The sequence below is a fragment of the Felis catus genome, chromosome X, assembly GCF_018350175.1.
Source record: "Felis catus isolate Fca126 chromosome X, F.catus_Fca126_mat1.0, whole genome shotgun sequence".
Classification (NCBI taxonomy): domain Eukaryota; kingdom Metazoa; phylum Chordata; class Mammalia; order Carnivora; family Felidae; genus Felis; species Felis catus.
The window spans coordinates 50,913,265-51,201,622 of NC_058386.1; the positions used below are offsets into that span (position 1 = coordinate 50,913,265).

Below are 288,358 nucleotides of genomic sequence, written 5' to 3' on the forward strand. Positions count from 1 at the left end.
TAATTCTTTAATTCTTTTTTTTTGGTAGTGGTATGATTCCTTTCTCTTTATTTGTGTTACGACTATAGGTTTATGTTTTTTGGTTACTATGAGGCTTACCTGAAATGCACTGTTGGTATAAGAGTATATTTAAGTTAAAAACAATGTAACTTTAATAACATACAAAAACTCTACACTTTAATTCTCCACATTTTATGTTATTGATGTCACAATATACAGCTTTTTTTATACTATGTGCTCATTAACAAGTTGCTGTAGCTATAGTTATTTTTAATAATTTTAACTTTTATACTTGAGTTGAAAATGATTTATTTAGCAGTATTAGATAATGCTTACCTTTGCTAGTGAGCTTTCTCCTTTTGTATGTTTCATGTTGCTATTTCATTTCAACCTAGAGAACTGCTTTTACCATTTCTTGCAAGCCATGACTAGTGGTCATGAACTCCCTTAGCTTTTATTTGTCTACAAAAGTATTTTCTTCATTTCTGAAATGCAGCCTTGACAGAAATAGTATTTTTGGTCAGAAATCTTTTTCTTTCAGCATTTTTAATATGTCTTCCACTCTCCCCAGCCTGCAAGGTTTCTTGCTGAGAATTCCCCCTATAGCTTGATTAGTTTTATTATGTGACAGGTCACTTATCTCTTGCTGCTTTACAGGGTTTTTTTTTACTCAGTTTTGATTTTTAACAATTTTATTATAATGTTAATCAGTGAATGCTTCTTAATATTATACCTCAATATTTGGTCTGTCTGGGGTTCTTTGGAAATCATGGATCTATTTCTATGATTATTTGTTTAAATACACTTTTGAGCTCTTTCTTTTTTTAATTTTTTTAATGTTTACTTATTATTGAGAGAGAGACAGGGAGACAGAGCAGCAGAGGGAAGGGCAGAGAGAGAGGGAGACACAGAATCCAAAGCAGGCTCCAGGCTCTGAGCTGTCAGCACAGAGCCTGATGCAGGGCTTGGATCCATGAACTGCGAGACCGACCTGAGCTGAAGTCAGATGCCAACCAACTGTGCCACCCAAGCACCCCACTTTTGAACTCTATTTCTCTGTTCCTTCTGGGATCCTCATAATGCATACATAAATTAACTGTTAGTGTCCCATAAGTCAAATTTGTATTCAAATTTGTATTTCAAATTACTTATCTTAGAGTGACTCCAAATAATTTTTTTTTTTGCATGATTGTGTCCACTATTGACACTCTCTATTGTATTTTTCGGTTCAGTCGTTGTGTTCTTCAGCTCCAGGATTTCTGTTTGGTTCTTTTTTATGGTTTTACTTTCTTTATTAATCTTCTCATTTTCTTTATACATTGTTTCCCTGATTTCATTTAGTTGTCTGTCCATGTTCTCTTATAGCTCGGTGAGCTACTTTAAGACAATTATTTTGAATTAATTGTCAAGCAGTTTATTTATTTTTATTATTTAATGCTTATTTACTTTTGAGAGAGAGAGAGAGAGAGACAGTGCAAGCAAGGGAGGGGAAGAGAGAGAGGGAGAAAGAGAATCCAAAGGGGTTTCTACACTGACAGCAGAGATCCCAATGCAGGGCTGGAAATCATGAACTGTGGAATGCTTACACAACTGAGCCAACCATTTGCCCTCAAGCAGTTTATTTATATATCTCTCTTTTTTTTCTGATTTATTTATGGTTGGTTATTGGAGCTTTATTCATGTCCGTTAGTGGTGTCATATTTGCCTTATTCCATGTAGCTTTGTATTTGGTGTCTCTTCACTGGAGGGAGAAGGCATCATTTCCACCTGGTTTGGACAGGTAAAAACCTCCTAGTTAATGGCTTGCTTCCAGTTCCATGATCATATGGGGCTGTAGCCACATCCTGTGTATGCTGCTGGCTCCACAGTTGGGTCTGTGGTTGGTAGGCCTATTACGGGGGGGGGGGGTGTTATTGATGGTCAGTCCCTCTTCCACCTTCACATCTCTCCAGGGGACAAATTTTGTGGGGTGGGGCTATGGACCCCTGCTGGCAGGAAAGACAAGAGAGGGTTGATAAGGAAAAGGCTGGGAGCAAGGCAAAGTGAAAGGGATCAGTCATTTATTTGAGATAAGTTTTTCATATAGGCATGGGGGTGAGGGCACTGGCACAGGGATTTCTCCTTGAGGCAAATTTGCAGAGATAGGTTGGGGAATTCTCCAATAGCATAAAGCAAGGAAGTGTTAAGGTCCCCTTCTTTTTGTTTGTAACAATTTTATTGACATACTTTACATAACAAAATTCATCCTTTAAAAAGTATATATGTCAGTGCTTTTTAGTATATTCACATAATTGTGCAGCCATAAACACATTTAATCTAAATCATTTTCATCACCCACCCCAAGAAGAAATACTTTACCCATTAACAGTCACTTTCTGTCCACTTCCCAGCCCCTGGCAATTGATAATATATTTTATGTCTCTATGGATTTGCCTTTTCTGGACATTTCATAAAAGTGAAATCATACACAATTTTTTGAATTTGGCTTCTCTCATATAGTACAGTGTTTTCAAGTTTCATTCACATTGTAGCAGGTACCAGTATTTCATTTCTTTTTATGGTTGAATAATATTCCATTACAGGGATATACCGTTTTGCTTATCCATTCATCAGTTGATGGATGTTTGGATTGTTTCCACCTTTGTCAATTATAAATAAATCTGCTTTGAACACATGTGTACAAATTTTTGTATAGAAATGTTTTCATTTCTTTAGGGTATATACTTAAGAATGGAATTGCTGCTGAGTTATATGTAACTCTACATCAAGCTTTTTGAGGAACTCAGGCCCAACTTTTAACAATTTGAGTTTTTACTATGCCTTAGACATTGTGCTGTTTTCCATGTTATGATTTTCTCCTTACAAAATTATGTAATTACTAAGTATTCTTATTCCTATTTAACAGATGGGGAAACTGAGGCTTCTAGTAATGATATCATCTGCCTATTGTCCCACAGCTAGGAAGTGAGTGATGCAGCAAGGATTTGAACCCAGACAGTCTGGCTCCAGAGTTCGTGGAGGAGGATATGGCCAGAAGTAAAACAATTATTACTCCAAAAAATGATGACTTCAGATTAGCATATCCATTTTATGCTGGAAGTTTTATATTGGAAGTTTTATATTGGAAGTTTGGATTTTATATTGGAAGTTTGGATTCTGGTTTTCATTGACTAAAAGTGGTTAAAAGTGCAAACCCTATAGCTAAATGTCTTGGGCTTGTGTCCAATCTATGTTACTCAGTACTTATAGGACCTTGAACAATTTGCTTCACCAACATGTGCCTCAGTTACCTCATACGCAAAATTATTAAATGGCATTTTTCTCATAGGTCTGTTGTAAGGGTTAAATTGATTTAATATATGTAATGTGCTTAGAATAAGGTTGGTATATATGGTAAGTGCTCAATAAATCTTAAAGAAATATGGTCCAGGGCCCTCTCAACTTTTGGATCATGCACCCCATTAGTAAAACATTTCTGAGCACATCTTCCCAATATGTGTACTTATTATAATCATGTATTACTGACAATCCATACTGGGACAGCATAAGTTTCTTCTTATTTATCAGATAATAGAGAAGTTTTAATATTTTCTTCTGTATTTCCCATGAATAATCTTGTGTGCTTCACCCTGGCCTAGTCCTACATGGGGCACCCAAGCTTAGAGTGGGAGCAGAAGTGACTTACCCCAGATTCTCTACTACTGGTATGATACAGGGAGGTTAGGCCTATGTCTCCTATGTGGGTAGGAAAAGGGATAGGTGCAGGCAAGGTGAACAAGGGACTTCTAGGGGTTATAAACATAAGGTCTTTCTTTTAGAGGTTTCCTCAGAAGGAAGAGAAGCATCTGTTACCTATAATAAAGGTGGTTTCCATTTTACAGACATCTACACCTTACCAAGTAAAGGGAATGGCCTCAATCGTTCTCTGCGTGGATATAAAGTACAGGTGAGTACCAGATGTAAAGAACTCTTTTTATTTCTCAAAACGGAGAACAGCAGAAGAGTCCAGAAAATTCCCCTGTCTCAGCCATGTTGGGTTTCCAACCACAATGAGCACGGAGTAAATGCTGAGCCCAAAAATGATAAAGTAAAACTCTAAGATTCCTCTGGGTCACTGTGCTCTCTTTCCAGGGCACAGGGAGCTGGACAGGGCTCTAACAGCCTTTGAGTCACCACCTTCAATTTACAGAAGAGGGAACTATGACCCTGGAAAACCTACTTCCCTTCTTCCTTTCCTTGAATGTCACAGTTCATTAGTGTAATAACAGCCTTTATTTTTTTGAACTACCACTGTAGTAGATGCTTGACATGTATTAACTTATTTTATCATAATAACAAATACTTATGAGTCTCAGAAATTATTTTGACCTCAAGTAACATAAAAATCATCTGTGACTTAATTAAATTGGAGTTTCCTTCACACAGTAACAATCCAGAGATAGGTGGTTGCTGCTTATTTCTGTAATTTACTGATGTCATCAGGGACCTAGTCTCTTCCCATCTTTCCAGGCTACCAGCTTTAGGATACAGGCCTTTAGCTACTTCCTTTTATTTTGTGTTCACAGGTAGCTGTCCTAGCTTCAGGCATCATATCCACATTCAAAGTAGGGAGAAGAAAAGAGGTGTTGGTGCCAGCCATATTTCTCCCCTTTATCAGGAAAGCAAAAAAATAATCAGAAACCAGCCCCCTACCAACAGATTTTCTCTTACATTTCCTTGTCAAATGTTGCTTATATGGCTGCCTCTTGCTACAGGAGAAGCTGGAAAAATGGTACTTAATTGAGCATGTTGTTACTTCAAACAAAATTGGGGTTCAAGTTGCAAATAAGAAAGGATAAATGTACATTAGAAGGCAATCAACAATTTTTCAGCCACAGAGAAATACTATTATAATCCCTATTTTACAAATAGGGAAAGTGAGGCATGAAATAGTTAAGTAACTTACCCAAAGTCACATAGCCAACAAACAGTAGAGCTAGGATTTAAACTGCGGCTATCTGGCTCTACACCAGTGTTCCTGGAACATTATTTGTGACAATCTACTTTAAAAAAAAAAAACCCTTAATACTGCACCCAGTATACATAACTTCCAAATTCAAAACACCACATATTTTTTTACCTGCAATACTCTATTATTTTCTATTCTATTCCATACCATTCTATTTTATTTTTTAATGCTAGTCATACTCAACTGATATGATGACCTTGCAATTTGAAAACAATTTTAGTGCATTGCCTTGCTTCAATACCACACTTTCCTAATGGGATTTCTGGGGGTGCTAAGAAAGATGTCCTCGTGCTCTGCCTGAAATGTCACTCTTTCTTTCCTTTTGTCTAAATAGTTGTTTCTTATTGAGTCTCATCCAGGAAGGTAGATGGTTTATTTGAAGGTTCTTGTTTTATACAGCTAGATACAATTCCAAACTTACAAAAGTACCAATGATTCAGTGAGAATGTATAATACTTCATACAGTACATAGTGAGTCCTAATTCATGTGTCTTAGCTGAATCTCCCCAAGAAGCACATTTTCTAATATGAAGGGAATAAGTTATACGGGTAAGTGAAGGCAGCCAATAAGGGGTGTGTTATTAAACCAGTAGGCAGTTGAAGCTGGATCCCTAGAGAAGCTCCAGGGAAAAGTGTCAAATACACTTTTGAATTGTCACACCTGAGGAGCAAAGGAATTGGGACAATTATACCTTCCTTCATCAGTCATTCGTTAAGGGCTACTCCCAGGACAAGGAAAACAGTAATCCCCATGCCTGCAGTAATTCTGGTCTGCTATATTCTAGACATACATATTTAGGACTGAAAATGAGTGCGGGTTGCCTTAGCTAAGGCTGAACAGGAGACAGAGGGTATGGAATCTGGTGACCAGGAGGCTGGACATTTATGAGGGTTTTAGCCGAAGCTCAACTTGTGGTTGGTTTGCTATGAGAGCTTTGAATCTCCCATCTCTCATCCCCAAAATTCACACTTACACAGAAATTTGTACCTGAAAGCATTTTACCATTCATAAACACAATGCAAGTAGGAGCAATATCTAATTTATTTCTATATTCTACAAACTGGAAGTGTTTACCTGGCATGCAGGTAAATATTTTGTGGCTTAATAAATAAATGAATACAGAGGCTTTTACTCAATATGATCTGACCTTCCAGGATTTTAGTCATGTCATTCTCTTCACTCGGAATACTCTGTATCTATTCCTTTTTCCAAATTCTGCTCCATGAATTTTCCACATGTGTGTAAAGACTTTAATCTTGCCCAAAGAGAGATCCTGCTTTTACTTTCAGCTTCTGGGAGGTAATCTTTAAGCACTTGGAATGTTGTCTCTGATAAGAATGTTTTTGTTTGCCTGGGAGCCTCTGGTCACCTGACAGTCTAACAATGTGATTTAGGGTGGCATTTTTGGCCACACCAAAGATGTGATTTAGGGTGGTTCTCTGGTTTACCTGACATCAGCCCACTTTCTGAGGAGACTGGAGACTGGGATCAGCTACAGGGACAGTGATGGAGCCCCAATAAAATCTCTAGAAGCTTGAGTGAATTTCTCTTCCCAGCAATACTCAATGCAAATTGTCATATCTTGATGCTAAATAAGTAACACTGTTCCAAGTCCACAGGGAAAGGACAACTGAAGCTCTCCATTTGGTTCTTTCTTGGACTCTTCTCTGGTTTCTTTGATAACTGATTTTAATCTGCACTATATAGGTTTCATAAACCATAGCTATAACAGTTCTGTGAGTCTTTCTAGTGAATTATCTAACCTAAGAGTGGTCTTGGGAATCCCTGGACTTGTAATTGGTGTCAGAAGGAAGGATGATCTTATGTGTACTGTTCCCCCTAACTTCTCAGTTGCTCTAACCTTCGCAACATGGTAGAATTTTCCCTGTCTTCTGAGGCCGTTCAAACCCTTCTTTCTTTGGTAGAGGTTTCTAATGTTCATCCATATCTAGTTCTCCTTCCCTTCTGAACCCGTAGGACATTTACAGTTTCCTGTTCCCTTGAAGTGGGATGAGACCATGTGATCAATTCTGGCCCTTTGGACTGTGATTGAAAGCAGGGATAGAGAATTTAAGTGTAAGTGGGAAACACTCTAAGGCTCTTTCTCCCGCAGTGATGATTATGGAAGTATGTGTTAAGATGGAGGTATAGCAGTCTTTTGAGAACAAACTGAGGGTTTATGGGGGGTGGGAGGGAGGGATGGGTGGGTGATGGGTATTGAGGAGGGCACCTGTTGGGATGATCACTGGGTGTTGTATGGAAACCAATTTGACAATAAATTTCATAATAAAAAAAGAACATTTCCATCAAAAAAAAAGATGAAGGTATAGCAAGGCAGAAGCACCCCAGACCATGTACTATCACATGGAATATAGCTGATTTGGAGAGTTATTGGGACCTACAGAAAGATTCGCACGGGAAGAAATAAACTCTTGTATATTAAGCCATTGAGATTTGGGGAATATCTGTTCCTTCAGCACAAACTTATCCTTACTGTTTACAAAGATTTCCTCAATCAGAATTAACCTCTCCATTCTCTGAGTACCTCCAGGCCCCCATCCATCCCTGTTATGATCCATTCTTATATGTTCTGAGTGACCATAGATAGAAACTTTATTTTAGTCATCTTGGTATCCTTACAACGTCTGGCCCAGAGTACATACTCAGGATATGTGGGTTGAATCTCATTCATCTGGTTGACAGATCTGTGAAGAAGCATGGCTGTTGTGGAGATGGATATAGCATCATCTAGGAATCTGGCTTAAATAACCTATTGGTGAGCTAACTAGAAATAATAGAGGTTTCTGAAAAACACAGGTCTACTGTATGCCCATGTACCATCTTCCCCCTACCCCTTTCTCAACTATATGAGAAAAGTGTCCTTGTGACACTCCTGGAGAAGGAGGACACAGCCCAAGACAGAAATTGAGGAGATTAAACAAGAATAGTATGCTTCCAGGGGACATGAATCTTACTGCCAAATGTCTTTCTTCAACTGTGTTGCAAACCCAGCTGATTTAATCTACCTATGGCCAGGCTGAACTGTTGTCCTGCATGTAGTGGACTTAAGACTTATGCCAAGAAGTCTCACTTTGCTATCTTTGGCCTGGCAGGGAAAGACCTGGGCAAACAAGATCTACTTCATCAGCCCCATATCTTAGAAGCTTCTGGAAGCCAGTACTAAGCAGGTCAGCATGACTAAAGAAATCCCAAAGGGGCCAAAACTAAGTGGGCCAAGCAGCACAGTGGTGGCCTCAGTGGCTGAAACACTGAAGTAATCAGAGGCCTCAGTCCTTCACTCACTTGCTATCAGTACTAAGGGACAAAAGAACCTACGACTGCAATCACATGTTGGAGGCCTATATTAGAAAACTTAAGAGGGCTCTCAGGGAGAGTACAAGGAATTATACTCATTCACATGTTAATATCAGCTCATTTCATATTTTTGCTTCCAGCCATTCCCCAACCCATGCAGCCCCGTGAGAGCAAGCATCTCTGAACTTAGATCAGTTTGGGGGTGGGGTTTAAGTGATGAATACTCACAAGTTTGGTAACCTGTCAAGGTTGAAGGTCACTTCAAATGAACCTCTGGCTTCTGTGTGAAATGTGGCTAATAACCCCATTGCCAAATGGGTGTCAGAAGGATTACATGAGACCCTAGATATGGTAAGGTCATTGAAAATGGATAAATTGTCATATTTAAAGAAGTCATTGGCCTCCTACATCAGACCCTATATACACATAGGTCAGGAATGACTTGTTCTAGGAAGAGGACTTTCCTGGAAGCTGGGAAGAGTTTCCCCTCTCCATTCTAGTTCTGCCTATCTGGACACACCACAGATCTCTCTTTCTACCTCTGAGCCTCCCAGAAGATCCAGAGGAAAGTAGAATAAGCAGCCATCATCCTTGATACAATGATCTTGGGATGAGCTAAGGCCTTCCTCTTTTGAAAGCCTCCTAAAAATGATACTTTAAATCTACTGTCCCTTCTATACCTAGTCAAGGGGAGAAACTTAGAAATAGAAAGACAAATTGTGGGCGCCTGGGTGCCTCAGTCAGTAAAGTGTATGACTCTTGATTTTGGCTCAGGTCGTGATTTCATGGTTTGTGACATCAAGCCCTGCATCAGGTTCTGCACTGATAGTGTGGAGCCTTCTTGGGATTCTCTCCCTCCCTCTCTGTCCCTCCTCAACTCACATGTACATGCTCATGCTCTCTCTCCCTCTCAAAATAAACATTAAAAAAGGCAAATTGGAAAGTTAATTAGTCAAGTTGCACTTTAACCAATGGATATAGGGTGTTTTGTAACAAAACTGAGAGCAGCAAGTGGATAAATGCTATTAGCAAATAAACTTGTAATTAGTAGAGCTATTCTTTTGGTGATGAGACGTGTTTGATTTTAGGTACCTTAGGAGCGAATCAGCTGCACCTCAGAGTGTAAGACCTCAAGAATTTGTCTCCAAACTCTCCATTACAGAACCCCCAGAAGGTAGGGAGTACTGAGACTAGAGACAGTCCTCTTGCTCTGCAGGGGGTAATTGAGATCACCTTTGGAAGCTGAAGCTGAGAATTAGCAAGACAGAGAAGGGACTGCTGAGAACTGAGGTTTCTGAGTGTGATAAAACAGATGTCAGAACCCATGGGAAAGGGAAAGAGGTTAAATTAAGAGAAAGCCAAGAAATGGAGAAAGAGTAGTTTATTCAAGGATATATTTTAATAATTACTTTCTCCAAATCTGGGATTAAGGGCATCCCTTAGACCTAGATACACAGGGCTCACACCCTGACCTAGAGGTGCCACACCTGCTCCTCCTCCTAACTCTGTAGCTTGGAAAAATTATCTGGTCCCTTTTAGTAAATAAGCACTTTATTAGGGTGTTTAGTCACTCTGGAAGCAGGCAGGTGAGGCACTGCCAGAACAAACCCACTATTGCATCTCTGATGGGCAGGTTAAGACACCACATTGAGGCTTTGTAGGCAGCAAGGAGCATCTACTTGCAGGCAACACTATGATGAAATATCTGTAAGGTCACTCCACCCACTTTGGGTAATGGTTAAGGAATGTGTCCACTTCTGAGGAGAAAGAACCAGAATATGATATGGCCTCTGAGTGGGTCCAAAAAGCAGCTTTTAAGCTCATGTGAGTGCCCAGGGCAGGTACTGGACTTGTAGCTGCAAGAAAAAAGAATGGGGTCAGGAATGGGTCCTCAAGTCTTATTAAAGGGACAGGTGACATGAAGGACAGTCCCAGCTATAAAGATACTTCAAGTGTCCCTGGTTACAGGATCAAACTTCGTTCTTATGGTCCACTCTTCTAGAAAGGACATGGAAGTTCATAAACAGCCCATGAGATGCCTGACAATGGAATAGCATGGTTGGCAGGCCAAGACTAGGTTGGAATAAACTGCCCCCAATCAGGAAACTCCATTTATTTTGCAATTAGTCACACACACACACACACACACACACACACACACACAATGGCAAGAAAGCTGTGCCTGGAAGTGTCTTTTTACTTCTTTTATTGAACTCCATAAATATTTTCATAAGGCTTTGTGTCATTACAACATCATATTTTTGTTGTTAAACATTTTTTTAAACACACAACTTTGACACTTGTTTGACAGGGTCAAACAGTCAGAATAAACAAAATAATAAACTGGCAAATGCAGAGCAGCAGGGGTAATCAAAATCACTGTTACCCATCTATCCACCCCGGCCCACCCCAGCCCCAAAGCACTAAAAGATCACTATTTGGCTTCACACTAGAATTGTTAGAACTCTCTTGTTGCTGTCCTTGATAAATCCATTAGAGTTATACACATAGAGAGAAGAGGAGAGAGGGAGAGAGAAAGAGGAGTTGGATTTCTGTGTTAGGACCATCCCACAGCAGGGCCCATAAAACACACTAGCAAAGCCTTTTGAAGAGCAAATCCAGGCCTCATTGAATTGAGGAAAGGGGAGCTCGGGGGCCATGCACACATAGAGGAGATTTACAGAGTTCTTGGGGATAGCACTGCTGTGGGGACACAGAATAGACCTGGACCCTGATCTCAGGTAATAGGGCTCTACTTGGGGTTGTTGATCACTGGTCTGCTTTGCTACCATAGGCTGGGGGAACACTCCAACCAATGGTAAACTGATGTTTCATTGTTTTCACTAGTTATTGGCATTTGGTGAGGCCAGTGGTTTGGGTAGATGAAAGGTGGGTGGCAAGGGGTAATACCCCTGATCCTGGAGCTCTGAGACAGGCTCAGGGGAGAAGGGCATTGAGGGAGGGTAAGGGGGCTTGGCTAAGAGATGTTGTAGGCCCAGGGACTTGGCCAAGCATCTCCTCTTGGTTTGCTCCTAGCCCCTGGAGAAATGTCACAGTTAAGCCTAGTGGAGAAAAATGGAAAGTAGGAAAAGGATGTATACTCAAGGGAGGCCTACACAGCCATTGAAATACATGCTGTTTTCCAGGGAAGTCGTTTTAGCTTAGGTGCTCGATACCAGTTTCCTTGCCAAGGGGGCTTAAGTAGCTGAGTCATTTGCTGAGCAGTCATGGCCAGTCCCGAGCCCCAGCCCTCTGCCCAGCTCAGGTTTACCCTTGGCTTACCCCACAAGTCTTATTTGAATGTGGTGGAATGGAAGCATAAACAGCTTGTAATTTAATTCCCACAGAGGAAAAACTCCCAGGCTGAGCAGGGCCTGGTCTGGGTCAGGAGGCATAGAGCGGCAATCAAGTCAGCTATGCTGAGGACTTCATGCAGCCATAGCTGCTGCTTAGTAAGCTGAGGTCCTTTCATGATGAAGTTTTCTCCCATAGACTTCAGAACAGACTCACAATTTCCAGATTCCTCCCTTAAGTGGTTCTCCATAGCAGGGCCCATTCTCACTTCTTTGTACTTCATTCCCTTGCTGTTCAAGGTCTGTTCACCTGAAGGGCTATGTGGGGAGGAGGAACAGGCACTCCTGCACCCATAGGGAGCCTGCCCCTTAGTGGGAGAAGTTAGATTTGCCCAAGTATAAAGCCTGCCTAAAATAAGCCTGAGGGTACTGTCTCTACCTCAGATCTTTTCTCCACAGGGAAGAGTCCCCTGGGCTCTTCACTTACTTGCTTCCAATGTCCTGGGATGAGAGAATATTGGAAACAGGGCCTACTTAGAGTCACAGGAGTTCTTTAACTATGCTAATAGCAGCAATTCTCCTGTGCCAGAACAGGAGAAACAAGGACTATAGGGAGAGGGGAAGGAAGGAATCATGGAAGATTGTCCATGCATTCTGTTAACAATAGGGGAAGTCTCACAAAACCTGAGTGGTAGGAACTGCAGGTACATATCTGGGGCTGAGGCTGTCTCTTTCCATGCTCATCCCTGTTCTTTCCTTCAAGAGTTTAAGGTCAGTTTTGTATCCTGTCCAGGTCAATAATTTGAAGGCAGCTGATGATCTTGGTCAGATGGGCTCTGTCTTGACCCCTTCATAGACTCCTATAAATGCTGCCTAAACTATCTGAAAATGTAAGTAGGGATGACCAGTCCCCTGAAATGACTGCAGTGGGGAACCCCAACTTTAAGCCCATTTGGTGCTGGAGGCAATTGAATCCTTCTCCCCAGGAAGCAGAGTCTCAGCCTCTTTGCTTCAAATTCAAATCTTTTAGCTTAGGGGAGGGAGAGGCCTACAAGGAACAGCATAACCAAAGCAGCTTGAAAAAGAGAATAATTGGCTCAAACTAAACCCCAGATACAAAACTGTCATGACCCAGCAGTGCTACAACATGGAAATCCCAGTGCTAGAGAAGAGCCCAAATGCAGAATGTTCCCTGAACAGAAGTCCTCTCCAGCATTATTATTCTCTGACTCTCCCTTGATTCTGTTTGGTTTTGATCCCTCTACAACACCTAAAACACAGTGAAAGCAAGAGAAATATCAGGCAGTTATGTCACAGAGCACAACAGAGCATGTCTAGACTGGCACGACTGAGGACAGATGATGCAGGGAAAAGGCTGTCTGGGGCAACTGCCAGGCTGCAGAAACATTCACAGATGATCAGCTGAGGGAGAAGAGAAAGGTGTATCTTCCCTTTACCCATTTAATAGTAAAAGGAAAAAAAAAGAAATTTAAACTCCCAAACTCTATCACATCAAATTAAATTCAAAAGTCATCAGTATCAGTATCATCAGGAAAGAAAAAAGGCAATACAAACACATCTATGGTAATAATGACAAGTCAGTGAATCACTCACAGGGGAGCAAAGAGATTATCTCAACAAGAAAAGGAACACATAGAAATACTATTTTCTGAAAATAAAGGGGATGGGGACAAGGTAAGAACAGAAAGCTTTTAAGAAGGGATCACATATTTGGAAGTCATTGGTACCTCTTCCTACCAACTACAGATTTCACTTCCCCAAAACAACAGAAAATGTTTTTTGGTCCTTCTGTGTGTGTGTGTGTGTGTGTGTGTGTGTGTGTGTGTTTATGTGTATACTCAAGGGTCTATGTGTATATATATGTCTCTATATATATAAATATATATAAGCATATATATATTTATATATATATAAATTTCAACAGTGCTTCTCCAAAAAAATGTCCATCTATAAATATAATTTTATTTACTTTATTTTAAAATTATCTGCCTCCCTGTAGGTATTATTTTTTGAAGGGGGTTAACCTGCTGAAGTTTTGCCAGAATGGTGACTGGCTGCGCTTGGGTTCGGTGAACTCAAAGACCTGCGACTGAGCGATGCCGTCGGGGACCAGGTACTGGCCCTGGTTTAACGGGTCCTGCGGTGGTGGGTAGGAAGGAGGAACTGAGCGGGCAGAGTTGACACCTAGAGTAGAGGGGAGATCAAAGGGAAATGGTATAAGTTAAGTAGCAAGGGGTTTCTCAAATGACCCAGTGGCCACTTTGGAAGGAAAATTCAAGGTAGTCAATTTTAGAGAGCATGAATTAGAATTGAAAATCTCCAAGGCAAGAATACAGGGCGCCTGGGTGGCTCAGTCAGTTGAGCATCCGACATCAGCTCAGGTTATGATCTCACAGTTTGTGGGTTTGAGCCCCATGTTGGGCTCTGTGCTGACATCTCAGAGCCTGGAGCCTGCTTCAGATTCAGTCTCCATCACTCTTTGCACTTCCACTCATGCTCTGTCTCTCTGTCTCTCAAAAGCAAATAAAATGTTAAAAAAATTAAAAAGAAAATCTCCAAGGCAAGAATTACATTCCTTAACAGATTTTGGAATGGTGTGACTACTGCAACAACACATGCTTTCCCATCTACTGAGGTATCACTGAGAAGTTTGTGGTGTTGCCACTATCCATTTTACAGATGACAACACTGAGACCTGGGGTGAAATGTCACACTCAAGGTCATAAAGTGAGGGACAGAGTTCACATTCTTTGATTTCTCAGTTCAAGCTCTATTTATTTATTATTTTTTAAATATGAAATTTATTGTCAGGTTGGTTTCCATACAACACCCAGTGCTCATTCCAACAGGTGCCTTCCTCAATGCCCATCACCCACCCTTCCCTCTCTCCCACCCCCCATCAACCCTCAGTTTATTCTCAGTTTTTAAGGGTCTCTTATGGTTTGGCTCTTTCCCATTCAACCTCTTTTTAAGAGACTGTTACACAGGACTGTTCTTGCAAGTCACCCAACAATTTCCATTTAACTTCAAAGGTCTTTCGTTTCCTCCCTCCTCAACCCTCCCAAAGTGTCAAAAGAACCTGTTAAGAACTATTGACTTCAAAGCAGGTTTTTGGTGGATAAATGGTTTTCTAAAAGTCAAGGTACAAGTGATCCAGTATTCTACACCAGGTTGAGAATGCTGAAACCATATTTAATATGGAAGTGACATTGGTAGATGGGAGAAAGCAAAGAAGACATGATTCATGGAATACAAGGAAGATTGGAATATATTTGTAACCTTTCAAAGGGAACACTTCAGCGATTGCAACTTTCATAGAAGTGTTTGCAACCATCAAAACAAAATCCACATGAATAGACGATACAGGTGGGAGTGGAAGGCTAAACTGAAAGTTTAATCCTAACCTATATTCAGAACATAATAGGCCGAGGCATACAGCATATGATTTCAGAATTCAATGAAGACCTTTCTGCTGCTCCGAAAGAAGTTCCTCATCTGCTGGCCAATGTCTGTAATTTCAACATTACAGCTTATTTGTTTGCCTTTGTTTGATGACTTGATCCCATTACACTAGAAGTAGTGTCATATTGAGCCATCACCAGCCTTTGGCACTTAAGTGGGAAGGAATCAGTTCTTTCTAAAAGCTTTGTTTTGGTTCTTACTTTTGTTTTCCAGATTTATTGATATATAATTGAAATATAACATTCTGTAAGTTTAAGTTGTGCAATATGATAATTTGATATACATATATATTGCAAAATTATTACCACAATAAAGTTAGTATATCCATCACCTAACAAAATTACCTTTTTTGTGTGGTGTGAGCATTTAAGAACTCTCAGCAACTCCCAAGTACATAATAAGATATTGTTAACTGCAGTCACCATCCTGTACATTATATCCCCAGAACCTCTTCATCTTATAACTAAAGTTTGTGCCCTTTGACCAACATGTTGATATGCCCTACAATCCCAGCCCTGGCAACCACCAATCTACTTTCTGTTTCTATAAATTCCCTTTTTTAGATTCTAATATAAGTGAGATCATATAGTATTTGTATTTTTGTTTTGCTTATTTCACATAGTATAATGCCCTCAAAGTCCATCCATGTTTCCATAAATGACAGGATTTCCTTATTTCTATGGCTGAATAATATTCCATTGTATATACCACATTTATTTTATCTATTCATCTGCTGAAGGACATGCAGGTTACTTGCTGTCTTGGCTATTGTGAATAATGCTGCAATGAACATGGGGGTGTAGACATCTCTTTGAGATCCTGATTTCATTTTCTTCCCATACACACAGCTCTATTTGCAATTTTTAAGGACCCTCCATACTGTTTTTACAGTAGCTTACCAATTTGCATTCCTACCGTCAGTGCCCATTCCCTTTTTCTCCACATCCTCACCAGCACTTGCTATATCTTGTTTTTTTTTATAACAGCCACTCTAACAAATACAAAAACTCATGGTTTTGATTCACATTCTTCTGATAACTAATTATGTTGAACATCCTTTCTTATACCTGTGGAACATTTACATGGGCATTTAAATATCTTCTTTGGGAATGTCTATTTACATCCTTTGCCCATTTTTAATTGAACTATTTTTTTTAGTTGAGTTGTATGTGTTGCTCATATATCTTGCATAGTAATCCCTTATCAAATATGTACTTTGCAAATATTTTCTCTTATTCTGTAGGTTGCCCTTTCATTTTGTTGATTGTTTCTTCTGTTGTGCAGAAGGTTTTTGTTTGATGTAGCCTCACTATTTTTTATTCTGCTGTTTGTGCTTTTGGTGTCATGTTCAAAACCTTGTTGCCAAAACCATGTCAAAGAGTATTTTCTCTACATTTTCTTCTCGGACTTTTTTATGGTGTTGAGTCTTATATGTAAGTCTTTAATCCATTTTGAGTTAATTTTTGTGAATAGTTTAAGATAGGGGTCTAATACATTGTCTTGCATGTAAATATCCAATTTCCCCAATACTTTTTATAGAAGAGGCTATCCTTTTTCCATTGAGTATTCCTGGCCTCCTGATAAATATTAGTTGACTATGGGTTTATAATTGGGCTCTTGTTTCTTTTCCATTAGACTATATGTCAGATTTTATGCCAGTACCAGATTGTTTTGATTACTATAGCTTTGGGATAAAGTTTAAAGTCATAAAGCATGATGCCAGCAGCTTTGTTCTTCTTTCTCAGGATTGCTTTGGTTATTCAGGATCTTCTATGATTCCATATGAATTTTAGAATTGCTCTATTTACTTCTGTTAAAAAATGCCATGAAATTTGAGATAGGGATTACAATAAATCTATAGATGGCCTTGGGTAGTAGGGGCAATTTCAAAATATTAAGTATTACAATCCATGAACACAGAATATCATTCCATTTATTTATGTCTTCTTCAGTTTATTTTATAAATTTCCAAATTTCTTTTATATATGTCCAATTTTATAAATGTACAGATTTTTAACCTCTTAAGTTAAATATATTCCTAAGTACTTTATCCCATTTTGTGTGTTGAAAATGGGATTGTTTCATTAATTTCTCTTTTGAATATTCATTTTAACAGAAACAAAAATGATTTTTATACATGTATTTTTTATCCTGAAACATTACTGAATTCCATTATTATTCTAGTATTCTAAATTTCTTAGGAGACTTTAGATATTTCTATATATAAAATCATGTCATCTGAAAACAGAGAAAAATTTACTTCTTCCTTTTGTTTATTTCTTTTTCTTGCCTGATTGCTCTGTATAGGACTTCCAGCAGTATGTTGAATAGAAGTGGTGAGAGTTGGTATCCTTGTCTTGTTCCTGATATTAGAGGACAAGCTTTCAACCATTCACCATTGAGCATGCTTATTAATTGTGGTAAGCTTGTCATATAAGGCATTGATTATGTTGAAGTATGTTCCTTATAAGCCAAATTTATTGAGAATCTTTATCATGAAAGTATTTTGAATTTTGTCAGATGCTGTTACTGCATCTATACAGATGATATTTGATTTTATCTTACTCTCTGTTAGTGTGGTGAATCACATTTATTGATTTGCATTTGTTGAATGATCCCTGCTTCCTAGAGATAAATCCCACTAGAAGAGGTGTACAATCCTTTAATGTGCTGTTGAACTTGGTTTGCTAGCATTTTGTTGATAATTTTTACATATATGTTTATCAGAAATATTGGCCTGTATTGTCTTCTATTGTCTTTATCTGGAATTAGTGTTAGTGTAATCCTGGACTCATAAAATGAGTCTGGAAGTACTCCTTTCAAAATTTTGGAAAAGTTTAAGAAGGACTGGTGCATGTTCCACAGAATTCCCCAGTGAAACCATCTGGTTCTAGGCTTTTCTTTTTGGGAGGTTTTTGATTACTAATTCAATATACTTAGTCATTATTGGTCTGCTCATATTTTGTATTTCTTTTTTTCCATCAGTATTATTGAGATATAATAGACATATTACGTTGTATAAGATTAAGGTGTACAATATAATGATTTGATGTATGTATATACTGCAAAATGATAACCACATTAAGATTACTTAACATCTGTCACCTTGCCTAGTTACATATTTTTTTTCTTTTGATGAGAAGTTTTAAGATCTATTCTCTTAAACTTTCAAATTTACAATACAGCATTATTAACTTAGTGACCATGCTATACAGAACTTATTTTATAAGCTTGTACCCTTTAACTACATTTACCCATTTCCCCCATCCCACATCTCCTGCATCTGGCAACGACCAATCTGTTCTCTGTTTCTATGGTTTATTTTATTGCATTCCACATATAAGTAAGCTAATACAGTATTTGTCTATGAATTATTTCACTTATCATAATACCTTCCAGGTTCACCCATGATGTGGCAAAAGGCAGGATTTACTGTGTGTGTGTGTGTGTGTGTGTGCTTTATCTACATTTATTTTACTGATTTGTCTGCCAAAGGACATTTAAGTTGTTCCCATGTCTTGCCTATTGTTGAATAATGCTGCAAAAAACATAGGGAGCAGGTATTTCTTTGAGATAGTGATTTCATTTCCTTTAGATATGTACTCCAAACTGGAATTACTAGATTATATGGTAGTTCTATTTTTAACTTTGTGAAGAACCTCCATACTGTTTTCCATACGGGCTGTACCAACTTACGTTCCTACAGTATACAAGGGTTCCCTTCTCTCCATAGCCTTGTCAATACCAGTTATTGCTTATCTTTTTTAGCTATTCTAACAGGTGTGAAGTGATATCTCATTGTACTTATTTGCATTTCCTGATGATAAGTGATGTTGAGCACTTTTTAATGTACTTGTTGGCCATTTGAATATTTTCTTTGGTAAAAATATCTATTCAGGTATTTTGCCCCTTTTTAAATTGGATTATCTGTGGGATTTTGCTATTTCCAAACTGAATGCCTTTTGTCTCTGTCTCTTGCCTAATTGCCTTGGCCAGAAACTCCAGAACAATATTGAATAGAGGTAATGAGACTGGACATCCTTGCCTTGTTCCTGATTTTGGGGGAAGACATCAGTCTCTCATCAGTAAGCATGGTGTTAGTTGTGGATGTTTTATAGATGCTCTTAAATAGATAAAATATTGTCATAGTCAATCAATTTTACTTCCTCTCTGATTCAGATACTGTTTCCTTCTTTTTCTTACCTGAATGCTCTTTGCTTAAGACTTCTAGTACTATATTGCATACGGGTGATGAGATTGGGTGCTATCATGTTGTTTCTTATATTAGAAGAATAGCTTTCAAATTTTCACCATTAAGTATGATGTTAGCTGTGGATCTGCCATGTATTGCCTTTATTATATTGAGGTACATTTCTTCTATACATAATTTGTTGAGAGTTTTTGTCATGAAAGGATGTTGAATTTTGTCAAATGCTTTTTTAGAATCTATTGAGATGATTGTATGATTTTTTATCTTTCTATTAATGTGGTATATTACATTTTTTATTTGCATATGTTAAACCATCCTTGCATCTCAGTAATGAATCTCACTTGATGATGCTGTATGATATGATCCTTTTAATGTGCTGTTGAATTTTATTAGCTAGTATTTTGTTAAGAAATTTTGCATCAGGAATATTGTCCTGTGGTTTTCTTTTCATGAAGTGTTCTTATCTGGATTTAGTATTGGTGTTACTGCTGGTCTCATACAATGAGTTTGCAAGTATTCTCGTCTCTTCAACTTTTTGGAAGAGTTTGAGAAGGATTGGCATTGATTCTTTAAATACTTGGTACAATTCACCAGTAAAACCATCTATTCTTGGGCTTTTCTTGGTTGGGAGGTTTTTTTTTTATTACTAATTCAATCTTCTTATTCATTTTTGGTACATTCATATTTCTATTTCTTCATGATTCAATCTTAGTACATTGTATGTTTTTTTTTCAATATATGAAATTTATTGTCAAATTGGTTTCCATACAACACCCAGTGCTCATCCCAAAAGGTGCCCTCCTCAATACCCATCACCCACCCTCCTTAGAAATTATTCATTTTTGGCACAAAAACAGACACATAGACCAATGGAATAGAATAGAAACCCCAGAACTAGACCCACAAACGTATGGCCAACTCATCTTTGACAAAGCAGGAAAGAACATCCAATGGAAAAAAGACAGCCTCTTTAACAAATGGTGCTGGGAGAACTGGACAGCAACATGCAGAAGGTTGAAACTAGACCACTTTCTCACACCATTCACAAAAATAAACTCAAAATGGATAAAGGACCTGAATGTGAGACAGGAAACCATCAAAACCTTAGAGGAGAAAGCAGGAAAAGACCTCTCTGACCTCAGCCGTAGCAATCTCTTACTCGACACATCCCCAAAGGCAAGGGAATTAAAAGCAAAAGTGAATTACTGGGACCTTATGAAGATAAAAAGCTTCTGCACAGCAAAGGAAACAACCAACAAAACTAAAAGGCAACCAACGGAATGGGAAAAGACATTCGCAAATGACATATCGGACCAAGGGCTAGTATCCAAAATCTATGAAGAGCTCACCAAACTCCACACCCGAAAAACAAATAACCCAGTGAAGAAATGGGCAGAAAGCATGAATAGACACTTCTCTAAAGAAGACATCCGGATGGCCAACAGGCACATGAAAAGATGTTCAGCGTCGCTCCTTATCAGGGAAATACAAATCAAAACCACACTCAGGTATCACCTCACGCCAGTCAGAGTGGCCAAAATGAACAAATCAGGAGACTATAGATGCTGCAGAGGATGTGGAGAAACGGGAACCCTCTTGCACTGTTGGTGGGAATGCAAATTGGTGCAGCCGCTCTGGAAAGCAGTGTGGAGGTTCCTCAGAAAATTAAAAATAGACCTACCCTATGACCCAGCAATAGCACTGCTAGGAATTTATCCAAGGGATACAGGAGTACTGATGCATAGGGCCACTTGTACCCCAATGTTCATAGCAGCACTCTCAACAATAGCCAAATTATGGAAAGAGCCTAAATGTCCATCAACTGATGAATGGATAAAGAAATTGTGGTTTATATACACAATGGAGTACTACGTGGCAATGAGAAAAAATGAAATATGGCCTTTTGTAGCAACGTGGATGGAACTGGAGAGTGTGATGCTAAGTGAAATAAGCCATACAGAGAAAGACAGATACCATATGGTTTCACTCTTATGTGGATCCTGAGAAACTTAACAGGAACCCATGGGGGAGGGGAAAGAAAAAAAAAAGAGGTTAGAGTGGGAGAGAGCCAAAGCATAAGAGACTGTTAAAAACTGAGAACAAACTGAGGGTTGATGGGGGGTGGGAGGGAGGAGAGGGTGGGTGATGGGTATTGAGGAGGGCACCTTTTGGGATGAGCACTGGGTGTTGTATGGAAACCAATTTGTCAATAAATTTCATATATATATATATAAAAGAAATTATTCATTTCTTCTAGGTCATCCAAGTTTTTGGTGTATATTGTTCACATTATTCTCTTATGATTCTATTTCTGTGGTATTATTTGTAATCTGTTTAATTTCTGATTCTATTTACTTGAGTTTTCTCCCTCCTTTAGTCTAGCCAAAGGTTTGTCAATTTTGTTTACCTTTTCAAAAAATAGCTCTTAATTTCATTGAACTTTTCTATTGTTTTTCTGCTCTCTATTTCTCCTCTGATCTTTGGTATTTCCTTTTTTTCTGTTAACGTTGGGCTTATTTTTCTTCTTTTGCTTGTTCTTGAAGTGTAAAGTTAGGTTTTTTATTTGAATTTTTTTTCTTTGTGTAAGCATTATGGCTATAAACCTCCCTCCTAAAACAGATTTTGCTACACCCCGTAACTTTTGGTATGTTAGATTTTCATTTTCATTTACTCAAGATATTTTTTTATTTCCCTTTTGATTTCTTCTTTGACTCATTGGTTATTCAGAAGTGTGTTGTGTAAATTCCACATATTTGTGAACTTTCCAGTTTTCCTCCTGTTACGGATTTTTAGATTCATACCACTGTGGTTGGAAAAGACACTTGATATGATTTCAGTCTTCTTAAATTTTCTAAGACTCGTTTTGTAACCTAACACATACCACTCTAGAGCATGTTCCATTTATGCTTGAGAAAAATGAGAATTCTGCTGCTATTGGATGGCATGTTCTTTATATGTCTTTTAGGTCAACTTAGTCTAAATATATTTCCAGTCCAATGTTCTCTTAATCAATTTTTGTCTAGGTGACCTATTAATTGTTACTATTATTATATTGTCTGTTTCTTCCTTCAGATCTGTAAGTATTTGTTTCATAATGAGCACATATATATTTATAATTTACATATTTATGTTTTGGGTGCATATATATCTTGATGAATTACCCCTTATGACTATATAGCGACCTTCTTTGTCTCTTGTGACAGTTTTGATTTATATAAGTATAGCTATCCTTGCTTTAGTTTGGCTTCCACATTCATAAAATACCTGTTTACCATCCCTTAACTTTGAGGCTATATGTATCCTTAAAGATGAACTTAGTCTTCTGTAGGCAGTGCATAATTGTGTCTTATATTTTTATCCATTCAGCCACTGTATGCATGTTGATAAGGGAATCTAATCCATTCACATTGAAAGTAATTATTGAGATGGTAGGGATTTACTATTGTCATCTTATTAATTATTTCTGTTTTATAGTTATTTTGTTCTTTTCTTCTTCTCTTGCTATTTTCCTTTATGAATTGATGGTTTTCCAAACTTGTATGCTTTGATTCTCCTCTTTTTGTGTGTGTATCTACTGTAGGTATGTTCTTTGTGGTTACAATGAAGCTGACATAGATATCTTATAGTTACAATAATCTATTTTATACTGGTAACAAATTAACTTTGGACACATAAAAAACAAACTCTACCTGTTTACTCTCCAACTCCACATATTATGTTTTTGATGTCACAATTTACATTTTTTATTGTTATCCATTAATAAATTATTGTACCTTAGTTATTTTAACCCTTTTATACTTTATCCTTTATAGATATAATTAATACACCACCATATTAGAGTATTCTGAATTAGATATACACTTGCTTTACCTGTGTGTTTATATTTTCATATGTTTTCATGTTACTGATTATCATCTTTTACCTTCAGTTTGAAAAACTCATTTCAGGATTTCTTGTAAGACAAATCTAGAGGTGATGGACTCTCTCTCTCAATCTCTCTCTCTCTCTCTCTCTCTCTCTCTCTCTCTCTCTGGGAAAGTCTTTCTTTCTCCTACATTTCTAAAGGACAACTTTCCTGGGTATAGTATTCTTGGTTAAAAGTTTTCTTCTTTCAGAACTCTGAATATAGCATCCCACTCTCTCCTGGTCTGCTAGGTTCCTGCTGAGAAATCTTCTAATAGCCTTATGTGTGTTCCTTTGTATATGAAGATTTTATCTTGCTGCTTTTAATCTTTTCTCTTTGTTTTTGACTTTAGACAGTTTCATTATAATGTATCTTGAAGAATATAATTTGGGTTGACATTGTTTAGCAAACAATGAGTCTCATGAAGCTGAATATTTAAATATCCAGAATTGAAAGTTTCTCAGCCATTATTTCTTTAAATAAGTTTTCTTCCCCTTTCTTTCTCTTTTCTTCTTCTGGTTCTACAATATTGTATAGATTGCTTATCTTAATTTTATCCCATAATTCACATAGGCTTTCTTCGATAATTTCAAATGACCTGTTTTTGACTTCACAAATACTTTCTTCTGCTTGATCAAATCTGTTTTTGACGCTCTCTATTGCATTTGTTTCATTTCATTAATTGTATTCTTCAGCTCTATAATTTTTGTTTGGTTATTTTTTTATGATTTCTACTCTTTGTTAAGTTTCTTGTCTTGTGTATTGTTTTCCTGATTTTTTTGAACTTTCTGTGCTTTCTTGTGGCTCACTAAATTTCCTTGAAACAACTATTTTGAAATGTTTATTGGAAAAATTGCATATCTCCATGTCTTTGGGGGTCAGTTTCTATAAAACTGTATTCCTTTGGTTATGTCATGTTTCCCTGATTTTTCATGTCCCTTGTAGTATTGAGTTGCTGTTGTGGCATTTGAAAAGGCATTCACTTCCTCTAGTCTTTATTGACTGGCCCTATATTTCTATGCATCTAATCATGGATATTTTTCTCTATGGGTGATCTGGAACTTTTCTGCTGGATTTTTAACTTTCACAGAAGCACACTCATCTGTGGGTGACTGTCAAAATCAATATTCTTCAGGGGGAAGACAATTGAAAGCTATTCTGCTATTTTGGTGATGTCCTCTAAGAGGCAATTTTCAAAGGTGGTAAGTGTCAGAAATATGAAGGTACTGAGTGCCAACAAATGATATGAAAATATTAGGGGGAAAGTTTGGGAAGTGTTCATTTTAATTTCTCAATTAAACTTTTTTTTTTATTTTGAGAGTACTGCATATTTACATGCAGCTGCAAGAAACAATACAGAGATACACTTTGTACCCTTTACTCAGTTTCTCCAATGATAACATTTTATAAAACTCTAGTACAATATTACAACCAGCATTTTAACATTGTTATGGGACACAACCAAGAGATAGAACATTTCTGTCTTCACAAGAACACTATCATTACTCTTCCATAACCACTCTTCTCTCCTGTACTCAACCCCTCCTTAATCTTTGTCAACCACTAATCTGCTTCCCATTACTAAATTATATCATTTCAAGAATGTTATATAAATGGAGTCATACCATATATAACGTTTGAGGATTGGCTTTTCTCACTTAGCATAATTCCTTGGAGATTCACCCAAGTTGTTGCATGTACCAATAGTTGGCTCCTTTTTACTAAGAAGTAATATTCCATGGTATGGATATACCATAGTTTGCTTACTCACCTACTGCAAGATATATGCGTTGTTTCCATTTTGGGCTATTATGAACAAAGTTGCTATAAACATTTGTTTAGAGGTTTTTATGTGAAAGTAAATTTTCATTTCTCTGGGAAAATTGTCCAGGAATGTAACTGCTAGGTTATATGGTAATTGTACATTTTGTGTTTTAAGAAACCACCATACTATTTTCCAGAGTGGCTATGCCATTTAGCAATCTCTAAAGCAAGATATAAATGATTCAGTTCCTCTACACCCTTTCCAGCATTTGGTGTTGTCACTATTTATTTTTATTTTAGCCTTTTCAATAGGTATGTAGTGATATCTCATTGTGGTTTTCATTTGCATTTCTCCAATGATCAATAATGTTGAACATCTTTTCATGTGTATATTCTCTTCAGTAAAATATCTGTCTTTTGCCTATTTTCTAATTGAAGTGTGTGGTTTTATACTGTTGAGTTTTGAGAGTTCTTTGTATATTCTCCTAGTTATTAGTGTTTTTTTCAGATACATGGCTTGTATTTTTTCCTACTCTGTAGCTTGTCTTTTTATCCTCTTCATGTGATCTTTTAGAGAGCAAAAATTTCTATTTTGATGAGGCACATTATATCAATTTTTCATTTTGTGGTTCCAGCTTTTGGTGTCAAGTCTAAGAACTTCTTTGCCTAGCCCTATATACTGAAGAATTTCTCCTTTTTAAAAAGTTTTGTAGCTTTAAATATAAGTTCATTATCCATTTTGAGTTCATTTTTATAGTGTGTAAGTTTAGGTTGAGTTGTTTTTTTTTTAATTTTTGGTCTATGAGTAAAGTAGCATTTGTTGAAAACATTGTCCTTCCTCCACTAAACTTCTTTTGAATCTTTTTCAAAAATTACTTGGGCATATTTATGTAGGTCTATTTCTGGTTTCTCTATTCTGTTTCATTGATATAATATGCCTTTTCTTCTGCCAATACCACGCTGTCTTGATTATTGTAGCTATATAATTAGTGTTAAAATCAGGATAGATTGATTAAATTTACTCTTCTTTTTCAAGATTATTTTAGTTATTTTAGGATATTCATTTGATTTTGAGCTGGTCCTACAGCCTCGGAGATGGGAGCTATGCTAATGGCCCTAGGGAGTTCTATGATGACAGACTGAAATAGGTTGATAGACTAAGAATTAGTATTCAAATTCCAAGAAGTTATGTATCAATTCTTAAAACCAAGACGATATATAAAAGTAAAAAAGGCTTTCCTTGGAGCTAGGCTCTGTCCTCTTGGCTTATCTTACAGCCAGGCTTCCCCCACTACAGAGCAGTAGACTGAGTTGATAAGGTCCCATGGAATTATAGGTGGGGGTGGAAAGGGACACTAGAATAATTACCTTATTCAATATATCTGCATTAGAGAATTATTAATAACAGTGTTCCCATAACTTCCAGGAAAGGGTCATTGGAAGGGTTAAAGAAACTGGCTTTTATGGGTATCTTAAAGAATTCCCTTCTTACTCTTATCATGTACATAATATAACTATTAAATTCCTAAGTTTGACAATTGCTTCCACATATGCAGTTCCCTCGAGTCTCAAAATATATCGATCATCACAGTCCTGGACTAGGAGAGTCTTGAAAACTAGAAATAGAAATAATGGAGATTCGTAGGAATTCTGGAAAGTTTGAAACTAAATGAGTTTCTTTGAAAACTAGAATTGCTGAATCAGTGTTTAGATATTGGGGAATAAGAGAGAACCTGAAAGGAATAGCCTTGTGACTAGATAGGATGGAAAAGGAACCTGACACCAAGACTTGGTATGAGTGAGCAGGACTGTTTTCTGGCTTGTTGCTTTATGGGAGCTCCTTTACTTTAAGAGTTCGTAGTGAAAAGAGCAGCCAGTATTGGATAGACTTGAGGGAACCTGCCCTGAGGTAAAGGGGTATTATCCCATCATGAAGGTCAGTGTGGAGAACAGTGGAGGGAATCATAGTGAGAAAATCTCAGGGGTTAAGAGCCTCCAGGAAACAGGCAGGACACAAAGTAGCTTCTTTGTAGCCTGAGGACTCCCCAACTGGCTGGGGTTCTTTTCTGCTTATATCTCTAAGGAAGGGGTACATTCTCTCACAATGTTTCCCTACTCATACAGATCATATCTATACTGACCTAACTTCAGATAGCTTTCTAACACTTTCATGTTTTTACTCCCAAGTGGTTAAGAGTGATTGCCTTTAATTTCCTACCTAAAGATAATCATATTTCCATGATGAGGGAAGAAGCCAGTGAGTGCCTCCCAAGGGCAAGAAACAATAAGCAGTTAAAAGGAAGTCATGTCTAGTCACAGGGGCCCCAAATAGGTGCACTGTTTAATTGGAAATCAGATATTCATAGGCACTCAACCTCCTCAGTGAAAAGGAGCGTCATTTGGGAATAATTAAGGAAGCTCTACTTGGTTGCTGGAATTTCAGGCAACTTGAATCTAGTAATTTTGTAGGGTGATTCATTCTAAACCAAAGAGTCTACTGAGAAAGCAGAAGGGCCTGGGGAAAGTGAGGTCTCATTAAGATCACCTACCCCTGGGGAAAATGACAATGGCTGTCAGTAATAGAAGCAGCTGTCAGTAATTGAGCTGAGACAAAATGTGAGCTGTTCTTTCCCAGCATAGAGAATCAGCAGACCCCCGAGATGGAGAGGGAAGAACAGTGGACTTGGAATCAAGATGAGTTAAGTTCACAATCCCTTTATCCCAAAGATCTTGTTTCCTAATCTGGAAAATGAGGCTAATAATGCCTACCTTTTCAGAAGTACCATAAAGATGAAATTAAAGAACTTGTATAAAATAACTGGTAATGAATAGGGTCATGAATAAAATAAAGGATAGTTACTTCCTTTTGTTCAACTAAGCATTTTAATTTTGTCTAGTTCATGAAAAGGAGAAAGGTTTATTCCATATTCAAATTGATTCTCAAGGTATTTTCCTTTTTTAAGTACTTTATGGTTCAGAGAAAGAAAACTAGTATCTGAATCTTCTGTCTTGGTCTAGTTTGAAGTTCTCCATTCTGATTTAAGACTCCTGATTTAGCAAATGCCCCCAAACAAATTAAGGAAAATTGTGTATATATTCCAAATATATTTGTACTTATTAATAAAATTTACACAGTTACTATTGTTCACAGTTCACAGTTCACAGTTTAGTTTCTTTCTTTTACTTACATAAAAATAAAAGGAAACAAATTTTATTTTTTCCTGTACCCAATGAACTATCTTTGGACATAACTACCTTACACTATTCCTAAGCCTTATGCCTTTAAGACCATTTGCTACGTTATCAGGAACACCTGGAAACCCAGACACTCCCCCACCATCCCAAATTAGCTTTCACATGGAAACAAGCCTGGGGATTTGCAATCACATAGTTTATGGCTTCACACTCTCACAAAGAAAGTAGAGCTGGTGGGGTAAAAGCAGCTTTACCTTTTTGTTTAGGGACTTTTCTCACAGTCATTGCAGCTTGCCTCTTCTGGTTTTCAGAAATTTCAAAGCCTATAATATAAAAATACATGACTTTGTTACAAGAAACACAGACCTTTCTCAAATGTATAAAATAGTACAACTTTTCTGACATAGTAATTTTGGCAAGATATATCAAAATTCCTGATAAATAAATGGTGAGAAGCTTGAACAAATATTCAGCTACAAAAATGTTTTTCACAGTATAGAGAGGCAAAAGAAATGTGAGAATATGAGTTAAGATGATGGTAAATGAAGAAGGGGTGAATAAACTATGGCATAAAGTAGAAAAATATTTCACAACCAAAAGCAGAAACAAAGACAAGGAAATAATGAGTCAAAATATAAAATATTAAAACCGAAAATTTGTGTAAAGTTTCAAATGGAAGAAAAAAATCAAATGGCAAAAAAGTAATGAAATAATAGAAATGTCTATTCAAGTCCTTTATCCATTTAAAAAATTATTAATGTTTATTTATTTTTGGGAGACAGAGAGACAGAGTGCAAGGAGGGGAGGGGCAGAGAGAGAGGGAGACACAGAATCCAAAGCAGGCTCCAGGCTCTGAACTGTCAGCACAGAGCCTGACGCAGGGCTCGAATTCACAAACTGTGAGATTATGATCTAAGCAGAAGTTATACGCTTAACCGACTGAGCCACCCAGGCACTCCTTCTTTGCCTATTTTTAAAATTAAGTTATTTGATATTTTCCTATTGAGTTGTAGGATATCCCTATATGTTTTGGAAATTAACCTCTTATATATAATTTATATATATGTATATATATTTATAATATGCAAATATTTTTTGATGCTTTAGGTTGCCTTTTCATTGTTTTCTTTGCAGTGTAAAAGCACTTTATTATGACACAATTTTGCTTTGTTGCCTGTGCTTCATATCCAAACAATCATTGCTAAGATCAATGCCAAGAAGCTTTTTCCCTATGTTTTCTTCTAGAAGTTTTAAGGTTTGGGGTCATACAATTAAGTCTTTTATACATTTTGAGTTAGTTTTCATGTGTGGTGTAAGGTAGGAGTTCAATTTCTTCGGTTTGCATGTGGATATCCAGTTTTCCCAGCACCATTTATTGAAGAAACCATCTTTTTCCAATTGTATATTCTTGGTACCCTTGTCAAAGATATGTTGACTGTATATGTATGGGTTTTTTTCTAGTCTTTCTATCCTATTCCACTGGTCTATATGTCAGTCTTTATACCAGTACCATACTGTTTTAAATAATGTAGCTTTTAATATATTTTGAATCAGGAAGTATTATGCCTCCAGCTTTGTTCTTTCTCTCAAATATTTTTAGCTATTATGGTTCTTTTGTGGTTCCACATGAATTTTAGGATTGTGTTTTCTATTTCTGTAAAAAAATAACATTGGAGTTTGGTTAAGATCATATTGAATCTGTAGATGGCATTGGGTAAAATAGATATTTTAACAATATTAAGTCTATTATGTGTTCTTTAATTTCTTTCAGCAAGGGTTTATAATTTTTGGTGTAGAAATCTTTCACCTTCTTGGTTAAGTTTATTCCTATTATATCCATTTTGATGTGATTATAATTGGGACTACTGTATTTGCTTAATTTTTTTTTCAGATAGTTCATTGTTAGTATTTAGAAACACAACTGATTTTTGTATGTTGATTTTATATCCTGCAATTGTACTGAATTCATTTATTAGACATAAAAGTATTTCTGTGGTGTTTTTAAGGTTTTCTACTTATAAGATAATGTCACCTACAAACAGTAATAATTTTACTTTTTCCTTTCCCATTTGAATGCCTTTTATTTTCTTCTAGCCTAATTTTCTCTGGCTATGACTTCCACTACTATGTTGAATAGAAATGGTGAAAATGGGCATCTTTGTCTTAGAACTGATCTAAGAAAAAAAGCTTTCAGTTTTTCCCCCTTGAGTATGATGCTAGCTGTGGGGCCTTTCATATATAGCCTTTATTATGTTCAGGTAAATTCATTCTATACATAGTTTGCTGTGAGTTTTTTATCATGAAATAATGATAAGTTACATCAAATCATTTTTCTGCATCCATAGTTGTGATCATGTGATTTCTATCTTTCATTAGAGTGATGTATCACACTAATTGATTTGCATATGTCAAACTATCATTGCATCCCAGGGATAAATCCTACTTGTTCATGATTTATGATCCTTTTGTTGTGCTGCTGTTTTTCCTGTTTTATTAAGAATTTTTTTCATGTACGTTCATCAGGGATATTGGCCTTTCATTTTGAACTGGAAGACTTAATATTGTTAAAATATCCATTCTGCCAAAGGCCATCTACAAATTCAAAGGAATCCTATCAAAACTACAGATTCATTTATATAAGATATGAATAAGTTCTAGAAATCTGCTGTACAACATTGAGCCTATGGTTAACATTACTATATTATGCACTTAAAATTTTGTTAAGAGCATAGAACTCATGGTGTTTTTACTGCTTAAAAAAAACAGGGTTGAGGTATCTCCAGAAGGGAGAAATTCTGTCTCAGCTTCAGTCTATGTATGCAGAGTCCCATCCTTGTCATGATCTTCCTGCCTACAGATGACAGCTTTGAACTATGCCTTTGAGTTTGAGCCTGCCCATGATCTTGCATTCTGACTTCCTGCTCCATAGATTTTGGAGTTGCTTAGCCAAGTTTTGCAATCATATCAGTCAGTTCTTTATAATACATTTCTTAAATAATAATGCTTCTCCTATGTGTTGTGTTTCTTGGTTTGAACACTGATAGAAGAAGTTATAGTTATAGTCTATATTCTTCACCTGAAGAGTTCCTTATGATAAATTAGGCTTTAAAAAACAAGTTACAGAATAATATGTTTGGTAAATTTTTTGAAAAGTCTTATGTGTATATATGTTTATATGAACATAAGCATGGAACTAGGCATACCAAATTTATACTGATTATCTCACACAGCATAGGAGTGACAGAGAAGGGAAAATAATGCTAAATTTTATTACATTTTAGTATGTGTTAAATGGTTATTATGGCCATGTATTTGTTTTATAATTAGAAAGTAAAAATAAAATTATGATAAATTTATGTGGCAGCCATAAAAATAATGATTAAAAATATTAACTGACATAGGGAAATGCTAATGATATGATTTTAAGTGCAAAATAAAGATATAAAATTAGAACTATTCATCATGGAGAGGTAGTTTGGGGGAGACAGAAAGAAAGAATCAGCAACCCTAGTCCTATTTTTTTTATTTAGACATATTTAAAACACATAGGAAGGAAATATATGAAAATTTTTATAAAAGTTATCTCTCTCTGGGTAGAATGCTCTTGTGTTATTTTTATTTTTTCTTGTATTTTTCTGTTTTTCTCCAAAATTGCCTAAATAAAAGTGTTATTATAATTAGAAAAAAGTAATGTTTTCAAAAAGATAACCATAGGTCTGTCAGAAAGTAATTTCTGTAGCTCCATCCACTTTGCTGCAAATGGCAAGATTTCATTCTTTTATTTCATTATTTTTTATGGCTGAGTAATATTCCATTGGTGGGTGTAGCTATAGAGTCTGATGCTAAGCAAAATAAGTCAGAGAAAGACAAATACCATGTGATTTCACTCATGTGGAATTTAATAAACAAGACAAATGATCATAGGGGAAAATAAGAGAGTGGCAAACCAAAAAACAGACTCTTTATAGAGAATAAACCAATTGTCACCAGAGGGGAGGTCATCGGGCAGATGGGTTAAATAGGTGATGTGGATTAAGGGGTGCACTTATGATGAGTATGAGGTATGGTATGAAAGTGCTGAATCACTAAATTTTACACCTGAAATTAATATTATGCTGTATATTAACTAACTGGAATTTAAAGAAGAACCTAAAAAATTAAAAAATAAACTAACTTCTGGAAGCTTTTCTATTAGAAGCAGATTCTTAAAGTTACAGGTTATTAGGGCATTGTGTGGGAGATATCATGGTGGAATCAGAGGGAATGGTGGGGATCTTCCAGTTCATCTAGGGTCTACATAAAGCATACTAAGACAATTCCTTTAATAGCTCTAACAACCTAAGTGGTATCAGAGGCTGCTGCTGCCTACCATTGAGAGAAGCAGTCAAGTAGCATTCCTGTACAACTCCACATCATGTCCCATTGCAGTGCTTTTATGTTAAAAGCAATTTGACTTCAGTGGGATTCAAAGTGAATTATTAATATGCACTCTACCCCAAACCTAAGGAAAAGACTAGGATTAGACTAAGCAGTGTCTTTCTGATCATCCTTCTTTATCTTTCAACCATTTAAATCACCGACACTGAAGGACAGAAGAATCCATTTGCATCAGGATTCAATGGGTAGGCCCATTTTTCTAGAGGCATTTTATACCAGCTTGAACATACAAGTGTTTTAATATAAAATTCCACTCTCATTAAGGATGGGCAAAAACAGAAATTGTGTCTTCTCAGGGAATTACAAAGTCTGGCTGTTTGGTATTTTTATGCCAAAATGGCAGGACCATGAGCAAGAGACCAGATAGTACTTTGTAAACCACAAAGCTATAGTCAAGGGGACCTAAATCCCACATTTGGAAAGCACCATTAAAACTCTCTCCACTAATTATATACTCTTTCAAAAAGGGGAACAATCTGTTTAAAGCCAAAAACGTATGGTTTAATGGGACTCTAAATCATGCAAGTGATCATGGTTTTAGACCCAGTTATATTTTCTACCATTTACTTAAAACACTTTCATACAGACAGTGTGATATATACATGCACATTAATTTTAATCTATGCTCTCAGGGCATTTACTTAACATCTGACGTGCCCTAATCTGGTATACACACTGAAGAGGTGATTTGTTAACATATTAAACACTCAGAATTATTTGCTCCAGAGGCCATTATTACCAGCAGTTCAGTCACCTTAATGCAGGAGGCCTAGTTAGCCTAATACATGCTAAAAATGAATTTTTAGTGGTAAAATTAATGTTATTCAAGATGTGTACTAGCCACAAATGTCTTACAGGCTCTTTAGCCTTCATAAGAACTGGGCATAAAAATCCAGTGAGCCCCATATCCTGTACCCTGCAGAAGGAAGCCTCAGGTCAAGATTGAAAACAGGTGCTATGCTTTGTCCCCCATCAGAGGACTTTGTCACCAGATTCTTACTAGAAAGTTAGTTGAATGCTGTTGTTATATCACCAACTCTTCCTTGACTAACCTTTACACAAAAGATGCTGCCATGTATCTAAGAACAGAACTGGGACTTCATTGAGATGACAGGACAGGTTGTATGACTGTTTTTGTGTTTGCTAATAAATGTTTGTATGTTTGGGAGAATTGAGGTTGAGGTTTGCTTTCAGTGTAATAGCTTTATCTAGTCAAGAGACTGTAAGGCAGGCCAAATTATAACTCTCATTTAACCCTGACTAGTAGAAACTACTGGTATCTACCAAAAAGGACCTGATAATAGGAAACCACCAAAGTGGATTAGGTCAGTTTGCAACAGAAGTCTTCTATCTGTTTCTAGAAAAATGAAAACTAATTCAATTCCTCTATGTTCTTCATAGCCATATTCTTCTTTCTCCTCTCAGGTCACTTACCAATTTTTTCATCTTCCTGTACCATTTTTCTCTCTTCTCTGAAAGCCCTAAGCCAGCGTATCTTCTCCTCCAGCTTCTTGGCAAAGAATAGATGTATCTCCTCAGTCTCCTTGTTGTGAAGCTTGAAGGCATTTTTCATGCTGACATTAAAGTCATCATCTCTGCCATCTTCAATGTCAACTACCTCATATTTATCCATGTCAATGCGGCCTTTGTAGTACAGGATGTCTCTTCGGATAAGGTCCTAGGTGGGAAGGAAGAAAAAGCTTTATACTGGAGGTATGTGGACAGTAGGTACCAGGAGAGATGGCACATGGGCACAGTAGGACGCTAAGACTTCCACTGATTTGAAGTACTAATGGGGGTTATTTTGGTCAAATTTAGGCAAGTTATCTTAGCATTATGACATTGACAGGTTGGTTAGAAGATGCTCTTACAGAAAGCCTTTGTCCTACATCCAAAAACTCTCAGACTCCAGTATCAATCCTTATATGTGTTTGTAAGACTCTGATGGGAAGTAGGAAGCAGTAAGCCACACAAGCACTGCTAGCATAGGCCTTTTCTTTTCCAAAATATTTGCAAGCCTTCTAGAAGTATGAAATAAGCTGGATGGTTGCCTGAGGTATACTTAGGAATTCAAGCCAGCAAGTGAGACCTGCATATCAGAGTGTGTATGAGTGGTTAAGAATAGCAAGGTGGCCACAGCCTGTGCTGGCCAGGAAAGATTACATGGAGAGGGTTGAACACTTTGTACTCCGGGGAATTTTGGAGAAGGCCTAGTCTGGCAGGAGAAATGGGGGTAAGATTGAATAACAAGCTTCATATATTGACAAATAAATTTCACAAATCTTATTGCGTGAGAAAAATAAAAGTTATAGATGGATACAAACAGTATATTATCTTTTATTATTGTTGTTTTACTCTCTGGTATACAGAATTGGATTAATACTCTCAGTCCAGGAGACAGTCATCATTAGTACATACAAGGTACTCTTATTTCTCTAAGTATTTACTTTTAATAATATATTAAGTTTTGGTGAAACTGCCACCAAAAGCTATGATGCCACAGAAACCTTAAATCCCACGCTCAATCATTCCCCTGGTTACTTGTGTATACAGTTTTATCTCATCTACATATATTACACTTATATAAGGTTTAAACAGCTACAAAGAAATGCCACATAATGTTTAAAGAACAGAAATTATATAAAAAATATGACAATGACACAGGCCAAATTCAAAAGAGTACAGAGAGGAGAATGGGAAAATGGAAGGAAGGAAAAGGGAGGGAGCAGAGAGGGAGAGGGGAAAGAATGTATTTGTAATGAATTATTTCTTAAATTGTATAGTAAGTACATAGGTGCCCGTTATATTATTTTGTATCTCTTTGAATGTGATACTTCATAAATTAAAAAAAAGAAAACCAGAGAGATGGATGATATCACTTGTGGACCTGTGGCATGTAAAGTATAAGTGTCTTTCTGCCCTCACCCTCTTAGCACTGCCCTCAGCTTCCCCTGAGAACACATCTACTGCTGGGATGTGTGGTGTGGCTGAGTCTGGCCAAGGAGGTCTCATGAGCCCTGTCCTGATGGATGTCTTCACTGGCCAACTTGTTCTCACAAACTATCCCTCCTGTCTGCCTATATTTGGCCTTTAGACAATTTGACAGAATCAGAAATGCTCATTAACTTTTATTAACATTATACAGTTTGGTTAAACTGCTCCCATTCTGCTGAATTGCCTTGCATGCCTCACTTCTCAGCTGCAGGATACCTGCAAAGAATTTGATTTTGCAATCCTAACTCTTCACAATGTAGGGTAAACTGGGCTTTTTGGTATGTCTGGGGAAGGCTGTCTTTAAGAATTCCCAACATAGCTCTGTCAATCTTCGAAGACCCAGGCTGTGAAATATAGGTGTTGTTGAATTGCTTTGCAAAAAACAACCTCCACATTGTTCTTTTTCCTCCCATAATGATTGTGCATATAAATAAGCTGTGAGTATAGATGGGTTCTGATCTGTTGGGTTCCACTGGCATCAAGTTCACAAGAGAGAAAAAGGTCAGCTATACAGAGTGGGCCAGTTTTGCTCCAAGCTTGCTTCAGAGTCTGGGTTTCTTTTACCATGCTCAAAGTGGACAAGTTCAGTCCTGAACAAAAGGATGGGGTGGTTGCCACGTGCAGACTTTCACAATCCTCAAGAACACTTTGTGAGACTTATGGATAAACAGTGGGCCCTGTCAGCCTAATCTAACTATAAAAGCAGGACAAGCTAAGGAGAATGGCTTGATGTGACCTAGTTTGATCTCATAAAGGCCTGAAACATGCCTTACAATACTTAATACAGATACACATAGACCTGAGAAGCCAGGTCTGGACCACACAACTAATAGGTGGGTGCTTACCTGACTAGAATATAGGAAGCTTTAACCTCCCTTCTATTCCCAATTTCACCTGTGAGACAAGGGAACTGAAGAACTCAATAAAATCTGCTTTTAGCTCCCTTTCCTGCTTCTATTTTCACTAGGACCTGTATCCCCACCTCACTTTACACATGCCTTATAATGCAAACAGCATATGCCCTCCTTGTAAGGGACAAGGAGTTAATGATTTCTCTAGAATAAGTAACATCTAAGAAATGACAAGGACAGAATGACTGGACAGCTATTATATGCGTATTCCAGACAACTGTAGCTAGACATCTCAATGCCAAGGCCCCCTGTCTCCAAGGAATAATACCTGGGCCCTCATCTTTGTTCTAACTGGTACCTGAATGCCTTAGAGGACACATAAACCTCAATAACTGCCCCCAGACCCTGAACAAAGATGAGACTCCCCCTTTTCCTTTTGAGTCTCCCAGACACTCTGTATCTGCTGTATATATATATGTGTATATATATATATATATATATATATATATATATATATATATAAACTTTGCTTTCACCCTCCTGCTGGCTCACATTTGATTTCCATCATTTGCGAAGCCAAGAACCCTCTTGGCTGATCCTGCAGTAACCCTTCAGGTCTCTGGACCCAGCCTGCCAGCATCACCTGCAGCTTTCTTTGTCTCTCAGTTGGTGTGTCATAATCATTGTCAGCTTTAAAAACCTTTACTGGTTTCCTTGGGGCGCCTGGGTGGCGCAGTCGGTTAAGCATCCGACTTCAGCCAGGTCACGATCTCGCGGTCCGTGAGTTCGAGCCCCGCGTCGGGCTCTGGGCTGATGGCTCAGAGCCTGGAGCCTGTTTCCGATTCTGTGTCTCCCTCTCTCTCTGCCCCTCCCCCGTTCATGCTCTGTCTCTCTCTGTCCCAAAAATAAATAAACGTTGAAAAAAAATTAAAAAAAAAAAACCTTTACTGGTTTCCAAAAAAAAAAAAAATGGAAAGAATTTATGTGATCTTGGAGCTAAATTAAAAGCATCAACTGAAACTCCTATTGTTTCTTTAGGTATTTAAGGATAACAAGAAACTTGAGAGAATTCTGTTTCTGTGGTAGGGAAGCAAGACTAGAGATGTGTGTGGTTAAGGTTCTCCCTTTGCCTGCTCTTTCTAGCTCCCTAGAGGGTTGAACATGAGTTTTCAGGCATCAGTTTAGTCATAAACTCAGGTGTAGGAATGTTATAGGATTCATTAAGAATGACCCACTGTTCAAAAATTCCCATCAGAAATGGTAGCTAAGGCCAAAAAGCAGCATGTAACATGCACAAAAAGAGTGTGAGTTAGAGTGTAAAGCCCTGGGTTTGAGTTTTATCTGCTTAACCTGCTAGCTGTGGTTTTGGGCAAGCCATTTTATCTCTCTGAACTTCCAATTTTCTCAACTATGAAACTAGACAAGTCATCCTTACCTTGTAAAATTGTTGTAAATCTCAAATCTCAACATGCAGCTTCCAGGTCATGAGGCCAGCCTTGTCTGATAATTATGGTGCTGAGCTTTCTTGCTCCCCAACTGATATTTTGTAGGCCTTTAAAATTCCTTTTTGATAAACCTAAAAATCTCAATGCCTCTTTTAGTTCATTTAAATTTTCAAAATAAGTTAAATATTGTGACAAAGAAATAAAGCAAAGGCAACTGAATATTTTAAAACTTATATAGCTACACCATTGTCCTTGGAAATTCCATATATCCTTTCAGGGTGGGGGTTGTCACAGATCTATACGTAGGCTCATACTAATGTGTCCTCCCTGCCCCCAACAGTGCCTCCTATTCCAATCGTTGTAGCCTTCATGGTCAAATTTACACATTCTTCCTCCTCAAAGAAGGCTTCCCTGACTGCCTTCTCTAGCTCATCACTGTGGTTTCCCTTCTCTGAATGCTAGCAGTGATTATGAAGACCCTTACACAACTTACATTCAGCCACCACACTGCTGAGTTGCATTAGTTCTGTTTCACAGCTTTTAGTCTGTCCATTTAAGCTGTGCCCAATAGTTCTTCCTTGCTTTTGCCTTACTGAGGGGTTGTCTGGGGGAAGACAGATGACAAAGCCTCAGAAATATCTCTGCTCAGTTTCTGCACATGGCAAGAGGACAAAGCCCTCCTGAGCCCTGGTTGCCTGAGGTCCTATTGGGACCAGGCTGCCCAAAAGTCACTTGTTAATGATTGAGTGCTTTCATAGGGTCACAGTGAATAAGTGCTTGGTACAGATGTTATTTGGTCATCACAAGTTCCCTGCCTAAATGGGATAGTTGCTAATAGGATGCCAGTCTTCCTCCTTTTCCCTTACACTCATCCAAGTTGGAAGATACACTCATCCAAGCCAGTGCTTCTCCAGAAGGACCCTGGCAGTCTGCAGACAAGCACCAAGCCTAGCCATGGATCCAGCAAGGAGCCTATCCAAGTCTCTGATATTACATAATTCAAATAGCTGGGAGAAGTTTGAATTTGGTCTCACTGGGTATTCATGAGGTTTAGTAAGACACTGTAAAACATTTTGTATAAGTGACAGATGCTGCAATCTGGGGCCTGTAACTCTTAAGGATTGCTGCCTCTCTCACTTGCTTGTCAGTAAAATCTTCCCTTTTTAGAGAGGGACCCTATTTACTCCCCACCACTAGCCTGGACCACCCTGGGATTTCTCTCCAGATCTTGAGGAAGGCATGGACAGGACTTATATTTCTCATTATTATATTCCAATATCTAGAGTACATTCTTAATAACAAAATAATAACAGCAACAACAACGGCAGCAGTCAACACTTAGCATATATCATGTGCCAGACACTATTTCAAATGCTTTGCATTTTTCCCCAGCTTTATTGAGGCATATTTGACAAAGATTATATATACTTAAGGTATACAATGTGATATTTTGATATAGGTATATGTTGTGAAATGATCACGATTATCAAGCTAATTAGCTTATCTATCATCTCATATGGTTATTTCTGTGTGTGTGATGAGAACACAAGATCTGCTTTCTCAGAAAATTTCAAGTATACAATACAGTATTGTTAGCTATGGATACCATGTTGTACAATAACTCTCCAAAACTTATTCATCTTGCATAACAAAAAGTATTTTACTCTTTGACCAATATCTCTCCATTTCCCCCACCCCCACCAGCCCCTAGCAACCACTATTCTACTCTCTGCCTTTATGACTTGGACTGCTTTAGATTACACATGTAAGTAAGAGCATATAGTACTTACCTTTCTTTGTCTTATTGTTTTAGTATAATATCCTCTAGGTTGATCCATGTTGTCACAAATGACAAAATCTCCTTTTTTAAGCTAATATTACACAGTGTGTGTGTGTGTGTGTGTGTGTGTGTGTGTGTGTCACATTTTCTTTATGCATTCATCCCTTGGCAGCTAAATGCTTTGCATTTATTAACTTAAATAATCTTCACAAAAATCCTACAAGGTACATACTGTTGTAGCCCCATTTTATGAGGATATGTAGACATAGAACCATTAACTTACCCAGAAACAAAAGCTACTAAATGGTAGACTTGGGCTTTGAGTCCATACTACCTGGCTCTAAACTCTGTGCTTGTTTGGGGAGCCTGGGTGGCTCATTCAGTTTCCCTCTCTCTCTACACCTCCCCCACTCTCATTCTGTCTCTCTCTCAAAAATAAATAAACACTAAAAATTTTTAATAAAAATGTAATATGTGTCTGTTTAATCACTGTATATACTGCCTCCCAACAAAGATTTGCTGAATGAATGCGTACTAACACCAAATAAACAGTAATAGTATCAATAGCTAGCATTTACTAAGTACTTACTATGTGCCAGGCACTGCAAATGTAGTGTTTAATTTAACCTCACAGCCTCTCTTCTATATAGATACCATTATTATTTCCATTTTGCAGATGAGGGGATAATACTAGGCACAGAGAATTTGTCCAAGGTCATACGGCTCATGGGCAAAAGGTAATTGGTGCCCTTTTGTCTGGCCCTAGAACCCATGCTCTTAACACTATACTTCATTACTTCCCATTACCTCAGGTGATCCTCCTCAAAGCCTCCTGAGATGAATTCTATCATCAGCCTGATTTGGCACTGAGGAAAATAAGGGGATAAAGTTAAAAAACTGGCCCAAGTTTAGAGACAGTAGAGTCTAGAACCCATGTGTTCTTGTTTCAAATCCCTATCTCCTTTGTGCTCTATCCCCACTCTCTTTTGCTATTGTTGCATTTCTGAGTTACAAATGGCTCATCCTCCAAGTCCGGCCCTTCAGTGAAAGAAGAAATGGCCCAACTGCAGAAGTTCCTTGAACTTTCTCCAGCATTATCATACTCTATGTAATTCCTGATCCTTCCAGAATACAATTAAACCAACATAAATAACTAGTAATTATGACACAGAGGACAACAGAGTATGTCCAGGATGGTATAATTAAAAACAAAGAATACAGGGGGAAAAGCTGTTCAGGCCAACTTCAGGCTGTAGGAATATTAGAGGATGCCTGAGGAGAGAGGAAAGGAGATCTCCTCCCCTCCTCAGAATAAAAGTAAATTGAAAGGGAAAAAAAAGGAAACAAAAATCCCCAAAGCACCAAATTAACTTCCAGTATAATCATCTAAGGAAGAAAATAACAAAACATATGCATAACTAAACTAACAGGACAATGAGATGCAGAGGAGCAGAGACAGCCATCATGGAAGACAAGAAGATAGAAAACAAAGTCTTATTCTAGATTTTTAAAAAGGAAATTGACAAAGAGGGAAAACAGCAAAAATTAAAGAAGCGGTCACAAAATTAGAAACCACTGATGTCTTTCCCCACCTACTATAATGGCCACTTCATCAGGAGCTTGGGATAATGGAGAGGGAGGGGCTTATGCTCCTGAGGTGGCCATCTCCTTCAGGAAAGAAGGGGTTGGGGTTACCTTCTTGCAGAGGACCATCTGGTGGTCAAACAGAAAGAAGACCCGCTGCTGGTTGCGGCCATAGGGCTGGTAGATCCAGGCCATCTCCCCAGTGTAGATCAGCTCCGAGCTCCTGTCTAGGATGTCCTCACCCTGGGAAGAACATGTGATAGTGAGAGGCAGCCAGGAAGGAGGGATGGCCCTGTCACCTGCCTGGAAGCACCTAAGGCTGGGCATAGACAAGGGCAGTAGGAGTAAAGGCCTGATGGGAGAGAGGGATAGAGAGAAGGTCCCCTGGGAAGTCCTGGAGTTGGAAAGACCCATACTTTTGTTTATCCTGAGGCCAAATGAGCCCTACCACCCAGGACTGCTATATAGTCCCTCTATGGCAGCTGCTTTCTAGCACTACAGGCACCAAGGTTCATTCTGGTTCCATGAGGTTCATATTCTCTCTCTCTCTCTCTCTCTCTCTCTCTCTCTCTCTCTTTTCCTCCTCCTCCCTTTTCTCTGTGAATTTATCTTTCTATACCAGTCCTTCATGCCAGATCTAGTCTCTTAGTCTCTTTCTTGTACTTGAAGAATAAGCCCAAGAACATAACAGAAGTTTCTCTGCTTCCCCAGTGAGTAAAAGGGGATAGGGGAGGCCAAGAAGGAAACAGTGATAGATGGAGAAAAAGAGAATACAGTCACTGTCTTAAAATTGTTTTTTTTTCCTTCTCCCCTCAGTTCACTAAAATATATTGATTAAATAGGAAACTTTACAACCACATGATTCTTTGGTCTGTTATTCACAGCCTGAAATGACTTTTCCTCCTTGCTACATAGTAATACAAAAAAGTACCAAGACACTTAACTCCTAGCTAATTCAATTCTACAGAGTTTCCAAGGCCCCTTTTTAACAGCACCTCTGCTAGCTCAGAGGTATGTGGAGATATATGTCAGATGCCAAGCCAGATTTGTCCCCTATTCTCAAGGAGCTTACAGTCAGTGGAGGAAACTAATGCAGGTATGCACAGAACTCATGGAATACAAGGCAAACCACAGCAAAGCCCTGGGCATAGGGGTGAGTGTTCTAGGACTTATATGAAGATAAGGACAAAGACCAGTGGTCCAGTACTCAGGAGAATTAATATTAGCATCTATATGCATCAGAAATTGGGCTACATACCTTCACTCTAAACCTTCTAAGCCACAAGAGGACCCTGGGAGGGAGAGAATTTCTTAATCTCGTTTTATAGTCCAAGGTAGAGATGTCAGGTGATCAGCTAAGGTCACCCAGCTTGTTAGCTAGAGACACATAATTCAACCCCAATTCTGTGGCTCCAGAAAGTATGCTCACTCTTTCCACTACATTATGATGTATCTAAGCCAGTCAGTCCCTTCTTTTCTCTGGGTTTCAGTTTTTCCAGATATTAAATGAGCTACATGAGGATGATATCCAAGGCCTTAGCCCTGATACTCTAATTCTAATATGTCAGCTTTGCACCCAAAAGTTTCAAGTCAAGGTTACAGTAGACCCCATGCATCCCCCCATAAACAGTCAGAACAAATAGGCTAGGCATGGCAGTAGGCCAAAGAGAGGGGTAGCTGGAAATGGTGTTCTTGAGCATACCACTTTTCCAGTCTAAGGGATGAGAAGGAAAAGGGGAGCTCAGTGGAAATGTTTTCTAATAATATAACCTCAAAAAGAAAGTTAAGAGATAGTACTGTGATTCCAAGCTCTATTCCATGGGTATCTTGGAACTTAAGTAAACATTCACCCCTGAGAGGCCCACATACTAACAGAACTTCTGGGACAGGAAGCCCACAGGGTGAGGGATTTGTGCAGGAATTTCCTGTTGGGTGGATAAAGAGCTGAGAGTGGTACCAGTCTGCCAGGTCCCACCCTGAGGCAGGCCAGAAGATGTGCCACAGTCTACTTTGAGTATGTATAAAGTGAAAAAAGCTATAAAAATGGGTCAGTACCAAACAAAGTTGGCCAAGATAACATTTTTTTCAGGATGACTTCTTTTTCCTTTTTCAAATTTTTATTTAAATTCTAGTTAGTTAACATATAGTGCAATATTGGCTTCAGGGGTAGAATTCAGTGATTCATCACATACAACACCCAGTGCTTATCATAAGTGCCCTTGTTGATACCCATCACCCATATAGCCCATCTCTCACCCACATCCTTCCAACAATCCTCAGTTTGTTCTCTGTCTTTAAAAGTCCCTCATGGTTTGTTCCCCCCACCACCACCATGTGTTCATCTGTTTTGTTTCTTAAATTCCACATAGGAGAGAAACCATATGTTATTTGTCTTCTCTGACTTACTTATTTCACTTAGCATAATACATTATAGCTTCATCCACATCATTGCAAATGGAAGGATGAATTTTAAAATTACACTTGCTAAACTGAGGATGATCGGACCAGGATACCACTCTATATCATCTTGTCCACCTACCATAACAGACAGGAGCATTCTAGTTCTTTTTTTAAGTACTTGCCACACATAATTCCACTAAGAAAAAAAATAAGAAAGAGAAAGAAAGAAAGAAAGAAAGAGAAGAAAGAATAAACTTGCCACACATAATGTCACCAAGAAAAAAAAACAAGAAGGAAGGAAGGAAGGGAGGAAGGAAGGAAGGAAGGAAGGAAAGAAAGAAAGAAAAGACAAGAAAAGAAAGACAAGGAAGGGAGGAAGGAAGGAGAGAGAAAGATAGGGAGGGAGTGAGGGCAGGAGAGAGAGAGAGAGTGAGAGAGAGAGAAAGGTAAATATACTCCTGTGCTCACCAAGCTGATTGATACCAGGCAACTCACATATCCTCTCTGTGTGTTGGTTTCCTTATTTCTACAAAAAATGCAATCAAAATGATATAAAACACATGTAAATAATATTACTAATTGAGCTTCAAGTGGAGCTTGACTCTGCTAAGTCTGTAAGTCCAGAGGGAGAGAGAAGTCCATCTTGTTCCTGGTTTGGTCAGTCTCCAAAGAAAGAGGAAAGAAGAGCACCAGAAACTCCAGACTGGTGCTGACTGAAGCCAAGTCCTACCAATTCCAGCCAATTCCAATGCTATAAAGGGTCAAATTGTGCCAAGGTAGGGTCGCAATGTGGCTGTGCTACACTGAGTTTCCTAATCCTTAAAATGAGGGTAATAACAGGGGCATCTGGGTGGCTCAAGTCTGTTAAACATCTGACTTCAGCTCAGGTCATGATCTCATGGTCTGTGGGTTCAAGCCCTGTGTCACACTCTGTGCTGACAGCTCAGAGCCTGGAGCCTGCTTCAGATTCCGTGTCTCCCTCTCCCTCTGCCCTTCCCCACTCATGCTCTCTCTCAAGCTCTCAAAAATGAATAAACATTAATAAAATTAAAATGAAAGAACACAGAAGATGGCGGCGTAGGAAGACACTGGGCTCACCTTATCCTGCTGATCACTTAGATTCTACCCACATCTGTCTAAATAACCCAGAAAACCACCAGAAGACTAGCAGAAAGGACTATCCGGAGCCAAGCATAGACAAGAGGCCCACAGAAGAGGGTAGGAAGGGTGGAGAGGCAGTGCATGCTACACGGACTGGCAGGAGGGAGCTGGGGCGGTGGAGGGGTAGCCCGCCTGGCAAGGCAGAGCCACAGAGTCTGGCTTGCAAAAGCAGAGGGGCTGGACTCCTTGAGTTCTGACAGCCAGCAGGACTTAACCTCTGGAATGTTAAAAGTCAATGGCTCTGCTCTTGGAGAGCGGGGAGGGTGAGAGTGCACTGGGAGGGAGAGTTGTTGAGCCCCAGAAGACAGAACTCACCTCGGTGGGGAACAAAGTCACTGGCAAGCGCCATCTCCCTCTCCCATCCACCAGCTGAAACCCCAATCCCTGTCATGGAACTTGCTCCCACTGCACAAACACTCAAAGCTGTGCTTCTGTGGACCCATTCCTCCAACGGATCTGCCTCCCTCCCAGTGCTGCAGGGCCCCTCCGAAAGGGGACCACCTAAGGCAAAGCCAGCTAAGCCTGCCCTTCCCACCACTGTGCACCTTGCAGATCAACCCCGGCTAATACCCCAGATCCCATCAAAGCATCACCACAAGCCTGGCAGTGTGCAAGTAGCCCAGAGAGAGGCCACACCACTCCACAGTGAGTCCTGCCCCTGGGAGATGGCAAGATAAGGTACACACCATTCTGACTGTGGCCTCAGCAGTGGGCTGAGGAAAGACATCCAGTCTGACTGTGGCCCCACCCACCTACACAAGTTACTCTGGACAGTAGAGGGGAAGTGCCCTGCATTTTGGAGACACCCCAGGGACTACCCAAACTGACAAAATGGAAGAATTCTCCTCAAAAGAAACTCCAGGAAGTATGGACAGCTAGCAAATTGATCAAAAATGATTTAAGCAATATAACAGAGCAAGAATTTATAATAATAGTCATAAAATTAATCACTGGGCTTGCAAAAAGCAGAGAGAACAGCAGAGAATCTATTGCTACAGAGATCAAGGGACTAAGAAATAGTCATGAGAAGCTAAAAAATGCTATAAATGAAGTGCAAAATAATTCATAGGTGGCCATAGCACAGATTGAAGAGGCAGAGGAGAGAATAGGTGAAGTAGAAGATAAAATTATGGAAAAAGAAGAAGCTGAGAAAGAGAGATAAAAAAATCCAGGAGTCTGAGGGGAGAATTACAGAAATAAGTGATGCAATCAAACGCAACAATATCCTAATCATAGGAATTCCAGAAGAAGAAGCGAGAGAGAAAGGGGCTGAAGGAGTATTTGAACAAATCATAGCTGTGAACTTCCCTGATCTGGGGAAGGAAAAAGGCATTGAAATCCAAGAGACACAGAGAACTCCCTTCAGATGTAACTTGAATCGATCTTCTGCATGACATATCATAGTGAAACTGGCAAAATACAAGTATAAAGAGAAAATTCTGAAAGAAACTAGGGATAAACACGCTTAAACCTACAAAGGGAGACCCATAAGACTAGTGGCAGACCTATCTACTGAAACCTGGCAGGCCAGAAAAGAATGGCAGGAAATCTTCAATGTGATGAAAAGAAAAAAAAAATGCAGCCGAGAATCCTTTATCCAGCAAGTCTGTCATTCAGAATAGAATGAGAGATAAAAGTCTTCCCAACAAACAAAAACTGAAGGATTCATCATCATTAAACCAGCCCTACAAGAGATCCTAAGGGGGATTCTGTGAGTGAAATGTTGCAAGGACCGCAAAGTACCAGGGACATCACTACAAGCATGAAACCTACAGACATCACAATGACTCCAAACCCATATCTTTATATAATAACACTGAATGTAAATGGACTAAATGCTCCAACCAAAACAGATAGGGTATCATAATGGATAAAAAAAAAGAACCATCTATTTTCTCTCCACAAGAGACTCTTTTTAGAGCTGAGGACACCTTCAGATTGAAAGTGAGGGATGGAGAACTATTTATCATGCTACTGGAAGTCAAAAGAAAGCTGGAGTAGCCATACTTATATCAGAAAAACTAGATTTTAATTTAAAGGTTGTAACAAGAGATGAAGAAGGGCATTATATAATAATTACAGGGTCTATCCATCAGGAAGAGCTAACAATTATAAATGTCTATGTGCCAAATATGGGAGCCCCCAAATATATAAAACAATTAATCACAAACATAAGCAACCATATTGATAAGAATGTGGTAATTGCAGGGAACTTTAATACTCCACTTACAACAATGGATAGATCATCTAGACACAGGATAAATAAAGAAACAAGGGCCCTGAATGATACATTGCATCAGATGTACTTGACAGATGCATTCAGAACTCTGCATCCCAAAGCAACAGAATATACTTTCTTCTAGAGTGCACATGGAACATTCTCCAAGATAGATCACATACTGGGTCACAAAACAGCCCTTCATAAGTATACAAGAATTGAGATAATATCGTGCACACTTTCAGACAACAATGCTATGAAATTTGAAATAAACCACAGGAAAAAGTATGAAAAACCTCCAAAAGCATGGAGGTTAAAGAACACCCTACTAAAGAATGAATGGGTCAAACAGGCAATTAGGTAAGAAATTAAAAATATATGGAAACAAATGAAAATGAAAAGACAACAATCCAAAAGCTGTGGGATGCAGTGATGGCAGTCCTGAGAGGAAAATACATTGCAATCCAGGCCTATCTCAAGAAACAAGAAAAATCCCAAATACAAAATCTAACAGCACACATAAAGGAAATAGTAGCAGAAGAACAAAGCCACCCCAAACCGAGCAGAAGAAGAGAGATAATAAAGATCAGAGCAGAAATAAAAAATATAGAATCTAAAAAAAAAAAAAAACTGTAGAGCAGATCAATGAAAACTAAGGGATGGTTTTTTGAAAAAATAAACAAAGTTGATAAACGTCTAGCCAGGTTTCTCAAAAAGAAAAGGGAGATGACCCAAATAGATAAAATCATGAATGAAAAAGGACTTATTTCCAATTATTACTTATTACCAATTATTCCCTTATTATCAGGGAATACTATGAAAGATTATATGCCAGCAAACTGGACAACCTGGAAGAAATGGATGAATTCCTAAGCACCCACACTCTTCCAAAATTCAAACAGGAAGAAATAGAACACTTGAACAGACCCATAACCAGCAAAGAAATTGAATCAGTTATCAAAAATCTCCCAACAAATAAGAGTCCAAGAGCAGATGGCTTCCCTGGGGAATTCTACCAGACATTTAAAGCAGAGATAATACCTATCATTCTCAAGCTGTTACAAAAAATAGAAAGGGAAGTAAAACTTCCAGACTCATTCTATGAAGCCAGCATTACTTTTAATCCTAAACCAGAGACCCAGTAAAAGAGAACTACAGGCCAGTATCTCTGATGAATATGGATGCAAAAATTCTCAACAAGAGAAGAGCAATTCGAATTCAACAGCATATAAAAAGTATTATTCACCATGATCAAGGGGGAATTAGTCCTGGGCTGCAGGGCTGGTTCAACATTCACAAATCAATCAATGTGATACATCACATTAATAAAAGAAAAGAAAGGAACCATATGATCCTGTCAATCAATGAGAAAAAGCATTTGACAAAATCCATCATCCTACCTTAATAAAAACCCTCAAGAAAGTCAGGATTGAAGGAACACACTTCAACATCATAAAAGCCATTTATGAAAAGCCCAAGGCAAATATCATCCTCAATGGGGAAAAACTGAGAGCTTTCCCCTGACATCAGGAAAACGACAGGGATGTCCACTCTCACCGCTGTTGCTTAACACGGTGTTAGAAGTTCTAGCGTCAGCAATAAGACAAAAAAAAAGGAAATCAATGCATCAAAATTGGCAACGATGAAGTCAAGCTTTCACTTTTTGCGCATGACATGAGATTATACATGGAAAACCCGATAGACTCCAGCAAAAGTCTGCTAGAACTGATACATGAATTCAGCAAAGTCGCAGGATACAAAATCAATGTACAGAAATCAGTTGCATTCTTATACACTAATAATGAAGCAACAGAAGCACAAATAAACTGATCCTATTCACAATTGCACCAAGAATCATAAAACACCTAGGAATCAACCTAACCAAAGATGTAAAAAATCTGTATGATGAAAACTATAGAAATCTTATAAAGGAAATTGAAAAAGATATATAGAAATGGAAAAACATTATGTGCTCATGGATCAGAAGAATAAATATTGTCAAAATGTCAATACTACCCAAAGTTATCTACACATTCAATGCAATCCCAATCAAAATTGCACCAGCATTCTTCTCAACACTAGAACAAGCAATCCTAAAATTTGTATGGAACCACAAAAGACCACGAACAGCCAAAGTACTTTTGAAGAAGAAGACCAAAGCAGGAGGCAACACAATCCTAGACTTTAGCCTCCACTACAAAGCTGTAATGATCAAGACCGCATGGTATTGGCACAAAAACAGACACAGAGACCAATGGAATAGAATAGAAACCCCAGAACTAGACCCACAAAATTATAGCCAACTAATCATTGACAAAGCAGGAAAGAATATCCAGTGGAAAAAAGACAGTCTCTTTAACAAATGGTGCTGGGACAACTGGACAGCAACATGCAGAAGGATGAAACTCGACCACTTTCTGACACCATTCACAAAAACAAACTCAAATGGATAAAGGACCTGAATGTGAGACAGGAAACCATCAAAACCCTAGAGGAGAAAGTAGGAAAACACCTCTGTGACCTCAGCCATAGCAATTTCTTACTTGACACATCCCCAATGGTAAGGGAATTAAAAGCAAAAATGAACTATTGGTACCTCATGAAGATAAAATGCTTCTGCACGTCAAAGCATTGTTTCAAAGGAAACAATCAACAAAACTAAAAGGCAACCAATGGAATTGGAAAAGATATTTGCAAATGGCATATTGCAGAAAGGGCTATTATCCAAAATCTATAAAGATATCACCAAACTCCACACCTGAAAAGCAAATAATTGAGAGAAGAAATGGGCAGAAAACATGAATAGACACTTCTCTAGAGAAGACATCTAGAGGGGCGCCTGGGTAACTCAGTCGGTTGAGCGACTGTCTTTCGCTCAGGTCATGATCTCACGGTTTGTGAATTTGAGCCCCGCGTCGGGCTCTGTGCTGATAGCTCAGAGCCTGGAGCCTGCTTCTGATTCTGTGTCTCCCTCTCTCTCTGCCCCTCCCCCACTCATGCTTTGTCTCTCTCTGTCTCAGAAATAAACATAAAAAAAATTAAAAAAAAGAAGACATCCAGATGGCCAACAGGCACATGAAAAGATGCTCAACGTCGCTCCTCATCAGGGAATTACAAATCAAAACCACACTCAGATATCACCTCACACCAGTCAGAGCGGCTACAATGAACAATTCAGGGGAGTATAGATGCTGGCGAGGATGTGGAGAAACGGGAACCCTCTTGCACTGTTGGTGGGAATGCAAACTGGTGCAGCTGCTCTGGAAGACAGTGTGGAGGTTCCTCAAAAAATTAAAAATAGAACTACCCTATGACCCAGCAATAGCACTGCTAGGAATTTACCCAAGGGATATAGGAGTGCTGATGCATAGGGGTACTTGTACCCCAATATTTATAGCAGCACTTTCAACAATAGCCAAATTATGGAAAGAGCCTAAATATCCATCAACTGATGAATGGATAAATAAGTTGTGGTTTATATACACAATGGAATACTACGTGGTGATGAGAAAGAATGTAATATGGCCTTTTGTAGCAATGTGGATGGAACTGGTGAGTGTTCTGCTAAGTGAAATATGTCATACATAGAAAGACAGATACCATATGGTTTCACTCTTATGTGGATCCTGAGAAACTTAACATAAGACCATGGGGGAGGGGAAGGGAAAGAAAAAATACATTAGAGAGGGAGGGAGTCAAAACAAGAGATTCTTAAAAACTGAGAACAAACTGAGGGTTGATGGAGGCTAGGATGGAGGGTAGGTTGTGTGATGAGTATTGAGTGTTGGGCACCCATTGGGATGAGCACTGGGTGATGTATGGAAACCAAGTTGACAATAAATTTCATATTAAAAAATTAAAATTAGGGTAATAACAGGATCAATCTCATTTGCCTGTTGTGAGGATTATGTAAATTAATATATTAGTGCTTAGGAAAGTACACTTCACACTGTAAGTTCTACAGAAATGCTAGCTATTATCTTGACCATTATTGTGTGCTTTATATCCTGTGTCACACATATTCTTATTAAACAGCAACCCAATAAGGAATGCACTGTTATCACCCCAAAAAAAACAAAGTCAGAAAAATTGGGAGTAATTTCCCCAAAGTTGCAGAATCCAGACCAGAATCCCTCCAAAGTCCATGTTCTAATCCACCAAACCACAGTAGAATGGCAATCCTTAGTGGAAGAACCAGCTATGTTGGACGATTTCTGAAGTGAGACTCTCAAAAAACTTGGGTTCTGAGCCCAGTATTGCCATCAACTCATTCTGTGCCCTTGAGAAGTAACTTAAACACTCTGTATGTTTTCTCATACAGAAATTAACAATGGATAATACAACAGTTCCCACTTGGTTCACTTCACATGGCTGCTTGAAAGCACAAATCAGATCACATAAGGAAAATGGCCCTTTCAGAGTTCAAATCTCACCCTTTGCTTCCTCTACCGCACTTCACTATAAATTACTTTGCCTTGTCCCCCAAAATGCAATCCCCTCCCACTCCCACCTCCACCATGGAAATTCTGTTTTATTACATTCTACTAGGATTTTGCACATATTATTCCTTCTGTCTGGAACATATTTTCTCCACTGGAAAACCAAGGCCACATCTCATTCATCTCAATAGCCCAATGGCCAAGACCCCATATAGTTACAGGCTGATTGTTCTGATGGGAGGTTGTGGCATGAGCAGATCCAGGGGAAAAAGGACAGGGGAAGTTCCATACTTTTCATACAGTTTATCTTCAATGCTGCCTATTGACAGGAGGGTAGAGAAAAAACAAATCCAGCCAGCTCCACACTTAATCTCCTGGTCCTAGAGGTGTGTCTCATCAAGCCACCTTTGCTTTTAAATAGATGTTTTTGCTACTTCCATCACATTGGGTTTTTCTGTTTCCTCTGACTTTTTGGATTCAATCGTCTAATGGTAAACTGGAACAGGTCTTTGTGTATTACACAAGCAGTCTGTGAGGGTAGGGGTGTCATAACAATTATATACAATTAAGTTCCCAAACATAAGCTGCAAATTTGGGCTTTTGGTAAAAATCTCCAGGGGAAAAAAAGATTAAAAGGAAGCTGTCAGGGATATGTTTCTTCTCCCTTCAAGTAGATCTAATGAGTGGGAAGGGCAGCAATGTGACAGTTCAACAAACATCAGTATCAGAGAAATTAGAAATGTAAATTTCCTTGAAACTGTAGTCCTTGGAAACAGGTTCTTCTCCCTGCTTCTCCCCTAAGCTGCTCTAAGGCATTGATTATTACTTAGAGGTATGGGTGATACTTACTTTTTTATGTAGGTTTTTAAAAAATTTCTTTTAATTTTTATTTAAATTCAAGTTAGTTAACATATAGTGTAATAATGGTTTCAGGAGTACAATTTAGTGATTCATCTCTTACATATAACACTCAGTGCGCAACAAAAGTGTCCTCTTTAATGTCCATCACCCATTTACCCCATACCCCTACCCAACACCCCTCCAGCAACCCTCAGTTTGTTCTCTGTATATAAAAGTCTCTAATGGTTTGCATCCCTCTCTCTTTTTATCTTATTTTTCCTTCCCTTCCCTTATATTTATCTCTTTTGTTTCTTAAATTCCACATATGAGTGAAATCATATGATTTCACACTTTCTCTGACTGACTTATTTCACTCAGAATAATACATTCTAGCTCCATCCACATTGTTGCAAATGACAATATTTAATTCTTTTTTGATCGCCAAGTAATATTTCATTGTGTGTGTGTGTGCGCGCACGCATGCGTGTGTGTATGGACATAGACATACATACATATATACTACATCTCCTTTATCCATTCATCAGTCAATGGGCATTTGGGTTCTTTCCATAATTTGGCTATTGTTGAGAGTGCTACTATAAACATTGGGGTGCATGTGCCCATTCAAATCAGCATTTTTATATCTTTTGGATAAATACCTACTAGTGCAATTGCTAGGTTGTAAGGAAGACGTATGTTTGTTTGTTTGTTTGTTTGTTTATTTATTTATTTATTTATTTATTTATTTTTGAGGAGCCTTCTTCATACTGTTCTCCAGAGTGGCTGCACCAGTTTGCATTCCCACCAACAGTGCAAAAGTGTTCTCTTTTCTCTTCATCCTTGCCAACATCTGTGGTTTCCTGAGTTGTTAATTTTAGCCATTCTGACAGGTGCAAGGTGGTATCTCATTATTTTGATTTGTATTTCCCTTATGATGAGTGATATTGAATATGGGTAATCCTTTCACTCATCCATTTATTTTTTAGGAGCCCTGGGAGGTAGGGAAAATCAGGGGGTACTTCATGAACTCTAGTCCTCATAGGCTGGCAGGGAGCAAGGATGATAACTAGAGTTGATCAAAAAGACCCAGAATATTTATGAAATAAGCTGAGTCACGTTCAGGTCTGTATATAATAAAAAGCCTCCTATTGTCTAGCCAGATATTCTGATTTAGTGAGTAGGTACCAATTGCCTGTTTGCTGCCAGCCCTCCACTCTATCTCCCAATTCCTCTTCAAAGGACATTAAGCTTTGAAGATTTCCCTTATGACTCTTCTTTTTAATTTGACAAATTAAGCTGTTGTTATTATATGGATGGTTTTGGCAGCCACCCTGTTTGTTCAAACATCTGGGAGAGGCAAGGGAATGGTGGAGATAGCAAAATACTGCTTAATTTTCTTGATTTGCAAGGCTTATCCACAGCAGCCCTCAGCAATTTGGCAGGACCTCTCTTTGCTTGTGTAACTGTTTGGACAGATAGCACATACAAAGAACCTATATCAGAGAACCAGTGAGGTTGGGTCACTTATGTCAATAGCTAGCAAGCCATGGAGTGGACATGTCCTATTGCCTTTTCAGGGTGGTCCTCCAGCACTCATCCACTTTTAGTCATACTAAGATTTTGTATTTTCCCCATGAGGCAGTCTTACTGCCTTGCTTAGATATGGACACTTTACCGCAAAAATAAGTCCTTTCAGTGTCACAAGAGAAAGCAACTGGGCTGTGGGAAGCAGAAGGTTGAAAGAGTATATAGTGCAACAGTGAAAAGAATACTAGAGAGTGAATCTGGAGACCAGAATCAAATTTTAGCTTTGCCACTGACTTGCTGTGTGGTCTTGGTCAGGAATAGGTGTCTCAGACTTTCACCATCATTATAAGGCATGTGTGTATGTATGTACATGTGTATGCATGCACATATGCATGTCCATAGCCAGAATTGTTGATGGGGAGGGGAGTCCTCTAAAAGCCCTGATGACAGACATTCTAGAAGTCTTGAAGACTAAATATGATGAACATGACAGAAACCTTAGGCTTGCCCTCTGAAATGTACCCATCAGGATTCACTACAGAAAAAGCTTCCTATAAGACAACTCCTCTGGAGCTAGTGAGTTCCACAGTGACCCAAGAATCTGAAAAGGGAACGATGAGGAATTTTTCTTCTTACCAAATTAGGTGAAGAAGGGATTCACCAAGCAACAGGGTGTCAGTGTTGTACATATGGGCTTGGTTGAGGTTTATAGGACCAATCAATCATGCTAACAAAGGAGGCAGAGAGTAAATATTATCCCATCAATCCTATTCAAAATTGCCTTTTTGTTTCCCACTCCCCACTTCTAGACAAAAACACATGAAATTCCTTCCTAGATGTGGAGTCTTTAAATCATAGTTCAGGGATGCCTGGTTGGCTCAGTCAGTTTAACGACTGACTCTTGATTTTGGCTCAGATCGTGATGTCAGGGTTGTGAGACTGAGCCTTGTGTTAGGCTCCTTGCTGAGTGTGGAAACTGCTTAAAATTCTCTCTCTGCCTCCCTCTGTGTCCCTCCCCTACTCTGTCTCTCTCTAAAATAAATAGATAGGTAGATTTTTAAAAATCTTAAAAAAATAAATCATACTCCGTGCTTTCAAGTTTGGTATTAATGAGGCTTCCTAGATAGGTGGAGGAATTTCAACCTATTATTGGTCCCCCATGGCTCCAACTTCAAGACTGGAGCCCCAGAGCATATGGAAGAATTATATATTCCAGACATTGGGAAGAGGAAAATATTTCAGTGAGTATGGAGACAACTGCTGCTAAGAACCTCCTCTCATAGCACCACAGGGGTAGAGGGAAAGAGGGCTGCTAACCAGCCACAATTTCAGTGTGCCTTAGAGTTGATGTGTTTGCTAGAGGTCATTTGGTCTAGCCCTCTGCCTCTGATCAGGCAACTAGCCAAAGTAAGCCAGATACAAGGGAAGGAGGATCCATGATTCCCTAGTAAGTTTGGGCCAGTGCTGGTTTCCTCTTAGGAGCAATTGTTTCTTTATATAGGTTCATTTCTTTATCTTCATCTCAATCACTACTATTTTCTACTCTTTATGGGGACATAAAGATTCTTCAAATAGATTTATCTTTCAAATAAGACTAAAAAAATATGCCGAATGCTCAGAATTGTGGTGTTTTCCAGCCATCTACATTAAGAAGGATCAGAGGTGGGGCACCTGAGTGGCTCAGTCAGTTAAAGATTCGATTTGGTTTCAGCTCAGGTCATGATCTCACAGTTTCATGGGTTCAAGTCCCACATCGGGCTCTGCATGGGCAGTGGGAATCCTGCTTGGGATTTTCTGTCTCCCTCTCTCTCTGACCCTTCCCCACTCACACTGTCTTTGTCTCTCTCAAAATAAATAAATACACTTTTGAAAAAAGGATTAGAGGTAGAAGAATAAAGAAAAGATTTTTTTTCTAGACTGTGGTAAAATAGCTGTTTGCAGGGCTGATGCTTACTTAATCTCTTTAGAATATGCTAAACTGCTTGAAATTTTAGGGAGCTACTACCTCTCAATCACAGGAAAGTATACCTCAGTTGAGGCAAGTGGAACAGGGAACTGGCTCAACTTGTACACTGTGACTATGAAGCTTAATATTGCTGACCCCTCCTTGGTAGCATTTCCAGCCTCTCCCATCTTGGTTATGTTAGCCTGTGGACTGTCAGATTTCACAACTTGGGTCTGAGAGATAAATGTAAAATGTCATTACCCCAGTTCCCTTGGTGGGCAAAAGAGACAAACACTAAATGGTATACTCAAGACACATACCTGTGAGTCCTTATAATTCACAGCTCTGTTTCTATTGAACAGAAACCCAAGAACCTCAACAGAGCAGTGACATTACAGAAGAAAAAATCTCCATTTATTTGTTAGGTTGTATATATCCTCTGCAAGTGAATATCTAGAAATGAAGGCTTTAGTGACTTCAGCCACTGAAGACTTTCTGAGTTCAGAGAAGTGGCTGTTTCTAATGAAATGGAAGGCTTTCAGGAATTATTTTTATAAGCAGATGATAAGAAAGATAATTTGGTCTGTCAATAGTGCAGGAGTGAGAACCTTGACTTCAAGTGTGCAAGCTTGGGTAGACCTTGTAAAATGTGTCAGGATGAGGTAATCTCACCAATAGAAAAAGAAGTATGTTGATTGACCTGCACCAGAGAACCAACCTTATAGTCTGTGTCTGGGAGTGAATTAGAACATACTACTTATCCAAGTTTTTATCTGGTGGTGATAAAACTCCAGGGCTGGAAAGAGGCTTGAAAGTCTATTGAGTCAATCCAATTATTTCCTGGCAACATCCAAAGAGATGAACCTTTCATTTATTAATGAAGTGTTGTCTCAAAGATTTCTCCAACCTTCTTATAAAGCCATTGAAGTACACAACACTTCTCAGTAGTAGAAAGTTTTTCCTTGGCTCTAATCTAAATCCTTTCTGCTGCTCTTCATATTTAATTTCTTTTCATCCATCTGTGGCTACGATGTGATGTTCTAGATGAGCTATTCAGACTCTACAATGCCCCTGTTGATAAGGATCCTACCTCCCAGTCTAGGACAGATGCCTGCCACTGGGCAATCTTGTCGATATTCTCCAAACGCCTCTTGCGCTCATTGATCTGCTGAGTCACGTTTCTCATGACAGCCAGAGCAGCTGCCACATACCTGTAGTCACTGTGAAGACACAAAAGTACAAGTTCGGTAAATCAATGTGCTAGAGAACCAAATGTTGGGTACCAACCCTAAAGTCCATTCCTCTCTTCTTAGTAACAGAGTCCTGATTTTCAGATGGAACCCATGCCACATGGAGTAAAAGATTATATTTCCTATATTTCTTATAGTAAGGGGTGATTATGTAACTAGTCCAGTGATATGTAAATAGAAATTTTGGGCAGAAATTTTCAGAAACCTCCTTTAAGGAAGATAGCATACCCTTCTTTGGCCCTTTCTCAATCCTGATGCTTGGAATGCAGATGTGATGGTTGATGTTCTAGAAGCCATCTTGGACCATAGGGACAAGATTCCTTCTCCTATGGATATGATAACAGAAAGTTGGGAGGAACCCAAGTTTCTGATGACCATAGAGCACCATAGCAGTCATGGACTGCCTACCTGTAGACTTTTTTTATATGAAAGTGAAATAGACCCCTATCTTTTTTTAGAGCATCATTTTTGTGTCCAGTCTGATATAACCAGCCAAGAATCAAGAAAGCAGCCTTATTCATGGCATGGTCCAGAACTTTACCGTACTTTCTATCACTTATTTCTAGGGAACTCTGCCAAAAGTCACTGTGAAATAATATCCACTCTTTTCTTCTAGTATGATATAATGATAGGATGTAGCATAGTGGTTAAGAATAGACTCCAGAGCCAGACTCTTTGGGCTCAAATGCTAGTTTTGTCACTGACTACTTGTATGGCCTTTGTCAATTCTCACAACTCTATCAATGACTCAGTTTCCTCATATGTGAAATGGGGATAATTATAGTAGTGTTTGTTGAAGGTTTAGTCATCTATATAAATTGTTTTACTCTTGGTTTATAGTAAAAGTTGCAGTATTATTAATACAACTCAAAGTGCAACCTTTAGGCCCAGTTTCCTGGGACTGTGGATGGCCTACTTGTTGAAAGTTATACCACCCTGCCCAGTTTTCTCTGCTTGTCTGATCTGATTTCCAATCAAATGGCTCCTGTGAAAGGCAGATTGAAAATGATATCCCAGTCATTTGGTGGAGCTTTAATAGACTGAGAGGGCAAGAGGATGAGTTATGAATCAGTCTTAACTAACCTTTATTTAAAAAAAAAGCTGAACATATTTTGTGGTCATTAATCTGCTCACTGTCCCAGCACCAACTTGAAAGAAGAAAGGAGGGGAAAAAAAGATACTCAGTAAATTTTTCTTTCCTAAATCATTGAAGTGCAAGATGGTTGACCAATCATAGGCACAGGGAAGGTAATTCTAACTGCTAAGGCAGACATTATGCAGCACCTCCTCTTAGCTGGCCTCCATGTGTCCTCTGAACACCTACCAGACCATAGTCTTCAAATGCTACTTCATTTTATTACCTCCAGTGACCAGTCACTACACCTCCTAATCAGTTTATTCTGCCTCAAGACAACTTTGTTAAAACAACAACAACAACAACAACAAACCCTTATTCTGAGCCTTAATAAATGTTAGCTATTATTAGTTTTTCTTCTGGGTCCTATTGCTGACTTATATTGAACTCATGATTGACTAATGCTTCCTAAGTCTTTTAAAATATGCTGTCTTGGGGCACCTGGGTGGATTAGTTGGTTAAGCATCCAATCTTACTGACCAACCAAAGTCATGATCTTGCAATTCATGAGTTCAAGCCCCATGTCTGGCTCTGTACTGACAGCTCAGAGCCTGGAGCCTGCTTCAGATTCTGTGTCTCCCTCTCTCTCTGCCCCTCCACGTCCCCCCCTCTCTCAAGAATAAATAAACATTAAAAAAATTTAATATGCTATCTATAAGCTGAATCTCTCTAGGTCTGTCCTTGAACTTTACATCTCCCTCTTACTTTCTTAGACCCAATTATAAAACCTTACATTTGTTCCTGTTATATTTCATCCTTTTACAGTTACTTGCTCCAGCCTATGGGCAATCTATTGGACTCTGTATGACTATTAAAATTTCTCCCTGGAAAGACTACCTGAGCTTGCCATTTGGAAACAGAATAGGGTGATAACAGAAAGGGCAGCTGCAGTGTAGAAGATGCTGACATAAATAAGTACCCCTGTACTTTGGGCCCATTTAATGTCTCCCATGCTATTCCTCCTTCTGGTTTGAGGCATCAGGAAAATGACTTAAGCCACTTTTGGGGAGGTAAAACATAAAGCTTTATGTCCAATATGGTATCCTATAGCCACATTTATTTAAAATTAAATATAATCAAATATTAGTACTTCAGCTGAACCACCTACATTTCTCAGTACTCAATAGCCATGCATGGCCAGTGGCTACTACATTGGACAGAACAGGTATAAAACATTTAAATTATTGTAGAAAGTTCCATTGGACAGCAGTGGTATGAGAATGCCTATTACCTCTGACTCCATGTACTACCTAGCCATGGATTCATTACTGTCACTCTGCTACTGTCAGTCAACCTTTGCCATATTTAGGTGGCTGTCTTTCTTACAATGGTTAGAGGGGGATATGTCCCCATTTTTAACCTGCTCCACTAGCTTTAGGAGTGGGTGAGAAAAGAAGTGAATAGTTGTGGTCTTGCCTGAACCCTTCTCCAGAGCCCCCAGGCCTTCAGAAAAGGTCTGGGCCCAGTTCCTTGATAAGATCTACTGAACCAAGATTGTCTTGTTCCAGATATGTCAGCTAACCTCCCTGTTATATACAGTCTTTCTTCCTGTCAGCTTAGGGAAGGTTGGATGGCTGAGTGGGGACATATCACCCTTCTGAAAGCAAAGGCAGTATTATTATCTACTTATTACTATCCATCCATCAAATCTTATCCCTTAGAGGCCACTCTGCCTGAATTTCAGACCTCCTTATCTGAATACTTATCTGACTAAGCCTTCAAGCTGGAAGCAGCCTCTAATTCATTTCAAATCCAAGCTACTCTGACATGCATTGCAGGAGCTATCATCTCAATACAGCTTCCTGATATCTGCCAAAAGAGGTGGCCCCTGGCCTGGGGAGTAATGCTGGGCCCAACAGATCACTCTGAAGGAGGACATTGATTCATGTGCCCTGCCAATGCCTGAGCCACTCTATCAGCACTCTGGAACCCAGTACATAGAAAAAGAGGGGGCCAGGGACCCAGAGGGAAAGACGGCCTTGAGACAGGAGTTCTTGTCACAAGGTGAAGGAGCACAGGGATAGCAAGTCCCTTGCAGATATCCTATCTTACTAGACCCCACTAAACCAAATAAGGGCCTGTGGTTGCTTTGGCTTAATAAACTTACATGGCTTTTGGCTATGCTTTGAAAATGTCTTTCTGGGGCTCTTAAAAACAATTATGCAACATATAATTTATCTATTAATATCATCAGTCCACAAGTATGATTTTTAGAACCTCCTGCTATATTCCATGAAATAGATACTCAGGAGTAGGTGAGAGATGAGCTGTAATATAAAAACATTTGAGAAACACTCTTTGAATATCCTGGTTGCTCCTCTGAGATTTAAGTACAATAGTGATTGCTTCTGGTCACTTAGCACCATGAAGTATAACTGTGGAGGTCATTTAGGCTCATGACATCATGGGCTGGTACAACTGCAAGAGACCTTCCAGACTGGCTAGTTCAATGGTTTATAAACCTTCTTGGGCATGAAAATTATCTGGAGGGCTCTTTACAAAGCTAAGTTCTGAGACCACTGTCCACACTTTGTGTCCCTGCCTTGCCACACATATTTGTTCTCTGGGCCTCAGTCCTTCCAGCCATAAAATGAGAAAATCTGACTAGAAGACATTCCTTTAAGGGCCTTTACATTTCAGGTGCCATACATATTTTCCATTTTTATTTTTTAAATGTACTAATTTTAGTGGGAGTTCTTCAGTGTCCTATTAGCTCTCACAAGAAACTGTATCCTTACAAAACGTGGGACTCCATTCTGGCAATGCTCTGTAGTAAGCATTTTAAAATAACATTTAGCCCTTCCAAATTTCATGTCTAATGATGATGCCCACCAATCCCCAGGTAATAAACAGACTTAGGGAGGAGGGAACAGAGTCCTCTTTTGTGAGGTCCTTCACAACCTGCCTCCCTCATAGCCAACACAGCATGGCAGGCAGAGCTACACTGGTGGTATTTACACACAAAGGGAGAGTCTAGTGCTACCACATTTAGATTCGAATTTGAAATTTGTCCAAGGCTCCAGAGCTATTGATGCGCATGACCCATGATTTGCTAAACAAACAACAACAGCTTAAGAATGAACCAAGGGATTGGCTTTGAGATTAACATAAACAAAACCAACTAGCCAATATCCGTGGCTTTATGCAACTATGTCTGGAGTCAGCTCCAAGGAAACCAGGCAATGGAGCCAAATGAAAGTAGGAAGTAGAAAAGTAGAAAGTGGGTCTATTGAGAATTAGAAAGCTAAGGGAAATTGGACAAAGGTCATTTTTCTTCTTGGAGGGTTCAGTCAGGAAGAGAGCTGAATTAATAAGTCTAAGGTCAGGGATTTAATACTAATTAAAGGCAGGTTATAACAAGGCTGAGGGCTTTAGCTCATAAAGTAAAGCATGTGAGGGTGGGGGGTGGTTCATTCATTGTTGGAGATGACTCTCAGCATATACCTTACTGGTAGGTTCATTTGCTGGTGGGTCATTTCCAGTCAGAGAGAGAGAGGTAAGCTTTTTGGTAATTTTGGGGTTGGTTTTCTTGCAAATACTGAAAAATTGTAAACAAAAAACAAAACAAAAAAAGACAAAACAAAAACAAATACTTCAGGAGAAGACTCAAGTTTATTTTCCCCCAGTCATGCTCTGGGTCTAAGGGGAAGGTACAGTTTGGATGATGCAGAGGAGGGTGGAAAGGACTAAAGATTACCAGGGATATAGCCACGCAGAAGAAATCTAAGGTGAGAACAAGTTATGTAGGCTGTTATTAGGATATTGAATCTATCAAACAAAGTGGAATAAATAGTTGAGCAATCATTCCATCTGGATTGATTCACTTGGCTAAACTCAGGACTAAGGATCCAGTTGAGCTCCCTGAAGGCAGGGTCTAAGTTGTGTAGTAATGATGATGCATACTGTTTGTGTGTGTGTGTGTGTGTGTGTGTGTGTATACTGTTTTACAGCTTTATAAGAAACTCTCATAAGTGTTCCCTTGCTTTACACACACAATAACCCTTTGAGGTAAGCAAAAAAAAAAAAATCATCATTCCATTGTGCAGATAAGCTAACAGAAACTCAGAAATGGCTAAAAGACATATATTCTTAATAAAGACCAACATGTAGACAAGGATCTCCCTAACTCCTGCTTCCCTCTATCCTTTACCTATGGTCCTGGGCGGTATACTTGAGGAGCTCAGCCAGTTGTAAGGGATACTTGCAGATCTTCTGCACTGGAGTCAAAAGGAATCCATCAATAGCAATGTCGATCATCTGCTGCAAGAGGCGACAAGCCTCAAAGAAGTGCTGGTAGCGGCTGTCCTTCATCAGTTTGGAGAGTTCCATGCAGGCGTCCAGGTGGTTGTTACAGTACTCAGAGTATATCCAGAATCCATCTTGCTATGAGCACAGGAAAAATGGAGAGGAAGAAAAGGGTACTGAGAATTACAAAGAAGTTTTGGAGAAATGAAAAAAAAAAAAAAACAGATCCTGTCCTTATGTAGCATATTAAAATAACAATATCAATCTTTCCTAAATTGATTCAAAATTTAATAATAGAAATAAAGGAATTATTTGGGAAGTAGACAAACTGTAAACATTTGTATAGAGAAAATAAGTAGGAATAGTATGAAATTCTATAAAAGAAGGGTATTGATGGGGCACTGGCCATGACAAAAGTGAAAATACTATGGCAATAAAATTATGGAACTGGATTGTTTATTTTTTCAAGTTTCTATCTTAATTCCAGATAGTTCTCATAGAGTGTTATATTAGTTTCAGGTGTACAGTATAGTGATTCAACAATTCCATACATCACCCAGTGTTCATCACAACAAGCACACTTCTTAACCTCCATCGTCTATTTAACCTATCCACCTACCCACCTCCCCTCTAGTAACCATCAATTTGTTCTCTGCAGGTAAGAGTCTGATTCTTGGTTTGTTTCTCTTTTTTTCCTGTTGCTCATTTGTTTTTTTCTTAAATTTCACATATAAGTGAAATAATATTGTATTTTTCTTTCTCCTAGATTTTATATCCTTTAGCTTGATCCATGTCTCTGCAAATGGCAAGCTTTCATTTTTCATGGGAGAATAATATTCTGGTGTGTGTGTGTGTGTGTGTGTGTGTGTGCCTATGGTATATATATATACACCCCATATATTCCTTATCCATTCATCTGTTAATGGACACTTGAGCTACTTCCATATATTGGCTATTGTAAATAATGCTGTTGTAAATGTAGGGGTGCATATATCCCTTTGAATTAGTGTTTTTGGAATTTTGGGGTAAATATCCAGTACTGTGATACTGGATCATAGGGTAGTTAATTTTAACTTTTTCAAGACCCTCCATACTTTTCCACAGTGGCTGCACCAGTCTGCATTCCCACCAACAGTGCAAGAGGGTTTCTTTTTCTCTACATTCTCACCAACACCTGTTGTTTCTTGTGTTTTTTTTTTTTTTTATTTTAGTCATTCTGATAGGGGTGAGGTGGTAACTCATTGTAGTTTTGATTTGAATTTCCCTGATAAGTGATGTTGAGCATCTTCTCATGTGTCTGTTGGCCATCTGGATGTCTTCTTTGAAGAAATATCTGTTCATGTATTCTGCAGAGTTTTTAATTGGATTGTTTGTTTGTTTGGATGTTGAGTTGTATCAGTTCTTTATATATTTTGGATACTAACCCTCTATCAGATATGTCATTTGCAAGTATCTTCTCCCTTTTAGGAGATAGGCTTTTAATTTTGTTGCATGTTTCCTTTGCTGTGCAAAAGTTTTATTTTGATGTAGTCCCAATAGTTTATTTTTGCTTTTGATTCCCTTGCCTCAGGAGATATATATGTAGAAAAATGTTGCTCTGACTGATGTCAGAGACATTACTGCCTGTGCTCTCTTCTAGGATTTTTTTATGGTTTCATGTCTCACATTTAGGTCTTTAATCCATTTTTTAATATTATTTATTTTTAATTGAGAGAGAGAGAGAGAGTGAAAGTGGGGAAGGGGAAGAGGGAGAAAAGGAGAGAGAGAGAGAGAGAGCATGCGTGAGATAGAGAACCTTAAGCAGGCTCCACCCTCAGCATGGAGCCTGACACAGGGCTTGATCTCCCAACTGTGAGATTACCTGAAACCAAATCGAGAGTTGGACACTTAACCAACTCAGCCAACCAGGTGCCCCAGTCTTATTCTTTTGAATGTAGTTGACCAATTTTCCCAACACCATTTGTTGAAGAGACTGTGTTTTTCCCATTGGATATTCTTTCCTATTTTGTCCAAGGTTAATTGGCCGTATACTTATGGGTTTACTTCTGGGTTTTCTATTCTGTTCCATTGATCTATTTTTCTAGTTTTGTTCTAGTACCATACTGTTTTTATTATTATAGCTTTGTAATATAACTTGAAGTCTGGAATTGTAAAAACTCCAGCTTCACTTTTCTTTTTCAAAATTGCTCTGGCTATTTGAGGGTTTTTTTTGTGGTTCCATATAAATTTCAGGATTTTTTTTGTACTAGTTGTGTGAAAAATGCTCTTGGTATTTTGATAGGGATTGCATTAAATGTGTATATTGCTTTGGGTAGTACAGACATTTTAATAATATTCATTCTTCCAATCCATGAGCACAGAATGTCTTTCCATTTCTTTGTGTCATCTTCAACTTCTATCATCAATGTTTATAGTTTTCAGAGTATAGGTCTTTCACCTCTTTGATTAGGTTTATTCCTTGGTATTTTATTTTTGGTGCAATTATAAATGGGATTGCTTTCTTAATTTCTCTGCCTGTTCATTATTAGTGTACAGAAATGCAACAGATTTCTGCACATTGATTTTGCATAGTGCAACTTCAATGAATTTATTTATAAGTTCTACAAGGTTTTTGGTGGAGCCTTTCAAGTTTTTTTTATATATAGTGTCTTATGCAAATAGTGAACGTTTTATTTCTTTACCTATTCAGATGCATTTTCTTTCTTTGTGTTGTCTAACTGCTGTGGCTAGTACTTCCAGTACATGCTAAATTAAAAAGGTGAGCATGGACATCCTTGTTTTTCTTCAGTGACTATGTGGTAAGCTGTGGGTTTTCAAATATGGCTTTTATTATGTTGAAGTATGTTCCCTCTAAACGTACTTTTCTGAAGGATTTTATCATAAATGGATGTTGTGCTTTGTCAAATGTTTTCTCTGCATCTACTGAAACGATCATATAGTTTTTGTCCTTTGTCTTATTGACGTGATGCATCACCCTGATTGATTGGTGGATATAGAACCATCCTTGCATCCTAGGAATAAATTCCACTCGATTGTGGTAAATGATTTTTTAATATTTTTCTGGATTTGGTTTGGTAATATTTTGTTGAGTATTTTTGCGTGTATGTTCATCAGGGATATTGGCCTGTAGTTTGTGTTCTCTCTCTCTCTCTCTCTCTCTCTCTCTCTCCCCCTCCCTTTTGTCATCTTTATCTTGCTTTGGTGTAAGGGTGATACCGGCCTCATAGTATGAATTTAGAAGTTTTCCTTATTCTTCTATTTCTTGGAATGCTTTAAGAAGAATATGTATTAACTCTTCTTTAAATATTTGGTAGAATTCTCCTGTGAAGCCTGAACTTTTTGTTTGGGAGTTTTTTGATGCAATCTCCTTCCCAGTAATTAGTATGTTCAAATGTTTTATTTTTTCCTGTTTCGGATTTGGTATGATAGATGTTCTTAGGAACTTATCCATTTCTTCTACATTGTCTAATCTGCTGGCATGCCATTTTTCATAACATTTTCTTACAATCATTTGTATTTCTGTGGTGTTTTTTTTGTTATTTTTCCTCTTTTATTTATTATTATGTTTGATTCCTCTCTCTCTCTCTCTCTCTCGATGAGTCTAGCTAAAGGTTTATCAATTTTGTTGATATTTTCAGAACCAGTTTCTGGTTTCACTTATTTAGTTAATTTTTTAGTTTCTATATCATTTATTTCTGCTCCCATCTTTATTATTTCCTTACTAATGCTGTTTTGGGGGTGTGTTTATTGTTCCTTGTCTAACGATAAAGGAAATTTTCAACTTTTAATGCTTGTGAGCCCTGCTCCTGGGTTCCCATGGAAGCTCTACTTGTATCAAGGTAAGAAGAACTTGACAAAACTTCAAAGCATAGGTTCTGTTTCTGCCCAGAGCACACCTTATACATCTGCTTTGTAGTAAGTAACCAAAAGGAAACATTTAAAACTAAATATAAGAGTAAAATCTCCCTAAATTCCATTCCCATAGTTCTAAAGCCTGCAACCTTGCACATACTAAAACCATAAGATAAAGTTTATAATTTTCTGAAATATCCTCCATCATGATGATATGTAACTCTTGATGTAACAAAAACATATATAACCCTGTATGAAACATTACTTTTCTCTGGAACACTCTCTTCCTTGTGAAGATTGTGTATCCAGTGCAGCTGTACTCACTTGGTCTTGGATAAAACTCTCTTTCTTTTTTTTCTCCCTCTTTTTTTTAGAAATTCCAAAGGATTTTTTTCTTCCAAGTTTTTATATAAATTCCAGTTAGTTAACATACAGTGTAATATTAGTTTCACATATAGGATTCATTATTTACATACAACACCTAGTTCTCATCACAATTACCCTCCTTAAACACCCATCACCTGTTTAGCCCTCCCTTCCCCCCACCCTGCCCCCATCCCCTCCAGCACTCTCATTTTTTCTCTATCGCTAAGAGTCCATTGTATGGTCTGCCTCTCTCTCTTTTCTCATGTTCATCTGACTTGTTTCTTAACTTCCACATATGACTGAAATCATTTACTGTTTGTCTTTCTCTGACAGACCTTGTCATATAGCATAACACTTTCTAACTCCATCCACCTTATTGCAAATAGTAAGATTTTATTCTTTTAATTTATATTTTAGTTAATATATAGTGCAATATTAGTTTCAGAAGTAGAATTCAGTGATTCATCACTTATATAGAACACCAAGTGCTCATCACAGCAAGTGACCTTCTTAATATCCATCACCCATCTAGCCCATCTCCCACTCACCTCCCTCCATCAACCCTCAGTTTGTTCTCTATTGTTGAGTCTCTTATGGTTTCTTTCACTTTCTTCTCTTCCCCCCCTTCCCATATGTCCATCTGTTTTGTTTCTTAAATTGCACATATGGGTGAAAACATATAGTTGTCTTTCTCTGATTGACTTACTGTGCTTAGCATAATACATTCTACCTTCATCCACATTATTACAAATGGCAAGATTTCATTATTTTTGATGGCTGAGTAATATTCCATTGTGTACATATACTGCACCTTCTTTTTTTTATATATGAAATTTATTGACAAATTGGTTTCCATACAACACCCAGTGCTCATCCCAAAAGGTGCCGTCCTCAATACCCATCACCCACCCTCTCCTCCCTCCCACCCCCCATCAACCCTCAGTTTGTTCTCAGTTTTTAACAGTCTCTTATGCTTTGGCTCTCTCCCACTCTAACCTCTTTTTTTTTTCCTTCCCCTCCCCCATTGGTTCCTGTTAAGTTTCTCAGGATCCACATAAGAGTGAAACCATATGGTATCTGTCTTTCTCTGTATGGCTTATTTCACTTAGCATCACACTCTTTAGTTCGATCCACGTTGCTACAAAGGGCCATATTTCATTTTTTCTCATTGCCACGTAATATTCCATTGTGTATATAAACCACAATTTCTTTATCCATTCATCAGTTGATGGACATTTAGGCTCTTTCCATAATTTGGCTATTGTTGAGAGTGCTGCTATGAACATTGGGGTACAAGTGGCCCTATGCATCAGTACTCCTGTATCCCTTGGATAAATTCCTAGCAGTGCTATTGCTGGGTCATAGGGTAGGTCTATTTTTAATTTTCTGAGGAACCTCCACACTGCTTTCCAGAGCGGCTGCACCAATTTGCATTCCCACCAACAGTGCAAGAGGGTTCCCGTTTCTCCACATCCTCTGCAGCATCTATAGTCTCCTGATTTGTTCATTTTGGCCACTCTGACTGGCGTGAGGTGATACCTGAGTGTGGTTTTGATTTGTATTTCCCTGATAAGGAGCGACGCTGAACATCTTTTCATGTGCCTGTTGGCCATCCGGATGTCTTCCTTAGAGAAGTGTTGATTCATGTTTTCTGCCCATTTCTTCACTGGGTTATTTGTTTTTCGGGTGTGGAGTTTGGTGAGCTCTTTATAGATTTTGGATACTAGCCCTTTGTCCGATATGTCATTTGCGAATATCTTTTCCCATTCCGTTGGTTGCCTTTTAGTTTTGTTGGTTGTTTCCTTTGCTGTGCAGAAGCTTTTTATCTTCATAAGGTCCCAGTAATTCACTTTTGCTTTTAATTCCCTTGCCTTTGGGGATGTGTCGAGTAAGAGATTGCTACGGCTGAGGTCAGAGAGGTCTTTTCCTGCTTTCTCCTCTAAGGTTTTGATGGTTTCCTGTCTCACATTTAGGTCCTTTATCCATTTTGAGTTTATTTTTGTGAATGGTGTGAGAAAGTGGTCTAGTTTCAACCTTCTGCATGTTGCTGCCCAGTTCTCCCAGCACCATTTGTTAAAGAGGCTGTCTTTTTTCCATTGGATGTTCTTTCCTGCTTTGTCAAAGATGAGTTGGCCATACGTTTGTGGGTCTAGTTCTGGGGTTTCTATTCTATTCCATTGGTCTATGTGTCTGTTTTTGTGCCAATACCATGCTGTCTTGATGATGACAGCTTTGTAGTAGAGGCTAAAGTCTGGGATTGTGATACCTCCTGCTTTGGTCTTCTTCTTCAAAATTCCTTTGGCTATTCGGGGCCTTTTGTGGTTCCATATGAATTTTAGGATTGCTTGTTCTAGTTTCGAGTAGAATGCTGGTGCAATTTTGATTGGGATTGCATTGAATGTGTAGATAGCTTTGGGTAGTATTGACATTTTGACAATATTTATGTTTCCAATCCATGAGCAGGGAATGTCTTTCCATTTCTTTAAATCTTCTTCAATTTCCTTCATAAGCTTTCTATAGTTTTCAGCATACAGATCCTTTACATCTTTGGTTAGATTTATTCCTAGGTATTTTATGCTTCTTGGTGCAATTGTGAATGGGATCAGTTTCTTTATTTGTCTTTCTGTTGCTTCATTGTTAGTGTATAAGAATGCAACTGATTTCTGTACATTGATTTTGTATCCTGCAACTTTGCTGAATTCCTGTATCAGTTCTAGCAGACTTTTGGTGGAGTCTATCGGATTTTCCATGTATAATATCATGTCATCTGCAAAAAGCGAGAGCTTGACTTCCTCTTTGCCAATTTTGATGCCTTTGATTTCCTTTTGTTGTCTTATTGCTGATGCTAGAAATTCCAGCACTATGTTAAACAGCAGCGGTGAGAGTGGGCATCCTTGTCATGTTCCTGATCTCAGGGAAAAAGCTCTCAGTTTTTCCCTGTTGAGGATGATGTTAGCTGTGGGCTTTTCATAAATGGCTTTTATGATCTTTAAGTATGTTCCTTCTATCCCGACTTTCTCAAGGGTTTTTATTAAGAAAGGGTGCTGGATTTTGTCAAAGGCGTTTTCGGCATCGATTGACAGGATCATATGGTTCTTCTCTTTTTTTTTGTTAATGTGATGTATCACGTTGATTGATTTGCGAATATTGAACCAGCCCTGCATCCCAGGAATGAATCCCACTTGATCATGGTGAATAATTCTTTTTATATGCCATTGAATTCGATTTGCTAGTATCTTATTGAGAATTTTTGCATCCATATTCATCAGGGATATTGGCCTGTAGTTCTCTTTTTTGACTGGGTCTCTGTCTGGTTTAGGAATCAAAGTAATACTGGCTTCATAGAATGAGTCTGGAAGTTTTCCTACCCTTTCTATTTCTTGGAATAGCTTGAGAAGGATAGGTATTATCTCTGCTTTAAACGTCTGGTAGAACTCCCCTGGGAAGCCAACTGGTCCTGGACTCTTATTTGTTGGGAGATTTTTGATAACCGATTCAATTTCTTCGCTGGTTATGGGTCTGTTCAAGCTTTCTATTTCCTCCTGATTGAGTTTTGGAAGAGTGTGGGTGTTCAGGAATTTGTCCATTTCTTCCAGGTTGTCCAATTTGTTGGCATATAATTTTTCATAGTATTCCCTGATAATTGTTTGTATCTCTGAGGGATTGGTTGTAATAATTCCATTTTCATTCATGATTTATCTATTTGGGTCATCTCCCTTTTCTTTTTGAGAAGCCTGGGTAGAGGTTTGTCAATTTTATTTTTTTCAAAAAACCAACTCTTGGTTTCGTTGATGTGCTCTACAGTTTTTTAAGATTCTATATTGTTTATTTCTGCTCTGATCTTTATTATTTCTCTTCTTCTGCTGGGTTTAGGCTGCCTTTGCTGTTCTGTTTCTAGTTCCTTTAGGTGTGCTGTTAGATTTTGTATTTGGGATTTTTCTTGTTTCTTGAGATAGGCCTGGATTGCAATGTATTTTCCTCTCAGGACTGCCTTCGCTGCATCCCAAAGCGTTTGGATTGTTGTATTTTCATTTTCGTTTGTTTCCATATATTTTTTAATTTCTTCTCTAATTGCCTGGTTGACCCACTCATTCGTTAGTAGGGTGTTCTTTAACCTCCATGCTTTTGGAGGTTTTCCAGACTTTTTCCTGTGGTTGATTTCAAGCTTCACAGCATTGTGGTCTGAAAGTATGCATGGTATAATTTCAATTCTTGTAAACTTATGAAGGGCTGTTTTGTGACCCAGTATATGATCTATCTTGGAGAATGTTCCATGTGCACTCGAGAAGACAGTATATTCTGTTGCTTTGGGATGTAGAGTTCTAAATATATCTCTCAAGTCCATCTGATCCAATGTCTCATTCAGGGCCCTTGTTTCTTTTTGACCGTGTGTCTAGATGATCTATCCATTTCTGTAAGTGGGGTGTTAAAGTCCCCTGCAATGACCACATTCTTATCAATAAGGTTGCTTATGTTTATGAGTAATTGTTTTATATATTTGGGGGCTCCGGTATTCGGCACATAGACATTTATAATTGTTAGCTCTTCCTGATGGATAGACCCTGTAACTATTATATAATGTCCTTCTTCATCTCTTGTTACAGCCTTTAATTGAAAGTCTAGTTTGTCTGATATAAGTATGGCAACTCCAGCTTTCTTTTGGCTTCCAGTAGCATGATAAATAGTTTTCCATCCCCTCACTCTCAATCTAAAGGTGTCCTCACATTTAAAATGAGTCTCTTGTAGACAGAAAATAGATGGGTCTTGTTTTTTTATCCATTCTGATACCCTATGTCTTTTGGTTGGCGCATTTAATCCATTTACATTCAGCGTTATTATAGAAAGATACGGGTTTAGAGTCATTGTGATGTCTGTATGTTTTATGCTTGTAGTGATGTCTCTGGGACTTTGTCTCACAGGGTCCCCTTAGGATCTCTTGTAGGGCTGGTTTAGTGGTGACAAATTCCTTCAGTTTTTGTTTGTTTGGGATGACCTTTATCTCTCCTTCTATTCTAAATGACAGACTTTCTGGATAAAGGATTCTTGGCTGCATATTTTTTTCTGTCTAGCACCCTGACAATCTCGTGCCAATTCTTTCTGGCCTGCCAAGTTTCAAAAGAAAGATCAGTCACGAGTCTTATAGGTCTCCCTTTATATGTGAGGGCATGTTTACCCCTTGCTGCTTTCAGAATTTTCTCTTTATCCTTGTATTTTGCCAGTTTCACTATGATATGCAGAAGATCGATTCAAGTTACGTCTGAAGGGAGTTCTCTGTGCCTCTTGGATTTCAATGCCTTTTTCCTTCCCCAGTTCAGGGAAGTTCTCAGCTATTATTTCTTCAAGTACCCCTTCAGCACCTTTCCCTCTCTCTTCCTCCTCTGGGATACCAATTATACGTATATTATTTCTTTTTAGTGTATCACTTAGTTCTCTAATTTTCCCCTCAGACTCCTGGATTTTTTTATCTCTCTTTTTCTCAGCTTCCTCTTTTTCCATAACTTTATCTTCTAGTTCACCTATTGTCTCCTCTGCCTCTTTAAGCCGAGCTGTGGTGGTTTCCATTTGTTATGCATTTCGTTTAAAGCGTTTTTCAGCTCCTCGTGACTGTTCCTTAGTCCCTTGATCTCTGTAGCAAGAGATTCTCTGCTGTCCTGTATACTGTTTTCAAGCCCAGCGATTAATTTTATGACTATTATTCTAAATTCACTTTCTGTTGTATTATTTAAATCCTTTTTGATCAGCTCATTAGCTGTTGTTATTTCCTGGAGATTCTTCTGAGGGGAATTCTTCCGCTTGGTCATTTTGGATAGTCCCTGGCGTGGTGAGGACCTGCAGGGCACTTCCCCTGTGCTGTGGTGTATAACTGGAGTTGGTGTGCGGGGCCGCTGTCAGACCTGATGTCTGCCCCCAGCCCTCCACTGGGGCCACAGTCAGACTGGTGTGTGCCTTCTCTTCCCCTCTCCTAGGGGCGGGATTCACTGTGGGGTGGTGTGGCCCGTCTGGGCTACTTCCACACTGCCAGGCTTGTGATGCTGGGGATCTGGCGTATTAGCTGGGGTGGGTAGGCAAGGTGCACAGGGGCAGGAGGGGCAGGCTTAGATCGCTTCTCCTTAGGTGATCCACTTCAGGAGGGGCCCTGTGGCAGGGGCAGGGAGTCAGATCCGCTGCGAGAGGTTTGGCTCCACAGAAGCACAGAGTTGGGTGTTTGCATGGAGCGAGCAAGTTCCCTGGCAGGAACTGGTTCTCTTTGGGATTTTGGCTGGGGGATGGGCGGGGGAGATGGCGCTGGTGAGCGCCTTTGTTCCCCACCAAACTGAGCTCTGTTGTCAGGGGGCTCAGCAGCTCTCCCTCCCTTTGTCCTCCAGCCTTCCCGCTTTCCGAGCAGAGCTGTTAACTTATGACCTTCCAGATGCTAAGTCGCGCTTGTTGTGGGAACACAGTCCGTCAGGCCCCTCCGCTTTTGCAAGCCAGACTCGGGGGCTCTGGTTGGCCGGCGAGCTGCCCCTCCGCCCCGGCTCCCTCCCGCCAGTCCGTGGAGCACGCACCGCCTTGCTGCCCTTCCTACCCTCTTCCGTGGGCCTCTTGTCTGCGTTTGGCTCCGGCGACTCCGTTCTGCTAATCCTCTGGCGGTTTTCTGGGTTATTTAGACAGGTGTAGGTGGAATCTAAGTGATCAGCAGGACATGCGGTGAGCCCAGCGTCCTCCTAAGCCGCCATCTTGCCTCTAGTCTCTGCACCTTCTTTATCCATTCATCAGTCAATAGATTTTGGGCTCTCTCCAGACTTAGGTTACTATAGATAATGCTGCTATAAACATTGGGGTGCATGTACCCCTTTGAATCAGTATTTTTGTATCATTTGAGTAAATACCTAGTAGTGAAATTCCTAGATGATAGGGTATTTGTATTTTTAGTTTTTTGAGCAACCTCCATAGTGTTCTCCAGAGTGGCTGCACAGTTTGCATTCACACAAGCAGTGAAAGAGATTTCCCTTTTCTCTGAATCCTTCTCAACACTCTTTGTTTCTTTTGTTCTTAATTTTAGCTATTCAGAAAGGTGCAAGATGGTATCTCATTGTGGTTTTGATTTGTATTTCTCTGATGATGAGTGATGTTGAGCATCTTTTCATGTGTTTGTTAGACATCTGGATGTCTTCTTTGGAAAAGTTTTTATTCATGTCTTCTGCCTACTTCTTAACTAGGTTGCTTGGTTTTTGGGTGTGGAGTTTGATAAGTTCTTTATAGGTTTTGGATACTAACCCTTTAACATATATTTCGTTTGCAAATATATTTTCCCATTCCATAGGCTGCCCTTTAGTTTTGTTGATTGCTTCCTACACTTTGCAGAAGCTTATTATCTTGATGAAGTTCCAATAATTCATGTTTGCTTTCATTTTGCTTACCTTCAGCGACCTGTCTAGTAATAAGTTGCTATAGCTGAGGTCAAAGAGTGTGGCGCCTATGCTCTCCTCTAGGATTTTGATGAGTTCCTGTCTCACGTTTAGGTCCTTCATGCATTTTGAATTTATTTTTGTTTACGGTGTAAGAAAGCCATTGTTTCTTGTTGATATTCTGCTTAGAAAATCGTTTCTGATGGGGCGCCTGGGTGGCTCAGTCGGTTGAGCGTCTGACTTCGCCTCAGGTCATGATTTCGCAGTCGGTGAGTTCGAGCCCCACGTCAGGCTCTGTGTTGACAGCTCAGAGCCTGGAGCCTCATTTGGAGTCTGGGTCTCCCTCTCTCTCTGCCCCTCCCCTGCTCATGCTCTGTCTCTCTCTCTGTCAAAAATAAATAAACATTAAAACAAATTAAAAAAAAAGAAAATCGTTTCTGTTGATTTTCCATTGCTATAAGTGGGGTATGAAAGTTCCCCACTACTGTGGTATTGTTATCAATGGGTTTTCTTCTACCAGCCCATAAGTCGATTTGCTGGGTGTTCCAAGTGATCTGACCTCAATAACCGCTGTCTTTGAGGGACCAGAAAAGCTTAGGGTCCCCCTATGTCTCCATCATCTTTACTCCTCTCATGGTTTCACTCTTTTTTTAAGTGAAATTAATTGTCAAATTGGTTTCCATGCAACCCCCAGTGCTCATCCCAAAAGGTGCCCTCCTAAATACCCATCACCCACCCTCCCCTCTTTCCACCCCCCATCTACCCTCAGTTTGTCCTCAGTTTTTAAGAGTCTCTTATATTTTGGCTCTCTCCCCCTATAACCTCTTTTTATTTCTTCCCTTCCCCCATGGACTTCTGTTAAGTTTCTCAGGATCCACATAAGAGTGAAAATATATGATACCTGTCTTTCTCTGTATGACTTATTTCACTTAGCAGAACACTCTCCAGTTCCATCCACATTGCTACAAAGGGCCATATTTCACTCTTTCTCATTACCATGTAGTATTCCATTGTGTATATAAACCACAATTTCTTTATCCATTTGTCAGTTGATGGACAATTAGGCTTTATCCATAATTTGGCTATTGTTGAGAGTGCTGCTATAATCATTGGGGTACAAGTGCACCTATGCATCAGTACTCCTGTATCCCTTGGGTAAATTCCTAGAAGTGCTATTGCTGGGTCATAGGGTAGGTCTATTTTTAATTTTTTGAGGAACCTCCACACTGTTTTCCAGAGTGGATGCACCACTTTGCATTCCCACTAACAGTGCAAGAGGGTTCCCATTTCTCCACATCTTCTCCAGCAAGTATACTCTCCTGATTTGTTCATTTTAGCCACTCTGACTGGCGTGAGGTGATATCAGAGTGTGGTTTTGATTTGTGTTTCCCTGATAAGGAGTGACATTGAGCATCTTTTCATGTGCCTGTTGGCCATCCGGATGTCTTCTTTAGAGAAGTGTCTATTCATGTTTTCTGCCCATTTCTTCTCTGGATTATTTGCTTTTCGGGTGTGAAGTTTGATGAGCTCTTTATAGATTTTGGATACTAGCCCTTTGTCCGATATGTCATTTGCGAATATCTTTTCCCATTCCGTTGGTTGCCTTTTAGTTTTGTTGATTGTTTCCTTTGCTGTGCAGAAGCTTTTCATCTTCATGAGGTCCTGATAGTTCATTTTTGCTTTTAATTCCCTTGCCTTTCGGGATGTGTCAACTAAGAAATTGCTGTGGCTGAGGTCAGAGAGGTTTTTTTCCTGCTTTCTCCTCTAGGGTTTTGATGGTTTCCTGTCTCACATTCAGGTTCTTTATCCATTTTGAGTTTCATTTTGTGAATGGTGTCAGAAAGTGGTCGAGGTTAATCCTTCTGCATATTGCTGTGAGTTGTCCCAGAACCATTTGTGAAAGAGACTGTCTTTTTTCCACTGGATATTCTTTCCTGCTTTGTCAACGATTAGTTGGCCATACTTTTGTGGGTCTAGTTCTGGGGTTTCTATTCGATTCCATTGGTGTCTGTGTCTGTTTTTGTGCCAATACCATGCTGTCTTGATGATGACAGCTTTGTAGTAGAGGCTAAAGTCTGGGATTGTGATGCCTCCTGCTTTGGTCTTCTTCAAAATTACTTTGGCATGCGGGGCCTTTTGTGGATCCACACAAATTTTAGGATTGCTTGTTCTAGCTTCGAAAAGAATGCTGGTGCAATTTTGATTGGGATTGCATTGAATGTGTAGATAGCTTTGGGTAGTATTGACATTTTGACAATATTTATTCTTCCAACCCATGAGCATGGAATGTTTTCTCCATTTCTTTATATCTTCTTCAATTTCCTTCATAAGCTTTCTATAGTTTTCAGGATACAGATCTTGTACATCTTTGGTTAGGTTGATTCCTAGGTATTTTATGCTTCTTGGTGCAATTGTGAATGGGATCAGTTTCTTTATTTGTCTTTGTGCTGCTTCATTATTAGTGTATAAGAATGCAACTGATTTCTGTACATTGATTTTGTATCCTGCAACTTTGGTGAATTCATGTATCAGTTCTAGAAGACTTTTGGTGGAGTCTATCGGATTTTCCATGTATAATATCATGTCATCTGCAAAAAGTGAAAGCTTGACTTCATCTTTGCCAATTTTGATGCCTTTGATTTCCCTTTGTTGTCTGATTGCTCATGCTAGCACTTCAAACAGTATGTTAAACAACAACGGTGAGAGTGGACATCCCTGTCGTTTTCCTGATGTCAGGGGAAAACCCTTAATTTTTCCCCCTTGAGGATGCTGTTAGCTGTGGGCTTTTCATAAGTAGTTTTTATGATGTTTAAGTATGTTCCTTAAATCCTGACTTTCTTGAGGGTTTTTATTAAGAAAGTATGCTGAATTTTGTCAAAGGCTTTTTCTGCATCGATTGACAGGATCATATGGTTCTTATCTTTTCTTTTATTAATGTGATGTATCACATTGATTGATTTGCAAATGTTGATCCAGCCCTGCAGCCCAGGAATGAATCCTGCTTGGTAATGGTGAATAATTCTTTTTATATGCTGTTGAATTCGATTTCTTATTGAGAAGATATCTTATTGAGAATTTTTGCATCCTTATTCATTAGGGATATTGGCCTGTAGTTCCCTTTTTTTACTGGGTCTCTGTCTGGTTTAGGAATCAAAGTAATACTGGCTTCATAGAATGAGTCTGGAAGTTTTCTTTCCCTTTCTATTTTTTTGGAATAGCTTGAGAAGGATTGGTATTATCTCTGTTTTACATGTCTGGTAGAACTCCCTTGGGAAGCCATCTGGTCCTGGACTCTTATTTGTTGGGAGATTTTTGATAGCTGGTTCAATTTCTTTGCTGGTAATGGGTCTGTTCAAGCTTTCTATTTCCTCCTGTTTGAGTTTTGCAAGTGTGTGGGTGTTTAGGAATTTGTCCATTTCTTCCAGGTTGTCCAGTTTGTTGGCATATAGTTTTTCATAGTATTCCCTGATAATTGCTTGTATTTCTGAGGGAATGGTTGCAATAATTCCATTTTCATTCATGATTTTATCTATTTGGGTCATCTGCCTTTTCTTTTTGAGAAGCCTGGGTAGAGGTTTATCAATTTTATTTTTTCAAAAAACCAACTCTTGGTTTCATTGATCTGCTCTACAGTTTTTTAGATTCTATATTGTTTATTTCTGCTCTGATCTTTATTATTTCTCTTCTTCTACTGGGTTTGGCGTGTCTTTGCTCTTCTGCTTCTATTTCCATTAGGCGTGCTGTTAGATTTTATATTTGGGATTTTTCTTGTTTCTTGAGATAGGCCTGGATTGCAATGTATTTTCCTCTCAGGACTGCCTTTGCTGCATCCGAAAGCATTTGGATTGTTGTCTTTTCATTTTTGTTTGTTTCCATATATTTCTTAATTTCTTCTCTAGTTGCTTGGTTGACCCATTCATTCTTTAGTAGAGATTTCTTTAATCTCCATGCTTTTGGAGATTTTCCAGACTTTTTCCTATGGTTGATTTCAAGCTTCATAGCATTGTGGTCTGAAAGTATGCATGGTATAATCTCAATTCTTGTATACTTATGAAGGGCTGTTTTGTGACCCAGTATGTGATCTATCTTGGAGAATATTCCATGTGCACTCGAGCAGAAAGTATATTCTGTTGCTTTGGGATGCAGAGTTCTAAATATATCTGTCAAGTCCTTCTGATCCAATGTATCATTCAGGGCCCTTGTTTCTTTATTGACCATGTGTCTAGATGATCTATCAATTTCTGTAAGTGGGGTGTTAAAATCCCCTGCAATTACCACATTCTTATTAATAACGTTGCTTATGTTTCTGATTTTTTTATATATTTGGGGGCTCCCATATTTGGCACATAGACATTTATAATTGTTAGCTCTTCCTGATGGACAGACCCTGTAATTATTATATAATGCCCTTCTTCATCTCTTGTTACAGCCTTTAATTTAAAGTCTAGTTTGTCTGATACAAGTATGGCCACTCCAGCTTTCTTTTGACTTCCAGTAGCATGATAGTTCTCCATCCCCTCACTTTCAATTTGAAGGTGTCCTCAGGTCTAAAATGAGTGTCTTGTAGACAGCAAATAGATGGGTCTTGCGTTTTTTTTTAATCCATTCTGATACCCTATGTGTTTTGATTGGAGCATTTAGTCCATTTACATTCAGTGTTATTGTAGAAAGATATGGGTTTAGAGTCATTGTGATGTCTGTAGGTTTCACGCTTGTAGTGATGTCTCTGTTACTTTGTCTCACAGGATTCCCCTTAGGATCTCTTGTAGGGCTAATTTAGTGGTGACGAATTCCTTCAGTTTTTGTTTCTTTGGGAAGACCTTTATCTCCCCTTCTATTCTAAATGACAGACTTGCTGGATAAAGGATTCTTGGCTGCATATGTTTTTCTGTCCATCACATTGAAGATTTCCTGCCAGATTTTCTGGCCTGCCAAGTTTCAGTAGATAGATCCCTCACGAGCCTTATCGGTCTCCCTTTATATAGAGAGAATGTTTATCCCTAGCTGCTTTCAAATTTTCTCTTTATCCTTGTCTTTTGCCAGTTTCACTATGGTATGTTGTGCAGAAGATCAACTCACCTTACGTCTGAAGGGAGTTCTCTGTGTCTTTTGGATTTCAATGCCTTTTTCCTTCCCCAGATCAGGGAATTTCTCAGCTATGATTTCTTCAGTATACCTTTAGCACCTTTCCCTCTCTCTTCCTCCTCTGGAATCCCAATTATGCGTACATTATTGCGTTTACTTATATCACTTAGTTCTCTAATTCTTCCATCATACTCCTGGATTTTTTTATCTTTTTCTCAGCTTCCTCTTTTTCCATAATTTTATCTTGTAATTCACCTATTCTCTCCTCTGCCTTTCAATCCGAGCTGTGGTCGCCTCCATTTTATTTTGCAGCTCATTTATAGCAGTTTTTAGCTCCTCCTGACTGTTTCTTACTCCCTTGATCTCTGTAGCAATAGATTCTCTGCTGTCCTCTATAATTTTTTCAAGCCCAGCGATTAATTTTATGACTATTATTTTAAGCTCCTTTTCTGTTACATTGCTTAAATCGTTTTTGATCACTTCATTAGCTGTCGCTACTTCCTGGAGTTTCTTTTGAGGAGAATTCTTCCATTTCCTCATTTTGGATAGTCCCTGGAGTGGCGTGGAACTGTAGGGCTCCTCTCTTGTGCTGTCTGGAGTATCTTGCGTTGGTGGGTGGGGCCGCAGTCAGACCTGATGTCTACCCCCAGCCTACTGCTGGGGCCACAGTCAGACTGGTGTGTACCTTATCTCCTCCTCTCCCAGGGGCAGGACTCACTGTGGAGTGGTGTGGCCCCTGTCTGGGCTACCTGCACACTGCCAGGCTTGTGGTGCTGCTTCAATGGGATCTGGCATATTAGCTGCGGTGGATCCACAAGGTGCACAGGGGTGGGAGGGGCAGACTCAGCTTGCTTTGCCTTCATTAGTCTGCTTCTGGAGGGGCCCTATGGCACTGGGAGTGAGGCAAACCTGTGAGGCATGGATCCACAGAAGCACAGTGTTGGGTGTTTGTGTGGTGCAAGAAAGTTCCATGACGGGATCTGGTTCCTTTTGGGAATTTGGCTGGGAAATGGGTGAGGGAGATGGCGCTGGTGAGTGCCTTTGTTCCCCGCCAAGCTGAGCTCTGTCCTCCAGGGGTCAACAACTCTCCCTTCCAGTGTCCTCTAGCCCTCCTGTTCTCAGAGCAGAGCTGTTGACTTATTCCAGATGTTAAGTCCTGCTGGCTGTCAGAACTCATGAAGTTGGGCCCCTCAGCTTTTGCAAGCCAGACTTGGGAGCTCTGCCTTGCGGGGTGGGCTGGCTGCCCCTCCACCACCCTGGCTCCCTCTGCCAGTCCGTGTAGCGCGCACCACCTCTCCGCCCTTCCTACCCTAGTCTGTGGGCCTTGCGTTTACGATTGGCTCCAGAGAGTCCATTCTGCTAGTCTTCTGGCAGTTTTCTGGGTTATTTAGGCAGATGTGGGTGGAATCTAAGTGGTCAGCAGGATGTGGTGAGCCCAGCGTCCTCCTACACTGCCATCTTCCTTCAGTCTAGTCGGTTTCATTCTTCTATATGGCTGTGTAATACTCCATTGTGTGTGCGTGTGTGCGTGTGTGTGCATGTGTGTGTATCATTTTTATTTATCCATTCATCAGTTGATGGGCATTTGAATTGTTTCTATTATTTGGCTATTGTTGCTAATGCAGCTATAAACTTTGGGTTGCATGTATCCCTTTGAATTAGTAATATTTTATCCTTTGCATAAATACCTTGTAGTACAATTTCTGGATGAGGTAATTTATTTTTAACATTTTGAGGAATCTCCATACTGTTTCCCTGGAAAACTGCACCATCTGCATTCCTACCAACAGTGTAAGAGGGTTCTTTCTCTGCATCCTTGCCAACATCTGTTATTTCCTGTGATTATTATAGTCATTCTGATATGTGTGAGGTGATATCTCATTGTACCTTTGATTTGGATTTCCCTGATAATAAGTGATGTTGAACATTTTTTCATGTGTCTATTCACCATATGTATGACTTCTTTGGAAAAATGTCTATTCATGTCTTCTGCTCATTTTTTAACTGGATAATTTGTTTTTCAGGTGTTGAGTTTAATAAATCTTTTATATTTTGGATACTAACCCTTTATCAGATATGTCATATGCAAATATCTTCTCCCATTCCTTTTAGTTTTGTTTAGCTTGCCTTTTAGTTTTGTTGATTATTTCCTTTCCTGTGCAGAAGATGTTAATCTTGATTATGTAACAACAGTTTCCCTTGCTATTGTTTCCCTTGCCTCAGGAGACATATCTAGTATGAAGTTATGGCTCATGTCAAAGAGGTTACTTATTGCCTATGTTCTCCTCTAGGATTTTTTCTTTGACATTTCTAACAGTCTCAATTTATTAGCCCCCAACATTTGATTGCCAATATCTAAGTACCTCTGTCTACTCACTTTAGCTTTTATGAAGCTTTTGTTTAAGCAAGCAACCAATAATATTTGTTATACTCCTCCTGTGCTTTTATGCATGGTTTGATATATATATAAATATATATGTATAAATATGTATATATATTTATATTTATTTATATATTTGTGTGTGTGTGTGTGTATATTTATATATTTATATTTCAGGGGTGAAATTTAGTGATTCATCACTTGTATATAACACCCAGTGCTCATCCCAATGAGTGCCCTCTTTAATGCCCATCACCAATTTAGCCCAACTCTACCCCCCATGCAACACCCCTCCAGGAACCCTCAGGTTTTTCTCTGTATTTAGGAGTCTCTTAATGCATTGTTTGCCTCCCTCTCTGTATTTATCTTATTTGTCCTTTCCTTTCCCTATGCTCACCTGTTGTGTTTCTTAAATTCCTCATATGAGTGAAATCATACGATATTTGTCTTTAGTGTTGAATTTGATAAGTTCTTTATAGATTTTGGATACTAAAATATATATTAGTATCAAAATGTCATCTGATATGTCATTTGCAAGTATCTTCTATTCTTTCAGTTGCCTTTTAGTTTTGTTGACTGTTTCCTTTGCTGTGCAGATTTTTATATTGATGAGTTCTCAATACTTTCTTTTTGCTTTTGTTTGTCTTTCCTCCAGAGACATATCTAGTAAGAAGTTGCTGCAGCCACAGTGAAAGAGGTTGCTGCTTGTGTTGTCCTCTAGGATTTTGATGTTTTCCTGTCTCACATTTAGGTCTTTCATCCATTTTGAATTTATATTTGTGTATGGTGTAAGAAGGTGGCCCAGTTTCATTCTTTTTCAAACTGCTGTCTAGTTGTCCAAACACCATTTGCTGAAGAAACTTTTCTCCATTGGATATTTTTCCCTGCTTTGTTGAGGATTAATTGACGATACAGCTGTGGGTCCACTTCTGGCTTTTCTATTCTCCATTGATCTATGTGTCTGGTTGTTTTTTTTTTTTTTTGCCAGTACAATACTGTTTTGATGACTACAACTTTGTAACGTACCTTGAAGTTCAAAATTGTGATGCCTATGGCTTTGCTTTTGTTTTTTCAGAATTGCATTGCTGTTCGGGGTCTTTTGTGGTTCCATGCAAAATTTTGGATCGTTTGTTCCAGCTCCGTGAAGAATGCTGTTGGCACTTTGGTAGGGATTCCATAAAAATTATAGATTGCTTTGTGTACTATAGACATTTTTACAATATTTGTTCATTCATGAGCATGGAATGGTTTTCCATTTCTTTGTCTCACCACCACTTTTTTCCATCAGTGTTTCACAGTTTTTGGAGTAAATATCTCTGACCTCTTTGGTTAGGTTTATTCCTAGGTATCTTAAGGTTTTGGTGAAATTGTAAATGGGGTTGATTCCTTGATTTCTCTTTCTGCTGCTTTGTTATTTGTGTATAGAAATGCAACAGATTTATGTACATTGATTTTGTATCCTGTGACTTTGCTAAATTCATATATCAGTTCTCACAAAATTTTTGTGGAGTCCTTTGGATTTTCTACATAGAGTATCATGTTGTCTGAAAACAGTGAAAATTTGGTTTCTGTCTTGCCATTTGGATGCCTTTCATTTGCTTTTGTTACCTGATTACTGAGGCTAGAATGTCCAGTACTATAAATAACAGTGGTCAAAGTGGACATTGCAGTCTTGTTCCCAATTGTAGAGGAAAAGTTCTCAGTTTTTCCACAATGAGGATCATATTAGCTGTGGGTCTTTTGCATATGGCCTTTATGATGTTGAGGTATCTTCCCTGTATCCCTACTTAGTTGAGGGTTTTTATCAAGGATGGATGTTGTATTTTGTCAAATGTTTTATCTGCATCTATTGAGAGGGTCATGTGGTTCTTATCTCATCTTTCATTCATATTGATTGGTTTTCAAATATTGAACCACACTTGCAAGCCAGGAATAAATCCCAGTTGATTATGGTGAATGATTCTTTAAATGTACTGTTGGATTCAATTTGTTAGTATCTCGTTGAAAATTTTTGCATCCATGTTCACCAGGGATATTGGCCTATAGTTCTCTTTATTAGTGGGGTTTTGCTTTGGGAATCAAGGTAATACTGGCCTTGCAGAATGAGTTTTTAAGTTTTCCTTCCATTTCTACTCTTTTGAACAGTTTCAGAATAGGTACTAACTCTTCTTTACAACTTTGGTAGTGGAGGGGGATCCAACATGGTAGGGTAGAATTCTCCTGTGAAGCCATCTGGCCCTGTACTTTTGCTTTTTGGAAAAATTTTTATTACTGATTCCTTTTCTTTGCTGGTTATCTGGTCAAGTTTTCTATTTCTTCTTGTTTCAGTTTTGGCAGTTTACATTTCTAGGAATTTATCTATTTCTTACAGGTTGCCCATTTGTTAGTATATAATTTTTCATAAAATTATAATTGTCTATATTTCTGTGGTGTTGGTTGTGATCTCTTCTCTTATTTGTAATTTTATCTATTTGGCTCCTTTCTCTTTTCTTTTTGATAAGTCTGGTGATGGGTTTATAACTTTTATTATTTTTTTCAAAGAACCAGCACCTGGTTTCATTGATCTGTTCTGGTTTTTTGTTTGTTTGTTTGTATGTCATTTTTTATACCTTAATCTGTATTATTTCCTTTCTGCTTGCTTTAGGCTTTGTTATTTTTCTAGATGCTTTATGTATAAGGCTAGGTTGTGTATTTGAAATTTTTCTTGCTTCTTGAAGTAGGCCTGCATTGCTATACACTCCCCTCTGATGACCACTTTTCCTGCATCCCAAGGTTTTGGGCCATAGTGTTTTAATTTTCATCCATTTCCATGTATTTTTGTATTTCTTCTTAAATTTCCTGACTGACCCATTCATTCTTTAGTATGGTGTTCTTTAACCTTCATGTATTTGTGGTCTCTCCAATTTTTTTCTTTTGGTTGAGTTCAAGTTTCATATCTTTTTGGTCAGAAAACATGTATGATATAATCTCAATCTTTTTGTATTTCTTAAGGCATGATTTGTAACCTAGTATGTGATCTATTTGGACAATTTCCTCTGTGTACTTGATAAATATGTGTATTCTGCTGCTTTTAGGATGGAATGTTCTAAATATATCTGTTAAATTAATCTGGTCCTGCGTGTCATTCAAAGCCACTCTTTTCTTATTGATTTTCTGGTTGAATGAAGAGTTTCAGAATATTTAAATGGGATATTAAAGTACCCTACTATTATTGCATTAGTATCAATTAGTTCCTTTATGTTCATTATTAAGTTCATTATGTATTTGAGTGCTCCATGTTGGGTGCATATGTATTTGCAATTCTTATATCTTCTTGGTAGGTTGTCCCCATTAGGATTATATATTATCTTTGTCTCTTTTATAGATTTTTTTGAAATCTATTTTGTCCAATATAGGTATTGCTACTCTGGGTTTTTTTTTTTTAAATCCATTTGCCTGATAAATGTTTCTTCATACCCTCACTTTCAATCTGCAGATCTTCAGGTCTGAAATGAGTCTCTTGTAGGCAGCATATAGATGCATCTTTTTTTTTTATCACTTCTGTGACCCCATCTTTAGATTGGAGCATTTAGTCTTTTTACATTCAAAGTAATTATTCATAGATATGCATTTATTGCCATTTTGCTACTTGTTTTATTGTTGTTTTTGTAGCTTCTCTCTCATCCTTTCTTCTCTTTCTTTCATAATTTTCTAGTTTTCTTTAGTGATATACTTGGATTCCTTACTCTATTATTTGCATATCTATTACCAATTTTTGATTTGTAGTTGCCATTTAGCTTATATATAACATCTTCATATAGAAATCTATATTAAGCAGAGGGTTGCTTAATTTTGGACTCATTATTTGCTACTCTCCCCTTACCATTTTAGATATTTTGTATTATATTTTATTACCTTTTATTTTGTGCTTCTCTTAGTTGATTTCTACAGATATATATACTTTTTTTTTCTTTTGTGCTTCCTGTTTTTTATACTCTTAGTTTTGGTTTGTGGTTTCCACTCACAAAATCCTCCTTAATATTTCTTGTAGGGCTGGTTTAATGAACATGAGTTCTTTTAACTTTTGTTTGTCTGAGAAACTTTATCCCTCCTTCAGTTATGAATGATAGCCTTGCTGGATAAAATATTCTTGACTTATAATTGTTTTCTTTCAGCATTTTCAATATTTTGACCATGTCCATCTGGTCTGGAGGATTTCTGAAAAACTCTTCTGACAGCCTTATGAGTTTTCCTTTGCATGTAGCTGTCTTCTTTTCTCTTGCAGCATTTAAAATCCTTTCTTTATAACTACTTTTTACCGTTTTAATTACTATGTGTCTTGGTGTGGATCTCCTTAGGTTAAATAAGTTGAAAGAATCTCAGTGCCTCCTGAATCTGGATCTCTCTTTCCTTCCCTAGATTCAGGAATTTTTCAGCTATTATTTCTTCAAATATATTTTCTTCCCCCTTCCACTCTCTTCTTCTGAGAGCTCTATAATACAAATATCAGTTCATTTCATGGAGTCACTGAGTTCTCTGTTTTCATTATCCAATATTTGTTTGTCTCTCACCTGTTCAGGGCAAGCAATGTAGTTTAAAAACAAAAACAAGCAAATCAGTATATTGAAAGTATGATATACCATGATTAAGAGGGGTTGATCCCAACCCAATACACTACATTAAAGGAATAAATGAAAAATCATATGTTCACTTAGGTAGATATATAATAATCATTTAGAAAAACACATATATGATAAAAGCTACCAGAAAATTAGGAATAGAAAGAAATACCCCCAATATCATAAGGTCAACCATGAAAACCTAAAGCTAATATCATTCTCAATGTTGAATTACTGAATACTTGTGCCTAAGATCAAGTACAGAACAAAAGATGTCTTGTTTTACCATTTCACCTGTGCAATAATAAAAGAAAAGAGAAGGCAAGTAGATTGAAAATGAGGAAATATGGGGTGCATAGGTGGCTCAGTTGGTTAAGCGCCCGACTTCGGCTTAGGTCATGATCTCATGGTTTGTGAGTTTGAGCCCTGCATTGGTCTCTGCTGACAGCTCAGAGTTTGGAGCCTGCTTCGGATTCTGTGTCTCCCCCTCACTCTGCCCCTCCCATACTCATGCTCTGTCTCTCAATAATAAATAAATGATAAAAAAAATTAAAGAAAAAAGAAAATGAGGAAATAAAACTAAAATAGCATTGTGTGTCAACTATACTCAAAAAAAAAAAAACAAAAAAAAATAAAATGAATAAACTACCTTTGTTCAGAAAGGACATGATGAATGGATAAAGAAGACATGGTGTGTATACACGTGTGTGCATACACACACACACACACACACACACACACACAATGGGATATTATTCAGCTATCAAAAAGAAAATCTTGAGCCTGGGTGGCTCAGTTAAGTGTCCAACTTTGGCTCAGATCATGAACTCATGGCTGTGAATTCAAGCCCCATGTTGGGCTCTGTGCTGACAGCTCAGAGACTGGAGCCTGCTTCAGATTCTGTATCTCCCTCTCTTTCTGCCCCTCCTCTGCTCGCACTCTGTCTGTATCTCTCTCTCTCTCTCTCTCTCTCTCTCTCTCTCTCTCTCTCTCTCTCAAAAATAAATAAACATTAAAGAAAATTTTTTAAAAATAATGAAATCTTGTCATTTGCAATGAGGTGTATTATGCTAGGTGCACTAGAGTATATTATGCTAAGCAAAATAAGTCAGTGAAAGACAACTATCATATGATTTCACTTATATGTGAAATTTAAGAAAGCAAACAGATGCATGTAAGTGAGGGGAAGGAAAATAAAATAAGATAAAAGCAGAGAGGGGCACCTGGGTAGCTCAGTCAGTTAAGAATATGACTCTTGATTTTGGCTCAGGTCATGATCTCATGGTTTTTGAGATTGAGCCCCGCATGGGGCTCTGTGCTAGAAGTACAGGACCTGCTTGGGATTCTCTTTCCCTCTCTGTTCCTCCCCTTCTCGCTCTCTCTCTCAAAATAAATAAGTAAACATTTTAAAAAAGATAAAAGCAGAGAAGGAGGCAAACCATAAGAGATCCTTAACTATAAAGTACAAATTGAGGGTTGCTGGAGCGGAGGTGGGTGGGGAGACTGGATAAATGGTGATAGGCATTAAGGAGGGCACTCATGATGAGCAGTGGGTGTTATATAAATGATGATCACTAAATTCTACTCCTGAAACCAATACTATACTATATGTTAACTAACTTGAATTTAAATAAAATCTTGGAAGAAAAAAAGGAAATGACAGGATGCGACTGTATGTTTATAAATCCTAAGAAATCTACAAAAAATACTATAGCCAATTATTAAATTCACTAATGTGTCAGGATTCAATGTCACTATACAAAAATCAATTGTATTTATATCTCATAGCAACAAACTACAGGACATTGAAATAAAAATACTCTTTACAGTAGCAGCAATAAAAAAAACACCTAGAAATTGATTTCTAAAAATAAGGTCAAGATTTATACAATAAAAAACAGAAACAATGCTAGAAGAAATTATAGAAGACTTAGATTGATATTTGTTCATGGAGTGAAAGCCTACAAATTTTCCCAAAACTGATCTACAGATTTAATTTAATCCTAATTAAAATGCTGACAAGGTTTTTGTTGGTTGGTAGAACTTACCAAGCTGATTTTCCCCCTGTTTTATGGAGAAAATATGGATGTATGTATTTTATAACTTTAAGTTCATAAGTTTATTTAAATATGTACTTGAATAAGTTTAAGGGGAATAGCATGATGTTTTGATTTATATGTGTTGTGAAATAATTACAAATAGGTTAATATCCATCATCTCATATACTTACAATAAAGAGAAAAGAAAAAATTATTCCTTGTGATGATATACATTTATATAGAAATACAAATCACCTAAAATAGCCAAAGTTGTTTTGAAGAAGAATGAATATGGAGTACTAACACTACCTGCTTTTAAGACTTGCTATGAAGCTACCTTAATCAAGACAGTGTGAGAATTTTTTTTTAACCTATGTATGGTGATAGACATTAGCTAAATTTATTGTGATCATTTTTTGGTGATCATTTTGCAATACATACAAATAGCAAATAATTATGCTGTACATATGAAACTAGTATGCTATATGTTAATTATATCTTAATTAAAAACAGCAACAACAATAAATAATAGCATGGTATTTGTATATGAATACTCGCATAGATTACTGGAACACAATAATGTACCTAAAAATAGACCCACATGTATGTGATTGACTTTTGACCAAGATGTCCAAGTAATTCAATAGAGAAATTAAGTTGTTTCAAGTGGTGCTGAAACAACTAGATATCTATATGGAAACAAATTAACTTCAACCATTATTTTGCACCATATATAAAAATTACCTCAAAAAAGATCATATACCTAGATATAATAAACAAAACTACACAACTTCTTTAAGAAAACAGGAGAAAATCTTTGTGACCCTGGGTTAAGCAATGTGTTCTAAAATAAGATCCAAACCACATGAACCATTAAAGAAAAAAGTGATAAACTGAATTTCAGCAAAATTAGAAGTTTATGCTTTTCAAAGACACTCAAAAAATGAAAGGATACACCACAAAATGGGAGACAATCTTTGCAAATCACATATCTAACAACTTATAAATAATAAATTAAAAATCTCTCAAAACTGAACAATAAGAAAACAAACAACCTATTTAGAAGTGGGCAAAAGACATGGACAGATATTTCACCAAATATTATATACAGATGGCAAATAATCACATGCGAAAATGTTTAACATCATTAGTCATTAGGAAAGTACAAATTAAAATCACAATGAAATACCACTACACACCTATTAGAATGGCTTTTTAAAAAAGAATGAAAAGAAAAGAAAAAGAAAAAGAAAAACACACCTATCATGAAAAAGAGTGATCCCACAGATGGAAACAATCTACTAAACAACCCAGATATCCTGGAATGCACTGGTGAATGGGTGGTGTATTCATACAATGGAATATTACTAAATAATAAAAAAGAACCAACTACTGATACATGCAACAACATGGATGATATCAAAGTCATTTTGTTAAGTAAAAGAAGCTAAGCACAAATATTATTACTGTATTATTCCATTTACATGACACTGTAGAAATAGTAAAATTATTGTAACAGAAAGCAGATCAGTGTTTACCAAGGGCCAGGTATGGGAGCAGAGATTGGCTACAAAGGGAGAATAAGAGAACTTGATGAAGTTACAGAAATGTTTTATATCTTGATTATGATGGTAGTTACACAGCCATATACATTTATTAAAATTCACCAAATTATATGCTAAAAATGGGTGAATCTTAGTGTATATAAATTACACCTAAACAAAGCTGATAAAAAAAAGACCTTGTAGGGGTGCCTAGGTGGCTCAGTCGGTTAAGCATCTGACTCTTGGTTTTGACTCAGGTCACAATCTCATGATTTCATGAGTTCGAGCCCTGTGTTGGGCTCTGCACTAACTGTGCAGAGCCTGCTTAGGATTCTAGGTCTCCCTCTCTCTCTGCCCTTCCCCCACTCGCACTGTCTCTGTCTCTCTCAAAATTAATAAACTTTTTTAAAATGACACTGCAGAACTGAATAATAAAAAGGTAATCCAATTTTTTTAAAAAAAGGCAAACTAACATGTAAAAGAATGATAATATACCATGTGTAGGTAGAGTTTATCCCAGCAATACAATGTTCATTTAACATACAAAAATTAGTCAATCCAAATTAACCACTTTAATAGATTTAAGGGTAAAAGCATGTAATCACTTCCACAGATCAGTGGTACTTTTTGTTCCCCACGGGGCATTTGACAACGTCTGGAGACATTTTTGGTTGTCACAACTCGGTGGTGGTAGGGTGCTATTGGCATTCAGTGGGTAAAGAACAGGAATCCTGTTAAACACACTATAATGCACAGAGAAGGCTCCAAATGAGAACCACTATTCTATATTCTACTTTCACAAGCAACACTATGCTTATGATGTCTATACACATTGCTATAAGATACATACATCAAGTCTGTTGTTTGTTGCTATAATGTAAATACATCTAGTCTGTTGCTTCTTGCAACACAATACCCCACAGTAAGCATCCTCTATATATTTCTTATTAATCCCCTGATAGTAAATATTTAATTTGCTTCCATTTGCACTCCACCACGTACAATACTGCCATTCAATCCACAGCCTTGCAAATGCTCCAACCTCTATAAGAATTTCCCTGGGATATATATTCAGGAATGGAAACGCTACGTCATACGCATGTTTAACTTTGATATATACTGCCCAGGTATTTCCTGAAATGGCTAGGCCATTTAAAATACTGTGCAGAAAAAGTTAATTTATCAGACCTGAGATTACTATTCTTAGAAAGGCCTGCTTGGATGCTTGGCTCTTGACTGGCATCTTGGAACTTGGATCTCAAGAGGGTTCTCACCATTCCCTGGCAAGAGTAGCTCACTGTGCCTAAACTGTTTGTATAAACAATGTGGTTTATACTGAACACCTGCTTCTCTTTTGGGAGTCTGGAACTTTGGTACATTCTAGACAGAACATGCCTACATGACCAGTCCCCTATAAAAATCTTGGGTACTGAGTCCCTAATGAGTTTCTCTGGTAGAAAACATTCATATGTACTGTGACAACTCATTGCAAGGGGAATTGAGTGTATCCTCTGTGATTCCACTGGGAGAGGTCTCTTGGAAGCTTGTACCTAGATCCCTCCAGACTTTGCCCCATGTGCTTTTTCCTTTTGTTGATTTTTCTTTGGATCTTTTATCCATATAAATCACAATCATGAGTATGAGTATGAGTATATGAGTATTTTTCTTTGGATCTTTTATCTATATAAATCACAATCATGAGTATGAGTATATGCTGATTCCTTCTAGAAAATCACTGACCATAAGAGTGGTCTCAAGGATAATCCCCCAATGAACATTGCCATAAGCAAAGCAGGAGCATTTACAAAATGATTTACTTCTAACTGCACACTTTTACATGTCATTTGAATTTTTAATCATGCTATTACCTCTTTAGAAACCAATACTTTATAAGAAAAGAGAAGAATTGTCAAAACAACTAAGTCACCTGTAAATGAGACCCAAAAGATGTTACAAAACCATAGAAGTATACAACGAAGTCTTCTTATATTCCAGATGAAGAAGCCCAAAGAAATTAAGGGCCTTATCCAAAGTTACATAGACTGTCATTACAGACACAGGAATCAAATCCTTGCTTTCCTATTTCCTAGTTCTCCTTCCTGTAAGTCACATGGCCCCTTTTCCTACACTTCTCACTTCCTCTACTTTAGAGTACCTTACCTCTCTAAATGCCTTGAAGGGGCCTACTTTAATGCTGACTATATTTCTCAGATTCCTGGATTTTCCATGCAGTGAATATGTTCAGAGTTTCTTTCAAAATAGTGGGTCCCACAGAAACTGAACCCAACAGGTACATAAAAAATAAGATGAAGAAAATCCTACTTGTAGCTGTCTTGAAGGAGAGAAATGCATGGTAAAGAAAGAGTCCTAGGCCAAATCACAGTGCCCTTCCTAAGTCCTCATACCCTGGCAATGGGGTTACATCAGGGTTAAAAGTATCTATCCCTCGCCATAGGACAAAGAAGCTGAGCAAGACCAGAAAATTCAGACACTCCTTCCATTTCTTCCTAACCTCTCTCAAAACCATCCCCATGGGGGAAGATGCTTACGTGCTCCAGGAAGCAGGGTCCTATCTCACTCAGGTGGGGGTCATCATTGTTGTACTGTTTCTCCAGGTCTCTCACGAAGCCCATCTGAAACCTGTAGATGTCTTCAATATTCCCAAAGATCACCTTCAGTTGCTCATCGCTGAACATGTCTCTTCTCTTCCGGCATTGCTTCAGGTAGCCCTGCACACAAAGGAAAAGCCCAGTATGAGGATGTTCCTGACTCCTTGAGGGCTTTACCATTTATTATGCACTGAGAAGATTCATTACTGTTCTATGAAATAGACAAGGAATAATTATTTCCATTTTTCATATGAGGAAATAAATGGAGGTTGAGAGAATGAAGCTACTGTACCAGTGAGTAATTAGGGAAGTTGGATCGCAAGGAAAGTTCTTCAGAGTGCAGAATCCAGAATATAGAGCTTTTCCCACCATTCTAACCCCAAAAGTCATAAGGCCTTTTCTCAGAACCTGATTAAGCACAAACATTTTTTACTATTTTAGTAGTTATAGATTTAGCTAGATCCATTCACATCTCAAAAGTCTTATTTTTATAGGACCAATCCAAAATGCATTAATAACATTGACAATTTGGAAACAGAGGCCAAGTCAGGAAACTTCCCAACAGGGAATAAGAATTAACAAAACCAAACCATTCCTTGAAGAGAATTTCTTAGCCATCTAAGATAGCTGACCAGGAAAGATCATCGGGATGAACTTGGCCAACAAGTCCACAAATGCCCAGGCATGGTGTTTTTAACAGAATTAGCATTCAACACACATTCATGAATAAATAGATGAATTAATATAGCTAGTCATTGATGATAGGGTAGAATCAATGAAAAAGATTCTGATAAGAGAGCACTAATGTAACACAACCAGCCTCAGGGCACATTGTAAGTCAGGGTAAAATGAAAGGAAAAAAAAGGAAAAACAAGCAGCCACCATCTTCCATTCTGAACCAACTGATGTAAAATTTTGATGGCCACTACCCTCATCATAAATCATTAGCATTAAATGTTCTTGGTGAGACTAAATTATGGTGATTTGCTTTCATCTAAATGCTAAACGTGATTTTTGTAACATCTTAAGTGTTGAGCTCCTAATGAGGAATGTTGTAGTCACTAACAACTGTCTACAGCTCCACTTTGTCTCCCCTTAACACAGCTTCCAATAAAACCATTCATCTAGGCATATTCCATGAAGATCCTCATCCCTGGCTTCAATGCCTTTTACAACCTCTAACAAAATCTCACTTCTGTGATCACTTCTCACCTTCCAATTTAGCCATTAAATACTGTCATTCAACAATTTGTAGGTTAATAGTCTGTGCCTGTGTTGACATTTATTTAACTAATGGCTGTTGCTCTCTTTGATTGACATGCTCAAGTTGTCCTGCATTCATTCATATCCAATTCCTGGCCAGGAAGAAGATGCCTTCTATTTCCAGAATACCCTTTTAGTGCTAATCCCTTTATTGAAATAGCTCCCAAAATCCTGCCTCTCTAGAAATCATTCCTTGACTAAGAGATAGAGAAATAAACTCCCTGCCTAATATGTAACTCCCAGCATTTGCTTGTTTTTGTCTCCCTCCTTTCTCTCCCCCATCTCACCTCCTCTCTCTCACCCTATCACCTTTGGAAGTGTCTTAGCTATAGTGGAAAAGGGAAAGCAGTTCCATTCCAACATTAGGCAAAGGGGCAGTGATTTCCTCCCAGTTTTCTCCCTAAGGTAGGCTTCTGAGCACAGCTGGAAAAAAAATGGTAACAATGTCACTTCAGCATGTCATTTCTGGATAAGTAGTAGGTATTGGTGAGTAACCACATTGGGAGACATAAGAAGCCATGCTGGACAGCTCATTCAACCCCCGAGAAGAAAGTTCAGAAAATACTTAATAGTTTTGTTCATTGATCCTGTTTGAAAGGTCTCAGGAAGATAACAAATAACTATCACATCCCCAAAGTGCATCAGGGATGCTAGATCTCAGCGTCAGTATGGAATATAACAGAAATGAAAAGGGAAAAAAGTGGGTTCTGGGAAAGAAAGAACTGATAGATACATCAGTACAGCTTCCTAATTCCCTAAATATGCAATTTATTGCCATTATCAAGGACATAATTTTCTATCATATATGTTGTAGCAAGGGACTATTAGTTATATAGAAAGGGAAATGTAACTGCCCATAGGATGGTGAAACCCTAGAGTGTTTCGTCAACTTGTTTTTCTTAAAAGTGTATATATACCACATCTTCTTTATCTATTTATCAGTTGATGGACATTTGGGTTCTTTCCATAATTTGGATATTGTCAATAGCACTGCTATAAACATTGGGGTGTATGTGCCCCTTCGAATCAGCATTTTTGTATCCTTTGGATAAATACCTAGTAATGCAATTGATTGCATATTGGCAATCAAAAGGAATGATTTTTTTTCCATTTTCAATGACATGTATGGAACTAGAGTGTATTATGTTAAGTGAAATAAATCAGAGAAAGACAAATATCATATTATTTCACATATATGTGGAATTTAAGAAACACAACAGATGAACATAAGGAAAAGGAAGGGAAAAAAGATAAAAAACAGAGAAGGAGGCAAAGCATAAGAGACTCTTACAGAGAGTCAATAAGAGAACAAACTGAGGGTTGCTGGAGGGGAGGAAGGTGGGGGGATGGACTAAATGGATTATGGGCATCAAGTAGGGCACTTGTTGGGATGAGACTGGATGTTATATGTAAGTGCTGAATCACTGGGTTCTACTCCTGAAACCAATATTACACTGTATGTTAACTAACTTGAATTTAAATAAATTTTTAAAAAGTGAATGTTAGATATAAACATGTTTTGATGCATTTAGCTTGATGGAATATCATATAGCTATTAAATATGATTAGAAGCCTGGCTAAAAAGGAGAGGGAAGATGGTGGCAGAGTAGGAGGAACATAGGCTCCTCTCATCCCATGAACACAACAAGACAATTATCAAATCATCTTAAATACGCCCAGAAATCAATCTGAAGACTGACAAAACAAACTCCACAACTAAAGGGAAAGAAGAGGCCACATCAAAGAAAGTAGAAAGTATGGAGACATGGTTTAGGGGAAAACCAGACTGCAGGTGCTGTGGAGGGGAGGGAGCCATGGTTGCAGAGAAAGGTGAGAGAGAGTAGAGCACACAGGAGAATGCACAAGGAGAATGTTTCCTCAAAGACATTGGCTTGGAGAATGAGAGGGGCTGAGTTTTGTGAGTTCTTGCAACCACTGGGACTAAAGGCCTGGAGTTTTAAAGGTCAGCGGGCTTGGCTGGGATAGAGCCTGGAGAGCACTGCCCTGCTCCTGGAGAGAAGGGAAGCAAACAAACAACTCAGGGCAGAAGGCATGGAAACAGTGATTTGAAGAGCACCTGGGGCACACAGTGGGGAGATTATCCCCTCTTCTTGGAGCTTCTCTGAGAGGCAGAATTCACTGAGACACCTTTTCCAGGAAGAAAGGAGCTGGCTGGCACCATTTCACTCCTCTGCAACTCAGCATAAATGCAGTGCCACCTGCCAGAGGCAACAAGGAACTGACACTGGCTGCCTAACTTGATTACACCAAGTCTCACACCCCTGTGCTCCGGTGGGACCACCCTTCTTGGTCAAACTTGCCTCAGTCTCAGTGAAGCAGGCCCCTCTTGCAGAAGACGAGCACAAAACCCTGCCCAGACCAAAGCCTGGAGTTTTATTTTGTGTTGTAGTTTTTGGGTCTGTTTGTTTCTTTTTCAAATTTTTATTTACATTCTAGTTAATTAACATACAGTGTAATATTAGTTACAGGAGTAGAATTTAGTGATTTATCACTTACATGTAACACCCAGTTCTCATCACAACTAATGCCCTCCTTAATGCCCATCACCCATTTAGCCATCCACCCACACATATCCCACCAACAACCTTGAGTTTGTTCTCCATTCTTATGTGTCTCTTATGGTTTGTTTCCCTCTCTCTCTCACTTTCCCTTCCCCTGCATTCATCTATTTTGTTTCTTTAATTCCACATATGAGTATAATCATATGGCATTTGTCTTTCTCTGACTGACTTATTTTGCTTATCATAATACACTCCATTCACATTGTTGCAAAAGGCAAGATTTCATTCTATTTGATGGCTGAGTAATATTCGATTGCATATACATACCACTTAATCTTTATCCATTTGTCAGTCGATGGATACTTGGGCTCTTTTCATACTTTGACTATTGTTGGTAATGCTGCTATCAACATCAGGGTGCATGTGCCCCTTCAAATAAGTATTTTTGTATCCGTTAGGTAAATACCTAGCAGTGCAATTGCTAGGTCATAGCGTAGTGCTATTTTTAACTTCTTGAGCAACCTACATACTATTTTCCAGAGTGGCTGCACTAGTTTGGATTCTCAATAACAGTAGAAGAGGGTTCCCCTTTCTCCACATCCTTGCCACTATCTGTTGTTTTCTGTGTTGTTAAGTTTAGCCATTCTGACATTTGTGAGGTGGTATCTCATCGTGGTTTTGATTTGTATTTCCCTGATGAAGACTGATGTTGAGCATCTTTTCATGTGTCATCTGGATGACTTCTTTGAAAAAAAATGTCTATTCAATATAAAAAGCTTGTGCACAGCAAAGGAAATAATCAACAAAACTATAAGGCATTCTTTGGAATGGGAGAAGATATTTGCAAATGAAATATCTGATAAAGAGTTAATATCCACAATCTATAAAAAATTATCAAGCTCAACACTTAAAAAACAAATAATCCAGCTAAGAAATGGGCATAAGACATTTAAACCCTGGAGTTTTAAAGGCCAGCAAACATGGCTGGGATAGAGCCAGGAGGGCACTGTCCTACTCCTGGAGAGAAAGCAGGCAAAAACCCAGAGGCAGACAGCATGGAAACTATCTGGAAAATACCTGGGGCACACAGGAAGATTATTGGCTCTTCTCTGTGTTCCTCTCTGAGAGGCAGCTTCCATGGAGTTGCCTTTCTGGGAACAAAGGACACATTTCCCTCCTCTGACCCTCAGCATAAACAAACAGCCACTTTCCAGAAGCAGCTCAGTGCAGATACTGGCTGCCTAAGTTGCTTACACTAAGTTCCATACTCCCGTGCTCTGGAGGGATGTTCTTTTTCAGTCAAACTTGCCTCAGTCCCAGTGCAGCATGCCCCTCCCCCAGAAGACCAGAACAAATCCCTGATCACACCATGTCTCCCAACCAGAAAGTTCTGTAGTGCCTCAGTACTCATGCAAGTAGTATCAGGTATCATTTCACAAGCAGACCAGAGAACACCTAGTTAAAACTAGCCACATTGAAGCCAAGGACTAAACACTGTCCAAAGAAGGCAAGGAGAGCCTCTGCAGATGACTGGCCTGAGAGATAGAATAGTCAAAAGACAACAGGGGCACTAGGGTGGCTCAGTCAGTTACACACCCGACTTCAGCCCAGGTCATGATCTCGCAGTTCATGAGATCAAGCCTCATGTCGGGCTTTGTGCTGACAGCTCAGAGCCTGGAGCCTGCTTCTGATTCTGTGTCTCCCTGTCTCTCTCTGCCCCTCCCCCCTTGTGCTTTGTTTCTCTCTCAAAAATAAATAAAAATATTTAAAGAAGACAACAGCAGAGGGCATGAAGCACACACCAGAGACATTCACTGAAGCACCAAGCCCCTACATGTCTTGAAATCATTATTTTCAGGAGCAGTAAACATATCTAGCTCCTCTAACCCAGAGAATCAGACAGAGACTTAGATAAAATACCATGACAGTGAAATTTATCCCAAATGAGAGAGTAGGAGAAGTCCATGGACAGAGATCTAAGTGAAACAGATACAAGTAACATGACTGATGGAGAATTTAAAGCAACTATCATAAGGATACTCACTGGGCTTAAGAAAAGAATGGAAGACTTTAGGGAGACACTTACTGCAGAGATAAAAGATTTAAAAAGCAATCTGTAAGAAATGAAAAATCCAATAACTGAGATTAGACACAGATTTGATGTGATGAACAGCAGGCTGGAAATGCAGAGGAATTAATTAGTGATACAGAAGACAAAATAATGGAAAATAATGAAGCTGAACAAAAGAAAGAAAGAATTATGCTACAGGAGAATACACAGGGAACTCAGTGACACCATCAAACAGTATAACATCTGTATTATAGGAGTTCCAGAAGACAGAGAAATGGGGGAAGAAAATTTATTTGAGCAAATAATAGCTAAAAATGTACCTAACCTAGGGAAGGAAACAGACATTCAGATAGAGGAGCACTGAGAACTCCCATCAAAATCAACAAAAGCAGGTCAACACCATGACATATTGTAATTAAATTTGCAAAATATACTGATAAGGAAAAATTCTTAAAAGCAGCAAGACAAAAGAACTTACAAGGGAAGACCAATAAAGCTAGGTGGATATCTGTCAAAAGAACTTTGGCAAGCCAGATGGGGGTGACATGATACAGTACATGCTGAATGAGGAAGTCTGCACCCAAGAATACTCTTTCCAGCAAGGCTAGGATTCAGAATAGAAGGAGAGATAAAGACCTTCCCGAACAAACAAAAACTAAAGGAGTTCCTGACCAGTAAACCATCCCTGCAAGAAATATTAAGGGGACTCTTTGAGTGCAAAGGACAGACGAAAAGTGACAAAGACAAGAAAGGATGAGAAAGAATATCCAGAAACAATGACAAAACAAGTAATAAAATGGCAATTAATACATATATACCAAAATTATTTTGTAAGTGGACTAAATACTCCAATCAAAACACATAGCATTTTCTGAGGTGCCTGGGTGGCTCAGTCAGTCAAGCATCTACTCTAGATTTTGGCTCAGGTCATGATCTCACGGTCCGTGAGACCAAGCTCCACATTGGGCTCTGCATTGACAGCATGCTGCCTGCTTGGGATTCTCTTTCTCCCTCTCTCTGGCCCACCCCTGCTTGTTTTCTGTCTAAAATAAATAAATAAACAAACAAAAAAGACATAGAACTATCAACAGTACAATAGCCAAACAATTGAGAGAGCCCAAATACCTATTGACCAATGAATGCATAGAGAAGATGTATGATTATATATATATATATATATATATATATATATATATATGTGTGTGTGTGTATGTATATATATATATATGTATATATATGTGTGTGTGTGTATATATATATATATATAGTATATATAAATGGTGGTATATGGTATATATACTATATATATATATATATACACACACATATACCATGGATGACTAATATATATATATATATAATATATACATATAATGTGTGTATATATATACATATATGTGTGTGTGTATATATATATATATATGTGGTATATGGTATATATACTATATATATATATATATATATATATATATATATATATATATACAGACACACAACCATGGCTGACTTTACATGTATGTGTATATATATATATATATATTTCAGCCATCAAAAATAATAAAATCTTGCCATTGGCAACAATGTGGATGGTGCTGGAATGTATTATGCTACTAAGTAAAGTAAGTCAGTCCAAAAAACACCATAGGATTTCACTCTATGTGGAATTTAAGAAACTAAACAGATGAACATATGGGAAGGGAGAGGAAAAAGAGAAGAAAGGGAAACAAACCACAAGAGACTCTTAGTGATAGAGAACAAACTGAATGTTGATGGAAGGAGGTGGGCAGGAGATGGGCTAGATAGGTGATGGGTATTAAGGTTGTACTTGTTGTGATGAGCACTGGATATTGTATGTAAGTAAAGTATCACTAAAGTATAGTTATGAAACCAATATTGTACTGTGTGTTAATGAAAATTTGAATTAAAAAAAGACATAGGGTGCCAGGATGGATAAAAAAACATAAGACCCATCTATATGCTGCCTACAAGAGGCTTGTTTTAGGCCTAAAGACACCTGTAGATTGAAAGTGAGGGGATGGAGAAACATTTATCACACAAATGGATATAAAAAGAAAGTCACAGTAGCAATCATTATATTGTACAAACTAGAATTAAAACAGACACTGTAACAAGAGATGAAGAAGGGCACCATATAATAATAAATAGGATAATCCAATGAGAAGATATAATAATTGTAAATATTTATGTACTCAATATGGAAGAATCCAAATATATAAAACAATTAATAACAAACATACAGAAACTAATTGATAATAACACAATAATAGTAGGGGACTTTAACACCCTACTTACATCACTGGACAGATTATCTAAACAGCAATGAACACAGAAACAATGGATGAATGACACAGTGAAACAGATGGACTTAACAAATATAATCAGAACATTGCATCCTCAAAGAGCAGACTACACATTCTTTTCAGGTGCACACGGAACATTCTCTGGAATAGATCGCATATTAACCAACAAAACAAACCTCAACAAATCGTAGAAGATCTAAGTCATCTTTCTGACCACAATGCAATGAAACTAGAAGTCAAACACAAGAAAACATTTTGAAAGACCACAAATACATAGAGGTTAAACAACATGCTAATAAATAATGAATGGGTCAACTAGGAAATCAAAAAAGAAATTTTAAAAATGCATGGAAACAAATGAAAATGAAAACACAATGGTCCAAAATCTTTGGGATGCAGCAAAAGTGATCTTAAGAGGGAAGTCTATAGCAATACATATCTACCTTAAGAAGAAATAAAAATCTGAAATAAACAACCTAACCTTACACCTAAAGGAGCTAGAAAAAGGACAGTAAACAAAGCCTAAACTCAGCAGAGTAAAGGAAATAATAAAATTTATATCAGAAAATAACGATATAGCATCAAAAAAAAAAAAAAACAGATCAATGAAACCAGGAGGTGGCTCTTTGAAAAAATTAATAAAATTGATAAACCTCTAGTCAGACTTACTGGAAACAAAAGAGGAAAAACCCAAATAAATGAAATCACAAATGAGAGAGTAGAAATAACAACAAAAACCACAGAAATATAAACAATTATAAGAGAATAGTATGTAAAACCATATGCCAACAAATTGGACAACCTGGGAGAAATTGATGAATTTGATTTGAATTTGAATTTGAATTTGAGAAATTGATGTTCAGAAACATATAGACTACCAAAACTTAAACAGGAAGAAACAAAAACTTGAACAGACTAATAACCAGGAAATAATTTGAATCAGTAATAAAAAAAAAATCCCAAGAAACAAAAGCTGAGGACCAGATGACTTCCCAGTGGAATTCTACCATACATTTAAAGAAGAGTTAATATCTATTCTTCTCAACTATTCCAAAAAATAGAAAAGGAAAGAAAATTCCAAATTCATTCTATGAGGTCAACATCACTCCGATTACAAAACCAGATAAAGACTCCAGTAAAAAGAGAACACAGGCCAATATCCCTGATGAACCTGGATGCAAAATTTCTCAACAAAATAATAACAAACTAAATCCAACAAAACTTTAAAAAATTCATTCACCACATTCAATTGGGATTTATTTCTGGGTTGCAAGCGTGGTTCAATATTCACAAATCAATCAACATGATAATTAATAAATAAATAAATTATTAATTAATAAAATTAAGGATAAGAAACATATTAATAAAATTAAGGATAAGAAACATATGATCATTCAATAGATTCAGAAAAAGCATTTAACAAAGTATAACATCAATTCATGCTTAAAATCCCTCAACAAAGTAGGAGTAGAGGGAACATACCACAACATAATAGAGGCCATATATGAAAAACCCACAGCTAATATCATCCTACATGCGGACAAGCTAAGAGCTTTTCCTCCATGGTCAGGTGTAAGACATTGACGTCCACTCTCACCACTGTTATTTAACACAGTACTAGAAGCCCTAGCCACACCAATCAGACAACAAAAGGAAATTAAATGCATACAAATTGGCGAGGAAGAAATCAAACTTTCACTATTTGCAGAAGACATCATACTCTATATAGAAAACCCTAAAATTCCACCAAAAAATTGTTAGAACTGATAAACAAATTCAGTAAAGTTGCAAGATACAAAATGAACATAGAGAAACCTGTTGCATTTCTACATACCAATAGTGAAACAGCAGAAAGAGAAATGAAGGAATCAATGCCAATTACAATTGCACTAAAAACAATAACATACCTAGGATTAAACCTAACCAAAGAGGTGAAAGACCTGTCCTCTGAAAACTATAAAACACCAGTGAAAGAAACTGAAGATGACACAAAGATATGGAAAGACATTCCATGCTCACAGATTAGAAGAACAAATACTGTTAAAATGTCTCTACTACCCAAAGCAATTTACACATTTAATGCAATCCCTATCAATATACCAAAAGCATTTTTCACAGAGCTAGAACAAACAATCCTAAAATATGTATGGAAGTACAAAAGACCACAAATAGCCAAAGCAATTTTGAAAAAAAAAAAAGCTGTAGTCATCATAATTCTGGACTTCAAGCTGTATTAAAAACCTGTAGTCATCAAGACAGTATGGTAAAAGAAAAGACACATGGACAAATGGAACAGAATAGAAAACCCAGAAATCAACCCACATCTATATGGTCAATTAATCTTCAACAAACCGAGAAGTAATATCCAATGGGAAAGATAGTCTCTTCAACAAGTGATGTTGGGAAAACTGGACAGTATTATGCAAAAGAATGAAACTAGACCCTTACATACACCACACACAAAAATAAATAAAAAATGGACTAAAGATATAAATGTGGGAATTGAAACCATCAAATCCTAGAAGAGAATACAGGCAGTAACGTCTTTGACATCAGCAGTAGCAACTTCTCTCAGATATGTCTTCTGAGGCAAGGAAAAGAAAAGCAAATTTCAGCTATTGGGACTTCCTCAAAATAAAAATCTTCTGCATAGCAAAGGAAATAATCAACAAAACTAAAAGGAAACCTACAGAATGGGAGAAGATAATTGCAAATGACATATCTGATAAAGGATTAGTATCCAAAATATATAAAGAACTTATAGTAATCAACACCCCCAAAACCAAATAATCCAGTTAAGAAATGGGCAGAAGATGGGGTGCCTGGGTGGCTCGCTCGGTTGAGCATCTGACTGCCAATTTTGGCTCAAGTCATGATCCCAGGGTAGTGGGATCAAGACCTGCGTTGGGCTCCATGCTCAGCGTGGGGCCTTCTTAAGGTTCTCTCTCTCTCTCTTCCTCTGCCTCTCTCCCACTCTCCCCCATACCTTGCATATGCACTTTTTTCTCTCTCTTAAAAAAAAAAGAAAAGAAATGGGCAGACGACATGAATAGACATTTTTCCAAGAAGAAATACAGATGGACAACAGACATATGAAAAGATGCTCAACATTAGTATCAGGAAATACAAATCAAAACTACAATGAGGGGCACCTGGGTGGCTCAGTCACTTAGGCATTCAAATTCAGCTTAGGTCATGATCTTGCAGTTATGGGTTTGAGCCCTGCATTGGGCTCTGTGCTGACAGCACAGAGCCTGGAGCCTGCTTCGGATTCTGGGTCTCCCTCTCTCTCTGTCCCTCCCCTGCTCACACTCTGTCTCTGTCTCTCTCTCTCTCAAAAAATAAACATTAAAAAAATTTTAAAAAAAACTATAACGAGATATCACCGCATACCTTAAAGAATGGGTAAAATCAACAACACAAGAAACAGCAGGTGTTGGCAAGAATGTAGAGAAAGAGGAACCATCTTGCACTTTGGTGTGAATGCAAACTGGAGCATGCCACTCTAGAGAATAGTATGGAGCTTCCTCAAAAAAGTTAAAAATAGAGCTACCCTACAATTCAGCAAATGAACTAATAGGTATTTACCCAAAAAATACAAAGATACTAATTTGAAGTCATATATGCACCCCAATGTTTATTGCAGCATTATCTAGAATAGCCAAACTATGTAAGCAGCCCAAGTGTCCATTGACTGATGAATACATACAGATACACTGTGTGTGTGTGCGCGCGCACACACACACACACACACACACACACACACACACACACTAGAATATTACTCAGCCACCAAAAAGAATGAAATCTTGCGACATCTGGGTGGCTCAGTCAGTTAAGCGTCCAACTTCTTCTCAGGTCATGATCTCATGGTTTGTGGGCTCGAGCCCTGCATTGGGGTCTGCACTCTCCCTCTCTCTCTGCCTCTCTCCCACTTGCTCTATTTCTCAAAAATAATACATAAGCTTAAAAAAAAGGAATGAAATCTTGCCATTTGTAATGATGTGGATGGAGCTAGAGAGTATTATGTTATGTGAAATAATTCAGTCAGAGAAAAACAGTTAAAGATATGATTTCACTCATATGTGGAATCTAAGAAACAAAATATGAGCCAAGGGGAAAAAAGAAAGGCAAACCAAGAAACAGACTTTTAATTATAGAGAACAAACTGATGATTACTAGAAGGGTGGTGGGTGGGGCAATGGGCTAAATGGGTGACGCAGATTAAGGAATGCACTCGTTGTGATGACACCAGGTGGTGTATGGAAGTGTTGAATCAATATATTATGTACCTGAAACTCATATTACACTGTATGTTAACTAACCATAATTTAAATAAAAACAAAAAAAACCTGTCTAGAAAAATGAAGTAGTGTTTATGAAATAACATTAAAAAGTAGAAACAAATGATATGTCACCATAATTATAGCTCTGTAAATACATACATGTATTTAGACATATATGTATAAGTATATACATATGTATACATACATATATATATTTGTGTATATATATATTACACATATTATATATATATATATATATATATATATATATACACACACACACATACAGATTTTTCAAGCAATTATACAAAAGTTCAAACAGTTCTATTCGGTGAATTCTGATTTTATTTTTCCTATTTTCAATCTTCCTCTAATGGTCTTGTCTTTTGCATAAAACTGGAGAAAAAAGTCTTTGTGAGAAAATGTAAAGAATACAATCTCAAGAAGCCTACCTTGAGAACAGTATTATCAAGGAAAGAGGGAGAAACCAATGTTTTCTAAAAATCATCAGTCCTATTTAAGACACATGGCTTTCCGATGGGATTCCAAATAGAAACTGCCCTTATCAAGGAAATAAGAAATAGGACATAAGAATATGGGGGTAGTAAGAGAACCCCAAAATGTCACATTTAGCCACTACCCAACACAACTACCTAGGCTTCTGAGGGGAGAAACACCAGGAGAGATCACTAGTCCCTGGAGTCTTGCTTTTATTTTTCATCCTCTTCCTTTGGCTGACCTGGTGACTATATTAGTTTTCCACAGAAATGGTGAAAAAAATGCTTGGCTTAGGGGTCAATCAATACTTATTTCTTCTCATTCACTCATTTTTTGAGGGCACATAGATTAAGGTGAGTTGGCAGTGGAATGTGACTGTATAAAACCTAATGTCAGTTTATGTTGGAGGAAAAAAATAAACAAATTGAGAGGATAGAATGAGAGAAGTAACAGGAAGGTGTTACACCACGGCAGGAGAGCAGAGTTCAGTTGTGAGTCCTGTTTTCAGAAGAAAATGGAGAAAATAATACAGAGTCAAAGGGGAGTAGGCAGGGTATACAGCAGCCTGAAAAACAACACAAGGCAGAAGAAGCAAAGAGGTCTGTGGCTCTTACTGTCAAGCATGCTTCAACATGCTGACAGATGCTTCCCCATTGAATGGTAGGAGAGAAAAGGGTGATATGGCAGTAGTGTGAACTGATTCAACAGAAGCCATATGTGAGAGCCTCTGAGAAGGCAGACCACACAGTAGTTAAGAATACTATGGGAGATTTTTATATCAATCACTATTGGCATAAATTAGTCCTGGCATTGCCATGGTAACAGTCAAAGAGAAGTTGCCTACCTATTTCACTCTGTTCTTAAGCCCACAGGGTTGATCTAGAAGTCTAGATCTAGCGCATTGAGCTAAAATTAGCTTGATATGGGATACAAATCATAGCCATTATCTCCAGGGAAGATCCCAAAGACTGCAGGGAAATAAAATAGACTGAAGAGCCTATGAATCACCTACGTTTTGGGAAATTCCCTAGGAAAGACTTGCATAAGTCTGGCCCTCAGTGTCTCCATCTCTAAAATACATATATCAGAAAAATTTCCAGGGCCCCTTTCAGCTCTGACTTAATATAGATTTCATATATTGTTTTGTGTGGAAACCTTAGGCCTGACAGGAGAGTTGATAAACATCTTAAAAATATTTTTTTTATTTTTTTAACGTTTATTTATTTTTGAGACAGAGAGAGACAGAGCATGAATAGGGGAGGGTCAGAGAGAGGGAGACACAGAATCCAAAACAGGCTCCAGGCTCTGGGCTGTCAGCACAGAGCCCAACGCAGGGCTCAAACTCACGGACCACGAGATCATGACCTGAGCCGAAGTCGGCTGCTTAACCGACTGAGCCACCCAGGCACCCTTTAAAAATAATTTTAAGAAAATTAGGGGATTATGATCATGGTTGTCTTCCTGTCCATAGCAGTATCCCAGAGTTTAACAGTACCTGGAATATAGTTGCTGCTCAATAAATATATGTTGAATAACTACAAAATGACTAGCTCTTTTCATGCTAGTGATGATAAACCTAAACTAGAAGCAGAATGTTTATATTGGTGTTTGTTTTTTCCCCTTTTTTGTCCAAGGTATCCTTTCTTCAAATTAAAGAAAACAATTAAAAAAGAAGAGGATCACAGGAAGAAGGTATTGCAACGTGGAAAATTGACAAGGGATTAATATCTGGAATATACAAGGAACTACTCTAAATCAGCAAAAATAAATGAATTAATTAATACATAAGAAACTATAGGAGAATGGATAAGGATAGGAACAGGGCCTAGAGTATCCAGGTGATTCAAGGTGAACAGGTAAGGTGTAGGAGAGCTAGAAAGCCCTGAGATGGTCACTTCAAGATGCTGAGCTGCCTCATCCTTATACCTTAGTATGCTATACAAATATTACCATTTTACAATGTGTTATCATTTGCTATGTGTACATGGAAATGTAAAGACAACTGGAAAGCATGAGGATAGGCAATTCACAGAAAGGAAAAGTGAAATGGGCAAAAAGTTTGGAAATCCCAGGCTTAAGCATATCAAATGGAAATAACATGATAAACGCAACTAGACCTAAGGAAGAATTTCTTAATGGTGAAGGATATGAGACACTAATGCAAATGACTGAGGAAAGCTAGTCCAGTTTCTCTGGAGGCATTTGAGAGCATAATTTATTTCACAAATATGAGTTAACTGAGATTATCTACCTTTAAAGAGGCACACAAGGCAACTTTATAAGGCATCTTTAGCTTTCTTTACCCTGTTGTCTCAGTTTCCCTAATTATACTGTGAATTCTAAGGTTACGGGAGGCAATACCATCACTGTTCAAAGTGACCTAGAACTGAACCAAGCTATTTTATCCCACTTTCTGGATTTAGAAAGAAAAATGTCATCTTCTACAAAGAACTCATTAAAAAAGATCTTTTATCTCACTGGCCTCACTGAATGACTTTGATTTAAAAAAATACTTTATTTCCTACCTTCTTATTTGTAAAATAAGGGTATTGTAACTTAAATGTTTGTAAAGCATCTTCTGTTCCCAGGAGCAAATATACATAATAATATACATAATATACATATTATATGTATTATATATATTTTATATAAGATTATAATATATGATATATGTTTAATCATCTGTGCCACATACATTAGTATACATTATATACAGTAAATATATACAAATATATGTGTGTATTTTCTAATAGATAGTGGCCTTTTTTATACTGAATGTAGTGTCTCCCATTTCCTCTTCAAAGGCTCAAGAGTGGGAATTATTTAGAGATTTCCCTTAATTTACAGAAAGAGTAGATTACGCCATGTGAACACAGTCATTATGATAACACAGTAATGCCTGAGTAAGACATGTTTTCACAGGTACCAAGGAGAAAGTAGCAGACAATATAAAAGTAACCTGGATCACTACAACAGCTTTCTTTAGCTTTCTTAAGTAAGATTGTACAGAAACCCAGAAATTAAGCACTTAAAGAACAACTCTTCCAATCTTCTAATTTTAGAGTTGAGGAACAAGGCCCATGATGGAAAACATTCACCTGAGATTCCCCAGCCAGTCAGAGACCAATGTGGGTCCTGAACCTGGGTATCCTGATTCTGAGTCTGGTATTCTCTATGATAAACCATATTGTTACTTACAGCTTTTGGTTTAGTGGTGACACAATCCTGGGCTAAAATACTGTCTTCGGGTTCACCTAGACACAGATTTCTCCATCCTTCTTTTGCTCTAGCTAAACCTTCTAACACTGTGGTTGCAGTGTGGGACAAAGAAATACTTCACACTTAAACCCTTAACTTCAGCACCAAGAATAATCGATAAATATGGAACCAGCAGATCACAGAACAGGAGTGGGGGAGGGGCAGAGAGAGGGAGATACAGAATCCGAAGCAGGCTCCAGACTCTGAGCTGTCAGCACAGAGTCCAATGTGGGGCTTGAACCCACAAATTATGAGATCATGACCTGAGCCAAAGTTAGAGGCCCAATCCAGCCAAACCAAGTAAAGCTTTTGTTGGTAGTATGCTGGTTCCATATTTATCAATGATAAAGCTTTAATTGGTTTGGCTGGATTGGGCAAGTCCTCAAAGCAGGAACATAGCACTCCCTCCTCTAGATAGATGAATACTTCTATTGCTGTCCTGAGCTTGTGCCCTGTAAGAAGAGGCCAAGATGTTTTGGAGTTGAGAACAGAAGATCCTTCTAAAACTAAATGACTCTCAATGAGCCAGCGCCTGAGAACTCAGAGAAAGTAATTTTGTCTCTTAGAGACTCAAGTCTTTTGATCTAGAAAATAGGAATAACAGTAACAACCTCTGCCCTGTCTGAAAATCAAGTGGCATAAGATGTGAATGTATTTTGCCAAAGTAAGACATGCACGTGAGCACTTGTATTTAATTCCTACTTTCAACAATATTTATTGAGCATGTACCATGTGCCAGACACCGTGCTAGGTATTGGCAATATATAGTAAATCAACAGGTAAAAACACTTGCCCCTCATGGAATCTACATTCTAGCAGGGGAGAAGAACAATAAAGAAATCATATAAGCAAATATATAATATGTCAGATAGCAATAAGTACAATAGAGGAAAATAAAGCAGGAAAGAGGGAGAGATAGTGCAAGGTTATAATTTTAAATAGAAAGGTCAGGGATGATCTCAAGGAGAAGGTGATATTTGAGTAAAGACTTGAAGGAGGTGAGGAAGGAAGCTATGAAGATATCTGGGGAAGGAGTGCTCCAGGCAGAGGGAAAAGCCAGTGCAAAATCTGGCAAGGGGGGCATGCAAGATAGTTTTTTAGGAACAGCAAGAGGCCAGTGTGCCTGGAGAAGTGACAGAAGGTGGGAAAGATAAAGGAGATCAAGTCACAGAGGTAACAATAGGTTTATCACATAGGACTTTGTAAATAATAATAAGAAATTGGCTTTTACTCAGGGAGAAGTGGTCAGCCATCAGATGGTTTTGAGAGGAAGAGAGATATGACCCAACTTAGATCTTGATAGCATCACTCAGCTACCAGGTAAAGAACACATTGTACTTATATTATAGACTCTTTGACAGTATAAGACAGCTATCATTTTATAGCAGTGCTCCTCAAACTTTAATATATAAGTCAAATAGGAGTCTTGTTAAAGTGCAGAATCATACTTGGTAGGCCTCGAGTGGAGCTAAAAATACCGCATTTCTAACAAACTCCCAGGTAATACAGATACTAGTCTAGGGAAGAAAACTTTGAAAGTAGGAGCCATGTCTAAGGCTGGCATGGAGCAGAACTCTACAATGCGTTTGCTGAATGAATGACAGTGGTTTCATGCCCAACGACACAGAGCACATTTCAGAGGGTATTTTTTCAGCTATTTTTATGGAGGTAGGGGGAGAGAAAACTACAAAAGAGAGACACGGATGGATGGGAGAATAGATGAAAAGGGAAGGAAAAGAAAGTAAAACTACCTTTTTACAAATAATTACATTATGTTTACTTAGTTTTATCAATAAACTTAAGAGGTTGGCATAATGAAGCCCACTGGACAAATCAGAAAAATCAAAAGTCAGAGAAGTTAAGGGGCAACTTCATGGCTATAGGGTGTCTAAGTGGTTAAATCAGGATGTGAAAGCCAGCATTCCATGTCCCCAGAGCCCTTGTTTGTTCCACTATACTGACTCATGGAGTGGGAGAGTGGGGATAAACTTTAACATTCCTAGAAGGGATAAAAAAATGAGTTGAGGTAAAGGAAATTAAGGCCCATATTCCTTGGCCTTGATCTTTCTAGATCTGCACTGTCCAATGTAGGTGTCATTTAGTCACATGTGTCTATTTAAATTAAAATTTAATAAAATTTAAAATCCCATTTCTCAATCATACTAGCCACATCTCAACTACTCAATAGCCACAGATGGCTGGATAGTGGCTACTGCATTGGAGAATGCAGATATATTTCATCACTATAGGAAGTTCTACTGGGCAACAGTATTCTAAAGAAATAAGAACATTAAAAAATGTTAAAGCTGTATTACTGAGGGGTACCTGGGTGGCTCAGTTGGTTAAGCAGCCAACTTTGGCTTAGGTCATGATCTCACCGTTTATGTGTTCGAACCCTGCATCAGGCTTTGTGCTGACAGCTCAGAACCTGAAGTCTGCTTTGGATTCTGTATCTCCTATCTCTCTGCCTCTCCCCCACTCTTTCTCTCTCTCTCTCTCTCTCTCTCTCTCTCTCTCTCTCTCAAAATTAAATAAACTTAATTAAAAAAAAAAAGCTGTACTATTGATTCCAAGTGGGCCCTGGGCTCACTCAACAGGGCTTTGGGGACAGAAAGTAGGACCTGACTCTTTACCTAGAAGGAAGGGGATAAACATATTCAAAATAGAGTTTTCCCTGGGTCAAGCAGAATGCTATTGTGTGTGTGTGTGTGTGTGTGTGTGTGTGTGTGTGAGAGAGAGAGAGAGAGAGAGAGAGAGAGAGAGAGAGAAACCTTTTTTTAAAACATTCTTTCCTCCATTTCCCATGGGTATTCCCAAAGTGTTTAGTAAAATGCCCTTTCAAAATTCCATCTTGTCTCATGACATCAAGGGAGTGTTAGGAAAAGGGCTCTAATCCTTACTCAGATCACAAAGATGGAAGGGATAGAGTTAAGGAATGTGGAGCCATAGCTCCTGGGGGAAAAGGGGCATATTGAAAGAGCTGAGAATTGTCCACTCAGCCTTTATCTCCTGTAGATTCCTCCCCATAAACTCTTCTGACATAACTCAAAACCAGTGTTCTTCAAGTGAAGGAGGAGGACCAATAGCACCAGTTTCACCAGGGATGCTTGTTAAATATAGAGATGCTTTGGTTTATCCAGAGTGAGAATTCACAACTTTGAAGAGATGGAGGGGACTGGAATCTGCATGTCTAACAGGTTTCTCCAGGGACTCTAGTGCACATTCAAGTTTGTAAACCACTGAGTTGGAGGGAGATGTGTTTTGCTTTAATTAATGCAGTCAGGCCTTTCCATGGGGTGGCAACAACCAAATTAGAAGCCAACAGGATAGGGATAGAGATTAAGGGAAGGGAAGATCAAGTGAGGGAGGCAGGGAGAGATAGAGAAATAAGGAATATGAAGATAAAAGATGAATGTTAGGTAGACAGAGAAAGAGAGAAACTGAGATAGGGACTGAGAAACTCCAAGGGACTTGTTTTACCCATTGAACAGAATATAAGAGGCCAGTCCAGCTGCTCTTTCCAACATCTTGGGACTGTCACAGGTAAAGCTCAGCAGAGTTGTTGGTTCTTCATGAAAATGCCCTCTATTACACCCTGGGTGCCCCCACATAAACTATCATAGCTGGGCCTACCTCACAAATGTCCTTGAGGTGCTTGATGTAATGACGTTCGGTGCTCATGATCTCATTGATGACATTGGCTCGCATCTGGTCCCGGTTCTGTAGTGGCCGGCCCAGACAAAGGCAGTCTGAGTTGGGGTCCAGGTGCCCATTCTGCACATCACTGGGCCCTTCCTCTACCCCATCCTCCTGGTTCACCCAGAGCTGTGGAAGCAGGCAGAAGAAGAATAATAGTTTCCTTCTTTGAAAAGTTTCCAATCAAGTAGAAAAATGATAAACTAAATTCTTCAAGTATTCAGAGACCATTTGACAAGAGGCCCCTGTAAACTGAATGTCAAGCTTGGCTTTAGGGTGACTTCTAGGCCCTATCCATAAGTTTAATCCTCTCTAGGCCTCTGATGACCTATCTGTAAAATGGAGGATGCAGAAGGATAGAACTTTGAAGAAGGAAAAGTAATCTCTGAGAGGCTTCTTATCTAAGGTTTCAGAGGAGAAAGGAGTTGTGGAAAATATAACTAATTCATGCTTGAGCATATCTAGGCAGCACAGCTGGATAAAAAGACTAAGCCAGACATGGTTGGGCCTGTGCCACATCTGGATCAAACACAACACCTATGATCATGGAGACCAAATTTGGATACTGGAGTGGGCATTTTGAAAACAGGACCTTCAGTGTTGATTTACATCAAAAGATGCACAAATAATAATTAAAATCTGACATGCCTTGAGTATATAAAGTTCTTAGAGTGGAAATGACTGAATGTCCCCAACACACATAATAGCAATAGCTATTGATTGAGCACTAACTATACAGCAACTACTATACTAACAGTTTTCAATGAATTGTATTACTCAGTCCTGCTAGGTATGTACCATTATTACCTCTATTTCACAGAAGAGGAGACAGAGGCTCAAAAAAGTTAAGTAATTTGTCCCAAGTCACACAGTTAGGAAAGCAGAAGAGCTGGGACAGGAACCAGGTGATCTGACTTTCAGAGCCTGTGCTCTTAACCACTGTGCTAGCATCTTTACACCTCTGACTCTAAGGAAAACAGGAAAAGAGTAAGGAAGGTATTGGGCCAAGGTGAGATGAGAATTATCAGAATCATCATAAATAGGTACAGTTGGTAGACATTGAAACTACCCATTCCAACACATGAAGGCAAAGGGATGCAGAAAAACCTCCTTTCGGGAGGCTGAGTGAGACAGCCTCCTTTCGGGAGGCTGAGTGAGATCTGAGATGACAACTTAAATCAGGAAGATGACTCATTTTACCCCATTCCTAGGAAGGAGGAAAGTCAGGGTATCAAGGAAAAAAGGAAGGGTGGGACCCTAGGAATGGTGGTAAAATCTGCCAGGGGAATTAACCAAAGAGCTTGTCAGTTGTCTCAACAGCTTTAATCAACAATCTATCTTTGCCCTCCATAACCCCCCAGCTTTTTCCACTTTCCTGCCTCAAGAAGCTGAGATCAAGAAATTTAGATGCATTATTATTTTTGCCACCAGAAAGGCCCTATTAGTGACTGGCCGTAGGAGGACAGAGGCTTTGGGATGGAGCTACAGGAACAGTAGTTACTTTTCAACTCTGTGTATTCTCCCCTCTCTTTTTGCCTCACAGAGGATGAGGAGCATGGTTACCACCCAGAAAGCCTAGAGATGTCACAAGCATATAATCTACCTATTTTCCACAGGCCAAAATAGGGCTGACTTCTTTTAATGCACTTTGCATACACAGCCACATGTGCAAAAATGTATCTCTATTCAGAACTTATCACCCTCTACAAATGTTCTATTGGAAATATCTTTCCAGCTTCCAAAGGTCAACTTTGTGTCCTCAATATGCTGATAGCTTCCCTTTCATACAATCAATAGGAAATGATGAGGGATGATTGGTCAAGGAACAGATCTGTTAAAAAAGGTGATTCTAAGGCATTGAAGTAAGCACATCATATACATGATGTCATCTCTTTGAAACAATAAAAGCTTCATTCTATAATAATTCACTAGCTTTTCCCAGATTCCCACAAAGCAAGCTAAGTTTTGCTATAAAAAATGGTACCATAGGATATTCTTTCCTGCTTTGTCAAAGATTAGTTGACGATATAATTGTGGGTCCATTTCTGGGTTTTCTATTCTGTTCCATTGGTCTATGTCTGTTTTTGTGCCAGTACCACATTGTCTTGATGACTACAGCTTTGTAATATAGCTTGAAATCTAGAAATATTATACCTTCAGTTTTGTTTTCCTTTTCCCAGAATGAGATACAACCTCACACCTGTCAGAATGGCTAAAATTAACAACAAAAGAAACAACAGGTGTTGGTGAGGATGCATAGAAAGGGGAACTCTCTTACATTGTTGGTGGAAAAGCAAACTGGTGTAACCACTCTGGAGAACAGTATGGAGGTTCCTCAAAAAGCTAAAAATAGAACTACCTTAAGACCCAGCAATTGCACTATTAGATATTTACCTAAAGGATGCAAAAATACAGATTTGAAGGGGTACATGCACCACAATGTTTATAGCAGCATTATCAACAATAGCCAAACTATGGAGAGAGCCCAAATATCCATCAACTGATGAATGGATAAAGAAGGCGTGGTATATATATATATATATATATATATATATATATATATATATATATATAATAGAATATTACTTAGCCATCAAAAAAAATGAAATCTTGCTATTTGCAACGACATGGATGGAGCTAGAATGTATGCCAAGTGAAATAAGTCAGTCAGGGAAAGATAAACACCATATGATTTCACTCATATGTGGAATTTAAGAAACAAAACAGATGTACATATGGGAAGGGGCCTGGGGGAAAGAGGAGAGAAGGAAACAAACCACAAGAAACTGTTCATGATAGAGAACAAACTGAAGATTGATGGAGGGAGGTGGGTGGGAGATGGGCTAGATGTGTGATGGGTATTAAGGAGGGCATGTGTGATGAGCACTGGATGTTGTATGTAAGTGATGAATAACTGAATTCTACTCTGAAACCAATATTGCACTGTATGTTAACTAAGTAAAATTTAAATTAAAACACAGCAAAACAAAAAGGTTACCATAGGCAGGCCTTTGAGAGATTAAAAAGAAAAACATTTCTTTTCTTCTCAGGAGTTTAAGACAAGCCCATTCAAAATATTGGATTTTGGATGGCTGGCATTAGATGACTCTCTGGATCAGTTCCAGAGGGAAGGAGTACATTATATTTGCAAAAGTGGGGTGTGAATAAAGAGTGTCTAGAGGCTAGCAACTTGGAAGGCTTTCCTGGAAGTCCTCTCAGAGTACTTGAAGACTATTTTCTTCAGCCTTCATTGAACTCTAAGCAAAGCTGGGTTAATGCAATTCAATTTAACAAATAAATATATTTTGGACCTATTCTGTGCCTCACCACTAATTATGAGAGACACAGAGTGAACAAGACAGCTAACTCCTCCCTCCCCTGCCCCCTTAGCCATTCCAGGGGGTGCTTTCCAAATCAGAGAATATCTCTGGTTCTCATCTCTTTTTTTTTCCATTCCCACTGTCATGACCCCCATTCCCTAGATGACTTCTGACTTCTCTGGGTTATCTTCCAGCTCTAATCCCTCCCATATACCATTACCAGACCAATTTCTTTGAATATCACTTTGATTATCTACTCTCACACTCCAAAATCCTCAGTAGTTCCCTGTTACCAAGTTCAAATCTCTCACCCTGGAATTCAAATATTACCATAACTCAGCTTCAATGTGCATTTCGATACTTAGCTTCTCTACTATGTCCTTCAGGAACACCGGGATTCTCCAAAATTGGTCTACTTTCTACCCACAAATACTCCCAACTATGTTCTTTAATCCCACATTTGATCATGTAAATAATCTGAAAGTACAGAGACTTTCAACCACTTCAGCAACAATGAACCAATATAACAACTTTCTGATGAAGAAACCTAGGTCCATAGAGGAGAAATGACTGCCAGGGATCAAAATACCAGATCCCCATTTTGATATGCCTTTCTATTTTATATGTATCTTCCATTGTTTTATTTTTTTAATTACATAATTGATACAGGAATACACTAGCTTTGCAAAAAGTTAAAATAGAGAAAAAAGAGAAGACTCAAATTATTAAAATCAGGAATAAAAGAGGAAATATTACTGCCAATATAACAGAATTTTTTTTAAAAAATGATTAAAGGGAACACTATGAACAACTGTATGCCAACAAATTAGATAGCCTGATGAAATAAATTCCTAGAATGATAAAAAATAGAAAATCTGAATAGGCCTATGAGAAGCAAAGAGTTGGTTTACTAATTAAAAACTTCTTACATGGGAAAAAAATCAGTATGAGATGGCATCACTGGTGAAGTCTACAAAACATTTAAAAATAATTAACACTAATGTTTCATTAACTTTCAAAAATAGAAATGCAGAAACTCTCAACAAAATACTTGCAGACCAAATCCAGTAATGTGTGTGTGTGTGTGTGTGTGTGTGTGTGTGTGTATTTAATCCACTTTATCAGATGGGATTAATCCCAGGAATGCAAGGTTCGTTCAACATATGAAACTTAGTCAATGTAATACACCATATTAATGGAATAAAGGTTTGAAAAATACACAATCATGTCAATAGACAGAGAAAAAACATTTGGGAAAGTCCAACACCCTTTCAGAGAAGAAACTTTCTCAATCAGCTGAGACTTTCTCAATCATCCTACAGTCATGAACAAACATCACCTCTATGCAACATTTGTACTGAAGGCTTGAACAACTGGAGACAAAAGCATTCAGATTAGAAAGAAAAATCAAAACTATTCATATATGACATGATTTTATATATATACGCATATACACTAATAAATTAATTCAGCAATTTTGCATGATACAAGATCAATATGCAAAGGCCAAATGTATTTTTGAAAATGAAATTAAGAAAACAATCCAATTTAAGAGGCATCAGAAAGAACAAAATCCTCAGGAATACATTTCACAAAAGAAGTGCAAGATTTGTGCACTGAACACTGCAAAACATTGTTGAAAGTAAGTCAAGAAGATCTAACTAAATAAAAAGCTATCTCGTGTTCATGGATTGGAAGATTTAATATTGTTAAGATGGTAATATTCTGCAAGTTGATTCAGATTCAACGCAATCCCTATCATAACTCTCAGCTTGCTTCTTGGCAGAAATTGACAAGCTTATTCTAAATTTCATATGGAAATTTAAAAACACAGAATAACCAAAACAATTTTGAAAAAGAAGAACAATGTTGAAAGACTCACACTTCCTGATTCCAAAACTTACTATAAGCCTCTAGTAACCAAGAGAGAGTGGTACTGTCACAAGAATAGATATAAAGATCCATGAAATAGGTGAGAGTACAGAAATATACCTAGGGGCGCTTGGGTGGCTCAGTTGGCTAAGCATCTGATTCTTGGTTTCAGCTCAGGTCATGATCTCACGGCTCATGAGATTGGACCCCACGTTAGGCTCTGCACTGAAAACACAAAGCTTGCTTGGGCTTCTCTCTCGCCTTCACTCTCTCTCTCTTCCCCTCCCAAACTTGTGCACACACTCTCTCTCAAATAAATAAACTTAAAAAAGAACTATACCCAACATTTATGCTAAACTGATATTTTTTTCAAAGGTATCAAGACAAATCAAAAGGGGAGGGTATAGTCCTTTCAACAAATGGTTCTGGGCAACTGGATATCCACATGCAAAAGAATAAACCTGGACCCATACCTCACACAATATGTGAAAACTAACTCAAAATGGATTAAAGGCCTAAATGTAAAAGCTAAAATTATAAAACATGTCAAACAACACAGAAGCAAATATTTGTGACTGTGGATTATGCAGTAGTTTTTTACATAAATGAAAAAAAAATAGACTTCATCCAAATTAAAAACTTTTGCTTTGCAAATGATAGCATCAAGACAGTGAAACAATGCATAGAATGGAAGAAAATATTTGAATATACTATATCTGATAAGGACCTAGTATCCAGAATATATAGAACTGAAGAATAAAATGGCAAATACCGCTTCAAAATGGGCAATGCATCTGAACATTTTTCCAAAGAAGATATATATAAATGTCCAATAAATACATGTAAAGATACTCAACACCATTAGCTGTCAGGGAAATACAAATCAAAATCACAATGAGATATCACTTCACACCCAATAGAATGGCTATAATAAAAAAATGGATAATAACATGTGTGATGAGGATATGGAGAAATTAGAACCTTCATATGCTGTTGATAGGAGTGTAAATTGGTAAAACTACTGTGGAAAACAATTTGGCAATTTCTCCAAAAGTTAAATTATAGTTTCCACATAATTTAACATAGTAGTTCCTCTCCTATGTATATACTCAAGAATACTGAAAATATAAGTTCACACAAAAACTGGTATACATATATTCATAGCAGCATTACTCATAATAGCCAAAATGTGAAAACAATGCAGAAGTTCAACTGATAAATAGATAAATGTGGTATGTATGTGAACACACACATACACAAACACAAAATAGAATACTATTTAGCAATACAAAGGAATAAAATACAATATGAATGAACCTCAAGGACACCATGCTAAGTAAAGGAAGCCAGACACACAAATAACCACATATTATACACCATTTATATGAAATTCCCAAAAGACACAAAACAGATTAGTGGTTTCCAGGACTAGGGGAAGTGGGAGAATGGAGAATGACTGCTAATGGTTGCAGGGTTACCTTTGAGGAGTGATGAAAATGTTCTAGAATAGATAGTAGTGATTGTTGCACAATTAATGCCCAGGTGACCCTTGAACAATGCAGATGTTAGGGGCGCCAACTTCCCACACAGTCAAAAATCTGTGTATAACTTTTGACTCCAAAACTTAACTATTAATAGCCTACTACTGACCAGAATCCTTACCAATAACAGTAGATTAATATATATATTGTATATGTATTATATACTGCACTCCTATAATTAAGTGAGCGAGAGAAAAAATGTTAAGAAAATCATAAAGAAAATACATTTATAGTACTATATTATATTTATCAAAAAATCCATGTATAAGTGGACCCACACTGTTTAAATCTGTGTTAAGTCAACTGTAGTAAAATCCACTAAGTTGTACCCTTTAAAATGGTAAATTTTTGTCACATGGCAACTATAAAAAATAAGAAGTTAGGCGGGTTTGGGGAAGATGGAAGAGCAGCATGGAGCCCCTCAGCCTGTCTCATCCCTGAAATGCAGCTAGATTACCACCAAAAGATTTTACATGCCTAGGGAGTTGATCTGAGGATTAACACAACAATCTGCATAACTTGAGCCACAGAACTTGACAGGTACATGGTGCAGAGAGGTGAACTGGGGGAGAGAAAAGCCATGGAGGGTAGGGAGCTGTTTTTGTGGGGAGAGGACAGAGAAAGGGGGAGAGTGCAGTGCATTGGGAGAGTGCAGGAAAAACACTCCTCAAAAGTAGCTGGAGAGAAAGAAAAAGGTGAAAACACAGGGGATTGAACAAGAAATCTGTTTCCCAAAATCACTGATGGGAAGAAAGGAGAGGGTTTCAATACCATTAGGATTCTATAAACAGTGGAGCACAGAGTCTGAAGTTCTGGAACTCAGTGCTCTGGTGAGTAAGTAGGGTGAATCCCCAGGAGCAGGCAGTGGGGTCTGAGGGGTCCATGTGCCAGAGAGGGAGAAGTGGTTCCCCTGCTTGGAGTGCATTTGGGAGAAGCCATATGCCTCTGAACAGGCCAAGGTTCCAGGGAACCCCAGAGAGCAGCCATGTTTGCTGGTATTGGGACAAAGACACCATGTTTGCTGGTATTGGGACAAAGACACCAGAGTGTGGCAAAACCTGGTGCCAGCTGTCTGTTGTGATTTTCCATGATCTCTGAACGTCTATCACTGTGCAATCACACGAACATTTTCTGGGGCAAGCCAGCACCCAGCCATTGCTCAGCAAGACCCTCCCCCAGAGCATGGGTCCAAGACACAGGGGCCTCTGAAGTGTGGGGTTTTGAAACACAATTCATCTGAGATAAAACTCTAGAAGGAGGTGCCACCTGGCAGGCAGACAGTTTGGACATGGACAGGATAGAGGCAGGGAGTTGACAGAGGCTTGAGACAAAGGAGGAGCGCTTGTTCACAGGACGGTGAGAGCTCGAAGTTCCTGTTCCTGAGACTAGAGAGCTGGGTGAAGACATTTCCACCTCTCCCAGCACACACACATGTGCCACACTGATCCACCCCAGTAAGGCTAAGCGGCACCAGCTAGTGAACGGAGACCTTACTCCAGTCCCCACCCAACTGTGCCTCCAAGCACATCCCCTAGAATACCAGCACAAGTCCCTCATCCTGTTTAGTGTATAAAGAGCTTCATGATTTGAGTTCTAGGGGAAATGGGATGTAACCTTATTTGGGTTTCATTCTGTTTGCTGGTTTATTAATTAGTTCACTTTTTTTCTTTTGCTTCTCTTCTGTCCTTGTTTAACTTTTTTTCTTTCTTTTTCTTGGATACAGAAAGAGAAGAGAAAATTTTATTTTCTTTTTTTAATTAAAAAATAAATTATTTTTCACTATATTATTTTTATTTTTTATTATATTTCACTTTCTTTATTTCATGTTATTCTATTATATAAAATTTTAATTTTTAAATTTTTTCTTACCTTTATTTTTATTTTCCTACTTTTCTTTCCCTTTTTCCTCTATTCTATCAAGTGTCTTTCAACAAGCAGACCAAAACACACCCAGGATCTAGCTTCCTTTATTTGATTGTTTTGTTTTTTATTTTTTTAATTTTTATTTTTTATTTATTTAATTTTTCTTTTGCCCAAATGACAAAACAAAGGAATTTACCTCAAAAGAAAGAACAGGAAGAAATGACAGCCAGGGGCTTAAAACAGATATAAGAAAGATATCTGAAATACAATTTAGAGCTACATTAATAAGAATACTAGCTGGGGTTGAAAAAGCATAGAATCCCTTTCTGTGGAGATAAGAGAAGAAAAATCTTGTCAGGATGAAATTAAAAATGCTATAACCGAGATACAATCTCAATTGGATGCCACAGCAGCAAGGATGTACAAAGCACAACAGTGAATCAGTGATATACAAGAAAAAATAATGGAGAAAAATGAAGCAGAAAAAAAGGAGGGAAACAAAGGCAAAGATCACAATACAAGACTCAGAGAACTCAGTGACTTATTAACAAGGAATAACATCTGAATAATAGGAGTCCCAGAAGATGAAGAGAGAGAAAAGGGGGAAGAAGGTTAATGAGAGCAAATTATAGCTGAAAATTTTCCTAATCTGGGGAAGGACAGAGCCATCAAAATCCAAGAAGCACACAAAACTTCCATTAGAGTAAACAAAAATCGACAATCACCAAGGCATATCATAGTCAAATTCACAAAACACACAGACAAGGAAAGAATTATGAAAGTGGCAAAGGAAAAAAAGTCCTTAACCTATAATGGAAGACAGATCAAGTTTGCAGCAGACCTATCCACAGAGACTTGGCAGGCCAGAAAGGAGTGGCAGGATACATTCAATATGCTGAATCAGAAAAATATGCAGTCAAGATAGCCTTCTTTGTCCAGTAAGGCTATCATTCAAAATAGAAGGAGAGATAAGAGTTTCCCATACAAACAGAAACTAAAGGAGTTCATGACCACTAAACCAGCCTTGCAAGAAACTTTAAGGGGGAATCTTTGAGTGGAGGAAAGACAAAACAAAGACCAAAGGCAACAAAGACTAGAAAGGACTAGGGAACATCACCTGAAAATAAAAGTCTACAGGCAACACAATGGCATAAAATTCACAGTTTTCAGTACTAACTCTAAATGTCAATGGACTAAATGCTCCAATCAAAATACATCGGGTATCAGAATGGATAAGAAAGCAATACTCATCTATATGCTTCTTATAAGTGACTCATTTTAGACCTAAAGATACCTGCAGATTGAAAGTAAGGGGATAGAGAACCATCTATCAAGCTTATGGTAATAAAAAAAAAGCTGTAGTAGCCATACTTATATCAGGCAAACCACATTTTAAAATAAAGACTGTAACAAGAGATGAAGAAGGGCATTGTGTCATAATTAAGGAGTCTATCCAGCAAGAAGATCTAACAATTGTAAATATTTATGCCCCGAACAAGAAGGTACCCAAATATATAAATTTATTAATCAGAAACATAAACAAACTCATTGATAATAATACATAATAGTAGGGGACTTTAACACCCCACTTACAGCAATGGACAGATCTCCGAAGCAGGAACTCAACAAGGAAACAATGGCTTTGAATGACACACTGGACCGGATGGACTTAACAGATATTTCAGAATGTTTCATCCTAAAAAAGCAGAATACACATTCTTCTCAAGTACACATGAAACATTCTCCAGAACATATCACATAGTGGGTTACAAATCAGCCCTAAGTACAAAAAAATCGAGATCATACCTTGCATATTTTCAGAACACAATGCTATGAAACTCGAAATCAACAATAAGAAAAAATTGGCAAAACCATAAACACTTAAAGAGTAAAGAAGATCCTACTAAAGAATAAATGATTAACCAATATATTAAAGAGGAAATTAAAAAGTACATGGAAGCCAATGAAAATGAAAACATGACAGCCAAACACTTCTCGGATTCAGCAAAAGCCATCATAAGAGGGAAGTATATAGCAATGCAAGCCTTCCTAAAGAAGGAATAAAGGTCTCAAATACACAACCTAACCTTACATCTAAAAGAGCTCAAAAAAGAACAGTAAATAACATTCAAAACCAGCAGAAGAAGGTAAATAATAAAGATTAGGCAGAAATCAATGATATCAAAAGGAAGAAAAAGACAGTAAAACAGATCAATGAAAGGATCTTTGAAAGAATTAACAAAATTTATAAACCCCTAGCCACATTGATCAAAAAGAAAGAAGGACAACAAATCAATAAAATCACAAATGAAAGAGAAGAGATCACAACCAATACCACAGAAATACAAGCAATAGTAAGAGAGTATTATGAGCAATTATATGCCAACATATTGGACAATATGGAAGAAATGGACAAATGCCTAGAAACATATAAACTACCAAAATGGAAACAGGAAAAAATGGAAAATTTGAACAGACCTATAACCAGTAAGGAAGTTGAATCAATAATAAAAAATCTCCAGACAAACAAGGTTCCAGGGCCAGATGGATTTCCAAGGGAATTCTACCAAACATTTAAAGAAGAGTTAACACCTATTCTTTTGAGGCTGTTCCAATAAATAGAAATGCAAAGACCCCACTAAAAAGGAGAACTACAGACAAATTTTCCTGATGAACATGGATGCAAAAAATCTCAACAAGATACTAACCAACCCGATCCAAAAATACATTAAAAGAATTATTCACCACGATCAAGTGGGATTTATGCCTGGGATGCAGGACTGGTTCCATATCCTCAAATTAATCAATGAGATACATCACAATAAAAGAGAGGATAAGAACCACATAATCCTCTCAATAGATGCAGAGAAAGTATTTGATGAAATACAGCATCCTTTCTTGACAAAAACACTCAAGAAAGTAGGGATAGAAGGATCATACCTCAAGAGCATAAAGACCATATATGAAAGAGTGCTGGTAATATCATTCTCAATAGGGAAAAACTGAGAGCTTTCTCCCTAAAATCAGGAACACAACAAGGATGTCCACTCTCTACTACTGTTATTCAAAATAGTGTTGGAAATCGTAGCCTCAGCAATCAGACAACACAAAGAAATTAAAGGTATCCAAATCAGCAAGGGAGAAGTCAAACATTCACTCTTCACAGACAACATGATACTCTATGTGGAAAATACAAAAGACTCCACCAAAAAACTGCTAGTACTGATACATGGATTCAGCCAAGTTGCAGCATATAAAATCAATGAACAGAAATCAGTTGCATTTCTATACACCAATAATGAAGCAGCAGAAAGAGAAATCAAGGAATTGATCCTGTTTACACTTGCACCCAAAACCATAAAATATGTAGGAATAAACCAAACCAAAGAGGTAAAAAATTTATACACTGAAAACTATAGAAATCTTATGAAAGAAATTAAAGAAGACACACAAAAAATGGGAAAATGGTCCATGCTCATGGATTGGAAGAAAAAATATTGTTAAAATGTCAATACTACCCAAAGCAATCTACATATTCAATGCAATCCCTATCAAAAAACACCAGCATTCTTCACAGAGCTAGAACAAACAATCCTAAAATTTGTATGGAACCAGAAAATACCCCGAATAGGGCAATTCAAGCAATCTTGAAAAAGAAAACCAAGGGGCGCCTGGGTGGCGCAGTCGGTTAAGCGTCCGACTTCAGCCAGGTCACGATCTCACGGCCCGTGAGTTCGAGCCCCGCGTCAGGCTCTGGGCTGATGGCTCGGAGCCTGGAGCCTGTTTCCGATTCTGTGTCTCCCTCTCTCTCTGCCCCTCTCCCGTTCATGCTCTGTCTCTCTCTGTCCCCAAAATAAATAAATGTTGAAAAAAAAAATTTAAAAAAAAAAAAGAAAAAGAAAAAGAAAAAGAAAACCAAAGCAGGAGGCATCACAATCCTGGACTTCAAGATGTATTACAAAGCTGTAATCATCAAGACAGTATGGTACTGGCACAAAAACAGACACATAGGTCAATGGAACAGAATAGAGAACCCAGAAATGGACCCACAAACATATGTCCAGCTAATCTTTGACAAAGCAGGAAGGAATATCCAATATAAAAATGAAAGTCTCTTCAGCAAATGGTGTTGGGAAAACTGAACAGTAACATGCAGAAGAATGAACCTGGGCCACTTGCTTACACCATACAGAAAAATAAACTCAAAATGGATGAAAGACATAAATGTAAGACAGGAAGACATCAAAATCCTAGAGGAGAAAATAGGCAACAACCTCTTTGATTTTGGTCGCAGCAAATTTTTACTTGGCATGTCTCTGGAGTCAAGGGAAGCAAAAGCAAAAATGAACTCATTGGGAACTCATGAAGATAAAAAGCTTCTTCACAGTGAAGGAAACAATCAACAAAACTAAAAGGCAACCAATGGAATGTAAGAATAAGATATTTGCAAATGACATATCAGATAAAGGGTTAGTATCCAAAATCTATAAAGAATTTATCAAAGTAAACATACAAAAAACAAACACTCTTGTGAAGAAATGGGCAAAAGACATGAATAGACACTTCTCCAAAGAGGACACCCATATGGCCAACGGACGCATGAAAAAAATGCTCAACATCCCTCATCATCAGGGAAATACAAATCAAAACCACCATGAGATACCACCTTACACCAGTCAGAATGGCTAAAATTAACATCTCAGGAGACAACAGGTGTTGGCGAGGATGCAGAGAAAGGGGAACACATTTTCACTATTAGTGGGAATGCAAACTGGTACAGCCACTCTGGAAAACAGTATGTAGGTTCCTTAAAAAATTAAAAGTAGGACTACCCTATGACCCAACAATTGCACTACTAGGTATTTATCCAAAGGATACATTAGTGCTGTTTTGAAGGGGCACATTCACTCCAAAGTTTATAACAGCACTATCACCAACAGCCAAATTATTGGAAAGAGCCCAAATATCCATCAATTGATGAATGAATAAAGAATATGTGTGACAGATACACACACACATACATACACACAATGGTATATTACTCAGTGATCAAACTGAATGAAATGTTGCCATTTGAAACCACATGGATGGAACTAGATTGTACTATGCCAAGCGAAGTAAGTCAATCAGAGAAAGACAAATAGATGACTTTACTCATATGTGGAATTTAAGATACAAAACAGATGAACATAAGGGAAGGGAAGCAAAAATAGATTAAAAACAGAGAGGGAGACAAGCTGTAAGAGACACTAAATGCAGAGAACAAAGGGTTGCTGAAGGGGTGTTGGGTGAGGGGTTGGGATAAATGGGCAAGGGGCATTAAGAAGGACACTTGTTGGGATGAGCACTGGGTGTTATATGCAAATCATGAATCACAAATTTCTATTCCTGAAATCATTATTACACTATATGTTAACTAACTTGGATTTAAATTTAAAAAAAGAAAAAGTCAAAATAGTCTAGATAAGGTGAAAGTTCCCCTTTGACCACTCATCATCCCAGTTATTTCCACCTTTCTTAAGGAAACCATGGTTATAAATTGTTTTGTATAATCCTTTCTGACCTTTCCCCATGCATTTATGTGCCTATGCACATACTCCAGTGAATTCATTGTTCCACATGTTAAACTCATGCTAACTCATCCTTTGGTACATACTTTTCAACCTCTTTAGTAGCCTCTCCCTGCAAATGGTTTGGTAGTTCTTAAAGGAGAGGTGCCATAATATCCAGCTCTCTCAGGTCCTGGCATTATGCCTTAGTACCTGTGAAGAGTTCAACAGGGGCTTAAGCAGTGTCACAGAAAGCCAGCCTCTCCCCAGCTCTAGCAGTGTGATGTTTCTGAGAAGATAATGGGTAAGCAATATTGTCTAAATGTCAGCTCAATATTTTCAAAGATCAAATCTAGCCAGCCAGAGAGGAATAAAACATGAGCCATCCTCCAAGAAAGTGAAGTGTTACTACCAGTCACATTAAATAATAGAATCTCAGAGTTGTGGAATAAGAGTTATAAAGGAAATGGTAGGTCATCCAGTCCATACTACCCTCAGTCCCTTTATCAACACATTAACTCCAGTGACAATGTCCATTGCCAACAATTGCCCAGCCCTCCTGCTTGAACACAACTAATGATGAGATCACTATCTCCTAAGGCAGGCTTTTCCTTTTTCAGATAACTCTAAACATGAGCAGGGCCCTCTAATGTACTTCTGTTTTATGAAAGCCCCAGCCAAAAAACTCAGCAAAAGGGCAAAACACAGACAAAAGAGTGGGATTGTAGGAAATGAACTCTCCTATAACAAAGGTAACTGAAACACCCTTCTCTGCCACAACAGTTAAACAATGACAGTGGCTGCAAAGGTGGATGTGGGAAACTGAAATAAACCTAGTGTGTTGTAGGCACAGCTCCCACTTCTTGCACACATATCCTGCCTCTGTTCTGGAGTCTCAATCCCAGCTTCCAGGAGAATCAGGTATGCTTAGAGATCCCTGAGCATGCATTCCAGGAAGCATTTTATGTTTCTATCTGGCACAAAGCCAAACGGCATGGCAGGTATAATCAAGCACAGAAACCATTCTTTGTCCCTCAAGGGGAAGAGATTTAATAACTGTCACATGAAAGATCATTATAATAAGGCTGCTAACAAATTGTTCTCCTTTTCAAGCATACACACAATGAGCAATAAGCTTCAACCTGAGCAATGAAAATTTTGTTTATACAACAGACAAAAAAAAAGAAAGGAAAGGAAAAGATAAAAGACAAAACAAGATCCATGTGGATATCCCATCTCCGCATTCATGGTTATCTATTAACATGTTATAATGGACCTAGCTCACTGAATTCCATTCCTTCCTAACAGAGACCATAACATGAGCCAGGCCTCTCTTGCTGGTCATTCTAACACATCCTACTTATTCCCACCTCTATTCCTGTATCATTCTAATGGCTGCCCTTCACCCTCTGCACAAGAAGTCCTTCCCTATCATTTTCTATCATTCTTCTATTGTTCCTGGCTTCTCTGAAAGCTTAGTTCAAGAACAGGATTTTCTCATTTCAAAACTGCCCTGTATGGCAGACACATATACCTTTATTAGTCCTATATCCTAGATGAGACATTCAAGGCCAGAGAGGGCAATGGATGCTTCACAGTGAACAGGAAGCAGTCAGGATTGAAGCAAAGTCTGAAGACTCAGGACAATATCAAGAGAGACAATCTATGACAGTGTTGAAGGGTATAGACTTGGGAACATGGGTTCAAATCCTGGCTCTACAACTGCCTTGCTGAGTAATGTAGAATAAGTTACTTAATATCTCTGATACTGTTTCCTCATCTATAAAATATAGAGAATAATATCAATCTACTTTATGGGGCCATTATGAAGATTAAATAAGGTAATACATATGAAACCCTTAGAACAGTCCCTGGCACAAAGTCAAGTATTAGCCGTTATTATTATCCTCCAATTTGACACCATCTGCCCTAGAACCACAAGGCAACATGCTATCTGGGAAAAATTGTTGTCTCTAGCCAGGAAATGGATTTTGGTGGTACTTTTGTAACTGCCTTCATAATTTTCACATATCTCACATTCTAAATGCCATTTCATCGACAGGAAGACTCTAAACAGCCCCTATTAAGGCAGACAGTTTGAATTGGAGATATTGATATCTTTTGCTTGTGACAAACCATCCTAAGGTGAGAGCTCAAGCCAGAATTGGTGTGGGGTACAGGGAAACACTTCATAGACATAAATATGCCTAATCAGCAAAACTAGATGCCTTTGCCAAAGTTGGCAGATATCAAATCAACATACAAAAGTAAACAGAATTTTTGTAAATTACTAAATATCATCTAGGGAAAAATATGATTTTACAAAGATATTATTTATAATTATAAAACAATATGTAACTGCTAAAAGTAAATCAAAGAAAATATTCATAGGCACTTTGAAGAAAATAAGTTTTTTGAGAGGCATTAAAATTGAAATAAATGGAGAGTGAAAACATGCTTTTAGATAGCCTCAATATTATAAAAATATCAATTCTCGTTAGTTTGATTTAGTGACTAAATTTATTCAAACCAAAATCTCAATGGGGATTTTGGAACACATAATAAGCTCATTATAAAAGGTATACAAATAAATTTTAAAAAAAGAATAGCCAAGACATTATTATAGTTATAGCCAAGACTATATTATAGTTATAGTAAAACTATAATAATGAAGATAAGCCAATGGAACCAACTGTAAAGTATCAGAAATTCAAATGTATATGAGAACAGGATACAGCAGGATCTAGCACTGCAAATTACTGAGAAAATAAGAGTGTGTTTAATAAATGGAAGAAAATAAAACCAGGTCCCTTTATCACACCATATATAACAAATTACCAAGGGATTAAATACTTAAAATTAAAAACAGAGCTATAAAGGGGCACCTGGGTGGCTCAGTCAGTTAAGTCTCTGACTTCGGCTCAGGTCATGATCTCACGGTTTGTGAGTTTGAGCTCCATGGCAGGCTCTATGCTGACAGCTCAGAGCCTGGATCCTGCTTCAGATTCTCTCTCTCTGCTCCTCGCATTCTCTCTCTCTCTCTCTCTCTCTCTCCCCCTCTCTCAAAAATAAATATTTTAAAAATTAAAAAAAAATGATCTATAAAAACTTTCAAAAAACAACTTAGAAGAATGACTTTATGGCCTCAGAAAATTTAAGAAACCAAAAAAAAAGTAAAAACAAGAAGGAAATCAATACGTTTCATCACTTTAAGAACTTCTCTCTAAAAAGGTAGCATAAATAAAGTAAAAGACAAGCCATAAGCTGGGAGGAAATGTTTGCATAAATTATTAGTCTCTAAAATGTATAAAGAAGGTCTTAAAAATTAAAGAAACACCAACAACACATTAGGAAAAAATGGGAAAAAACTTTAGATACATTTCACAGATAAGGAATTATGAATGAATAATAAACCTATGAAAATATGCTCATTTTGTTCAGAAATATTAAAAGTGTAATGTAATACCACAATGAGATGATATTTTACAGCCACCAGATTGGCATGCATTAAAAATTTGACAACAGGGGCACCTGGGTGGCTCGGTAGGTTAGGTGCCTGACTTCGGCTCAGGTCATGTTCTCACGGTTCGTGGTTCAAGCCCCATGTCAGGCTCTGTACTGACAGCTCAGAGCCTGGAGCCTGATTCGGATTCTGTGTCTCCCTCTCTCTGGCCCTCCTCCACTCATGCTCTGTCTCACTCTCTTTTTCTCTCAAAAATAAACATTAAAAAAATTAATGAAATTTTAAAAATTAAAAAATTTGACAACAAAAGTGTTCAAAATGTATAGGGGGTAGGAACTAGATGCCTCTGGCAGAAAGCTTATTTAAAGAAACAATAGAGGAAAACTTCCCAAATCTGGGGAACGATATGGACATCCAGGTGCTTGAAGCTCAAAAGTCCCTAATCAGGTTCAATCCAAAGAAGACTTTACTCAGAAACATTATAATAAAAATGTCAAAAATTAATGACAAAGAGAAAATCTTGAAAGCAGAAGAGAAAAGGAGCTTCTCATATACAAAAGAACTCCCATAAAGCTATCAATGCATTTCTCAGCAAAAACCTTGCAGGCCAGGAAGGTGGGATGTTTATTCAAATTACTGAAAGAAAAAGACTGCCAGCCTGGGGATCTGAGTGGCTCAGTCGGTCAAGCATCTGACACTTGACTTTGGTTCATGGGTTTGAGCCCCACATTGGGCTCTGCATTGACAGAGTGGAGCCTGCTTGGGATTCTCTCTCTTCCCCTCCTCTCTCTCCCTCTCCCTTCCTCCCTCTCTCTCTCAAAATAAATTTTAAAAATCACAAATTTATTTTTTTAAAAAAGGAAAAGTACTGCCAACCAAGAATACTTCACCCAGCAAAGCCATCAAAATCAACTGAAAGAGAGATAAAGACATTCTTAAGATAAATAAAAGCTGAAGTTCACCACCACTAGAACTGTATTACAAGGAATGGAGTTCTTCAAGCTGAAAAGAAAGGATGCTGACTAGTAACACAAAATTGTATGAAAGCATAAAATTCACTGGTAAATGTAAATATATAGTCAAACTAAGAATACTCTAATAGAATTGTATGTAAATCAGTTAACTCTAGTATAAAGAATAAATGACAAAAACATTATAAATAACTATAGCTACAATATTTTGTTAATGGATACACAATATAAAAATATGTAAGAAAGTGTTGAATCACTATATTGTACACCTGAAACTAATATTACACTGTATGTTAATTAAGTGGAATTTAAATAAAACCAGAAAAGATATAAGCAATGATATCAAAAACATAAAATGTGTGTGGAGGGTAAAAGTGTTGAGCTTTTGTATTAGGACAAACTTGTTATTAGCTTAAAGTAGACTATTAAAACTCTTAAGATGTTTTGTGTTAGCCTTATGACAACCATAAAACAAAAATCTATAGTAGATACATAAAAGATAAAGAGGAATCAAAGTATACCAGTATAGAAAATAATCAAATCATAAAGGAAGAGAACAAGAGAGGAAGAAACAAAGAATCTATAAAACACCCAGAAAACAATGAACAAAATGGCAATAATAAGTACTTACTTACCAATAATTACTTTAAGGAAATTGATTAAAATCTCTAATCAAAAGACACAGAGTGACTGAATGGATATAATACAAGACCCAACTATATGCTGGCTATGGGGTTGACTTAAGCTTTAGGGATATTTAAGGATTCTTAAATTCTACATATGAGTGAAATCATATGTTTTTTGTCTTACTTTGATTGACTTATTTCACTTAGCATTATATCCTCTAAGTCCATTCATGTTGGTACAAATGGCAAGATTTCATGATTTTTACAAATGTTTTTTTATTCTGAGAGAGAGAGAGCACAGGTAGAGGAGGAACAGAAAGACACAGAATCCAAAGCAGGCTCCAGGCTCTGAGCTGTCAGCACAGAGCCCAAAGCGGGGCTTGAACTCACAAACTGCAACATCATGACTTGAGCTGAAACTGGGCACTCAATTGACTGAGCCACCCAGTAGCCCATAAATTTCATGAATTTTTAATGGCTGAGTAATAATCCATTGTGTGTGTGTGTGTGTGTGTGTGTGTGTGTGTGTGTGTACCACATCTACTTTATCCATTCAGCTATCAATGAACACTTGGGTTGTTTTCATATCTTGGCTATTATAAATAATGCTGCAATAAACATAAGAGTTCATATATCTTTGTGAATTAGTGTCTTCATTTTCTTTGGGTAAATATGTGAAAGTGTAATTACTGGATCATATGGTAATTCTATTTTTAACTTTTTGAGGAACCTGAATACTGTTTTCCACAATGGCTGCACCAATTTGCATTCCCACCAACAGTGTACAAGGTTCCTTTTTCTCTACATCCTTGCCAACACTTGTTATTTCTTGTATTTTTGATTTTATGCATTCTGACAAGTGTAATGTAATATCTCATTGTGGTTTTAATTTGCATTTCCATGATGAATAGAGATGTTGAGCATCTTTTCATGTGTTTGTTGGCCATTGGTATGTCTTCTTTGGAAAAATGTCTATTCAGGAATTTAAGAAACAAAACAAATGAACAAAAAAAGAGACAAACAAAAATAGACTGTTGAATACAGAGAATGAACTGGTGATTGCCAAAGGGGAAGTGGGTGTGAGGATAGGTAAAATACATAACAGGGATTAAGAATGCACTTATCTTGATGAGCACTAAAAATACATAGAATTTGGGGCGCCTGGGTGGCGCAGTCGGTTAAGCGTCCGACTTCAGCCAGGTCACGATCTCGCGGTCCGTGAGTTTGAGCCCCGCGTCGGGCTCTGGGCTGATGGCTCGGAGCCTGGAGCCTGTTTCCGATTCTGTGTCTCCCTCTCTCTCTGGCCCTCCCCCGTTCATGCTCTGTCTCTCTCTGTCCCAAAAATAAATAAACGTTGAAAAAAAAATTAAAAAAAAACATAGAATTTTTGAATCATTATATTGTACACCCGAAACTAATAAAATACTGTATGTTAATGATACTTGAGTTAAAAAAAATAAAAGAAAAAAGGATACATCTAGGCTGAAAGTAATGGAAAAAGATATTCCATAAATATATAAACCAAAACAGAGTAGGGGTAGTTATACCTATATCAGAAAAAAAAAAGGTTGATTAGAAGTCAAAACTGTAATAAGAGACAAGGAAGGTAATTATATAATCATAAAGGGATCAATACATCAAGAGGAATAACAATAGTAAATACATGTGCACCCAAAATTGGAGCACCGAAATACAGAAAGCAAATATTAACAGATCTGAAGGGAGAAATAACAACACAATAATAGTAGGGGACTTCAGTATCCCACTTTCAACAATTTATAGATCATACAGGAGAAAATCAATAAGGAAATATTGGACCTAAACTACATTTTTAAAATATTTTTTAATGTTTATTCACTTTTTGAGAGACAGAGACAGAGTGTGAGCACGGCAGTGGCAGAGAGAGAGACACACACAGAATCCGAAGCAGGCTCCAGACTGAGCTGTCAGCCCAGAGCCCGATGCAGGGCTTGAACAAGATCATGACCTGAGATCATGAAAATTAAAACATTAATGAGATATCACCTCATACATGTTAGCATAGCTAGTCAAAAAGTCAAAAGATAACAAATGTTTGTGAGGATGTGGAGAAAAGTGAGCCCTTGTGCACTATAGGTAGGAAATGTAAATTGGTACAGCCATCATGGAAAACAGTTTTGAGGTACCTCAAAAAAATTAAAAGTAGAACTATTATATGATCCAGCAACTCCACTTCTGGGCATATATCCAAAGGATATAAAATCACTGGTTCAAAGAGAAATCTGCACTCCCATGTTCATTACAGCTTTATTCACAGTAGCCAACATAGGGAAACAACATAAATGCCAGTCAATAGATAAATGGAAAAGAAAATTCCACAAAATGGAATATATACACAAGGGAATAGTACTGTTTATTTTTTATTTTAAATTAACTTTAAAAAAATTTTAATTTTTTTTTTATTTGAGAGGGAGAGAGTGAGTGAGTGGGAGAGAGGAGCAGAGGGAGAGAGAGAGAATCCCAAGCAGGTTCTGTGCTCAGTGTGGAGCCCAACATGGGGCTCAATCCCATGACTTTTGAAGCGAAAACCAAGAGTCAGATAACCAACTGAGCCACCGGGGCACCCCAATATATAAAAAAAGTATATACAGGTATTTGCAACAACATGGTTGCAACTGGAGGATATTAAACTAAGTGAAATAAGCCAGATACAGAAAGATCACTTCATCTTACTTATATATGGAATCTAAAAAAAAGTCAAATTCATAGTAACAGAAAGTACAATGATGGCTATCAGGGAAAAGGGAAGATATTCATCAAAGGATACTAACTTTTAGTTATAAGATGAATAAATTCTGGATATCTAACGTATAGCATGTTGACTATAGGTAATAATAATATATTATACACTTGAAATGTTCTGAGAATTAAACTCAGGTGTTCTTACATAAAAAGTAATAGTAATAGTTAACTACAAGAAGTGATGGATATGTTAAGAAGTTTGTGATAATAATTTCACAATGTATACATATACCAAAATATTAAATTGTATACCTTAAATATATACAAACTTTCTGTCAAAAATAAATAAGTTTTTAAACATTGAAAAAATATTTCAAATCAAGTAAATACCCTCAAATATTTCAAATACTTTCCATAGTATATATGTTCAATATGTAGGCATTCAAATATCTATTCAAATCTATATTTAATAGTATAATTGTGACCAAAAAAAAACCCCATTAGATGTCTCTGAAACAGACTATGCCCCATATTATACCTAAGTCTTTTCCTTTTAATTGGTTTTCATTGGCCTATTGCCTGGTTAGAACTTGGTAGAATTTAGGTTTATATTAGTTAAATAGCCACAAAAATAATACTTGTGCCAAATTAAATCACCCAGGATTTATTTCACAAACATTATGTGCATGGTCTTGTGCTCTTGGGGGAGTAGCAGCAAACAAATAACATGTGTAGACATATACATATTAATTGACTGCCAGGACCTTTAAATGTTCATTTTATCTGTATTTCCTTTGATTTGCAGTCTGTTTGGGATAAAAGAAAGATAAGGGTTCTAGTTAAACTATCCAGATATGGAAGTACAAAACCCTGCCCTCTCTGATTTCAGGATGAAAGCCACACTAAGGGAGGATGCTGAAATCAAGCTGACCTGAGTTATTCATCTTCCAGAAAGTTCACAATATTTGACAGACATTCAGAAAACCTATTTTGGCATAGTGACCTGGAAAAACACTGGCTTTGAAATCAGAACTGTTATCTTGTCTAGGCCATGCCATTTATTACTATACTGGCAGGATCTCACTATCTCATCCTGCAGAACTCTACCACTGTTCCAAATCTGGCCTGCTCCTTGTTTAGGGTTCTGCTTTGTATTTCTAACTCCTTGTAGTCCCTATCCAGGCTAAGGTATTCTCCTGTGGCTACTCCAGTCATATGCCTCTCCCTGACCTCAGCTGCTACTAAACAATATTCCTTCCCTAACTATCGTCTACCTTCCAACTGCAGACCTGTGTACAAAATATTATGGAGCCCAGGGACTGTGATGAGGGAGGAATGAGGAATGACTGCTAATGGGTATGGGTTTCTTTTAGGAGTGATTAAAAAGTTCTGGAACTAGATGGTGGTGATAGTTGTAAAACATCATAAATGCACTGAGTTCCATACTTTAAAAGACCCAAAATGGTAAATTTTATGTTATGTGTATTTTACCTTAATGAAAAATAATATATAGATTATGAGCTGGAGAAAACTGAGGCCTTCCAAGAGAAATGATTTGGCCAAGGTCACAGAGCTTAGGTAAGACATTTCCCTTCTGCATAAGTTCTCATATCTATCAGACTTCTGTAGGATGGGCTCCAGGTCTAAATTATGTCCGTACAGGGGCACCTGGCTGGCTCAGTCGGTTAAGCGTCTGACCAGCTCAGGTCATGATCTCATGGTTTGTGGGTTTGAGCCCCACATTGGGCTCTGTGCTGACAGCTCAGAGCCTGGAGCCTGCTTCAGATTCTGTTTCTCCCTCTCTCTTTGCCCCATCCCATTTGTTCAGTCTTTCTCAAAAATAAACATTTTTTTAAAAATTTAAATAAAGTACATTTGTACCTCTTCAGTAACAACTTGAGGATCATCTATTGGATGAACAGATTTATTCCACATATGAGGAAACCATTACTGATTCACTGCACACTGCCTGTTTCTAGATTCCTGGTCACCTGCTTAATTGAAGCACAGCCAGCAATTCGATGTTAGACCCACTAATACCAACCATTTGCCATGGCAGCGAAGCTACCTTATCTGCTTTCTACTGACACTGCACTCTACCTACTGGGTTGGACTTTCCCCAAACATGTGCAGTTGGAAGGGTCCTCACTCATCCCATGCCCTCAGCCCACTCTAATCCATATGAAAAGGTAAACTTCTAAGATCTGGCCTCAGTTCAAGTTTATCTGACTGTATTGCAGCTTCAGGGCTACTGCTGGCCTTGTCTTATTTGTCACACCATTATTAAATGTGTTACTTAACAGTAACTTATACTTGCCTAATATATAACTGAATGAGGGCACGAGTCCACCCCACATATGACCCTCAGTCTCAAGCCCCACTGAGTCAATAACCTCACTACCTTAATAAGCTTATCAAACAGCTAAAGAGCTGGACAAATTGGCAGAATTTACAGGCCTATTACAATGGCTCTGTTCCCCCAATACATCTTACAAAAGATATTTTTCCAATTCATTTCTGACTGCAATGTATAACAGTGTTCTAAAATTTATGCAGTCATAAATGAGGGCTAACTGCTTATGTATAGCCCCAGTAAAATTATGCCTGTTGGTAGAAGCCAGATCAGCCAAGAAACTACACCATTCAATTACATATTCAGCAGACTCATTACTTATAATGCCATTTCTATTAGTTTTGTGAGGCTGGCAGTATCAACATCTCTGAGCTTCCCTGCAGCCAATGTCTTCATACAAGTGAGTAAGTGGAGGAACAGAAGCTTTTACTGGTCAAATGGCCTCCATCTAGCCACATACAGAGGCCTGGAGAACAGGTGGGGCTTAGTAGACTTCATCTCAGACTTCAGATGTCTGAAGAACTACAGAGTAGAGGGTCAGTGCATTCTGAGGAGGGTGTGGGGGTGGGGTAAAATAAGGACATTACTTCCACTATTAACATTGAAAATTTGCTACTAGTAGTATCATTATTATTGCTTTCTATATGCCAGAACCTACTATCAGTAATTTAAAAGAAATATGCAAAAGGCATAGTTCTGTTTAGTCCTCACAACAAATTAATGAGGTAGGTATTATTATCTCATCAAATTAAAGACGAGATCACTGAAGCAAAGAAAATACAAGTGATCTGCCCATCGTTATACTGCTAATAAATAGGAAGGCTACTATTCTAATCCAGATTTTATCTACAGAGATAGTGCTCTTAGCCACTTACACCATTTCCATGAGTAGAAGTTCCAGAAAGACAGATTTCAGTTCAACATAAGGACAAACTCTCTCAGAGTTGTCTTCACCTACAATCAGTGGTCTGAAAAGATAGGGAGCCACTTGTTAATGGAGGCATAAAAGCAGTGACTGGATGAACACTTAGGAGGTAGGAACATTTTGGAGGCGTTCAAACAGCAACAACGAAGCTGAATTAGATGACTTTTCATTAACTTCTTACTTAAATTCTAGTTAGCTAACAAACAGTGTAATATTAGTTTCAAGTGCACAATATAGTGATTCCATACTTACATACAACACTCTGTGCTCATCACAAGTGCTCTCCTTAATGCCCATCACCTATTTAACCCATCCCCCCACCCACCTCCCCTCAGGTAACCATGAGTTGTTTTCTATGGCTAAGAATCTGATTCTTGGTTTGTCTCTTTTTCCCTCCCCTTGCTCATTTGTTTTGTTTCTTAAATTCCACATATGAGTGAAATCTTATTGTATTTGTCTTTCTCTGATTTATTTCACTTAGCATAATATTCACTAGTTCTATCCATGTCCTTGCAAATGGCAAGATCTCATTCTTTTCTATGGCTGAGTAATATTCTATTGTGTGTGTGTGTGTTCTTCATTCATCAGTCAATGGACACTTTGGCTATTTCCATAGTTTGGCTACTGTAGATAATGCTGCTATAAACATTGGGGACCATGTATCCCTTTGAATTAGTATTTTTTTTTATTCTTTGGGTAAATGCCTAGTAGTACAATTGCTGTAATATAGGGTAGTTATATTTTTAACTTGTAGAGGAACCTATACACTGCTTTCCAGAGTGGCTGCACCTGAGTTTGCATGCCCACAAACAACGCAAGAGGGTTCCCTTTTCTCCACATCCTCACCAATACCTGTTGTTTCTTGTGTTGTTGATTTTACCCACTCTGAGAGGTGTGTAGTGATATCTCATTGTAATTTTGATTTCCATTTATCTGATGATTAGTGATGCTGTGAAAATGTTCATATGTTTGTTGACCATCTGGATGTCTTCCTTGGAAAAATGTCTAATCATGTCTTCTCATTTTTTAATTAGGTCATTTGTTTTTGGAGGGTGCCTGGATGGCTCAATCAGTTAAGTGCCCAACTCTTGATTTTGGCTTATATCAGGATCTCACAGTCATGAGATCAAACCCCATGTTGGGCTCCATGCTGAGCGTGGAGCCTGCTTGAGATTCTTTCTCCCTCTCTCTCTGCCCCTCCCCTGATCGTGTGTTTCTCTGATCATGTGGTGGAAGGGAAGGAGAGGCAGGAGAGTTTGATCTGCTAAATGTTATCTTCAACTACTTTTTAGCAAAGAACTCTGGCCAGGTTCTCAGAAGTTCAGGGCTATTTGGCTGTAACTCCTGCCTAGAGGCTATGGGATACACTATATGACATTCAATGTTGCTTTAAATTTGGGAGATTCTAAGAGAGACCTTAAGTGTGACCTACTTGAATTTGGAGGAAATCACGTGGGTCAGGCAACAGTCAGATTTAGGGTCTTCTCTGAGCTGAAGATGGCTCCATATTTTAAAAAATCCCCTTCCAATTAGCCAAAGGATGTAGTAAATGATCTCATCCAAAGCATGTACACAGTGAGAACCCATTAAGATAGATCATGTAAGTACTAATAATGCCATTTTAAATTCTACTATGGAGGAGATAAATCTCTGTAAACTAGAGAGAAAGGCCCTTCCTACTAATGTCAGCCTCAACTCACATATTCTGTAATGAGTCACCTCTAGGTCCACAAACAAGAAACTTCTATGTAGATGGTTAAGGCTAAAGGCCTATATCCATTTGAAGCTTGAGTGGATAAACAATGGCTGGCATATATTAAGTCATCACAAGAAAGCAAAACAGTGTTGCCACTGAATGGAGGTAGGTCCTCAAGTGTTAACAGTCTTGTTAGCAGCCCAAGCATATCCTTTCCTGATATTCTACAGCCCAGCAAGCACAGGATTAAGATTCAAGCGGGGAAAAACATCGCTAAAAATTATAGATTAGGATGTACAAAACTCAGTCCCTCCACTGAAACAATCATTAGCTTGCAAATACTGATAGAACCAACTTTTTCAAAATTCTAGAATCTGATCCAAAGCTTACTACAATCAGGGATTTCTTAATGTAAAAAGAGGAAGCTAAAATGTGTTAGAGAATGTTGAGGCATTTTTGTTCATTTGTCTACTATCCCCTTTTCCCCAGCAGCTGAGAGGCATTCCCACAAGTTTGCATTCCCAAGTTTGCATTCCCACAAACAATGCAAGAGGGTTCCCTTTTCCTCATGCAACTTGCTGGTGCCAGGCTAATGATATTGTTCATAAAATACTGTGGCTGTGTATTTTGACCTGTTTGGCACTTAGGGACAGGCACAGAGAACAGTCAAAAAACAAAACAAAAAAACAACTTTGTTTTGTACCCCTACTCCCTTGGGCTAAAGTGGCTTCCCAGGCAGTGGCTGCTTCTGTTAAAAGATTTAAAGATATACATTGCCTATGATCACTTAGAGTAAGGCATGGAAGAAGGGGAAAGTAGAAAACAGACCCAACAGCACAGGAAGGAAGAGACTGAGAAAGAAATTCCTTGGGAGAATAAGGACTCAGAAGGCCACTGTACACACTGAGGAAGTAAGGGTACAACATACATGACATGGAATAGATTCATGCTCAGAAAAAGCCTGAAAGAATTATAGGCTTACACTTTTGGAGGAGTGGGTTACATGAGAATAGGAGAGTAGTAAAAGAAAACTAAGGCAAAACTGTGAGCAGCACGGAGTAGTGTTGAAGAAGTGCCCCAGCTCAGAGCCAAGCTGCAAAGAGCAGGAGAATAACGTTTTTTGTTTGTTCGTTTGTTTGTTTTTCTTGACTTCAGTACTTAAATAATTCTCTGTCAGGTGACTGGCAGACCAATAAGATAACATAACAGAGATTTTAGTCACCACACATGACAAGGAATACAGTCTTTGCGCGCGCGCGCGCACACACACACACAAACTTTGGAAAAGTCGCAAAACAAACAGACCACAGCCCTCAACAATCAAGTACAGCAAATCCTGAGGAAGGTGAAGAATCTTATTTCTAGATTTATGACACTAAAATGTTCAAAATTTCCAGTTTCAATGAAAAAATTACAAGGCATACAAAGAAACAGGAAATTATGGCCCATTCACAGGGAAAGAAATGAACAGAAATCATACCTGAAGAAGCCCAGACATTATACTTACTAGACAAAGACTTTAACTGTCTTAAGATTCAGGAAGTCTACATTCAAGTGCTGGTTTTGTCACTAATTCACTACATAAGTTGAGCAAGTCACTTGCATTTTCTGGATTTATGTCTCCTCAGAATTTATACAATTAGGAGGTCGGGCTGATCAGCGGTCACAAGCTGAGACTTGGAGAACCAATTTAGCCCACAGATGTGTTCTGTTTGTCCCTCACAGTATTTCTTTTTTAAAGAAGTGAATTACTGATCAACACTTAAAGTATGGAGGTTTTTGCATAAAATCCAATTTCTGGCTTTTCTTGAAAAAAAAAAAAAACAGAAAATCTCAGCCCACTGTATTTTCCTCCTTCCTACACCCTACCCCACCAATAAGAACCATCAAAATCACTTTTTTCACTTTAAATTTCATATAGATTTTCAACTGGACACATACCACCACTTACCCTAGTCTCAGATTGCTTTACTTATGTAAGTTACTGATATGGACCCCATAAAAATCTAAGTTGGCTGCTGCTGGCAAAGATGAGTGTTTCCAATTCTAAATCTACTATGAGTCTAGGGTTTCATACATGTGAAAATCTTTCCCAAAATGCAGCCAAAAAGAGATTCTATGTAATTAAAAGCCAAGAAACACTCTGAAACAGTGAGCTTCCCTATAAACAGGAGACAGTTACTGTGACATCTAATCTGTACAATTGCAAGGAATAACAGTAATGACCTGATTAGCTCATCCTTTCAATCCCTTGCCTCAAGCTAGGCCAGAAACCAGAGAAATCTAGAATTTGAAGAAACAAGGAAAATACATGCTGATGATATCTGAACAGGCTCTTTACTCTCTGACCAAACCTATGCTTTGTCACACAGGCTTCACCTACTACCACAAATAAGATGTGTCCTGTACACATCTTGCCCTCAAGTGGGCAGTAGGTCCTCCCCAGGCCATGACCCAGAGTCAGAAACAAAGCCCCTTTTTACATGGGGACAAACAAAATGAGAGCCAGAATGATTTGGAGTTAGGGCTCAGCATGTAAAAGGAGGCCCACTAGAAGGGTGGAATTTGCTACTTCTAGGTACAATCATATCTCAGCAGTCTGCTGTCAGCTCCCGGGGGGAAATCAGCCTAGGAAAGCAGCTGAAGATGTCAATAGCTACATATGGGGACTGATGTTCAGAAAGCTGTAATTTACTTAACCTAATTGCTGGCAAAATACATCAACTCCTGCATTGTTTTTGTAAAGCCATATCCCAAGTTCAGAAGGGAGAAAATCTGATAACACACACAGACACACACACACAAACACACATACAGAATAAAATTCTGAAAAACAGGAAATTCAAATATTTGACTGGGTAGAAGACACATATACCTAACAATTTATAAAGCAGCCAAAATGGTATCAAACTTCCTAATTACAGGTAACCAAGATACCACAGGTTACAGAATATTTTCATAATACTCAATTATCCCCATTTTACAAGGAGGAAAACTGAGTTTCAAAGATGTACAGAAAGCTGCTCAAGCTGCACATGTAACAGCACAAATGATTCAAGAATCTGGGTTGCTTACAAAAGCAAAAATAAACTTCCTCACAATAGAAAATTTCTGCACAGCGAAGGAAACAATCAACAAAACTAAAGGGTAGTCTACAGAATGGTTGAAGATACTTACAAATGACGTATCTGATAAAGCATTAATATCCAAAATATATAAAGAACTTATAAAACTCAACACCCAAAAAAACACAAATAATTCAGTTAAAAATGAGCAGAAGACATGAATAGACATTTTCCAAAGAAGACAAATAGATGGCCTACAGACACAAGAAAAGATGCTCAACATCACTCATTATCAGGGAAATGGAAATCAAAACTACAGTGAATATCATCTCACACCTGTCAGAATGGCTAAAATTAACAACACAGGAAACCATGGGTGTTGGTGAGAATCTGGAGAAAGGGGAACCCTGTTACACTGTTGATGGGAATGCAAACTGGTACAGCCACTCTGGAAAACAGTATGTAGGTTTCTCAAAAAGTTAAACATAGAACTACCCCATGATCCAGCAATTGCACTCCTAGGAATTTACCCAAAGGATATCAAAATATTGATTTGAAGGGATACATGCACCCTGATGTTTACAACAGCATTATCAACAATAGCCAAACTATAGAAACAGCTCAAATGCCCATCGACTGATGAGTGGATAAAGAAGATGTGGTACACACACACATACACACACACACACACACACACACACACACACTGGAATACTATTCAGCTATAAAAATGAATGAAATCCTGCCAATTACAATGATGTGGATGGAGCTAGAGAAATAATGCTATGTGAAATAAATCAGAGAAAGACAAATACCATATGATTTCACTCATATGTGGAATTTAAGAAATAAAACAAATGAACATGGGTCGGGGGGAGAGAGAGACAAACCAAGAAATAGACTCTAAACTATTGAGAACAAATTGGTGGTTACTGGAGGGGAGGTGGTGGCAGGAGGCGTGGCAGGTTGGGGGGATGAGTTAAATAGGTGATGGTATTAAGGAAGGCACTTGTGATGAGCACCAGAAGTGATTAATCACTAAATTCTACACCTGAAGCTAATACTGCATTGTATGTTAATTAGCTGGAATTTAACTAAAAACTTGGAAACTAAAAGAATTTGCATTCCTTAGACTCCACACTGGATTTTAACTTAATAAAAAGTAAGACTAGCTTGGACAGAACTACCCTAAGAACCCTTGATTATCTATCCTAGTACTGGGGTGCTCATACAACAATGGGACTTCCAGGTAGGGAATGGGGATGCCCCACTACATCAGTGACCAAGTTGGTTCAGTGATCCACAAAGGTGTCCAGTTCGTATGGAGTTCAGTGGAAATTTTTTTCCCTCCTAATATACTTTCATGTTATGTGCCAAGCAACCTAGGGATGATGTTTTCAAGGAGTTACTGAATCTCAGGTCAAGGTGAGTCTGGATAAAGCAGGTCACTGTCCTATAACATGAAGGTGCAGTATCCCAGAAAGTTACCCATGTACGTACCAACTATATCAGCACTAATAAAGATTCAATAGTTCAATGTGATTTCCTTCTATGTCCTACCTATACATGTCAGAGCTTGAATAAATTCTAGAAGGTGCTTCAGAAATAAAGGAGAAAATAAAAGCCCATGATCATATACCAAATGGTTGAGAGATCCATGACTAGGACTCAGGTCTATCATTTCTTAATATAGCTAGTACCATTTCCATAATACCATTCTAACCTCAACCAAAATCAATGTAGAATAATGGAGACAGCAATTTTATTTTAAAATATCTACTACTAGAAAATATCTACTAGATAAGAGTCTATACAACCTCCATCATTCAATCCCTTGAGTATCACAAAATCCCACCAGAAATGTAAACCTAAACATAAATTGTCATAAAGGAGAATTGAAAGAGATAATATTCATAACATTCATGCAACAGCCTGACCCCCTTTCCTTTTACTGGTAACACCACAAAAATATTCATATCATTCATATCATTCATGAAACAGCCTGACCCCCTTTCTTTTTACTTATAACACCACAACAGCTGGCCCCTAGGGTTCCATGTACTCCCATGTAGAGGTGTGAAAAATTCAACTATTATTAAAACAAAAAGGTTCACAATGATCAAATGCTCATTCTGGATACAATCTGAGGCAACATGTAATGCGATCTTAATTTCTCAAAGAATAAATAGTAGTATAGTAGATAGAATACTGGACCTCTAAATTATGACTTGTACCCTGTCATTAACGGCCCTAGTCTGTTATCACAGTCCTCAGTCTAGACTTGTGCTAATACAGTAGCAACTAGCCACATGTGGCTAATGAACACCTGAAATGTGACTAATGTAAATGAAGATATACTGCCATCATAGAATACACACCAAATTTCAGTAGAAAAATATATTATTAACAATTTTCATAGTGATAATATATATTATATGATAATATTTTGGATACATTGGGTTAAGAAAATATATTAAAATTAATTTCACCTGTATTTTTGTATTTTTTTTTACTTTTTTTTACTGTGGCTACTAGAAAAATTTAATTATATTTGTGGCTTGAATTTGTGATTCATGTGGCTCACATTTGTGGCTAACATTATATTTCTTTTTTTATTTATTAAATTTTAGTTAACATACAATATAATATTAGTTTCAGAAGTAGAATTTAGTGATTCATCAGTTACATACAACACTATTCTGGTATAGAGCAGTGGTTCTCAACATCAAAGATTCTGATTTAACTAGCCTAGAGCCTGAGTTTTGATGTTTAAAAAAAAAAAACAAAACATTTTGATGGGTTTTTTTTTCACCCATGTGATTTATTTCATCATGAAGCCAGGGCAGAAAACCCTAGGCTAGACTCTGTCATTCATGCCTGAGCCAGTCAGTGGTCTTCTCAAAGGTAAGCTTCAGCTGCTGGGAATGTGTGCTTCTCCTGGTCTTGGAAGCAGAAGCATAAATGCCAGTTCACTGATATGCTAAAGCTTGGCTCTGCCATTTGCCTCCCTGAATCACTCTGCCCCATCCCATTATTTACTGTTTATTATAAAAATGACATTTCACAGAAGGCCAAATACATTTGAATTGGGGTAACACTGGGGTACAGTTTAATCCTTCCTTTAAAGAAGGGTTTGTCAGCACAAGACACACAAGCTGTTTCTTTACAGGACCACACACTAATCCTAAAGACCCATGGTTACTGATGTTTTCTTTCTGATTACCCCTGGGACCAATTCATCAAGCAGCAAGGCTAAGCTGGAACAGAGATGACACTTGAAGACTGACGGAAGATGCCACATACATAGAGGAAAAAGGATTGGATATTTCATTAGGAGATTTTCAGGACAGAAGAGGATGAAAGATCATTTTGTCTACCTCTCTGCTTCTGAGTACTGACCTCACCTAAATAATTCCAACCAGATAACAGTGTTTCCTAGGTTTAAAGTCCTCCAAGAAAGGAGGCCTTTTTTAACCACTAAGGCCAGCCTTGATACATAGACCTTTTGGAGCTAATAACGTGGTGGGGTGATAATGAGGAGGATAATACTGGTGATAAATCAAGTTACCATTTGCCAGTTACCCACCATGTGCCAAGCACTGTGCTAAACACTTTAGACCTTTATGTGATCTCATTTAATCCTCATAAAATTCTGTTATCCTTATTTTTCAGATGAGGAAATCAAGGTTCAGGGAACTGAAGTCTTTCCAAAAGCCATGGAGTTGGGAGGTAGTAAAGCTGAAATTGCATTGTGGGTTATCTGACTCCAAATGCCCTGCTCCTTCCCTCATGTCACAATGTCATGATAATCCTGATGCCCTTCGTCTTCCAGGAGCCCAAGCCACTCTGATATTTTGTTTGGCATCAGGTATCTTACAGAAGAAACTAACAAAACGTGATAGGCTGTGGTAGGGATGATCATAAGACATCCTAACGTAGCTTTTGTATTTGTACTGCCACAAAGTCATTTCACTGTGATCTCTACTGGCATGAAAGAACTGTCAACATCATTTTGTGGATGGGGGTTGGGGGAATCAGAGCCCACAATTACCAACAAAAAAACAAAAACATATTCTAGCTCATAACTCTAAGGAAGGCCAAAAGCTGAGACATCAGGCCAGTGCTCTTCCCCATAGCATTCTGCTAATTGATAACCCAGAGGAAGCAGAAACTGCTAAGGAAACCTTTCTCAAGAGCCCCTTCTATTAAGGGCCAGGTTCTTCATGGCACAATGTCAAAAGGGCCAAGACCTTAAAAGCCCCGTCAAGGTGACTGCTTCCCACCCTGAACACATCTTAAATCCCAGTCACCTCACTCAAAGTAAGATATGCAATCAGTAAACTCTAGCCCCTGAGAGGGTAGAGAGCCCACACTCTTACATTAATAGCTGAAGACAACACACAGGCGTGTTCACACTTTCCTAAATAAGAGAAAGAAGATAAAGAAGGCAGAGAGGAGTGAGAAGGGGAGGAGGAAGGAAGGGAGAGATCTATAAAATGAAAGAAAAGGGGAGACAAGGAAAATAATGAAATCAGAAAAGAAGAGATATAAGAAAGGCAAAAGTTCACAACAATATAAAGTTAAGAGTCTTCAAAAACCATTAAGGCCAAAAGGGAAGTGATTTGTACAAAGCCACCATACTTAGGAGACAGGAGGCAGGAGGCAGAATATGGGAATTGTTAAAATAAATAAGGGATAAAAAGAAAAGACTCAAAATTAGAAGGGAAAAGATTAAAGGAGGCTCAAGTCCTCGGTTAAAAAAAAAAAGGGAAAAATTGTGAGAGGAGCCACCAGGAGATAAATGAACAGGAGAAAAGAGGCTGGTGAAGGGGGAGCCAGGGGCAGGTAGCCAAGGAGACAGGAGAGGGGAGTGAAGGCTGACTGACACTCACCCTCACAAAGCTGGCAGGAAACCATCCCTCCTCATCGTCGATCTGGCCCCACCACCAATCCTTGTTGGAAGCATCCAAGACTTTGATGACGTCGCCAGCTTTAAATGCCAACTCCCGGTTGGCCATGGTGACGTGATCCCATACTGCCTCAGCACTAACGATGGAATCTCCAGTGATCAGCTTAGGAGACAAAATGAGAACGTGTTCAGTCCACACAGCTGGCTACCTTACTTGCCCTTTACCCCACCCACAGAACTCTACTAGTTATGGAAAAACTGACATACTAGTGGTGAAGGGTTGGGGAGAGGGAGATGGCACTGGGAAGCACAAGCTCCATTGGACCACAAGACAAACAATAAACAATACTTGTCAACTTTCCATTAGCCAGTGGATGGAATGACCCAGAATGTGAATATGAACTACATAAGCCCTATGCTTTTATCCCTACCCATTAGATCCTTCCCCAGAAAAGAAAGAAAGTTCCAATGCATTTTCTCTTAGTGTTGAAAGGCAGCCCTGGGTCTGGAATGGGTGAAGAGGTTAAAATTAAAGGCTAAAATGAAGCTCAAACATATTTGTTCTAGATTCTCTGTGTTCCTCCCTGTTTCCTCTTCCTTCTTGGAACTGACCAATTGAGAGTTGGTGGTACATTATTTAACACCACTATAACCCACTCCCAAGGGGTTACAAATCATGGCATTCCTCACACACAATAGACTCCAGTCCTGCAGCCTCCTGGTCTCACCCACACATGATGCCATCCAGAGAGGTCATGGGTGTGAAAGAATATGGCTTTCTGTGATGCCTTGCTTCCATAAAACTCAACCTTGGCATAAATTCACTCAGTGATTTGTACCACCACCCTATGAGATACGTAGGGGGTCTAGGTTGAATCCTGCATTTGACAGATGGCAAAACTGAGTCACAAGGAAGCTAAGGAGTGAACTTAGGATCACGCAGCAAGACAGGGGCTGTGCAAAGACCTTAACCCTGGTCATTAAAGTATATGACCAGTAGGACTGTAATCCACACAGTAACAGGAAGACATCTATCCCAGTTCCACATCCCCCCCCCCCCGCCACACACACACATTCACAACACTCATCTAAGCACAGTGATGAGGATGGGGGTGAGAAAAGAGTCTGCCTCTCTCTGGCTGCCATCCAGACCCCTATGTTGTTTGTTATCCTTTTTACCCAGCTGTTTACAGCCTATATGGGCCATCAATCTTCCTGGCATTTGGAGAAACAGATTCTAGAATAGAGAACATATGGCCTGTCAAGGCAAGGGATTCAAGAATTCTCTCTCTAGCACTAAATTTCTGAACATGTTCTCTATATGTTAACTTTTCCATCAATCTGTTTTGAGGAAGGGATGATTCTCTAAGGCAATTGTGGCTCCACAAGCCCAAAGACAAAACGGTTCAAAAACAACAGAGACAGAATATAGAATATGCATCCTCTTACATAGGTCTGTCTTTCAATATGCCAACTAGAGAATAACCCCATGGTCATGAAATTAGCACATAACACATTGCATACACATGAAAACATATCCAATAACTGATCTTTTGACTTAGGCAAGGCATTCTGTTGGTCAGGTACAGCATGGGGGGCTCCTGATCATGGATGCAAGAGAGATTTCCAGTAGGACTTTTTATAACACTACCTTTCAAGTGTTTCATGCTTTACAGTTTACAATGTATTTTCACATCTACTGTATCACTTGATCCTCACTGAATGAGCAAGGTGTCACTATTACCCATATTTTAAAGATAAGGAAACTGAGGCTTTGATAGGTAACCTGTGCTTTGGTCAATCATACAAGTTGATAATAATGGAGCCTGGCCTTCTGACTGCATATGCTCTAATGCCCATCATACCATACTACCAATGTCTACTCCTTAGCTATACTGAACTCATAAAATTCCATCCATAATATCTCAAACCATATAACTCATATTCTTAAAGAATCCAAAAGAAGGAGATATGGACAGCTACCTTTAAGTGACTAGTTCCCCTTCCTATGAGATGATTTATTTTTATGTTGAACCTGTTTTCTTCCAATTGCACTGAAAGTCAATTTCTTCTTGTTCTGACCTCAGTGGAGAAGAATTGCTGGTCACTTGCCTCAATAGAATAAATCTTCATAAAGAAATTTCCCCTCTCCTGCCAAAGATGGTTTCCAACTGGGTGTTGCTAGGGCTCAATAAGCACATACAGCCCCAAATCACAGCATGAAGACTTGTAGCTTAAGGCTATATCCTTGGCTTTTTACCAAAGGTCAAGAGTATCTTGGCATCAATTACCAATCCTTTGCTCAGGACACTATCTATGATGCTGTCTTAGGTACCCTAGGCCCAGGTCTGGCTAATTCCACTGCCTGTATTCTTTCTACAGTCATCTTTCCAACCTTATGCTTGGCTCTTCCCAGCAGCAGTTGGCTCACTCTTGTCCCCAATTAGTCCAGCTGACCTGCCTAGGCCCTCAGATCAGAGATCCCAGCTATACTCTGGACAAGGTCAATATAGGATCCAGGGTCCATAAACAAACTGTAAGTCTGTTGTCAGGGCCTACTTGGAATCAAAGACAGTCAGAACTGGAAACCATTTCAAAGATCATCAATGTTGAGCCCTCATTTTATAGATCAGGTATAATACAACAGGAGTAATTTGCCTACAGTCAGCAGATGGCCAGCCTCCTAGACCATTTGTTTCCCAAAGTAACACCATAGAGAAGGTAGAAAAGAACACCTGGATTTAAGACCTTGCTCTACTACTTGCTAAAGGTGTGATGATAATGATAGTGATGATGACGATGATGATGATAATATTAGATAATATAGAGTACTTGCTATATGTTAGGCACTATTCTAAGTACTTTACACACATTAATTCATTGAAGCTTCACAGCATCCCTATGAGGAAATACTATTATTATTCCTATCTTACAGGTGAGGAAACTGAAGTTCAGAGAGGTTAAGTGACTTTCCTAAATTTATACAGCTGATAAGTATTGAAGACATAATTCAAATGCAGCTACAATTTGGCTCCAGTGTCTGCTCTTATAAGCTATCGTGCCATTGGATGGGTTGGTTATACTGTTAAAAATGTATAATTCTATATCCCCACCTGCTTTATGAATTACAACATACTGAACCAAGAGTTGATGGATATGTGTGCAGATATGAGAGGAAGACTAATCCAGAAGGGGTTGGTAGCTGTATGGGGCTCCTGTGCTTTCCAGTCACAAATATAAGCTGGTATAAGGGGACGCTACTCCCCTATCCTCTGAGTTGTTTTAAAAGTGAACTAAATTTGGGCTGGAAATTGGTTTCAAATCCTCCTTTTGTGTACAGGATTGACTTAAATTGCTACATTTCTTTTATAAATATGCACTTTGCTCACCCATTTTCCATACAACACTCATTCAGTGAGCCTCCACCATTATCTTCTTATTGTGATTCATGCCTAGTCCTTACATGAAGATCAAAGGCCCTTCAGGCACCAACACTGAATGCCCTTCAAGCAGTATGCAAAATGGTTAAGGGCAAGCAAACCTAGCTTCAAATCTGGGCTTTCCTACTTCAGAAAGTGTCAGTGACTTTCTAAACTTGAAACACCACCCCCACCCCCAAATCAATTTTGACTTCTTCTTTTTCTTCAAACTAGATTTAATATCCTTCAAACAGTACTCCATCCTACCTTTCTAGCTGTCCTTCTCCAACTCTCCCACCCCCTCTTAACAACCCTTTCCAAATTCTACTACCTGTTTGCCATCAAATTCCCCATAGTTTTTAACTATGGGAGATGAGGAATAGAAGAGTCAGAGAAACAAACCAAAATGGAACTTTCAGCATGTAATTAGGATACCAAGGAGCACAATATCACAAAAGCCAAGGAGAACAGTTTCAAGATATACAACTTTTGTAATCAATTTCTTCATATATAAAATGGGGATAATAATATCTGCCTCACAGGCAGGGTAGTAGAGAGGGCAAACTGAGTACTGTATGTACAGTGCCTACTACAGTACTTGGTACATGTTGGCCTAGTACAAGACTTCAGAAGAAGGGATGAACATATGTGGCTGTTAGGGTCTAAAGTAATTTTGTGGGACACTGAAAATAGGCCTTAAAGAATGGGTAGGATTGTAACATATTGAAGAGGGATCAGGAAAGGCATTTGAGGCAGAGGAATTAGGAATGAGACTACATAAAGTCTCAGAGGTGAAAACTATGGGGAATTTGATGGCAAACAGGTAGTGGAATTTGGAGAGGGCTGGGAAGAGGGGGTTGGGGGAGTTGGGGAAGGACAGCTGGAAAGGTAGGATGGAGTCCTGTTTGAAGGCTCTTAAATCTAGTTTGAGGAAAAGGAAGAAATCAAAGTAGATTTGGGGGTGGGGGTGGTGTTTCAAGTCAAAGTGTCATGAGAGTTACATGAGGAAATGCTGGTTTGGGAGGGGGAAAAAGAGATGACAAATTTTCTCTCCAATGTGTTGAATATGGGGGGCCAGCAAGATATGCAGGTAGATTTCAAGTTCAAGAGATATCAGGAGAGATAGTTATATAGGTTTTGGAGTCAATGGCTCAGAAATTGTGGAAACCAATGAAATTTTCCCTGGAAGAAAGTGCTAAGAAAGAAGATCAGAAACCTCAGGAAACAGCAACAATGGGAGGTGAGGAAGAGAAGAAGAGCCAGAGAAACAAATGAAGCTTTCAGTACCTAATGAGGATACCAAGGAGTGTAATCTTGCAAAAGTCAAGGCCAAGAGTTTTAAGTAGCAGGAGCTGATAAAATTATCAAATGGTACAGAGCTATAAAATGAAGAAAGCCAAGAAATGGCCATTTGGGAGTAGCTATATCAGCTGTTAAATTTTTTACATTTTAAACTGGTTTATACCCCGTCCCCCTCCAAAAACCTTAATTTCCTAATTGTCCCCACCCATTTACCTTGCAAGTCCAACATAAAGTCAGGAGATGGTACTTACTGGGTTACTCCAACAAGGTACCCAAATAGCTCTTGGCCTTAGGACAGTGCTGATGTGACTTCTAACAAAATAATTCCTAATCCCCAGAATATTTCAGGTAGAGAAACAAATACAGGTTGGCTCTTGCTCAGACTTGCCAGTGAGTGGGACACACAGTGCTCTGTACCCCAACACCAAAGACACTTTTGGGCATGAATGAGAAGATGGGGAGGAGGAAGAGTCATAATATCATTCTTAAAAAAGGAATGAGATCTTATTTATTTTTGTCTAGATTTTCCAGGATAATCCTAATTATCAAATATTCTTTTCCATTGATACTATAAGTAGATACATTTGTTATCATACCCATTTTTTCTGACCTTTAACCTAGAAATATGACCACAACACCCTACAGGAATTGACCTCTAAGAGTTTTACTTCTAAGCCTGGTCTCTGGTCAAAATTGAAGCATGTGTCTACAGTTAACTTGGAGTGGCCAGTGGGCCCTTTCAGAGGGAAGGGAATAAGGCAGGGAAAAAAGTGATGAAGAAAGTAAAATAGGGAGTAAGAATAGGGTGCCTGGGTAGCTCAGTTGGTTAAGTGTCCAACTTCTGCTCAGGTCATGATCTCACAGTTCATGAGTTCAGGCCCCGCGTCAGGCTCTGTGCTGACAGCTCAGAGCCTGGAGCTTGTTTCAGATTCTGTCTCCTTCTCTCTCTGCCCCTCCCCTGCTCATGCTTTTTCTCTGTCCAAAAAATAAATAAACATTGAAAAATATTTAAAAAATAGGGAGTAAGAAAAATCTATATTTGTTGAAAACACATGTGAGGCATTGGGCAAGGGACTTTGTGATCTTAATCTTTATAACTCACCAAGGTAAACATTAACATCCCCATTTTTACTGAAGATAATCTGTGACACTAATCAAGTAGCCCACAGTCACCCAGTTATTAATTGGTAGGGCAGATTTGAATTATTAGCTGGCCTTACTCTACAACTTTGCTTTTGCCACTCCCCCACAAGAAGGCAGATAGAAGGCTCCCAGCTGGTTTCTCCTTCCAGGAATACCAGCCCACCCTGTGAATGACCTAGAGTAGTAATTCTCAACCCTCTGGAGGGTTTATTAAAACACAGACTACTAGGCCCCCAAGTCTGACTCTCTGATTCAGTTGGTCTTAAGTAAGACTTGAGAATTTGCATTTCAAAAAAGTTCCCATGTGATGCCTATGCTGCTGGTTCACAGACACACTTGGTGAACCACCACCCTGAAGGACCATCATAGTATAGGCTTCACCCTTGCCTCTCCAGTTGTTTCATTCTCCTCAGGGATCCCCATGTCATCCTGTACATTGGGCTCCCTGCCTGTCCACAAGATCTCCTTCAGTGGTTGGTTGGTATGTCTGAGAAAGGATATTTTGGGCCATGTAAGGAGTATTCCCAATGCCAGGTCTTGCCAACATAAAAAAATCCCTGGGATCCTAGTTATCCAGAGCCATAACACTTGTCTTCATTTTCTTGCTCTTTCCCTCTAGCTGAACAGTACCACCTGTAAATAGTTATATAATTATCCAGAGTGACTGTCAGAAATATTAGAGTTTTAATAGCAAGAAGCAGAAGGGGGAAATGTTAAAAAATAAAAATGTGTTGTGCAGAATAGCAAATGTGTCAATTGCCATGAAGGTAGCTGAGAAGCTTCACGGGACAATAAGAAGGGACATGAGGCATCTTTGTCTCTATAAGTTTTTCTCGGTTGGTGCCTGCCCCCAACCTTTCAGAAGGTCCCCTCCTTCAACAACTAGGCATTGACAAGAGCAAAATCCTCTCCTTCATTCCTTTTAAGTACATATAAAATAGGCTGGGATTTTATTCTCTCTCCTGAATAGTCTTTTTTTTAATACAGCCTTGTAAACAGATTCTGTCTATCTTTCCCAAAGTGTTTAAGGACACCAGTCTTCCCCACTTCTGGAAAGGCATGACCCAGGCTGTTTCAACAACAGCTAGGAGGCATCATTGCATAAAGCAAAGACTGGCCATTGAATGAAGCTCTGCCAGTAACTTCTTGAATGAACCTAATTACTTTACCTGTCTCAGTTTCTTTATCAGTAAAGTTACAGACTTGAACCAGACAGACAATCTCTTAAGTCACTTCCAGCTCTGGATTTCTATTGAGGCTAACATTTCAGCATCTCAAAGTACAGAAATTTCATTATTACAATGTATTCTTTCTCAGTATCCTTTGTGTTTGATAGGATGATTTTACTACTCAGGAAAATGAGAAACTGGAGCTGAATATAACTCATTCAGGCATTGCTGTTGACCCAAGCTAGTCGAACTGGCTGGGAAAACTGAGGAATGAGCTTTCCACTTTGGACCCTTGACTACCACATTCAAAAGTCAGAGAAATCATCTTTCTCATGACATCAGCTCTCGCACCTCCAGTCCCATATTTCCAACTTCCTACTCTAGATTTCACTGGATGGCCTGCTACACTGCCAATAAAACATATGTGAAACTTATATGCCCCCATTCCCACCCTTCCTAATTTTTCCCATTTCTAATTCCTCTTCTTGGTGTGCTGTTGTTTTTTTCAACGTGTCTGTCTCTCACATATGACCCTGTATCTTCATTTCCAATGGCCCATCCTAGGTATGGCCCTTATCACCTCAAGTTGCCTCTCAATTGGCCTTCCTGCTGCCCACAGGTCTCTCTCTCTGTTTAACCTACTCATTAATAATGCATTTGTAAAACTTGTTTGATGGTGCCACTATCCATGCTCACAAAGACTTAATAACTCCCTACAGTCAATCTTTCAAAGCTCTCCTTAATCAAGCCCTCACCTATAGATCCAACCCTTATCTTGATCCTGGCAGGGACCTTCCACTCTAGCCAAATTTATCCCCTTGCAGGCAGATGCAGTCCTAACTCCATGCTTCTGATTCATCAAAAGCCTTAGCCACGGTTAAGTATAGGAACACTGGAGCTAGGCTGCCTCTTCCTAGCTGTGTGATGTTGGCCTGCCTGTTCCTCAATTCCTCACCCGATGACTCCAATTTATATCCTTTCTCCTCTTGCCCCTTTCACTAATTTCTAAGTAGGATGAGAAGGAAATAAGGCAATATGGATTTATTCAAGTTGTGCTAGTCTCCAAACCACCAGAGTACACACGGGTGAACAGTAGATCTAAAAAATCTGCTTAGGTTGGAGGAAGATGGCAGCGTGGGAAGACGCTGGGCTCACCGCGTCCTGCTGATCACTTAGATTCCACCTACACCTGCCTAAATAACCCAGAAAACCACCAGAAGACTAGCAGAACAGATTCTCCAGAGCCAAGTGTAGACGAGAGGCCCACAGAAGAGGGTAGGAAGGGCGGAGAGGCAGTGCGTGCTACACTGACTGGCGGGAGGGAGCCAGGGTGGAGGGGCAGCCCGCCAGCAAAGCAGAGCCCCTGAGTCTGGCTTGCAAAAGCGGAGGGGCCAGAAGGAGTGTGTTCTGACAGCAAGTGGGAATTAACATCTAGAAGGATATAAGCTAACAGCTCTGCTGAGAGAGCAGGAGGGCTGGAAGACAACGGGAGGGAGAGTTGTTGAGCCTCAGACAACAGAGCTCAGCTTGGTGGGAAACAAAGGCGCTCACCAGTGCCATCTTCCTCGCCCATCCCCCAGCCAATATCTCAAGGGAACCAGTTCCTGTCAGGGACCATGCTTGAACCGCGCCAACACCCAAGGCTATGCTTCTGGGGATCCATCCCTCCAGCAGGTCTGACTCATTCCTGGTGCCACAGGGCCCCTCCCAAAGCGGATCACCGAAGGAAAAGCAAGCTGAGCTTGCCCCTCCCGCCCCTGTGGACCTTGCCGATCCACCCCAGCTAATATGCCAGACCCCCAGCACCACAAGCCTGGCAGTGTGCAAGTAGCCCAGACTGGCCTCACCACCCCACAGTGAACCCCACCCCTAGGAGACAGGAAGAGAAGGTACATACCAGTCTGACTGTGGCCCCAGAGGTGGGCTGGGGGCAGACATCAGGTCTGAGTGCAGTCCTGCCCACCAATGCAAGTTATTCAAGACAGCACAGGGGAAGTGCCCCGCAGTTCCCCACCACTCCAGGGACTATCCAAAATGACAAAACAGAAGAATTCTCCTCAAAAGAATCTCCAGGAAATAACGAGACGACAGCTAATGAATTGATCAAAAAGGATTTAAACAATATAACAGAAAGTGAATTTAGAATAATAGTCATAAAATTAATCGCTGGGCTTGAAAACAGTATACAGGGCAGCAGAGACTCTATTGCTACAGAGATCAAGGGACTAAGGAACAGCCAGGAGGAGCTAAAAAATGTGATCAATGAGCTGCAAAATAAAATGGAGACAACCACAGCTCGGATTGAAGAGGCAGAGGAGAGAATAGGTGAATTGGAAGATAAAATTATGGAAAAAGAGGAAGCTGAGAAAAAGACAGATAAAAAAAATCCAGGAGTATGAGGGGAAAATTAGAGAACTAACTGATGCACTAAAGAGCAATAATCTATGCATAATTGGTGTTCCAGAGGAAGATGAAAGAGGGAAAGGTGCTGAAGGTGTACTTGAAGAAATAATAGCTGAGACCTTCCCTGATCTGGGGAAGGAAAAAGGCACTGAAATCCAAGAGGCACAGAGAATTCCCTTCAGACATAACTTGAATCGATCTTCTCCATGACATAGCATAGTGAAACTGGCAAAATAAAAGGATAAAGAGAAAATTCTGAAAACAGGTAGGGATAAACGTGCTCTAACATACACAGGGAGACTGATAAGACTCGTGACATATCTATCTACTGAAACTTGGCAGACCAGAAAGGAAAGGCAGAAAATCTTCACTGTGATGAACAGAAAAAATATGCAGCCGAGAATCCATTATCCAGCAAATCTGTCATTTAGAATAGAAGGAGAGATAAAGGTCTTCCCAAACAAACAAAAACTGAAGGAATTCATCACCACTAAACGAGTCCTAGAAGAGATCCTAAGGAGGATCCTGTGAGACAAAGTACCAGAGACATTGCTACAAGCATGAAACCTACAGACATAACAATGACTCTAAACTCATATCTTTCTATAATAACACTGAATGAAAATGGACTAAATGCACAAACCAAAAGACATAGGGTATCAGAATGGATAAAAAAAACAAGACCCATCTATTTGCTGTCTACAAGAGACTCATTTTAGACCTGAGGACACCTTCAGATTGAAAGTGAGGGGATGAAGTCAAAAGAAAGCTGGAGTAGCCATACTTATATCAGACAAACTAGACTTTAAAGGCTGTAACAAGAGATGAAGAAGGGCATTATATAATAATTACAGGGTCTATCCATCAGGAAGAGCTAACAATTATATATGTCTATGCACCGAATACAGAAGCCCCCAAATGTATAAAACAATTACTCACAAACATAAGCAACCTTATTCATACGAATGTGGTAATTGCAGGAGACTTTAACACCCCACTTAAAGAAATGGATACATCATCTAGACACACAGTCAATAAAGAAACAAGGGCCCTGAATGATACATTGGATCAGAAGGACTTGACAGATCTATTTAGAACTCTCCATCCCAAAGCAATAGAATATACTTTTTTCTTGAGTGCACATGGAACATTCTCCAAGATAGATCACATACTGGGTTACATAACAGCCTTTCTTCATAAGTATACAAGAATTGAGATCATACCATGCATACTTTCAGACCACAATGCTATGAAGCTTGAAATCAACCATAGGATAAAGTCTGGAAAACCTCCAAAGCATGGAGGTTAAAGAACACCCTACTAAAGAATGAATGGGTCAACCAGGCAATTAGAGAAGACATTAAAAAATATATGGAAACAAACGAAAATGAAAACACAGCAATCCAAACGCTTTGGGATGCAGCGAAGACAGTCCTGAGAGGAAAATATATTGAAATCCAGGCCTATCTCAAGAAACAAGAAAAATCCCAAATACAAAATCTAACAGCACACCTAAAGGAAATAGAAGCAGAACAGCAAAGACACCCCAAACCCACCAGAAGAAGAGAAATAATAAGGATTAGAGCAGAAATAAACAATATAGAATCTAAAAAAAAAAAATGTAGAGCAGATCAATGAAACCAAGAGTTGGTTTTTTGAAAAAATAAACAAAATTGACAAACCTCTAGCCAGGCTTCTCAAAAAGAAAAGGGAGATGACCCAAATAGATAAAATCATGAATGAAAATGGAATTATTACAACCATTCCCTCAGAAATACAGGCAATTATCAGGGAATACTATGAAAAACTATATGCCAACAAACTGGACAACCTGGAAGAAATGGACAAATTCCTAAACACCACACACTTCCAAAACTCAAACAGGAGGAAATAGAAAGCTTGAACAGACCCATAACCAGCGAAGAAATTGAATCAGTTATCAAAAATCTCCCAACAAATAAGAGTCCAGGACCAGATGGCTTCCCAGGGGAGTTCTACCAGACGTTTAAACCAGAGATAATACCTATCCTTCTCAAGAACTCCAAAAAATAGAAGAGGAAGGAAAACTTCCAGACCCATTCTATGAAGCCAGTATTACTTTGATTCCTAAACCAGAGAGAGACCCAGTAAAAAAAGAGAACTACAGGCCAATATCCCTGATGAATAGGGATGCAAAAATTCTCAATAAGATACTAGCAAATCAAATTCAACAGAATATAAAAAGAATTATTCACCATGATCAAGTGGGATTCATTCCTGGGATGCAGGGCTGGTTCAACATTCGCAAATCAATCAATATGATACATCACATTAATAAAAGAAAAGATAAGAACCATATGATCCTGTCAATCGATGCAAAAAAGGCCTTTGACAAAATTCAGCATCCTTTCTTAGTAAAAACCCTCAAGAAAGTCAGGATTGAAGGAACATACTTAAACATCATAAAAGCCATTTATGAAAAGGCCACCGCTAACATTATCCTCAATGGGGAAAAACTGAAAGCTTTTTCCCTGATATCAGCACAGGACAGGGATATGCACTCTCACCACTGGTGTTTAACATAGTGTTGGAAGTGCTAGCATCAGCAATCAGACAACAAAAGGAAATCAAAGGCATCAAAATTGGCAAAAATGAAGTTAAGCTTTCACTTTTTTTCAGATGACATGATATTATACATGGAAAATCCGATAGACGCCACCAAAAGTCTGCTAGAACTATACATGAATTCAGCAAAGTGGCAGGATAGAAAATCAATGTACAGAAATCAGTTGCATTCTTATACACTAATAATGAAGCAACAGAAACACAAATAAAGAAACTGATCCCATTCACAATTGCACCAAGAAGCATAAAATACCTAGGAATCAATCTAACCAAAGATGTACAATATCTGTATCCTGAAAACTATAGAAAGCTTATGAAGGAAATTGAAGAAGATATAAAGAAATGGAAAAACATCCCCTGCTCATGGATTGGAAGAATAAATATTGTTAAAATGTCAATACTACCCAAAGCTATCTACACATGCAATGCAATCCCAATCAAAATTGCATCAGCATTCTTCTCAAAGCTAGAACAAGCAATCCTAAAATTCATATGGAACCAGAAAAGGCCCCGGATAGCCAAAGTAATTTTGAAGAGGAAGACCAAAGCAGGAGGCATCACAATCCCAGACTTTAGCCTCTACTACAAAGCTGTACTCATCAAGACAGCATGGTATTGGCACAAAAACAGACACATTGACCAATGGAATAGAATAGAACCCCAGAACTAGACCCACAAACGTATGGCCAACTCATCTTTGACAAACCAAGAAAGAATATCCAATGGAAAAAAGACAGTCTCTTTAACAAATGGTGCTGGGAGAACTGGACAGCAACAGGCAGAAGGTTGAAACTAGACCACTTTCTCACACCATTCACAAAAATAAACTCAAAATGGATAAAGGACCTGAATGTGAGACAGGAAATCATCAAAACCCTAGAGGGGAAAACAGGAAAAGACCTCTCTGACCTCAGCCGTAGCAATCTCTTACTCAACACATCCCCAAAGGCAAGGGAATTAAAAGCAAAAATGAATTACTGGGACCTTATGAAGATAAAAAGCTTCTGCACAGCAAAGGAAACAACCAACAAAACTAAAAGGCAACCAACAGAATGGGAAAAGATCTTTGCAAATGACATATTGGACAAAGGGCTAGGATCCAAAATCTATAAAGAGCTCACCAAAGTCCACACATGAAAAACAAATAACCCAGTGAAGAAATGGGCACAAAACATTAATAGACACTTCTCTAAACAAGACATCCGGATGGCCAACAGGCACATGAAAAGATGCTCAACGTCACTCCTCATCAGGGAAATACAAATCGAAACCATACTCAGATATTACCTCACGCCAGTCAGAGTGGCCAAAATGAACAAATAAGGAGACTATAGATGCTGGCGAGGATGTGGAGAAACGGGAACCCTCTTGCACTGTTGGTGGGGATGCAAATTGGTGCAGCCACTCTGGAAAGAAGTGTGGAGGTTCCTCAGAAAATTAAAAATAGACCTACCCTATGACCCAGCAATAGCACTGCTAGGAATTTACCCAAGGGATACAGGAGTACTGATGCATAGGTGCACTTGTATCCCAATGTTTATAGCAGCACTCTCAACAATAGCCAAATTATGGAAAGAGCCTAAATGTCCATCAACTGATGAGTGGATAAAGAAATTGTGGTTTATATACACAATGGAGTACTACGTGACAATGAGAAAGAACAAAATATGGCCCTTTGTAGCAACGTGGATGGAACTGGAGAGTGTGATGCTAAGTGAAATAAGCCATACAGAGAAAGACAGATACCATATGGTTTCACTCTTATGTGGATCCTGAGAAACTTAACAGAAACCCATGGAGGAGGGGAAGGAAAAAAAAAAAAGAGGTTAGAGTGGGAGAGAGCCAAAGTATAAGAGACTGTTAAAAACTGAGAACAAACAGAGGGTTGATGGGGGGTGGGAGGGAGGGGAGGGTGGGTGATGGGTATTGAGGAGGGCACCTTTTGGGATGAGCACTGGGTGTTGTATGGAAACCAATTTGACAATAAATTTCATATATTGAAAAAAAAAGCAAAAATGAACTATTGGGACCTCATGAAGATAAAAAGCTTCTGCACAGTAAAGGAAACAATCAACAAAATTAAAAGGCAACCAACGGAATGGGAAAATATATTTGCAAATGACATATTGGACAAAGGGCTAGTGTCCCCAAACTGCACACTCGAAAAACAAATAATCCAGTGAAGAAATGGGCAGAAAACATGAATAGACACTTCTCTAAAGAAGACATCCAAATGTCCAACAAGCATATGAAAAGATGCTCAATGTCGCTCCTCATCAGGGAAATACAAATCAAAACCACATTCAGATATCACCTCACGCCAGTCAGAGTGGCCAAAATGAACAAATCAGGAGACTATAGATCCTGGAGAGGATGTGGAGAAACAGGAACCCTCTTGCACTGTTGGTGGGAATGCAAAGTGGTGCATCCGCTCTGGAAAACAGTGTGGAGGTTCCTCAGAAAATTAAAAATAGACCTACCCTATGACCCAGCAGTAGTACTGCTAGGAATTTACCCAAGGGATACGGGAGTGCTGATGCATAGGGGCACTTGTACCCCAATGTTTATAGCAGCACTCTCAACAGTAGCCAAATTATGGAAAGAGCCTAAATGTCCATCACCTGATGAGTGGATAAAGAAATTGTGTTTTTTATACGCAATGGAGTACTACGTGGCAATGAGAAAGAATGAAATATGGCCCTTTGTAGCAACGTGGATGGAACTGGAGAGTGTAATGCTAAGTGAAATAAGCCATACAGAGAAAGACAGATAACATATGTGTTCACTCTTATGTGGATCCTGAGAAACTTAACAGGAACCCATGGGGCAGGGAAGAAAAAAAAGAGGTTAGAGTGGGAGAAAGCCAAAGCATAAGAGACTCTTAGAAACTGAGAACAAACTGAGGGCTGATGGGGGGTGGGATGGAGGGGAGGGTGGGTGTGGGTATTGAGGAGGGCACCTTTTGGGATGAGCACTGGGTGTTGTATGGAAACCAATTTGACAATAAATTTCATATATTAGAAAACAAACAATAAAATAAAATAAAATAAAATAAAATAAAATAAAATAAAATAAAATGAAATAAAATAAAATAAAATAAAATATAAAATAAAATCAGGAAAGACCAGATTTTGCCTAAAGTTAAAATTGGTAAAGAAGTAGTGGTCACTTAGAATAGCCAAGATAGGAAGATGTTTGGTCAGTTTTGTAGTTTGGACAGTGTTCATTATTTCTGTTGAGACATGATTATAAATTATTGTTTTGTTGTCAAAATAAGTAAATAAATAAATAAATAAATAAATAAATAAATAATCTGCCTAATACATAATGAACAATACTGTTTTTAGCTTCTACAACCTGAGCCCTCAAATCAGACAAGTTCTGACAAAGACCACAACAACATATTTAGCATCTCTGTAAGTTTGCAGAACATACTATGTAGCTAAGCAAACTGTTTACATAATATGTACCAAGTGGCCTATAGGGTATTCTGTTTTTGATAGGATTAATGGCTGGATGGCTTCTGGGGTGGGATGCAGGTTTTTGCTGAAGATGTACAGAGGTGCTTGGTGGTCATCAGGGGATGAAAATATGCCAGATAAGAAAAACACTATTATGAATATTTTTTAAATCCCAAGAATTGGGGGCCCTTGTGTGGCTCAGTTGGTTAAGCTCAGGTCATGATCTCATGGTTCATGGGTTCAAGCCCCACATCAGGCTCTGTGTCGACAGCTCAGAGCCTAGAATCTGCTTTAGATTCTGTGTCTCCTTCTCTCTCTCACCCTCCCCCACACGTGCTCTTTCTCTGTCTCAAAAATGAATGTGTTTTAAAAAAGTATTTTAAAAAATCCAATAATTGATTTTTCTTTCCCCTGTGACTTAATAGTTCATATCTGCATTATTTCAGCTCTAGTCTGTGTGTTGCTATCACCCATAACTAAATAATGTCATTTCTGAGCAGAATAGTTAATGAATTCAAGTGATGATGGCTCTAAATGTACTGAAAGGGAGTATGGAAATATCATCTTTTCATGACATGACCACTTTTTCCCTAGTTTGTTCATGTAATTTCTGAGTCATTGGGAACTGGCTTCCTTCAATGTCCTATTGTGCCATCCATTTTTCACTTTAATAAAATGAAAGGTCTATGGTTGGTTTCAGCCACACCTGACAAACACAAAACTCAGCTGGACTGACTTGTTTTTGAAAGATCAGCCCAGATGAGGTTAAGGCTCAGCATGAGCAGGATAGATCACCTGATCTAGAGGCCAATATGTACTTTGGTCACAAGCCAACTCATATCTGCCAGGCCCTAAAAGTTTGGAAAACCCAGATAAGCTTCCCAAGTTATGAAGGAGATTTTTTTCATTCATTATAGACTAATAACAAAGGACAACACCTTTCTGTACTTCTTCCAAAGAAGTTACAAGGTGACCTTAGCTATAACAGTGAACAATCAAACATATATGAAGCAAGGGGATTTACTTGCTTGGTCTGAACCTTAGCAATGGACTCTTCTGATATGAAACTTCAGCCACTAGCTCAACCTAATGGGTCCAGGAGCAAATGAAGTGAGACCCAGATACTGCCTGAAAGTTCATGATGCTAAGAGTTTGGTCTTGTAGAAGAAATAAGTCCTTTAGAGAAAATGCAGCCAAATAGGTCAAGGATTGCACAGATCACAGAGAAGACATGTTTCTGGACCACCAACCAATCATGATCCTGTTGGCTAGAGAAGTCTCTCACCCAGAGCACCTCCCAATCTGATAAACATTAGCTTGAATGTCCAAAACATTGGAAATAGGAGTTAATGTCAAGTTGTTCTGGGATCTTTTGGCCTCCAACCCATTAGGCCAGTTCTCATAGACCTCCTGCTCAGAATCACCCCAGAGTGTTTATTTTTTTTTTACTTTATTTTTTTAATGTTACTTTATTTTAGAAAGAGGGTGAGCATGTGAGCAGGGGAGAGGGGCAGAGGCAGAGCAAAACAGAATCTTAAGCAGGCTCCACACTCAGTGCAGAGCCTGACACAGGGCTCAATCCCATGACCTTGGGATCATGACCTGAGCCAAAATCAAGAATCAGACATTCAACCATCATAGCCACCCAGGCACCCCTCATCCTAGAATTTTTTAAAAAACAGCCAGAGTGAACTTGAATATCATATTGAGACCAAGTATCTTAAACTTACTAGAGCCAGAGTTTGAAATACAAGAATTTCCTCTTACTGCACTGGATCATTTGGAAGAAACCAGAGTCTCTGAAACTTTGTCCCTGACTTCCCCTTCTTGTATTAGATTCCAGGCAGGCTGAGGGATTACAGTAGTTTGTCCAGGATGGTTTTCCCAGCCTTGAGAGGCTATTTTCACCTGCTCTGTTGCATCTCTTCTCCCACCCATGCCCTGACCTTCAGCCCTGAGGCCCACAGTGGCCCTAATCGAAAATCTCTCTATGCTATAGTCTAGAAGCAATTTCTAAGAGCTGTGCTCAATCTATCCAAGTTAGACTCTAATATTCTAAAAGAAAAATTATTAGTAAAACAAAAAATGACTCAGAAATGCTGTCACTATGAGTTGAGTCAGAAGCATACCATTCCAAACTGGAGGTTACCCTGACCCTTATCTGTTTCTTGAGTCACCTTGGGCTCCATCTACAAAATTCCTACCCTGGGCACTGTGACCATCTTCTTGGACTTGCTATGGGTACTAAGTTCCAGCCACCCATTTGAGTCTCTTCATTGCCTTCAAACCTTAAGAGATGGTGAAGGCAAGCCTAGGGAAGAGGCAGGGGGCTCAAAGAGCCCCCAATCCCTGAGTTCACCTAGACCTATCTAGGGCTCTGCACCTGGGTTCTTGAATTTCTTCATGTGGTTCTACTGGGACCAGCCCTGGGATCCTTAATTTTTCCTGAATTGTGACCTAAAGGCCAGTCTTGGAGTCTCCTGAGAAGAAGTGGAGGTAGGGCTCCTGTAAGTTTACAAAAGGGGAGGGGGGAGAATGAAGAATCTGTCCTCCATGCCTCCCACATGCATAGTTCTATACTCATCAGCACCACAGCCAGAGGGTGGGTGGGCAAGGCAGAGAGAAGGGAAAGTCATTTTTTATCCATTTGACAGATGTCGTGTTAAAATATTGTAGGGGAAGGAGGGCTGTAGGTGGGGGGAGGAGCAGAGAAGGAGATAGGTTGGAACTAATGGTTCTAATGTCATCTTTAAATGTGGCCATCTGCTCTAAGGTGGTGAGAACAGGAACAACATTTAGTTAGGAGCACTTTGACTTGCTCCTATATCTGGAGAACAGAAAGAAAAAATAAATATATTTCAATCAATTTAAACACTTTTAAGTCTGCTAAGCATGCCTACCCAGGACAAAGCCTTGCAAATGCTTTGAGCCTTTCCAAAGAGAATGTAGGGGAGTCCTTACAACACAAAGAGGAAATCTGCACTTAAAGAGACCATCAGAAAGTAGAAGATGGTTTCTAGTGGCTTATTGATTTCCCTCTGCCTGTTGGCTCACAGTGAGAGAAAAGACATTGGTCAAGGCATTAAGCAGTAGCTCTGGTCCCTATCAGCAGTAGTCCCTATTGAGGGGTTGGCCATGTTTCTCCTAACAAAGTCTAGCACAATCCTGTGCTCTCAGTAGACATGGTAAATAGTGGATGAACAGACGGCGGCAGTGTTCTGTGAGTAGTCACTGGATCAGGCCTTGGGGGACACAAACTGGCTGAGATGGAGTTGACTTACCTTCAGAGGAATGCATCATCTAAACTTAGGCTGTCTGAGAGGGCACAAGATCAGCACATTCAGACCCACCCTCAGGGCCTAGGAGGGATGGCATTGGGTCTTTGTCCCAATGGAAAAGTGGTTGTGCTTGTAACAGAACTTCAAGTAGGTCAGCCAGGCTTACGTAAGACAGCTTCTGCCTGTCTGGGCTAGGTGAAGGAGGTGGGGGTGGAGAAGGGAAGGCCCAGGGCAACTGACTGAGGGACAAAGCATCCAGTGTGATGCTAGAACTTGAACATAATCTTCTTGACTCTGTCTCAGGTTCAAGAGCCTGGCAGTGGATTCTTATGCTCAGAGAAGATCTGGATTGGAGATTCTTAAGAACCAGCACACCTAGTTCAGCCTAACAATTTACAGATAAGAAAACTGAGGTTCCAGTGAAGAGGTTACCTAACATCTAAAGCTAGTCAGCAGCAGAGCCAAAATTAGAAACCAAGCCTACAGTATTTTAGAAAGATGGTTGTTAGTTGTTTTTGGTTAAAAAACATCAATTGGTTAAAAAATTAATATCTACCCCAGTATCTAAATATTAATGTAGTACTAATGCAGTATGTGTTTTATAAACATTTACACAAAAATGGAAATTAATTGATAATGAGATTAGCAATTTAATATATAAAGAACTTCCAGTGTTTTCTCCCTCAGCTTCACTTTGGAGATCACTGTTTTAGATATTTTCTGGTACTCTTTCCTCCCTCTGCTCTACAGATACCATCCCTTCAATACTACAACCAGCACTGCCTCTCCTATCCCTCAGGACCCCAGACAAGTCTGACCCTGGAAATTAAGAACACCTCACTATGAAGGCTAAATGCAGACATTACCAGAATATCTCTCATCACCAAACATCTTTGCTAAAGAATCTCAAATTCAAATTCACACTAAAATGCAAAGTGCAAAAAAAAAACAAAAACAAAAACAAAAACAAAAACAAAACAACAGTGGGATGGGAAGAAGAGACTCCAGGCCTGGCTTAGTTACTGATTTGTGGTGTGAACTTGGGCAGATCTAGCTCCTCTCTGAGCTAGTTGAACTGGGTTATCTCAAATGGAAAGTTGGGGTCACTTTTGAAAGATGCTGCTGCCTTGCTTCTAAAAGCAGGTTTTGACAAGAGACAGAGGGGAGTTAATAGGGACAGAGGGGAGGCAAAGAAAACATGGAAACAAGGAAGTCAGAAGAGGTATGTAGTCTGATAAAAAATGTCAAAAGACAAAACTTGACTATTTTGAATTTTTGCCATGGTCTACATACACCCAAAATAGAATTCCAGTCCAAGGATGGCATTTAGGTTCCACTGCCAGAAGAAAGGGCACTGCCTTCTCCACCCAGTTCAGTCCACTGGGTTCAAGCCATTCAAGGTAGTTCTACGAAAAGAGTAAGTAGCACCACTTCCATGTTCTTAGCACATCACAGTTTCTAAGTTGCTTTCACATTCATGAGCTCACTGAATGAAGCTAAGTTGCTTTCACATTCATGATCTCCCAGAAACTCTGGAAGACAAGCCAAGTAGGAATAAGACCTTACATTTTAAAAATGAGAAAATAGGCTTGGACAAAGGAAGTCACTCAGTTATCCCAGGAGCAGAGGCCAGAAGAGAACTCAGATCTTCTGACTCACAGTCCAATGTTTTTCCTCTAATAATAAAAAAAATGGCTAACATTTACTGAGTGCATACTATATGTCAAAGGCAAATCTAAGTTTTTACATATACTAACTTACTTGATCCCCATTTTAAAAATGAAGAAACCAAGGTTCAAAGAGTTGAAGTGATTGTTGAAGGTCACACAGCTAGAACCAAAACCCAAATAGTTTCACTCTAGAACCAGTGATCTTAACCTCTGCTCTCCATAGCACATCCTCATGCCCCACAGGTTCAAAGAACATCCAAAGTATAGCAAGGCATAGAACAGTGGGTATATAACCATTAAAAAAAGAAAAATGAGGGGCGCCTGGGTGGCTCAGTCGGTTAAGTGTCCAACTTCAGCCCAGGCCATGATCTCACAGTTCGTGAGTTTGAGCCCCGCATCAGGTTCTGTACTGACAGCTTGTAGCCTGGAGCCTGCTTCGGATTCTGTCTCTCTCTCTCTTTCTCTCTGCCCCTCCCTAGCTCATGCTCACACTCTGTCTCTGTCAAAAATAAATAAACTTAAAAAAATGAATATATCCATATATATTTATATATCCATAGAACATTTCTCTGGAAGGACCCACTGGCTGGAAGGGAGCAGCAGGAGGGAGATTTTTCACTGTGCATCCTCTTATATCGTTCAGATTTTGACCATGTGGATGTATTTCCTATTAAAAAATCAAATAATTTTAAAATAAGGTGTCTAGGGTCAAGGGATCTGGGGAAACTGTGTGGCTGCATCTTGGCAGGGCTTCAGCAGCTAACTCTTCCCTATACACTCTTTGGGCTCTCAAACTTGAAGAACAGAAGGTGTCTCTCTCCTTTTTTCCTCCAGTTTCCCCACTCCAGAAACTGTCTAATCCCCCAGACAGGGAAGTACCATAGTCATCCTACAGATTTTAGCAGCACAAATGAAAAACACTTTCATTTAGGCTCCCACAGCCAATCAGAGGCCATAGGAAAGTAACATATTCACAGCAGGACAGCTGAAGAAAGACACAAAAGGCCATCTTCCCTGATGCCTAGCACCCAAAGCATGACTTCCACAGATTATTTCATTGCCTTCCTGTTACCACTCAGTTTCAATGTATCTCTCTTAGGTTCAGAAAGGCAAAAATATACAAGGTAGAAGGCCTCCTAGAAAATCTGGCCCAGCTTAAGAGTCTATGATATATAAGGAAGAACACATTAAGTGAGAAAAAGTCAGCCCAGCTGAAATTTAATGTCCACATCAAGGCCAGGTGAGAATCAGCCAAGATGGTCTCAAGGGACTCTTCCAGCTTTGGTTCTTGAATAACCACTATCTTATCCTTCAAGAGTTGGCAAAATACTCCACAGACTAAGGCCCTCAAACATTATATTCTTAGATACATTTCTACCTAAACCCTTATGCAGGTCAGCCACACAAAGCTTCTGTACCCAGGAAGCTATGATGAGGTGGGGGTTGATCAAGTGCCTTCAGGGACCCTTCTCTGAAGTAGCTTAAATGGGCAGCACAATTCCCTATCACAACAGTTTAGCATCTTCTCCAACGCTGCACTGCTTCCAACATGCAGGATACCAGTAGGACTTAAATTGCTGTAGAAGGGATGAAGGATCAGTGAATGTGCCTCTCATGGGCAAGCAGGATACTTCTGGTGAAGGCCAGGCCCCAGATAGCCCCCCTTCCTTGTTCTGTGTCAGAAACAAATCAAGTTTTTAAATTATGTTAACTTAAGCTGCCATGGGCAGCTTTCTTTAGCACTGGATTTCTGGCTGGTAGCTTGGAACTACATATAGAAAGAACACTAAACAGAGTCTGAAGGCATGGATCCACCACTGCCTAATTATATAGCCTCAGGCTGGTCTCTCCCTCCACTGTGCTTCAGTATCCACATCTGTAAAATGGAGACAATACTGGCCTTAAAGGAAGGATAGGGGAAAGGAGTGAGAACTAAAATGAAAACAAGCTCCTGAATTACCTCTAAACTACCTGTAATAATGACCTGGATGAACTCTTAAGAATCCAAACAGCAGCAAAACATGTTCAACATTTTATGAGACACATTTCACATCCTTTGCCATGATGAATTCTTGTACCCAACAATCCTGAGATTTATAGTTAAGCCCACTTTACAGATCAAAAAACTGAGGCTTGGAAGATCTTTGGCCACAATGTATAATGGCAAGAAGAAATCTGAACTTGAGCCTATATAGTCTAGTTCCTGACCCATCCCCTTCAACAAAGCAGGTGAAATGGTCCTGAGCACAAAATGGAATAAGGCACTCTTCTTGGGGTCAGCATTCCAGGTTGCTTCCTCTGGCAGATGGCAGGTATAGGTCTGACTTTGCTTTTCCTAGATTAGGAAGAAGTCCTTGCTCCTGACGTCCTCCACTTTTCCTTGCTGCCTAGGGTTCTGAGGAGGCAAAACTGTATAATGTTGCAAACCTGTTTTCTGAGAAAGGATTGACCTAGCACTGAAAAAAATCTGTAAGGTTGAGGGTGACCCCAGTATGACTTTGATCAACCTGACACCATGAGGTTTCCTCCCCCTGACCCCCTTTTCTTTCTATGGCTACTGTGGTAGGAGTCAGGCCTGGTTGTTGATGGGCATTGAAAGTAGCTTAGGGATGGAAGTACAGATTCATGGGTGAAGAATTAGTACGTCTGCAAAGCATTTTCTCAACTTTTAGTCTGAGTTCTTGCCAGCATCTGAGGGATATACTGGCTATTTTGCCTACAGACCAAAGAAGACCCAGACAGAGGAGGGAACCCCGACTGAGGTACACCCTAAGTTTCAAAACAGTGACTGGAATTCATGTTTCTTGATCTCAAATGCAAAGTTGAGAAACAAGCGTAGGCCTGTCATAGTCAAGAGTATCCCACTCAGGGTAAGATTGCTGCTGCAGGGCAGACCTGGCACACTCTAGCTACCTGTCTCTCTGCTTAATACCTTCAATCAACACTGAGTCTAGGGTTCTCTCCTTCCAGCTCCAGCCTTTGGTTACTAAAGGCCAGAAAGGCCTCCCTAGGACATCCCGACCTGATTTCCAGGTTGAGAAATTCTAAAAATAGCAGGTCCTCATTAGTGGGGCCAGATGGCTCAAGCTGTTGTGCCTAGGGGCAGGGTTGTGGTCATTAAGAATGTGGCTATTGAAGTGGCCTGAGGTGATCTCTAAAAATGGTTCCTATTCACTTGACCCAGAAAATCCTACAAAATCATGCAAAGCAAGAGGTTCAAATCTTCATGGTTACTTCAAGAACACACATGAAACTGCCCAGGCCATCAAGAGTATGCATATGTGAAATGCCACTAAGTATGTGAACGATGTCACTTTGCAGAAGCAATGTGTGCCATTCCATTGCTACAATGGTGAAGTAAGTAAGTGTGTCCAGGCCAAATAGTGCAATGGGACACAGGGCCAGTGGCCCAAAAAGAGTGCTGAATCTTTACTTCACATGCTGAAAACTGCAGAGAGTAATGCTGAACTTAAGGGTTTAGATGCAGATTCTCTGGTCATTGAACACACCCAGGTGAACAAAGTCCCCAAGATGCAGCATAGAACTTACAGGGCTCACAGTTGGACTAACCCATAAATGAGGTCTCCCTGCCACATCGAGATTATCCTTACTGAAAAAGAGCAGATTGTTCCTAAACCAGAAGAGGAGGTTGCACAGAAGAAAAAGATATCCCAGGAGAAACTGAAGAAACAAAAAGTTATAGCCCAGGAGTAAATTCTGAATAAAATGCAAATAAAAGTTTTTTAAAAAGGAGAAGAAAATGGCTGTTCTCTCTACCCACCACTGACCCAGAAGAGGCTGGGTCTTACACATCCTGCTACTTCTCCTCACATCCTCCCACCTACAATTTAGATATACTTGTTGGGGTCCAAGTTGTTACTTCATTCCCAAGAAAAATGAACTGTAATATTCAGTTACTTTAGGTTGTCTAGGACATTCTTTCACAATCATATCATTCCATAATTGTTTGGAAGTGATCGGTGGATGGAGGAGCAGGTTCAAGATTTCTGCACTGATTAGTGCCAATTTATCTTCTCCATTCTTCTCCATCTGCCTATTAACACAACATCTGAGGGCTCAGTTGCAAATTTTGTTTGCATTGAAGAGACTGCTATAACACATGCCATCTTGAGTATCCATTTTATCCTTGAGCTCACTGCCCTCTGAAGTCTGATTTCAGGGATAAAGGAAGGGAGGGCCAGAGCAAACTGATAAAGGCCCACCAGGTGGGACCAGCACTGGGATGTGCCCACTTGGAAAGCTGGGACAACTAGTTGGTTCTAAGGGTAGCATGTGTTCTGGATCAGAGTGTGCCCCCATAGGGGTGTATGGGGCATGTGAGTGTGCCCAATAGGTGTGTTAAAATGTATCTCATCGGGGGAGGGTGATTCATGCAGGCAAGTTCTTAAAAGTATGTATTTTAGGGATAGGAGTGTATTTTCTGGGGGTAGGAGTATATCTGAACATGCATTTCAGTGTGCCCTATGTGTATTTGGGTGTGCAGTCATACCTTATATGCATGTACGTGTGTCCACACATACAAATTTGCATAAGCATGCATCATATGTGCCTTTGTGTGTATACCCTGCCCGTACAGAGTAAGTCCAAATGTGAGTGTACCTCATGATAAACTGAATGTGTGTGTTCCAAGCGTGTCAATGTGAAAGTGTACTCCACACTTGTATCCCATGTGTATCCCAAGTATACCTCACAAAAAGAAAACCTCCAAACTGAACATGAAAGGCAAAAGAATCTAGGGCTACCCTTCATGCATCCCTGGATGATATAATATTTGAGTGGACATACCATAGGTCAAAATAGATGTATCTGAAACGTCAATCAGTAGTTCAATACCAACCTAGCCAGAATTATCTAGTGGCATCTGCCTGGTTTTATCTGCTATTGACTTTTATAACAAGACCTAGATAGAAACAAAGTGCAGAAGGCATCTTTAGAACAATATCATTGCCAAAGGCCACTTGGTTGGTTGGTTGGTGAATTGATAACAGTTAACTCTACATTCTAAGCTCTTCCTTGCACACCACTGCTTTTAAGAAGCAGCACTGATCTGAGTCAATCAGAGCAATTCTATGAGTCAATTTCCTTAGCCCTAAAATGGGGAATAATCCTGGCCTTGCTCACCTCATAGGGTTGTGGAGAAAAGGCCAATGTGGCCAATGTGGCCAATGTGTATATAGAAAACTATACAATAGTCCTTATCTTCTAGCTCTGCCCTCCAAGCAATGAGAATTTTCCAAACAAAATGATACACAAAGGTGAAGAGTGTTGATTTGTTCTAAGTAGGTCATTTGTTAGGAGCCTGCAGTTTCTAACACAACTCTTAATTGTATCATGGAAACCCAGTAATGCTCATCACAAATCCTAGCCAACGACCTGGGGGCCAAGAATTGATTTTTAATTGCCAGGTGCCTCGATGGTTCTGGCTTGATGGACTTGAGAAGGCACTAAATAAAAACACAATTAATTCTGGCTTTCTGCCAAGCTCCTCTTTTAGCTTTGCAGGAGACAGGGAGAAAGCTAGTCTGCTATTCATAGCAATATGTATGTGGCTGGGTGGGGGAGATGGAACTGAGGGTAAGTAAAAGAAAGCCTCCTATAGAAAAAAAATCCAGCTTTCCACCAAGGACCCAAGACATGGCCCAAGTCACAGAACTTTTATACTTTTAATGGAGAGAAGTAAAAGAGTCCTTCATGCTGTGACTGAGAAATAAGGCACAAAGACAATGGTATTTGTTCAAAGTCACCCAGTGACTGAGTTCATATTTGCAGCCCCTCTTAAGTCATGTGTATGTCTTTCATTAACAAAACCTTTACAAAGGGCCTACTGAGTGTCACTTCCCTCCATTGTAACAGTTGCACTGAGATTTCTGCCTCAGAGAGTTCTCAGGGATTTACACCCCAATTAACAGAAAAGAAAACGAATTCAGAGAGGCTAAGTACCTTGCCCAAGGTCATAGAACTAAAAAATGACAGATTACTAGTTCAGTGACCATTTGCTTCCCATCACACTACACAGGTTTCCTTCACCATCTGTGAAAATCAAAAGCAGCTTGCAAGCCACAGGTCCAGGAACTCACATCCTTGCTAGGCAATGTTCTAGTTCCAGTACTACTACAAACATACTGTGCTTCCTTGACTGAGTCCTTTCTCTTTCTAAGCCTTCTAAACCTAGTTTTCCAGCTTCCACAATGAATTAGATTCAGAATAGCTGTAATACCCCTTTTCTAGAAGATACAGCCATCTGGAATGACTTTAAATTGCACTATAACTTCCAGAGCTTGAGCCCAGATCAGATGTTATATGACAATGACTCTTTGAGTCTCATTTTTCTCATCTGTAAAATGATATTTCCTGTCCTTACTACTTCACAGGACTACAGAAAATATCAAGTGAGATAATTTGTAAAATCCCTGAAAAGTGTAAGACAGTGTTGATTCTTGACAATCAAGAATCAAGCAAGCATTACTAGTCCCAGTTGCCTTTCTCTAAATCCAAGTACAGAAAGTGCCTATGTGCATTTTGTCCAATAAATCTTCCTGAGTCCTCCTGTGCAGTTCAACCTTGATTCTTAAGACAAGCAGTTCATCTGGTTGCAAGGTCTAAGGGAAATTAATAAATCCCTCCACTCCCTTTGGGCCCTAACCACAAAACAGTCTCATAGTTTTGCCTTTGTTCTGAGCCCCCCGCCCACTATACTAGGTCTACCACAGCCTCTCCTAGGGTCACCTGGCTCCCCACTGCCTGCCTCTTTCCCAATGTCAAAGCAGCCACTACTGCCCAGACCTCCTGCCAACCAGCAGGGTTCACAGAGGGAGGAGGAAGGAAGAGAGTGGGCAGAGGAGAGGCTGTGGGAGGTACAGCTAAAAGTAGCTGCTGTCTTTAGGCACCACATTCTGAGGGGGTGGGGGTGGGCACTTAGCACATTCTTCCTGCAGCCAGCTGGGCATGGAGGTGCATGGCTCCCCCTTCTCTAATGAAGGCAGGCAGGCAGAGAGTTCAGAGCTTTCAGAACCATTCCCAGAGCTGGTTATGGGTATGCAGTGCTGGCCTCTTCTGGACCCTGAGGGTGGATGTTTGCACAGCACAGAGCTGCATCCAGGGCTCCCTCCCTCAGGAGAACTAATGTAGTCTGCATTGCAGGAGATTCTATGATTCCCTGTCCCTCACCTCACTGCCTGGCACCCCAAGGACTACTGACAGGCCTGCTCCCCTCCAGGAGGTTACATAATACTACTGCTCTCCCAGTTTCTCTATCAACTTGCTTTTTCCAGCCAAACTTGAGAGTGCATTCAGGTCTCTGATCTAGCCAAAGGAGCACTGAGCCAGCACCCTATAGCAGAGGTAGCAGGTTACGGAACATAAAGTCCTGATTTGAGGACTCAGGATCCCAGGCCCATCATTGAAACCTTGGACAAGTCCCTTTTTCCTTAAGTGCCTTAGTTTTCTCACTTGTAAAATAGGAATTCATGCTATAGATCTCCAAGGTATTCTTATCTCTGTCCCTTTGTGATTCTCTGTGAATCCTGCCCACTTAAGTGAAAGAATTACCTCCCCTACCTAAGTTTGTCCTATCTTCTAAGCAGTCTGTCTGAGCTGGGCAGAGCCATTTCCACTGTCCTAATCCCAATTCCCCTAATAAGTAAGGTCTACTCTGGCAAGATTCTAGACTCTGTTTTCCACCTCTGTCCTGGGCCCATTTCAACCAAACTAGTTCTGCTTTTTCCTGTTCTATATAGAAGCTTCTGGCTCAGATTTCATTTGAAAATATGGTTCTTCTATTGAATTCACTCTTCATTTTAATGACATGGGAACTGAGACCTAGTGGGGAATGGCCTTTATCCCCTGGTGGGAAAGTGGCAGCAAGGTAGGAACAGAGCCATGGTTTGCTTCCAGGGGTCCCAAGACAATTTACAGTATTTTTATTTCCTACTGAAGGTATGCCTTCCATATAGTGTCTCTGCTATGCATGCACAACTTTCCTTCTTCTCTGCTACCAACTCTTGACTTTGATGCTCAAAGACCAAATGGCCAATTCTTGCCAAGGGAAACTAGCACAGAAGAATGATAAGGGCAAGAAAGAACTGACCTCAAACACACCCTTAATGTTTCCTTTTCCTCCAGGTTGCCCCTTCACCCCTTTCTTCTAAGTTTCCTCATGAGTTTTGCTCTATGTCAGTGGAACCCCTTCAGTTCTGAGTCATGACCACATTCTGACCACAGAGCCCACCATGCAGGACACACTGGAAGAACTACAGGATATAGCGTCGAGAGGCCTGGTTTCTAGGTTAGGAACTACCACTTCCTGAACTGTGTGTCCTTGAGTGAGTCACTTAATCTCTCTATGCCTCAGTTTCCTCAACTACTTCCATGTTTTAAAAGGAGCCAATGACAATGAGAAAGAATGAAATATGGCCTTTTATATCAACATGGATGGAACTGAAGAGTGTTATGCTAAGTGAAATAAGTCATACAGAGAAAGACAGATACCATATGTTTTCACTCTTATGTGGATCCTGAGAAACTTAACAGAAAACCATGGGGGAGGGGAAGGGAGAAAAAAGTTAGAGAAGGAGGGAGCCAAACCATAAGAGGCTCTTAAAAACTGAGAATAAACTGAGGGTTGATGGGGGGTGAGAGGGAGGGTAAAGTGGGTGATGGGCATTGAGGAAGGCACCTGTTGGGATGAGCACTGGGTGTTGTATGGAAATCAATCTGACAATAAATTTCATATTAAAAAAATAAAAGGAGCCAATGAAATAACTAGAGAACTTTTTCAAAATTCTTATTAACAGTAGTAGTATTAACTAAATAAATGGCTACTTAAAATACCACAGGAAGGGGCTCTGGGCTGTCAAAGTAGCCACGACCTTTCCTCCTTTACCAGACAGACCTACGAGGCTGATATTTTATCTATAAGAGGCAATTCTCAATTATCCATGCAACATGTCTTTTTAAAGACTGCTAAATCTCAAACTGGAATCTTTCTGCCACTTAGTTCACTGTTGGGCTCTCTTCCCTGCTGGCAGCCACTGTGTGCTCAATGAATACAAGCTTTTAGAAGAAACCTAAACCAAATATAATTAGGAAAGCAGATCCATTACCCCCACCCCAAATCACCCTATGTATTCCAAATCTGCTAAAAGGGATCTTTTGGATTACCTGATGGTTTTGAATAATATCCTTAATCATTTTGATCATTTTTATTAATCACAAAGTAAGCACACATCATTAGACAGAAGAAATCTTTCAAGCTATCTAATCCTCCTATCCTATCTTGCAGATGAGGAATCCAAATTTCAGAGGGGAGAAGTAATTTACCCAAGGTCACACAGCAAAGGAACAGAATCTTCCCTACTATTACAGCAAATGCACAAGGACTCTTTTTTCCTGAAGGGTTCAAACCATCTCACAGCTGATAATTTTAAATCCAAATAGGTCCCCAGACTACTCACTCTCTAGGGTTGAGTCCTTTTTAGAGTGGGCACAAGCCCCTCAAATTCATCAAGGCCCCCACAATCCTAGAATAAAATCTCACCATCTGTGAAGCCTGCCTATTCATGTGTGCAATAAGCTAGATTCAGGCTGAGCTGACATTTCCTTTTAACATAGCAGTCATTCTCATCCCTGGCTGAACATTACTGTTACCTCAAGGAGCTTTTAAAAAATATTGATGCCATGGCCACCAGATCTCCAGAGATTCTTGGAATTGTTGTTAGTCTTGTTAACTTCCAAGGTGATTCCAATGTGTGTCTAGGGCTGAGAACCACTGGTTAATAAAACAATTCAGCCAACCAAGGCAAACATGCACAAAGATGTTCCCAAACTTTCTCAAAACCAAATATATTGTTTTAAAGCTACATCTATGATGCCCTGTTTTTCCAAGAAGGGGAAAAGAAAAGTGATGGTACACAAAATCTACAGTTGTGGCACTGGCCCTCAGCAAATCCTGGACCTAGTTAAGAAATATATAGTTTATGGGTACTGAAAGAAAATAGGGAATTCTGGAGCCTGCAATAGGATTTACCAGGATTAAGATGCCAAGTGACTCATACTCCTTTCTCTGATGAGGTCATTGGCTTGGTAGATGATCGATAGAAACCTAGAATATATCTTGATGTCTACAAAGCATACAAATCTATCATGACACGTTATACTCATTAACATGTTGGTAAGATAAATGAGGGTAGAGCCCAATGGATTCTGCACTGGTTGACCAGATATATACAAAAGTTAATGGGCGGTAATTCCAAGAAGGGGCTCTGGTGAGATTACCCCCATCATATTGAACATTTCTTTGAATCAACAATTTGGGTAATACTTATTCAATTTCCAAATGACACAATGATAAAATAAACTGTTAATCTATTTCATGACATAAAGAAAAAAAAATTTAAACCCTCCCCAAAAGCAAGAATAGACCAACCAAGGGGAATAAAGTTTAACTGATGCAATGTTAGAAGAGACTGCTAATTTGTTGCACAGTATAAAGAAAAATTTTTTAAACCCATAAAAAGCTAGAATGGACTAACCAAACAAAATAAAATTTAATGAATTTGGTTCAAAAAAGCCTCAAAGAACCAATTTCACAACAGAGTAGGAGACTGGACTAGACAGCAAAGCATTTGAGCTTACAATCCCAAAAGGTAGTACAATGGTTCCTAACGCTGGCTACACATTTGAATTACCTTAGGGAGCCTTAAATTTGAAATTTAGAGGGAAAAAAAGCTGTCAAGGACCTATCCAATTAAATTAGAATCTCTCAGAGTGGGGACCTGGCATGGATATTTAGGAACTCCCCAACTGATCTGAATGTTCAGGGAGGGTTGAGAACCAGTAGAATGCTACATTATTAGATATTTCACAGATAGATCAAAGTCCCTTTGTACTTCATCCTCATCAAGTGGCATCTGGACTAGCATAATCAGTTCTGAGCAGCACAGTTTAAAAGAAATATAGAAAAATAAGAGTACTTCGAAAGGAAGGACAATTGTATGAAAACGGCAGTTCCTTAAAAACATTTTGTATTTTAGTCTTCACCAATTCACACTGCCTTTCTCCTTAAAGATCCCAAATATTAAGTTTTCACAAGACTAAAGGAAACCCTTTGGTGTATATTCAAGATAAAAAGTCAGTATTTTACTTAATAAGGAATTCTGTGCAAAATTGCTGTAAAAATTAAAGGTATGAAAAAGTACTAAAAATGTAAGCCAGCAAACTTGAGGAAGCTAGTATGCCTTCAGGAATGACTCACACACCTCCCTCTTTGCCTGACTTCATTCAGCTTCACACTAGCTGGAAATGATCAACTCCAACTCTCCCCACTCTCCATTTGAAAAGCAGACCCACGTCCATCTCACCAATGTCTCTGACCTTTACTTACCTCATCTGTAACACAGGGAAAAACAATCATCTCTACCCACTTCATAACGCTGATGTGATGCACAAAATTAGAAAATATGTAAAATTACTTTGTAAACTCCATAGGCCCATGAACTGACAAGGGGTCACTAGTAACTGTCATTACTGGACTGTATCCCAAGTCTTCTCTATCTTCTAGGCCTTCACCCCTTAATAGTTTTTCTACTTTGTGCTTTGGTGCCAGGGCAAAGCACAGTTAACTAAATACTCTTGAGAATTAGACCCACCTAACGACAGGAGACACTCTAGGCAGATATCAGAAGAGCTAAGCTTTGATCAAGGATTCTTAGAAAATCAGAGCCTCAGTTGGACTTAGAAGAAGTTGCAGAGTTACAAATAAGAGCTAGAGGATATAAGATTCCCCACCTCTATCCCACTTCTTGAGGCAAAGCTAATGTGGGGCTGGATCCAGATGCTTTGTGTGAGATCTTCTGAGAAGGTGGTTATTTTGGAAGAATAGGTTCAAGTCCCAATCATGTGTTCATCCAGAAAAAACACTCCATAGGCCAAAGGGAGCAGAGGCCAAGATAACAGACAAAGCTGGAAGGACATGCTTTAGCACCATCATTGCAACTGTGAGATTGTGCCCTCTAGTCAGAGCCAAGTGCTCTCAATCTGGGCCTCACCACAGGGCAGAAGAGTACCTCACTCACAGGTTCACTGGAATCTCTCAGCTCCCTAAACACTTAATCACCACACAAGTGAATGAGAAAATCAGCCAACGCCCAAGACCTGTTCACCAGCCCCACAATCAAAATGGTCTTTCTATTTGCCCAGCCTTCCATTTAGAAACTATTCAGAGACCAACAACCTAGAAACAAAACTCCCCAAACTCCACATTAAAGCCAGGTTGGGCATTTTCCTAAGCCACAGACAAAATTGGGACATACTACACAAATAGATGCTACAGGTTCTGGCAGGGGCTGTCTCAATGGGGGAAAGGCACTGCTCAGTTTGTTCCTACCACACTATCCCTCCACCTCCTCCCTGAATCAGCCAAAAGTCAGAGTGGAAAAAAATATTTTTCAGGGCCTACAGACTTCCTTGCACTGAAAGCTGGGCTGTGAAATGACTCAGTTAATCTTAAGAAGGCATTTGGAAGAAAGGAGAAAGGAATTTGAACCCAGGAGCTTTCCAATAAACAGTCCCCATGGCTAAAAGTCGGCTAGGCTCTGTATGCCTTCTGTGGACATGTTTTCTAGGCATTTGCAGGCAATGGGGATCTTGTTCTTTTTTTGTCCATTTCCCCAAAAGCATCTCTCTAAGTCTTGCTGGCCTCCAGCTCCCATTTTCTAGAGGCCTTTGTGCCTGGACCTTTAAAGGGTGGGCTCTGGAGCTCAGCAGGAACTGAGTAATGCAGGAGGTTGCTAGGATACTGGTAAAGGGCTGTTCCAGAATCCCCTGGTGGGGAGCTGGAGGGGAAAATTTCTGAGCTAGAATTTTGTGCATCCTAAGAGCAAAATCCTATCCTCTACCCAATGCAGTCAGAGAGGAAGAAAGGGAACTAGAAACTTAGTTGGGAAAAGATGGGATAAATCAGAGAGGAAAAGCCCTCTTCTCTTCCATCTCCCCTTCCACAGTAGGAATGGGGGCAGAGTAGATGAGGCTATATCAGAGGGGAGAGTAAATGGAGAAGGGAGAAGATGAAGAGACAAAAGAGGGAGGGAAAAAAAGTAAAAATGCAGAGGGTTCCGCTCTTCTGGTCTGCATTTTTCATATTCTCCCACTCTTCTCTTTTTGCATATCCTCACAAGTCTGAAGGAGAAATGCCAAACCTTTAGGATTCACACAAGTAAAAAGCCACACTGCCAACTTTGGTTCTCTACTTCCCAAACTCCCTTTTAGCTGCTCTTGGGTGGCCTGCCATCTGGCTAGCAACATCCCCTTACTTGCCTAGAGATAAGTTAATTTGAAAAATGCTTACCCATTTTCTCAACTAAATTACTGATGGAAATACCCCTTTAGCCTGAGGGGTTGTGAAGTAGCAGGAGGAGTGGTAGGGGAAATACCCAACCAGTCTGGCACCAGTCAAATCTTTACAGGCCCTAGCACAAGGAGCCCATTCAGAACTGTGGAACACTCAATGCATGCCCTGCTGTTTTTCCTCATTCCTAGAACAACCAACCCCCAGCAACATTCAAGAGTGTACATCCTCTCCCCTACACACACACACACACACACACACACACACACACACACACAGAATGGTGTGCATACACACCATAAACATACTGTCACACACCCTACACACATACATTCCCAAAGGTTCTCTGCCAAGGGTCTGTCAGGCACTCAGAGGTGAAAGTTGTGGCATTTCATAACACTATTTTGTCACAAACCTGGCTCAAAGACTAGACTTACAGAACTCTTCTCACCTTAAAGAGAGAGGGGGGGAAAAAAGCAAAAAGCATTCCATTGCTGTAATCCAGTTTTCTTCCCACACAGCTAGGTAAAAAATCTGTCAGGTAAAACTTAAGTTTCACCAGATACCAGCAATAAGGTATTTCCTCCCTCCACCCCATCACCCATTGCTTAACATTTCATTTTTCTTTTCACTTGTCTTTCCAGTTGATCGTCCTCTGATTTCGAGTGCATATGGGCACCCAAAATCACAAAACGCAATAACTTGGAGGTTACCTAATCCAACCATCTCCAAAAGCCAATGTTACAGGGAACCCCAAACACATTGAGAAGGAAAAAAAATTCCCAAGGTCAAATAACTGCTCAACAGACAGAACTCAAGTCTGTAGCTGCCCAGCCTGGAGATTTTCCTGTCCAATGTGTCTCAAAACAAAGTGTCCAGCCAAAATATAAGCTTACTTTAGATAATACCACTAGAACTAAGGATGTGTCTGTGGTGGTGGCGGGGGGGGTGGGGGGTGACGCTCACAAGATTTTCTCTTTGCAAAGAAACAAGTTCAGGTCAATCCAGACCCCCCCCCCAAAAAAAAGGGACCGAAAAGTAAATAATAAGAATTAATACCACCAAACTTCCCAGATCATGCTTATACTATGGTACCAACAGAATTAAAAACAAACAAAAACAAAAACAAACAAAAAACCCTTTTACCCAAATCAAGCCAAGAGCACACCCTGAGGCTCAAAACCTCTTCGGATGACATTAAATAACACTTTCTGGGTTCTGAGGTCAGGGCAATTTCGAGAGCCCCCTTCACAGCCCCTTTCCCTTCATAGTCATTTCCAAAAATATTGAACAACAGGATATGGAACCTGACAGCACAATGGCAGCAGTTCCGTACATCACACAGGAGTAGTCGCCCACATGGGTTCAGGGGGAACATGCATGTATACTGTATGTGCCCTGATTCATTGCTACATGGGCCAGAAATGGCACTATTTCAAGTCAGGTAAGCACAGAATGAGGACTACCTGCCAATCAGTGGGTGGAAGTGGAGAGAAAATAAATATGCACATTGGCATCACAGACAATTTTTTCCTGGCTTTTCCAAAGGTGTTCTTAGTGGAAAGAGAAATATAAAATAATAACAATAGCAATAATAACTACAACCACCACCATCTGACAGAAATGCAAATATATGTCAAAATTGAATGTTACTTGTAGTTCATGCCTTCCCCAGCTCTCATCCCATTCCATCCAGACTTTTTTGGAGGGGGAGGGTGCTCAAAACTCTCAATTTAGCATGATACATACTTTCATTTTGTTATGGAAATCTTTCCATTAGCGAGACCTCTGATCTTAAAGAACAAGGAAGCAAACAAAAACCATCACTTTCTCATTAGCACTAGCAAGTTCTATTTAAAATGTAGTTCAAAAACATCATGTAAATGAGAATATCCAAAAGAGGCATATACAAATACCATTATTCCCAGGGTGGGTAAAGAGCTGGCTTTTGTTGTTTTTCAGAGGACACGCAGAAAAAAATCCACAAACTCAAATCCAATGGTACAATCTTCTCTGGGAAAAGGAAGCTAAACAGCTCTTATCAAGGTCTTCTCTTGCCAATTCATAAAGATCAGAGAAGGCTCTTATGTCTCAGTCCATGATTCCAAAGAAATTGACATTAAATGTTTTAATAAATGCTTTAAAGGTGGCTTCTTTCCAGACTGTAAACTGTGATCCCTGAACAGCAAATTGAGAGTCAAATGACACAGTCACCAACTGCCAGCTCACTGCACCCCACCGCATCACTTCTCAAATTCTCACTTCTCATTAGAAACTAAAGAATCATTTTCCTTAAATTCATTCCTTGTATCGATTTTTTTTCCCTCTAAACATCCAGCACAGGGCTGTCTTTCCTTAAGATGTCAAAAATCCATCACGCTCTTCCCACACCCCCCTTTCTCCACAAACAAACCCAAATTCACTCCTGATGGCAGGAGAAAATTTTTGACTAAAATTCCCTGATGGAATTTAAAGGTAGTTTTCAAGAAAATGAGTTGACAAGACACCACAAACAGCAAAGCCACTGCTTAAGGACGCAGATCTTGCTCTGTGAACGTCACATAGATGGAGAATGCACACACACATGCACACTCAAATAGAATGCATTTCTTTATCAACAATTTTACTCAAGCAATAAGCAACTACATTCACAGGCATATTTAAAAGACAAGACATGACAAAAGATTTAGGGAGAGATAATATACCAACGTCATACATATCACAGCGAGGCCATGTTGAAGCTCAAAACGTTTTCCCCCCTGAGTAAGAAAGCTTGCTCTTTCTCTCCCTTCCTTTCCCTGTCACTGTCTGTCTCTGTCTCTCTCTCTTTTTTTTTTTTCTCGGTGGTTCTCGGGATGAAATCAAAGCGAGAGTTCGCCACAGCTCAGGAGGCTGGACTCCATTCAGCGCGTTCCCAGGAAAAACATGAGTATGACATTGACAAGCAGGAGGACTACAATCACGGCAAAAACAACTACAGTTTGCACATCCAGGGTCATGGTGCAATGCAGAACACTGTAGTGTTCCAAGTGGGGGGCCGGCAGATTGGGAGATGTCAGTCTCTGTTCTGTCAGACTGTCCATACAGCCACCATGCTAAAAAGGAGAGGAGGAAGTCGGATGGTTGGGGATGGGCTGGGTCTGGCGCCCGAGTTTGGTATGGGGTGGGGGGGGGATGGGGACTGGGGAGATGGCTTTCCCCCTTCTCAGGATTGGGCTGATCTTTCCTCCCTAGCTGAGAAATCTTAGCTCACGCTGAAGTCGGCAGAGTCCAGCATTCTCTCTCAGGCGCCAAGGAAGAGGCAAAATCCTGGCTTTCAAAGGGAAATGCGGGAGGAACCAGTGTGAGGTTCTCAGGCGCCTGATCGGTCTGTCCGGGCGTGCGTCTCCACCTGCTCGGCTATAAGTCAGTCTCAGTCTCCCCCTACTCCCTCTGTAACGCTCGCTTTCCTAGCTTGCTCGCTTTTCTAGCCAGGTTGCTCGCTCTCTCCGCGGGGTTCCCGGTTGCCAGCCTCTCATTTAAAACCTGCCTTGCTGGTTCTCTCCCTCTCCTCTCCCCACCCCCCCCCCCCGGGCCGTAGGCGGCCTTTTTATTCATCTAGCTACTGTGGGCGCCTGCGTGAGGCACGACCCGTGCTGCTGACAGTCCCGCGGGCCAATAGCAGGTGCTACAGCCTCGCGTTTACTCGCTGGGTTGGGCGGGACTTAAGCTGGCGTGCTAGCGGCGGTAGCCAATCGGCAGGCCCAAGCCCCCGGACTAGCTAGAGCCAAAGGCCGCGGGTTCTGGTGTGGGGGTGGGGAGCTTGTTGAGGGTGCGTTGAGGGGTATGTAGGGAGGGGGAATGGAGGGAGCACACGAAAGTGGGAGGAAGGGAGAGGGCTTGGAAGGGAGAAAGGGAAAGAGGAATAAGGGGAGGATTATGGGAAGCAGGGGGAAAAGAGAAGGAAAGAGGAGGGAGAAAATATAGAGGATAAGATGAAGAAAGAAAGGTGATGGAAAGTAAGGGAGGAAAGGTTGAAGAAGAAAAAGAAATGAAAAAAAAAAAAGCATAGGTGGGGAGGAGGCATGCCTTGGCAGTCACGTTTTTTGGATTCTGGGCCAAGAAGAAAGCAAAGGTGTCTTTGGCCACTGTTTAAGTATTTATAGACAACTCGTTGTTGTTTTTTTTTTAATTTTTTTTTTAATGTTTATTTATTTTTGAGAGAGACAGAGACAGAATGCGAGTGGGTTACGGGCAGAGAGAGAGGGAGACACAGAATCCGAAGCAGGCTCCAGGCTCCGAGCTGTCAGCACAGAGCCCGACAGAGGGCTCGAACTAACGGACTATTATTTCATGACCTGAGCCGAAGTCGGACGCTCAACAGGCTGAGCCACCCAGGCGCCCCTATAGACAACTCTTAATTAGCTGTGCACATTAAAAAAATCAGTGCTGTGGATAGAACCACAAGGACACACTACAAATACACACTGCCATCCCTCCATTTACAGGTCAATTTCCTTTCCTGTTTATGGTTTCTTTAGACTATGACTGTTTGCAGCTAAGTACTGTGAAGGGAAGCCAACTTTGCAGTGGAAAAGCTTCTACAAAATTTGAAATGTACTTGTAATCACTGTGCTCCTGCTCTGTGTTCCTGACCCTATATCTGGAACTAGGGGAAAAGCACTCGATAGAGACAGAAAGGTTTCAGATTTACTCCCAGCCCAAATTCAGCCTTGCTTTATGACTTTTGGGCCACTTCTTTCCCCTCTCTTGGCCTCCATCTCACTTCTGTCACATGAGGACTTAGACCTATCAGAAAGTTCAGTGACACCTCTGGACCCTCACCTCAGAAAAATACATGCAATTTCAGCAGGCTCCTGGGCCCTCAAGAACCCAGGACTCCTTTATACAGATCTCTGAAGGCCCTTCTTCCTCTTTCATTCAAAAACTATAAAAATGAATAGATAGATATTGGTGGAGGGGGCAGGAACTAGATTAAACAGGAATAGAGATTAAATTCTGGAACTCCTAGAATACTATAGACTCTAAGAGGAATGAGTATTGCTATCTATTCTTTATAAATTGTTGAGGCTAGAACAACCACCTATCTTAACTAGATGACTGGAAATTCTGAATGAATGCTGGCTATAAACAAAATGGCCCTTAGCCTGCAAGATCGAATAAAAAGAAGTCCCCACTTCAAAGGTTTTGGCTTATAATATCACCTATGAATGATTCATGCCTAAACAAACAACACAAAACCGTGAATCAGATCAAGCTTCTAGATCCAATTACCAATTTATAGAACACACAGAAGACAGAAAAAACATATTAAACTATAATGTGGAGGTACACATTAAAAAAAATATAGGACCAACAACCTGAAATTTTAGCAAATAAATAGGAAGAAAAAAGTATGACTCAAGTGAAACGTGTGTTCTGATTTAAGTGCATACACACATATTTGTGACATTTATGACACAATTGGAAATTTGAACAGACTGGATACTTGATGATATTAGGAATCACTATTAGTTACTTAGATGTGATAATGATAATGTGGCAAAGTTTAACAAAATGGAGGCAATAGGAGTAATCTTTGTGACCTTGAATTTGGCAATGCTTTCTTAGATATGACATGAAAAACACAAGCAACAACACAATAGATACATTGGACTTCATCAACATTAAAAACTTCTGTGCTTCAAAGGATACTATCAAGAGTATGAAAAGACAACCCACAGAATGGAAGAAAATATTTGGAAATTATATATCTGATAAGAGACTTTTACCTAGAATATATAAAGAGATCTTACAAGTCAATGATAAAAAGAATAACCAACTTAAAAAAAAAAACTAGCCAAGGTTCTGAATAACATTTTCCCAAAGAAATAGTCAATAAGCACATGGAAAGATGCTCAACATATTAGCTACCAGGAGAATTCAAGTCAAATGCAGGAAGTGCAAATGCAGGATATTTACTACAGCATTATTTGTAGAAAGATACCACTTTACATCCACTAGAATGGCTACAATAAAAAAGCTACATAATAACATAATTCAGGAAGATATGGAGAAATCAGAACCTTTATAACACTGCTGGTGAAAATTTAAAATGATGAAGCCACTTTGGAAAACAGACTGGTCAGTCCTCAAAAAGTTAAACATAGGGTTACCATTTGACCAAGTAATTCCACTTCTATGTATATATCTAAAAGAAATGAAAAAAAATGTCCACACAAAATCTGGTACATGAATGTTCATAATTGCATTATTCACAATAGCCAAAAGATGGAAAAAACTCAAATAAATGTCTGTCAAGGTGAATGGATAAACAAAAGTGGTATAGCCATACGATGGAATATTATTCAGCCATAAAAAGGGATGGAATACTATTACTGTAACAACATAAATGAACTTTGAAAATATTATGATAAGTGAAAATGCCAGAAACAAAAGGCTTTTGTATGATTCCACTTATATGAAATGTTCATATAATTATGGTTTAATGAAGCTTTTGTTTCACTTATATATAAATATAAATGTGCTATATTGTGATGTAAAATTTATTTCTTGTAGGAGGTAATGCCAAAATAGTTTTTAAACTATTAGCCATTCTGCTATATTATGTTGAGACAGATACTAGTGATCAGAACAGTACCATAATGTAAGCAACCAGAATCTTTCTCCTTGCTTTTTTTTTTAAGTTTTTATTTGAATTCTAGTTAGTTAACATACAATGTAATATTAGTTTCAGGTGTATAGTATAGAGATTCAACACTTCTATACAACACCTGGTGCTCATCACAACAAATGCACTCCTTAATCCCCATAACCAATTTAACCCGTCCCCCCTCACCTCCCTTCTGGTGACCATCAATTTATTCTCTATAGTTAAGAGTCTGTTTCTTGGTTTGCCTCTCTTTTTGTTCCCCTTTGCTCAGTTGTTTCATTAAATTTCACATATGAGTGAAATCATACAATATTTGTCTTTCTCTGACTTATTTTGCTTAGCATTATACTCTCTAACTCCATCCCTGTCATTGCAAATGGCAATATTTCCTTCTTTTTTATGGCTGGGTAATATTCCAGTGTGTGTGTGTGTGTGTGTGTGTGTGTGTGTGTGTGTGTACCACCTTTTCTTTATCCACTCATCAGTTGATGGACACTTGGACTGTTTCCATAATTTCACTATTATAGATAATGCTGCTATAAACATTGGGGTCCATGTATCCCTTTGAAGTAGTATTTTTGTATTCTTTGGTTACATACCTAGTGATGCAGTGCTGGATCACAAGGTAGTTCTATTTTTACCTTTTTGAGGAATCTCAACACTGTTTTCCATATTGGCTGCACCAGTTTGCATTCCTACCAACAGTGCAAGAGGGTTCCTCTTTCTCCACATCCTTGCCAAGACCTATTTTTTCTTGTTCTCCTTGACTTTGAAAGTGCAATCATATTCTACCTCCACTTCATTTTCTACTACCCTTCAATCCACTGTAGCCTGGCTTTCACTCCAATCATTTCATAGGAAACTAGAACTTCTTGTGAATATAAACAAATGACCAACCTGTTACTAAATGGCATGGCCAATTTTCCATTTTTATTTCCCCTGGCTCCTCCCCCTCTTGATTTCATTGATGCCTTCCTCCTTCCTGAAATGCAACCTTTGCTTTGGGGACACTATCCACATGATCTGTCTGGTTATACAGTCTTTACTTCATGCCTGGGTTCTTCATTCGTTGATTAAGGCCATGATTTCTTAGGGTTTTCTAATCTCATTCCACTTTTCTTCTCATTCCACACTTGCAGTGAATGGTGGACCCATCTCCCAAAGCTTGAACTACCACCGACATTACACACTGATGCACCTCTTTTAGACAAAGTTACTAGACACTAGGGGGAACAAAACCGTTGCTGGCCTGGAGCTTACAACTCTCTGCTGATGACTCCCAGGTAGTTCTCTTGAATTCCAGAGATGAATTTCCAACTGCCTTCTGGATATCTCCTCCCAAATATCTCACAAGAATGTCAAACTTAATAAATCTAAAATTGAAACCATCTTCCCCCATCCCTGCCAGCTTCCTCCTTCCCCTGAGTTCCCTGTCTTGTAAGAATTCCTCCTTGCCAAAAACCTGTGAGATATACATAAGTCTTGCCTCTCACTCATCTTGCTTCCAGCCAACCAACCAGTCTTCCAAGTCCTGGTGAGTCTTTCCCTCTTTAATATCTCTTGTGTCCTTCCTCTGTTTCCCTGCTGCTAGTACCTTTAATCAGTGCCTCACCATCTCTGATTCTATTACTATCCATTACTTGGTCTCTTGTGCTGCTCTCTTCCCAATTCAGCCTCTACTCTCCTGTCCAAATTATCTCTCTCAAAAGCAGAACAGCTCTTATCAATCCGATGGTGGATACTATAGATTGGGTGCTCAGGATCCATGTCATCCTCTTTCTAGCCTGCCTTCCTATATTGCTGAAAAGCTCAAAACCAAAAACTTACCATAGCTTGTCATTTCTCAGGCTCCTTTTCATCCAGTGTTCTGGATGTGATTTATTTCTGGTAATCATATGCACATGCACAATATTTGGAAGGAGGTAATGACGCAGAAGCCATATTTCTGCTGCTTCTATTGGCAAGCACAGTGATGGAGATTTTAGGGTTTTCTGCAGCCATGTTACTTTTCCATAGACCCCAGTGTTTGGTTACTAGCTTTGTATATTTAGGGAGCCAGAGCACTTGATTTTTTTTTTTTTTTTTTTTGCCACTGAGGATCTGGAAAGCATAATGATACTCTAGTCAATAGTTAAGGCAATGGCAGATTCTTGATTCTTAGACTTCAGATAAGGTGGAGTGTTTCCAAAGCCCCTGATGCCTCACCTTCCTGCTTGTAGCACAGAAAATAGCTCCCCTTGTATTCTGAGAGTTATTCCTGGAAGCCCAGCCTAAAGGTCGCCCCTCCAGCCTTTCCACCAATTTTGGTAGCACATCATTTTCTGTATTAGGGCTCTTTCTACTGAGAATAGCTAGAGTGATTTAATTTCTGCAGCTGAACCCTGACTCATGTAACTTCTCTGCTTAAAGGCTTTCCATAACTCCGTACTGCCTTTAAGTTAAATTCTGTAGCATGCCGTACAGTTCCTTGCCAGTCTGGTGTCCTTTGGTCTTTCTAACCTCAACTTTCACCAATGGCCTCTCATTCTCCATTCTCCAGCTGAACAGAACCTACTATAGTTCTCATAATCATCAGGTTCTCTTGCCTCAAGAACTATGCAAATGTTGCTACCCTTCCCCAGCTCCCACCTCAAAACTCAGTTCACATGCCACCTCCTCCAGAAGGCTTTCTCTTATGTTCTCCCTCAAAATTATTCTGGATCATATTCTTCTCCTATAAGGCCCCCTGTTTGCCCCTCGTGGAATACTTATTAAACTGTATTGTATTTTTTTTCTTGTTTGTATCCTGCACTGGATTGTGGAACTAAGAGGGCAGAGACCATGCCTGTCTTGTTCACTGCTTTCTCTCCCATGCCCAGCACAGTGCCTAACACTTAGAAAGTGCTTATTAAACATTTGCTGAATGTATGAATGTTTTCTTCATCCACTTCTTTCCACTCATAGAATCATATCTTCCAACCACAGAAGGCAATACTTCATAATACCTCAGAGAAAATCTAGTCTAAACACTTATGTCCTAGGTTAGGAAACTGAGGCTCAGAGAATGGAAGCAACATGGCCAGGATTATATAGCTAATTGCTGGCAAGGCAGAAACCAAAACCCTTGTCTCTTGAGTCCCAAACGTACTTTTGAGAGATTTCAGACTCTGGAGTATGACATTTGATCCCAGCTCCATCCATGGCAGTTAGTGTTCTGAGTGAAGTGATTGCCTGACTCTGCTCACAATTTCAAAAAATAATCGAGTCCCCCCATATTTCAAGTAGTAGTACTCTCACTCCATAGCCAACCTTTCTGATGACAAATATCAAGAAATCAGAGAATTTTTGGTATAGCAAAACCCCTCTTCCATCCTTCATTCCCTTCTGCAATATTCCTACCAAATAGTTATCCAGTCTCAACTCTAACACCCACAACAATGGAGAGGTTCTTCTCTCCTAAGACAACCCAATCATCTCTGGAACAATCTCAGTTGATAGAAAGTTCTCCCATCTCTTTGAGCCAGATGTTATCACCACTTCTACCACAGCCAGTGCTGAGGAGCTAACCACTCCATGAGATGGTTTGGAATATAAATGCTCCAGGGGGGCACCTGGCTGGCTTAGTCAGTAGAACATATGACCCTTGATCTCAGGGTCATGAGTCCAAGCCCTACATTGGGTGTGATGCCTACTTAAAAAAATTCTGCAAATCCTGGAATATAAACACTCCCAAGCTCACACTAAAATTACTATAAGCATCCAGTATATTTCTTAGGAACTGAGGACCACTCATTAGATAATAATAAACACTTATAAAGTGCTAACTCAGCACCAGGCAAGGTTCTAAGCTCTTTACATATATTATCTCTTATTCCTCACAACCACCTGATGAGGTAAATACTATTACTGTCCTTATTTTACACATGATGGAACTGAGGCATGGTGGTTAAATAACTTTCCCAAAGTCACATGGCTAGTCAGTAGTGGAGCCCAGATTTGACTCTAGAGCCTATCCTCTTACACACTGTGCTATATAAGTGCTACTAAGTAACACATGTCCCATCTCCCAACAGCATCCGACAAGATGTCTCTTGGGTCACAGGAATAAAATGTTTCAATGTTCTGAACTGAGTTCTAGTGGCCTACCTCCCAGGCAAGATATTTAAATCTTAAATCTTTGCTTTCTCTTAGGGAAAAGCCAATGCCTAGTTGTCTTTTGCCTCTTATGGTTCAAACAACTCCCAAAGTTACACTTCTTCCAGGAAGTACAACCAAGGAAAGTTCCACATTTTATTCTGACACCCACTGCTACTCATTTATTGCCATTCTGCCCCCACCCCAGCCACCTAATAATCCCCAATGCTTGCCACAGGCAGTCTGAAGATATTGAATCCTATATGTTTATTGGCTTGGCTACTGATATGAATAGATGTTCTTGTACATTTGTGCATGTCAGACTCATTTAAGAGAATCAGCTCCCTGAAGACAGAGACTCCTGGCTAGTTCAATTATTCAGCACAGAGATCACTGCATCTCCAAAATTAAATTCAATAAGCACTTATTTTTTTAATTTTTATTAATTTTTTATTAAGTAAACACTATCACCAATTCTGGCCTCAAACTCACAACCCTGGGATCAAGAGTTGTATGTTCTACTAACAGCCAGCCAGGTGCCCCAGTAAGGACTTATTCTGACAATGATGGGGGTACAGAGAGGCTCTCAGGAAGCTTACAGTCTAGTGGGAGACATAGTCACAATGACACATAATTTCCATGTCATACAGTAAAGTGTCCTAAGAATAATCAGATAATGAATAAAGTTGTTGGTGATTATAGAATGAATCATAAAATTTTATACTTAAAATGGGAATACAAGTTCACTTCCTCCCAACCTCCCTATATAGTAATACTTTCTACAGTATATGTGATGAGGTAAAGGGAATGGAAGAGGAAGAAGAGGAAACACCTACTTTGGGCATGCATGGTGCTAGGCTTTTCAACATACCATTCTATTTAATCCTCCAAAGAAGCCTGAAAAGAAAGAATTGTTATCACTATTTTAAAGAGTAAGGTTCAGAATGTTTACATCATTTGCCCATAGCCATACAGGTAGGATGTAGCAGTAACATGATTTAAATAAAGATATACTTCCAAAGCCCACTATTTCTGATGAGTTTTGTCCAGCAGCAGTTTGAATATTTTCAGTAACAGGAAACTCACTCTGAAGCATTCATAGTCATTATTCATTTTAAGCTGAAATTCATTATTCTGTGGTTCCATTTGTTAGAACACTATCTCCTAGGCCATACAAAAAAAGCCAAGTCCTAAACAATAGTCCTCTTAAAGTGTTCAAACTCTTATTCTTCCTGAACAACCCCCTCTCTCTGTATACACAGCACACATGTACGGTTCAAACTCTGATCCTTCCTGGACAACCACATTTCTCTCTGTATACATAAGCGTGGGCGCGCGCACACACACACACACACACACACACACACACACAGCACTCATTCTCCAAGATAAATATGACCATTTCTTTAAGCTCTTCCATGTGGCATGGTTTGCAATCCTCCCCAGGCTGGTTGCTCATCAACCAACATCCCTCAGAACACATTCCCGGGTGAAAGTGACAATGGGGAGTAGGAATATCATCTGCCTTATTCTGAACACTAGTTCTTAGGAAGAGATTCCTGTGAGCTCACATTCACCTAAAATGTCTGATGTTCATGTGTGCTGCTGTGCCCTCACCATGCCTTGAGAAGTTCATGGCAAAGTGAAAAAAAAAGCAGTGGATAAGAAGTTAAAACTTTCAGAAGTAAGTCCAACCTCTGCTTCTTGTTAGCTGTGTGATTTCAAACAAGTCTCTCAAATTCCTTAAAGCTCAAAAAGCTATGACTGGTTTTCAATTGTAACTTAACATAAAGTATTGTTTTAAATTTTCAACCAGCAAAAAATAAATAAATTTTCAACTACCTTACCAAAGGTGTGGATGGCAAGAAGCTGGTCCCAAGTAGGATAACCTGAGGAAAGGGTGATGAGTGATTTGCTGAGGTTAAAGAATAAGGATGCATATAATTGTGTGGTTGTGAGGGGTGGTGTTTTAAGGGAGGAAACTAGACCATAGGGTTAAGAATTAGACTCTGCCTAAAGACTTTTCTCCTAGCTCTCTATAAGTTTAGCTATTTCATCTTTTCAAAAGGAATCCTTCCCTGACTACCCTCTTTAAAACTGTGCCACCTCATTGTTATCCTATTATCTTAATTTTCATTCTAGTCCTATCACTATATGAAAAGTTATATAATTAGTTTTTTATTGATTTATTGTCTCCCTGTATAAACTCTAAGCTCCATGAAGGCAGAGAATATTTTGTTCATTGTTGTATCTCCAGCACATAGAGCAGTACTTGACATTCAACAAATATTTTTTAAATGACTGAATAACTAATGAATGAATGAGTGAGTGAATAAGTGAATAAAAGCATAGCTCTGCTGACTCACAATATAGGATGCAGACGAAATGTGTCATGGAAAACATTTTCTACTGCGGCCTGTGAACAACAACTTCTGCCTCTCCCTCACCAAGGGCCTTCGTTAGTTAGAATTCCTCAAAAAAAGGACTAAAAGTTCCAGATTACAGGCTGAGAATTTCAGGACCTCTTTGGTTTTCTGTTCCCAGTTGGCACAGACTCCACTCTAAACCACCAGCTGAAAGCCCTTCCCTCAAGAATCACTGCCCATACTGATCTCATGTGGCCAAAGACTATATACATATTTGAATATATACCCAAGAACATCAGTTTCCTCCTATTCCTTACATGGATTTATTTCAGGCCTGTTTTATGGGGGGTGGAGGGGCCAAGGGGACTTATTCCAATTCCATTTCAAGTATGTCATTAGACCAAACAGGGCAGAAAGGACTGGTTGGAAAAGAGAAGCAAGGGTTTAAAAGCCCCTTCAGAGGAAGTACAATGCTTTCAGGTTTAGGCTCAGATCTTTCTGGAACAGCCAAACCCAGTCATGAATCAATTCAAGACTGGGATGGGCAGTGAATGCTTCCCTCAGTATCAGGCCAAGTATTTACTTTTGGAGCCTAATCTGGATAGTTCCATTTTGGGGCTTCATGACTCATTCAACCAGCTACCCTCTCCGACCCCCGTGTCCAGATTATTTATTTATGAGTTTCATTTAACAGTAAACTACTGGGCAGTCAGGACACTAAATGTTCATCTTCAAATTAAGCATGAGGATTTGCTCATAGTCTCCCTTTCTTTCTTTCTCTCTCTCTCTCTGTCTGCCTCTCTCTCTCTCTCTCTCTCTCTCTCTCTCTCTCTCTCTCTCTTTCTCTCCCCACCCTCACTCTGTGCTTTAATTAAGCAAGCCAGGAATAGCCCTAGACTTAGAAGAAGTATATAGCTTGGTAGCTAAGAACTCAGGCACTAGAGCCAGCCTACTAAGGTTCAACCTTAGGTCTGCCAATTACTGTTTGTGTGACCAGGAACAAGTTTTTATTTTAATGCTAGTTAGTTAACATTCGGTGTTGTATTAGTTTCAGGTGTTCAATATAGTGATTCAACAATTCCATAAGTAACTCCAGTGCTCATCATGACACATATATTCCTTCATCGCCATCACCTATTTAATCCATCCCCCCATCAATCTTTCATTTGGTTACCATCAGTTTGTTCTCTATAGTTAAGAGTCTGTTTCTTGGTCTCTCTCTCTCTCTTCTCTCTCTTTTTTCCTTTTCCCATTTCTTTTGTTTCATAAATTCCACATACGAGTGAAATCATATGGTATTTATATTTCTCTGATTTATTGCACTTAGCATTACACTCTCTAGCTCCACCCATGTCATTGCAAATGACAAGATTTCATTCCTTGTTTATGGATGAATAATATTCCATTGTTGGTGTTGTGAGGATTTCTGCATCTATGTTCATCAGGGATATTGGCCTGTAATTCCTTTTTTCATGATGTTTTATCTGCTTTTGGTATCAGGGTAATTCTGACCTCATAGAATTACACTTGGAAGTTTTCCTTCCTTTTCTGTATTTTAGAATAGTTTGAGAAGAATAGGTATTAACTCTTCTTTAAATGTTTGGTGGAATTTGCCTGTGAAGCCATCTGGTCCTGGACTTTTGTTTTGTGGGAGTGTTTTGATTACTGATTCAATTTCTTTGCTGATAATTGGTATGTTCAAATTTTCTATTTCTTCCAGTTTCAGTTTTGGTAGGTTATATGCTTCTAGGATTTTATCCATTTCTTCTAGGTTATCCAATTTGTTGGCATATAGTTTTTCATAATATTCTTTTATAATTGTTTGTATTTCTGTGGTATTGGTTGTTATTACTCCTCTATCATTTGAGACTTTGAGTCCTTTCTCTTTTTTTATGGATAAATCTGGTTAGAGGTTTATCAATTTTATTGATTTTCTCAAGGAACCATCTCCAGGTTTCATTGACCTTTTCTATTTTTTTTTAATTTCCATATCATTTATTTCTGCTCTGATATTTATTATTCCCTTCATTCTGCTGGTTTTAGGTTTTGTTTGTTGTTCTTTTTCTAGCTCCTTTAGGCGTAAGGCTAGGTTATTTGAGATTTTTCTTGCTTCTTGAGGTAGCCCTATTGCTATAAAATTCCATTTTAGAACCACTTTGGCTGCATCCAAAAGGTTTAGACTGGTTTTTATTTCAATTTGTTTCCATGTACTTTTTAAATTTTTTTCTTTTATTTTCTGGTTGACCCATTCATTGTTTCATTTAACTTCCATGTTTTCTGGTCTTTCCAGAATTTTTACTTGTGTTTGACTTCTAGTTTCATAGCATTGTAGTCAGAAAAGATGCATGGTATGACTTCAATCTTTTTTAATTTTCTGAGGCTTCTTTTGTGGGCTAATATGTGATCTATTTAGAAAATGTTTCATGTGAACTTGAAAAGAATGTGTATTCTGTTGTTTTAGGATGGATTGTTCTGAATATATCTGTTAAATCCATCTAGTCCAGTGTGTCATTCAAAGCCATTGTTACTTTTTGATTTTCTGTTTAGACGACCTGTCCATTGATGTAAGTGGGGTATTAAAGTCCCCTACTATCATTGTATCATCATCAATTAGTTCCCTTATGTTTGCTATTAAATGTTTTATATATTTGGGTACTCCCATTTTGAGTGCACAAATATTTATAGTAATTATATCTTCTTGTTGGACTCTCCCCTTTATGATTATATAGTGCCCTTCTTTGTCTCTTGTTACAGTCTTTGCTCTAAAGTCTATTTTTTCTGATATATGAATTGCTATTCTGGCTTTGTTTTGACATCCATTTGCATGATAGATGTTTCTCCATCCCCTTTCAGTCTGCAGGTGTCTTTAGTTCTAAAATGAGTCTCTTGTATTAAGCATGTAGATGGGTCTTGGTTTTATATCCATTCTGACACCCCATGTCTTTGGATTGGGGCATTTAGTATTTACATTCAAAGTAATTATTGAAAGATATGCATTCACTGCTATTTTAGTACTTGTTTTGTGGTTGCTTCTGAAGATTTTCTCTGATCCTTTCTTGTCTTTCTTTCATGGTTTGCTGGTTTTCTTTAGTCGTATATTGGATTTCTTGTTCTTTTTTTCTTTCCATATTTATTAGTGGTTTTTGATATAGGGTTACCAATAGGTTTGCATAGAACCTATTCTGCATAAAACACTCTATATTAAGTTGATGGTCATTAAGTTTGAATGTTTTTAATGTTTATTCTTTTTTTTTGAGAGACAGAGCACAAGTAAGGGAGGGGCAGCAAGAGAAAGAGAGAGAGAATTTGAAGCAGGCTCCAGGCTCTGAGCTGTCAGCACAAAGCCCGATATGGGGCTCGAACCTACAAACCATGAGATCATGACCTGAGCCGAAGCTGGATGCTTAACCAACTGAGCCACCCAGGTGCCCCAAGTTGATGGTCGTTTAAGTTTGAACCCATTCCCTCCTCTCCTCCCCATGTTTTCAGTATTTGATGTCATATTTTACATCTTTTTATCTTGTAAGTTCCTTGAATGATATTTTACAAAACATATTCATTTTTGCTGCCTCTGTGTTTCTCCTACCTTCATACTTTCACTTTTGGTCTTTCATTTCACTTAAAGATCCCCTTTAATATTTCTTGCAGGGCTGCTTTAATGGTCATGAACTCCCTTAGTTTTTATTTGTCTGAGAAACTCTTAATCTCTCTGTCTATTCTAGATTAGAGCCTTGCTGGGTAGTGTATTCTTGGCTGTAGATTTTTCTCTTTCAGCACTTTGAATATATCATGCCACTACCTTCTGTCTTGGAAGGTTTCTGCTGAAATATCCCTTGATAACTTTATGGTGTTTCCTTTGTATGTAACTGTCTTCTTTTGTCTTGCTGCTTTAATTTTTTCTTTATCACTATATTTTTTTCCATTTTAAGTATAATATGGCTTGTTATGGATTTTTTTAAATTTTTTTGGAGGTTCTCTGTGCCTCTTGGATCTGGATATCTGTTTCCTTCCCCGAATTAGGGAAGTTTTTGGGTATTAAATACCTAATAAAATAAATTTTCTTTCCTTTTTTCTCTCTCTTCTTCTACTGAGACTCCTATAATGAATGTTATTAAGTTTGATGGAGTCACTGAGTTCCCTAAGTCTATTCTTGTTTTGCACAATTCTTTTTTCTCTCTTTTTTTCAGCCTGATTACTTCCCATTACTTTATCTTCTAGGTCATTAATTTGTCCCTATGCTTCTTCCATCCTGCTATTTATTCCATCAAGGGTGTTTCTCATTTTGTTTATTTAGACCTTTATCTCTGCTATGTTTTTCCTTATGTTAAGTGTCTCATTGATACTTTCCACTGTTTTCTCAAGTCCAATATCTTTGTCATCATTATTTTAAATTTCTATCAAGCATGTAACTTGTATCTGTTTCATTTAGATCTCTGGCCATGGCCTTGTCCTGTTCTTTCATTTGGGACAAATGCCTCTGTCTTTTCATTTTGTCTATTTCTCTCTGTTAGGAAAGGCAGCTAAGTCCCTTCTTAAGTGTAATGGTCTTATGAACAAGAGGTCTTATAGTGTCCTGAAGTGTAGTGTCCCTTGTTCCCCAGGGCCTTGTGCTCTGGGGAGTGTCTCCAATTTGTGCTGCATGTGTTCTACTGTTGTATCCTAGCCACTTTATCCTTCAGGCCAGTTGTCTGAAGAAACTCTCTTTGCCTGTCATGGGCAGTGTTTGGCCCATGGCCTGAATGTGGTGAGTTTTTTTTCCTAGATGTGCTCTTGTCTGCTTGTGAAATGAGACCTGTTGCCAACACTACAAGAACCATGGCTCCACAAAACTCTCACATCAGGAGTTTCAGTGTAAGCAGGGTTTGGGGCTTGTCTTCTGGGGGAGGGTACCCTTGCAAGTGTGACTGGGAAGAGCAGTTCCATCAGTGTATGGGGGCAGGGCTTGATGTAAGCAAGTAAGGTAGTCAGTATCAGTGCTGCTGTACTGTTTTCCACAGTTGGCCTTGTACTTGCTAAGGGGCAGGGGAGGGATGTGGCACAGGCCAGTTCCTTTCTTCTCAGAGGGGTCTGTATGTGAATGCTGGTTCTGTAGGGCACACTCCAAGATGAGCAAGTAACCTTCCCACTGTGTGCCCCCAGGCACTCTTCAAATTGCTGTTTCCAGGCTGTTTGTCCCAGGGCTGTTTGTACTGCTTTCACTCCTAGAACATCCCCAATGCCCTCTGGGCTCTCCCTGAGCCACTAACCTTTAGAACTCCAGGTTTTAAGCCTGGCTGGTTGCAAGAACTCATGAATTCAGTCCCTCTCACTTTCCAAGCCAATTGCTATGGGGAATCATCATCCATGTCCTCCCCCGTGTGCTAGTCTGTTTCTTGCCCTTCTCTACAACTGTAGCTCCCTTCCCACTGCAGCAGCCATTATCTGTTTCTCTCCCAAACTGTGTCTCTGCACTTCCTGCCTTCTTCAATGTGGCCTATTCTCTACCTTTAGTTGTGGAGTTTGTTCTGCCAGTCTTCTGGTCATTTTCTGGGGTATTTACAATTATTTGATTGTTATCTAATTATATTTGTGGGATGAAGCAAGCATAGGGTCACCCTACTCTGCTGTCATCTTTCTGCTCTCTCTCTATTTAATGTCTCTGAGCCTCACTTTTCTCATCTTAAAAATGAGGAGAATGGTATAATGCCCTTCACTTGGAGCAAGCCTCATACTTTCACTACCCTAGTTTCCTCATATGTGAAACAGATTCATACAGTTGTTGATGAGGGTTTAAAGAATCAATACATGCAAAGCAATTAGAACAATGCTGGCACACAATAATTCTCAATAAATACTAACAAATACTATAATTTAGGGTTTGAATACTATCTCTGCCCCTAACTTTAGGCAAATGATATACTCTTTAACCCTCAGTTTCCACATCTATAAACAGGAGAAACAAATAATACCTACCAAAGAAATGATGAACTAAATGATTTGAAAGTGCTCTATGGAGTAAAAAATTGTTTAAAATGTGAAGAATTGTTTATAGTAGAATAAGGTAGGGGGCATACTAAATGGAGATCCTACCTATTCAAGGCTCCCTGCTGCTACCTCCCAAATTCTGAATAGGCCTATTTCTCATCAGGCACCATTTGGCAATACATGTGTGGAGAAGATTTTTCATCTCTCCCAGATTTAGTTTCCCCAACTTTAAAGTACAAACACTGTTGTGAGATTTACATGAATTCATGTGTGTGAAGGTGCTTTTAAAATGCAAAACACCAAACAAATGTGAGGAATTATTATTGTATTAAAATAATAAAGGCTATCATTAATTGAACGCTTGCTATGTGAAAGACCATACCAAGTACTTTACATATATTAAGTAATTTCATCCTCATAATAATACCAATAACCAGGTATACTATTATTGAAGTTTCACAGATAAGGTATGGTGGTTAATTTTATGTGTTAAACTGACTGGACCACCATGCCCAAATATTTGGTCAAACATTAATCTGAATATTTCTGTGAAGGTATTTTTTGATGAAATTAACACGTAAATCAGTGGATTTTGAATAAAGCAGATTATATTCCATAATGTGGGTGGGGCTAATCTAATAGCTTGAAGGTTTTAATAGAACAAAGATTGACCTCCCCTGAGCAAGAAGGGATTCTGCCAGCAGACTGCCTTTGGACTCAGACTGCAACTCTTCTCAGATTGCTGGCCTACCCTGCATATTTTGGACTTGCACCTCTATATTCACATAAACAAATGCCTTAAAATCTCTCTCCATCTCTCTCTACAGACGTACATACGCACACACCCTGTTGCTACTGTTTCTCTGGAGAACTCTAATACATAGGAAACTGAAGATTAGAATGGTTAAATCCCTTGCCCACAATTACACAGCTAGTCAGTAGCAGAGCCAGAAACATAAGGATCATCTTCCTTGTTTCTGCCGTGTTCTGCATCTCTTTCAATCAATCCAGCAGCAATAAGCATTGAATCCATCTCCATCTCCAAAATCTTCTCCCCAACCTCACTGACTTCATCTCTGCAGCAGCTTCTTAATTGGGCTTGCCATCTCCACTTTCATCCTCCTCAATCCATTCTCTATAGATTCTTGTTAAAGTCAACTTCTCAGATTAATAAGCCAACCCCATCATTCCACTGCTTCAAATGATTCCTATTGTACTTAGAATGAATAGCACTTGCCAGTGTCCAGCACTGTCATGTACACTGTGAGCATATTAACTCAATCCTCACAATAACAATATGGGTAGTACCATTATTATCCCCATTTTTGAAAGGGCAAAACTGAGCCACAGAAAGTTTAGGCAACATGCTTATGATCACAAAACTAGGAAGCAGCAGAGTCAGAATTGAACCTGAGCAGTCTAGTTCCAGAGTGTGTGCTATTAACCACTGAATCATACTGCTTTTGAGGATAGTTGATGCACACCCTCCCTGGGCCTACAAACTCCCTAAGCCTTCAAGGCCCTGTGTGAGCTGGTCCCTCCCTGACTCTCTGTCTTCCTATCATGCCACTTGCCCTTCTCTCCCTGTGCTCCAGTCACACTGGCCTTCTTTCTATCCCTCAAACATAACAAACTATTTCAACCTCAAGAACTATGCACATGCTATTCCTGCTGCCTCCCCTAAACTCCTCAAAAACATCACTGTCTCTTCTTTATTCTTTTTTTTCTTTATTTATTCTTTATTGTAATCCAAAGTTGTTAGGATCTTTCCCCAAATTTCTACACAGCTGACTCAACTTAATGTCACTTCCCTGGGTATGCCAGGAAGGTCCTTAAACATAATGTTTCTTCATGATGGTAAGGCATCTCAGACCTAGTTGAATGCATTTGTTCCCCCTACCACCAACACCACTGTCTGGTTTCCATTACTGACCAGCTTAATCACTTGCAGAACACACATGCTCTAACACACACACACACACACACACACACACACACACACACACACACCAAAAATAGCATGATGAAAAAACTTCAAAGCGGTGGGCTCCTAAGAAGCTCTTTTCATTATGTAATGTGTTTGGGAGCCTTTCTCAGTCGTTTCTCAGAGAGTTCAGGAAGCCTTGGGCTTGGGTGGGAGAATTTGTTCCTTGTGAATGAAATTCTTATTCCATCTCTTCATGCTCAGAGAAAAGTTAGGTCTGTTCTTTTGAGGTCTGAATTCAGGGTAGAAGAGATCATATTCTGCCCATCCAAGGTAATAACCCTATATCCTGTCAGGAATAATAATTACTCCCTTTATGGATAGAGAATAGCAGAGTTAATATAGCCCTTTCCTGTCTACTCACTCATGTGATTCTCACAGCAGACCCAGAAGATAAATGAGGCTATGTAATGGTTAATTTTATGTGTCAACTTGACTGGGCCACAGGGTGCCCAAACATTTGGTCAAACATTATTCCGGGTGTTTCTGTGAGGGTGTTTCTGGATGAAATTAACATTTGAATCCATAGATTAAGTAAAGCAGAGTGTCCTCCCCAATGTGGGTGGGTTCCTTTGAATCAATTGAAGACCTAAATAAAACAAAAAGGCTGAGTAAGAGGGAACTCCTCCTGCCTGATGGCTTAAGCTGGGACATCGTGTGTGTGTGTGTGTGTGTGTGTGTGTGTGTGTGTGTGTTGCTTCCAGGTATCAAATGCAACCTTTCCCATGCTCTTACCCTCTCCATCTGTGCCACAAAAGGGACCCTCCACCACTCAGTCTTATCATGTCATTGCCCTACCTAACAAGGCAAAGCTTCTAAGCCTGGCATTCAAGGTCCCAGTTCATCTGGCAATAATTACTGGATCCAACCACACCACAGCACTCATAGTTTATTTCCAGAATATATGATTCCTTTCATGCCTCCGTTCTTTGCCTAATGTTGTTCCCTGTGCTGGGAACATTTCTTGCCTCACTAACTATGCCTATTCTCCACATCAAGCCAACTCTGTCATTTGAAAGGCTTGACAGTACACCTTAAATACTTTCTATTCTAGAAATCCCTGCCTAATCCTTTGAATCCCCTCAACCATGTTCCTACTCCCCTCTACTCCCACATCACCATCTTTGTACTTCTTATAGCATTTCACCCAGGCTGACTTATGGCTTCCCTACTGAATTATAAGCTCCTGAAGGCATAAACCACATCTTGTCTTGACTATCCCATACCTCAGCCTGATATAGTGCCCTGGAAAGAGTAGCTGCTTGCTAAACATCCATTTTCTTAAATGACCTGTTAAAATCCATTGCAGCATTGTTTATCAGGCAAATGACTGGAGACAAACTAATTGGCCATCAGTAAAGGACCCAATAGAATCCTGTGTAGCCATAAAAAAGGAGGCATATCTGCATGTACTGATATGAGATAATCTTCAAGAATATTGTTAATTGAAAAAAAGAGTCAAGCACAGACTGTTGAATATGCTACTAACTGTATGAAGAGAAGAAAGTGTCTGTGTGTGTGTGTGTGTGTGTGTGTGTGTGTGTGTGCATAAGTAAAATCTTGTAAAGGCATGGAATGTAGATATACAAACACTTAAGAAACTTATAACAGTGGTTATCTCTAGACGACGTGACTAAGAACCAGGGGAAGGAGAAAGACTTATGAAGACTTAATTTTTACCTCAATCCCTTCTCTGCTCTTTAAATTTTGCACCAAGTGCATATATTACCTATTCAGGATAAATAAATTTTGTCATGCCCCTATTACATGGGGGAGGGAACATATTGAGATGTTATTAAGTATTGACATAAATTTCTTTTTCAGATTAGCTAGAAAGGACCCTGAGGAATGTAATATAATTAGTTGACGATTGTAATCAAATGAAGTTGTGGTTCTGAGCCAACTGGGATGGGCTCTGGCTCTGAAGGGAATATAAAAATAAAAAAAAAAAATAAACCTTTTTACAGCTTTACTCTGCTCCAGGCATTGTTCACAGTACCTTACATGCATTCACTCATTTAACCTTCACAACACTATCAAATGGGTAGTTACTACCATCTTTCCAACTTTAAAAATAAGGGGCCTGAGGAGTTAAGTAAGCTGCCTAAGACCACACAAACAATAAGCAGCCAGAGCAAGTATTTGAATGCAGGGAATCAGGTTCCAGGGTCTGTACTCCTAAACATTCCACTATGTTGCTAACACCAACACAGAGTGATGAAAGCTAGAGAACTCTGCTGTATCACCAGCACCTAGCAGTTTATAAACAATCAATAAATACATTGGATAAATGTGTGAATAGATGGATGGACCAATAATTGGATGTGTGCATGGGTGAGTAAATCAATGAGGGGATGAGGGATGTATAGAGGGATGGGGGTGTGTGAATGGGTTGTAGCTAGGTGGGTGGGTTGTGGAAAGAGTAAGGCTTTTTTAATCAGATCTTGATTTGAAATCTGATGCTTCCCTTTATTTAACCTTGAGCAAGATACTTAAATTCTCTATCCCTGTTTCTAAGCTGGACCAGGCTATGAACTCTGAGAGGCAGGGACATTTTTCTGTTTTTTTTGTTTGTTTTTCCCCTGCTATACCATACCACTGTACCCCCAATGACTAGAAGAGTGCCTGTAACATAGTAGGTTTTCAGCAAATATTTTTTAGATGAACTTATTAACTAACAAATGTGGATATTAAAACCCATTTTGTAGGGGCTAATATGAGGACTAACTGAGATAACATTTAGTATATCTGTCATATAATAGGTGAGCTTCCCTTCCCTTGCCCCCCTGCTAATGAGGGTTGCAGAAAGCACACTTAACTGGGAATTGAGATATGTGGATTATTTTCCCAGTTACTGAGCAGCTGTATGGTCTTGAGTCAAGCACCCTCCCTCTCTGACACTCAAATTTCCCAATCTATAAAATGAGTGGTATTCAACATTTTGTGTAGGAGATGGGGGGAATACAGGGCAAACAAAACCTTTTTCCAAAATCTTAAGCAACAATACAACATATAAAGCAAAAACCCAGGTGCTCTTGACAGATCAAAGGTGAGAGACCCACATTCCTGGTTACTCCTGCCCACATCCTAGAGTGGACTGGGCCTGCTCTAGCTTGGGAGAATACTTCAAAAAGAAAGAAAGAGAAAGAAAGAAGAAGGAAGAAGAAAGAAAGAAAGAAAGAAAGAAAGAGAAGGCTCAAATTTTGTTCTCATCCTTCATTTTATCAGGCTGAACTGCATTTTGAAATACTTGGTAGTTCATCTACTGTCAGAACTTAACTGTCACTAATACCTCCCAATCTTCTGAGCTCAATATGTAGATCATCAACTGCCTATTGGATATGTCCGTATGAGTCTGTCCAAGCATCTCAGACTCAACATAGCTCAGACTGTGCTTGTCATCTCCCCTCTCCAATCCCTCCCTAAACACTGGTTCTTAATTTGCATTCCCCATTTCTGTGATGGATATAACTGTTCATTTGGTCTCACAAGAAGACTCTGTAACTGGGAGGAAGCAAGAAAGACTAGAGTATGTCAAGTCTTGATTGATCCTTCACCCGATTGATGGCAGTATTTTTACTATTGGCCATATCCATCAGGCTACGGCTCATTATCCAAAGCCAAATTCAAATCCTGAGATTCTGCATTTTTACATTGGCAAACATACATGTGAATTAACTGTGACAATGACTGCAGGTCATCTCCTCACAGTCCATTTTCCTCTTCTCCCTTTGTATCAGAAACCTTTCCCCGATCATTGGCTGTGCACATTGCCTCCCAGTTTACATGACTACTTTCCAAGTTTCCATTGCAACTGCAAGCATCCATGTGACTCAGTTCTGACCAATGAGATATGAGGAGAAATATTAAATAGGACTTCTAGAAATATTTCTTTAAAAAGCATAGCCAAATTTGTTTCCTCTTGTTTTGAACCTTCCAGTTGCCTAGAAAGTGGATGTTAATAGATGTCCTGAAAATTCCACACCCATCTTGGACCAGTAAGTAACCTCAACAATGAAAGCCAAATGCTGGGATGGTGGAGCAGAGAAGTTCCTAAAAGTTTCCTGAAACTTCCGTATTGGCCCTGGTATGCTTATCTCCTGACTTCATTTTTTTCTAAGTAGGCTCCATGGCCAATGTGGGGCTTGAACTCATGACCCAGAGATCAAGAGTCACATGATCTGCCAGTGAGCCAGCCAGGTGCTCCTCCCCTGACTTCTTTCATGTGAAATAAAACCTGTGTGTTTTAAGCCAATATAAATAAATTTCTGTTACTCATAGCAGAAGCAAATCAACTATTAGACTTACCAATTAGCCATTCCATCTTACATATGCAGAGATTTCCACCAACTCCAATGTTGTGACTTTTACAAAGGTCACATGAAATTTGGCATAGAATTTAATTCATAATTTCATATGCTTCTCCAAAGTAGAGGCAAACCAAGAGTGGGGCAATAGAAGTTGACAACCCTTAGTTCAGGCAATGAAGGAGTGCACTATCTATAAAGATTTTTTTAAAGACTAAAATGTCAAACTGTTTTTGTTGTTGTCATCACCATGAACCAGCATTTTAAGCAATGTCAGTAATAAAATACTTCTCCTTGAAAAAAACCTTTTTTGGTCAAAGTTCTAAAAAATTGTTGTTACTACTGAGTTTTAAATCAGCACCTTTTATTACTCATCCTTTAATAAAACTGTATTCTACATGGAAGTTGATTCAGTTGCCTGCCCCCATACACAGACTTTACATGTGTTCCTTCAGTTCATTTCACTTGCAAAGCTTTAGAATCACTCAAAGTAGCTTTGGGTGCATTTCATGTCTGTAATCCCTCTGGTACTATATGTTCCATCATTTAAATAGTAGGTTCAAAGTAAACAATGATGGCACAGGGATTGTAAGGTCAAAGAAAAAGAATGTAAGTCACTTCAATTCTGCCATTTTACTTGACTAATTGGAGTTTTTATTTGTGCTTAAAATGTAAAATAGCAAAAACAATACAACTGCAATGTGTACTATTTTTGTTCAGTAAGTGTACATTTTAGGTTATATGCGAGATGTTACTGAATCTAAATATCTTTCAAATTGAAGTTTATTCCTCTTTTTCATTGCTAATTAAAAATTAAAAATAAAACAACAAAACAATTATTAGTCTAATTACTACATGATTATTACTGAAAATAATTTTGTCATATAGATTAGGGAGTATTAAAAATGATTTATTCCGGATATCACATATGCTAAGTATACCACATCTCTAAAGTAGTAATAATGCAATTAATCTTATTGTCCAGAATCCAAGAAAGCAAGGAACTGGCTCACTGGTAATCCACATAGAACCAACCCTCTATCAGCCCCATCAGAGGCCAAGAGCCCAAAGAATATCATTTGATCATTGACTTAGATGTAAAATGTCCCTGCATGCATACACCCATTCTTCGTTCATTATAGCCCCACACTCAGCCATCTGAGAATCAAGTGGGTGCTCAGGAAGGAGAGACACAAATTATTTACAAATGAAGCTGACTATAGCACTTTCACCCTCATCTAAGCCACCATTACCTCTAACCTGGTCTATTGTAAGAGCCTCCTTACACCTTTTTCCTTTGCCCCACTACAATTTATTCTGTTAAATTTTAAGTCAGATTATATTCCTTACCTTCCAGAAGCTACCAATTTCACTCAGATTAAATGTCCCTGGGACATTGGTTTCCTTGCTGTTCCTTAAACAAACCAGCTGTGAGCTCTCTCTCTCTCTCTCTCTCTCTCTCTCTCTCTGTGTGTGTTTCTTATGCTTAGAAACCACTTATCTTAAATATCTGCACAGAGCTTGTTCCTCCATTTCCTTCACATCTCTGCTCAAATGTCTCTTAATCAGAGAGGCTGTGAGTCATCTGTCTAATATATCATTCTGCCCCCTACTTCTTTTTATCCTCTTACCAGGTTTTCTTTTACTTCTTAGCACTTAGCACCTCCTGGCATACTGTATATTAATTTGTGTTGTTGTTTAGTGAACACCCAGCCCCCAGAATGTAAGATTTATGAGAATTGGGAATTTGTTTTTGTTCAGTGCTGTCTCCCCAGAACCTAGATCAATGCCAACTCATAGTAGATACTCTATATTTTTTGAATGAATTAACACCCTCAATAGTACCTGCAAAATAAGGTATTTTACACCCATTTTATGGATGAGAATACTGAGGATGAAAGAAGTTTGGCAATTGGCAAGTGTTTCAGAGCTGAGAAGTGTAAAATCCAGGACTTCAACCTCAAACTTTTGACTCTGAGACCAGTGTTCTCTCCACTCTGGGAAACTGCGTTACAAACAGAAGTTATGAATAAATATACTAAAGAATTTACCATCAGAAGTGAACTCACAGTTTTTTAACTTTCTACTGAGACAGATTTTATTCTGTAAAATCTCTACTGATGTTTTATGTTCAAGAATCTTCATTTACATGAAGTACAGTAACAATAGTCAAATGTTCTAAAAATAAATCTCGCTGTTATAAAAGGCTTAATATAAATTCCGAACACTTTGCAAATGAAAGAACATGGAATAAAGACCTTTTGACTGGCCACATTATAAAATGGTGGTTAAACAAATACTCCCTATTTTTTTTTTCATAATAAGCCATTAGTCACATTTTATCCAACATTTACTTCTAGGAATCTGAGAATCTCAGACCTGGAAGGAATTTTGGTGAATCATTAATAGCCCCATTTAACAGGTAAGAAAACTGAGGCCCCAAACATTCATACCAAAACAGTAGCAGGGCCAAAACTAGAGGCTTCCTGCCTCTAGGCTAGAATACAGTTTCTTGAACTCTGGCAAATGATTAAAAAATGATTTCATCATATAATATTCACCACTTCAGTCCCCTAAAAATATTATAATACTTCCCCATCAATCAATCTTTAATTCCATAGTCTCCACAAGGTATCTGTTACTTCCTCTTTTCTTTCACAACTGGAAAAACTTCAGATCTCTCAATTAATTTAATCTGTTGTCAATCTTCACCCCTATACTAAAATATATTTAAAAGAGGAGGGAGGTCTCACCCAGACTGAGCTACCAAAAATCCAGGGCTGGCATGTTCGTTTTTTTCAGGCAAATTTCATGGCATTAGTTCATCCTGAAGAAAGTTCTTTCTCAATATCATAACTGTTTATTCCTTTCTGTCTCTTTCAGCACCATTTGAACAGAGGATTCTGTGGAGCAGTGGGGAGGGACAATGACAAAGAGATAGAAGACTCCTGTGCTAGACTCAGCTTTTCCTTCATGGAGCTGTGTGGCCCTGGGCAAGTCTCTCCCATTCTCTGGGTTTCAGCTTTCCTGGATGGATGACAAGAACTTGAAGGTCTTTTCCTGCTCTAACCTTTTCTGATTCTACAAACACTTGAAACAGCTTTGATGGGACTCTAGGGAAGGAGGGGTGTCCGAGAAGAATCTCTTAAGCCCTGATATATAGGATTATACACTGGAAGCCTTTAAAAACCACTGAAACAAAATTCTAAGGAAACCGTGAAGAAAGGAGGACAGCTTCTCTGAATACAGAACTATCAAATTGCCTCTTCTCTTCCAGAGCAGGAGCAAAAAAATTGTTAAATATCAGTTTTTCCCCAGCTGCTTCAGGCTACTTTGCTTCAGCTTCGGGTTGTGGCTGGTAGTGCAGAAGTGTGGGCTAGGATTGCCATCAGCACCTGCTAAACCAACCCACATGCCCTCCAAGATCTTCTTGCCCATGGCTCTTATTCCCCAGAGTCCCTGACCAGACTTGAGCTACCCTTGGCTGAGTCAGAGAGACATCAAAATGCAACCACCACTTCCCCTCTGCAAGGGAAGTCATTCCAAGGTCTCCAGATGAAGAAGCGAACACCGTAACATACAATGAAGATAATACTAAACACATACACACACACACACACACACACACACACACAACACACACACACACACAAGCACATACTCCTTGGATGAGGGTGGGGGTAAGGAAGAGCTCTCCTAACTGAATGAGGCTCAGACCCATTTCCAGGATGGAGGTTTCTGCAGTTTTCTGTCCTGTACAAAACCCCAGGTGTGTATAGGATGACCCCAGCCCATGCAAGCAAGGACTCCAGGGCTCCCCTATGCAGTTTCCCTGAAAGTCACTCCCTGGCCCTCAAGCTCTGAGACTGGCCAGGGTGAGGGGTACATGCAGCCTGTTTGGAGGACCATGAAGCTCTCCCATACTGCCTTCTTGCAATCCCAGGCTTTTTGACTACCTTCTCCCTCTCAAACCCATACCAGATCACCGGCCTCCCTCGAGTCCCACTGTTCTCAGAGAGACCCTCTGCCAGCCCCCCTTGCCTCATTGGTCTTCCAGGTGACCCCCAATCTTATCCCACTCCAATGCGGGGGCAGGAAGGAATGGATAAAAATACGGAGCGGATGGGAGGGGTCTTTCTTCAGCAGGCGAGTGAGCAAGGGCTCCTAAAATGGCCACAGCAAGCTAGCTAGTGTCTCAAGGACGGCGGAGAGGGTGGTGGGCAGAAGCCAGGGGGCTCCCGGCAGGGCGGCTGGTGAAGGAGCTGGGGGGTGGGGCTAGGGAACTGAGGTTCAGACAGGGTTAGCCAGGGTTATATGCACTCACCATTCCTGATCCGCCCCTAATCCACTGCATGGTGCCTGCTTAGTCCGGCTTCGCTGAGGCCTGGGTGGCTGGCGCGGGTTGTCTCAGGCTGGCTGGCTGGGCTGGCAGGGCTGGATCCAGTGAAAGCCCAAGCGCCCCCTCCGCCTCCCCTCCTCCACAGTCTTACAGCCCAATCCCCTCCGCCCCGGACCTCCCCTTTAGTCAGGTTGTTCCATCCCAGCTGGCAAGCTCTGCCTCTCCGCCCTGCAGCTCCAGGGGTGCTTTGCTGGGAAAAGCGTAGGAGGAGGGTCCCAACCGACTGCCTTTGTCCCCTGCCAAGGCTTCAGAACTGGGAGGCGGGGTGCAGGGAGAGGATGGGGGTAAATGACCTCCACCCAGAGAAGGCAGCTGCCACCTCTTCTTGCCCCCGACCCCGTGCTGTAGTTAGATGCTGCTTCTTGCGGGGTTCCCCAGTTGTGCCAATTGTGTCGAGTCAGCGAAAAGTCCTCTCCAAAGTTGCCAGAGGTGTTGGGCCATCTTCCTGAATAATAAGATCCTGCCCTGGTGGAGCCGTGCCAATACTCTCTTGCCTCCCTTAACCCAGCCCGCCCTCTGCCTACTCCCCTCGGATCTTCTCTCCTATTGTGTACTCCTTGGGGGCTTTCATCCTCATTACTTTCGTTTTCTCAGAACAACCCTGTGAACACAGGCATTAGTATCTTCATTTCACAGATAAATGGAGGTTTAGAAAATGGAAGGGACATATCTAAGGTCACATAAAAAAGACAAAGCCTCAACTTTACCCTCTGCAGTTTTCCAAGCTTCTTTTTTGCTAGCACAAGTGCATGCGCACAGGCAAGAGCTCGGAAACCCAGGTGCACACACATATATAAACACACCATTCCAGGATTCTCCTTCACATCCTGAGGTATATGAAAGGTAGCTTGTTGGATGAATTTTCCATTTGCCTGTTTTGCTGAGAATGAGTCAAAAGAACGTCAGCAAAACAGGCAAACGGATAAGCCACCCACCTCTTCATGATGTCCCTAACTCTGAGCAATGCAACCCAGGCTGGCACCTTTACATCTGCTGAGTGTTGACATTGTTGGTCACATCATACCCATGATTATTCTATGTAGTCCTTACAATTACCCGTGAGAAGAACATGATAGGGAGTGTTAATTAGCCCCTATTACATACATAAATACTGAAACCCAAAGATTGAAAGACATTGTCCAAGGTAGCACAGCTAAACAAGAGAACAATCCAAGGTTCCTGACCCATAGGGCAAGTCAGGGAAGAATGGGATTACAAAACAGAGGTTGCAGCTTCAGCAAAAATGAATTAAAATATGACATCATAAAGAATTTCCTGAAGGTGATTTGTACAAAGACATCACTGGCATGCTACACATACAACCTTATTGTCCTCTATGCCCTAGCAGATTCTCCCCACTTCATCCAAACCATTGTTTTGGCCAGACAGAGCTGGCCAAAGATCTAAGCAGCTGCTTTGAGCACCCAGTCCTGGGAGGGATATGAGCAGAAGGTCCTTTGACAAGGGATCCTTGAATCAAATGAGAGCTTAGCCAGGTTAGCCTTTCAACTTCCTCCCAAGGCTGATAGTCTAATAATTCTACAATGGTCTCCTCACTTTCTCACCTCTTAGCCTTCACTCACACTGAGCTTCTTGGATACCCGTCCCCTGCCAACAGCCCAGTCAGACTGTCACGACTCTTTAAGATTTCTTCAAGATCCAGTACTAGACACACTGCCTCTAGGAAGCTTCCCTGGAATACTCCAGGCTCTGGTTTTATCATCTTTTATGTAACTCCCATAGCACTATCATTTATCCTTCTCAGTTGAAAATGATCTTTTACTTACTGGTCGTTACTGGCTGAATTGTGTCCCCCAAATATTTGTATGTTGAAGTCTGAACCCCCAATGCTTCATGATGTGACTTTATTTGGAGATAGTATCTTTAAAGAGATAATTAAGTTAAAATAAGATCATTAAGGTAGGCCCCAATCCAATATGTCTAATGTACTTATAATAAAGGAAATTTGGACACAGATGGATACAGAGGAAAGACCATGTGAAAAGAAAGGGAGAAGGAAGCCATCTACAAGCTAATGGGAGAGGGCTTAGAAGAAACCACCTTGATCCTGGACCTCTAGCTTTCAGAATTTTGAGAAAATTAATTTCTGTTGTTTAAGGCACCCAGTCTTGGTACTTTGTTATGACAGCCCTAGGAAACTATTACACTGGTCATGTATATGTTTTTCTATGTCTTGCCATTTAAGTGGAATTATAAGGTTTTTTTTTTTAATGGGAACAATGAATCACTCACCTTGGTATCTCCTACAATGGTGACTATCACATAGGAGATATCCAATAAAAATTGTATTTTTCATGGATGTATTCATTAAAAATATTATTGAACCTCTATGTACCAAGCATTGTGATAGATGATCAGAATGCAAGACAAAGTTCCTCATGGACATTATAATCTACTTGGAGTGGAAGGAAGATAGACAACAAATAAGTAACAAACAAGATAATTAAAGGTTGTGATATATGCTTTTAATGATTATAAACTAATTTATGTGATAATGAGTAGTCCTGGAATTATAGAAGTTGTCTATATCAATCGTAGCCCAGTCAAGAAAATAGAAAATACCCTTGGTCTTTTAAAAAGAGAGCATTTAATACAAGAAATACATCTTACTTGCAGAGCTAAAAAGTCAAACGGGATGGTGAGAAAAGCCAGCATTCAGCAACCACAGAAAACTGCTACCACTCCTAGGACTAAATGAATAATGGGGAAAAGGTAATGTTACCAGAACCCAGAAACTGGTGCTAAACTGAAGCTAAAAGCATGGTGTGGGTAGCCTGATGGTTCAGGAGCCATGAATGAAGGAGTAGTTAAACAGATACTGGAATCCTGTAGGACATACAGCCATTTCCAGAAAACACCTCTCTGAAGCAGTGGTGGGTTGAAGGGGGCAGGTAAAGGAAATACCTGGTTTCTTCCTTCTACCCTCTCACCAATCTCCCTCAGGTGTCTCCCACTGAACAAAATGAGACAACAAGGGAGCCTAAGGAATTTAGTGTGCAGAAGAGTGGAGGATGGATCTGAGAACAGACAGCCCTGTGTTAATGTATGTGCCTAGAGACTATTTCAAAAGAAAAAACTGTTGATCCCAGAGGCATAGAGGCTATTGAATTCAGTATGTCTTGTGTACGTATGAGCAGTTAGAAGTGATATAATAGTGTAGTTGGTAAGAGTATGAGCTCTGGGGACAGAACTGCTTGGATTCAATTATTGGATTTGTTACTTACTTGGGAAGGTCATTTAATATCCTGTATCATGATAGTTTCCTTATCTGTAAAATAGGGATAATAATAGTGTCTACTTTATAAGATTTGATCAATTCATCCATGGAAAAAAAGCACTTACCACAGGGACTGGAAAACAGTAAATATTCAGGACAGAATAATAGAAATCTGGAAAAGGAGTTTCCACAATCTCCTTGCCCCAGACCTCTCCCTTGAAGCTCTGTGATCTCCTGGAAGCCTATTTGGTACTTAGCCTTGCACCAGCTCTCCAATAAACAAGTGCCAAATTCTGTCCTCTTGTCAGCCATGAGCAGCTTAAGGAGCAAAACAGTCTTAGGTAAGTTCCCAGTCTCCCACATTCTCTTTATGTGAGTCCATAGTAATTCAAGGAGCCCAGAGGCAGGCTTCTGGATGCCAGATGCACCAGCCCAAGCTGGTCCCTACCTGTGTGCAGAGCTAAGTGAAGAGCTGAATTCACTACTGATGGATAACCTGAGACAAGTACCCAGTTTCTCTGTGTTTTAGCTTCCCCAACCATACAATGAACACACTAATTATTATTTACTTAATAGTGTTAAGCAAACGCTTATCCAAAGATGAGAGTTGGCAAAGATCTTAAAGATTATGTCCAACACTGTTATTTTATAAATGAGAAAATATAACTCCTAGGAATGAAAGGGACTTCCAAAGTCACAAAGTAAGTTAGTGGCTGAGCTGGAATGAAAACTCAGACTCTTGATTCTCAACAGTGAGTTGAGAGTGAGTGGTAAGCTTTTACAATAGTAAAAAAAGGATAAAAATTAGAAGTACACACTTACTATAATGAGAGTATTGAGAGCCTAAGGCTAACATCTATATTATAACAATGTTGTCTTGACAAAATGATATTATTTAGCATGTAGATCACTACCTATTCTTATCCATTCATTTATAAATTCAATAAATATATATCCCTACTGTGTGCCAGTCGCAGCATGCTAAACACTCATGGTAATGAACAAGGCAAACACCATTTATGTCCTCATTTCTATATAATAAACAAGTAAATAAGGTAAATAAATGTGCTAATATAGATGGTGATAAGTGCTATCAAAGAAAGTGAAAAGATAAAGAGTACCTGTGGTGGAAGGGAGAGAGAATTTAGATAAAGAAGGATTCTCCAAGGAAATGACATTTAGTTGAGGCCCACAGGCTTAAAGTAAGCCAGCCAAATAAAGAGGTGGGAGAAACTATTCCAGGCACACAAAACAGTAAGTCCAAAGAATTGAAAGGGCTTAGTATCCTGGGACTTAGAAGCACAATGAAACTGAAACCTAGAGAGAAGGGAAGAGTTATAGGAGACAAATTTGGCAGAAACCAGGTCACATAAAGCCTTGAAAGTCACAGTAGAAAATTTGTATTTTATTCTGAGGACAACAGAAAGAGAGGGGAGGGAACTGAGTGGTTTTAAGCAAGAGAATAAGTTGATTTGATTTACATTTGTAAAAAAGGTTGCTCTTTTACATAATAAACATATATTTTATGTTTACATAAATTTTATGTAATTTTATGTTACATAATAAACATATATTTTACATAATAAACAGATTAAAGGAGAGCCAAGAGGTTGAAATTGTTGCAGTCATCCAGGAGAGAGATAATATAACTTGGAATGAAAGGTCAATGAAGATGACAGATGAGAAAAAAATTCTTAGTATATATTTTAGTTGTAGAAACATCAGAACTTGGTGATGGGTTGGATGTGGAGTGCGAGGGAAAGGAAACAGGAATTATAGATAACTCTAGGTTTTTTAATTAAACAACTGGGTAGATGGTGGCACCATTTGCTAATGTGAGAAGAGTGGAATAAGTGCAGGTCTGAGGAGGTGAAGAAATCAAAACTTATATTGGATGTATTAAAAAGTGTGAGCTGTCCATTAGTCATATTAGAGGAGATATAAGAAAGACAATTGGATACATAAGTCTGGATCTCAGGAGAGATTTGCCAGGAGATATACATTTTGGAGTCATCCTCATATAGATGGTATTTAAAGTCACATTACACAATGTGATCATCTAGGGAATATTACTCAGTGATCAAAAATAATGAAATTTTGCCATTTGCAGCAATATGGATGGAACTAGAGTATATTATGCTAAGTGAACTAAGTCAGTTAGAGAAAGACAAATATCATATTATTTCACCCATATGTGGAATTTAAGAAACAAAACAGATGAACATAGGGGAAGGGAAAGAAAAAGAAGAAAAACAGACAGTGAGGCAAACCATAAGAGACTCTTATATACAGAGAACAAACTGAGGGTTGCTGGAGGGGAGATGGGTGGAGGGATATGTTAAATGGGTGATGGGCATTAAGGAGGGCACTTGTTAGGATGAGCACTGGGTATTATATGTAAGTGATGAATTACTGGGTTCTACTCCTGAAACCAGTACTACACTGTATATTAACTAACTTGAATTTAAATAAATAAACTATTTAAAAAATAAAATAAAGCAAATACATCTTTGTGATAGACCTTTTACAAAAAGAAGAAGAAGATGAAGAAGAAGAAGAAGAAGAAGAGAAAATGGCCCTGAACCAAGTCTTGACACTCTCCAACAATTAAACTAAAGTTCAGTAGAAAAAGAGGGGTAAAAATTGAGATTGAGAAGCAGTGGTCAGTCAGGTAGAAAACCAGGAGAAATCATATTCAGGTGAAAAAAAATAAGGAATGATATTGAGATGTTGAATGGATGATGACAGATATGTCTATTGTATTGGCAACATGGTTACCATCAATGGCTTTAACAAGAGTAGTTTCATTGGCACAAGGGTAACAGAAGTCATTCTGGAGTACCTGAAGAGTGAACGAGAGGGGGGAAAGTGAATGAACGTAAAGTGAAGACAAGTATAGAGAAAACTTTGATAAGTTTTGCTCTGAAGGGAATAAGAGAAATAGGGTAATATTTGAATGGATATATGAGGTCAAGGAAGCTATTTTTTTTCTTTTAACATGAGGTTAATAGCATGTCTATATGATGATGAGAATTAGGAGAAGCTGACAATACAAAACCTGTCTACTTGAAGCATGGTCTACAGATCAACTGTATCATCATCACCTGGGTACTTGTTATAAAATGCAGAATCTCAGGCCCCATCTCAGACCTACTGCATCTGCATTTTAATTAGTTCCCCAGGTGATGTGAATGTACAGCAAAGTCTGAGAAGCACTGGCATTACAGAGGGGATACTTGCAGGAGCAAGGTCTCTAGAAGGTGAGAACCATAAGGTCCAGAGCATAAGAGAAAATATTTTCGTTGACAGAAAGAAACAGGGCCACCTCCTACACTCTAGCAGGTAGGAAGACAGAGAAAGTGAGTGAGGGTGCAAGTGCCAGTGGGCTTATTTATAGACTTGGTAAATGAAACAGGATGAAATGCCCTTAAAACGGCATCTATTTCCTCAATAAAGAGACAAAGCTGAGAGAGGAGTATGGAAGGAGAGGTCATTGGAAGTTACAGGAGGGAGGAGTAGGTATGAAATACTCCTTTCAGAGCAGTGGTTCTCAACCTTGGCTGTACACTGGAATCACCAGGAGAGCTTTAAAAAAACATTGCTCTCTAAATTCCATCTTCAGTAATTATAATTTAATCATAATGAGGTATGGCCTGGGCATCAGGATTTTTATAAGATCCTTAGATGATCCTAAATGTGCAACTGGGGTTGAGAGCCACTGTCTTAGAAAAGCAAACATATTAGTGACATGTAGTAGGGTTTGCAAGAAGTGTTGAGAGCCCATCTGAGGCTTGTGGTAAAGCATAATCAATCAGCTCAGCTGTGGGACTTTTATTCATTCTGCTGCTCAAGCATAAGTATAGAGAAGATAGGTGGTTGGGTGAAATCTAGGGGAGATTTTCCAGAAAAGTACAATGGAACATAAATGGACAATAGAGTTACAAACATTTTTAAGGGAGTGATCATAATAATGGACCAGGGGTTCTAAGCTGGACAGAAAGGAAAAGAGAATATGAGGAGGTGTGATAAATAACAGGGTAGGGCTAATGGAATGGTAGGATCAATGATTGGTGATCTTGATGATGTGGAAGAATTGTTGGAGGAAAGGTACCAGAGTAAGTGAGATGGAAGAGCAGGACAGTGATCAGAGAAGAAATTCCTGAAATCTATATTCTGGAGACAATTCAGTTAGTTACTTACTATGACAAGATCCAAGTGTTACCACAGGAGTTTTCTGGCTGTGGTGAAGTGAAGAAATGGGTTGTTGAAAGTGAGGCCATGGTTGAATAGCCCATCTAACAGAATGTTGAGGTTTAGAAAGACAAGAAAAAGATGAAGACAGTGATGATCCAGGAGCTAAAGTCTTCAATAAATGAGGAAGAATGTCCAGAAAGACAATCTGTCAGACAAGAATTATGTGTAAAATACCTACTATTTTCCTAGATTGGTTATAGATACTGGGGACATGGAAGTGAGCAAGACAGACTAGGTCTCTGTCCTCAAGGAACTTATATTCTAATGAAGGGATTTAGACACTGAACCCAAAAACCAAAAAAAAAAAAATCTTAGGTACTGGATAGCTACAAAATAATAAATAAGGTGTTATAATAGATGGTAACTAAGGAAGGAGGACATTGTCTTACCTAGATGGCCAAGGAAGTCCTCTCTGAGGAGATGACATCTGAGTTGACACAAGAATGATGAGAAGCAACCAGCCATGCAAAGATCTGGGGGTAAGGGCATTCCAAACATGAAGGAATGGCAAAAGCAAAGGTTCAGAGATGAAAATGAGACTGATATATGCAAGGATCAGAAGAAGGTCAGCATAGCAGAATGTAGTGGAGTATAAGACAGTGGTAGGAGATGATGTCAGAGAATCAGGCAAGGCCACAATGTCAAGAGATGGAAGCAAAAAGAAGGGATGGTGGGTGGCAGAGGCAGATGGCATGTGCTTCCAAGAAGCTGGAAGTTGTGAAGGTAGGAGATGAAGAAATGGGAAACATGATAGATGTCATCCCAAATAAGCTAACACAGGAAAGAATTCAAAGCAAGATGTTAGTGCAATAGTAAAGTGTGTATAGATTAATACAATCTAGTTTAGACTTTGAAAAGTAAAATCTAGCTGGACGAATTCTCAAGGTCATCTAGCCCCTGGCTACTATGCAAAGTTTGGGGCTCATAACCAGCAGCATCAGCATCTCCTGGGAGCTTAATAGAAATGCCGAATCCAGGGGTGCCTGGGTGGCTCATTCAGTTAAGCACCTGACTCTAGATTTTGGTTCATGTCATGATTTCACTGTCGTGAGATGGAGCCCTGCATTGGGCTCCATGCTGGGTTAAGATTCTCTCTCTCTCTCTCTCTCTCTCTCTCTCTCTCTCTCTCACCCCTCCACCTCTCTCTCAGAAGGAAAAAAGAAAAAGAAAGAAAGAAAGAAAGAAATTCCCAGTGATTCACATGCACATTAAAGTGTGAGAAGCCCAGCTCTAGACCAAACTCCTGTCACTAGGTTGGAGTCACTGAGATTAGTTTCTTTGCCCAAAAAAGAATAGGAAACATCTTCATCTGTGTTTAGAAGCTTAATAGTCAGAGATGTTGAGGGCAGTCAGGGAAGAAGGTTTGATGGGCATGTGGGATCCCATTTTTCAGTGGGAGCATCAGCTAAAACAGTCATCCACTTGGGAATGCAATTCCTCATCTCTAGGTTTCCCAGCTACCTGACCTTGTAGACCCAAAAGGCATGTGAAAAGACTCAGTAGACCCAGGAGTCATGTGAAGCAAGCTCCAAGCAGCTCAGGGAAGTGCAGGGAGGAAGTAGCCTTATTTGTCTTTCTTCAGGCCTCAACAGGCAGAGCCTGGAATCAGAGTGAGATGCTATTTAATGGGCTGCTACAGAAAGTACTACCTTGGAATGTAGGGGGACTTGGTCCAACAGCCTCCCCCCAGGGCCACTTCAGCTTGATCACAGGGACCAGCCAGATGAAAATCACGTTCCTTTCACTGTGGTTAGGGACCCATTAGTTATTCTCCTCCTCTAAACTCTCCATGGGTTCTTTACTCTTACCCACTCTTTTTTCTAGCACTCACCCCTTTCCTCTTTAGCTCCCTCTTTTCTTTCCCATGCCATACCTTCAGCCTCAAACAACTTCCTGTCTAAGGAATTTGCTATCCAGTCCACTATTCATTTTCAGTACAAAGGCAAGAGCTGAAATAACTTCATAAGGAATTGCAATTAGATGAGCAGACTTAACCCCCATCTGGGTGGAGGTGTTATTTAAACCACTTGGGTAGATTCAGGACCTGCAAAGCTCACAAAAAATATGTTATCTGCTTAAAGATTCTCTGGCAAGCCAAACTCGCATATTGTGCGTGTGTGTTCAATCTTGTGAATGTCCAATCACTTTCCAGGAAGTGATGATCTTCCTGTAACTGATGACATCCAAGCAAAGTCCGGAAGAATACCTGCTAGAGATGCTATAGAATGAATCCTCCATCAATGGAAGGCCACGCTAGAGACCCATGCAAAGAAGTTAGTAAGCCAAGATGAGAAGAGCACTGGACTAGAAGTCTGGTGACTGCTAAGTTGCTATGTGACCTTGGACAAGATATTCAGTCTCTCCATCTGTCAAATGGTATCTTTAGAGTCTCTCAATGCTTTTTGACCTGTGCTTTTATAGAATGCACGGAGGATCCTTTAGAGGCTATTTCTTACCCTGTGGGACATGCGAGAGGCTGAGAGGGAGGATCTCTGGGCCCCACATCAACCAGAGATGTTCTCCTTTCATCTGCTTCATACATTAAGCTTCCAGGTAAGATTGTGATTAAACAAAGACATCCTGTTGCTAAAACAAACAAGCCTAGACTACATTGGAGGCTGTAAATGAAAAGTCTGGCCAATAGCCTGCCACAGTGTTTTAAGTTTGTTGGATGTTAAACTATAATATAATATAAAATATACAATACAATATGATATAATATATAATATATAATTTATATAATATACAAAATATAATTATATAATTTATATAATTACATATAATTTTAAAATCAGGATATTTTATATAATAATTTAGAATTCCAACTTCTTTTAAAACATCAGAGGATCCAGTAGCCCTGGACTAGTATTCCTACCTTGTAACAATCAGCTGGAGCTGAATGGCAGCTGCCTCCTTTAGAGCCAGAGTCCCTGCCTACTGGCTTCTGCATAGCCTCTGCAGATGTCTAAGTGGTGATCTCTGCCCTCCAGGGCTCTATTACCTTGAGCTTCTTTACCCCTCCACAGTTCCAGGCAAATCCAGAATGGGTTGCTCTAGGAATCGCTGTGTCTGTAAAGGGATATAGTCTATGCAGAACAGTGCTTTTCAAACTGCAGTGTTCACAGATGTTCTTGTTAAAATGAAGATTCTGATTCAGTAGGTCTAGGCTGGGTCCTGAAGTTCTGCATTTCTAACAAATTCCTGGGTGACATGCTGCTTGTCCATGGATCTAAATTACAGAAGTGATAAGACAGTAGAAAGAGCAAGAAGTAGAGAAGTAAGAGCTGTGGCCTCCAGCCCCAGCTCTCATTGACCTTCACTGCATTGGGGAAACTGCTAAATCTCTGTTCAACAGGCCTAATTAGCAATTATCCAGGGAAGTGGTACAAAGAGAAAAAGAGATTCCTGCAGCCAGAGGAGTTCTTCACCAGTAAAAGCAATGCAAAGAAAATTGGCAAGGTGTCTGTTTAATGGGCGGTGAGGCTTCTTCTAGGGGATCTTCCCTCCCCAACTTGGGATGGCTTGAGTCACCTTTTAGGTTCCAAGTGCTGACTCCAAAAACTCCAAGAGAAACTTGTTTTGTTGGTAAATATCCTAAGGAAGGTCAAGGAGAGAAGGGAGAAGAGAAGGAGAGAGATGAAGGAGAAAAAGAATAGTAGGAAGTTGAGGAAGATGAGAAGAAAAGGAAGAGAAGAAAATGGTGAGTACAGAGGAGGAATAGATGGAGGGGAAAAAGGAGGGAAAAGAAGGAGGAGGAAGAGACAGTGGCAGATAAATATGAAGGTGAAAACTAGGAAGAAGGGGGAGGAGGGGGGAAAAGGGAGAGGAGGACGGGGGAAAAGGAGACCTTAAGGGATCAAGACTAAGGCTTTTCCTAATGGCTCCTTCCTCGTTAGACACCTCCATCCTCATCCAGCTCCTCCTCACAGTAGGACATCCTCATAGCAGGATCCTTAGGTCCCTTTCCAGCTCTAAAATTCTGTGATCTGAAATGCTACATGTCAACAGGGTGACCTGGATCTATTCACCCTTGCCTCCTGGTTTGCCTATGATGAACTGTCTCCTCTTCCTCATCTGTTGCACAGGAGGAGCCACCCACCCACACCCACACCCACACCCACACTTCCTCTTCCTGGTATGGATGAATTTAAGAGTTCATTAGGCTGCTATGGAAGCCCTGAGGTGAAAGGCAAACTAGGAAGGAGGAGAGAAGATATCACCTCTACACACAAACACACACACACACACACACACACACACACACACATAATTAGTTTCCAGGTACTGTTGCCTCTACACCAGTGCCATTTCTTCTGTGTGCTGCCTCCTTTCCATATCTACAACCACTACTCCAGGTCAGGCCTTCATTTATGTCTCTCCGGACCATTATCCAGCCTCCTAGGTGTCTACCTACCTCCATTTTTGCTACCGTCCAATCCTCACACTGCTGTCAGTTAGAACCTTAAAACATTGCCTGATCCTCCTTTGATGAAATGCTTTTAATGACTCCTCATTGCCTACAAGATGAAGTTCAAACTCTTTAGCAAGATATTCACAATTGTCCACAACCTGGCCTGAAATCCTCTTTTTTTTTTAAAGTTTATTTATTTATTTTGAGAGAGACAGAGACATTATGAGTGGGGGAGGGGCAGATACAAAGGGAGAGAGAGAATCCCAAGCAGGCTCCGTGCTGTCAGCATGGAGCCCGATGCAGGGCTTGAACCCAAGAAACTACAAGACCATGATCTGAGCAGAAACAAAAGGTCAGACACTTAATCAACTGAGCCACCAAGGTGCCCCTGACATCCTCTTCTAAATGCACTTTAGTCTCTACATATTCACATTTTCCAGCTCACATGCTTTTTTTTTTTTTAACATCTTCTGAGAATTTCATTTCCCTTGCTCCTGCTTGTATAAATCCTAGTCATACTTCCAGGTTTGGCTCGAAAGCAATGTCTTTTATAAAGTTTCAACCCAAGTTGAAATCCATCTCCTTCTCTGCATGCTCATGACATTTCATGGGCATCCTTTTTATGACACTTGCTAATGCTTACTTTATGTAGTTAGCTGTTTATAAGCTTGTCTCCTCCACATAATTTTGCTTTCCTATAGCCTCTGGCAGAGCACCTAGTGTTAAGGGGCTCAGAAAATGCTTGTTGAATGAATTTGTGCTCAGAGAAGGGAGAAAAAAAGGGCTGAGAAGATTCTGAGAGGGGCAGAGTGAGCCATAGAGGGTCTAACTTTCATCTGGCATTCTTAGGCATGCTAAAAGTGCCTCCATCTTCCCCCTGACCATGTCTCTCTTGAGTTCTCACATTCCACAATTAGAATAACAGCTTTTGAGCTGGAGACATTTTGGAGGTCTCTGAGAAATACAAATAGCCTTGAAAGGTGGCACCTACCCTAAAGCAGTGATTTTCAAAGGGTGGTTTGCAAGCCTTTAATGAATGATGAAATAGACCCATGTGGCTGGTAAAAATCAATTAGGAATGTCCTGAACAGGTTTGTTGTTGTTGTTTTCTAAAGAGAAAATATCAGATCAGAGTACAAAGCAAATATTAAGGGTATTATTCCATAAAATGTTTGTTTCAATTTTTTTAACGTTTGTTTATTTTTGAGACAGAGACAGAGCATGAACGGGGGAGGGTCAGAAAGAGAGGGAGACACAGAATCTGAAACAGGACCACAAGATCATGACCTGACGTGAAGTTGAACGCTTAACCGACTGAGCCACCCAGGCTCCCCTGTTTCAATTTTTTATGTTAGTTGTGATGTAGAATATATATATATATATATATATATATATATAGAGAGAGAGAGAGAGAGAGAGAGAGAGACAGAGAGACAGAGAGACAGAGAGACAGAGACAGCATGTGTGGGGGAGGGGAAGAAAGAGAAGAAGACAGAGAATCCCAAGCAGGCTCTGCACTGTCAATGCGGAGCTGGATGTGGGGCTCGAACTCAAGAAACCCTGAGATCACGACCTGAGCCAAAAACCAAAAGTCGGACACTTAACAGACTTAGCCATCCAGGCACCTGAATATATATATATATATATATATATATATATATATATATATATGTTAATGCTGGTCTCAGGCAGACCAGTTTGAAATATGCTATACTAAACCAACTTCAGCTGGCAGCGAGATAAATACTTGAGGGACTACTTAAAATTTTTTTAAATATGTTTATTTATTTTTGAGAGGGGGGAGTCAGAAGGGCAGATAGAGGGGGACAGAGGATCCAAAGCGGGCTCTGTGCCAACAGTAGAGACCCTGATGTGGGGCTTGGACTCACAAACCATGAAATCATGTGTTGAGCTGGTCAGACACTTAACCGACTGAGCTACCCAGGTGCCCCAATACTTGAGTGACTTTACCTCTCTGAATCTCAATTTCTTTATCTGGAAAATAATAATAATAATAATAATAATAATAATAATATCTATATCAAATATTTGCTGTGAGGACTAAACAAGTGAATACACATAAAACCTTTAGCCAAGTGTCCTGGCACCTGTTAGCTCTGGAGATGGTGATTAACTGGGGGTTGGAGATAGGGGTAAGTTTAAAGGAATTATAGTAAGGCCCTCTAAAGATGGTAAAGGACCTTGCCAGACCTTTTGCAGACCACATGGACTAATACCAATATACAATAGATACAAATATGATGTAAACCATATAGCCACACACACACTCCTGCTCCTAATGGCCCCATACAGCCTTTATTCTCTACCAGCAGCCAGGTGTGCCTGCTGCTTCACACCTGTGAGGAATCTGATCCTGTCATAGAGTAAGGTTTTAGCGTCTAATATCCAGGAGTACAAGGGGGCCCAGATAGGAGGGGTAGGGATTGTGTTAAGAGCAATGAAAATATACCAGTCTCCAAAGCTCAGGACCTAGAATTAAAAAACCACATGAAACACTGGCATCCAGACAAATAAAATGCAAGCAGGGATAAGACCACTTGCTTATTTTCTATCACTCTTTCTCTCCTTTTGGGGTGTGATTCCTCTGTGAACTTGTCTCTGGATCCTTTCAGGGTAATTAGGTCTACTGTATATTCTTGAAGAGAAGGAAAGAAATGTAAGAAGGCATTGGGAGAGAGAAGTTATTTTTATTTATTTATTCAAAAAAAAATTTACTGGGTAGCTTCTATGTGCTAGGCACTTCCTGTTCCTGGAATTGGGGATTTTTTGGTGAATGAAACAGTCAAAACCCTTGCTTTCGTGGAGCTTATATTGTAGCAGGAGAGACAAATGACAAAGAAACAAACAAATAACACTTATGGTATGTCAGATGATTGTAACTGCTGTTGGGGACAAAAAGCGGTGAGAAAGATGGAAGTAGCAAATGTGCAATTTTTACAAGGATAGTGAAGGACAATCTCACTGAGAAAGAGAAATGTGAACCAGATCAGACTGGGGTAAGAAAGCAATGCAGATATCTGAGGCCAAGCATTTTAGGTGAAAGGAATAGCAAGTAAGGCCTTAAGGCTTGAGTATGTCTGGTGGCTTTGAAGAAGAGGAGAGAACAGTGTGACTGGAGTAAAGTGAGCACTGGAGACTGTGGTGGGAGATCAGATCATGGAGGTAAAAGGTAAAAGATCATGTAGGATCTTCTAGTTTATTGTGAGGATTAGGCTTTTATTTGGAGGAAGTTGGGAGGCATGTGAAGGGTTTTAAGCAGAGGAGTGACATGTGACATGATTTGACTTAACTTTTAACAAGCCCACTAGGACTGAATTGACTTCAGGAGGTAAAGGGAGCAAACACAACAGTAAAGAGAATAATGGAGTGATCCCAGTGACAGATGATGGTGGTTTAGAGTGGTGGCAAGGGGATTTGTGAGAAGTAATCGATGCTACAGAAATATTGAAGGTTGAGCAAACAGGATTTTCTGAGGGATTGGATGTGGGGTGTAGGAGAAAATGAATCATCAAGGAGTTTGGTCTGAGCATCTAGAAGGAAGCATCTGGAAGTTACTATTAATTGAAGCAAGGAAGAGTTCAAGAGGAGCAGATCTGGGGTTTTCTAAGAGCTCAATTTGGGACATATTAAGTTCAAAATGCTCATTAGATATCTAAGTGGAGATGTTAAGTAGTTAGATATGTGTCAAGAGAGGCTAGAATGAGCTATAAATTTGGGAGACATTAATGTATAAATGTTATTTAAAGCCATGGAGTCACCAAAAAAGGAAGTATAAATGGAGAAGAGGTCCAAGGACTGAGCCCTGGACATATAGAGTATGGGGAAATGAGAAAACAGCAAAGACGTCTGAGAAGGATGAATCAGTGAGATAGGAGTGCAGTGTCCTGGAAACCAAGGAAGACAGAATTTCTTTCTTTCATTTTTATAAATATAATTTATTGACAAATTGGTTTCCATACAACACCCAGTGCTCATCCCAACAGGTGCCCTCCTCAATGCCCATCACCCACTTTTCCTTCTTCCCCACCCCCCATCAACCCTCAGTTTGTTCTCAGTATCCAAGAGTCTCTTATGGTTTGCCTCCCTCTCTCTCTGTAACTTTTTTCCCCTTCCCCTCCTCCATGGTCTTCTGTTAAGTTTCTCAAGATCCACCTATGAGTGAAAACATATGGTATCTGTCTTTCTCTGTATGACTTATTTTACTTAGCATAGTACCTTCCAGTTCCATTTATGTTGTTGCAAATGGCCAGATTTCATTCTTTCTCATTGCCAAGTAGTATTCTTTTGTATATATAAACCACATTTTCTTTATCCATTTGTCAGTTCATGGATAGTTAGGTTCGTTCCATAATTTGGCTATTGTTGAAAGTGCTGCTATAAATGTTGGGGTACAAGTGCCCCTATGCATCAGCACTCCTGTATCCCTTGGGTAAATTCATAGCAATGCTATTGCTGGATCATAGGGTAGTTCTATTTTTAATTTTTTGAGGAACCTCCACAGTGTTTTCCAGAGCAGCTGCACCAGTTTGCATTCCCACCAACAGTTCAAGAGGGTTCCCATTTCTCCACATCCTCACCAGCATCTGTAGTCTACTGATTTGTCCATTTTAGCCACTCTGACCAGTATGAGGTGGTATCTCAGTGTGGTTTTGATTTGTATTTCCCTGATGAGGAGTGATGTTGAGCATCTTTTCATGTGTCTGTTGGCCATCTGGATGTCTTCTTTGGAAAAGTGTCTATTCATGTCTTCTGCTCATTTCTTCACTGGATTATGTTTTTTGGGGTGTGGGGTTTGGTGAATTCTTTATAGGTTTTGGATACTAGCCCTTTGTCCAATATGTCATTTGCAAATATCGTTTCCCATTCCATCAGTTGCCTTTTAGTTTTGTTGATTGTTTCCTTTGCAGTGCAGAATCTTTTTATCTTGATGAGGTCCCAATAGTTATTTTTTGCTTTTAATTCTCTTGCCTTTGGAGATGTGCCAAGTAAGAAATTGCCATGGCTGAGGGAAGACATAATTTCAAGGATGAGGGAGTGGTCAATTTTGTCAAGTGCTGCTGACAGAAATTGTTTTAGGGATCAAGCAGGGGTCTAGCCCATAGCAAGCTGATACAATGGTGGTACATTTTCTCAGGGAAGGTGAAAGGTTTGTTATGTAACTAGTAGCTCTCTGAGTGGCCTGTATAGAGGCAGTGTGGCATCAAGTTTCCAGTTTGAAAGGCACATGGACCTGGGCTGGATTGGCCAGCAATCCTGTATGTTTGGTGTGCCATCTGAGGCATATGATACAGAAATCAGAGTATCTGGAGTAGTGAGCCATATTGGATAATCTGGCCTTCAAGTCACAGATGTTGGGGGAGTAGTTCCCCATAATGTGTAATCAGAAGGACACTAGAAAGGCCTCACTCCCCTAACATGCCTCTTCCATACCAAGATCAATTCTAGACTTTCTTATTTATTCAACAAAAACTATGTGCGAGGCACTGTTCTAAGCATTCACAAAATAATAGCTCAGTGAATCCTCACAACAACTCTGTGAGGTATGTTCTGTAATTATCTCATTTTTACCGATGAAGAAACAGAGGCAGGGAGAGGCTAAGTGACTTGCCCAATTGTACAGTGAGAGGTGGAGCCACTCTTTTAACCCTGCTGTTTCCAGTATACATGTTCTTAACCTTGTACACCAGGCACTACTAGCAGGTGTGGGCTAAATCCTGCCCATGGCCTGTTTTTGTACATTTCTAAAGGGTTGTTAAACAAAATATGCAACAAGGACCTAATGGGGCCTGCAAAGTCTAAAATATTTACTACCTGGCCTTTTAAAGGAAAAGTTTATCAGCACTTTTCCACACTATAAAATTGGAAAAAATAATACCTCTTATTGGTTTGTGGGTATATTAAATGATATAATTTATATGAAATACCTACAGATGCTCGGGGCGCTTGGGTGGCGCAGTCGGTTAAGCGTCCGACTTCAGCCAGGTCACGATCTCGTGGTCCGGGAGTTCGAGCCCCGCGTCAGGCTCTGGGCTGATGGCTCAGAGCCTGGAGCCTGTTTCCGATTCTGTGTCTCCCTCTCTCTCTGACCCTCCCCCGTTCATGCACTGTCTCTCTCTGTCCCAAAAATAAATAAATGTTGAAAAAAAAATTTAAAAAAATACCTACAGATGCTCAAAAATAGCAGTTTCCTATGATTAATTTTATGTTCATTCTGTCATTATCTCTGTTTCCTGCACTTTCCCCCAAAGGAATTACTCTTAGATTTGACTCATTCCAAACCCCCCATATCCTCCCCTCCAAGTTTGCTAAAAAGTTACCAGAGTGAAACCATATGCCCATGGGGGAGGGGAAGGAAAAAAAAAGATGTTAGAGTGGAAGAGAGCCAAAGCATAAGAGACTCTTAAAAACTGAGAACAGCCTGAGGGTTGATGGGGGGTGGGAGGGAGGGGAGGGTGGGTGATAGGTATTGAGGAGGGCACCTTTTGGGATGAGCACTGGGTGTTGTATGGAAACCAATTTGACAATAAACTTCATATATTGAAAAAATAAATAAATAAATAAATTTTAAAAAAATAAAAAAAAGTTACCAGAAATAATTGAGCTAAATAGTGATACCAACCAGTATTATTTGAATGTCATACTTGAAACACAGCATATTAAAAAACTTTAACTTCAATAGGACTTTCAGTTATCTTAAAATTTCTAAGTGAATTGGATGAAGCAAATAGGTTCTAAGAAAGTCTTGACAACAAATAGTAGATAACTGACTAGATATTTTTCCCAGATAATAATTCCACAGATGGTAAATCAATATATGATGGGTTATATCTCCTAAAAGGTAAAATTTAAACACCTAAACAACTTTTAAAAAGTACTCTATCATTTAGATATTATTTATAAGGAAAAAATCATATAAGATCAAGGCTCAAAGACTCCATAAAAATTCTCTAGTCAAACACCTTAAGATTAAAGATGGGGAATCTGAATCCCAGAGTCAGGAGGATACTTATACATGGTCACACAGCGTATCTGGGGCTAAAATCTTGTTCTCCAAATGTACTCTTTCCATTATATCAGTGGTTGACAAGTAGTGTTCGGGGGCTACATTCTATGTTTAATTTGTCCCACAAATTTTAAAAGGTATTTGAAAAGCAGAATATTGCACAAGAAAATATAGATTTCCAAATTCCATTGAACAAAATCAGAAGATCTGGCAAAATAGGTCCACTTTTCCAAGTGGCCAGGATCCGGTGGAACTGAGTAGTGGCTGCCTCCTTTAGTAGTAATAGTAGTGCCATGCTCCCTACCACTCTCAAATACATTCACCCTGTAATATCTCTCATGTAACTTACCAACCAGGCCCCTCTAGGCACCTGTGGTTGTTCTACCCACCCCTAAACCTTGTTGCATTCTCCCAAACAAGAAACAGAAGCTCCCTTCCCAGGGTTCCTAGGAGGAACATGAGCAAAGAAAGCAGGGTCATGGACTATGGTAAGAGGTTTGCTTCTCACTCAATAGTTGTGGTAGATTACTACCTACCAAAAACCTATTTTCCCTTCTCTTGAGTATGAATGTGCCTAGCCTCTTTTGCAACTAAGAGTGACAGATAAGAGGTCAGTGGAAGCTTTTAGATAGAGTTTCCAGGAAAGCTCCTTAAAGTGGCAATAGGCATGGGTGAAGGGGAGTCAGAGATACACTTCCAATTATGGAATGAATATGTCATGAGGATAAAAGGTACAGCATAGGGAATATAGTCAATGGTATCATAAGAATATTGCATGGTGACTACACTTGTGGTGAGCATAACATAGCATATAAACTTGTCAAACACTTTGCTTTGCACCTGAAACTAATGGAACACTGTGTGTCAACTATACTTCAATTTTAAAAAATGGTGACAGGTAGCATGTGACATTTGTGCCCTTCCCAAAGTTTGTAATATGGATGTAACAGCTGGAGTTCCAGAAGCTATCTTACAACCTTGAGGATGAAAACCATGTGCTAAGGATGAGGGAGTCACCATACCAGCCTTGAACAACCCACCTGTAGGTCTCTTGTACATGACAGAAAAATATCTGCCTTATTTGAGCCACTTTAAATCACATCTCTGTTACTACAAGCTATATGTAATTCCTACCAGATAAAACAAGCATAAAAGTTCTTGGCCTCGGGATGGTAAAGATAAATGCTAGGTGGAACCATATAATTAGGTCTAACCCTAATAACTGTTCTATGTTTTTAAAACATCTTAAAAAATAAACATTTTTTTCTTGGTCCTTCTTTATGCCCTCAGCAATTTATTTCTTTTCCATAAATTATACTCTGTACCTTTTTGCCTATAGTTGAGTATATATATGCCAAGTCTACCTTAAATAAAGGCCTACTTACTCGATTCTCTTTAATAGACAGGTGAGCCTGGAAGTGGGTTACATACAGTTGAATGAGACCCCATCCCAATCTGGTTGGGACACCTGTAGCATAGTTGGGTTGATTAGAGTAAAACTTAGGAGTTACATTATCTGGGTTCAAATTCTAACTCCACCACTTCTTACCTGTGGGACCTTGGGATCCCATTTAAACTCTGCATGCTTTAGTCTCCTTGTCTATAAAATGGAAATAGTAATACTCTTTACTTCAGAATTGTCATTTTGAGGATTAACTGAGGTTGGTACATGTTAAGCACTTAGAATGGTGCCTGACACATGATATGGTAAGCAGAATAAAGGTCCCCCAAAGATGTCTATGTCCTAATTCCTGGAACCTATGAATGTGTTACATTATATGACAATGGAGAATTAAGGTAGCAGATGGAATTAATCTAATCAGTCATTTTAAAACAGGGAGATTATCCAGTAGACTCAATGTCATCACAAAGGTGTTTAAATGTGGAAGAGGAAGGCAGAAGTGTTAATGTTAGAGTGATATGGTATGAGAAAACTTGACCTGCCATGGCTGGCTTGAAGATGGAAGGTAGCCATGAGCTAAGGAATGCTGACAACCTCTGGGAGCTGGGAAAAGTATGAAACAGATTCTCAAGGCCTCCATAAAGGGATGTGATCTAGCTGACACCTTAACTTTAGCTAATGGGATCTATTTCAGACTTCTGCCTTCCATCACTTTTAAGATAATCAATTTTTGTTGTGATAAGTCGTCAAATTTGTGGTAATTTGTTCAGCAGCAATAGAAAACAAACACACAGGTTCAATGCTCTGTAAGTGATAAATATGAAACTAAATAACTCTTTTTTAAAATAAAAGTTTTTATTTTATTTTATTAGAGAGAGAGTCAGGGGGAGGGGCAGAGTGAGAGGGAGGGAGAGAATCTTAAGCAGGCTCCATGCTCAGCAGGGAGTCTGATGTGGGTCTCTATCTATCCCATGACCCTGGAATTATGACCTGATCTAAAATCAAGAATCAGACACTCAACCAATTGAATCAACTAAGCACCCTAAAACTAAGTAACTCTTAATCCATGTTTGTATTTGATGAAACAGTGAAGACATTTTTCATTTGATCAATGCAAACTATCCCTATTTTATAGTTGTAGAAACAATTCCAGAAATGAGTAAGTGACTTGCCTAAGCTCATCCAGTGAGTTAGTGGCAGGATGCCTTCCCCTTACTTGTTACCCACAGCTGGCTGTGTGGCTAGTTTGTGACTTAACTTCCCACCTCCAGAAGTGGCAATTTGGCAGACTCCCACATCTGCTTTCACTAAGGCATGGTAATTGGTTGCTAAGCCATGCAATTGGTTGCTAGGCTTCCTTCTCCCATTCAACACCCAACACAGTTCAACAACTGAAAGTTAATAATCAGCCAGCAAATTAAATTCAGTGAAAATATCAGATAGCATGTTAATTGGGAACCAGGTGATCCAAACCCATCTCAGAGGATTGAGTGACCTTCTACCAAGTATACCTCCAATGTGGGTTGATGCTTCCCCACCAGAAGCATTAACTCCTGGACCTCTATAAATCTAAAGACACATTTATTTGAGCTGTAATAAACATCTTCAAGCCTTTGTCTGAGCACTTCTCTGCCTCAAATGCACTAAGCTCATGTTTTCCAGAGTGTTGTAGTTTAGAGGTAATTATAGGTGGTGGACACCTTATTACATAGGGCAGATGTTCTCACCCCCAGCTATATATGAGAGTCACCCTGGAGCTTTGCAAAGACACAGATGCTGGAGATCCACCCCAGAAATTCTGATTTAATTGGTCTGCGTGAGGCCTAGACATGAGTAGTTAAAAAACTTCCCCAGGTTATTCTCATATGTAGCCAATGGTGAGCACTGATGAAGTAGTGATTCAGATATAGACCTGTCAAGATCTCATGGTTTCATGAGTTCAAGCCCTGCATTGGGCTCAGTGCTGGCAGCAAGAAGCCTGCTTGGAAGTCTTTGTCTTCCTCTCTCTCTGCCCCTCCTGCACTCACATTATTTCTGTTTCTATCAAAATAAATAAGCTTTAACAAATTAAAAAAAAAAAAGAATAGGGACCTGCATCTCAAAGCTCAGCTGTGCTACTTATTATTCATACAATCCTGGGCAAGTTGCCTGACCCCTCTGGACTATGGCTTCCACATATGTAAGACAGGGAAGACAATACTCCTGTAATATAATATTGTCACAGGATTAAATGAGTTAGTGCATGTAAAGCACTTAGAACAAGATTTATAAGTAATAAGTGTCAGAGCAAAGCTAAATTATTGATTTGCAGCACTTAGAACTACTCCTAGGACATAGTAAGTGCTCAACAAATCCTAGCTATTATTACATCAACAAACTCTTTAATAGATGCTTATTTTAAATGTATATTTAGGGACAGATAACTGAAATCAACTTACATAGCACCAGTATAAAGCTTTTAAAAATTTATCAAACTTTTCAAAAGTGAATCACTTTAAGGAAAGATAGTAAGTAAAATGGTGCCTTTAAAAACAAAAATTCTGAAGTTTGAGAAACACTGCTCTAACCTCTTTCCATGCTCCCTCACTCTACTAACTCTGAATACCCTATCCTACCTCTTCTTCCAAGCCCAGCATAGCATAGATGTCACCTTCATTCCCATGGCTTCTTTCGCTTATAGGCATATCAAACATGGCCAGCCAAACAAACAAACAACAACAAAAACCTCACTTTTCACTAATGCCTTACCCACATCCCATTTTCCCCATTTCTTTAACCAGCAGTGCCACCATTCACCTAATTGATGGTGTCCAAAACCTAGTAGTAATCCTTAACTTATCACTTTCCCTCACACCCCTATCCAGCCCATCAGCAAAGCCTATTTGTTAGTTTTACCTTCTAAATATATCCAGACTCTGACCACTTGGTCGAAACCAATACCATTCTCTTCCCACCTATTGCAGGAACCTCCTCACAGGTCTCCTTGCTCTCTTTGGGCCCTAAAGACCATTTTCCTCCCAGAAACCAGAGAGCTAAATCCTGTCATTGCCCAGTTCAAATTCCTTAGTAGCTTCTCACCACAGAACAAAATCCAAACTCCTTACCAGAGCCCCAAGGCCCTGCAGGATCTATCACCCGCCTGCCAATCTCTCTGAAGTTGTTTGCCTACCACACCTCCCTCACCATCCAGTCATAGCCACTAGATCCCACTAGAAGAAGGGCTTTATCCAAAAAAAAAAAAAGAAAGAAAGAAAAAGAAAGAAAGAAAGAAAAAAAAAACCACCACCACAACATTTATAAGGATCACTCTGGCTAAAGTGTGGAGAACAGATCTAGAGGGTAAGTGAAGGCAAACACATTGAAAACATATCGTTGCCCATAGGTGTGGGTGGGGGAAGAATATGAGTTCAAATGACAACTCCAATGCTTACTAGCTTTATTATGTTAGGTCTCTACTCTGGACACTTGTTAGGCATCAGGCACAGTTCTAGGTGTTTTGTTTGTAGTAGTAACTTATATAATCCTTTCTAATTCTGCTCCTTTTGTTAAATGGGAATTAAAAAAAATAGTCGCTGATATTCAGGATTTCTGTAAAGATTAAATGCATTATTTATTTGCAGTTGGTCTCGTCACTGTCACAGTGCTGGACACACAGTCGGCACTCAATAAATGTTAATTATTATACTTATCAACCCAGGCTTTAGCCTGAGAAAGAGCATATGTGAATGCATTTAGACAGTACTGTATAAGGGATGAGCACAATGGACTCTGGTGACAGACTACCTGGGTTGTAAGTCCTAGTCCTACCATTTACTAACCTTAGAACCTTGAATTGAGAAGAAAAGCTAGTAAAAACAAGATAAAAGGGGCCAGCCAGATGTCAGCTACTCCCCTTGCATACTTTTGGCTTCTGTAATCTTGCTTGCCTCCAGTGTCCACCAATTGCCAAATAGCACCACAGTAAGTGCCCCTCCCCTTTTTCTTTTGTCTCTCAACCCCCTATCATCCCAGCTATAAAAAGAGGCTGATGCCAATGCCGAGGTTTGGGGCTCAACCTTTGGAGGTGATTCCACTGGGCCGGCACCAGTGTGCAATAAACAGTCTTTTCCTGATTCCCCGAGTGCATGTGCCTTGTCTCTTCCTGGGCGCCAATTATTTGCTGTAACAGAGTATAATATGTAACCTCTTTATGCCCCATTTATCTCATGTATAAAATGAAAATGATAATAATTACATCTACCTCATAGGGTAGTTGTGAGAATTAAATTAGGTAATATGTGTAAATTATTTAGAATAGTGCTTGGCCCACAGTAAAAGGGCTAATAAATAAACTCAATAAGCATTGAACTTAATAAATGTTAGCTATTATCACTATTGTTGCTGTCTGAGGCATATCTGACCAATTCTACTGAATCAGTCAATTATTTGATTTATTCTTTTTTAGTATGCTTATAGATTCATGACTCTTTTGGACTCAATTCATTTCAGTTAGCTGTCATCTTTTTTGTGTGTGCATGAATATTTTTATTTTGTTTATGTGTCAGTACTTGGCCAGTGAGAGGGCATTTAAGGCTGGATTAACCGTCATTGAACAACAACATTATCCCATACAACTCAGAAAACTTTTTCTAAAAGTATGTAGTATAGTGGTTACAAGAATGCATTCCACAATAGTTCAACCTGGGTTCAAATCCCAGATCTGCCACTTACTGGCTGTGTAGCCTAGAGAAAATGATTTCACATCTTTGTACATCACTGTTGATGAGGGAGCACAAGGCAAGCTGACACCCTGCAAGCCCCTCTCCCCTTTGCATGGGATATGTGTGATATTCCTCAGGCACTCCTGGTTGCCCAAGAACAAGGGAAAGGGAAAAACAAATGGTTATCACAGTCATGCAGGACACCAGTCTCCATCAGTTTGCAACTGTTTTAATGATTTATAATAAAAAAGGCAATCTCCAGAAACCTATAGACTCAGTTTCCTGGAGTCCTAACATCACCCTCCCCTCCATAGTCATGTGGGGAACAAAAGCAAGACAAAAATGTAATTAAAATTAAATTTCTTTTTTTTAAGTTTTTTTAAAGTTTATTTATTTTTGAGAAAGAGAGAGACAGAGCGTGAAGTGGGGAGAAGGAGGGACAGAAAGAGAGGGGAGACACAGAATCCCAAGCAGGCTCCAAGCTCCAAGCTGTCAGCACAGAGCCCAATGCAGGGCATGAACTCACAAGCCAAGCTAGCCAAGCTGTGAGATCATGACCTGAGCTGAAGTCAGATGCTTAACTGACTGAACCACCCAGGCGCCTCTAAATTTCTTTATAACCTGCAGCCCATTGACAAATACTTGAGATAGGCAAGGTAAAACATTCTTCCAGGAACTCCCTACTGTGTTAATGTTAATGCTTTGCTAGAGGGAAAAACAACCTTAGGTTGACAACAGCTAGGCCTCCAGTACATTAAGAGTCCCCTTTAGTATATAAAAGAGGAAACCTTCCTTTTTCCTTTACCTTTCCCAGCTTCATAGTATGTAATCAGTCACTCCTCACAACCCCAGTACAGCTTTTTGCCCACAGGTCCTGTCCCTGTGCTTTTAATAAAAAGCACCAAAGATGTCTCAAGAATTTTTTGTTGGCCATCAGCCCTGGATCCCCACCACCATCACTCCAAAACCACATCAAGTGTCATCGCTATACCACAGGGAATATGATGATACTACTACTTACCCACTAGGTAAGCTGTTGTGAGAATTTTTGTAAACTTTGTAGAATAGCATGTGGCATGGTGTTGGCTATCGTTATTAAAAGTACCTAACCCAAAGTAGATACTCAATACATAATCACTGTAGTTAATATTACTGTTATTATAATTGACATGTGTATATTATAATTTTTCACTCACTTTGATATTGATTATCATATTTGAATTATACCATGGTCCTGCCAGACAACCAGGGAAGAGATTAACAATTCCAATTTACAGATGGTGAAATTGAGACTGGACTGGACTTTACATTCACATTTCTGACATTTTACATGGCCATTTTTTTTATTTTGCATGGAAATTCTCAAACCCCAACATAAGATTGAAGGTTACTTATCACAATGTTATCTTTTTTTTAAATAAGTAAGTTATCTCTGATTCCTTTAATAAGACTGATTGAATAAAATAAGTTCTGAATTTATTAAATGTCATCTATAACCTAACAACATATAAGTGTGAAGTTGTAACTGTCTACAGTAACATGGAACTGTGAAATACTTCACTGTCTGGGAAATTAAAGTGTGTGAGAGATAAAGAACCACAAATGTCAATGAGAATACAGGTTGGTACCTTTCTCCACATATAATCTCAGCTTTCTTAGTCCTACATAAAGGTCACCAATCATATCCACACCTTAATTTCTACAATTTGTATTATAGCTACAGCCAAAACCCTGTTGAAATATGCCCCATGTATTATGCTCACCTTGCAGGCACAATGCATCTTGAATAATTTCTCTTAGTAAAATATTTTCTCATCAATTTGGTCCTTGACTTCAGGAGCTATACAAAGTAAGCATTACTGTACTGCAGACATGAGGAAATAAGGAACTCCAAAGGGGGAATGACTACAGCAATATCTTAACTTATAAATTATATAGACACTTCCTATGAGCCAAGCACAATTCTAGTAGCTTTACCTGGAAGAAATTATTAAATGCTCACAAAACTCCAGTGAGGTAGGTGTTTCATGTCTCCCCTACTATCTGAAAGTAGAGCATTCCTATGAAACCTTTCCTAAGCCCAAATGGGATAAAATAAAGAAGCAACTATCATTATTTTTATATGGAAAAGTTTTTGAGCATTTCCAGGCCCTCAAAATATCCCCTTTTAAGACTCTTGGACTCCTCTGATACACATCTTGTTAATAAATGCATAAAAATAAATTGAGAGAAAGCATATATGCTCACAGACACAATTCAAAGCTATAACAGCTTGATGCCAAAATGCTGTGTGTAGTTCCCAGGGAAGAAGCTTCCAGTGCTACTCTCACTCCTGAGGGTATGCTGCCTCTATAATGACTTGCTGCAAAACAAAATGCTGAACACTATTTTCACTCTTTGGTTTCTTTCATAAAAGCAAAAACCCTCATTGGATTTCTTTCAGTTAGCAAAAACAGGGACTAATGTAGGTCTTTCATAAAAGTAAAGTGGCCTAACACAAACTTTTGAGAAGTGGGGGTACCTGTGTTATCATCCCTGATTTACAGAAAAGGATACTGAGGCCCAGAGGATGACGCTAATTGGAATTAACAGAGGCAGGATTCAAACACAAGCAGTTTGTTTCCAGAGCCCACACACTCTTCACTGCTATGTTTCACAGCAAGAAAATGAAGAGACAGGAAGACACAGGAAGAAAACCAGAGACCTTGCCATGGGAAGAAAAAAGACACTCTTGTATGGAGGCCCTATCAGTATTACAGAAAGGGGTGATAGGCCCATGCTGGGGGTCCTAAGTGAACTCTCCTTTAACCACCCTTCACAGAGGGTCAAAAGGTCTAGAAATCATGACTGAGTCTACCACTGGAAAAAGGGTTGGAGGATCTGGTACAGTCAGGGGTCTTGCTGGCTTTCAGTGAGGAAACAGGTTTCATGGGACCACAGGGAAAGGAGTTGGGACATAATGGATTTGAAACCAATCTACTGAATCACCTTGGCTGACATTTGTGGCACTTCCAGTTGCCTGGACCTCCTCTCTCTCTGCATTTTGTTGACTTGACTGCAGCCTCAGCAGGCCTCTGTGAAAGCTGTGTATTAGAATAATGGTAAGGACTTTTATGTAATTTGCCAAAGATTAACACTGAATCTCACTCCTCAGAGGGGCTTGCTCAAATGCACATGTACACACACACACACACACACGCACACACACACACACACACACACACACCTCTCTGTGGCCCTAAGATTACTTTGCAATATGCATTTGGTCATTTATCTATTAGACTCCAGGGCCCACGCTCTTAAGCTGCAGGCAATTTCTTTCCCTTGGCATTTGCTGCAGTGGTGCTTAGGTTTTCTAGGTCTCAGATTATGCCTAGGGGCATCTCAACACCTGTCCCCTCTAGTCCTTTGGAGAGCCCATTTTCAGTGGTGCATCACCCCATCATTGGACTCCTGTAAGGAAAAAAGATGGCAAGGGGATCTTGTGATTTCCAGTCTGAACTCATCCTTGCTATGTGACCTTGCATAAGTCAGTTCTCCTTTCTGATGTGTGCAGCTCCACTGCTGGGAACCAGGCAGAAGAAATAGCTTTGTGTCCAGATTTAGCAACATAGGATATAAAAATGATTATTTTTGTATACTAAGTGACAGCTTAGAAGCAAAAAAAAAAATAGACTTCATTTTAAGGGAAAGTCAAAGGAAGATTCAAATGAAGTTTAAAATGGGGGTGGGCTGGAGAGGTGTCCCCCACTGAATGTCTTTGGACTGTCTTTTACTGGAGGTTTCAGATAAGTCTCCTTGCCATTTAATGTCACCACACATTTTTCCCTGTATAAATCGGGTTTTGACCTGTATATTTGGCCTTGTTGCTCTCTGAACCTCCCCCATCCTACTGCTCAGCAGCTGCTGCTATGTGGGGGGAGCTCATCCAATCCCTCTTTGCCCTTGCTTCCCTATCAGCTCACTGGAAGGTGCTTGCCGAGGAGGTTGCTGAGCCCTAAGCAGCTGATATGCCTAGTGTATAAACTGACCCAATTTAGAAGAGTGATATTTTTTTTAGCCTGAGATCGCTGCTTTCTATGATGCAATATACAGCAGTACACAGAGACCAGGGAAACAAGTTCCAAGATTTTTCAAATCACTCAACCAATATTTATTAGCTCACTGCTGCGAGCCAGACATGTAGAATACTCTGATGGGGAATATTCAGAACTTGCCTTAAAACAATCACATTGTATTAGTATGTGTGCAGGGGGAAGAGGGTGATAATGGAGATAACATATAGCTCTGAGACAGAGTAGAATATGTTAAGTGCTGTTGGAGAGGTATAAACAGCCCAAATGAAGGTGGTCACATGATACAGGGGCTTTGTGGAAGGTGTGGCCTTTCAGCTGAAAGTCTAAATACATTAATATAAGGGGAGGGCATTATGGAAACCAGGATTGCCACAGGAAAAAAATGGGAAAGCAGCTACTTATGAGTAGTGAAGCCACTGGAATAATTGTGCTTGAAGACAGTAACTATTGTATATAAGGGAAGATGGACCAAAGAGAGGTGAGATGGGAGGCAGGGAGAGCAGCTGGTAAGCTACTGACCAGTCCAGGTGAGAAACAATGAAGGCCTTCAATTAAGACAAAGGAGAACAGGACAAGACAAAATTAAGATATAATAAAGCTATAATCTGCAACACCTGGCAAATGATTATATGGGGGGCATGAAGAGGGAATCAAAGGAGACTTTGAGGTTTCATAGTTACATGACTGAAAAGATGGTAAAACCAACAGCAGAGATCACTGAGGAGAGCCAAGTTTATGTGATATCCTTATGGTGGTAGCAGGGAAAGCATCTTGATTGAGTTAGAGATGCCTGAGTGACAGACATGTAGATGGATTAGTCCAGCAGGCAGCTGATACACAAGTCTGAATATCAGTAGAAACAATAGTATTGATAGTTTTGGGGGAAAGTCATCAGATGATGGGTGCCATAGGCTGAATTATGTCCCCTCAGAATTCATATGTTGAAGTCCTAAACTCCAGTACCTAAGAATGTGCACTTACTTGGAAATAGGGTCATTGCAGATGTAATTGATTAAAATTAAGCCATACTGGAGTGGGGTGGGCCCCTAATTCAATATAGCTGGTGTTCTTATTAAAAAGGGGAAATCTGAACACAGACACACACATGGAGAGAAAGCCAAGTGAAGATAATACAGCAACACCCAAGGCATGTCAAAGATTTCCAGCAAACCACAAAAAGCTAGGAAAAAGGCATTAAACAGATTCTCATAACCCTCAGAAGGAGCCAACCCTGCTGATACTTGATTTTGGACTTTTTTTAATGTTTATTTTTGAGAGAGAGACAGAGACAGAGACAGAGAGAGAGACAGAGCATGAGCGGGGGAGAGGCAGAGAGAGGGAGAAACAGAATCTGAAGTGGGCTCCATGCTCTGAGCTGTCAGCACAGAGCCCAACATGGGCTCAGAAGCCGCGAGATCATGACCTGAGCTGACGTCGGATGCGCAATTGACTGAGCCAACCAGGTGCCCCTGATTTTGGACTTCTAGGCTCCAACAATATGAGACATATTTCCATTGTTTACATCATCCAATTGTGTTGTCTTTTTTTATGACAGGCATAGTAAACTATGCAACTAAGAGTTAAAGTTCTAGGAGTGGCTGGGAATGACCAAAGACAGCATTTGGATTGAGAAGCCAACCTAGGATATAAGTCTTAAGAACCCCTACAGGCTGGACAGAGTAATAGAAGCCAGCAAAGAAACCTGCAATAGACCACTCTGAGAGGCAGAAGGAAAGGAAGAAAGTGGATTTCAATGAGATGATGTTTCATTTTGATTAAATGTTTTGAAGAATTTTTTAGTTGCCAGTAAATAAAATAGTGAGCTAGGGAATGCAGGAGAAGGAGCAGGTTGGGGATAAAAAAAATGGGGACGCCCAGGGTCAAGGGAAGCAAGATCTCCTTGCCAGGGTCTGATTTTAGAAAAATGCCAAGATTGGTAAGGTTTTTCTTTTGGGCCTGTATCTCATTTCTGGAATCTATGCCATACCAGCTGCTGAGAAATCCTCACATACCCTGTTTTAAATGAAAGCCCAAAAGGCAGACATGTTAAATGTAAGATTCTGGAACTCAGCAATAACAGGTATGGACATCCACTATGTTCCAAAGTGCTTTATCAAACTGAATTTTCATGACCATTCTAATTTCCCTATTTCACAAATAAGGAAACTGAGGCTCTGAGAAATAAACTGCCAAAGGTTAGAGTTTTTAAGTGGAAGAAGTGAAAGGAGAACCCAGGGGTTTCTGATTCTAAAGCCCCTGCCTTTTTCCTCACGTCAAAGAAAGCAAGTGGGTTTCTTGTCTGATATAGTCCCTGATCAGTTGGGTGGTAGCTGCTTAGAGTGTTGAGGATTGGAAGGCCATATTAGGAATTGTTGGAAAAGAGGGCTATGATTATTGATGTTTGTCTTGGGCATAGACAGAGCAGGGATAGCATATTTACTATCACCATACTACACCATATAATGGCCTTGGGTAAGAGAGATGGGAAAAGGGAGTCCTTTTCCCTGAAGTATGCATAGATGGCTTTGTCATTCCTGGTATAGTCACTTTGCTTCTGGGAGAATTAGATATAGGAAATTAGTTCATAATATCCCATGCTTTCAGAACATTCAATGGGAGCATACACTGACCAACACGCATTCATGGCACATAACCTGAAATTGCTTTTCAAGCAGAGAGCCATAGCCTCCCCTCTCTCTTAACCATGCAGAGGCCTGAGGACCTGACTCAAAGAATCACCACCCAGGAAAAAGGCCAATGGTTGAGAAATTCACATACAAAGGATGAAAGGATGACTCTGTGTGTGTGTGTGTGTGTGTGTGTGTGTGTGAAAGACAGAGAGACAAAGAGACAGAGAGATTCAGGTATTCAAAATACCCAGGCCTTAGGAACTAAATGGAATTAAACTAAAACCAAAGATAGTTGAATTGATAATCACCACCCTGCATTCAGTCAGAGCTGACCATGTGCAGGGCTGGAGTAGAGAGCTCCCTATAAGGGGTAATGTATATGGGGCAAATTCCCTTAAATTTCCCCCACACCACCACCAGCAGCCTGTTATGGTGATAAAATTCCAATGATGATAATTTCTCTAAAGGACAGTTACTGTCTGTAAATGACCCCAGGGAGTGAATGAAAGTATATGCCTGGGTTTAGAAAAGCCTGATGTCTGGGATATAGTTCCTTAGAAAAATTGTGAAAAATGTTTGTCTCTGGCATTCTCCCCATTCTACTGATACATTTAAGGGGTGATCCCTCTGAAATAACATTTACGTTTTCTTAGGCTCATAACAACCTAAAAAGTACCTTCACGGCTCCCCAAAGAAAGGTCTAATGGTTTATTCTAAGACCAAGTAAAATGCAGGGGATTGGAAGGCTCTTTTAGCTCAGTAGTTTATCAAAAGAGGCACAGGACTGACTGACAGGAAAGGGGAATTCTAGTCCTAGCTAAGCAATAAACTCACCTTATACTACAGAGAGGTCACTTTACTCTGTCTGTAATCTGGCCAAAAATCCCTACACTGAGCATCTCGCTGAGACTTCTTGGTGAACTTGAAAAGAAAAAAGGACATAGGATGAAGATAAACATTATCTTCATCAAGCTTTACTGGCTTGACAAGTACTTATTCACATAGAAGAATCAAGCATTCCAAGATGGCTGTATCAACCCCTCCTCCCAGGGCTGCCTTTGGCTTTGCCCCCTCCTCTTCCCCTTGGCTGTCCTCCCACTCCTGTTCCTTCACCATTTCCCTGCTCTCTTCTCCCGTCCACTCTACTCTTCTCCTCTCTTTCTGATATACATTTGTGCTGCTAACATGGGATGGTACCATATATACTCTTTGCCGTTCACTAAGAGTATACCTCCTTCTATGCCCTGGCTTCCACTTTCTCCAGTTCCAACATCCCTTGACCATTTTCCTCTTTACCTTTTTCAGTCTTTATCTATAGTTTCAGTCTTGTGTGGATACACGAAAGTTATTATAACTTGTAATGAATTATAGGTCATATCAGTTATCCCAGGCTGGCTCACAGCCCCTCCATTCTAGATATCCTTCAATGAAGACTATTCAAAAGCAAGCCCTGTTACCTGTTAACAGCAATCTCTAATTGAGGGACATTGCCAAACATCTTTGGGTTTTTTTTTAGCAATTTATTATGGTGCTGTTATTTAAGCATTTACTTCAAACTTTTCTTTCTTTCTTTCTTTCTTTCTTTCTTTGAAAGGTGGCAGAAGGTACTGGAAAGAACACTATATTAGGAGTCAGAAGACTGTGCTAATCTTTGCCTCAATGTCTTTCTTCAAAATGTTTACCCCAGCATTCCTCACCTATGCCAATCTACCCCACCTCTCTACTTCCTTGTCTCATGAATGATTATTGTATTTTATTCTTCATTCATATTCTTTCATTACTCAATACCACATGTTCAGAGTACTGAGGAGAGTAAAACAAAATCTCTGACCTTGAGGAAATGTTTCTGTCTTTGAAGAAACATTCCTGATCTTGAAGACACAGCTCCTGACCTTGAGGAGCAACCAATAGGGTAGAAGAGGCTAAGAGATCTGTGTTCTGAAGGACAGAGCATTGGATGTAGAGTTACAAAGTCTTTCTGTACTTTGCCATTCTGATATTTGAGGTCTGTGTGACCAGGGGCTAGTAATTTTAGCCTTTTGAGCCTCAGTATATTCATTTATAAAACATTATTAACATTAGTCTACTGTGTAATCTACCAATGTTGTTGTGAGGCTTACATAAGAAAAATACTGTTACTAAAACCTTTAAACCAGGGATTCTCAGCCCAGGCTATATATCCAAATCCCCTGGGGATATGTAAAAAATACAAATCCCTGGGCCCCACCCCAGAGCAGAGATATCAATGACAATCTCTAGGTGTAGAACCCAAGCCTCGGTAGTTTTTAAAGGTCCTTAGGTGATTCTAGTTTGCAGCCAGGACTGAACCACTGGTCTAAACAGCAAAGCATATAGGAATAATAATCTCCCCGCTGACTGAGCACTAAGTGACAGGTGTGTCAGGCAATTTCTCTTAAGGGAGTACCATTAAGGTGTCACATGTAAACAATGATGATATATGACAATATGTGGAGATGTCATAAGAACTGTACAAACACAAATTCTCTGGTAATGTAGCAGAGGAAGAGGTTGGTCCCAACTGAAAACTCAGGAAAGACTTCAGGGTGGAAGCAGCACTTAAGCTGGACTTAGAAGCATTGTAGGATTTCTAAGAGCAGAAGTGGGAGATAATAAGCAATGGTTAGTGCTGGCAGAAGAAATATCATAAACCAAAGCCAAGACTATGTGCCAGACATTGTTTTAAGTGCATGATATGTACCAACTCATTTAATCTTCATAATATATCATTTTATACATGAGAAAACTGAGGCCCAGAGAAGTTAAGGTCACACAGCTAAGAAGCAGCTGAACCAGAATAGTTGCTCAAGCAAGAAGTCTGGCTTCCAGAGCCCACACTCTGAACACAATATTCTACAGCTTTTCTAACATGAGCAGTGCTGTGTCTTGTGAAAATTAATCTGGCCACAGACTAGATGATGATGGTGGGAGCAATGAGAAATGAGGCAGAGAGATAGGTTATTGCAATCATCAGCCTGGAACATAATAAAGGTATGAACTAAGTTTTAGGTCCTTTAATTATTTGCTACAGCTAAGAGTTGTACTTCCTCTCCACAAAGGAAAGAAATAGAGAAAATGGGTTTATACTTTATCAGGAAGGATTTGAGTTAACTCTGAAAAAAGACTGCCCAGAGGTGAAGATTGTTAAAGAAGGAAACATAACTGAAAGGAAAAGAAACTGGGGTATTTCTTAGGAATTCTGGGGGATGAAGATGACCTCCAAGTCTGTCCAAAACTTAGGACTTCCCAGATCACTCATGCTCAATTTATTGCCCACTTTGGTCCTTGAAACATAACGGGAATCTAAAATGGACAAAAATCGGTAAATGAACCAGTCTGCATTAAGAGTCTGAACTTGCCAATGAGTCACCAGGTAATCTCTAGGCAGAAAGGTCTTTTTTAACAAAGCTGGAAACCCCCCTTTCCCTTCCACAAAGACCAGCAGTACCAGAGATTGACCTCTTTCTTTAAGGTGATTTCCCAGAATTCTTTGCTCCATGCTTTCTCCAGGCTCCTTCCCTCTCTTTCTTTTCAACTCTATTGAAAACAAGCCCAAGATGCTCCTCCCAGAAGGAAGAGTATTCCCCTCACCCTTCTATTCCTGCCAGTTTGTACATACACCCCACCCTGCTCTTCTGAGCCAAATAATCCTTTGCCTTCCCTTTCTTGAAGAGGCCACCTTGCCCCACTCTGTTTAGGATTTGCTAAAAGAGTGAGAAACACCCCCTGCCTTTTTTTTTTCCAGATAGAGCCTTTCTAAATTCTGTTGTAGGAATACTGGACTGAAACTAGGGCCAGAGAACCCTAGGAAACTAAGAAGTCTTGCTTGAAACAGAAAAAGTTGTTCCCATCTGTTCCCAGTGGTCTTCCTGACCTGTTCATTAAATGCCTCCTTCAACAGCCTGGGTGAATGTGATACAGGGCAAGGATGTTGGGATATGAAACTGGAAGACCTGGGTTTGATAGATAAATTGGTTTCTATCATCTGTAAATAAAGGATATTATAACATCAAAAAAGAGAGTCATCTACCATTATATAGTTCTGGATAGAATGACACAATGCTGCCTATGAAGCAGTCTTGCCAAAAAATTGAATCTCTATCTGATAACGCCTCTAGATTTCCCTAATTGATAAGAAAGAGAACAGAAGGGAACATTAAAGCCTACCACAGAGATATAGTGTATAAAATTCAGACCAAATTGTGGGAAGCATTACAGGACAAATCACCAGTTCAGTTTCTTCAGTAAATACAGAGAGGGAGAGAGAGAGGGAGAGAGAGAGAGAGAGAGAGAGAGATTGAACCAGACTAAACTTAACAGAGACTTAAGAGACATGTCAGTCAATTTTAATGTATGGACTTTATTAGGCTCCCAATGGGAATATGACTGTTTAAAAGTAACATTTGTGAGACAATCAAGGAAATCTGAACATTGATTATTGGATGTTATAAAAGGATCATTTTTATATTTGATAATGGTATTGTAGTTATAATGTTTAGATTCTTGTTATTTAGAGATGTATACTATTTTTGGACAATGATAGGATGTTAAGGATTTGCTTCAAAATAATCTAGAGAAATGTGGTGAGGGAGTGGGTGGAAGAATAGATAAATTACTAATTTTTGAAGCTAGGTAATGGGTATGTGGGAGTTCATGATACTGTTTTCTCTATTTTGTATATGTTTCAAAGTTCCCATAATAAAAAAAAAGTTCTTAAAAACTGTTTAAAAAGAGGATGTACAAAATTTTCCAGTGATTTTGGTGTTTTCTAGAGTTCTGAAGGCACACCTTGGAGACTCCTATGAGGGGAAAGAATGCATGTATGAGGGTGGGGGCATTTAAAGTCCATTTGTACATCAATCTCAGCAATAACATTTTGCTATGTTTTCTACACAGCTTTAACATTCTATCTTTGGCAACCCAGGCCTACTTTGAGTTTGGCTTGAGTATAGATCAAGCTACTTACACTTTAGGCTGAGTGAGATCCAATTTTGAACACTTAAACACATACAAAAGCAGAGAAAATGTTTTAAACATATTTTCTAGTCCCCATTCCTAGACTGTTCTGTGGCTTCAAGGACTCTGAAGTCTCCTGGATCATTGGTCTCTAGGACGTCTGCTCTGGTTCTAGATTCAGGCTACAAGTATGTGAAATATCATTTACAGTTTGCCTTGGAGAGCTCTCCTTCCTTGCCAGAACTTCCTCTCTACACAACTAAATAAGGCATATCACACCTCCAACACAAATAACTCATCCCTCAGGGGCCTACCTGTCCCTACCCCCTACCCCTAGTGGTTTTCCAGACCCAATCATCATAGTGATATTGGAAATGCCTTTCACATACGGTAAAATAAAAGTCATAATTTCTGGGAATAGGAGGGTTAGAAAGACTTTGGGGAAGGTCAGGAAGGGATCACAATTTTATATGAGGTCTTCCTTAACTGGAGAATAAAGGACTGGGAGACTTGGAGTATGCTCTAATGTGAACTCCACCAAATTAACATGCCACAAGCAGGCATATTATTAAATATGGGCCTGTTGGGCTATAGGGTACCGTTATGGATGCTAATCTAGGAGAATAAGGTCCCTCTAGGAGATTGGGTGGGGCAGAAATTGGTCCTCAGTTGGAGAGAGAGACCCTGTTAGATTGCCCCTCTCATTTTCCAATGCCCTAATTCTCTCCCATCTGGAAACAGTTCTGAGAGACAGTCCCAGAATTTCTAAAGGGGAAGCTTCAGTTATTTTCCAAATTCTGAAAAACAGACAGTCAGAAGGGAGATAAGATTCTGGGTAAGGCCTGTCAGCCACCTACTGTCCTCTGAACTGCACTCCAACCTTCTGAGGGACAAATCCTTGCCTACCCAATGAGATATGTGGCCCTCATCCCTACTCCCAGCCTTAGCCCTTGGCTACAGCCACCAGCCCTCTGAAAAACTGGCAAGCATAGTGTCTATGTATGTATGTATGTATGTATCATAGTGTCATCTTTATTTTTTAGTGTTTATTTTTGAGAGAGAGAGAGAATGCATGTGGGGAGGGGCAGAGAGTGAGGGAGACACAGAATCTGAAGTACACTCCAGGCTTTGAGCTGTCTGCACACAGCCAGACGTGGGGCTCAAATTTATGAATGATGAGATCATGAATTGAGCTGAAGTCAGACACTGAATCAACTGAGCCACTCATGTGCCCCATAGTGTCATCTTTAGAACTAACATGAATGGCAGTTTTCATCTTCTCCTCAAATTTACTTTTGCTGAATGTTGAGTTGGAGGGTACATTTCCCTACCCAACCCCATTCCAGTCTCTACACCCAGGAATAGATGCTTTCCAAACAGCACGGGTTGGGGGAGCCGGACGGTGCAATTTCAGTGTGTTAGGATCTAATGAGTGCTATCATTTTCAGGGCTTGGAGTTCCTCTTCAAGTCCTCTCCTGTCTCATCTGATGGAGGCAAAGAAGTGCTAATTATTCAAATCCAACCCAGCTCCAAGTGTCAGATACTCAGGTTCCTAAAGAGACAGAACATCTTTTGTTGGGGTTGGAACCCAAGCTTCCCTCCTGCCTGGGCCCCATGCAGCTGCTGGGTCTTTCTCCATAATAGGGCTCACCTCATGGGTAAGTGAAATTCACAAATAATCCAAAAACTTTACTTCAGCTATTACCATATTATTAAAACTTCTTCTCCAACAATACTTTTTTGTTTTTTACTTTTGATGACAGAAATTTTCAAACATACACACAAGCAGAGAAAGTCATAAAGTGAATGCTCATGAGGATCTATCTTCAATAGTTAGCAAATCATGGTTATTTCTTATTTAATCAAAATTCCTTCCTACACAAAAACTTTTTCCAGAATATTATAAAGCAAATCTGAAACATACCATCATACATCATATTATTTTACCTATAAAAACTTCAGACTACAGACATAACTGGTTTTATTACACTTTGGTTTGTCGTGCTTCACAGATATTTAGTTGTGTGTGTGTGTGTGTGTGTGTACAAATTAAAGGTTTGTACAACCATCAAGTTTACTGGTGCCATTTTCCCAAAAGGATTTCCTCACTTCCTGTCTTTGTGTCAAGTTTTGGTAATTCTTGCAATTTTTAAAACTTTTCTATTATTGTATTTGTTATGTGAATCTGTGATCAGTGATCTTTGATGTTAATATTGCAATTGTTTTGGCACACCATGAATTGCACTCATATAAGATGGTGAATTTAATTGACAAATGTTTTATGTATTCTGACTGCTCCCCTGACCAAGGATTCCCCCATCTTTCTCCCTCTCCTCAGACCTCCCTATGCCCCTGAGACACAGCAATATTAAAATTCTGCCTGTTAATAACCCTACAATGTCCTATAAGTGTTCAAGTGAAAGGAAGAGTGACATGTCTCTCACTTTATATCAAAAACTAGAAATGATTAAGCTTAGTAAGAAAGACATGTCAGAAGCCAAGATAGGTCAATGGCTAGGCCTCTTGTGCTAGTGAGCCAAGTTATGAATGCAAAGGGAAAGTTCTTGAAGGAAATTAAAAGTGCTACTCCAGTGAACATGCCAATTATGAGAAAGTGAAACTGCCTCATTGCTGAAATGGAGAAAGTTTTAGAGGTCTGAATAGAAGAAAAAAACAGCCACCACATTTTCTTAAGCTAAAGTAAGGCCCTAACTCTTCAATTATGTGAAGGATGATAGAGGTTGGAAAGCTGCAAGAGAAAAGTTTCAAACTAGCTGAGGTTGGTTCATGAGGTTTAAAGAAAGAAGCAATCTGCATGACATAGAAGAGCAAGGTGAAGCAGTAAGCACTGATGTAGAAGCTGCAGCAAGTTATCCAGAAGATCTAGCTAAGATAACTCATGACAGTGGTTACACTAAGTAACAGATTTTCAATGTAGATAAAATGGCCTTCTATTGGAAGAAGATTCCATCTAGGACTTTCATAGCTAGAGAGGAGAAGCCAATGCCTGGCTTAAAAACTTCAAAGGACATGCTGACTCTCTTACTAGGGGCTAATGCAGCTAGTAACTTTAATTTGAAGCCAATGCTCATTTATCATTCCAAAAATCCTAGTGCCCTTAAGAGTTATGCTAAATCTACTATGTCTGTGCTCTATAAATTTAACAACAAAGACTGGAAGACAACACATCTATTTAAAATATGGTTTACTGAATAGTTTAAGCCCACTATTGAAATCTGCTCAAAAAAAAGATATTTCTTTCAAAATATGACTGCTGATTGACATTGCACCTGGTCACCAAAGAGTTCTGATGGAGATGTACAATGAGATTGATGTCGTTTTCATGTCTGGCAATACAATATCCATTCTGCAGCCCATGGATCAAGGAGTAATTTGACTTTCAAGTCTTTGTATCTAAGAAATACATTTTGTAAGGTTTGGCTACTATGGAGAGTGATTCCCCTGATGGATCTGGGCAAAGTGAATTGAAAACCTTCTAGAAAGAATTAACCCTTCTATTTGCCATTAAGAACATTTGTGATTCATGAGAAGAGGTCAAAATACCAGCATTAAACAAGAATTTGGAAGAAATTGATTCAAATCCTCATGGATAACTTTGAGAGATTCAAGACTTCAGTGGAGGCAGTAACTACAGATGACAGAAATGGAAATAACAAGAGAACTACAGTTAGAAGTGGAGCCTAAAGATGTTACTGAATTGCTGTAACCTCATGATAAAATTTTAACAAATGAAGAGTTGCCTCTTATGGATGAGTAAAGAAAGTAGTTTCTTGAGGTGTAATCTACTCCTGGTGAAGATACTGTGAAGATTATTGAAATGACAACAAAGGATTTAGAATATTACATAAACTTAGTTGATAAGCAACAATTGATAAGCAGAGTTGGAGGGATTAACTCCAATTTTAAAAGAAGTTTTGTGGGTAAAATCCCATCAAATAGCATTGCATGCTACAGAGAAATTGCTCATAAAGGAAGAGTCAATTGATGCAGCAAACTTCATTATTGTCTTATATTAAGTAATTGCCACAGCCATCTCAGCCTTCAGCATCCTGATCAGTCAGCAGCCATCAACACCAAGGCAAGACTCTCTACCAGAAAAAGATAATGGCTCACTGAAACCTCAATTGATAGCATTTTTAAGCAATATTTTAAAATTAAGGTATGCACATTGTTTTTAGGCATAATGCTATTGCATATTCATTTTTTTAAATTTTTTTTACGTTTATTTATTTTTGAGACAGAGAGAGACAGAGCATGAACGGGGGAGGGGCAGAGAGAGAGGGAGACACAGAATAAGAAGCAGGCTCCAGGCTCCGAGCCATCAACCCAGAGCCCAACGCGGGGCTTGAACTCACGGACCGCGAGATCGTGACCTGAGCTGAAGTCTGACGCTCAACCAACTGAGCCACCCAGGCGCCCCTGCTATTGCATATTTAACAGACTACAGTATAATATAAACATAACTTTTATATGCACTGAGAAAACAAAAAAAATCATTTGACTCATTTTATTGTGATATTCCATTTATTGTGGTGGTCTGGAACTGAATTCACAATATCTCTGAGGTGTGCCTGTATACCATTTACACACTTTTTATAACCAGAGATGAATGAAGGATATAAAAGGCCCTTGTAAAGATTCAGCAGTTCCACTCTCAGCTATGCCACTGATGCACACTCTAATTTTGGAAAAGTCCCTTTCCTTCTCTAAAAACTCTAGAAATCAATTTTCTCATCAGCATAATGGGGTAGGAAGGGTTTTGGAGGTGTAGTGGTATGTGTGTTGGGGGATGGTGGTATACTAAACTAGTGCTTCACAAACTTTAAGTACACAGGAGTTCCCTGTTAAAATGGGGATTCTGATTCAGTAGGTCTGAAGTGGGGTCTGTGGTTCTGTTCTGCATTTCTAACAAGTTCCCAGGTACAACAACATGTATAGGTAATAAGATTAAATATATCAGGGGCTGTTCAAGTTTTGTAATTCCACAAGTCCAGAATTCCTGATAATTTTGTCCATCTCTCTTAACACCAGGTGTGAGGCATGCTTTAAATCATCCCAAAGTTTCCCAGTTTTAAAATTCTCATAGGAAGGTTTATGTGCATCCCGATTCATTGGTTCCAGGTAGTTGTAACAGAAGTCAGCTGGTACCAGCTCTCAATGGCTGATTATCAAATTTTCAGGAACTTTGTCACTTGTTAAATACAACCAGCATTAAAAATAGACACCCATGTTCATAGTAGCATTATTCACAATCCTGAAGAGGTAGAAGCAACCCTAATGTCTATCAATGGATAATTGGACAAACAAAATATGGTATGTACATGCAATAGAATATTATTCAGCCTGCAAAACAGGAAGGAAATTCTGGAACATGCTACAACATGTTCTTAAGGAGATTGTGCCAAGTAAAATAAGCTAGTCATAAAGAGACAAATACTGTATAATTTCATATGTGAGTATCTAAATTAGTCAAATTTATAGAAACAAAAATTGAATGGTGGCTGCCATTTCCCCAGGGACTGGGGGTTGGTTAATAGGGACTTGTTTAATGGGTATAGAGTTTCAGTGTTGCAAGATAAAAATGTTCTACTGATCTGTTTTGAAACAATGTAAATATACTTAACATTAATGTGTTCTTATCATGATAAAAAATTTAAAAATGATGACACAGAAGATGTAGTACAAACACAGAATGGAATGTTATTCAGCCATAAAAAAGAATGTAATATTGCCATTTGCAACAACATGGATGGAGCTAGAAAATATAATGCTAAGTGCAACATGTCAGTCAGATAAAGAAATATACCACATGACTTCACCCATGTTTGCAATTTAAGAAACAAAACAAATGAACAAAGGATAAAAAAAGAGATAGTCAAAACAAGAAACAGACTTTTTTTAGTTTTAATTTTAATTCCAGTTAGTAAGTGTATAGTGTTATATTACTTTCAGGTGTACAATATAGTAATTCAACAATTCCATACATTACCCTATGATCATCACTATAACTGAACTCCTTAACTCTCATCACCTACTTAACCCATTCCTTCAACCACCTCCCATCTGGTAACCATCAGTTTGTTCTCTATAATTAAGAGTCTGTTTCTTGATTTGTCTTTCTTATTTTTTCCCTTTGCTCGTTTTGTTTCTTAAATTCCACATATGAGTGAAATTGTATGGTATTTGTCTTTCTCTAACTGACTTATTTTGCTCAGCATTATACTCTCTAGCTCCATCCATGTTGTTGCAAATGGCAAGATTTTATTCTTTTTCATGGCTGAGTAATATTCCAGTGTGTTTGTGTGGGTGTGTGTGGGGGGGGGTGGGTGGGTGGGTGGGTTTGGGTGTGTGTGGTTGTGTATCACTTTATTAATCAATGGACACTTGGGCTGCTTCCATATCTTGGCTATTGTAAATAAATTGTAAATATGTTGTATTTACAATTGTAAATTGTAAATATGTTCTTATAAACATACGGGTGCATGTATCACTTTGAATTAGTATTCTTCCATTTCTTGGGTAAATACCCATTATTGTGATTGCTGGATCAGGGTTAAGGTTAGGGTTAGGGTTAAGGTTAGGGTTAGGGTTTGGGTTAGGGTTATTTTTAACTTAAAAAATTTTTTTGTGTGTTTTACTTTAGTTCTGAGAGAGACAGAGTGTGAACCAGGGGAGGCGAAGAGAGAGAGGAAGACACAGAATCTGGAACAGCCTCAGCTCAGAGCCTGATGTGGGGCTTGAACTCAGGAGCCGTGATCACGACCTGAGCTGAAGTCAGACCCTCAACTGAGTCACCCAGGTACCCCTTTGAGTCACCTCCATACTGTTTCCAGAATGACTGCACCAGTTATACAGTTATACACCAGTTATACCTACAAACAGTATAGGATTGTTCCCCTTTCTCTGCATCCTCGCCAACATCTGTTGTTTCCTGTGTTGTTACTTTTAGCCATTCTGACTGGAGTGAGGTGATATTTCATTGTAATTTTGATTTGTATTTCCCTGATGATGAATGAGTGATGTTGAGCATCTTTTCATGTGTCTGTAGGCTATCTGGATGTCTTCTTTGGAAAAATGCTCATTCATGTCTTCTGCCCATTTTTTTAAAATACATTTTTAAAATAATTTTTAAGTTTATTTATTTATGTATTTTGAGAGAGACAGAAAGAGCATGAGTGGCTGGAAGGACAGAGAGAGAGGGATAATCCCAAGTAGGCTTTGCCTAATCAGTGCAGAGCCTGATGCAGGGCTCAAACTCATGAAATTGTGAGATCATGACCTGAGCCCAAATCAAGAGCCAGATGCTTAACCAACTGAGCCACCCAAACACCCCTTTCTGCCCATTTTAATTGGATTATTCCATTTTTGGGTGTTGAGGTTTTTAAGTTCTTTATATATTTTGGATTATAACCCCTTATCAGATATGCTCTTTGCAAATAAGTTCTCCCATTCAGTAAGTTGCTTTTTAGTTTTGTTGATCATTTCCTTTGCTGTGCAGAAGATTTTTATTTTGATCAAGTCCCAACAGTTTATTTTTGCTTTTGTTTCCCTTGCCTCAGGAGACATATCTAGAAAGAAGTTAGTACAGCTGATGTCAAAGATATTACTGCCTGCATTCTCTTCTAGGACTTTTATGGTTTCAGGTCTCACATTTAGGTCTTTACTCCATTTTGAATTTATTTTCATATTTGATGTAAGAAAGTGGTCCAGTTTCATCTTTTGTATGTTGTTGTCCAGTTTTTCCAACAGCATTTATTGAAGAAATGGTCTTTTTCCCATTGCATATTCTTTCCTGCTTTGTCGAAGATTAATTGACCATATAATTGTGGGTTTGTTTCTGGGATTTCCATCCTGTTCCACTGATTTATGTGTCTTATTTTTTTTTTGCTAGTACCATACTGTTTTGATTACTATAGCTTTGTGATGTAACTTGAGGTCTGAAATTGTGATGCCTCCACATTTGCTTTTCTTTTTCAAAATTGCTTTGGCAATTTGGGGTCTTTTGTGATTCCATACAAATTTTAGGAATGTTTGTTCTGGTTCTGTGAAAAATGCTATTAGTATTATGATAGGGATTGCATGAAATGTGTATACTGCTTTGAGTAATATAAGCGTTTTAACTATATTTGTTCTTCTAATACTTGAGCATGGACTTCATATTTCTTTGTGTCATCTTTCGTTTGTTTCATCAGTGTTTTATAGGTTTAAGAGTATAGGTCTTTCACCTCTTTGGCTAGGTTTATTCCTAGTTATCTTATTTTTTTTTGGTGCAATTGTAAATGGGATTCTTTTCTTAAAGAATTTTCTTTTCTTCATTATTGTTGTATAGAAGTGCAAAAGAATTCTGTATATTGATTTTGTATCCTTTGACTTTACTGAATTCATTTATCCATTCTAGCAGGTTTTTGGTGGGGTTTCTATTGTTTTCTATATATAGTATTATGCCATCTGCAAATAGTGAAAGTTTGAGTTCTACCTTACTGATCCTTTTATTTCTTTTTGTTGTTGGATTGCTGTAGGAAGGACTTCCTGTACTATGTCGAATATAAATGGGGGTAGTGGACATCCTTATCTTGTTCCTGACCTTAATGTAAAAGCTGTCATTTTTTTTCCACATTAAGGATGATGTTAACTCTGGGTTTTTCATATATGCCCTTTATTATGTTGAGATATGTTCCCTCCAAACCTACTTTGTTAAGTTTTTTTTTTTAATCATGAATGGATGTTGTACTTTGTTAAATGCTTTTTATGCATCTAGTGAAATGATCATATGGTTCTTATACTTTCTTTATTTCATGTGATGTACTGCCTTGATTGACTTGTGAATATTTAACCACCATTGCAAAACAAGAATAAATGCCACTTGATTGTGGTGAATGAATTTTTAAATTTATTGTTGATTTCGGTTTGTTAGTATCTTGTTGAAAATTTTTTCATCTATGTTCATGTATATTGGCTTGTATTTCTCTTTTTTAGTAGTGTCTTTATCTGGTTTTTGTATCAGGGTAATGCTTGCCACACTGAATGAATTTGGAAGTTTTCCTTCCTTTTCTATTTTTTGGAATAGTTTGAGAAGAATAGGTATTAAATATTCGTTAAATATTTGGTAGGATTTGCTTGTGAAGCTGTCTGGTCCTGGACTTTTGTTTGTTAGGAGTTTTTAAATCACAGATTCAATTTCTTTGCTGGGTATTGGTCAGTTCAAGTTTTCTATTTCTTCCTGCATCACTTTTGGTAATTTATATGTTTCTAGATATTTATCCATTTCTTCCAGATTACCTAATTTATTTGCATGTGGTTTTTCATAATATTCTCTTATAATTATTTATATTTCTGTTATGTTAGCTGTTATTTCTCCTCTCTCATTTGTGGGTTTATTTATTTGATTTCTTTCTCTTTTTTTCTTTATAGGTTTGTCTAGAAGTTTATCACTTTTATTGGCTTAAAAAATAGCTCCTGGTTTATTTATTTATATATGTATTAATTTATTTATGTAATGTTCCAGATGTGATGGGTTTATTTTATTTTATTCTGATGGAAAACCAAAGATTCCACTACAGCACAGAGACCAATATATTAAAAGCTCAGGAAAAAAGTGGTGTGGGACATGCAGGGCGTGATGTACAAACTGGAAGACTGAGTCATTTCCTTTGTAACATGGCACCACATTGTTGCTGAGGAACACATTTAAAATAACACTGCAGAACTCAACTGAAATGTTGCACAAACATGACAACTTGCAGGCATGCCTTCAAGTACCTCTCTTAGGATGGACTTGTGATCTCTAGACTTCAGTGTGGGGAGGATTACAATTATTTGGAAGAATAAAAAATTCACACTTTTGAAATTTCACAGAAGAATTTTAAAGCCAAAACATAGTGGGTTCTCTTTACCTCCAGGGACAAATCAGATGCTTTACTCCAAACCACATTAAGCTTCTAGTTCACATCCCAACCCAATCTTGTGACTTCCTGCATTGAAGTTCTTTCCATCAATTAAAGCTTATAGGGTCAGTTTGACTCCTGGTTGAAGAGCCTGAGTATAACCCAGTCCAGTCAGGCTGGCATTATTGACTTTAGCAGGTAGAGAAGTTCTACAGTCCAGCTTGTATTTAGCAGTGATGCCAAAATGGGCATTGTTACTGCCAGCCGTCCAAGCAAGGTTTATTGATGTTTCAATCTTCTCATTAACCTTCTGGTAGATAGACCTTCCAAATTCAGTGCCGTCATTCACATGAGTGTGCAACTAAAAGTCTGCAGTCTTGTAACACAGGGCAAAATTATTCTGTGACAGTTTGGATCTGGCTGTGTCAAAACTCATCTGATAGCCAGCAAGCCAACCTTCAAAGGCTAAGACAGCCCAGCATAGATGGTTGGTCGAGAAAAATGTATATAAACATTGCTGCCAAGACTGAAACATTCCCGCTTATAGGAGGCCTTCAATTTCCCATCCTTCTTTCCTGTGTTTGGTACAAATATGGTATCAAGAGTCAGTTTCAACCCTTCAGCCAACTTATTCTCCAAAGGTTTCTGTTTCAACAGTATTATCTGTGTTCCATTTCTGGGTGAAAGTAAGTCCATAGTTACAGACCTTTTATTTGGTCTCTAGGTTGCCTGTATCAGTGTAAGCATGACCAGAAGTAGAAAATTCCACTCCACTATAAGACTTGGTTCTCAGATCTATTTTGACCGTGCCAAATCCAATCCTTTGTTGAATACATCCTTGGTGGCCTTTCCTAGGTCACAGTAAGTCGGTGTGTTACACATATCTCCAACCAGAGGGCCTGTCTCTGCTCCGCCAGGGCAATCCTGAAGGTCTTCAAACCAACGTTGTCCATGCCTCAGCTCCTGGTTTTATTAATCTGTTCTATGTTTTTTTATCTTCTGTATCACTTATTTCTGCTCTAATCTTTATTATTTCCTTCCTTCTGCTGGTTTTAGGTTTTATTGTTTTTCTAGCTCCGTTAGGTGTAAGGTTAGGTTGTTTACTTGAGATTTTTCTTGCTTCTTGTGGTAAATATGTATTGCTATAAATTTCCCTCTTAGAACCACTTTTGCTGCATTCCAGAGGTTTTGGACTGTTGTGTTTTCATTTTTTGTTCCCATTTACATTTTTATTTCTTCTTTTTTTATTTTCTGGTTAATCCATTCATTGTTTAGTAGCATGTTATTTAGCCTCCTTTTATTTGTGATCTTTCCAGATTTTTTCTTGTGGTTGAATTCTAGTTGCATAGCACCGTGGACAGAAAATATGCATGGTATGATTTCAATTGTCTTAAATTTGTTGAGAATTGTGATCTATTCCAGAGAATGTTCCATGTGCACTTGAAAAGAATGCATATTCTGGTGTTTAAGGATGGAATGTTCTGAATATATCTGTTAAGTCCATCTGGTCCATGTGTCATTCAAAGCCATTGTTTCCTTATTGATTTTCTGTTTAGGTCATCTGTCCATTGATGTAAGTGGGGTGTTAAAGTCCCTTACTGTCATTGTATCATCATAAATCAGTTCCCTTATGTTTGCTATTAACTGTTTTATGTATTTGGGTGCTTTCATGTTGGGTGCATAAATATTTACAGTTGTTCTATCTTCTTGGTGGATTGTCCCCTTTATTATTATATAGTGTCTTTCTTTGTCTCTTGTTACAGTCTTTTTTTTTTTGGAATCTAATTTGTCCAATATAAGAATTGCCCCTCTGGCTTTCTTTTGACATCCATTTTCATGACAGATGTTTCTCCATACTCTTACTTTAAATCTTCAAGTGTCTTTAGGTCTAAAATGGGTCTCTTTTATGCAGCATATAGATGTGTCTTGTTTTTTTAACCCATTCTGTCACTCAACGAGAAGCAGACTCCTAACTACAGAGAATAAACTGATGGTTATCACATGGGATGTCAGTGAGGGGATGTTTGAAATAGGTGACAGCAATAAATGAGGGCACTTATGCTGATGAGAACTGGGCGATGTATGTAATTGTTGAATCTCTATATTGTATACCTGACACTAATTTAACACTGTATGTTAATTATACTAGAATTAAAGAAAATAATTTTTAAAATGAAAAATGAATTTTTATTTAAATTATATAAACTTACAATTAAATCATATTAAAACAAGGGTAATAAGTACTCAAAACTCATCACTTCCAAAATATTTTACTACATTTTACTATTTTTCTGCATTATTATTACTGTAGTATATACATATATATGATATATAATTAACATATGTATAATAGTATTTGTGTGGTGGAAATACTATAGAGTAAGTAATGCACTACTCTATAGTGGTGAGAAGCAGTCTATCTCTTCCCAACTCTGCATTTAATAACATGGAGTTGATAGTTTGAAATTGGAACATGCTACAAATTAGGTCTCTCCCCTCAAGCACCCACCCCACCAGAGAGTTTATTGTTAGACATCTGTGAGCACACCACTGGTTCCAGGGCTTAGCAAACTTTCACTGCCAGTAAATACTTCCCCTAGAACTACCCCAAATCCCTTCAATCGCATTTTAACATTTCCAGAATGCAGGTGGAAATGAAATCTTAAAGCATGGCATTAAATTGGCCTTCCAGCTATTGTATAGTAAGAAAGTATGGAAGAAGCTTAGAACAACTCACTATTCAAGAAATATTGAGTACCTCTATGTGGTAGATTCTGGAATATTTGCTAAAAATGTGATAATCCATACATGACACAATTCACCTTTGACCAATAATCCAAAATTGGCCCAAACTGGTTCTGAGATGCCTATTAAATCATTTTCTGCATGGGTGGTTTTGTCTTGGCTTAGAAGAAAGGGCATTGGGTCAAGAGACCTGTGCTAAAATCTTGGTTTTAATACTAGTTGTGGAAGTTTAAGCAAATGATTTCGCCTCTCTGTGCCTTCGTTTTCTCATTGTTAACATGGAAGAGGCAGGATAATCATCATGATCATAATCATCATAGCTGACATATATGCTTACTGTGTTCCAGGTTGTAGTCTAAGTGCTTTGTATACATTCACTCATTTAATCCTCACAAAGCCCCTAGGAAGTAGCTTCTATTCATTTGATCTTCATTTTACTGATGAAGAAAATTGAGACACAAAAAAATAAAGTAGTTTGCCCAAAGTTACAACAGTAAGTAAGTGAAAGGGATTTACTAGATGTCCTCCCTTCTCAAAGAATCATTCAATTCTATTCTGGAGAAACCATTTCCAATCTGGAGCAGGGAGCCCTGATTAAGCCTCAAGGCTACAGACCCTGCTGATTACCTGACTCAGGGGCAGAACCTCAGAGATCTGAGAAGCAGTGAGGATAGATTTGAGTCTCCTGTAATCTGGGTAACGAAGCCAGGTCTTCTTTGTCCAAATTAGAGCAGAAAATCCAGAGGGCAGAAAAGTTGGTGGTGAGTCTCCATCTATTGCTCCAGTCTGGTGACAGAACAAGCACATGTTTATAGGCAACCCAGGTTCTATCAGGCTCTATTAAATGTTTTATGTAAGATGTTCTCAAGGCCAGTGTTTGGAACTGGGCAGATTTGGAGAACTGGTTCTATACTGTTTCTTTTAAAAAATATTTAAATGCCAGTTAGTTAATATACAATGTAATATTAATTTCAGATATACAATTTAGTGATTCAACACATATACAACATCCCATGCTCATCACAGTTGCATGGAATTCATTTGTTCTCTGGGTTTGAATTACTTGTATGCATTTTCCTTGGCCCTTAGAGGCCCAAAGGGACAAAGAGTGATAAATGTGCCTAATTGAATCTTCAGTGGATTCACTCTTTTACTGAAGGACAAAAGTGATACAAAGTTACATGCCATGAACATGGGTGTCATTTGGTTAGAGGCTCTCATGATCCATTCCCTAACCTTTTCTCTTGAGGACAGCTTCTTCACTGGATATCTCACTTTTTTGCCTCCTACCTGAAAGCACCACAATAAGCCATTGTAATGTTTATCAAAAAGTTTTTTTCTCAGTGTGCCTGGGTGGCTTAGCTGGTGGAACATCCGACTTTTAATTTCAGCTCAGGTCATAATACCAGGGTCATGGGATCGAGCCCCATGTCTGGGTCCATGCTGAGCACGTAGCCTGCTTAAAATTTTTTCTCCCTCCCCACACTACCCTTCTCCCCACTCGTTCTCTATCTCCAAAGTAAAAAAAAAAATTAAAAGTTTTTTCTCAGTTATTCTGTCAAAATGACCCAGGGAAAAGTATTAGGCCCACACATAATAATAACAAAGATATCAAAATGCAAAAGGTTAAAAATAGGCTTGTTCCCATAAGCACCAGTGCCAATTCACCTAAAGTGAAATTCTGTCAGAGGCCAAAATATTAGTAACCAATAATTACCCCAATATCTTACAGTTCAGAAGATAAAATTAACAAGGACTTTGTAGGGTAATCTGGTTATGTTGCCTGTTTCGAGGTTAGTAAATATACTAGCAGTCAGATAACTTATAGGGGTGGCTTCTGGGAGTATTGATCTTTTTTTTTAATATAAATTGACTTATCTATCATCTTCCTAAAGCATGCCATGAGTTATGTTCATTCCGCTGGGGAAACACTTTCAAGTTTCAGCTATCCTTTGGTTTCCTGATCTATTGTGATTATCCCAAATTGTTTCTATTGCTTAGAAAATGACTACTATGTGGAGAGCAACAAGCAGGGGCAGGTCCTATGATGTCATACAGCATTGAGATACATTATTCTATCATAATTTAATTTTTCATTAACACCAAAGATAAAGCTGGAAACCAGATACTTGTCCTTGGGAGCTTATAATTTTTCCTTTTATTATTTTGTATTCAGATCTAGCTAAGGACTCCACCCCCACCCAAAAACATGTAGAAACATGTGCCTGCACCAAGTGGAAGACATCATGACAGAGTAGAATGAGCACAGACTTTGAATTAGGCTTTTGGAGCCTCATTTTCCTTATCAGTTAAATGAAAATAGTGTATATAAAGGACCTGGTATGAAGCAGGCATTTGATAAATGTACCAGCTCTTCTTAGCAAATGATTATCCAGTACAAGAATGATGATTTCCTTCTTTCCCTTAACAGAGATTTCCAACCCAATCCCACCCTAAAGTCTAGGAGGATATTGAAGCCATTCTAGTCTCATCTCCCTATCTCTTGTTCTTATTGTTTCTCTTTTTCTTTTTTATTGTTCTATTTCTCCCCAAACTTTCCTTCTTCCTCTTCTATTTCCCACTAACCCCTTCTTACTAATCATTATTCCTTCTCTAACAGTGAGTTCTGTTTGCACACGGCAGGTGAGAAAATGTAATTCAGTGATGGTAAATGACTTGCCACATGGATTTCCTTCCTGCTGTGGTGTGAGATTATAATTTTGATTAAGCCTCTGTAGGAAACAGTGACAACTAACCACTCACATATATGCAAACAGAACCAACAGAACCACTCACATATATGCCAATCCCATAGGCCTTTGCTGTAGCCCTATTAGTTGACCTGCTCTTCTCTAGCACTCAGGCTAATTCATAGCCCCCAGCTCAGAGATCCAGAAAAATTAGTTCTTGATCTTATAGCACTCTATATTTGGAGGGGAAGAAGAAAAAAGGAAGAATAGAGTCTGTGGCTAAAAAGGTCATAAAAATTGCCTAATTAGGGGCAGAAAATGATAATAAAAATAGTCACTTACAAGTGACTGAAATGAAGCAATACTCTGGTGGCTTTAAGTCATCTGGTTCTTTCCTTCTTTTTATGACACATACAAGTTTCTGCTATAGTGAGTACCATGTGGGCAATTGGAAAAAGAGCAGTGCCAAGCCAGATCCTAGAGCATCTGTAAACAGATTGTCACCAGAATGCCAGAAGCAGCAGCTGCTGCTGTATTTCTGGGACGGATGGTAGAAACAGAGGAAGAAGATAAATTCCCAGGACACAGTGAGAATAACTAGGCTAGTTTGTTGAACTGTGTATTTTTTGCTGGGGCTGCCATAACAAAGTACCACAAACTGAGTAGCTTTGACAGCAGAAATTTATCATTCAACAGTTCTGGGGGCTACAAGTCTGATATCAAAGTGTCAGTGAATCTGTGAGGGAGAATCTGTTCCATGCCTCTCTTAATTTCTGGTGACTTGCTGGCAATCTTTGATGTCCCTTGGCTTGTAGACTGCTTCTTTCCTTTTTTTTTAAAATGATGTTCTCCCAGCATGCATGTCTATACCCAAATTTGTCCCTTCTTATAAGGATAACAGTCACATTGGGTTAGGGTCCCACCATACTACTGTGTGACTACATCTTAACTATATCTGCAATATCCCTTATTCCAAAAAAGGTCACTTTCTGAGGTACTGGTGGTTGGAACTTCAACATATGAATTTGAGGAGGATATAACTCAACTCATGACAGGATGGAAAGCTCAAGGGGTGGTAGTATTAATGTCTGGCATAAGAGGCATGAAAAGCACCCTTTGTTGTTATTGTTAATGGTAAGAATAGGCATTCTCATCTATTATGCGCTAGGTATTAGACTGTGTTCTTTGCAAGCATTATTTCATTAATTCCCACCATAAATTTATGATGTAGGTATTCACCCACAATTCATCATTAATCTCAGTAGACAAAACTGAAGCCCCAGAAAGGGAAATGACTTGATCCATGGAGGGAAACTGAGTTGGCCCAGGCCATGTGTGTGATATTTGAACTCAGGTCCATATGACCCCAAGGCATCTCCCAAATATTCTTCTCACCATACATTCTTGCTAACTTGGAGGCCCCCACTTTCCCCATTTTGGGATATGATACACCTGAGCCTGCAAAGGAGTTCTGATTTTAGGACTAGTGAGGCCAATTTAGGGCTCTCGGAGTGGCCACTGAATCTCTGGAGAGCTTTGAGAGATACTTCTCTGCCAGAGTTGCATGTGTCAGGAGGCTGTCTAAAGGTGGGGGTGTGGGTGAGATAATCTCCAGAGTGTCCTGTTTGGAATGGTGAGGCTGGGGGTGAGAGAAGGGGAAGGTTGAAAGGAAGTAGAGAGGATAGTGCTCCAAGGAACCAGTACAATCAGTGAAACATAATAGCTCACATTCATATGGCACTTACACATGCCAGACACTGTTCTAAGCAATATATATATATATATATATATATATATATATATACACTCTACCTCATTAGTTTATTTTGATGTTAAAAAAGTATATATATATATATATTAATATATTATGTATAATATAGTATATAATATATTATATAATATAGTATATACTATATTATATAATATAGTATATATACCTACTAATGAGGTAGAGTCCATCTTTATCATTGGTTTATAAAAAAGAAAACTGAGGAGAAAAAAAGTTAAATAACATGTCTAAGATTTCACAACTAGGACATACTAAGACTGGGATTTGAACCCAGTTTGGCTTTAGTCCAAAGAAATTTCCTTTTCTCAGATTTAACAATCCAATGAAACCGAGTGCCAAACTGTGACTTGCATGTTACCCAATGAAATTTACATTAAGATGTATTAAATCATCTTTAACCTTCACAAGAGCCCCATAATATATCACATCTGCTGTTACATCAATGCCATGTGATAGCAGAGGAAACCAAGGTTCAGATAAATGGAATGAAATGTCTCAAGTTAGATAGTCATGTGGCAGAGCTTGACTTCAGACCCAGGTCTGGCTTACCCCAACACTAAGCAGCTCTGTGTTTCACTGCCTCGTGGTTTTCTGGCTGATTGACAAACTAAATCCTGCCAAGATGGGAAAGTTGTTAACAGGTGTGATTGTTCTCAAGTTGTGTATGTGTTTTAGTAGGAGTTCCTTGAAACACAAGCCCTTCCACAAAGTAAAGATTCTCTTAGAAAGACTCTTGGGACAAGTCATACTGCGTAATGACCCACACCTTTCATGTACAAACACTAAGAACCCTCTGGATTCAGTATATATTGGTGTGTGGGGCAGAGGATATATCTATATATGTTGGCATTGGTTCAAGAAATATTATAAAGACAACTTTGGACTGGGAGTTAAGATGGCAGAACAGTATGAGGACCCTGATCTTTTCTTATCCCTGAAATGCAGCTAGAACAACATCAAACCGCTTTGAACACCTAGGAAATTGATCTGCTTGATTAACACAATAATCTGCATAAATTGAGCCACATAACTTTGCAGGTACATGTTGCAGAGAGGGGAATTGGGGGAGAGAAAAGCCGTGGAGCTGTGGAGGATAAGGAGTCATTTATGCAGAGAGAGAACAGAGAGAGAAAGAGAAAGGGGGAGAGTGCATCAGGATGACACAAGAAAAGCACTTCCCCTGAAAGTTTCTGGAAAGAAAGAGAGTGAGACAGAGTAAAAACACTCACAAGAACTGAACAGGAAATCTATTCCCCAAAACCACTGATTGAGAGAAAGGAGAGGGTTTCAATACCACCAGTATATAAACAGTGGATCACAGAGTCTGAAGGCTCTAAGCTCAATGCCTGGGGGTGCTCTGGTGAAAAAGTAGGGAAAATCACCAGGAGCAGGCAGCATGGTCTGAGGGGGTCCATGTGCCATATGGGGATAAGTGATTCCCCTACTTGAAGTGCATTTGGTAGAGGCCACACAGCATCCCCATGGGCAAAGGTCCCATTAGACCCAGAAAGCAGCCACGTTTGCTGCTTTTGGGATAAAGACACCAGAAAGCAGTGAAACCTGGTATTGGCTGTGTCTTGTAATTTTCCATAAACTCTGAACATCTGCCAATACACAATTGCATAAACATTTTCTGGGGCAAGCCAGCACCCAGCCATTGCTCAACAGAACCCTCCCCCAGAGAATGAGCATGAATCCAATCCACAGGGGTCTCTAAAGTGTAGGGTTTTGAAACACAGCTCCATTTGAGATAAAACTCTGGAATGTGGCACCACCTGGCAGGTGGAAAGGTTGGACACGAACAGGGTACAGATGGGGAGTGGATGGAGACCTAGGACAAAGCAGGGGTACTTGATCACAGTTCAGTGAAAGCACGAAGTTCCTGCACCAGAGACTAGGGAGCTGGGTGAGGCCATTTTCACCTCTACCACTCACGTGCTACAGACACACGCCCATGGATCCACACCAGTGAGCTTAGCAGCACCACCAAGTGGCGAATGGAAACATGACACCAAGCCCTGTCCAACTGTGTCCTCCAGGCACATCCCCCAGAAGACCAGGACAAATCCTGCTTAGTCTATGGACTACAGCATGCTGTGAAGTTTCAGTTCACAGGGGAAACTGGATGTAACTTCATTCGCGTTTCATTCTGTTTGCTGGCTCCTTTATTTGTTCATTTTCTTTGCTTCTGTTTTTGCTTATTTTTTTTCTTTCTCTTTTCTTTCCTTTCTTGGATACAAAAAGAGAAAATTCTTTTTTATTATTTAAATTTTTATTTCTTTTTAAATTTTTATTCTATTTTATTTTCTTTCTTTTATTTTATTCAAATATACCATTTAATTTTTAATTTTTAAATATTTTAACTTTTTTTTCCTTTCCTTTCTCTTTTTTCTCTATTCTATCAAGCTACTTTCAACAAGAAGACTGAGACACACCTAGGATCCAGCTTCTTTTCTTTTCTTTTTTCTTTTTGCATTTTTATTTTATTATTTTTTTCTTCTTAAAAAATGACAATAAGGAAGAATTCACCCCAAAATAAAGAATAGGAAGAAATGACAGCCAGAAAAATTTAATCAACTGATATAAATAAGATGTATGAACTGGAATTTTAAGCCACAATTATAAGAATATTAGCTGGTGTTGAAAAAAAAGCATAGAAGACACCAGAGAATCCCTTTCTGCAGAGATAAAAGAACTAAAATCTAGTCAAGCCAAAATAAAAAATGCTATAACCAAGATGCAATCTCGAATGGATGCTGTGATGGCAAGGATGGATGAAGCAGAGAAGTGAATCAGTGATATAGAAGACAAAGTTATGGGAAATAAGCAGAAAAAAAGAAGAGAATGAAGGCAAAAGATCAAAGTATAAGACTTAGAGAAATCTGTGACTTATTGAAAAGGAATAACATTTGAATCATAGGAGTCCCAGAAGATGAGAGAGAAAAGGGGCAGAAGGTTCATGTGAGCAAATTATAAGTGAAAACTTTCCTAATCTGGGGAATGACATAGACATAAAAATCCATGAAGAACAGAGAATTTCCATTTAATCAACAAAAACCGACCATCACCAAGGCATATCATAATCAAATTCACAAAATACACAGACAAGCAGCAAGGGAAAAAGCCCTTAGTCTACAAGGGAAGACAGATCAGGTTCACAACAGACCTGTCTACAAAAACTTGGTAGGCCAGAAAAGAATGTCAGGATATATTCAACATGCTAAATTGGAGAATATGCAGCCAAGAATTCTTTATCCAGAGAGGCTGTCATTCAAAATAGGAGAGATAAAGAATTTCTGAGACAAACAAAAACTAAAGGGATTTGTGACCAATAACCAGCCCTGCAAGAAATTCTAAGGGACCAAAAGACCAAAAGCAACAAAGACTAGAAAGGACTAGACTAAGACTAGAATATCACCAGAAACAGCAATGCTACAGGTCACACAATGGCACTAAATTCATACCTTTCAATAAGCAATTGAAATGTAAATGGACTAAATGGACTAAATGTCCCGATCAAAAGACATAGGGTATCAGAATGGATAAGAATAGAAGACCCATCTATATACTGCCTACAACAGACTCATTTTAGACCTAAAAACACCTGAAGATGAAAAGTAAGGGGATGGAGAACCATCTATCATGCTAATAAAGGCCAAAAGAAAGCCAGAGTAGCCATACATATATCAGACAAGCTAGATTTTAAAGACTGTAACAACAGATGAAGAAGGGCATTATATCATTATTATAGGGTTTATCCAACCAAGAGGATCTAAAATTGTAACTATTTATGCCCCCAACTTGAAAAAATATATAAATAATCACAAACAAACTCATTGATAACAATACCATAATAGTAGGGGACTTTAACACCCGACTTACGGAAATGGACAGATCATCTAAGAAGAAAATCAACAAGGAAACAATCAATGGTTTTGAATGATACACTGGACTGGATGGACTTAACAGATAATTCAGAACATTTCATCCTAAAGCAGCAGAATATACATTCTTCCTGAGTGCACATGAAACATTCTCCAGAATATATCACATACTTTGTCACAAATTAGCCCTCAACAAGTACAAAAAGATGGATATCATACCATTCATATTTTCAGACTACGATGCGATGAAACCTAAAATCAACCAGAAGAAAAAAATTTAGAAAGACCATGAACACTTGGAGATTAAAGAACATTCTACTAAAGAATGAATGCATTAACCAAGAAATTAAAGAGGCAAGTAAAAAAAAAGTACATGAAAGCCAATGAAAATTAAAACAGGACAGTCCAAAACCTCTGGCCTGCAACAAAGGTGGTCATAAGAGGAAGTATATAGTAATCCAGGCCTTCCTAAGGAAGGAAGAAATGGCTCAAATACACAACCTAACCTTATACTCAAAGTATCTGGAAAAAGAACAGCAAATAAGCAGCAGAAGAAGGGAAATAATAAGCAAATAAGCAGCAGAAGATGGGAAATAATAAAGATTGGAGCAGAAATCAATGATATTGAAATTAAAAAAAAAAAACAGAACAGATAAACAAAACCAGAAGCTGGTTCTCTGAAAGAGGTAAAAGATCTTTACAAAATTGGTAAACCCCTTGCCAGATTGATCAAAAGGAAAAAGGAAAGGTCACAAATAAATAAAATCACGAGTGAAGGAGAAGAGATCACAAACAACATCACAGAAATACAAACAACAATACGAGAATATTATAAGCTATTATATGCCAACAAACTGGGCAATCTGGAAGAAATGGACACATTCCTAGCAACGTAAAAACTATATTAAAACTGAAACGGGAAAGATCAGAAAATTTGAACAGACTCATAATCAGTAAATAAATTGAATCAGTAATCAAAAATCTCCCCACAAACAAGAGTGCAGGGCTGGATAGCTTTCCAGGGGAATTCTACCAAATATTTACAGAAGAGTCAACACCTATTCTTTTGAAGCTGTTCCAAAAAATAGAAATGAAAGGAAAACTTCCAAACTCATTCCTTGAAGCCAGTATTACCTTGATTCCAAAGACAAAGACTACACTAAAAAGGAAAGCTATAGACCAATTTCCCTGATGAACATAGATGCAAAGTATCTCAACAACATACTAGGCAACCAAATCCAACAACACATTAAAAGAATTATTCACCACAATCAAGTGTGATTTACTCCTGGGATGCAGGGCTGGTTAAATATCCACAAATCAATGTGATACATCACATTCATAAAAGAAAGCATAACCGCATCTCAATAGATGTAGAAAAAGCATTTGACAGCATTCTTTCTTGATAAAAACCCTCAAGAGAGTAGAGATAGAAGGAACATACTCAGGATCATAAAGGCCATATACCAAAGACCCACTGCTAATATCATCCTCAATGGGGAAAAACTGAGAGTTTTCCCCCTAAAGTGAGGAACATGACAGGGATACCTCCTCTCACCACTGTTGTTCAACATAGTGTTGGAAGTCCTAACCTAAGCAGTCAGACAAGAAAAAGAAATAAAAAGCATTCAAATAAGCAAGAAATAAATCAAACTTTCACTCTTCACGGACAACATGATACTCTACGTGGAAAGGTCAAAAGACTCCACCAGAAAACTGCTAAAACTGATATATGAATTCAGCAAAGTTGTAGAATATAAAATAAATGTACAGAAATTGGTTGAATTTCTATACACCAATAATGAGGCAGCAGAAAGAGAAATCAAGGAATCGATCCCATTTACATTTGTACCAAAACCATAATATAGCTCATAATAAATGTAATCAAAGAGGTAAAATATATAGATGCTCAAAGCCATAGAAAGCTTATGAAAGAAATTGAAGAAGGCACAAAGAAATGGAAAAACATTTCATGCTCATGGATTGGAAGAAGAAATATTGTTAAAAATATGATACTACCCAATGCAATCTACATATTCAATACAATCCCAGCAAAATAACACCAGCATTCTTCAAGAGATAGAAAAAACAATTCTAAAATTTGTATGAGATAAGAAAAGACCCCAAGTACCCAAAGTAATGTTATAAAAGAAAACAAAAGCTGGAGGCATCAAAATTCCGGACTTCAAGCTGTATTACAAAGCTGTAATTATCAAGACAGTATGATACTGGCACAAAAACAGACACACAGATCAACGTAACGGAATACAGAACCCAGAAATGGATTTACAAATGTATGTTGAACTAATCTTTGACAAAGCAAATGGTGTTGGAAAAACTGGACAGAGACATGCAGAAGAATGAACCTAGACCAGTTTCTTACACCATACACAAAAATAAACTCAAAATAGTTGAAAGACCTATTGTTAGACAGGAAACCATCAGAGTCCTAGAGGAGAAAAAAGGCAACAAACTCTTTGACCTTAGCTTCAGTGACTTATTATTAGACATGTCTCCGGAGACAAGGGAAACAAAAGCAAAAATGAACTATTCGTGCTTCATCAAGATAAGAAGCTTCTGCACAGCGAAGGAAACAGTCAACAAAACTAAAAGCAACCTAGGAATGGGAGAAGATATTTTCGAATGGCATATCAGATAAATGTAGTATCTAAAATCTATAAAGAACTTATCAAAAACACCAAAAAAAGAATAATCCAGTGAAGAAATGGGCAAAAGCCATGAGCAGACACTTTTGTAAAGAAGAAATCCATATAGCTAATAGATACATAAAAAGATGCTCACCATCACTCATCATCAGGGAAATATAAATTTAAACCACAATGACATACCACCGTACACATGTCAGAATAGCTAAAATGAACAATCCAGAGAACAACAGATGTTGGCAAGAACGTGGAGAAAGGGGAATAGTTTTGCACTGTTGGTAGGAATGCAAACTGGTGCAGCCACTCTGGTAAACAGTAAGTAGGTTCCTCAAAAAAACTCACAATAGAAATATTCTCCTATCCAACAATTGCAAAACTAGGTATTTATCCAAAGAATACAATGATGCTGATTTAAAGGAGCACATGCACACCAATGTTTATAAGCAGCACTGTAAACAATAGCCAAAACATGGAGAATTCAAATGTCTATCAGCTGACAAATGGATAAAGATGTGATACACACACACACACACACACACACACACACAAAAGAATGTTACTCAATAATCACATAGAATGAAATGTTGCCATTTGCAACGATGCAGATGGAACTAGAGTGTATTATACAAAGTGAAATAAGTCAGTCAGAGAAAGTAAATATCGTATGATTTCACTCATATGTGGAATTTAAGAAACAAAACAGATGAACGTAGGGTAATGGAAGGAAAAATAATATATAAAGAGAGAGAGTGGCAAACCATAAGAAACTCTTACTCAAATACAGAGAACAAACAGGGTTGCTGGAGGTGTGTTGGGTGGGAAGATGGACTAAATGGGTGATAGGCATTAAGAAGGGCAGTTGTTCAGATGACAACTGGGTGTTATATGTAAGTGATGAATCACTAAATTCTACTCCTGAAATTATTATTACACCATTTGTTAACTAACTTGGATTGAAATAAAAATTTTAAAAATATATAAATTAAAAAATAAATATTATAGATGAATTAAATGAACATGGAAATTGTTGCAGGGAGTATGGCCGGAGTTGCAAAAGATAAGTCTGTGAACAAAGTGCAGTTAAGTGAAGGTCCTCATACCTGACTTGGAATGAGGCCCTGAGTCCAGAATGAAGCTCCTTTTTATTAGGATAATTGCTAAAGACTACACGCATAAAGTCAGCTAAGCAAGAGTGTTAATCAATCTAATAGTTTAGCCTTTCAAGGTTGAATTTCGAGTTAATTGGTTTCTATAACACTAGGAAAGGTCAGGTGTGAAGGAAAATCCCACTCTGGACAATGTTAATTGCTCTAGGTTTTCCTTAGGAGCTGCAGCAGTGCTCAGCTGTGTAAACATGTCCTAAGGCCTTGGACCTTCTCCAGCCCTTCCCTTTTGAAGTCTTTTCCTTTGGTGCTTTTCTCCTGCATCTCCCACAGGAAATTATATGCAAACACATTTAACATCATTATCTCAGGAGAGAGATCCTAGCTAGCCAACAAAGTGAATGCTTGTAGCACAGCAAAGGCAGTGTTTTCTTTCCCATTAATGGCTGAGCTAGGAGACTATGGAAGGGGAAGGGAAGGCCAGAAGTGGCCAAAATATCCTGCATGAGCAAATGGAGACAGGTTTGTCATCTTGGCTCCCAGAAATCTCCCAAGAATTCTAAGGCCTAATGCTTTCCCTTCAAGGTCACCTGTCCCACAGGTCACTGATTCTGTCCCACACTCAAGAACACTATGGATTAGTGGGAAGGACCTTCTAGATGGTGAATCAGAAGACTTGGTTCTAGTTGAGTTCCTGTTTTGAACTATATGTGCATCCTTGGGCAAGTTTCTTGACTTCCCTATCACTTACCCCTGTCTATATAAGAATCAGATGTGAGTATCTCTGAGTTCCCTTCCATTTAGATATTCTGTGATTCAGTGACTAAAATATATTCACATTCTTAGTCTGTGAATCACTTATCAGTTAGGTCAGAGAGGCATTATCTTCTAAAGGCCTGTTAAAATACACTTGTAGGAAATAACTACTAGAGAGCATGTGTAAGCAGACAATCTAGAGTAGTCAATTATGGCCTGACCTCTTACTTATGGGTACCAAGAATACCAATGCCTGCCTTGTAGATTCTTATATAACTTTTTTAGTTATATACACAAAGTGTATTTTGCCTCTCAGTTCTCTAGGTTTTCCAATGTCTTTGTGGGTAAGTCACCTAACTCAGGTTTAGAGCCCAAGAAAGGCCTAGGAGAATTTGTATGAGGAGGGCTTTGAGTAGTGCATTTGGACAGATGGTTGGAGGCACCAATTTCAAAGTTGGCTCTGTAGTCCTGGGCCTTGGGCTAGGACTACTCTGGCATCTGGCAACTTATCCATCCATCCTTCCATCCATCCATCCATCCATCCATCCATCCATCCAAACTATGTATTAATGAACTATTATATACCAGACAGTGTTTTAGGGGCTAGAGATTTATCAAGGTCAATAAATAAAGGTAGGTTGGTACAGTGAAAGACAAATGAACTGCAAAGTACTGTGACTAAGCTCAAGGTCTGGCACTACAATTTTATATCTGTACAACCCTGGACAACTAACCAAAAATGAGCCTCAGATTTATCAGTTGTAAAATAGGCTAAAAGAGATTTACTATAGATGATCTATAAGAAGTTTTCTTTTAGTTATAACTCCCTATTAACAACAAAACTAGAGAAATAGTAGAGTGGAATGACAAAAACAAAAACAAAAAACAAAACAAGTTGTTTTTTTACAAAAAACAAAAAACAAAAACAATAAAAAAATATGGACTCTCGAATCAGGCTGCTGGGCCCAAATTCTTGCTGTACAACCTACTAGCTATATAACTGGGGGAATATTGCTTTACTTCCTTATGCCTGTTCTCCTATGTATGGAATATTAAGAATAGTCATACCTACCTCAAAAGGACATTGTGAGATTAATGAGTTTAATTGTATAATGTGCTTACAACAGTATCTGGAATGTAGTAAGTTTTATGCTGCCTATTTTTAAGAGCCTGGCAGTGCTTTTGGCTACTTGAGCTTAAATCACTAGCCCTTATGTGGTATGGAGGGAAAACTGACAAAACCTCTAAGACTTAGCAAATGAAGGGGAAGATCAACATAATTTACCTTTCCAAAGTTTAATACTGCTTGATTATGAAAAGGCTTAAGGTTTCCACCTTAAAGAGATCCCTCTTACCCTCCTAAAGGTTATCAACAATATGTCAATTGAATTTAGGTAATTATCACACACCAGTCAGGGTCAAAGCCAATTTTGGTGTCTAAGGGTAGCTGCTGAGTCTCAGTCTTCTTCTAGATGACTCTGGGGAAACTAGGTCCAAAATCTAGGACCTTTGATCTGCCTCACAACTGGAAGCCTTTCTTAGAGTCTCCACCTTAGGTTCTGTGACTACTTACTCCTTCTACCAACCCTTGCAAACCTACTCCTCAGAATTAACAGGAAGAAGGAAACTATACTTACTGAGGGCCTACTATATGCTCTGTTGCTTGTATTAATTAACTTATTTAATCTTCACAACAACTCTGAAAAGTATTACCTCCATTTTTATAGCCAAAGACTTGAAGATCAAAGAGGTTAAGTAACTTTCCAGGTTACACAGCTCCTTAGTAGCAAAGCTGAGAGTTAAACCCAGGTCTGTCTGGCCTTTAAATCCCTGTCTTTTAGACCACACCACATGGCTTTCCATGAACTGCTTATACGCTGCTTCCAATAAAGAACCACCAAAGAAGAAATATCCAATTTCTATGAAGTATAATAAGCAAATTGGGAAACAATGCCCAGGTTAAGAGTGCAGAGTGCCATATTATCAGAATTAATCTCACAAGACACAAGCCCTAAGACCCCATTTTGTTTGAGAGCCCAAGATCAAAAAAGGCACTACAAAGTCTAGAGCCTCAGAGAGCCCCTGCCTGTTCCCTACCCCAAAAGGCCTATTGTCATTTCTCAATAGAGCATAGAAGAAAATGTTTACAAATGGGGAGAGGGCATTTTTAATTGTCACAAAGTCTAAGGAGCTCTACTGGAATTTAGTAATAGAGGGCTAGGGATGCAAAATTTCATGAGATGCATGGGACCAAAACATGGAATAAAAATTATCCCACCCATCATGTCAATGGTGCCTCCATTGAAAAACTATTAATTAATGACTGTAAGATAGAAATCTTAAAATGCAAAAGGAGATTTTAAAGACTGACTAACCACCAAATTCCCCCAAATTCCAGTACCTACAATAGTACTAACAATGATATGAGAGTGATTCTGGCTGGTACTGAATTGATGCTAACATTTTGTGTGGCTGGGAAAATATTGGGGAAGATGCTACTGCAGAAGTGAACCTGAGGTTCACCTGAGATTCAGGTGATAAAGGAAGTTTGAATTCACCTGAATCCTAGGATTAATAATATTGTGTCAAGAATAAAGTCAGAAAATATTGATTCCATTTCCAGTCCCTACCCTGAGTTGCTATACAACTTTGCAAGTTACTTCCCTTCTTTGTATCTTTGATTGTTCAGCTGTCCAAAGAAGTTAAGCTCTGTTTCTCTCCCTCCCTGTACTAGTGAGAATATTTATGAGATTGCAGGTGTGTACATGTAAACCTAAGTGCTGTGGAAATTAGGGCTTATTGATGTTCCTGGGGGGAGAAAAAAACAGTGAGTGCCTTTTGTTATTAAAAGCCTATGATAATGTTCTGAGACCTAGTAAGGTCCACCCAGCCTGGGTCAGCTAGTTTGAGGCTAATATCCTATACAATACCTCATCAAAATCCTCCACTTCACAAATTCTAGTCTGAAATCACCAGTATGACTCCCTATACTTTCAAATTAGATGAAATAACTTTTAATTTTTACTAATTGATGCTGTCTTTTCCTTTCTGACAACTAGCAAGTAGCAGGAATGTTGAGAGTAGGAGACAATGTTTTCACTAACCAGAAAAATTATTTTGTGAAAGTTAACGGGGCAGAAATTATTCCTGCCTCCGACAGTATTCCATAAAGATGTTTTGTTTTTTGGGTTTTTTTTTTTACAATGTCTACTTCCACTCTCCCTTTGTGGAAGATTAAATTGCACCATTTCTATTATTTCTTAAAGTTAAACTTTCAACTCAATGCATTGTGTATAATAAGCTCTCAACAAATATTTGCTTGTAGATTAACTCATGCCACTGGAAACTGAATTTCTAATACTAAAGTAAAAATGTGGCCAGGAAGCTATCAAGAGAATGGAGTCTAAAAACTTGACATCATACACAGGGTAATTTGACATGACATGGATACTAATATACTTTTGTATTTAAAACCATTGCATATTAGATCATGTCTTCTTACTGGGGAAGGGAGTTCTCATCTGCTTCAAGAGAAACCATTATCAGAGAAACTATCTTTCAGATCTCAATGCTTACTAAAAAATAGGACTAAAATTATTCTGCTAATTTTTGTCTACATTACTCAAAGCAATCTACACATTTAATGCAATCCTTATCAAAATACCAACAGCATTTTTCACAGAGCTAGAACTAACAATCCTAAAATTTGTATGGAACCACAAAATACCCTGAAGAGCCAAAGCAACCTTGAAAAAGAAAAGCAAAGCCAGTGGCATCACAATTCTGGACTTGAAGTTATATTACAAAGCTGTAGTGATCAAGACAATATAGTACTGGCACAAAAAGAGACATATAGATCAATGGAACAGAATAGAAAACCCAGAAATTAACCCACAACTCTATGGTCAGTTATTCTTTGACAAGGCAGAAAAGAATATCCAATGGAAAAATATAGTCTCTTCAACAAATGTTGGGAAAACTGGACAGCAATATGCAAAAGAATGAAACTGGACCACTTTCTTACACCATACACAAAAAATAAATTAAAAATGTATTAAAGACCTAAATATGAGAACTGAAACCATAAGAGTCCTAGAAGAGAACACAGGCAATAACTTCCTTGACATTGACCATAGCAACTTCTTTCTAGAAAGGTCTCTTGAGGCACAGGAACCAAAAGCAAAAATAGACGATTGGGGCTACATCAGAATAAAAAGCTTCTGCACAGTGATGGAAACAATCAACACAACTAAAAGTCAACCTACTGAATGGGAGAAGATATTTTCAAATGACATATCTGATAAAAGGTAAGTATCCAAAATATATAAAGGAATTATAAAACTCAACACCCTGGGGCACCTGGATGGCTCAGTCAGTTAAGTATCTGACTTTTGATTTCAGCTCAGGTCATGATCTCATGGTTCATGAGTTCGAGCCCTGTGTTGGGTTCCACACTGCCAGTGTGGACTCTGCTTGGGGTTTTCTTTTTCTGCTCCTCCCCTGCTATCTCCCTCTCTCTCAAACAAACTTTAAAAAATGTATATTAAAAAAAAACCTTGGGGCACCTGGGTGACTCAGTCGGTCCAACTCTTGATTTTCGCTCAGGCCATGATTTCACAGTTCATGAGTTTGAACCCCATGTCAGGCTCTGTACTGGCATTGCGGAGCCTGCTTGGGTTTCTCTCTCCTTTCTCTCTCTCTCTCTCTCTCTCTCTCTCTCTGCTTGCACTCTCTCTCAAAATAAATAAACTTTAAAAATTTTATAAATACAACTCAACACCCCAAAATGGAATACTCCAATTAAAAAATGAGCAAAAGACATGGATAGACATTTTTCCAAAGAAGACATACATATGGCCAACAGACACATGAAAACATGCTCAACATCACTGTTTATCAGAGAAATACAAATCAAAAGTAAAATGAGATATCACCTCACATCTGTCAGAATGGCTAAAACACAAGAAACAACAGGTATTGTCACATCTGTCAGAATGGCTAAAACACAAGAAACAACAGGTATTGGCAAGGATGTGGAGAAAGGGAAACCCTCTTATATTGTCAGTGGGAATGCAAAGTGGAGCAGCCACTGTGTAAAACAGTATGAATATTCCTCAGAAAGTTAAAAATAGAACTACCCTATGATCCAGTAATTGCACCACTTGATATTTACCTTAAGAATACAAAAATACTGATGTTTATAGCAGCATTATATATAATAGCCAAATTATGGAAACAGCCCCAGTGTTCATCAACTGATGAATGGATAAAGAAGAGGTGGGGGTGCCTGTGTGGCTCAGTCATTTAAGTGTCCAACTCTTAGTGTTGGCTCAGGTCATGATCTCATGGTTTGTGAGATCAAGCCCCACATTAGGCTCTGCACTGACAGCATGGAGCCTGCTTGAGATTCTCACTCCCCTCTCTCTCTGCCCCTCCTCTGCTCTCTCTCTCAAAATAAATAAACTTAAAAAAATAAATAAAAAAAAGAGGAGAGGTCGTGTATGTGTGTATGTGTGTACTTAGCCATGAAAAAGAATGAAACTTTCCATTTGTAATGACATGGATAGAGCTATCAAGTTTTACATTAATTGAAATAAGTCAGTGAGAGAAAGGCAAATTCCATATTATTTCACTCATATGTAGAATTTAAGAAATAAACAAAAAAACTATCAAAGGGAAAAATGAGAGAGAGAAACAAACTAAGAAATAGACTTAGCCATAGAGAACAAATTGGTGGTTACCAGAAGGGAGGTGGGTGGGGGGAATGGGTTAAATAGGTGACAGGGATTAGGGAGTGCACTTGTTGTGATGAGCACTGGGTGTTGATGAAAGTGTTAAATCAATATATCGTACACCTGAAACTAATCTTATATTGTATGTTAACTAACTGGAATTTAAATACATATTTTAAAAAGTTTTTAATTAAAAATTAAAATTATTCTGCTCATTTTTAGTAGAGTCCCAAGGAGTCGTTCAGCTTGGCAAAAAGTTACTAGCCCATGGTGCCTCTATATCCTTGTGTTGTGTGGAGAGAAGAATGCCTCTTTTCTCCCACTGATGCTACTGTCAGTGTAATTCTTGTAGTGATTAAAAGCTATGGAAAATTAGAGCTGGCTAGCAGATTTTGGGGGTTGGATTTAGTAGTAAAGCTCACCTTCTCCTCAAAACTATAAAAAGTGTTTACTTCTGAAAACAGGTCTACATTCCAAGTAGACTTTCATGCCATCTGCTGCCAATTTGAGGCTCTGAGCAGGCACTCAACACCATGGGTCTTGTGTCATTGCCACTTACAGCCCTTCTTTACTGGACAGACCCTGGAGCAGGCTGTCATGCCTGTGAATTGGTCAATTTACCTGCTGGTCTGGCTCATTGCTGAGAACAGACCGCGGCCAATCTTCTGTGCCCAAACTTACCCAACTCATTCTGTTCACTGCCCACTGCTGTCCTGAAGCAATGTTTGCCTGCTGATCAACCAGTGGGGGGAAAAAATAATAAAGGCATTGTGATTAGTTGGCTAGAGAAGACAAGAGGGAACAGGAAGAAGCACACTTAATACTTTGCTGAATTAAAAGCCATTTTTTATTTATCACAGAAAATGGTTTTCTCTAAGAACAAAAAAGGGTAAACTGAACTAGAATTATAACTTCAAATATTTAAGTTATATCTAAAGAATCATCTCGGAAATTGAACCAGATGATAAGCAAAAGAGGAACATTTCCCCCCACTGTCATGGACTCTTTAGGGAGAGAAGGAACCTTAAAAAGGCAACTTAGCCACTTTGTACTTTCAGGCACATTGTTACACTCTTACAGATAGGCAGGAATCTATCCCATGTAAAATAGCTCCAGAGACGAATGTTACCGGATCTATTTCTCATTGCTTTATATTTACCCCAAATCCTTCATATTAAAGATAATTCGTTGTCTCTTGTTTCAGCCTCTGGAGACAAAGGACAATTGGTCATGCATTTGAAGACCATTTTTCAATCATTCCACAGTCTTAAGGTATTATTTCCAATTCCCTTGGTGGCTTTCCTCAGAGTGTCTTTCACTATCTCTTCATCCACGTTTAAATGTGGAACCTAGTCCTCTAGTAAGTATTGAGTACAATGGGAAGTTTCCTTTCCAGTAATCAGGGTGTTTTGCATATTAAGGGTATTTTTTTCAACATTTATGATAATGGCCACACTCCTGTTATTGGTCATTAAGGTCACTTTCCATATTTTTACTAAGTAAACATGGTACATTAATTCAATAGAATATTAGGTAGCCACTGAAAAGGATCATAATTATCAAGAGTGTATTGTAATAGAGTGAGAAAAGGTATTGGTAAAGTTGAAAAAGGCAAAATACAAAATTATGTGGCCACTCATCTATGGCTGCAAGGTGCTTTATACTACTTTAATACAGTGCTTAGAATTTTATATTCTTGCTACTTATTTCTATTCCTACCCACTCCTCCAGGCCAGTGGAGGGTCTAGGCAGAATTTGAATAATCTCTGTTGCACCAGCACCCTGTTCAGGTCATGGCAGAGAGTAGGTACTCAGAAGGGTTTGTTAAATAAATGGACAAGTTGGAGCCATATAAAAATGCCTAATCATGGAAGTGACAGGTTAGACATAACAGGAGGAAATAAAAATTGTTGTGCTAGAATGGTGAAATTACAAGGGTTTTATTCTTCTCAAATTTCCTTTCACCTATTGTTCTTGGAGAAAAAGTAAGGGGGCAAAAATCATAATGAAAAAATTTAGTCCTGGATAGTTTATAATCCACAGTTCCCTCAATGTCCTGTTCTCTAATCATGCAGATTGTTTCATTGTCACTGGAATGTTCTATTTTGGTTTCTGAGCGGGTTTATCTTTGGTTTATCTTTACCAAGAATCTCTGAAATTCTTATCTCACTTCCAGAGGCACTGCTTACCAATGTCTCCCTTGCCCCTAACCTGGTCTTCCCATCTCTCAAAGGGCACCTGAATGTAATCATAATAAGCATGTTCCAGGAACATCCCCTCATCTGAACATCCTAACAATCCTGAAAAGCACTCAAGACAGGAACAAATCTGTTTGAAAGACAACGGAACAAAGTTAAAGAGGCCAATGGTGACAGATAAAAAAGTCAGATTAGGTCCAAGCCTTCTGACTGCAAACTCCATGAATATTCCATCCCACTATCTACTGCTGGCCTGTAGAGCCTCAGATATAAATGACCCCAAGATTCCCTATCCTCCTAAGCCTATCATTTTAGTTTTTAGGTGAAAAGGCAAGTTGGGATAGAAATTAAAATTAACATTTGCTGCATGTCTACTATGTGTCAATCAACTTACCTATGATAAATACAATTATCATCCATACATTTTAGGAAGGGGACAACTCAGGGAGACAAGGTAATTTCCCAAGGTCACATAGCTGGTAAATGACAGAGCTGAATTTCAAACCCAGGTCTGTCTGACTCCAAAATCTTTGGCACTATACTAAAAAGGGTGGAACCTCTCCCTCAAGTTCATAACCTGGCCCAGGCTTCAAGATTAACTACTATCCAGATCTTCCTTGAGAGTAATTTATACATATATCCTCAAAAGGAGCAAGAAGAGTCAGAACAGAAAGCTATTATGGGCATGTGTCAGTTGTGGCTTGACTTTCTTTGGATGACAATGACTAAAGTTAACTATATGTGGCTCCCCAGCCTGTAAGAATCACTGTGAAAGTATCTGACCTCTGGTCCAGGCCCAGAATTATGCTATGTCAGTTCTAACCCTATGTCAAGCCACATTTTCTCTCTAAACACCACCATCTTCTTATCTGTGTTAATCTGTGTTGGAACAGTAGAGGGAACATAAATCACTGTATTCTGTGCTGCCCTGGATATTAACAACCAACATTTATATAGACTTCACTCTGTGCCAGGCATGTTCTAAGTACATAACACATTTAATCCTCACCACAACCTTATGAAGTAGATAATTTACCATGTTCTAGTTTTACTAATGGGTTAATTGAGGTACAGAACGGTTAAATACTTGTTCACAGAGATAATGAGTGGCAGAACTGAACTTTGAAGTTGGCCAAATCTTCAAGAGTTCTTGTTCTTAACTGGAACACTGTACTGCCTTTCCAGGTGTGATATGAGAACTCAATAACAAAGCAGGATGGAAAGGTCAAAGTCATGCTAAATTTGACAATAACAATAATATGTCTTCCATCTAGACAATACTTTATAGTTTATATAGCACTTTTTACATTTGTAGAATCAGTTGGTGTGAGGCAGACATCACTCATGTTATCTTCAGTTTCCAAGAAGGCAGTATAGAATAGAATTTGAATACCCAGGTTATGGAATTTGACCTGGATTAAAATCCTGACTCTGTTTTTTCTTAGCTATGTAACAGACATATCCTTGCTGGGCATAGAGATATTCATATGTAAAAATGCCTTCATAGTGTTATGGGTAGGAATGAATGTAGTAACATACATACAGTGTTTCACACAGTTCCTGGCCCAAAGAAAGGCACCAATAAATACTCATTATTATAAGATGAGAGAACTAAGACACTGAGAAGAGAAGGATGCATATGCAGCACTCAAGGAGGCATGAGCAAATTGGGGCTTAGTTTCCAGGCCCCTGGCCATAGTCCAGTGTCATTCTAGGGCTCCTTGTCCTGAGGCTGTCACTTTTTATTTTGACAGGTTAGCCTGCTGCAAAACTGCTGAGGATCAGCATGGTATCAGAATGTTTATTTTGTCTGTCACCCCCATCCTCCACCACTAACAATGGAAATTTAGCACGTAGCACAAGGCTGGCAAGGTAGCAGATCCCTAGTAAGTATCAACTGAATGAATAAAATGTCTAATCCACCAAAGTGCTTTCATTGGACCCTGGGAGAAAAGTGACTAATAAAACCACTATCTTTACCTTCAAGAAACTTACAGTACTATTAGAGATATAGACTCCTAAATAAATGATTGTTCAACAGTGTGTTAAGAATGTCCTAGAGGGTCCAATGAAGCTATACCTTGGAGAGGAAAAAGACCCTTTCCATTTGTTACTAATGACACTATGCTATGGAAGCAAGAGGAGGATGAAAAAATTCTTTCAAATAAAATGGAGACTGGGAGATGAAATGACTTGCTTGTGGTCATGGACAGGCTCAACTCCTGACTTCAAATCCAATGTATTTTCAGCAATATATTCTTCATTTCTAGATGTAAACAATCTTTCTTTTCCCTCAAAAATGTACAAGTGGTAAGGGACTTTTACTAGTTCATAAAAAAGAACTAAGGTTACCTTTCCTACTAATAATTATTTAGTTAAGGGTTTGAAAGACATTGGATGCCATAAATCCAAGGCAGGTTTTGAAACATTCTGATCTAAAGATGGTTGTGTCAAAAGCTAGAAGATGGTCTGTCCAAGATAATTGTGGTATGATCTGGAGACAAAGAGAAATCTTTCATGCCTTTGATAGGGCTCTGCTCCAATAATGACTTGGAGTGCCAAGATGAATTTCATTTCTGCCAATCAAAGGACCTCTCAGGGCTCCCGGGTAGCTCAGTTGGTTAAGCATCTGACTCTTGGTTTTGGCTCAGGTCATGGTCTCACACAGTGTGGAGCCTGCTTGGGATTCTTTGTCTCTCTGTGTCTCTCTGTCTCTCTGCCTCTGCCCTATTTGCACTGTCTCCGTCTCTTTCAAAATAAATAAATAAATTTAAAAAATGGACTTTTCAAATGGAGGCTATAGATTAGGCTGTCTGATCCCATTAAGCATTGAATGTGGCAAACTACTGCTTGCTGCTGGGGGTTTGTGGTCAGGGATGACAAGGAATTTGGCAACTCTACTCCATGGTTATTTGGCATCACTACAGAGCTATATGAACCTGGAAATCTGCTTCAGAAAGATAATGATTATTGTGATTATTAGTTAGCATCAATATCTTATTCAGTTCTACAGAAGTCACCACACAGAATCAAAAACCAAGCAGGAGCACTCCATTTTGTGGCCCTTCTAGAGAAGCAAAAAGAGTTTTTGGCATCCGTACTTCCTCCTTCAGACCAACGCAATCTTTCTCTGCTCTCTCTCTCTGTCTCTCTCTGTGGATCTTTCTATCTTTCCTTCCTACACACTCTCTCGCTCTCTTTCACTCTCTCTGTCTCTAACTCTCTGTCTTACAGCTATTACCTAAAGGAAATGCTGATATTTTCTATGCCAATTCAAGGATTATTAGCTCAGCCATTTACTAGCATGATCTTGAGCAAGTTACTAAAACACTCAGAGCTTTTTTTTTTACCTGTAAAATGCAGATACCAATAACTACCTTCTAGAGAGTGCCTGGAATATAGTAGGTTCTCAATAACAAAGCTGAGTCAGAAATGGTGGTACCTGCTGGTTGGTAGGAAGGGCGTTTCCTAGGATACAGAGATGTGTTTTAGAAAGAGATGTTTTTTCGAAGGGTTTGGAAGACTGAAATGGGCTGATTCCTTAGACATTCTGGTTGTATCAGACAGCACTGGTAATCTTGGTGCAGACTGTTACATAATTACAAAACAAAGCAATTATGTTTTGTTACATAATTACAAAACAAAGCATAGGTTCTCTGCTATGAGAACTTACTTGGATACCAAGACTGCTGTATTAACATTATTTCCAAATCTCAACTCCTTTCCACCTACCTCCACCCCCACCAATTCCAAAGCATTTTGTTCACTGGCCCATGCACACCAACCCGTATAAAACTCTGAGCCCACTTTATCATTTACTTCCCATCCTGTCACTCCCAATGAAAACAACACATGTTTTCCTCAATTACCTAGCTTCTTGCTCACCAACAGATGACAAGTGTGGGCTTTTGTAACAATGGATTCCCAAAGTAGTGCTTCAAAAGAAACCAGGGTATTGAAGATGATGTATATAGCCTATTGGATTATTTTAATTAAATAAAAATGTATAAAATAAACTGCTATGCTTGAGACACAGTGGTGCTGGTGATGTGTCTTGTCACTGCAATCTTTATCTTATAGCCATGTGATGAGAAGACTTGTGCTCTCTATAACAGATAGGTCAATAAGTCCCTGCTGCACTTCCTCTCCCCCACAGCCAGTGTGTGGACAGAATTTTCATTAGGGTCAGCTCTTGGAGCAGACTGCAGCAAGAACAGACTGGAAGAGCATGAACAACAGCGATGCAAAGTCCCCCCAGAAACCCATTGCTCCACAAATTCAACTGGACACCATAGACATAAGAGAAATAAAGACAGAATAGACTCTAGCGAAGGAATGTGAGACTTTAATAAACCCTGAGAAGAAGATCCATGAGCTAGAGAAAGAGTGGAAGGAAAAAATAAAGAAAGGAGGGAAAAATCAAGTAGGAGAGAGACAGAGATAAAATAAGCAAGTAAGCATGAGGAAAAAGAACAAGAGAAGTACTGACAAAATAAAGGAGAATGAAAGAACAAGAGAAAGAACAGAATAGGATAAGTAAAAAGAGAAAAAGACAAAAGTAACAAAAAGGCTTTGAAGAGAGGTAAAATGAGAACCACAGAGAGGAGACACAAAAAACATGCAGTTAAATGGGATGTGGGGGGAGGAATTATCAGGACTCTGACTAATATGTTTCTTGCTTCACATTGGATGATCTTTTCTAACTTAATAATAGGATTGTACTTGACATCTGTCAAGCAAATGTGGAAGATATTTGTTTTGATATTCACCACACAGCTATTAATACTTAAAAGCTGCGGTAAGTAGGGCAAATCAGTGAGGGAAATAAGGGAAGAAAAGCCAGGAAGAAGCTTTTCCCCAAAGTAAGGAGATAAAGATGGAGAAGGTAGGGGAAAAGGTGGTTGTAGTAAAGGGAAGGAGAGGAAGGAAAGGAGAAAGAAAGAGAGAGAGAGAGAGAGAGAGAGAGAGAGAGAGAGAGAAATACACAAATGCCCACTTTGGAACGAATTTTTTGGGGGGATTGATAGCCTTACCATATATTCTCTCAACAAATGAAGGTGATTACTGCACCTCCATTCCCAAGCTTCACATCCCCCCGATTCCAACATCAGCCTCCATCCAGGCCCTCCTAAATCCCAACTTGGGAGATTGGAACTCCGTATTTCCTAGCTCTCTGGCCCCCACCCTGCCTGCTCCTCTAAATTCTTACTCCCAATGTCTTCCTGGGTAATCCCTACACTCTAAGATGTTATCTTGGTATGATGGAGTTGGGGTTGCCAGGCCAGAGACTGAAGGCTGTCTTTATATCCAGCCACCATGGAAACAGTGTGGAATTCTGCCTTGAATTGAACAATGTTGTCTGGGATATGGTCTGAAGCAGTTGACTTCCTCTAGGTGAAGATTCTTGTAAAATAAAGGTGAAAGGGAGGTGGAGTGGAGGAGGCAGAGTGAGGGAAAGATAGGTAGATAGATGATAGATAGATAGATAGATGATAGATAGATAGATATAGATGATAGAATTCTGCCTGTTTCCTACCCAGTTTTCTGTCAAGTTAATTTATCATTACTGTTATATTAAAAATATAACTCATCATTAAATTAGTTTTGCCCAAATAGCCCCCAGTTATATATGTATTTTTTTAATCATATAATTAGGGGCCCCTGGGTGGCTCAGTTAAGTGTCTGACTTTGGTTCAGGTCATGATCTCATGGTTGTGAGTTCAAGCCCCATATCAGGCTCCATGCTGACAAAGTGGAGCCTGCTTGGGATTCTCTCTCTCTCCCTCTCTCTCTACCCCTCTCCCACTCATACTCACTCTCTCTCAAAATAAAAAAATAACCTATAAAAATTATACAACTAACACGTTCAGTAGTTATCTAAGTATAGCTATGATCTAATTGAAAAAAAAAATTGGTCCAGGCAGACCTTCCAACCTTCCCTTTCCCCATGTTACTGAATTCCCTGTCTCTACCTTGTTGGTAGCATTTATAATATGTGTATAATTAGAAGTTGATTTTCCTGGTTCCTCAGCTGGACTCTGAGTTTCTTTAATGTAGACATGCCTTCTTCATCTCTGGGTTGCCTAAGAGATGCATAAGAGTTGGCTTTAACAAATATTTGTTTTAGAATTAGAGTTTTTCCTGCCTAGTTAAATTCTTGTGGGTTAAATCGCCATTTAGAGATGAGCAGTGAAACTTCTCTCCTGGCAAAGCGTGGGAAGGAAAGCATATGAACATTTATTATCAGGCACTGTGGTAATTCTTTCCACATGCACTGATTCTTTCAATTTTCCAAAATAACCCTAGGCAGTAGGTATTATTATCTTTATTTGACTTGTAGAAAAGTGAAGTCCTAAGAGATTAAGTGATTTTCCCATTGGCACACAGGTCATCACTAAATTGGATGTGGGTCTATTCAATTGTGAAACCCATGATCTTGTCTCTACACTACCTTAGTTCCTAAGGTTAGTAAAGCCTCTTAATATTAAACTGTTTTTGTGGATTAATTGTAAATACTGATGTCAGTAAGCACCCACTACTTCTTGAAACTTTTTTTTTCCCCTTGGCTTCTGTGGCAATATTCCGCCTTGGTATTATTCTTATGTTTCTGACCACTACTTCTCAGTCTCCTCTGCCTGTTTGTGTTAGACTCTGTTGTAGGTCTTCATACTATCCTCGGGCAATATCACTGAGTCTCCAAGTTTTCTCAAGCATCTGGATGTAGTAGACTCTCAAAATTATATTTTCAACTCTACTCTCTTTCCTGAAGTTTAGACCCGAATTACTACTGCCTCCTGAGCATCTTCACATGGACATGGTATGGCAATCTCAAACCCTAGGTGTCCACAATTAGTTCATTGGCCTTATTTCCACACCCACATTTCTCCCAACTAAGTTATAGTTGTTGTGGCCAACTCAAGAATGAATGGAATTTTAGGCAAAATGTCATATGACATGAAGTACTCATTCTCACCTATCTGCATCACCTGTAAATTCTTTCTCCAAACAGAGTACATGGGAAGACAAATCAAAATCAAATGGCAAATGGCATGATAAGGAGTGTTTCAATGTATGGGCAAATGAATTCTTAGATTATTTGATCGGTTTTATCAATTTCATATCAAGGGTAGTTTTGCCAGTGAAATGAAAATGTACTTTTGTAGGTGATACTAATGTTCATCTCTTTGGGTCTTTGTGGCTGATTAATACTTCTTTATTTGTCAGTTTTCTTCTGTTTAGTTTCTTTTTAATAGATATTTTTAAAGTTTTAAATGAAATTCCAGTTAGTTAACATACAGTGTAATATTAGTTTCAGGTAAACAATATAGTAATTCAACAATTAAATACAATTCCTGGTGCCCTCACACCAAATAGATATGTTTTTATAATGTTAAACAAGTACCACCCAGTGTCTAATTTATAAGATTTTATTATTTTGAAATCATGAATGCTTGTTGAATTGTATCACATGCCCCGTCAACTTGTATCAGGCTGATAATAAGTTAATAG

The 288,358-nt window shown here is 38.9% G+C and overlaps 1 protein-coding gene and 2 pseudogenes across 7 annotated transcripts; 1 reads left to right on the forward strand and 2 right to left on the reverse strand.

The window, feature by feature from the left end:
• Positions 1-10,513: 10,513 nt before the first annotated feature.
• On the reverse strand, positions 10,514-210,748 carry ARHGEF9 (Cdc42 guanine nucleotide exchange factor 9). 7 transcript variants are annotated; one of them, XM_011291773.3, is made up of 10 exons: positions 210,597-210,747; positions 147,058-147,237; positions 112,138-112,329; positions 92,226-92,405; positions 62,330-62,562; positions 56,885-57,014; positions 41,376-41,507; positions 34,045-34,288; positions 28,428-28,496; positions 10,514-13,822 (listed from the first exon to the last, which is right to left on the reverse strand). In XM_011291773.3, the coding sequence occupies exons 1-10, from the start codon at positions 210,624-210,626 to the stop codon at positions 13,641-13,643; spliced, it is 1,572 nt and encodes a 523-aa protein (XP_011290075.1). In that variant the 5' UTR covers positions 210,627-210,747; the 3' UTR covers positions 10,514-13,640. The 7 variants fall into 7 exon arrangements, with proteins under 7 accessions (XP_011290075.1, XP_011290076.1, XP_011290077.1 ...); XM_011291774.4 differs by lacking the exon at positions 210,597-210,747 and adding an exon at positions 183,603-184,455; XM_011291775.4 differs by lacking the exon at positions 210,597-210,747 and adding an exon at positions 183,592-184,455.
• LOC109496525 lies at positions 170,782-171,237 on the forward strand (annotated as a pseudogene).
• Positions 210,749-257,332: 46,584 nt separating the features above from the next.
• LOC101099105 lies at positions 257,333-258,168 on the reverse strand (annotated as a pseudogene).
• Positions 258,169-288,358: the final 30,190 nt, after the last annotated feature.

What these genes read in the sequence shown, in the direction of transcription:
- ARHGEF9 (XM_011291773.3), bottom strand. Translation starts at nt 210,626, where the DNA reads ATGCAGTGGATTAGGGGCGGATCAGGAATG. An exon ending in TTCCTGCCAGCTTTGTGAGG is followed by an intron (nt 112,330 to 147,057) that starts GTGAGTGTCAGT and finishes CTGCTTCCACAG; the next exon opens with CTCTGGGTGAACCAGGAGGA. An exon ending in ACAGGAAGATGAAAAAATTG is followed by an intron (nt 28,497 to 34,044) that starts GTAAGTGACCTG and finishes TTTATATTATAG; the next exon opens with GCTTTGAAATTTCTGAAAAC.